Source organism: Xenopus laevis, chromosome 7S (genome assembly GCF_017654675.1).
Source record: "Xenopus laevis strain J_2021 chromosome 7S, Xenopus_laevis_v10.1, whole genome shotgun sequence".
Lineage (NCBI taxonomy): Eukaryota > Metazoa > Chordata > Amphibia > Anura > Pipidae > Xenopus > Xenopus laevis.
Genome location: NC_054384.1, coordinates 55,465,550 through 55,753,907, shown reverse-complemented (window position 1 = coordinate 55,753,907; position 288,358 = coordinate 55,465,550). Strand labels below are relative to the sequence as shown.

The following is a 288,358-nucleotide window of genomic DNA, read 5'->3' as shown; positions in this document are numbered from 1 at the left end:
AATTGTGTAAAAATCGGTGTAAGATAAATGGTGACGGCGTCTGTAATTTTACACCATGTGAATTCCAGATTTGACGCCGTTATATTACATTGCTTTCGACGGAAGTCACAGAAGAAAAAACGTGAAAATGTTATGCCATTTTTTTCACAGCGAATCGTGGAGATGTGTAGTATATTATCCCGCCTTCTTTTACACAGCATAATAAATATGCCCATAGTCTTAAAATCTCAAGAGAAAAAGTAAGGTAGATTCACTTAGAACTCTTGAGATGTTGTTGATCATAAATATAACAGAAATAACGTTATACTTTGTTTTGTTGTTTCCAATACAGAACTTATTATCAGAAAAGTAGAAAAAAAAAACAAAAAAAAACTTAAAATCGTTATTTATGTGTAACACTTTTCTGGCACCACATCTTTCACTCGCAGCACGGGAGCTACCAGTGAAGCAGCAGGTACGTCTAGGGCCAGCTACCCCAACATGGCCCAGCAGTAAGCTGCCCTGCCGCATAAGGAGCTCGGCGGCTCACTGATGCAGTCCTTGTTTAGACCCATTGAATGTTCTGCCCAATGGCACATCAGCCTGACTGGCTGGATCTTGCTGTGTATAATGTGTTAGGAGTAAAAGTGTTCATCTGATGCTATATTATGGAATCTAAAGCATTGCCATCGCTTTTATGCACACTCAGATCAATCAACATTGTTTTCTATTTGTTCTGGCTTTGTCTGAGAAGACAATAGCTAAAAGTTTACACCTGTCATGATCCTTCAACTGGGCCAAGGTCTTACCTAAAAAAAATTCTGCTTACTGCTATAATAGAGATACCAGTACCTGCACAGTACTAGGGCAGAAGGATTACAGCCAAGAATCAGATGTACTTTCTTTCCAAAATACATTTTCCAAAAGTATAATGTAATGCTCATCTATAGGAGGCTTATAGAATTAGTAATGTGATAAGTTATTAGTATTATTAGTAGTGATAAGAAAAATTTTTCACCAGGTCTCTGCCGCAAAAAAGATGACCATAGATTCCAATGGTTGAAAAAAATCGCTGTGCGTCAAACAAAATTGTCGACTATTTATTTCAATGCATTTGGAAAATTTATTGCAGTTTGCAAAATTTCGGCGAATCGAAACAGGTCAGATTTGCCCATGACTATTTATTAGTATTTTATTGTATAAAATATAGAATTTAATTAGGTGTACCGGTCTCTTGGAAGAAACAAGGCATACAGTATACAGTAAACACCTGTATAATATGATAATCTTTAAAGCTATGACCCCAGAATAGATGTTGTGCATACTGCAGGTTTCCATCAGAAGTAAATGTTGAGCAGCAATGAATCTTGACTGTAACTCAATGTTTCAGCTAATGAAAGCAATATTTTTCTGCCTAAGTTAAAACACACAAAATTTGTCTAAGTACTCACAAGACTGTTTATGACAGGCACAGAATGGATAATAAAATACAGTGCTTTCTGTGGGTACATAGAGGGCAACTTTACACAGACTCATGAGGCTTGTGCAGAATGATCCATTTGAGGAGTGCTGGAGTCTTTGAAACAAATCCAGATGCTAAATACATTTAACTGTTACAGTAGGCTTTACAGAGAAATACAATGGACTGAAAGTCTTTGTGTTTTATTTGTTGAGACAGGGTTAAATTTAAAAAAATAGATCTGCTGGCTGGCTGCAAAACATATTGAATAGAAGGTGGCAGAATGAGCAGTATGTTCTTTATTACTACTTACAATATGTCCAGAGGGGGTAAGGTGGACCAACTCTTTTGTTTTCTGTTGAAGGTTAGAATGAAAAACAGGATGGAGCAGAGTTTATTCAATTAATTACAATGAAACCAAGTAAAGTTGTTCATTGCTTTGGCTGTTATATTGATTATAGTGAAAACCCAAGCCGCAGCCGGTGAGCTGTGAAAAGCAATCCATTTGAGATGGGTAATTGATCGTTAAGAAATCGCTGTTCTAGGGCCAATAAAACATCTTTGCATGCGGTTCGATGCATTATGAAGCTTGGTGACACTGATGGAAATCAAGTGGGTTTCCAGTTAAATGGATGCAGAAATATTTAACCCTTCCTTATGACAAGGGAAGGGATGTAAGTGTCACATTTTGGCTGGACAGATAGAAAATATTTTGGCCCCTGTCTGTCAAACTTCAAAAAATAAAAAATAAATAGGTATTTTAAAGGAGAAGGAAAGGTTAAAACTAAGTCAGCCTAATCAGAAAGGTCCACCTAAATATACCAGTAAACCCTCAAAGTAATGCTGCTCTGAGTCCTTTGCCAAAAGAAACATCACATTTCTTTCCTTCTATTATGTACACATGGGCTTCTGTATCAGACTTCCTGTTTTCAGCTTAAACTTCCTTGCCCCGGGCATGAGCATGCTCAGTTTGCTCCTCTCTCCCTTCTCTGCTGTAATCTGAGCACAGAGCAGGGAGAGACTCAGGCAGGAAGTGATGTCACACCAAGCAAATACTGCAGCTGCTATCCTAAACAAACAGAGAGCTTCTAGAGCTTTTTACTCAGGTATGGTAAAACATTCTACAGAATAAATATAGTGTTCTAGCTTGCACTATTGCAGCTAATCTATTGGCAATAAACTGCCTCCGTAGCTTTCCTTCTCCTTTAAAGTTTTGACAGAAAACACCTAACTTACAGAAGTCTGGGTAAAGCTTGTATACATTTGCCTGCATATTTCTATATAAAAAGTACAGTTTCCTTAATAGGCGTCTGAACCAGGGGGCCAGGGTCTATGCCCCCCCCCCACAGAATTTTCCTCCTCCACTGCTGATTTTTTTTTACAGGTTTTTTTTTTTTGCAATTTTTTATGCCTTTTTTGTGCTGAGCTGGCTCCCGAGCTCCCTCCTCGTCTGATCCAGCAAAGGAAAGGAAGCCCCGCCTGCCGCAGTCTGTGTCTGTAGAGAGGAAGCCCAGAAGAGGAGCAGAGCATCGATAGGCAGGTGGAGGCAGCAGACTAGAGCCTTACAGGCAGCCAATCAAACATGCCGGACTGTGATAGCAGCGTGGTTATATTCTAGGTCAGACACAAACAGTATGTTCCAACTGGGGGCTTGTGGGGCAGAGTTTGAATGGTATTTCCTTCTCCTAAATGGCCTGCTACAGGGGCATGGCATTGGGCTGCCTTCCACTCGCAGCATCCTGCACTTTAGTAGCAATAATAAGGTAGTGCCCTTCATAGAAATGACTGTTTTTCACTGTAGGACCTGCAAAGTGAAAGGTGTGTTAAAGGGGAAGGAAACCTAGTCGGCGCAAACCACCCACCCCCCACCCGTTTGTTGCCCACCCTCCCTCCTCCCCCCTGGCCTACCCGTCCCGCTGGGCAAATGCCCCTAACTTGATACTTACCCTTCTGCGCAGGTCCAGTCCAGGGAGTTCACAGACGACATCTTCTTCCACGCGATCTTCTTCCTGCTTTGAACGGTGCATGCGCAGTAGGATCATTTCGCTGGTACGATCTACTGTGCATGCGCGTGACTTTTGGCGCATGCGCAGTAGATCCGTACCGGCGAAATGATCCTACTGTGCATGCGCCAAAACGCCGTTCACAGCAGGAAGAAGATCGCGTGGAAGAAGATGTCGTCTGTGAACTCCCTGGACTGGACCTGCGCAGAAGGGTAAGAAACAAGTTAGGGGCATTTGCCCAGCGGGACGGGTAGGCCAGGGGGGAGGAGGGAGGGTGGGCAACAAACGGGTGGGGGGTTTGCGCCGACTAGGTTACCTTCCCCTTTAAACACACAGCATTATTTTATGCATTGACTTCCCCGAATCTGGAGAGAGCAACTAGGTAGCAGGACAACAGCTAAAGAGCTGCATCTCATATTATTGACTCCCTCATTTAAACTTCCAGCCTACATATGGGGTCCTGTTGATGAGGTGTTTGGCTCTGCAGAAATTTAAGGCTGTCTACTTTCCAGATTCTCCCCCGCCCCCAGAAGGAGAAGACTGGTAAGAACTCTAGCCTTAACTCTTAACTCTTAACTGCCATTACCTATGATGTTTATTTTGTTTTATAAATCTTACTATAAATTCATGGAATTGCTCCGTGCCATCCTACTATGAATTATGGGAGCATGTATACATGGAATTGCCACCATGCCATCTTGCTATGAGTTCTGGGGGTTTTATACATGGAATTGCCACCATGCCATCTTGATATAAGTTCTGTGGGTATTCATACATGGATTTGCCACCGTGTCATCTTGATATAAGTTCTGGGGGTATTCATACATGGAATTGCCATTCTACAGGTATTTATAAATTAAGTTGCAATTATGCTGTGAATTCTGGGAGATTTATTAATTAAGTTGCCATTTTGCAGTTCTATGGGTATTTATACATGGAATTTCTACTGTGCCATCCTGCTTTCTGGACGGGGGTATACAGAAAATACAGGTTTAAAGATTTTAGTGCAAAATTAATCCAGAAAATGGTCCAATTGCATCTTGGAGTCAGGAAGAAATTTTTTGAAGCAAATTGGAGAAGCTTTAGGTTGTTCTCCTTCCTTTGTATCAGCTAGAAGTTAGACAGGTTTTACTTTGGCCAAAATGTTTTAACCTAAATTACTATGTTTATGCAACTCTTACAAGTAACACCTGTTTCTAGGAGTTGCATGACACATTGGGTAATCCTATCACAGTAGCTACACAGAATCAACACCTCTATAAATTTCAGATGTGCCATTGTGACTGGATTAGTGGAAGAGTTTATATGCCGAGAACTTCCCACACAGTCAGTTGAACTGAAGAAACTGCTCGCATGAGTAGTGAAATGTCTTCAATGATTACTCAGCAAGTCCAGTTGTTTTAGATTTACCTATACTAGATATACCATGACCTGGATGAATGAAAATCGTCATAGTCATATTGCCATTCATTTTGGAGAGAATACTCTTAAACTGGTTCGGGAATATGAAAGAACAGCAAGAAAACTGTCTGAATATCGAACCCATATATGCTTTAATCTCAGATGCCATCATCAGGGACTCACCCCTTGTAGCCTATGCCTAGGTTCCAACGTAAAAAGGTCACAGAGCCAACAAGATTTTACAAAAAGCCCAAAAATATCTACTAAATGAATGGGTCAGACAGATCAACTTTACCATTGAGGCCCTTAAGCAGAAAGTTTAACATCTGAAACAGAGTCTGGCAAAAGAACTGCCTGATGTAACTCTGGAAAGGGTGGCCGTTTCTGTTGAACATGCACAGATTGCCCAACAAAGAGTAAGGAGAGACAAATATGCAAATTCACCACCTTACTGTCACGAAGCAGCAGTTGAAAAAGGACAGAAGAAATAACATGGAGGCAGAAAGATGAGACACCAAAGACATGTGGGTTAGGAACCTACCAGATAGGGTACTAACTCAGCCGGAAAAGTACATGCTAGCCAAAGGGTTAAACTATGCAGTGACACCATAACACATCCCAGTAGTTGAACTCATCACAGCCACAGAATCTGCCATCAGCAATAATAATCACATAAAAAAGGAAGAAGAGGAACAACTCCGGCTAAAAGTGTCAGCTGCCTTGTCAAGTGCCAGAACACCTCCCTCTAACCTTACTATACAAGAAAAGAGAGCTCTAAGTTCTCTGAGTAAGGACCCGAAAATCCCTGTGTTTTTCAAACCTAGCAACACACTGAGACAAAACTGGTACACCCAAAGGATCCAACACGAAAAGAAGAACAAAGCAATGTGGTATACAGAGTCCAGTGTAGCAAAGAGTGCACAGATCTATACATTGGGGAGACAAAACAACTGCTCATCAAGCGAATGACTAAACATAGGAGGGCAAACTCTACAGGGCAAAACTTGGCTGTCTTTCTACACCTAAAAGACAAGGGACACTGCTTTGAAGATAGCAGGGTCCAAATATTGGATAAAGAAGACTGCTGGTTTGAACGAGGCGTGAAAGAGGCGATTCATGTCAAGGTGGAGAAACCATCCCTGAACAGAGGTGGGGGCCTTCGACAGCACCTGTCGTGCTACATACAATGCTGTTCTAACATCTGCATTCCGGCGGATTCAAAACACTTCACACATCATTTCATGCAACTCTCACAAGTAACACCTTTTTCTAGGAGTTGTTTTACACATTGGGTAATCCTATCACAGTAACTACATAGAATCAACACCTCTATAAATTTCAGATGTCACCTCTTTGAAAAGTTACAATGTGCCATTGTGATTGGATTAGTGGTTTATATGCCGAGAACTTCCCACAACAGTAAATTGAACTAAAGAAGCTGCTCGGATGAGTAGTGAAACGTCTACAATGATTACTCAGCAAGTCCAGTTGTTTTAGATTATTTATACTAGATATACCATGTCCTGGGTGAATGAAAATCTTCATAGTCAAGAGGATGTATTTTATCTTATCTGCTTATCAATCTAGGATTGTTCATTTTTCCTAAACTACCATTCTTTAAAATATTTAGCAAGGGGACTGAGAAATTTAGAAATGCAGAAATTGGGACATTAGATGCAGTAAGCAGAAGATTGTGCTACATGATTACAGATGACAATGCAGGGGCCTTTTGTATTTTTTAAATGTGTTGCAGGTTCTGCTGCAGGATTGGAAATGCTTGAATGCATTTAGAGCTGCAACATTTTTGACAGTACTATTATCCTCTAGCTCTGCACAGTTATATATTCAAATAAATAATACGGTTCAACTTTATTCATGCCAAGTACACACAATCAGGAAAAATCCTTTCAAATTAAACTATTCTACAGATATAAACAGAAATCTCATCAATACAATGTTACAAAATATATCAAGATATGTCAAAAATAAAAATCAGTCAAAGTGGAATTGGTAGACTTCAGATAAATAATTAACACTGATTAAAAGGGGCTGTTCACCTTCCAAACACTTTTTTCAGTTCATTTGTTTTCAGATTGCTCACCATAAACAAAGACCTTTCTCAATTGATTTTCATATTTTATTCTCCTAAAATTAAAGTTTAAAGGTTTACCGTCATGGGAAAACATGTTTTTTCCAAAATGCATCAGATAATAGTGCTTCTCAAGCAGACTTCTGCACTGAAATCCATTTCTCAAAAGAGCAAACAGATTTTTTTATATTAAATTTTGAAGTCTGACATGGGGCTAGACATATTGTCATTTTCCCAGCTGCCCCCATTCATGTGACTTGTGCCTGCACTTTATGATGGAACTACTTTCTGGCAGGCTGTTATTTCTCCTAATCAGTGTAACTGAATCAGTCTCAGTGAGACTTTGCTTTTAGTATTGAGTGTTGTTCTTAGATCTTCGAGGGACCTGTTATCTTGTGTTAGGGAGCTGCTATCTGGTTACCTTCCCATTGTTCTTTTGTTAGGCTGGGGGGGAGTGAGGGGTGATATCATTCCAACTTGCAGTACAGTAGTTAAGAGTGACTGAAGATTAACAGAGCACACGTCACATGACTAGGGGCAGCTGGGAAACTGACAAGATGTCTAACCCCATGTCAGATTTCAAAATTGAATATAACAAAATCTGTTTGCTCTTTTGAAATATGAATTTCAGTGCAGTATTCTGCTGGAGCAGCACTATTAACTGATGCATTTTGAAAAAACATGTTTTCCCATGACAGTATCCCTTTAATGTTTAATGTTCCTGTCTGTTGTGTCTCAGTTTGGCAGCTCTGTGATCCAAGAGCACATTCTGAACTGTTACAATTTGCTACATTTTGTTGATACAACAAGTTGGTATACTGTATTTCTCTTTGTACGAAATTTTAGGGCATCCTGCAGCAAAATACATCTCCTTCATGTGATGTCCTATGCCTTCGGAATGAGCATTGGTTGCTTTTACCATCAGTCATCGTCCAAATCTGCAATCACACCTCCATCCTCTACCCTCCGTTCTCAGCCGTCAGTCATACGAACTCCGCCCTCAGCCTTCTGTCCTCAGCCTTCCGCCCTCAGTCTTTCGCCCTCAGCCCTCCATCCTCCTCCATCAGTCATCTGCCTTCCACCCTCATTACTCTGCCTTCTGCCCTCAGTCCTCTTCCTTCAGTCCTCTTCCTTCCGCCCTCGCTCACCACTTTAGAAAGTTACGGATAAGACGGTCGGCAGCGAGGGTGGAGGGAAGAGGGCTGAAGGAAGAGGACTAAAAGGAAGAAGACTGAGGGTGGAAGGCAGAGGACTGAGGGCAGAGGATTGAGGACTGAGGGCGGAAGGCTAAGGACAGAAGGCTGAGGGTGGAGTTCGTATGACTGATGGCTAAGAAGGGAGAGTAGAGGACAGAGGTGTGATTGCAGATTTTAACGATGACTGACGGTAAAAGCAACCGATGTGCCATTCCGAAGGCATAGGACATCACATGAAGGAGATGTATTTCGCTGAAGGATGTCCTAAAATGCGTTCCGTATCTTTGGAATATTAGCAACTATTGCATCAATTCTAACAGCTGGTTTTAATGAAGGGATTCAGCTCACACTATTGTGCAACTGCACATATAACTCCCCTTTGTTTTTAAGTACAGGGAACAGACTGAATTGTGATTGTCTATGTCCACCTGGTGTGGGGCTGAGTTTTTCAGGCCTGTAGCATGCTGGGAAAAGTAGTTTTGTCATCTGTCCATCCCCACTTCAGCATCTGTAGCTATCACTACAATAAGAATCAGGCCAGATTTACGTAACGGGCGCCCCTAGGCCCATTGCCGTTCGTCAAACCCTTTATCTGTGCAAATTTTCATCATTGGGACCAGAGCAATAGGGATTGGTGCACGGTAATTAAAAAAATATATATCTCTTGCGCAATTGCACAATCTGCACTAGCGACATGGATGCCCCGACCCCCTCTGGCACTGAAAATGTGAGTGGTGTGGGGAGGGAGGGGGGCGTCAGAATGAAGGCAACAAAATGGCCAGGATAAAGTTAACATAACTAGAATACAAACACTAACTACATTTTATTAAAGAAAAAAAAATCTCTTTATCCTTCATTTAGTGTATATCATTTTGGTTCAGACAAATAAATCTGTTTTTTATAAATAATTTACTCATAGAATCCCAACACTATATGCAGCTTTATAAATCTATATTAAAGGAAAATATCTATGCATAATACATGAGCTTGCAAACAAAATAAAAACAGAGAATAATAGAACAGTGCACAGTCTGCCAAGACAGGGTTTGTAGTACAGTTGCATAAATCTAGATTCACTTGATAAAGATATGTGATGATTTATTACAAAGTATGAGCATCTTGAAGTAATGAGCATGCAGGTAGTTATAGCTGGTGAATGACAATACAGTAAATAATAGTCCAAGATCTGCAGAAAAAAATAGCTAAATTCCACTACTAGATTCTTAGAAAAGAAACATCCGTCCTGGTTCCTATTCTGTTATCATAATACATCATAATACTGTACATTTTAGATCAATATCACTGATTTTCTATATCCCTTGCCTTTTATATTTTCAATCACTATGGAACATGATTTCCCTAAAAGTTACAGTCAAAGGTCAACCTTCTTTTTTCAGGTAATTGACCTAAAGGTTAGAGATAAAATGCAGCTTGAGTGAGAATAAAATAAGGAACAGAGGGCAGAAAAAAAGAATTGGCTGGTACAATAAAATTGAGCAAGCGGTCATCTAGTGAGATTATGTGGGGGTTGATAAACCTCTAGCTGGACTTAAAATAGAGAAGGGTTCCACAAACAGCAGCCTGAAGCTCTTTAGTGGATGTTGTCTTATAAAAGTTCAGAATGAAGCAATAGGTTTAGGCTTGGATTCATAAATACTTCTGGTCAAGACAGTTTGTGTAGATGTATGCAAGCCTGGTCCCCTGGATTTATATCTATCACTAGGTAAAACTTTTAAAAAAAAAAAAAAAAAAAATGTAAATGATCCTCTTGGTTATCTTAAAGGTATGGCGTAAAGGCAAACAAGCACATGCCATAACAGTTTACATGTACAAACATTATCTTATCAAAGCAGATACACATTGCTGCAATTGCATAGAGTTAAAAGAAGGCTTGCTCAAATAAGATGACAATCTAAACATGAAGTAGTGTGAGACATACATTGGTGTGACCTGTGAAGGGGTAGGGGTCCTGTCAGTGAATATTGGTAATATATAGTAAAAGTCAGCCTTTGTGTAAGAAGATTAAGGGGGTTATAAAAGGTGGGCAAGTTGTTACCAGGCTGGCGTAAGATATTCCTTATAAATTGAGTAATTGAAGGTCTGGAGGTTTTGGTAATATTTAATGAGATGGTGCATCATGGTCAATGTCCTGGATGTAGAAATGTGAAAAAGTAATGAGGAAGAGAGAAGAAGGTAGTATTCAAAGAATAGGCTATGTCTGAGGTGTACTTTGTTCTGATAAATGGATCCATAATGGATGAGGCAGAAAATGCATTGATTTTACAGCGGATTGAAGGCATGTCTGGCCGTGATCTAACCAGATTGGGACATGGTCTGAATTGTCCTCAGTTTTGATATTAAAATGTTGTAAGGTATGCTGTAGAAATAGATAAGCGTTAAGTGATATATTGTGTGAGCCACATTTTCTTGTTCATGCAACTATGATTTTCTAAACTTTTTCAAAATGTTGCTACTAAAAAAGAAACATAAAGGTGTAAGAATACTTGAATGGTAAACCACCTGGTTGAATGGCAAACCACCTGGTTGAATGGCATACATGAAACATAAGTTGCCTAAATACAACAGAAGTTTATCAGTGGACAGATATGACTGAACAATCTCAGCAAATATACAAGGATACAGGAACTTTTGCATATGCGGTTTAATCAATGCTTGTCATCATTAAGGCAATAAAGGGCACATACTCTAAGGCCTTGCTGATACATAACCAAGTCCCATTTGATGGATTTTCAAGAAACCTTTTTCTTTAATTCTGGCAGATTTTCAATATGAGACAAATTATTTATCAAAATAAATGATCATTCAAGTACTGTAGTATGTGCTTTCTATTTGAATTTATAGTGTTGGACAGAGAAGATATGGCCAGTAGTTAATAGGGATGCGGATGATCGATTGTAATGTTCAGCTTTGTTTATACATTGATTAAATTTAGTCTTATAACAAAATGAAAAGCCAAAGCACATACTGTATTCATGTTGTATGTATCTGAACTGATGTCGTTGCTCTGACAATCTTCATTTCTCAATTTCCCATGTACTTTACATTTTGTGCTTAAGTTTTCAGGTTTGCTTTCGTTTATACAAAATCGAAAACGTGCATCTCTGGCAAGGGGAGGCTGCTCTGAACATTGTCCTCCAGCTTACACTCAAAACCATAACTATCAATCTGGCATTGGCACTACAAAATGGTATAATGATGTTAATCAAATTCTTACAGAATAAACATCAACATTTCTTAACCATTACTAAACAAAGAATCCATTCATCAGAATTCAAAATTAGAAAAACATAATTCATTACATATTCCCTGGAGCACTCAGTGCAGTCACTCAGAAGGCCAGACTTTACCACAAGGCAGTTGTCAGTTGTAGGAAGCTAAATGTCCAATAAAGTCTTTCATATGTTTATATACTGTACTAAATCAGGAACAAAGTCTTGTATTTTTTTATGCTAGCAAGAGGATATTATTCCATGTTCACAGACATTTATCATGGGGATCAGTGTTATTTTAAATGATACAAATTGCTCGTGTTCTTGTTTTTTTGTTTTAGTTAAGCATTTTCTTTATTAGTTTGTTGTTATTTACAATATTTACCAGAATTGAATGGAGACAGTAAGTACCGTAACTTGTTGAAAATATGGGGCAGATTTGATCAAATTCAAATTGGGAATTCCTGCTATATTCTAGCAGTTCACTTTTTTTACACCTATTTAAGGGGTGGTTCACCTTCAAACAACTAGTTGGTTTCAGATAGGTCACCAGAAATAACAACTATTTTCAATTGCTTTCTATCACCAGAAATAACTTTTTCCAATTGCTTTCTATTTTCTATGCGTGGTCGTTTTTCTAATATTGAAGTGTAAAGTGTTATTTTTCACCTTCTAAAGCAGCTCTGGGAGGGGTGGTCTTCGACCCTGTAAACTGTTCTAAATGGATACATTTAGTTGATATATTTCTTATCTTTGTCCCTGCTAAGCAGAATCTCTGGGTTTCATTACAGACAGCTGTTAGACTTGATACAATAGTTACTAATACTCCAGAGATGCTGCTGAGAAATGTATCAACTAAATGTTGCAAAATTGTAACAGTTCAGAAGCTGCACCTGAATTACTGAGCTGCCAGACTCAAAAACCAGAGACAGAACATTACACTTTAAACTTAGATTTTGGAAAAACTGTAAAAAATAAATAATGGAAAGTAACTGAAAAAAGTCTTTATTTCTGGGGAACAAAAAAAAAAAACAATTGAATTGAAAAAAGTGTTTGGAAGGTAAACAACCCCTTTAGCGAGTTGGCACATTTGTCAAAAAGAATGAAGATGAAAGCATCCAATAACTACACAATTTGTGCAGGAGATGAGAAGTGATATCTGTTAAAAATAAAGAAGAAATTAGCCAGCCACTAATATACATATATACGATTTCAGGATTAGGTAGCAGAGACCTGTTCACGGCACAATCGCAGCTCAGAAAATTGAGTAACTAAAAATAAAATAAATCATAAAATCATTGCCTCTTAATGGATTTTTTAACTAACATAATTCATTCTTTCTGATTAACAAGGACTAAGTATAGCACCTCTCTCCCAAATAAAATAAACCAAAAATCCCAGCCTTGTTGTGCTTCAAAGTCTCTTGCTCAGCTCCCACAGATAGCACTGCTGCGTCTTTTTTTTTTTCCAGATTGGAGCCCTTCTTACTATGATTTGCCTTTTACCTCTCCATCAGAGTTATCTCAAGTAGACATAAAACATCTGAACTGAACCATGGAAACTCTGGAAGATATTTAAACTCCATCCTGGACTTTCCCAGGTATCCTGACCTCACCAAAATGAATAGCCATTCCATTGTGAAATAAGTAAAATTTAATTGATTAAAATAAAATTACACTTACATGTTAATGAAATGTCATAAATGGGAAAAATTGCATAAGTGAGAACAATACATTCCCATTACTGTATTACATTGCAAATCTAAAATATATTTAATGCTTGCTAAATGGTGGTGTTTTATTGCATACGCTGCTTTAAAAATATAAAATCTGCAGTTTATTCTACTGGTGGATGCTTTCCAGTTTACAAAACCTATGGTGTAGCCCACCAATAATTTTTTACAATATACATATGTAGGGATCCATAGGGTTAAGTTCCCCTAAAATCCCCTAGTGTAGCCAGCTAAAGGTTGGATCCAAATTGGATAAGGGAGGGTGAGTGAGTCCTTTGTCCCTGTGCAGTATGCCTTGGCAGATTCTGGATTTGACCAGAAGGTGTCACTGTTGAGTCATTTCTTCAAATAGCTGAGCTGCCATCTGCTCAGTGTCAGACTACTTTAACTGAGAATGAAGTGATTTTATTCTTGCTGGGATTCTGGCAGCAACATGCCCCAGGCTATGGAAAGAAGTCATATGGATGGTGATGCCCTTGGTGGATTTAGGGATTACAAGACCCAGATAATCAATTGGAGCATCTGTAGGTGTATCCCTGGATCCCACTAGGTGGAGGCACTGCCATGGAGAGAAATTCCCAATACCCTTTCATTTAGCAAAGGGGATTCAGGACCTGTGGATGGTAAAAAATTAATGGTGTATATCCTATGGCACAGGGGGGTGGACAAGATGGGGTTACACATACATATAAAGCACTCCACCTATCTTTATACATTGTTAGTGCAAACTTGTTCACAGCTCCTCCCCACATCGCAGTAGAGTATGAACCACCCTGAATGCACCTCTTGTGGGATCTAAGTCTGCTACAAAAAAGCTAACTGAGGCGAAAAGTGGTAAAAATCATTCTATGAGCAGGGCTGGACTTTACACTAGTGTGCCCCTAGGCCGATCAACCCCACTGCCACTCACCAATTGCACACTGCCCTCATCGCACCCCCACTACTTACACACAAACCCCTCACTGCTGGCACGTCCTTGCAATCCCTGCCCCCACCACTTGCACACTATCCCCCCACAGCTTGTACATTAACCCCCTTGAACACCTAATCAGTTTATAGCTGGCACTGGGGCCTGGGTGGGCAAGGAGATTCAAACAACTGTCAAATACTGCTGCCTGGTCTCAGTTCAGATGCAGCTAACGTGATGTGGCATGCCCCCCCCCCCCAAAAAAAAAATCTTTGCCGCCCTAGGCCTGGGCCTGTCTATGGGCATTTTATCACAATGCAAATCTATGGGATAGTGCTGCAATTGAACTAACAGAAAGTACAGAAATAGTATTTAAAAACTGAATTTTTATCATTCATGATAAAACATGAAAACAAATTTATATTGAATAAATCTGTCCCTTAATATGCTGTGATTCATTAAAATTAAATCGTTTTCTGTATATGTTTTGCACCTGTTCTTTCTGCCATTAAATACTGTAGAAACTTTTTTTTACTTCTCATCAGCTGGCTGTTGTCATACTTTCATACTTTTGGTTGATAGTTGCCCACTGACCATTATTTAAAAGAAAACTGTCACAGTCGGCATCCTAAATCCAGAACCAGTGCTAAGAACCCTGTTCTCGGCTCTTGCTTCTGCTTTTTAACAGCCGCCTTTCACCTCGGGAGGAGCTCTCGGCTAATCGGATGCCGCCAGGTCTTATTAAGAGAGGTGCCAAGCAAAAGGTTCTGGATGAGCAAAGGGGCACGACGGTAAAGCACAAGTCTTTGGGCAGAAGGTCACAGTACAAGGTGTAGGCAGAAAGCGTAGTCAGGCCGGGTCGGGGCAGGCAAAGTACAAGCAGAGTCAGACAGGCAAGGGTCAAACCAGGAGATCAATCAGAAGGGATTCGGATACAGTAGAGTCGGTTACCAGGCAGGGTCAGGATTTTAGAAGTCAGTATTGTCAAAAACAGACAGGGGTCACAACAGGAATCAGAATCAGACAAGAATAAACTCAGAAAGGCACCAGGAACTCGCTAGGAATGAACCTATAACGGGCAGTGAGAAAATCCAAAATCTGCCTTTAAATACATTTAAATTTCACGTCATTGCGCGCTGATGTAATCACGCCAGTGCCAATGCGCCTACAACAACTGGGAGTGCACACCCTAAGGCAGAAGATTATCGGCAGGCATAGAGGCCGCACCACGTGGTGGGCGTCCCCGCCGGCCCACTGTACCATCAGGGTCTGTGCCCCTTACAAAAATATACTGTAGGTAATGAGTAGTCATTTCTACAGTAGTTGGTTACATGTATACATACTATACTTACCTACACTGATTTAGGTTCTGGCTGCCTTTTTCAGTGTAGAAAGATAAATGGGAGCACTCCCCCTTCTCTCACCTGCACGTGTAGATTCAGCAAACCTGTGTGCTTGCACGCAGAAAGCCCCCAGTCCAGACCAATATCATGTAGAAACAAACCAAAAATTGGGGAGCATGTCGGTAGCTGAATCTTAAAATCTTCATTTATTAGAAATCATTAAAAGCATAAATGGCAGTGACATGTACCCCTACGCTTGACGCGTTTCGTGGCGTCTCGCCACTTCCTCAGAAGCATAAGGTATGCTAACCCCCACACTGGTTAATACAGCACCTCACCAAACAGACACACCCATAAAAAACGCCCATAAAAACATTAACCCCAGATAGGATTTGTACATAGATAGATTAACACCAAAAATGCATTGTGAATCACATACACCCATCACAACATACAATGAGAAAATCCTGCACAGTTATGGAGTGTTACAAATTGCTACTGTAAAAAAGGAGTTTAGTATACAATGTTTGTTAGTAGTTACATAATATTTTCAAAATTCCATTATCTCAATGTAGCAAATTGAAGCTATCTGGCATATTCTTAAAGGGGTTATTTTCAACTGATAGCGTGCTATAAATATTACATATAAGGGGTTAGCATACCTTATGCTTCTGAGGAAGTGGCGAGACGCCACAAAACGCGTCAAGCGTAGGGGTACATGTCACTGTCATTTATGCTTTTAATGATTTCTAATAAATGAAGATTTTAAGATTCAGCTACCGACATGCCTTTTTCAGTGTGCCAACCTTTTTTGAAACCTATATGAATGATTAAATTATGGAGACCATTACATACTACCTCTTATCTTACTAAACCCTATAAAAATGATGGAAGTAGACTGTATCACAGCATTTAGTCATATGGTCATTCAAATGTGCCACATGTTCTGGGTATGTTATCAAAATGGTATCTATCTATATACAGAGCAACTTTAGGACACTGGTAGGCCCACAGCAGAGATTCCATAGGTGGGTGCCCACAGCTCTTGTCAAAGCAACCTTTACCCAACTTATTACACACACACCATTTGCTACAAAAATTGTCTCTGCTAGTAATGCCACTTTTTAATTTTTTTCCATACATAGAGTTTTTTAGTTTAATAATATTAACATGAAAATGGCTCAAATAAGTTAGAGTATTTCCCAGCTGCACAAAAGGAGATGGGCTTACAGCAGCAAAACCTGAGAGGACTTCATGGTTGGCAGTTTAGAACACCCTTTATTTTATTTTTTTTGTTTGACTGTTCATAAAAACAATGCATGTAGTGAAAGATATTTTATTAAAATGTTTTTACCACAACAACCAGACATCGAATGCAAAGAAAGAAAACACAAAAAGAAAATATATTTTCTGCCTAATATAACGAAATACTAAATGAGTACAATATGTCCTAGACATTGAAAAAAAACCAGCTACCTTTGACTATAAATACTTGCGCCTCAGATTAATTCAGTCATATGTATATCCCATCATTTTGTCCTTTTATATTAAATTATGCTTTATAATGGACTGATGTGTTTTTTCTGCTTCTTGGCTTGTTTAAACACAAAACAAATGAGGATAGAGCAACATAGCAGTCCAAAAAAAAAAACCAACAACATTGTGTCCAATTATTATACTTAACTAAATTTAGCAGAACTAGGGGTAAATGTTCTGGTAAATCTAAGGAGTTTGACATGTCAAGGGAAGTTGTAGATTTTTAATGACCTTTGGTTCAAATGGCCTCATATCAGTTACAGTGGAAAATGGCAAAAAAAATCTGCTCCACCTGTACCTGTAATTATTGGATCTATTATTCAGAATGCCGGATAACAGGTTTCTGGATACAGGATACTATACCAGTATCCTAAACTCTTTATAAGAAGAACAGTATTGGCTATTGGTGGTTCAGATAATTCAAAACTTCCTCCCATATTAGGGGGATAAAATAGTTGAATAAAACTATTTAAAACTAAAATGATCCATGTATGTACATCATGGTTACTTGGCAGATTTCATGCTAGATGCCTCACCAAGCTGATGTCACGGTCGGCACCCAACACCAGAACAAACACCAGGCACCCTGGTCTCAGCTCGTGCTTCACCAGTAGTGTGACCGCCTTTGGGCCTCGGGAGGAGCCCTCGGCTTACTTGGATGCCACCTGGACTTAAACGAGAGGTGTAAGATGAGGGTTCTGGATAGGCAGAGGGGCACGACTGTAAAGCAAAGTCTTTGGACAGAAGATCGTAGTACAAGGCGTTAGGCAAAGAGTAGTCAGATCAGGCCGGGTCGAGGCAGGCAGAGAATAAACAAGGTCAGGCAGGCAAGGGTCAAACCAGGAAGTCAATCAGAGGGTTAATCAGAAGAGGTAGTCGGTAATCAGGCAAGGGTCAGGATCCAGAAGTCAGAATAGTCAAAATAGCAAGACAGGGGTCAAAACAGGAATCAAACAGGTTCAGGATATAGCAACGAATAGCACAAGGCTCAGAAGCACCAGGAAACACAATCCTATCACGGGCAATGATATGCAAGCCGAAATCTCCTTTTAAGCATTTGAATTTCGCGCCAGCGCGTCCGCGTCTATAAAGAAGACGAGACGAGGGCGCACACACCTTAAGGTGCAGGACAGGGAGAGGAGCGGCGCGGCGGGTGAGTTTTTCCCCTTACAGCTGAAGTTTCAGGGAATGGACACCCAAACCCAAAATTAATTAATATCAGTGAACTCTGAAATATCTTTTCAAAAATATCTGGGCAATCTATTTTGAGAAATGAGAAAGAGAAAATGTTTCATGTTCATTACCTTTTTCTGAGGGTCTGTAGAGGTACAGCCTCTTTTATACATCTGACAGGTAAAAATAGCACTGATGGGGGAAACATGGCTGTACACATTGGAGAAGTCACAAGAGAAAAAAAAAGATTTCAGACATAAAATCCAAGGAAGAAGGTGAAATGCAGTGGCAGGTCAGGCAAAAGATCGGTAAAGGCAGCAAAGGCTCACATTCCAAAAATCAAGGTCTAAAGTCAACACAGGAAAAGACAAGACAAAGCGTCACAGTAGTAGCAATGATACTAATAATAAAAAAAGAGGCCTTGTCATGTATTTTACAGACAGTAACAAGAAGGGTTGGACTACCCAATCCCTACCTGATTGGGTAGTCCAGCAAAAGTAAGTATAAGGTGCTTGTGGGGGGGGGTAGAGGCGGCAGGGGGTGTGAGGGCCCCTGGGCTAGCAGCCCTTGTGGGCCTCACACACCCCAGTCCAACCCCGGTAAACAGCATGTACCATGCATTAGAAGTCACAATCCTGTGTCAGTATACTCACACACATACACACACACACACAAGTGTGCACTTATATATACACAACTTTAATTTGCCTTCATTATAGTCTCTTCACAATTTTTTTTTTTTTTTTTAAATGGGCGTTGGTCTGGGCAGTCTCCCCTTCAAAAGCCGCATATACAGGTGGCAGGGGAGAATCTAGTCCACAGACTGAAACCAAGCTTTTATATTTTGATCACAGGTAAACAAGTTAGGGACCACTGTATGGGGTTTACCTTGACATGGTATGGCAGCTTATCAACTTTATGATCATAACTTTGTAACAAAAAACCCTGTTTTTCTTTTTTTAGACAGAGGATTATTGTATTTAAATTTGTTTTATATGGCCTTAGCAGTGCACCCACAACCCTCCTTTTTTGTACCAAACCCAATCCCTACCTGACCTCTGCCATCACTCCCAGCTGCCCTCCCCCAAGCACAACAAAAAGTAAGTATAAGGTGCATGTGGGGGGGGAGGCTGGCAGGGGGTGTGAGGGCCCCTGGGCTAGCAGCCCCTGTGGGCCTTGCACACCCCAGTCCAACCCGGTAAACAGCATGTACCATACATTAGAAGTCCCAATCTTGTGTCAGTATGTTGCCATAGGCTTTGTAAAGGATCCTGTTGTGGCCTCTGCCCACCCATGTGTCACCCCCACTCCTAATCAATACAGTACTGTTTAATGCAGTCATAGCTGTAATCATGTGGTGAATGCAGATCTCTGCACCCTATTTGGAGTGCAAGCACATAAGTTAAAATTCTCTACAGGCAGGGCACAAAAAAATGGATTATTGCTCCCTGCCCTGCACATACTCAATATATATTATATTTGGAAAGGTTATTAATACACCTAGGACAAAACAAGCTGAAACTGTCTTGAAATAGGTGCCTGGGACATTATCTTATAATTTGTGATATTGCACACAATAGAATTCTGTAACATAAATATATTGTGTCCTGGTAAACAATTGCTTTCATTGTATCCCATACATAAAAATAAATGGTTTAGGCTGCTTACTACAGTCATGTTGCATCATCCCCAATTATTATTTAAGTAATCAGGGATTCTTTACAAATGTATTTTATGTATGGCTTAAGAGCAGAACATAAATAGAAATAGTGTTACACAGTATGCACAGGGATCATTGGTTTGATTGTTCTAAAGGTATAAATATCCAACAACTGAATGTGAGATGTGGGGTACATAGCTATCAATATTTTACCAATATTTATAGTACTAATATTTTATTGGTCGAACTGTAATAACAGATCCAAGAAACAATTTGATTGCAATTTAAGGATTATATAGGACTTATTTCTTTGGCAAAGTTGAAAAAATACCATAACTGGCATTTTAAAAATAGAGGCTGGTAAAATATTGCTTGGTTTACATAATAAAATAGATCAAGAAATATTTCAAGATTAACATATGTAAAACAGAGACCATATGAAGCATTCAGTAGGAAAGAATCTGCATATGTTCATTATATTTGTAATGTCAACGTGTAAATATATTTAGAATAAAAGCAATTTTAATATGCTGGTAATTTGCAGTATAAAGGTTAGGAAGTCTAAGAATGTATAAGCAGTTTGTAATGCGGTTCCCGCATTTACAAAGTGTTATATGCAATAACCCCTTAGATGCCCAACAGGGCATTAACCATTGTAGAAAAAGGAGCCACACACAAACAAGGATAACATTTTTGGTGGGGAATCAGAAGGGTGCTTCTCTCTTTCTGGGTGCTCACTAGACTTTCAAATAATCTAGCATTCCAATCTAGAGCTAGGTGCAGAACGCCTCCAGAGCCCAGACAAAAGTGCTCTGTAAATGATGGCGGTAAATGTTCCCTAATGTTTATCCTAATTTATACTAGAAAAAGTATGAGTTGCCTTCACACTTACTTTTCAACAAATGCCATATATGAATCTGCCATTAAAAGTTAGCTAGCCTTTGTGATGCATTTACTGGAAAAAACATAAGTGCAATATTTAATATAGGTTTTGTATCCGTTATCAGGAAGGCTGTCTCCCATAGAGTACATTTTATCCAAATAATCCAGATTTTTGAAAATTATTTCCTTTTTCTCTCTTGTAATAAAACAGTACCTTGTACTTAATCCTAACTAGGATATAATTAATCTTTATTGGAGTATAAACAATCCTACTGGGTTTAATGAATATACTACGTCAAAAAGATATAGATCAGTTCACATTATACATTCAAAAAACAGAATCACTCCCGTATATATACGATATAGAAACTTATGTAAACCATATGTGAAAAAAAACATAAAGTGACGGTTGTTGCCAGATGGAAATATTGTATAGATTGACGTTATTTTGTATACATCACAACCCATGTAAAGTAATTGATATTGTGTTGAAATGGAAATGTACCACTTATCTTCTCATGTAATTAAAAATAAAAAATACAGTTTAAAAAAAAAAAAACAGAATCACTATTTATAATCAACTCAATATTTGCGGATATGAATTTTAAAAATTCTATTTGCGTAGCGATGAATTTTCTTTATGGCTTAAGTTGCTCACCCAATAAACTCTTTGACCTGGGGTTATATACGCCAGGTCCCACGCTCGAGGGTTCGCGCACACTTCAATGAAGCACTTACCAGGTCCACTCGCGAACCCGTAACTGAAGGTGAAATGCAATTGAAGAAAGTTTGGCAAGCACTCCCTATGTCACTAGTCAGGGCTGCCATTAGGGGCCCAGTACAGCAAAATTGTCCCCTGGTCCCAGCCCACCCTAGAAGCTGCCCACACCACAGTAAAAAGTCCATACATACATCAGTGGTAGTCAGGGCCCCCCCCCCAAAAAAAAAAGTTTTAAAAACATTGGTGGTTAGGGCCCCCCCTATAAGTTATAAAAAACATTAGTGCCATGGCCCCCAATAGAAAATTGAAAAAACAAAAAACAAAAACCACATTGGTGGGCAGGACCCCCTTACAAGTAAAAAAAAAAAAACATTGGTGGTCAGTGGCCCCATATAAAATTTAAAAAAACATTGGTGCCAGGGGTTTAATGAAAAAAAAAACAAAAAAAAAAACTTTGTTCTACAGCATTCAGCTCCTTTCGGCTTGGGGTCTCCCCCCCCCCTGCTGCTTCGGGTCTATCTGTCGCATCTTTCTTCGATGATTGGGTCTCCGCTTTTCGAAGAGTGCAGCATGGCCAGGCCCTCCTTTCTCTTTAGACTTTGCCGGGCCCGAGACAACTGTCCCCGCTGTTCCCCCCTGATGGCAGCCCTGTCACTTGTAGAATAAAATCAACTTTATTTCAGCAGTTTAAAACTAGTGATGGGTGAATTTATTCGCCAGGTGCGAAAATTCACAGGAGTAAAAAAAAATTGGACGCCGTTTCGTGAATTTTTCGGCGAATTTCGCTAATTTTTCGCCGAAGCAAAATGGTTCAAATTCGCCCATCACTATTTAAAACCATCCATGTACTGACACATTTTGTATCCAAAGATATGTCTATGACTACATATCTTTAGATGTGAAACACGTCAGGACATGGATGTTTTTAAACTGTTGAAATAAAGTTAATCGTTTTATTCTAGGAGTGCCATATGGAGTGCTTGTCAAACTTTTTTCGATTGGTTTTAATAAATGTTTATTTTTTAGTAGACTTAATGTACTGTATGAAGATCCAGTTTACAGAAAGAGCCCTTATCTGAAAAACCCCAGGTCCCAAGCACTCTGGATGGCAGGTTCCATAGGTTAATAGGAATGGATTACATTTAGACAAGCATTTTTTTGAATGCAGCCTCTACATCTACTAGTTTTGTGTAGTAATCAATAATAATAAATTTCATGGCTGTGAGTTTCTTCACACACCCATGAGATACTTAAAATAATGCCTATTTTTACTAAGTTTTATAAATAGAAACAAAGCTCCACAGAAAGAATTCAAAGCACCTTGTTGAACAAAAATGTTTGAGCCTCTATAAATGTCCCCTAAAAATGTAGTAGACAAGTATTTGAAGTCCCCTCCTATTACACAGACAAATAATGTACTGTATCATCCAATAATGCAACTCTAGCCCATAAGCCAGAGAAAAGTTAAGACAAGGCCAGAGAAGAGAACTTTTTCTTTGAAGAGAGATAAAATGATCCCATCATGAAGTGGAGCATGAACAGCTAATCTGCAAGTTAAGAGACACTCTAATCTTCTGAACCGAGTCTACTTCAGAGATTTCCGAGAGCATAATGAAAGTAACCTCAGCTTCACCAAATACAGCATCAGTGAAAAGGTTTCTCTTGCATTTTCCCTACGTTCATTTTAACAACACAGGAATTGTTTTTCTCTACATTACTGATCTTTTAACATGATTAACCACCTGAGAATTAGTTTACATGGGACAGGTAGACAGATGCAGTGATTGCATGCCCCCCCCCAAACCATTTGCTTATGGAAAAAATCCAATGCAGAAAACCATTGCTTTTTCCAAATATTGCTTATATTTAAACTTTTGAGAATCTGGAAAGTAGCAACCCCACAAGGCAGTGGTAGAAAGACATTTTATATTGTGCACCAGTGCACTTACTGAAAAAGTCATAATGCTCTAATCACAATGCAATCACTAATAGTAATAAATGTTTTTATTTTCTTATTTATGCAATTTTTATTTTGTTTCACTTGTATGTTTTTTGAAAATAAGAGAAAATATTTTCCCAGTGTAAGTTTCTCATCATTTTAACTGGTAAAACACTGTTCATTCTAAAATAACTGATAGTATAATTATCAGGATATCAATGTATAGCAGCAAAATGTCACATAATATCAAACACACAGACTGGTAGAATAATGTAACAGTAAGATTTTACCCATTTTTTTCCCAAGTATCATTTCACCTGTCTATGTAATAGAGTCAGTAAACACTGATTTGCAACTCAATTAGGGGCAAATTTACTTAAGGACAAATATCGAGGGTTAATTAACCCTCGATAATCGACTGTCGAAGATTAAATCCTTCGAATCGTTCGATTCGAAGGATTTTAATCCATCGATCGAACGATTTTTGTTCGACCAAAAAAAGATAGCTAAGCCTATGGGGACCTTCCCCATAGGCTAACATTGACTTCGGTAGCTTTTAGGTGGCGAACTAGGGGGTCGAAGTTTTTTCTTAAAGAGACAGTACTTCGACTATCAAATGGTCGAATAGTCGAACGATTTTTAGTTCTAATCGTTCAATTGGAAGTCGTAGTCGAAGGTCAAAGTAGCCAAAAAAAACATTCAAAATTCAAAGTTTTTTTTCCTCTATTCCTTCACTCGAGCTAAGTAAATGGACCCCTTAAAGTGGTTGTTAACCTTCCAAACACTTTTTTCAGATTGGTCAAAATAAACAAAGACCTTTTTCAATTTCTTTCCATCTTTTCATTTTTCACCGTTTTCCCAAAATTGAAATTTAAAGTTTAATGTTTCTGTCTCTGGTGTTTCAGTCTGGCAGATCAGTGATCCAGGAGTATTCTGATCTGTTACAATTTGCTACATTTAGTCGATACAAATAGTTGATACCAGGGCCGCCATCAGGAGGACACAACTAGTGATGGGTGAGTCTGTCCCATTTTGCTTCTCCGAAAAACTTGTGAAAAGGCAAACATTTAGCGAAACCTATTTAAGTCAATGGGCGACAATTTTTTAATGCAAATATTTTGTTCAAATGCATTAGTCAAAACACAGACAAAACACAAGACAAAACACAGAAATTCGTTGCGAATCCATGCCTGGCTAATTTATTCGCCCATCACTAGGCACAACTGTACTGGGATGCACTTCCTGGATTAGCCGGGCCCCCCTTGAGCTGCTGAAAGCTGCTGAATGCAGCTGAAAGCCGCAAAAATAGCAGAAAACAGCCAAATGTTGCCGAAAGTTGACAATTGGACCCAAATACTACCAAATGGATCTGAAGAAGAGGAGAAGCTGCCAAAAGCCGGTGAATAGACCCGACGAAGAGGAGAATGAAGATTAAAGGTAAGTTCCACTGAACACCAATGGTCATTTTTTTAACCCTGGCCACTAATTCTCTTTTTTTAACTTTTTATAGGGGACCTTGGCCACCAATATTTATTTAAAAAAAAAAATTTAATTTGTATAGGACCCCCGACTACCAATGTTTTTTTTAAATATTTTTATGGGAGACCCAGCCCACCAATTTTTTTTTAACTTATAGGGGGGCCCTGACCACCAATTGCTTTGTATAACTTGTGTGTTTGTTTAACATTTTTAGCACTGATGTCCATGTGAACTTGGTGGTGTGGGGTGGGTGGGATGTGGGATGAGGTTTGGAGGCTGGGTTGGGTCGGGACCCGGGTTGTATGGGGCCCCATGATATCTGATGGCAGCCAAGGTTGATACATTTCTCAGCAGTATCTGTGGAATATTAGCAACTATTGTATCAATTGTAACAGCTGTCTTTAATGACAGGGATACTGTAAAAATGTATCAATTTAGAACAGTTAAAGAGTGTCCCCCCCCCCTCGGAGCTGGTTTAACAGTAAAAAATAGAAAGTAATTGAAAAAAGTCTTTATTTCTGGTGACCTATCTGAAACCAACTGAACTGACTGTTTGAAGGTGAACAACCCCTTTAAAGAAATTGTTCAGGATAAAAAAAAAAAAAAACTGGAAATATAGATAGACTGTTCAAAATAAAAAAAATTCTAATATAGGTAGTTAGCCAAAAATGTAATGTATAAAGGCTGGAGTGACTGGATGTCTAACATAATAGCCAGAACACTACTTCCTGCTCTGTAGCTCTCTTGGCTTCCACTGATTTGTTACCAGGCAGTAACCAATCAGTCACTTACACATGGGTCATCACTGTTGCTTTTGAATCTGACCTGCATGCTGAGAATCAATTGCAAACTCACTGAACAGTTATGTACCATGTGGCCCCCCTTAAAATGGCTGACTAACTCAGAATTAGAAAGCTGAAAAGCATGAAGTACGGTTCTGTTCTGTTAGACATCCTCTCATTATATATTAAATTTTTGGCTAAATAACTATATTAGAAACATTTTTTTTATCTTGCACAGACTATTTACCCTGTTTTTATTTTTACACGGAACTGTTCCTTTGAGTTTACAGTCACAATTTTATACCCCAGTTGTATGTTGTCCTTTGCTTTCCAACTTGTTAATTAATGACCTGCAGAGTGATTTTGCTAAATCGGAAAACTGGGAAGCAAACTGCAAAATGAGGTTCAATGTTGTTAACAGGGGAGCTGCAGCAATGAGGTGAGTTGAAAAACTCACTGCAGGCATTGCCTCAGGCCCTGGTTGTTAAGTGCAAGGTTATGCACTTTGGTGGAAATAATACTAAATGACAGCTAACTGGTAAGGCCTCCCCAGATCTGCCCTCCACCCTCTATGGGTGCTAAGTCACCAGCATCCAGGCTGTCACCACACCTATTTTGTCTCAAACCAGGCAGGCTAAAATACAGTTGTTTATTACAACAGGTTGCTAGACTAAAAGGCCTAAATACATTTCAGGTGTGGCCTGAAATAAAGTGTTAAAACACTTTATTACACTTTATTATTATTATTGTAGAAAAGCCGGTGAATAGACCCGAAGAAGACGAGAATGAAGAAGACCTTTTAAGGTAAGTTCCACTGAACACCAATGTTTTTTTTTTGTTTTGTTTTTTAACCCTGGCCACTACTGGTCTTTTTTTAACTTTTTATGGGGGACCTTGGCCACCAATATTTATTTAAAAATCTTTTATGGGGGACCCTGATGCCAAAGTTTTTTTTTTTAATTTGTATCGGAGCCCTGACTACCAGTGTAGTCAGGGCACCAGTGCACAATTTTTAAAAATTTTGATTATTTGGATATAATGGAGTCTATGGGAGACAACCTTTCCGTAATTCAAAGCTTTCTGCATAACTGGTTCCGGCAGCATAGATATATATATATATATATATATATATATATATATATATATATATATATATATATATATATATATATATATATATATATATATATATTATTAATTATTAACATGTATTTATATAGCGCCAACATATTGCGTATATCTATGTGTGTCTGTGTCGGCACTGGATACATTGGGTACAGGTTTAATGTCTGTTAAGGTGCTTGCGGTCTCTTTATTGGGATAAATCAAAGAAATAATCTGATGAGAGGGATGTGGATAATTATTTGCAGCAAGGGAGACATATTCTCAGTGAAGCATCATTACAATTGAGGCAGTTAATGATGGAGAAAACAGTCCAATTAAGAAAGGTTGAATCAGAATCAAAGAGAATTAAGAGCACAGAAGAAATACAAAAGAACACAGCACCAGAGAAGGACCAGGTGATTGGTATAATTAGGAATTAAAAAGAGAATATTTGTGAAGGTCTAAAGATATTTACTATAACACCTACTGCTCGATCTCAAATGAAGATTTTCACAAATCAAAACAAGCAGATGAAGTTACAAGATGTACAGGAAATGTTCAAATTAGTTTTGGCAGATGAGAGGAAAGAACCAAGGTGCATAGTTTTACAAAATGAATACTATAATTTACTGTTACTATCGTTTAAATCACTAATTTGCTGAGTAAAGGTCTTTTAATAAAGTTTTACCTAATTAAAGGATATCTGTAAAGAATGCTAAGAGATGTGTTTACTGTAAAAAAAAAAAACAATTCAATATGGTATTGCCCTTAAAGGGGTGGTTCACCTTTAAAGGAACTTTTAGAATGTTATAGAAGGTTAATTCTAAGCAACTTTCCATTTGATCCTCATTTTTTCTTTTATTTATAGATTTTGAATTGTGTCTTCTTCTTTTGATACTTCCAGCTTTAAAAAACAAAAAAGAAATGTTCTGTACGGCTACACATATATTGTCATTGCTACGTTTTATCACTCATCTTTAGTGGAGTGAATAAATTCGCCTGGCACATATTTGCGACGAATTTCCATGTTTCCGCGTCAAAATGTCCAATTTTCAAGATTTTTTTCGTGAAAACACTTGGATTGCTCGATTTTTTAGTGAAACTGTTCGAATTGCTCGATTTTTTAGTAAAAAATGTTCGAATTGCTCAATTTTTTAGTGAAAACTTTCTGATTGCTCGATTTTTTGTGAAAACATTCGAATTGCTAGATTTTTTATGAAAGTTTTCGAATTGCTCGATTTTTAGTGAAAACATTTGAATTGCTCGATTTTACTGACAATGTTGAAATTTCATGATTTTTCTGTGAACTTTCCGATTTCACGATTTTTAGGCAAATCGAAATGGGAGAAATTCTCCCATCACTACTCATCTTTCTAGTAAGGCCCCCTCCTATTCATATTCCAGTGTCTTATTCAGATCAATACATGGTTGCTAGGGTAATTTGGACCCTAGCAACTAGATTGCTGAAATTGCTGCTGAATAAAAAAAAGCTACATAACTCGAAGGGGGTTATTTATCAAAATCCGAATATTTTCTGCTACAAACTCAGATAAAATCCGCTTGTGTTTTTTTACAATTATTTATTATTACATTTTCCTGAAAATTTGCTTTGCAGGAAGAAATCAGATTTCCACTATTTTTTCGAATTTTTATCCAATTTTCATAATTTTTTCATCCGATTTTCACGAATTTCACTATTTTCACCTCGACAGGTCTGAGATGCCGGATTTTCATATTCTGACTTCTGACTTTAATAAATTTCCGAAAAATTCATGATTTTAAAGTCCGATTTTATAAAAAGAAAAATCACAAAAATTCTCGTTTAAATCCGTGCTATTTCAAGTGGCTTTTGTGGTCTGTGTTTTGGGTTTGAGGAAGTCGCCCAGCGATGAAACCCATAAGGCAAAGGCAGCTGACATCATCTCCAAGCGTCAAAGAAGTAGCTAGCGGTGTGGGGAGGCAACGCGGGTCGGGACCCAAACCACAGACCACTTGAAACTTGAAACAGTACAGACTTAACAAGGAGATATTGTATGCCTGATTTTAACCACATAAATGTGAGTGCAACCATTTGGTTTTTGTCATAGAATAAAAATGTTTTTACACTATATTCTGCGCTTTAAACTTCTTCTAGCAAGAGGGAACACCCAACAGCTTTATGCCCACAATTCTTGATAAGCACATGATAAAGTAAATGTTTGTAAGTACCCATGCGGTACCTACACGTGGTGATCATTAAAGAGTAACTTCACCAAAGGTATCCTTGGGAATTTATGAGGTTGTGGAACTACAATGTTATAAGTGAATACTACACTATAAAATCCCCATTTTTACTTTTCTCTACTTTTTTCCCCCTGAGCTTCATTTAGCACTGAACATATATTTGGACATCTGTAGGAAAATTCTGGGCAAAAACTTTCCCCATAGAATTGTAATGGAAAATACACTGGTGCAGGGCCAGAACTAGAGGTAGATAGAAGGCACGCCTGCCTAGGGTGCAACAAAAGGGGGTGCTGTGCAGAAGGGTCTTTTACCTACCCCTAGTCCTTGTTCGCTCACCCCTCCACTCTCCTTCCCTCTGCCACTCACCCCTATTTCACTGCGGTCCCATGTGACATGCGCTTGAGCACACACAGGTGTGGGGGAGTGAGGTGGTCAGCCGGGTTGCCTAGGCCTCCTGCTGAACTAAGCCTGGCCCTGCACTGGTGACTTAGCACCATAAAACAATGACATGTGTGGGATCATAGCACGGAGTATGTGACATAAATAAAGAAATGCTAAATAATCTGCTGTATCTTTATAATAGTAGTTTGCACCTTTGGACCCTGCAAAATTACTTTTGGCATAAATAATGCTTTGGAGCTACTGATACATTTTTAGAGTTTTGCAGTGGCTCCTAGCTAAAATAAGCAAATGTTCATCAGCGAGAAATGAATACGCTAAAATCTGTCATGATGGTGTTTTAGGAAATTGCTGATATTGTGTTAGATTTTGTCAATGTTTCTCAAACTTGAATTTTGCACTTTAGTAAATGTGCTCCATTGTATTGAATGACTCACATTTTCTACATCACACAAGAATTATTCACATGAGATAACTGTGTGTGTGTGATCTAGAAATAATACCTTTTTTCTGATATGAATGTAGAGTGTTTGTATTCTTCTATACCTTGTGATACTTCAAGACAGTCCCAGAAAGCATACATTACAAATATTGTATGGTTATTTTGTATTTTGTACCTTTAGCCTTGTACCTTGGGATTTTTAAATGAGGTCCTGTAGCTGATGGTGGGCAGCAATATATTGAGGTGTCCATTTACTAAGCTAAATGTACAAACTGCCTGTGATCTGTCAGGAGGCAATTGCAAGATTTAGGTGGTTATTCATAAAAGTCCGAATTTTTCTGGTTAGAGTTTTGAAGGGGAAAACACCATTTTTTTTTTTTTGAGGAACTTGAATTTTTATTGATTTATTTACCTCAATGTTGTTAAAAGTCAGAATAAAAAAGTACTCAAACCTGCCGAGGTCATGTAGAAATCAATGACAGATGTCTCGTTTACAATTGGAAGATATCATGATAATCCAATTAATTTGTGATTCTTGAGCGTCAAATCCGAAAAAAATAGTTCAATTCGGATTTTTTTTAGATTTTTTGATAAATACGGTAAAAATGGGGATGGGAGTTTGGTTGAAGTAGTTTTAAGAAAATAGTAACAAATTTTAGAATTTTAGTAAATTAACCCCTTAATGTACAAATACAAGCTTGTGCTAAGTATAATCCACCTATGTCACTCCCAGATATAAATGAAGCATCTGATGGCAATTAAAAAAACTCAAAGGCAGTGGTATAGCTAGATGTCACTGGGCCCCACAAAAAGCTAATTTAGAGCCTTTCGGTCATTGTTTTTTAAACTGCTTATCAGCTAGTGTCCCAATGGGTCCTTATACCTACCATAACCCCCCTAGCAGTCATAGGGTCTGCTTAAAGTTAACACATAGAGGCAGATTACTTAATTTTTGCAATAAAGTTTTTTTTAAAATGCAATTGCAAAAAAAAAGCAAAACCTACCTCTGCACTGAATAGTGCAAAAGAAAAATCCCCTCTAAAGATAACAGTATGTATATGAAGCATTCCTTAAGAAATTTTTTTCAAGGCATTGACAGCATTTTAGAAAGGGTCTGCTAGTTCTGTGGGATGCTTCCTTTGTCAATGCAGATATCTGATATAAAAGCTATGGGTGTTAATTCGCAGGAAAAATGTAATTGCAACAAACCTTATTCATTTTGGACTGTATATAAATTAAAATAGCTTGAATGTTGTATTTGCCCTTCTATAGAAGTTCAACAGGTTGTAGCTTCCAGATTTTCAGTTGATACATTTTGAAAATCGTTTGGAAAACTCAAATTTGAGGACAAAATGTTCTCAAATAGTGATGGGCGAATTTATTTGCCAGGCGCGAATTCGCAGCAAATTTGCAAAACAAATTCGCTGGTGAAAATTCACCCGCGTAAAAAAAATGGATGCCGGCGTCGCAAATTTTTTACCGTTTCGTGAATTTCGCCCATCTCTATTCTCAAACCATCAAAAAAGCACTCACATATAGAAAAATACTTGTATTGTGTACATATGAGTGTTGCGTACTCATGTTCACTGAGTGAAGTCTGGTTAATAGCAAATAAACTACATTCTAAAAAAGGGGCATGGTGCACAACATAGTAAGTTAGGTTGAAAAACGACACAAGTCCATCAAGTTCAACCTTTTAACTTTTTTTAACCTGCCTGTCAGTTGATCCAGAAGAAGGCAAAAACATCCCTTCTGAAGCCTCTCCAATTTGCCTCAGAGGGAGAAAAAATTCCTTCCTGACTCCAAAATGGCAATTGGACTAGTCCCAGGATCAACTTGTACTATGAGCTATTGTCCATAAACCTGTATTCCCTCCCTTGCTAAAAAGATATCCAACCCCTTCTTAAAGCTATCTAATGTATCAGCCTGTACAACAATTCAGGGAGAGAATTCCACATCTTCACAGCTCTCACTGTAAAAAAACCCCTTCCAAATATTTAGGTGGAACCTCTTCTAAAGGAATGGACGACCTTGTGTCAGCTGGAAAGACCTACTGGTAAATAAAGATGAAGACTATATAAGATGCATTCGGTCATAACTACAGAGGAAGCAATTTCCTATTTCAAAATATTTTGGTAGAATAGGTCAACGTATCAATGTTTTGGAGCACTAGATTAAATTTGTTTGGAGATTCAGTAACATCTAGTTATACCACTGGATGCATTGTGCAAGCAAAAGGGTTAATTCTGTAACAAATCCGTTTAGGCACACTGTGCTTGTTGTTTTTCTTGTCTGTGCTGTAATTTTTCCATATTCAGTAAAATAGGGAAATGTTTGGATGAGAATAGTGAGCTAATAAATGAACAAGCTGTCCCCAAATTAATATATGTGTGACCTGGCAGAGCATTTTCTTACCTTACATGATTAGCCATACATAAAAACGAATAATGATGGCTGCTGGACTTCCCCTGAAGAGTACAGATCCTCCTCTCCTGCTGTCTAACCACCTGCTGGACCGTAACCTGAGATCTGCAAATACTGGACAAGCCCACTACATTTAATTCCCATAATTTTTGCTGTTATTTTTAAATAAAGCATTTACTGCTTTTAGCATTTAAGAACGTATGAAGATTGTATATATATAATAAATGTGTTAGGAAGAATAACAAAAAGAATGTGCGCTCCAGAAACAGTGATAATTTACAGTTTCATTTAATGCGAATATGGAAAGTGTAACTATGTGGAAAAATGGTGCTCTTGAAAAAGTGTTAATACAATTCAGAATGGACACCCTCATGAAAATATAAAAGCTTGTTTGGAGAATAATGAAATTCATACTGCACCACAAGAATGACTGTGGCAATAATTCAGAAAACAGATTTAAATCTGTTTTACATTCTGTTTTAGTGCTTTTGAATAAAAAAGCAACATAAAGCAATAAAATGTGCATTTATGTCTCTCTCTCACACACACAATATATGCTGATTAATTGAATACAATATTTTCAGTACTAATAGTGGAGGATGTGACTTTGGTGAATACAGGGCAGGGATCCATATATAATGAATTCACAGATGAGCATATTTATAGTGAGATGAGCACAAACACCTATTTTAATAAAAAACTATTTTATGAAAAAAAATAGGACTTGTTTAATAGAAGTCACATTTGTACTCAATACTTTTCAATGTCATGTTGTCGGATTTGCCGGATTTTTCCAGTGGGCTCTAGCCTTAATGGACCCTTTGCCTTTCCTGGAGCACAGAGCATTTACATTTTTTTTTAACTTTTCTAGGCTCTGCAGATGTTTCATTGATTCCCAACAGTGAGATAGATAGGCGAGAGTTTGTTTAAGAATCTGTGGTAGGGTCAGAAAAATGATTGAGGTTTTCAACCCCAATCTACCCTGGTTAACTCTTAACTGACATGCAAGAAACACATCCCCCAAGTGCCATTATTTGTTATTCCCTAGGTGTATTTTTTAACACCTGAGGGCAGAGGGGTATTTTTTCTAATGGAGATGCTCCCTTGGGATTACCAGTTTATAACCCCCGATCAAATTCACTACACAATCCCTCCTTTCACATTTATACCACCCCCTTATTCTTTAAAATATTTCTACCTCAGCTCCAACATGTGGCAACAAAATTTACCTGACTATCTCATACACCTTATGCATATTGCCAAACGTTGGTGCAAACTCTGCTATTGCTTTCCACCAACACAGGAGAAGCAAAGAGTAAATTGGACGTATATGTTTGAATGCCTAAAATTCTATGGATTATGACCTAGTAGGCTTACTTATTAATATAAACGTGAGGAACATAATAAGCAAAACTAAATGAGATCTAAGATCATGGGATACAAAATTCATCTCATGGTATTGTCCCAAGACTATTGTATGTCAAGCAGGCTTTGCCTATGCCCATTTTGGAGTCAGTAGATTCTGCACTTGGTTGGGGAAAAGACTGAGGGTTAATAGAAAAATTCTATCTAGACCATGGCTAGAGCGAAGCATTGGTTCACCAGATGTGAAAAAATAATACCACATCTCCATACAAGAGCATATTGCCTGCCTCCTCTTGTTTCCTACTGAGCAGCCAATTTCCTCCTTCAAAAAGGCTAAATTCTTAATTACTTAACACTGGAGATCACAACAATTGCCATCTGTTAAAGAATGGCTTATTAAAGTTGACAAACTCTGATTCTGAGGTAATCTGTGAATCTGACCGCCATTCCCCCCCCCCTCCCCGGCAGACTCTCGAACCCCTTCCTCTGCCCTTCTCCCATACCCATAAACCCATCTTGTTACATAGTAATCCATTGACTTGAGATCACTATTGTAATACTTACTGTGCTGCCATTTGTTTTTCCATTAAATAAAAATGAAATACAAAGTGTTTTTCTCAGAAAATGTTTAAAGACTGTGTCTGGTGGGTCCTTGAGATCAAGTTCTCTGGTGATAAACTCTTGGTGCCCCAGCCCAACTCTGACTGCTTAGGTTAATGCTAACTCTTACTTCAAGCTCCAACAGCCCCCATTAAAATGGCACACTTACAAAGGAGCTGTGTACTCTTCTCCTGGTATTCAGCTGCAGCGATTTAAAGGAAATCTATACCAAAAAATGAATACTTAACCAATAGATAATTTATACCCTAATTATTAACCTATTAAAAAATCTTACCAAATAGGCATATTTCTATAGTACTTAAATGGCACTCTCTCTTTTTAGGATTAGCATCCAGTGACACATACTACTAGAAAAGTATATGATTACTTTGTTTTAACAATTTTGCATTGTAGACATTTTCCTCTAGTCAGCCAGCATTGCCTCGAGCACAAAACCTTCCTGCCATTTATAGGGTTAAATTTCTAATAAAAACAGCTGCACAATATTGGAACTGAAGCAAAGTGAGAATATTCACTAAAAGTCATCTCAAAATTAGATCTCCCAGTTCAGAAACAGTCTGACATTCTACCATAGGAGATGGGGAAAAAAGATAGCAAAGAGAAAACAAAATGTTAGAGGTGAAGTGATATTACAGCTCTAGTCCTTAACTGGTCTATAATTGGTATTTGCGCTTAGAACAACAGATAAGCAAACCATCTGCTAGGCCCGTGAACCACTGAAGGTTTTAGAAATGTGTATGGTCATACTTTTATACATTAATATCCTCTTAAGAGGTCAAGGTGACAAAATCTAGTTTTTAATAAATGTGTTCAGCAACAAACAAGCATTTTTTGTATGCTAAAAAGAATTAACCAAAACATGTATTTTGATTTCTGTAATACAATTATTGGGTAAAACTACTGTTTATGCATTTTTGTGGACACAAAGCAGCAGATTAGTTAATTGAGAAAAAACTTGCACATATACGCAAGAATTTTTTTCAAACTGGAATAGTCGCATTGTATTAAAGAAAAACACAAACATTTGCATGACAATTTTTATAGAAATCAATGGCATTTTCTAAAGATTTCAAGCAACTGTTTTTTTCCCCCAGTAAAGTTTTTTATTGTAATTGAAAAAGGACGTGATTTTCATTTTATGTAATCTTCTATTCCAAAACAAAATGTAAATGTGACTGTAAGGGATAATGTAGGGGGTGCTGTGGAGGCAGAGGAGAAAAGAGTAAGTCTATTAGGCAGGGACTGGCTGGGCACACAAGGAACTGAAAGGCAGGATAGAAACAGGGAGACGAGGACGTAGTGTGACAAGAGCTCTGATAATGCTGGAAGCTGCATACTCAAATGGGTGGGGCTGGAAGGTGACAATGACAGGAAGTTGTTTGCAGAGAAGTCAGGAGGAAGTAGGAGTGTCTCCTGGGAAAGAAGTTGCTGGAAAGACTTGCTGCAGTGTGGGCTGGTGGCTGCACAGCAGAGTGGGATAAACTGCGGCATCCCCTCCCTTTGGACTGTGATTCTGCAGAGCTGCACCCCATGCCATGTTCCTGTTGAACTATAACCTGTTATACAGAAGTGAAGCTGGAATACTCACACAGACTTTCCCTCCTGCTGGACTGCCTAGAAGCTGCAGGTGAATCATAAGGGACTCTATGTAAGAGAGACCAGTCCCGTACTTGGGGAAGTTACACATAGAATCCGAACTCGACTGGATGAAGAGGGCAATGAGTCAGAACAGGAGCAGGTTGAAAGGATAGGGAAGTATGGCATAGGACTGCCGGAAAGCTGCAGGTTAATCTTATAAGGGACTCTATGTAGAGAGACCAGTCCCGTGCTTGGGATGTCACACGTAAAATCAGAACTGGACCGGATGAAGAGGGCAATGAGTCAGAACAGGAGCAGAATGGAAGGATAGGACAGGACGGTGCAGGTGTAGATCAGATCAGACTGGGGACTGAATAACAGGAGGACTGGATAATAAGAAAGGGAAAGGCTTAGTAGTTGACGAGATTCAGACAAGGAAAGAAAGGGCAAGGTGCAAAGTCAGGTCAAGACAAGGTCAGCAGAGTAAGATTCAGATTAGCAAGGAAGACAAAGCAGGGCAAGGTCAAGGAAAGGTTAAAGCAAGGCAAGATAAAGGTCAAAACAGGACTGTAACTGGAGTAGGAACGGCAAGGTTTAAAGCAAGACAGGATAAGAGCAAGGTGAGGTAACAAGGCAAGGTTCAATGTAAGGCAGGACAAGGCAGATAAGAGTTCTGGCAACACAAGACAGAAAAGGAAGCTGGCTAGAACAGGAACCATAGCTAGGGACAATGCCACAGTGATATTTTATGTATGCTCAGTCAAGGAATGTGAGGTGGGCTGGCCTTAAATAAGGCAGAGTCAGCCCTGATTGGCTGACTCCAAACCACCAACATCAGGCTGCTGCTGGGCTAGGGCTGCAAAGGCCAGGTAATAGATAGTGAGCAACCCTGAAGGCTGCTCATCTAGCCCAATAGTTAAGGCACAGAGCCAGAACCCCAAAGGTCCCTGGCTGGAATCCTAGCAGAGCCTGACTGTGACTATTCTGTCCAATGATTAGTTTGATTTTCCCTTTTCACAAACTTTTTTTTTTTTTAACATATGTAATTGATGGTGTTGTATAGATATGTATAGATCATATGTTAAACCATGGAATATAGATAACCTAATATATGCAATTCTTGTTGATGGCCACTTGTAGACAATGGGTATAAAAGAAAGTGGTGGTTTTAATGATACTTTGTCAACTTGAAAAAGGACCATCTGAGTCCAAAACATCGCTATGCTATATGTGAAATAAAGGTGGGTTTAACTCGGAAATGGAATGCTACAATTCTTGTATACCTTTTATTATACAGCTTTTTAAGTATGGGCATTTGAATATGCATATTTTTTAACATAAGTAAATGTTTTTTATAAGTTTGTGTGTTTTGACACCTTTTCATGCTGCATTTTTACATAACTGTAATGTTACTTATTGTACTACAATGTAGACCCAAAGGCTTGTGGGTACTAACTGGAAGAATAAAATCCTACTCTTAGATATGCTAAAATGCATGAGAAAAAGACAACATATCTATGTATAAGGGCCCAAATAGAAATTAGAGCTGGGAAGCATCTTGTAGCAGAAATAACTTTCTGTAAGAATAACTTATTGTCTTAATTGAAAAGTGTTAAACTACAAGTTTTCAAGAAGTTCCATTACTATATTTTGTGTAGAAGTGTAACATGTGCATCCTTTCAGTAAATCTATATTTGGTTAATTTAGGTTGGTGTTAAGTGTGCTGCCCTCATAGTGAGTCTGGCAGAATTACATTATTGATAGCTGCACTGCCATCTAGCCGCCAATCTCACTGAGGCAGCTATAAAAAAAGAGGTATTAAATACTGTAACGCTATTTTGGTTACTGTCCCTTTAAATAATAGCTTCCTTGGCAATTCAGGGGCCCTGAGTCCCTTTTGCAAGTCGAAAAGTACTGGGAACTAGGAATCACAGCGCAGTGCCTCCACCTAGGGAGCACTGAGGAACTTACCTCAGAGGAATCCCCTAGGAAATAATAAACACACACTTTGCGGATAACAATATTTAACTTTATATAAACTGTAAAGTAGTAACTAATACACAAGTCACGCCTGTATGGGAATATAAGGGACACCACCTAAATCCTTATTAGGTTTTAACTATCTGTTCAACACAGTTCTTATAGTATCACAGTCCCACTTGTCTGGAAGGGTTAAAAGCACACAGTTCAAATTGCAATGTCCCTTTCCCCAGAGCTCTTATTCCCCTGGTAGCGCTACCTTTCCCAGAGTACCTTTTCCCTTGGAAAATAGCAGCTTCCCACGTAGCAGGCAAAATTACACAAGGCCTGTCTTCCTGTGGCAAATCCTCTCTTCAAGGGATTTACTCAGCGCTTTCTCTCAGAGGCAGATCACATTGGAATCACAAATAACTCTTCTCCAGAATCACTCTCACCAATGGCACTTTCCTCCTCTGAAGCTTTAGCAGCGTGGCAGGGTCAGACAGCCTCTTTCTGCACTCCTACACACCTCACAGATCCAGCAGGGCCTACACACACAGCTTCACAGTCGGGCACACCCTCTCCTCCCAGGATGCACTGCGGTCTCCAGCCAATCAGGTCGCTCTCCAGCCTGTTACTGGGCTGAATGATGTCACAGACAGAAAAGCAGGGGAAGGATTTCTCTTCTCCCCTACATTCTCCCCTTGGACAAATCGGCAACGTCCTCGCTTGCCGTATGCCCTGGCATGCCTGGACAGCAAAACAGTCAAAAATGTCTTTATCACTATTGTTACCTGGGACCCTAACATTGGCCTTACCTGGAGACCTGCGCTTACCCAGACCCAGTACTTTAGATCTATCGGGGGTATCAAAGGTTTCAGGGGCCACCTTCATGCCAATAGGGTTCTCCACAGTAGTCTTCTCTCGACTCAACACCCTATCCTCTTCAGGGGAGTCACTCTCACAGACAGAAGGCTCATAATAAGACTTCTGTATGTTGGGATTTTTGTAAGTCTTACAACTTCGGGCCTGATGACCCATCACCTGGCACTTGTAACATCTCCCATGGAATCTTCTACGCCTACGGCGTACTTTACACAGTGCAGATTGGGTTTCACCTTCATCAGGAACTGGACAGTTTGGCTGGATGTGGCCAAGCTTGCCACACCGGTAACACTTAGGAACTTTCTTAGCCTCAGCTGGGGGTGGTCTGGCTCTCTCAGACAGTTGAGCTTTTAACTCCTCCAACTCGTTGCGAAGCTTCTTGTTTTCCTCCAACAGTTTAGCATCAGCAGTGGATTTCTCTGTATGCCCTGAAGTGGGACTTCGTCTGACCCTCACATAGGCATCCGCCTCTTCTCGCCGCACTCTCTCCATCAGAGCAATGTACCCAGGGGGTAGCTTATCCTGGTAGTGTGCTCTAATTGTCATGGCAACAGGGTCACTATTCAGGGTCCCTCTCTTCAATTGGCGAATTCTCAGAGGATCCATTTCACTGTCTGAACAAGCAGTCTCAGGCCTTGTTCTAGCCGCACAAGATAAACAGACAAATCTTCCTTCTCTTTCTGAAAGGTAGAGTGGAAGCGATGAAGCATCTCTGTAGCACTCTCTACAGGGCCGAACGTCACCTCCAGAACTTCAATCAGATCACCTGAAGTAGCATCAGGGTGGCCAACCATATAGGATTTAACAACATCCACGGCAGGACTACGGAGACTCTCAAGGATTTTCCTTCTCATAGTCATCTCGGGGCCAGTCCAATCTCTCACGGACACAACAGTGGAGTCTCTCCAGCTCTCAAAGGACTCTTCACCAGTAGGTACAGGATCTGTCCCGGAAAACACTTTAAGTCTCTTAAAATTACCATTCCAGGCCAGCTGTGTCAGTTGGTCAGTCAGTTGTCCCAGCGCGCTCACAATCTCTGGGGTATCCAGCCGGCCACCAGAACTATGGCGACTCCCCTTGGAGACCACGCTCTCACAGGATGGACATCTCTTTATGTGACTCTTTTCAGCTGGCGAATCAAACAACGTCTTGTTCAGTTGCACACTCTCCGGTGCCTTCACTGCATACGGGGTAGTAAGGGCATCACCCTGGGAAGTTAACTCATCTGCGTCATCAGACATATCAGGCAGAACAATCTTCCAGGGCCCTTCACTTTCAGCATCAATATCAGGGGGAACACGGTCACGATCTATCTCTCTGGGGCTGTCTATAAGAACATTCAACAGGACCCCGGCAGAATCCCGCCGTGACGCAGCCACCCTTGGGCGGTAAAAAATCTGTTCCCCATCCAGAACTTGATAAATAAATTCTTCCTTCACTCTGGGCACCATGGGCCCAACAGCGGCAACCTTTCGGGGGTTAAGTCCCAATGCAGTACACCATTGGCGAACACTTTGTGGAGTTTCAAAGGCAGACATATTTTCATCAAACATCCCCAGCTTCCCAGTCGACATCTCAGCAGTCCCTCCAATGTAACGCTATTTTGGTTACTGTCCCTTTAAATAATAGCTTCCTTGGCAATTCAGGGGCCCTGAGTCCCTTTTGCAAGTCGAAAAGTACTGGGAACTAGGAATCACAGCACAGTGCCTCCACCTAGGGAGCACTGAGGAACTTACCTCAGAGGAATCCCCTAGGAAATAATAAACACACACTTTGCGGATAACAATATTTAACTTTATATAAACTGTAAAGTAGTAACTAATACACAAGTCACGCCTGTATGGGAATATAAGGGACACCCCCTAAATCCTTATTAGGTTTTAACTATCTGTTCAACACAGTTCTTATAGTATCACAGTCCCACTTGTCTGGAAGGGTTAAAAGCATACAGTTCAAATTGCAATGTCCCTTTCCCCAGAGCTCTTATTCCCCTGGTAGCGCTACCTTTCCCAGAGTACCTTTTCCCTTGGAAAATAGCAGCTTCCCACGTAGCAGGCAAAATTACACAAGGCCTGTCTTCCTGTGGCAAATCCTCTCTTCAAGGGATTTACTCAGCGCTTTCTCTCAGAGGCAGATCACATTGGAATCACAAATAACTCTTCTCCAGAATCACTCTCACCAATGGCACTTTCCTCCTCTGAAGCTTTAGCAGCGTGGCAGGGTCAGACAGCCTCTTTCTGCACTCCTACACACCTCACAGATCCAGCAGGGCCTACACACACAGCTTCACAGTCGGGCACACCCTCTCCTCCCAGGATGCACTGCGGTCTCCAGCCAATCAGGTCGCTCTCCAGCCTGTTACTGGGCTGAATGATGTCACAGACAGAAAAGCAGGGGAAGGATTTCTCTTCTCCCCTACAATACGTAAGCAGGAAGTGACCTATACCAGGAAGTTCTAGAGTTGCTTTCACTTAAGATGTTTTCTCCTCATGATTCTGTGTTAGACTTCCTCAATCCTGGGACATCAATTGCCTGTATGTTCATTATTACACTAAGATGCTTATATGTATAAACGTGTTTACATTTGTTATGCATATGTTTATATTGATTTGCTGTTATCTGTATTGTATTTCAGTTTCACAAAATATAAGAATGTTAGAATCCACCAGTACATAACTGCAAGAAAGTGACTTCTTATGCCTATTGAAGATTCTAGCTATTGTTTAGCTGACTGTCTAGCTACACACACACACACACAGTACAGTGCCGTGAGGGCAGTACAGTAAAAAGCAGTGAGGGCAGTACAGTAAAAAGACAGTTGCACAACAGGCTTGAATACAAGAAGTCACTGCACAGCAGAAATGAGTCTGAGATCAGGAAAGAAGTACAAGAGTGAGGATAGGCTACCTGTGAGACAGCAAGACAGGGAGAAACCCACTAGTGTCCAGCATGATGATGCACAGTCAAATGTTTCCAAATCATCAAGATTTAGTAAGCGGTCCTAAGCAAGTTCCTTAGCAGCACAAGTGCACGCCAAAGGCGAAGCAGCCCGTGTACAGCTAACTTTTGCTAAAAAAGAGGCTGCCATAATACAAGAAAAAGAGGACCTCCTAGAAGCAAAAATGCTTCAGTGTCAGCAGAGGCGGGCCACACTGGGCAGACGCCCTAGGCGACCTGGCCAGCCGCAGCGCCGGGTGAGCACGCGCAAGTTGATGACGCCAGCGCGCATGCCCAAGTTGACGCCGGCGCACATGTGCGTGTCAATGCCGGCGCACATGCGCAGAAGGGCCAATCAGTGTGCACACATGTACAGAAGCCCCAATCAGCATGCGCACATGCGCAGAAGCCCCGATCGTACAGGAAGATGGGGAGTGAGGGGACCGGACATGTTGCCCCCAGCTTTGCACCCTAGGCACGTGCCTACTCTGCCTACCCCTAGTTCCGGCCCTGAGTGTCAGAGAGCAGCTGCAGCTGCAGCAGCAGAGGCTGCAGCCTAATTAAAATCAGATCAGTTAGAAAGAAAAGAGGCTTATGCAGGTCCACGAGTTCCAGAGAAGCCTCTCACCCCTGCAGAATGTACCATTCAGTACATCCAGAAACTTACTGGGGCTCATTTATAAACTTTGCGCAAGGCACATTGGTTTGCAAAGTGAATATATTTGCCCAGTACGTGCTTATATTTATAAAGCTGAATAACTGTGGTGCAAACAGAATTGCGAATTTTTTTTCACAATGCGAATGTCTATAACAGCTTTTTTTAAATATGCCAAAAATCTCGGAAATGTTTATGTGCGCACTCTGCGACTGAATTACGGCACAACTTTGGTGGCGGAGAAAATATGTGCAAAACACTTTCACAAATTGCAAATTTAAGTTACTGTCAATGCTATTTTCACACACAACAACCTCGCACAGTGGGCGCGCTCACGCAAACACCCATCTCATTTGCGAGCTATTTGAAAAAATGTATTCTCAATGCGAATTCGCAAAAACTGGAAAGACAGGCAAGGGAACAGTCTACAGGGACTGAACTAGCTGAATTCAAACCCAAGCCAACAAAAGCCCAGACTACACCAAATCAGACTTATGATAGAAGCAGTGCCAAAGCAACTAACTTTCAAATTCAAAAGGTTCCTAGACATGCAAGTGAAGGATTCTCAGTACCTCAACATAAAGATTATGTGCCTGAACACTAATGTGTATAAGATCTCACAAAGTACCTCCTTCGCAGAGAAATGGTTAGCTCAGGGTTCGTCAAGTTTGATGATCACCCCGAAAAATTACTGGGCGTGGAAGTTTTCCTTCCTAAATACTAGAAGAGATCTGGATTTATTAGCAGCTGAGACTCTAGACTTAATGATAAAATGGCTTGGTGCCGAGTCAGCAGAGCATGCACAAAGGATGCGTAGAATACACATATTTAACCCTGCAGCAGAACTCAACATGACCTGGCAAAGACTAGAAGAAAAGTATGGATCAGTAGAAGCAATTGAAAGTGCTCTTTTAAAAAAGCTTGATGTTTTCACCAATAAAGATAATATATGGCTTCAATAATTGGGCGACATTCTTCTAGAAATAAAGTGCACCTGTCAAGACCGCCGGGAGCGCGAGGAGTCGCGTCCGCTCCCGGCGGCGAAGAATCCAAGAGGCGCCAAATTCAAAGATAAAAGAACGCCTGAGGCGCCAAGATGGCGCCCGAAAATAGGATCCTGTTCCCTTAGAGATTCCTGGGTTCCCTTGCTGTTTCCCCTGCTTATAACCTGCCTGATTCCTTGGTGTGACCCCTTGCCTGGACCTGGACTTCGCTGATACTCTGCCTGCCATAGACCCCCTGCCTGGCCCTGGACTTTGTTTGTATTCCGCCTGCCTTTTGACCTGTGCTTGGATTTTGATTATTCTCTTGCCTTACCCCTGGATACCACGACCCTGATCCCTCCTGAGGGGCTTCCTCCTAGATCCGGACTACTCCCCAGAGGGGGCTCCCGGCTCCTTGACATTATTTTCGGGCCATGGATCCTTCTGAGGAAGCCACACCTGATGTCGGACGAGCGCTCCGTGGACTGGCATCCCGCATGGAGGACTACGAAAACCAGCAGGTTCGCATTGGGCAAGCACTCGATGTCCTGCTTGCTCGAGTGCCTTCTGCGCCCTCCGCTGCTCCACCTACTGGAAATCCCCCCATGGCGGCAGCCTCTACGAACGCAAGCTACCCGACAGGTGAGCCTCGCATTCCACCTCCCCTTCGCTTCAGTGGGGACCCACAAGCCTGCAGGGGATTTGCCACACAGTGCCAAATTCAATTTGAGTTCCAACCCACACAGTTTCCAAGTGAGCGTTCCAAGGTGGGGTATGTGATGTCTCGATTGGAAGGCAAGCCACTGGAGTGGGCAACGTCTCTTTGGGAGAAGAATTCCCCGGTGACTTATGCTGTTAAAGACTTTCTCCAAGCTTTTCGCATAGTCTTTGATGCTCCAGGTCGGGTCACGAACGCCCCTGCCCGTCTCTTGCAGCTCCGGCAGGGAAGCCGCAGTGTCAATGAGTACGCTATAGACTTCCGAACACTGATGGCGGAGACTTCCTGGTGTGATGACGCTTACAAGGCCGTATACTACCAAGGCCTATCCATCCGCATCAAAGATGATCTCGTCTCCAGAGAGACTCCTGACACCCTGGAAGGACTGATCGCTCTATCTATTAAGGTGGACACCCGCCTCAGAGAACACCAGGTGGAGAGAGAGCGCAGCAGACGATTTTCTCCCATGTTGGCCCCTCGCTTTCAAAGGCCGATTCTGCAAGCACCCACTGTCCCTGTGACTCATGTGTCCACGTCTCCCCTGGAGGAACCTATGCAAGTAGGAAAAGCTCGCCTCTCCGAGCAGGAAAGACTCCGAAGACGAATGGCAGGTCTCTGTTTGTACTGTGGTGGGCATTCCCATTTTGCCAACGCCTGTCCTGCCAAAGCCAAGAGTTTTGTACCCCGAGGTATGTCTCAGGTTTCTCATGTAGGGGGCATCACTCGAGGGCCTCAGGAGAAGTATCAAGAAAATTCACGCAGACTTCTCCTTCCTTTGCAGATTCACCTGGCAAGTAAGTCTATCTTCGAAAGGGCCTTCCTCGACTCCGGAGCGGATGTCAATTTCATGGACGCCTTCTTTGCCGAACGCATGAAGATTCCCCTGCTCCCATTGTCTTCACCCCTGCGAATTACCGCCATAGATGACAAACCCCTGGAGTTTGAATTCGTCACAATGTTCACGGCGGAACTATCTGTACAAGTTGGGGCGCTGCATCAAGAAAAACTTTCATTCTTCATCATCCCCTGTCCTTCTACTCCAGTAATATTGGGTCTTCCGTGGTTACGTCTGCATAACCCCACCATAGACTGGTCCACTGGGCAGATCTCTCGGAGTTTATTTTGCCTGCAACATTGCCTTCCGCCAAAACCCCTCGAGAAGGTGAATGTCTCCACTGCGGAACTAAAGACTTTGCCCTCCACTTACAAGGGATTTTCCGATGTGTTTTGTAAAAAGTCTGCAGAGTTCCTTCCCCCACATCGCTCCTACGACTGTCCGGTTGAACTCCTGCCAGGAGCCATGCCCCCCAGAGGGCGCACTTACCCTCTCTCTCCTGCAGAGACTACCGCTATGAAGGAGTACATCCAAGAAAATCTCCAGCGGGGGTTTATCCGCCCTTCTACCTCTCCTGCAGGGGCTGGGTTCTTCTTCGTGGAGAAGAAGGACGGAGGCCTTCGGCCTTGTATAGACTATCGGGGCCTGAATAAGATCACCGTGAAAAACAGGTACCCCCTGCCCCTGATTGCCGAGCTCTTTGACCAGCTGAAAGGGGCAAAGATTTTCTCCAAGTTGGATCTCCGGGGGGCCTACAACCTCATTCGCATCCGGGAGGGTGACGAATGGAAGACGGCATTCAACACTCGGGATGGGCACTATGAATATCTTGTTATGCCCTTCGGCCTATGCAATGCCCCTGCCGTCTTCCAGGAGTTTGTTAATGATGTGTTCCGAGATCTCCTAGGAAGGTTCGTAGTCGTATACTTGGACGACATCCTGATCTTCTCTAAGGACCTTGAAAGTCATCGCTCCCAGGTGAAGGAGGTACTCTCTCGTCTGAGGAAGAACTCTCTCTTCGCCAAGTTGGAGAAGTGTGTCTTCGAGGTATCCAAGATCCCCTTCCTAGGGTACATTATCTCTCCAGAGGGATTTGAGATGGACCCCGTGAAAGTGTCGGCCATCCAGGAGTGGCCTCTCCCACTGAGTACCAAGGCAATCCAGAGATTCATCGGATTTGCTAATTATTATCGACAGTTCATCCGGGGGTTCTCTTCCCGCATTGCACCTATCCTGACCCTCATCCGGAAAGGGGGTAAACCCAGCCTGTGGCCTCCATCTGCCATAGAAGCCTTTCAGTCCTTGAAAGAGGCCTTCACGTCCGCTCCTGTTCTCCGACATCCCAATCCTGCACTACCCTTCTGCATCGAGGTTGATGCTTCTGAAGTCGGAGCCGGAGCTATCCTGTCTCAGAGACACTCCTCTGATGGAAAATTGCACCCCTGTGCGTATTTCTCCAAGAAGTTCTCATCCGCAGAGCAGAACTATGATGTCGGAAATCGAGAACTCTTGGCAGTCAAGCTTGCCCTTGAAGAATGGCGTCACCTCCTGGAGGGCTCTGAAATTCCTGTCCAGATTTACACAGATCACAAGAATCTGGAGTTTATACAGTCCCTCAAGAGGCTAAATCCCAGACAAGCCAGGTGGGCCCTTTTCTTTTTCCGATTTAACTTTGTTTTGACTTATCGCCCAGGTTCCAAGAATCTGAAGGCCGACGCCTTGTCTCGTAGCTTCACTCCGGTGGACCGTGACCCTGAGAGGCAGGAACCAATCATTCCACCAGTCAAGATCATTGCCTCTCTGTATCCCCAATTTGCCGACCAGATCCTGGCTGGGCAGTCCTCGGCTCCTCAAGATACTCCGATTGGCATGGCCTTCGTCCCTCCAGAACTTCGCCTGGCCATCCTGCAACAAACCCACTGCTCCAGGCAAGCTGGACATCCTGGTCCGGCCAAGACCCTTGAACTCTTGAGGCGCCTAGTCTGGTGGCCTGATATCCGCAAGGATGTAAAGGACTTTGTGGCTGCTTGTAATGTCTGTGCCACTTCTAAGCCTAGCCATTCCCGCCCCAGCGGGTTGTTACAGCCTTTGCCGGTTCCCTCTCGTCCGTGGACACACCTCTCTATGGACTTTATCATCGAACTTCCTCCCTCCGGTGGGAATACTGTGATCTGGGTTGTCATAGACCGCTTCAGCAAAATGGCCCATTTCATCCCTTTGAAGAAGTTACCCTCTGCGGTGGAATTATCCCAACTCTTTATTAAGTACATCTTCCGCCTGCATGGTTTCCCGGTGGAGATCGTCTCCGACAGAGGCACCCAGTTCACCGCCAAGTTCTGGCGTTCCCTATGTAAAGACTTGGGAATAACACTTCAATTTTCGTCCGCCTACCACCCGCAGACGAATGGGGCAGCTGAACGTGTGAACCAAGCCTTAGAACAGTTCCTGAGGAACCACGTGTCTCTTTGCCAGGACGATTGGTCTGACCTCCTCCCGTGGGCGGAGTTTGCTCATAATAATGCATGTCATTCCTCCACAGGAAGGTCTCTATTTATGGCGGTGTATGGACAGCACCCTCAAGCCTTTCCTCAGGACTTCGTGTTGTCGGACGTCCCGGCTGCAGATGATCTGGCAGCCCATATGTTTGCTATTTGGGCTGCAACCAAGTCTAACCTGGAGAAGAGTGCTCTAGTCCACAAGACTTTCGCGGATCGCCGTAGAAGGCCCTCTCCTCCCTACAAGGTGGGTGATAGTGTCTGGCTCTCTTCCAGGAATATTCGCTTGAAGGTGCCATCTCCCAAGTTGGGTCCGAAGTTCCTGGGTCCGTTCCCCATCTTGGAGATAATTAACCCTGTAGCCATCAGACTTCATCTCCCACCAGAGATGAGAATCCCCAACGTGTTCCACGTCTCCCTGGTGAAGCCCACCGTCTCCAACCGTTTCTCTGGTGTCCAATCTCCTCCTCCTGCTGTCTCTGTGGAAGGTCAACAAGAATTCCAGAATCCAGAATTCCAGAATCTCCAGAGGGTCCCTTCAATACCTCATCCATTGGAAGGGCTTTGGCCCCGAAGAATGCTCTTGGGAGGGACACCGTGATGTGCATGCTCCTCGTTTGGTAAGAGACTTCCACTCCAAGTTTCCCCAGAAACCAAGTCCCGGTGGTCCTGAGGCCCCCCGTGAGGGGGGGGTACTGTCAAGACCGCCGGGAGCGCGAGGAGTCGCGTCCGCTCCCGGCGGCGAAGAATCCAAGATGGCGGCGCCCAGGCAACCCACGTGGGTTCCGACGCCGGCGCAGTGACGCCAGCACGCCGCGCCGGTCACTGACGCTAGCGCAAGGGCGCCAAATTCAAAGATAAAAGAACGCCTGAGGCGCCAAGATGGCGCCCGAAAATAGGATCCTGTTCCCTTAGAGATTCCTGGGTTCCCTTGCTGTTTCCCCTGCTTATAACCTGCCTGATTCCTTGGTGTGACCCCTTGCCTGGACCTGGACTTCGCTGATACTCTGCCTGCCATAGACCCCCTGCCTGGCCCTGGACTTTGTTTGTATTCCGCCTGCCTTTTGACCTGTGCTTGGATTTTGATTATTCTCTTGCCTTACCCCTGGATACCACGACCCTGATCCCTCCTGAGGGGCTTCCTCCTAGATCCGGACTACTCCCCAGAGGGGGCTCCCGGCTCCTTGACAGCACCAAAGAGGAAAGCTATTTGCCAGGGCTCACATATTTAGATACAGCCAGCGGTGGTAACCCACTAGTAGAGAAATTACCACACAACCTACAAGATGAAAGTTGGAGCAAAATACAAAGAGGATCATGGAGTTGCCTTTCCTCCCTTCTCTGTGTTTTCCAGGTTTGTCCGACAACAAGCAAAAATCAGATGTTATCCCAGTTTCTTCTTTGCTACTAGCAGTCAGCAGTCAAGACTGGAAAAGCCACCTAGACCATACAGTATGAACTCTTACTTCAGAAGTGACAGATTGTCAAAATAACCACAAGGTAAGCACTAGGGAAAGCCCCCCCAGTAATGTCTAAGTGCACCATAATCTGTGGCCCAGGCCAGAGTCTACGTTCATGTTCAAAAATTTGCCTAGCAATGGTATGCCCCACTGGAAAAAGGGAGAAAGGAGTGGAGATGTATGTGGTCCTCGAGCAGAGTAACAGGTCAATTGCCAAGTCAGACTTTTTTGATATCTTTAACATTAAAACAGGTACAACTCCATATACTCTAAAGACATGTGCAGGCATAAAGGAAACTGCAGGAAGACAAGCACACCATAGAGCACATTATAAGTAGGGATGCACAGAAACCACTATTTTGGGATTCGGCTGAATCCAGAATCCTTCATGAAAATTTAGTCTGAATCCCGAACCAAAACCAATTTCAGATAGTTTACCCAAAATAATTTTTCTCATCTACTTTCTATTCTAAAGTGATAAATATAATTTATATACTGTATTTGTTATGTTTAGCCCTGCTGAGTAGAATTCCTGAGTTTCATTAAAGGCAGCTGTTAGAATTGATACAAGAGTTGCTAATATTTATGGAACGCATTTTAGGACATCCTGTGGCTAAATACCCGTCCTTCCTGCAATGTCCTATACCTTCTGAATGGCTTTTACCGTCACTCATCATCCAAATCTGCGCTCACGCCTCTGTCCTGTACCCTCCCTTCTCAGCCGTCAGCCATGCTAACTCCACCTTCAGCCTTCCGCCCTCAGTCTTCCGCCCTCAGCCCTCAGGCTTCCGTCGACTGTCAGCTGAAAAGAGAGATCTGAAGCCTGAGGGCTGAAAATGTTTGGAAAGTGAACAATCCCTTAAAAGAGAACATTCCTTGTAGAAAAAAATTGAGTTTAATAAATGTCAATGTTTAAGGGGCAGATTCACTAACTTCGAGTGAAGGATTCGAATGAAAAAAAATTCGAATTTCGAAGTATTTTTTGGGTACTTCGACCATCGAATTGGTTAAATTCGTTCGAATTCGAACGAAATCGAACGAATCGAAGTAAAAATCGTTCGACTATTCGACCATTCGATAGTCGAAGTACTTTCCCTTTAAAAAAAACTTCGACCCCCTACTTCGGCAGATAAAACCTACCGAAGTCAATGTTAGCCTATGGGGAAGGTCCCCATAGGTTTGCTAACCTTTTTTTGATCGAAGGATTTTCCTTCGATTGTTGGATTAAAATCGTTCGAATCGTTCGATTCGAAGGATTTAATCGTTCGATCGCAGGATTAGCGCTAAATCCTTCGACTTCGATATTCGAAGTCGAAGGATTTCAATTCGAGGGTCGAATTTCAAAGTATTTTTAACTTCGAAATTCGACCCTTAATGAATCTGCCCCCAAATGTTTTTAGTACACTTAACCTATATTGATCCAAAATACAGAGAGAGCGCTTACCTGGAAAACCTAAGGTCCCAAGCATTCTGGATAATAGATTCTTTACTTTGTACAAGGATAAAATAAAGTGCAGTATTGGTGTGTGGATTGTCTATGCAACTCTTTTTAGGCAATCCCCCTCCCAAAATAATAAATGAGTTTTTTTTATTTTGATTGAGTAATAATCATGATTATTCAAGAGTAGGGTTAGAGCTCACGCCATCATTCTTAATCATAACTTTATTTTCACTGATTGTAAATCTCTGTGATTCTCATTGCTATCATTTCAGGGAAGAAAGGAGGGTATAATACATTTATTAAAGGAGAAGTAAAGCTTAACTAAAGAAGTAGGCTAGAAATGTTGTACATTATGTTTTGGTCTTCTATACCAGCCCAAGGCAACCACAGCCCTTTAGCAGGGAAGATCTGTCCCTCCAAAGATGCCCCAGTAGCTCCCCATCTTCTTTTCTGCTGATGCATTGCACATGCGCTGTGCTGCTGTCATTTGAGCTTGGGGATCGACTCAAAATGTACTGTACAGGACAACCTCATTTTCTGCTTGATAATTTGCGACGACCCCTAAGCTTAGCTTCTCAACAGCTGCTCAGAGCCCACTGAGCATGTGAGTGTTGCAGACACAAGATGGTGAGCCCTCGTGACAAGTTTGAAGTCCTGGAACATTACTGCTATTGAGAAGCTGAAACTTTAGGCTGGTGCAATAACTTTAGTATAAAAAAACATGGCATTTTTAGCCATATTTATTTCTAGGGTTTACTTCTCCTCTAAGGATTGCAGTAACCTAGTAGATAGCAGAGACCTGTGACTTCAGAAAATATTAATTGTAATTGGGACATTGCTCTATTAGCATTATAGTGCAGAAGTTGCTTTCACCGATTCATAAACAAAATGCAGTGTGTGATATCCAGGACAGGACATAATGGCTTGATAGTACTGCAGCTAGTGATAAGCAAATTTGTCCCGCTTTGCCGAAATTTCCCTCGGAATTCGTGAAATGGCAAAAAAAATAGCAAAACACGAATTTTGAAGCCTTCATCAATTTTGACGCTTCTGTTAAAGGCAATGGGCATCCGAATAATGTTGATGCGCAACGGTTTTGACACAAGTGAATTTTCCAATGTGCCTCCATCATTTATGACGCTGACGAATTTTCGCTGAAGTTTCGCTAATTTATTCGCCGGTTGCAAAACACGGAAATTCACTGTGAATTTGCACCTGCCAAATTTATTTGCCCATCACTAACTGCAGCATATTGTTTCTTCTTAAGCTTATCTTATGCTTAGCAGTTTTAAAAAATATTGGTATCTTAACTATTTATCTACTAAATGTATATAGAAATGATCGTCTTTGTGATATATCTGTAGAATGGCTGTGTGCAGTACTCAGTGAGTCTGCTACTGTTGTTACTATGTTACTCTACTTGAAAGGAGCAACAAGATGTAAGAACAAGGTCAGTTCTTATTAGGAACTAATGGAGCCATGTGGTAAGTCTCTTCAAGCTGCTGTACTAGCCCCCACACTGGGAGCCACAGGGATCCAATAACAGAATCTGTGTCTGCTTCTTCTGATTTGTAAGTCATATAAGAACACCCAAGAATTATACATGAGAAACACTGAATAATGCATGAACCCAGGCAAAGCAAATGTATGGAATTTGTTTCAGTGACTTTTGGCTCCTTCCATCATTCTCTGAATATCTTCCAACCTTTCCTTTATTCTTTTTACCCTCCATCTGATCTTCTTTCAGATTTATCTTGTTTGCAATGTTTCACTTGCTGTCAGTAATTAAAAACAAACAAACAAAAAAAAAAAGGAAGAAGATGCTAGAAAAAGGCTTTTCTCTGTCTGCCTTGGGTATAAGATTAAAGGAATAAGTTTAATAAAGTAGAATACAGATGGAAAACGCAGAATTAGATTTTGAAAAAGTTATAGTCAATTAGTGGTTGCATTGGTGAGCATAATCCCATGCCTGTTTCTATTTCTCAAAAGGAGTAAAAGCTAATACGGCAGCTGTATATTAAAAAAATAAAAACAGAGTTCTAGAGCTGCTTACTCAGGTATGGTAAAGCATTCCACAGAATAAATATGGCATTTTAGCTTAAACTATTGCGACTAATCTATTGCCATAAACTTCCTCTGTAGCTTTCCTTCTCCTTTAATAAAATTTTAGCGCTTTTCTTCCATACAGTAGCTTCTAGTGGTGCTGCAGCCTGGAGCTCTAAGTAAAAAGTTCTTAAAGCACACTTGGGATACTAATCATTTGTGAGTACCCATCTAGTATTCCATATGATGCACATATTGATTTAAAGGAAAAGTTAACCACCTCCAATAAACTGAGTAAATGTTGGAAAAATTAAAATGAGAAAAAATATCTCCAGTACCCTTTCAATTTAGAGACAGTGCAACTCCAATTATTAAGTAAAATATTATTATATTGGCATTTTGTTTGTGTCTTTATATGGTGTCTAGAATTACACTTCCTTTTGCTTGTATTGGGTTGGTTGATTTTCAAGCTATGATTCAGTACCTTTATAGCCCTTTGAAATCAAAAGAGCAGATTTTACATTTAGAGGCATTAACTTTAACAGCAGTTTTCTAATAAATAAAGAACCTTTTGGGTTCTGGAATTTTAACAAAAGCTCTAACCTAAAGTGAATTCCATTTTCTTTATAATGAATTTGCTGAGGTTATTTACCCACAGCCTTACCATATTTAGATGCAAGCTGATCCTGATATTACTTGGATATATCTAGCACTGCAGGCTACTTGGCTTCATGTTAAACGTCAGAGTTCCAAAGAGAATCCAATTCCATTTGTAGTCTTTCATTTTCATTGTTTCTCTAATGTGAGCTCAAGCCTCAGTAACTTTTGAGAAAGCTTTTTATGAGCCATTGTAAACTGCTTTGCTGCCATTCCTGTATCACATTTAGGGGCTGATTCACTAAGCTCGAGTGAAGGATTCGAATGAAAAATACTTCGAATTTCGAAGTATTTTTTGGGTACTTCGACCATCGAATTGGTTAAATTCGTTCGAAGTCGAACGAAATCGAACGAATCGAAGTAAAAATCGTTCGACTATTCGACCATTCGATAGTCGAAGTACTTGCCCTTTAAAAAAAACTTCGACCCCCTACTTCGGCAGCTAAAAGCTACCGAAGTCAATGTTAGCCTATGGGGAAGGTCCCCATAGGCTTGCCTGTGATTTTTTGATCGAAGGATTTTCCTTCGATCGTTGGATTAAAATCCTTCGAATCGTTCGATTCGAAGGATTTAATCGTTCGATCGAACTGAAAATCCTTCGATCGATCGATCGCAGGATCAGCGCTAAATCCTTCGACTTCGATATTCGAAGTCGAAGGATTTCAATCCGAGGGTCGAATTTCGAAGTATTTTTAACTTCGAAATTCGACCCTTAGTGAATCGGCCTCCCCCAAGGCACATTCAGCTCACTCAATCTCTTTTTCTGCAGCTTTTAATGTGAGCAATGTTTAGCTGCCACTTTAGGGCATTTAGTTCACCACTAGGGACCTTTTTAATGTTGTTATGTATTCCAGCAATTCTTTAATTTCATAACAGGATTTTGAATACATTGCAGTTACTTTGCATGGTCCCCAGCCAGTGCTTGGACTGGCTGCTTCAAGTATCCTTTCTCAGCACAACATAACTTGAAAGTATTTGTTTTGCCACACAGCCTCTTACTTCTGGCTTTTAGGTCTCACCAACTTCTGCATAAAACAGCACATTATTATTGCAGCACAACAAGCAATGAAACCTGTGCACAGTTAATCCCTTGGAGTGGCCAATGAATACTCTCTGCACCAGGCAAATTGGCAGAAGCTTTTACTTACACATTCAGTGAGGCACGATTCACTAACACAACACAGCACTTCATATGCAAACAAAAAATAATATTGAACAGGACATTTTCCAGTAGTAATATCCTTTATCTGTACATTGCAAACATTACATTATTTATTTTCATTCATTATTAAACTTAAAGTGTCTCCATTATTTGACAGATACATTTATATACTATAGCGGGCTTGTAGTTATGTATGAATATTCTAAAACAAAACATTTTGCATTAAAGGGAAAATATACTCCCCCCTTTTTGACATGAGCGCATTCAGTTGGTTTAATGTAAAAAAGGGGGCATAAGCTCTGAAATTCCAGAATATAATAAATATAAATGTATATATATATATATTTTTTATATACAGAAACACCTCGTTCCACACAGTGGCTTAACAAATCCGCACTGGGGCTCCCCTGCAAAAAAAACTTTGTGAAGCCCAGCATAATGCAACTCTGGCCAAGCACTCTCTCCCTCCACCCGCCCAGTTATGCCCCCCACTCCCCAGCTGCTTGTGTCGGAAAAGGTAAAAAATAGTGCCTGGGGGGACCCACGGTCTGGGCCCCAATTCCCTGCAGGTTCCAGAGATTGAAAGAATAACAGGACAGTCTCTCTCAGTTGCAGTGACTTTTTCCTCACCCCTCTTATGCTTACAGTGTACTACAACCCCTACTTTCCATCATGAAGTGGTTAATTCTGGAGCTTGAAGTTCCTCTGCTTTCCAGAAAATCTGTGCACCACCCTATGCATCATCTATTAATTGCAAATAGAGATACAAATACTAATTCAAAGTAATGTTCTGGAGAGTAATCAGTGCTATATTGGGTGGCTCTAGAACTTCTATCTCATATATAAAATTAGAAGAGTAAAATTAGTACTAATGCAAGTAACTTATCATCACATGCAGTTAGGTCCATAAATATTTAGACAGACTAACTTTTTTTTCCTAATTTTGGTTCTGTACATTACCACAATGAATTTTAAATGAAAACTCAGATGTAGTTGAACTGCAGACTTTCAGCTTTATTTCAGTGCATTAAACAAAAAGATTGTTCAACTGCATCTGAGTTGTTTCATTTAAAATTTATTGTGGTATAATGTACAGAACCAAAATTTGAAAAAAGTTGTCTCTGTCCAAATATTTATGGACCTAACTGTAGCGACATGTCCAGCAGCTTATTTAGTAGACACCGTACGACCTTCTCTTTCCGCACTTCTAACCATCACAATCCCATTTGAACCATAGCTACAGAAACTTTTCCTTTAGTTTTGCATCTTCAACTCAACAATTCTTCTTCTTACAACTACAGTAATCTAGGCTTGCATCTCCAAGTATACGCAACCATTGCAGTATTTCTATACTACAGGGCCTGGGTGCAGGCAGTGCAGCCAGGCCCCCCTCCCGAGACTGTTTTGGAAGTGGTTCCACTTGCACGTGCAGTTGTGCAGTGATCCATTAGTCAATATTCATTAGATGGACTCACCTCTCACTATCTTTCAATGCTTCTTCTGCTACTGCTAATAAAGTGTTTGTATGATTTACACAACCATCAATCATCTTTTATGCCTGGGGGAAAAAAAAAAAAGTTTCAAGCTCAGTTGATTACTTTTTGTGCATATTAACACCTTGTTTTCTTTATTTTTCTTATACTTATTGATGTTACATGCCTACTTGTTTTTTCTTTTCCTATAAGGAAACAATAAAACCTATTTTTTGCCAGTTACAAATTGTTTACCTACAAGAAGAACCCCTTCACTGGACTGAAGTCTTTTAAAGATGTGCAGTTTGTGCTGAACCTCTATATAGAAAAAAAAACTGATTACATTAAAAGCTGCCTTTGACGGAGTCAGTCTTCATTGTACCCAAAAATCTTGAAAAATGCTTAAAAAAGTAAACATTTACCAATCAATTGAATTGAAAAAAAAATACATTTGAAACACCTGTTCTTGCATGAACACAATCTAAAAAAAAATTGTAAATTCCCAATATAATTAGTTCTAAATCTATTCATTTGGCTATAATGACTTGGGTTCATACTAAAGCCACAACAAAACTCTTGGTACTTCAGTACCAAGTATACTCAGCCAGATCTCAAAGAAATCTGCAAAACTAATGTGCAGAGGTTATGCATCACACAAATATGTACAGAATAGAAGCTGTATTATTAATATTTATAAATTATTTATATTGCTCATTTATCTGTTTCACTGTGCGTTGTCTAATGGAAATAAAAATCTAGCTTATTATCCAGCAGTGGCTCATGCTAATCTTATCACAAATTAATTTGATGTAATACCTAGCAAAAACTGCATCCCAAATAAATTCAGCTGAACAGATTTTGTTTATGTATGTATGCATGCAGGTGTGTATGTATGTAGCATATAAATGATTGCAGGAATGGGACCAGTTATCCAGATTGCTCGGGACCTGGGTTTTTCGGGTTAACTGATCTTTTTATAATTTGGCTCTTCATACCTTAAAGGAGAAGGAAAGTCTTCTTCCACTTGGGGGTGCCAAATTTTAGGCACCCTAAATTGATTGTATATACTTACCTGAAACCCTGGTGCTCCTATCAGCAGAAAACTGCACCAGGCCGGGGTTCTTCCAGCGAGCACCACTAAGCGATCTTCTTTCTTCTAGCAGCTGCACATGCGCATTAGAGCGAAAAGACAAACTTTAACTAAAAAGTCAGCTATTTCGTTCTACTGCGCATGTGTCTGCCCGGGGAAATTTGAAGAAGCCAGAAGAGGATCACTCTGTGGTGCTTGCTGGAAGAACCCTGGGCTGGTGCAGATTTCTGCTTTCTGGATAGTGGGTTTTCAGATAACGGATCCCATACCTGTAATCATTTATAATAAGAAATTAAATATACGTAATAAAAATGTATTCTAAATTAACAACTGTATTTACTTGGTCAATATTACATACTATTATTGCTGCCTTATTTATAATGTCATAGTACCTTTTATTTACTTATTTTACAGCCTTTATCGAATGCTCTTTTTTATGTAAAACATTGATTTAATTTTATTTAATAATCAATTTAAATCACATCAATTCATTTTATATTCTCTACACTATATGCAATTATGTAGAAAACTGTTGTATAGGATTGATTATTGATTGCATTCATTTAATTTTCTTAGCAATCTAGAATTCACGCTTTGATTTTTATTATCTTGTACACACCTGTAGTCAATTTGTTTTAACCACTCAATCAAGTCACACAAAATAGAGATCATGTTCAAATCAGCAGTGCTGGTGCAAGAGTGCAAGCAAATTTGTCTATTAGTGTGTCATAAAATATAAATTGAGGATAAACACACCAGAAGGAATTACGTCTTATTTCAATAGAAATGTTTCATTCTCCTTGGAAGGATCATTTCTATAGAGGAAACTTACCCTGCAATTCGGGGGGGGAGGGGAGATCAGTGGTCATAGGAATCCACTATATCTGACATTTGCTTCAGTGAAGACTTATAGCCGCTCTATCTATGCCTGAGATGTATACCTCTGCAAATCAATTTTTTTTAAAAAAAAAAAAAAGCATGTTGGTTTTGTGGAGACAGCGGAGAGAGTTTTTGGGAGAATCAAATGATTATCAAAGTTTAGGTAAAATATAATGTCAGAAGTAGGGATGTAGCGAACTGTTCTGCGGCGAACTTGTTCGCGCGAACATCGGCTGTTCGCGTCCGCCGCAAGTTCGCGAACGTCGCGCGACGTTCGCCAATAAGCGTTCGCGTCAAAATCGTTCGACCATTCGATCGCTAAAATCGAACGATTTTCGTTCGAATCGAACGATCGAAGCCATTGGATTGAATGAAATCATTCGATCGAATGGCTTAGATCGTTCGATTCGAACGAAAATCCTTCGATCGAACGATTAAAATCCTTCGATCGTTCGAATCGAACGATTTTCGGATGTTCGAAGTTCGCGAACTGTTCGCGAACTGTTCGCATTTTTTGCGACGTTCGCCAATAGGCGTTCGCGTCAAAATCGTTCGACCATTCGACCGCTAAAATCGAACGATTTTCGTTCGAATCGAACGATCGAAGCCATTGGATTGAATGAAATCATTCGATCGAATGGCTTCGATCGTTCGATTCGAACGAAAATCGTTCGATCGAACGATTAAAATCCTTCGATCGTTCGAATCGAACGATTTTCGGATGTTCGAAGTTCGCGAACTGTTCGCGAACTGTTCGCATTTTTTGCCGGCGTTCGCGAACACATACTCGGCGGTTCGCTACATCCCTAGTCAGAAGTGGACCAGGCCACCGTACCATGTTGTGTAAACCACAGAAGGCACTCCTAACAAGGGTCTGTACCAAATAATTCTACTAATAGGCTGATACTCTTCTACTTTGGCTTTCATAAGGGAGATACCAACACCAACACCATTTTTAAAGACAATTCGAACCCCCATTTTAAATTTTTCAGGGGACCAGGAAAAAAATATATAAAATTTGGGAAAATGTAAAATCAGGGAGATTTGTTGAAGCACCTTTTTCTTACTGAAAGGATAAGGACAGGATTCGGTTTTACTTTGAAATAAAATATTTACTTTAAGCATTGCAGCATTAATGTTACACTATGGTGGGCATATGCAAGGCCTCTCTGCCAGTCACATGCACAACCTAAAGCAATAAGTGATTGGTACAGAGCTGTACAGAGCCAAAGCCCTGGCTGGAATTTTACCAGCTAGGCCAGTGAAATACCAGCCAGGTCACAACCCTACTTCCCTCCCTTGTGATGGCCACAAGAGAGACCTGAATTGAATGGCAGGGGAAAAGTACATGGCTCCCCAGTGTTATACAGACCCTTGCACTACCTAGTTTGTACACCTGAATACCATGCATGCTAAATAAGAAAATAAGAAATGAGAATGCTTAAGACAAAACTATAGGATTTCATTTGGTTTGAAATAAACAAAATTTGTTATGCTAATGTATATAGGGGGGGGGATCAAGTTATATAGGGGGGGGATCAAGTTGTTTAAATAAATCCTAAATGTTAAGGTCCAGGCTGTAATAGAGATGACGTCATCTAAATTATTATATTCTTGTTTGGGGGCTTTTCTTATGTCCATTATGATTGCCATAAAAATTGATTCTGACATCTTATTTTGGTGCTGGATTGCCATAGACCTCAGGGCACGTAGCTCAAAGGAATCAATAAATGAGAGAATAACTTGTCATCTCTGAGCTGCTCTATAGAAAGAGGTACATTTCTTCCTATAGTCTTTCTCACCATCTGTACTGTGTTACTGCATCATATCCCAGGAACTCCCACACAGCTAAATACAAAGCCAGAACATCTCATTACACTTCTGTCAGACACCCGCTGCTAAGTGAGTGGCCCCAGGTAACATACTAAATGTCAGATAATAGGAATTCCAGAAAACTCAAAAAACTGTGCAGCAGAAAGCAACGCAGTGGCCATTACGTGCCAATTTTTGGAAAACCTGCTGCATACAATAAGCTATTTATGGTAAACATGCTTACAACTTCCCACTGGTGAAATCTTTGCATTTGATTAACATATTTTATCAAAAAAGGATTGAAAGTAATTTACATTGCATCTGAGATTATCTTTGGAAGAGGTATTTTAAACACGGTTTTGTGCTATATCTATATTGTAATTAGCATTTGAGTCTGTGCTTTCTGCAGTATTAATGATGCTTATCACTAGTCATTAATTAAACTCATGGTACTAATGTAATCTGTGGTACACAAAACATGGTGTAATTAGTCTTATATTTCTCCTTTAATCTTTATCAGTAGTGCAGTAAGAGTGTAGTGACAGCCAAGGGTCTGCATATGGAAAGGTTGCTGTGAAAGAGAGGAGTGGAACAAGCTTTACTTGCTCTGCCCGTCAGACAGGCATCACCCTGAAAATGTAATTACTGCCGGGGTAGCTAGAGAGAGATCATAATACTCAAAGATTATAAAGAAGCTTCATAAAGTGCTGGCAGGACCAAGGGATCAGACAGTGATATTTATAAAATGCTAAACAAAGACATTGGGTGTAAGGTAGATAAAAACATTACAGGGACCTGATGTGACCAAAAAAAAAAATGAAGGGTAGCATTTTAATAGTGCTAGCAGGTGTCTGAAAGTGTTAAAAAGAACTGTTGACATTAGGGCTCTGCTAGGCACAATGAAGATATAATAGTAAGGAAAGAAAGATTTGGCTTGAATAACTGCAATGAGTCAAAATGTGAAGGGCAGGATCAGTGATGAGTGTGTATGAGATCGAGTGTACAGGAAATGAAGACATTTGTGCATATGCTATTGGAAAATATATTCTGTCTGTCTGACAGAATTGTTATGTTTGTGTTAAGCTACTTACACTGAAAAATTATTTTAGAAATATATATGATTTTTTGGTTATGCCCACCAATTGTAAACTGATGTTATGTTAACAAGGCATCAGCATTTTGGTTGATCGGTCATGTGTCAAATCTGTTCAAAATATACAAGGATATTACTTCAATGTATGATTTCTAGATTAATTTAAAAAAAAAACACACTACTGGGGGAACACAATAAAAATAAAAAGTTATATTATGCAGAAACTATTTTTCCGTCAGTTTTTCCTTTTTCCTAGTTTAGTGAACCTATAGCAGGTCACCCATCAACGGGAAAAAAAAAACTTTTGTAAAATGTATCAGTGCCCAGTGTAATTAATAAAAATTCTTATTTGTATAAAAAACATTCAACCAGATCGTAACAAAGCACAATGTGCTTTTACAAGTCACACTGTCTATTGAACAAAAATGACTGTGGAATGTGATTTGTTTTTTGCTTTATGTATATTTGAGCTTTTGTTTAAATGGAATTATTGAAACACTTTACTAAGGTCATCAAAAAATTAGTATATGTCGTTACTCAGTAAGAAGCAGAACACTAACAGCAGTCCTTTATTTTCCCTAAAGTGTTCATGAAAAGAAATGGGTTATTACCTAGGACATTCTTAATCTGAGCCCTGTGCTCTATTCCATCTTAGTTTCAACAGGACATCAGACAAAAGTTGTAAGCATTTTGTTGCCATTTTATGCTTGTCACTTTGTTCCAGTTGTACTTGCCTTTTCTTACTGTACCAAAAAACTTACTTCTCAAACATTTCAAATAATCTTACCACTATACAGTTCATATAGAGCCGTTATTCAGTATTACAATTGTTTTGATATCTTTTTTCTTTTCAGAATGTATTGTTTATGTTTTTATTTATGGGGTGTAGTGCTGTGATACATAATTACATTTTGTTCTTCTATATGCTATAATTCATCCTTCCATAGTATGTAGTATGATATTTCAAGCAATTACAATTCTGTATAGCTGGGTTTCCAATTTTCTCTCTCTCTCAGTAGATGTAAAGTGATATATTAAAGAGTAGCATTGCCCTTTTATTATTCTTTGTGGCCATGTTGGTGTATCCACAGCATTACCATTCAGTATTGGGTATCTTTCTTACTTCTAGCCCATGACCCAGCACAGCACATTTTGAGAGTACAGACTCTTGTGAAATAAAGCAAATAAGCACACCATATCCCACCTTTCCTTCATGGTAGGTTTACTGGCAAATGTATTGATTCTTTTATATATTTTTACAACCAGCCACTTTTGCAGCTGTCTGTTTCTCAGGGACATTATTACACATTTTTCATTGCCAGAAGCTATTGTGCATCCCTGTTATAGCTATGCAGTCACAGGTTTTTGTGTTGTCTGCTTATATGGTTGCCATCAGCTATTGCGCATTGTGTTATTACAATATTATTATATGTAGTCATTGTTTTCATTTGTTTTCTTGTCAGTTGCACTTCATCCTAAAGCTCAGAACTCATTGAGGACCTAGTAGCATCAAAGGTGAAAGATTAATTAATGGTTAAGTTATTCCTCTACATTTATAATAATTTATATTCAGTACATGTTTTTAATACACACCAAATGATTAGATTGAGAACATGCATTTTTTTGTAACATTGTATGAATACAGAATAACTATACATTTCTATTTACAATTTATTTACATTAAGGCTAATTTAATTAATTTGAATACAGATAAAAATCCTTCCAATCCATCCATTACTTCTGATATTATAGTAAAGGTATGGGGTCTGTTATTCAGTAACCCATTATCCAGAAAGTTATGAATTACGGGAAATCCATCTCCATTTCAAACATGATTTTCTTTTGCTCTGTAATAATTAATGGAGTATCCTGTACTTGATCCTAACTATGCTGTAAATAAATTTTTGTTGGAGGGAAGCAATCCAATAGGGTTTAGGTAGACCTAAGGTATGGTGATCAAAATTAAAGAAATACCCCGTATTCAGAAAACCCCAGATCCCCAGCATTCTGGGTAACAGGTTACATACCTGTCCCATAAAGCGAATGAAGGTTTACATCTGGATAACTTTGCTTGTAATGTTTAAGAATGTCCCTGTTTCAGAAAGATTTCTTGATGTCCCTATGAATTTTCTGCTGGTCTGATAGTAAGCATACACTGTGTATATTGTACTACTCTCTGTGTCACTTATATAACCATGTCTGTGTGTGTTTTTTATTTGAAAAGACGGAACAGCTGTGCACTCAGTTACACGCTACAGGACAGATGGATGCATGACAGAGTTCAGCATCATAGATGGAATTGCCACCTGGTATGAAAAAACCAAAATTAGGTGTGTGTCCTAGACAGTCAGGGAGTATTTTCTTCAGTTGATTGCAACCTTCTTGTATTGACATTGGAAACATTTTAAGAACTTTTTTGTAGATTCCATTTTTATCCAAATAACCCAGATTTTAAAAAAAAATTATTTCCTTTTTCTCTGTAATAATAAAACAGTACCTTGTACTTGATCCAAACCAAGATATAATTAACCCTTATTGGAAGCAAAATCAGCCTTTTGAATTTATTTAATGTTTACACGATTTTCTAGTAGAAAAGGTACGAAGATCCAAATTACAGAAAGATCCATTATCTGGAAAACCCCAGGTCCTGAGCATTCTGGATAACAAGTCCTATACCTGTACATTACTACCACTATAAAATAAATTTGCCTATAGAAAACAGAGCATACAGATCTTGTGCTTCCATTTAACCCAGGGAATATTGACTCATTTCTTACATTACCAATTGATTAGTTAAAACCACTAGCCATTATTTTAAATGAGCAGTAATGAATAGAAATAAAAATAATTTGCATCTTAGTATATTAGTATCAGAAAATATTAATGTTATCAACTTCTCCAATGTGAAAGATCACGATATGGGTTCTGTTTTTGGTATGTCAGACCATGAATTCATACTTTAACAGATGCCTGTAAGACCCAAGGGTGATTCTATTAGCTGTTCAATTTATTATTTTGAAACGGGTGTTTCTCTACTGTTATACAACATATTTTTGGGGGCTAAGGGTTTCCATAGAAATTTTCATTCATGTATGGCACAAAGTAGGATTAAGTAAAGTCAATGGTTAGATTAAATGGTTAAAGTTCTCACTTAGGAGTTTTAAAATACCCTGAATAGGAATACAGGAATAGTGAAGCAATTATCTTATTTCCCATGTCAGGGTGTGATTGAACAGTAAAACTGGTTTGGATAGAGCAACTATCATTTCATTGTATGAGATTTATTCCTGTTTACATTAATGAGACCATTTGTTGAGTGGTTTAACTGTCATTGGTGAATTACCTAATTGCTATAACTATAATTAAGAGCCCTTAGGTTCATTCAGACTAGCGTTTGTACCTGCGCTCCCCTGCGTTCCGTTTTTCTGCGTTCAGCCGAAGGGGAGCGCAGGAATAGACGCATTACATTTTTTCCAATGGGGCTGTACTCACACAGGCATGTGTAGGCGCAGAACGCAGGAAAAATGCAGCATGTTGCGTCTCAACCTGCGTTCGGCGCCTACATGCGCCTGTGTGAGTACAGCCCCATTGGAAAAAATGTAATGCGTCTATTCGTGCGCTCCCCTGCGGCTGAACACAGAAAAATGGAGCGCAGGTAAAAACGCTCCTCTGTAAGAGCCCTAATAGACACCAAGATGATGTGTGCTTATCCTACTTAGTGGTAATACTTATGACCAAGGTGCCATGCTTTTCCCGTGTAGAGAATAGCTTTTAATATGAAACGTTCATGTAAACAGTATAATGTGAACCAAACTCTCAGTTACATAAGTTCTGGACATTCTATTTTAAGCCTTTTTGTTAATTATATTTTTATTAAAATAGAGAAATTCTTTTTACTTACCGTAATTTCTATTTCCAAGTCACCTTCCATTGCAGCATTCACCAATATGAGTATTCCCGCCCTACAGGCCACTGGACAGGAAAGGGTTAACCCCATTAGGCTATAACATCCGCCTACTACCACCCCCCATTGTCTAAGTATCCAAGCTCAAAAAGGGAGGGGGATTGGTGAATGCTGCCATGGAAGGTGACTTGGAAATAGAAATTACGGTAAGTAGAAAGAATTTCTCTATTTCCCAAGCCACCCATGGCAGCACTTCACCAATATGAGAATTACCATAGCTTAACACAAGAAGGGAGGGACAGATGCTTAAATGTTTTTATTATGAATGTATAACAGCCTGCAAGACTTTTCTCCCAAATCTAGCTTCTTGGGACAACAAAATGTTCAGTTTGTAGTGCTTTACAAACGTATGTAAGGAAGTCCATCTCGCTGCCTTACAAATCGCCTCTGGCGGAGCCCTGACTTCTGCCGCCCAGGAAGTAGCCAAGCTCTGGTAGAGTGTGCCTTTAAGTCTCCAGGAACCTCTCTGCCTGCCTTGTGGTACGAAAACACAATACAGCCCACAATCCAACGGCTAATCGTTGACTTTGAAGGAGCCATTCCTCTTCTTGGACCCCTTGGAATGACAAACAGTCTGTCGGTTTTCCTCCAAGAACTTGTCCTAGTTAGGTAATGAGACACTGCCCGAACTAGATCCAGGGTATGCCATTCACGTTCCCGTTTGTTTCCTGGATTCGGACAGAATGAAGGTAAAGTTATTTCTAAGTCTAGATGAAACTGTGACATCACTTTCGGAAGAAACTGAAAAGCTGGCCTTAAAACCACTTTATCCGCAAAGATTACTGTATCAGGTTCTTTCGCTGACAAGGCTTGAATCTCTCCTATTCTGCACGCCGAAGTGATCGCTACCAGGAACAGTATTTTCATTGTAGCATGCCAATCTGAAGCGGTCTCAAGAGGTTCGAAAGGAGCCGCCATCAATACCTTCAACACTAAAGGTAAATCCCACGGAGGAACTCTTATCTTCCGAGAAGGTCTCACCCTCTTTACTGCATTAAAGAAGCGCATCACCAACTTCTCTTCGGCCCACGCCCTGCCAGTAAGAGCTGACAGAGCCGAGACTTGACCCCTCAAAGTACTCATACTCAGATTTCTTTGAAAACCTGAAAAGAGGAAGTCCACCAACGACACTGGAGAAGGGTTTCTAGGATCAAACCCCGAACTTTCCGCAAATTTCACAAAACAAGCCCATACTCGATAGTATTGGTTAGAAGTGGACTTTTTCCTACACTTCAACAACAGATCCGTTAGTTCACTTTTGCATCCCGCCTCCGTGAGCCTCTGCCTCTCAACTTCCATGCCGTCAGACACAGGCTGCCTACATCCTGGAAGGATATTGGACCTTGCATCAACAGGTCTTCTCGAACTGGTAACGTCATTGGTGGCTGCACTGCCATTTGCATAAGTAGGGGGAACCACGGGTGTCTTGGCCAAAATGGGATTACCGCAATTACCAAGGCCTCCTCCAGATCTATTTTTTTCAACACCCTCCAGATCATTGGAAAGGGAGGAAAGACATACCCGAATATCCCTCTCCAGTTCTGGAATAAAGCATCCACTCCCCTGGTCTTTAGAGACGGGTATCTTGAAAAGAAAATTCTGCATTTATGATTCTTGTCTGAGGCCATCAGATCGACTTCTGGTCTGCCCCACTCTTGTATTATATCCTGAAATACAGAGGGATTTAAACCCCATTCTCCTGGGTCTATGATGTTCCGGCTCAGAAAATCGGCCTGCACATTCGCTTTCCCTGGCACATACAGAGCCGTGAGTCCCTCTAAATTCACCTCTGCCCAAGACATCATTATTGCCAATTCTTTGAGTAATCGCCCACTCCTGGTTCCTCCTTGCTTTCGGACATATGCCACCGCCGTGGCGTTGTCTGACCGAACCTTTACCCACTTGTGGGCAATTTCTCCTGCGAAGGCTAGCAAAGCCATTCTTATGGCTCTTAACTCCAGAATATTGGAGGGAACCCGAGCCAAGTCCCACTGCCCTTGAGCAGACATGCCATCTAACATTGCGCCCCAGCCTGTGAGAGGCGTCCGTGGTTATAACCATGAAGTCGGGTTGTGTTAACGGCATCTCTTTTGATAAATTCTGCGGCCTTAACCACCACTCCAGACTTGCTTTTATATGATCTGGAACAAGAAGGGACTTCCCCATATTGAGAGGATTGCTCGCCCCTGACCTTAGAAGAAAAACTTGTAGAGGTCTCATGCGCCACCTTGCCCAACGCACCATTTGTATTGTTGAGGAGAGACATGAATTCTCGGACAGACACTTTTGACTTTTGTTTGAAGGATTGCACTCTGTCTATAATCTGCAAAATCTTTTGGTCCGGAAGAGACACAGTCTCTTGAACTGTATTCAACTCTGCGCCGAGAAACAACAAAACCTGTGTTGGCACTATGTGGCTCTTCTGCCAGTTTTTTATCCAGCCGAAATATTGTAGAACTTCGACTGTCTTGTCTCTGTTTTTCCTTGCTTCTTTTTCTGAACTGGCGACCAATAGGATATCGTCTAAATAATGGAAAGCCGATACTCCTTCCACTCTTAACAGGGCTATCACTGTTACCAGTACCTTTGTGAAAGTCCTCGGAGATGTAGAGAGGCCGAACGGTAGGCACGTGAACTGTACATGCTGTCCCTGGACTGCAAACCGTAAGAACTTCCTGTGGGCCCTGTATATCGGCACATGGAAGTATGCGTCCTTGAGGTCTAACTTGACCATCCAAGCTTGTGGAGGAACCGCAGCAATTATGGAAGAAAGAGATTCCATCTTGAATTTCCTGCAATTTATGAACTGATTCAATGGACGTAAATCCAACACTGGTCTGAAATCTCCCGATGATTTCTTGACTAGGAAGAGTCTTGAGTAAAACCCTTTCTGCTGCTGCAGATAAGGTACTGGCTCTACTGCTCCTATCTGTAGAAGCTGATCCACATATCCCCGAAAGATTTGACTTGCTCCCTGAACCTTCGGGATTGAGGAAACACGAAACACATTGTGCTTTGGCATCTTTGAAAATTCCAACCGGTACCCTTCTTTTATAACTTCCAAAACCCAATGATCTCGAATTCTTTCGACCCAAACCTCGCTGAAGAGTGCCAGTCGCGCTCCTACTTCGTAGGCTTGAGTCGGCCTCATCTCATTGTATTCTATTTGAGGAAGTTCCGAAGGAGGTATTCTTTCTTGCCGCTTGCCGTGGCTCTCCTTTAGTACTTCTCCATGATGTCGGTCTATGCTGTGACTTGCCGGGTCTATACTGTCTAGAACCTCGAAAGGATCTATTCCCCGGAGATTCTGATCTTTGTCCTTGTCTCCTAAACCTTTTCTCCTGTGGCAGGAACACACTCTTGCCACCTGATGCCTTCTTTATTATAGAATCCAAGTTCTCCCCAAACAGCCTTCCACCTTCAAATGGGAGTTGACACAAATTTGTTTTAGATGCAGAATCTGCAAACCAGGGTTTCAGCCACAGGGCCCTCCTAGATGCCACAGAGAGAGCCATGGACCTTGCTGCCAAATGAACTAGATCCAGTGAAGCTTCAGCCACAAAATCTGTTGCAACCTTCAAATCAGACAACATTTCACGTAAAGTTGATCTTTTAACATTCGTAGTTACTGCCTCCTCCAAGTTACTGACCCATATTTTCATGGCCCTTGAAGTTGAGGTCAGTGCCACTGCTGACCTACAAGAAGCCCCAGCTGAGACAAAAGATTTTTTCAAGTCAAACTCCATTCGTTTCTCCATTGGATCTTTAAATGCGACTGCATCGTCCACTGGTAAAGTAGTCTTCCGAGCCAATCTAACTACTGCAGCATCCACTTTAGGTGGATTATCCCACAACTTTGCATGAACTTCGTCCACTGGATATTTTTTAGAAAACTTTCCTTGGATTACCACTCTCTTTTCTGTCTTCTTCCATTCTGAATTAATTAATTCTTTAATAGAATCGTGAACTGGAAATGTTGCCGCCCTCTTCTTTACTGACGGAAACAATTTATCAGCCGAAGAACTTTTCGGCAGTTCTTCTGTCAAACACAAAGTTTTCCTTACTGCTTTAATTAGGCCATCAACTATCGCCGTATCAAAACCTGATTCCTCTTCAGAGAGAACTTCCCCTTCCTCAGAAAGATCTGATTGGATATATGCAGGATCATAGAGTTCCTCTTCCGACACCTCTGAAAGAGAATCATATATAACTTCTCTTGTTCTTTTCTGCTTTCTAGATACTCCAGATGTCGATGCTTCTTGAACCCCCTGCACTACTGCTTGTTTAATTATAGAAACCAATGCATCCAACTGGGGAAGTGAAGTAGCCTGAGGATCCCCTGAAGGAGGTTGAGCATCAATGGAGGACTGCTTTCTTGAATGAAGACTTTCAGCTTTAGACATTTCCGCAGACACAGAGAGGCTAGAAAACAAATAGATATTCCTATTAGCCTCCTACTCTCTTATTCAGGCAAAATAACAACTTGCCTTATGCTTACCTAGAGACTTTAGGCTGAACCCCTTTCCCAGAGCCAGGTTGTTCCATACTGCAGGTTCCTGCTGGACAAGCAAAATCCTAATAAATCCTCTGCTGCCAATAAAAAACGCACCCCTTAAAGCATTCGCTTACTTTTATCCACTGCACCACGATCCGTTCGTTGCTGACGTCAAACTCAGGGCGCCATCAGATTTACAGCGTTCCCTGCTTAAAAGTGCCGCATCCGGAAGTGACGTCATCCGTGAAACGCAAGCGCCTCCGCAGTGGAACGCATAGCGCAAACTAACCCTGGCTCTGGGAGGGAGACTTCCGGCGCGCACTTCCGGTTACCACGTGTAACGCCTCTGCTACTCCATGCGGCCAGGAAATCCAAGCGGTACTATCTAGAAGCCGCCATAACTCACCCTTCTCACAGCCAGCTATGTTGTCGGCCTCTTTAGGTGAAATACGTGACCCAGCCTTTTGGTCCTTCTCCGCAGCGATCCCCTCAGGGGAGCAATTTGGGAGGCATCAGGGAAGAAGAGAGGACCCCCCTGGATTCGGTAAGCACATCCATGGCCTGGACAGGAAAAAAGACAATGGGGGATGGTAGTAGGCGGATGTTATAGCCTAATTGGGTTAACTCTTTCCTGTCCAGTGGCCTGTAGGGCGGGAATACTCATATTGGTGAAGTGCTGCCATGGGTGGCTTGGGAAAAATGGTAGTTACAGGCAATAAGTAAATGTGTTTTTGCTGTCCATCAGAATAGCGGGGGGACATAAGGAGAATTACAGAACCACAAATGATAAAATAGAGTAAGACTAAACTGAAAGTGAAGAAAGAAAAAGCAGCAGCTTTATAGAAGGTAGGGGAGTCTTCAAACATAAATGTCATTTTATCTTATTGCCGTTTCAATTAACTAAATAAAATGGGAAAATAAAAAGGAAAGATGATGTGATCATTGCATAGTACTTCAACATCAATTATAGAGAAATGCTTCCAGGCATGTCATGTTTCTGCTATCTCCAACATAATCAGGAAGGAAGAAGCTGGATAAGTGAAATACATATGTAATGCTGCAAATATTTAAAAATGTATTTATCTGTAGGTTTCAAATTTTTTCTTTTAAATGTAAAAGAACCATCTGTTATTCTTATACTTGTGCTTATGAGAAAAACTATACACCATTTTTTTTATCAATGCCATATTTGACTGATCAGTAAATACAGAGGTTGTTGGTTTACGGTTTCGCTGAGCAAAATTGCATTAGATAGTTAAAATGTCATATACTAACGGTCTTAGACCTTATGTCTATCTATCTAGTGCTATGTGCCAGTTTGAATGTTGTGTTGAGTAATTAACAATGTTTAAGGGACAGCACAATGATGGGAGCTCTGTACTAGGTTCATAATTCCATTTTTACACAGAGTCTTGCCCATGTGTTCCCCTTTGTCACAATCTACTACTGCTAATCTTTCAGGTAACTGGTGTAATACTTTGAGCCTAGTTGTATGCTGGAGTTCTGAAGTTATTTGCTGTTAGCTAATGATTATATAAAGTAGTTGTATTATTTATAATATTCAGTTTTATTATATTCAAATAAGCAAAACCAAACCATGGACAGTACTTGTTTAATAGTATTTGCTTTCTTAATGACAGTAAAAAAAAGAGAAGCAAACAAGATGATACTCTCATAGCAATAAAATACAGGACACTTGTGCAAGAGCTTGTCAGGCAATAGTTATGTGGAAACTCAGACTGACAAATTTTCAGGCCATTGCCCGCCACGTGCTTCCTCCGCCATTGGCGTTTCTTAGGGAGTGCGCTCCCGCGTCTCGTTTCTCTTATGACGCCAACGCGCAAAGGGACGCAATGGCGCAAAATATCTAGGGTATTTAAGGGGAGTTCAGTCTTGTGCAAACTGCCCGTGATAGGTTTATCCTGTGGTAATTTTTGAGCCTTGTGCTATCTGTTTGTTCCCGATTCTGGTTTTGACCCCTGCCTGGCTATTCGACTATCCTGACCTCTATATCTGACCCTTGCCTGAATATCGACTACCTCTTCTTCTGAACCCTCCTGTCTGATTGATTACCCGATTTTGACCTCTGCCTGCCTGATTACGATTGACATCTGCCTGCCTCGACCTGGCCTGTTCGAACGACGATCCTGGCTCCTGTTCTGTACCGTGACTTTTAAGACTCTAGCTGACAGTCATGCCCCTCTGTTTATCCAGAACCTCTAGCCTTGCACCTCTCTTTTAAGACCTGGTGGCATCCAAGTAGCTGAGGGCTCCTCCCGAGGCCAAAGGCGGTCGCACTACAGGTGAAGCACGAGCTGAGACCAGGGTGCTTGGCATTTATTCTGGTGTTGGGTGCCGACTGTGACAGCTAATAGAGGTAGTACATAACAAGTACATAGACTATTTTATCCCAATATTTAAAATTTGTAAAAAGGATTACCTTTTTCTCTGTAAGTATAAAACAGTACATTGTACATGATCCAAACTAAAATATAATTAACCCTATTGGAAGCAGTACCAGCCTATTTGGGTTTATTTAATGTTTACATGATTTTCTAATAGACTAAGGAGAATTAACATCCACCCGCAACCCCCAACAAAAGTCCAATCCACAGCCATCATATGAGCCCCCTCTCTACTCCCTCCCGGCAGAGTCTATTTCAATGAACAGTGCCTTTCATAGTAAAGCTGACCTATAAAAGCATAAATACTCAGCGGAGCTAGCAGGCACCATCTTCTGAATCTTTGTGTTCTTTTCCAATTAGTTCCAAAGTAAGGTTCCAGAAAAGGTGAAGTAAGTGCAAGGGTAGTCTGTTGTAGTCACTCTTATGTTTGTAAGACAGGATCAGGAGTTATTTAGAGAGTATCCAAATGCTCCGACGGGGAGACCAGGAGGGTTAGTACCCTGCATTCACAAGGCCGCCAGTTTAGTGAATCAAGAGGTTGGGCTCAGGGATAGAGAGATTCTTGGAGCGTGTGACCCGTTAGATTCACCTTCAGTGGAGATTGTGCACCAAAGGCAGACAGTGCTACCAAGAACCTAAAGGTTGGCAAAACATTCCCCCCTCCAACATACATCATGGTCTAGTTTGGAGACTGCAATATTGCAGAACAAAAGTCTTAACAGCAGAAAGGATCATAAGAGATCGTCTCCCACAAAAAACACTATTCCCCATGCAAATGGCATAGCAAAAGACATCTCATGCACTGTTCTCTCTCTCTTGCCGTCTGGAAGAAGGTTCTGTAGAATTCAAACTAGACCTGCTAGAAACGGCAAAAGCTTCTTTCTACAAGCAAATAGAACTCAGTACCTGTCATTTTATATCTGTCCTTGTCCTTTTACTATGTGTTTATTATTTTTATTCTTTTTACTTTTATTCTTATGGTAATGCACCATGGGGGCTTGGGTGAAACATGATTTTGATATGCTGTATAATGGTATATGGTCTGTATTGACAATAAAGGAATTACCCTAGCAACCATGCATTATTTTGAATAAAAGATTGGAATACGAATAGGAGAGGTCTGCATAGAAGAAGTAATAAAAAGTAACAATACATTGGTAGCCTAACAGAGCATTTGTTTTTTAGAGGGGAGTCAGCAATGCCCAGAAGAAAAAGGCAAATACGTAACTATAAAAAATAATGAAAACCCAATTGAAAAGTTGCTTGGCCATTCTATAACATAATAAAAGTTACCTTAAAAGTGAACCACCTCTAAGGAAACTACAAAAACGTTCAAGAAATTAGAAATACAACAAAAATTTGCAAAACATAAAACAGTCTATGGGCAACATTTTTTTGTAACTCACAAAAAGGATTCCGGATTCCCCAGCCTCTCCAGTCAAATAGCGTGGTGTCCGGAATAAACACGCAGGGGTCCACCCTGCTTCACTTGCTGTTGAATGTCTGGTGAATTTTTCGTCTCAACATTTTTTTGTCACATCTGAAAAAATTTGCAGAGAAACCATACATGGTGAAAAAAAAAAAAAATGTAAATTTAAATTCTCCTTATACAGGGATTCAATTATATTTTTGTTGCTTCCAAACACTTTTTTCAGTTCAGTTGTTTGCAGATTGTTCCCCAGAAAAAAAGACTTTTTTTCAATTACTTTTATATTTTACAGTTTTTTTTTTTAAATCTAAGTTTAAAGTTTAATGTTCTTGTTCTTGTCTCTGGAGTTTGTCTGTCAGCTCAGTAATACAGGTGCCGATTCTGAACTGTTACAATTTTGCAACATTTAGTTGATACTTTTTCAGCAGCATCTGTGGGCATATTAACAGCTGCCTGTAATGAAACTCATGGATTCTGCTCAGCAGGGCCTAAGATAAAAATTGTATCAACTAATTGTATAAATTTAGAACAGTTTACAGCAGGGGTGTCCAACCTGCGGCCCAACCTGTAGCCCAGCTTCAAACCGCCAGTTTCCGAGGAAACGTCATAATAATGTAATAAGTCTATTTAATATCCAGGTGTCCCATATTCCAGTGTATAGCTCCATCTGGTTATCCAACTGGTATTGTAGTTATTTTCTGTGTATTTTCTTTACTTTTACAAATCAATGTTTGTGTATTTCATGTGTGGCCTCAGAAAATTTTTCTTTTTCCAATGTGGCCCAGGGAAACCAAAAGGTTGGACACCCCTGGTTTACAGGGTCGGTGACACCCACCCCCCCACCCCCCCCGAGCTGCTTTAGAAGATGAAACTTTACACTTCATTATTAGAAACATGGTCACACATAAAACATAGAAATTAATTGGAAAAGGTCTTTATTTCTGGTGAACTATCTGAAGCCAACTGAACTGAAAAATAGAGAGTTGGAAGTGAACAGCCACTTTTATTTCTTTAATATAATCCTTTTTTACATGGCCCCTCTTCCATTGAATATTGTATATATTTTTTTTTTTTTTTTTTTTTTTAGGAAACTAGTAAAGGGGTTGTTTTTTTTTTTGATTGCTTTCCATTCCAAAGATAAAAAATGTTTCAACTAAATGTATCAATTTAGAACAGTTGAAGAGTTGTCGAACCCCCTTCCAGAGCTGCTTTAGAAGGTGAAAAATCAAACTTTACAGAGAAAAAACAATCACAAATAGAAAGTAAATGCAAATAGTCTATTTCTGGTGAATAACCTGAAAACAACTAAACTGGAAAAAGTGTTTGAAGGTGAACCCCTTTAAGCAGGGTCATACTGGGTCAGCGGGACACAAGGAAAAAAACCCACTGAGCCCCAGCCCCCTCCTGAGCCCAGCCAACCCACTTTAAGAAATAACATGCTGGGGTACTGTTGGGGGGGCAGAGGGCTCAGGGGGATTTGTGCCAGAGGCCCATGTGGGTGGGGGGGGGGTCAGGTGCGTTGGGGGTCCGGCGAGGGGTGTGCAGGCCCCTGATGTGGAAGCCCTGGTAGGCCCAGACCTCCCCCTCAGTCCAATGCTGTACTTAAGTTTAGCAGCAGCCAAATAAATGTTGGTCTTACCTCTGTCAAAGAAGTTTCTAGTGGAAAGAACAAAACGTTCTCACATTGTTTTGCGGTTTTAACTAATCTAGTAAAGAAATGCTGCCATTTATGTATCTTAAGACATACATGTTTATTGTAGTTTGTATCATTTCAGTATTTTTTTTTTCTTTATTGCTTGGCTGCTTTCTATTCCCATCTTTGCCTCACTGTCCCTTAACCAAATTTGACCCGTCTATTACGGTCTTTTCTTGCAGAACTTTTATGAAATTCAAAATTTTGCTAAATGCCAGCTAATCCCCAAATGTCATTCAACTGCTAAGTAGGGACTTTTTGGCTGTTCATTTATGTTATATGTGACATGACTGAAAATTAGGGATGTAGCGAACGTCGGAAAAAAAGTTCGCGAACATATTCGCGAACTTGCGTCAAAAATGCGAACGGTTCGCGAACGTCGCGAACCCCATAGACTTCAATGGGAAGGCGAATTTTAAAAGCTAAAAAATACATTTCTGGCCAGAAAAATGATTTAAAAGTTGTTTAAAGGGTGCAACGACCTGGACAGTGGCATGCCAGAGGGGGATCAAGGGCAAAAATGTATCTGAAAAATACATTGTTGACACAGCGCTGCGTTTTGTGCTGTAAAGGGCAAAAATCACACTACATTTCTAAACCTGTGTAATAAACTGCTTTAAAACGTCCGGCGTCTACATGCCAATCAAGTCGTGTAAAGGTTACAGCCTGTTCACACGCAAAGACGAAACGCGGCGCTTACTGCAACGCAAAAAAACGCAAAGAGCTTTAATGAATGATACCGTCAAGTGAGCAAATAATAGTTGTTAATTACTAGTTGAGCTTGTCACCTCCAGGATGTTCGTCCTGTTGGTGGCAATATTTCTGTAGTGGTGTGTTTAGCATTCACCATGCTTGTGCGCACGTGCACGGTCAGGCAGAGGTAATTCAATGTACAGTGAAGTGAACCAAAAAAACACTGATTCTGCAGTGTGGGCCCAGTTTTGGTCTACTTTATTGATCACCTGCGGTGACCATAAAAGATGCGATTTTGCCACTGTTGCAGAACCCTGAAAAATTAGGCATGTGTACTTTCCTGAAAAATTATGTTTTTTTTGTCGCAGCCACTGAAGCACAGAGGCCAGAAAAAATATGCCATATAAATGCTGAAAATATTCATTTTTTTTTGTCGCAGTCACTGCAGCACAGAGGCCAGAAAAAATATGCCATATAAATGCTAACAATATAAAAAATTTGTCGCAGCCACTGAAGCACAGAGGCCAGAAAAAAATATGCCATATAAATGCTGAAAATATAAAAAAAATTGTCGCAGCCACTGAAGCACAGAGGCCAGAAAAAATATGCCATATAAATGCTGAAAATATTAATTTTTTTGGTTGCAGCCACTGAAGCACAGAGGCCAGAAAAACTCAGGATTTACCTGGATTCAAATGAAACCAGTAGGGTTTGCACCCTAGTTTGTAACGGTGGCGGAGGGACGAGGACGCTAAAGGACAGCTGTGTGTGGAGTCATGAGGCGTGCAGAGAAGGACAGCTGCATGGGGAGTCAGAACAAGTCTTCCGGCGTGCAGTAACCCTCCGAGATCCACGCCTCGTTCATTTTAATAAAGGTCAGGTAATCCACACTTTTGTGACTTAGGCGAGTTCTCTTCTCAGTTACAATCCCTCCTGCTGCACTGAAGGTTCTTTCTGAGAGGACACTTGAGGCGGGGCAAGACCAAGCCTGCGCACCCAGTAGTCCAGGGGTTCATCGCTCCTCAGAGTGTCGATATCTGCAGTTAATGCCAGGTAGTCCGCTACCTGCCGGTCGAGGCGTTCAAGGGTGGATCCAGAAGGGTTCTGGCGCTGCCTTGGACTGAAAAACATTTGCATGTCTGACGTTACAGAGTGGCCAAAGTGCTTTGTCCTTGCAGGTGCGCTCGTGGCAGGATTACTGGCACCTCTGCCCCTGGAATGTTGAGGAGTTCCTGAAGTGACATCACCCTTAAAAGCATTGTACAACATGTTTTGCAGGCTGGTTTGTAAATGCAGCATCCTTTCGGACTTGTGGTACGTTGGTAACATTTCTGCCACTTTATGCTTGTACCGAGGGTCTAGTAGCGTTGCGACCCAGTACAGGTCCTTTTCCTTAAGCCTCTTGATACGGGGGTCCTTCAACAGGCATGACAGCATGAAAGACCCCATTCTCACAAGGTTGGATGCAGAGGTATCCATCTCCGCTTCCTCGTTATCAAGGACTACATTATCCACGGTCTCCTCCCCCCAGCCACGTACAAGACCAGGGGTCCCCAAAAGGTCACCACAAGCCCCCTGGGAAGCCTGCTCCTGTTGGCCCTCCTCCTCCACAAAGCCACCTTCCTCCTCTGACTCCACTTCTGACACCTCTCCCTGCGTTGCAGCAGGTGCCTGGGCTCGTTCTGGTGATTCCGACCAGAAATCGTGCGCTTCCTGCTCCTCGTCACGCTGGTCTACAGCCTCATCTGTCACTCGTCGCACGGCACGCTCCAGGAAGAAAGCAAAGGGTATTAGGTTGCTGATGGTGCCTTCGGTGCGACTGACCATGTTTGTAACCTCTTCAAAAGGGCGCATGAGCCTGCAGGCATCGCGCATAAGCACCCAGTAACGTGGGAAAAAAATCCCCAGCTCTGCAGATCCAGTCCTACCACCCAGTTCAAACAGGTATTCATTGACGGCTCTTTGTTGTTGCAGCAGACGTTCCAACATGAGGAGCGTTGAATTCCAGCGAGTCTGGCTGTCGCAAATTAAACGCCTGACTGGCATGTTGTACCGCTGCTGAATGTCAGCAAGGAGTGCCATGGCTGTGTAGGAACGTCTGAAATGGGCCGACACCTTCCTGGACTGCCTGAGAACGTCCTGGAATCCTGGGTACTTTGAGACAAAACGTTGGACTATTAAATTCAGAACATGTGCCATGCAGGGCACATGTGTTAAATTGCCCAGTCTCAGTGCTGCCAACAGATTGCTTCCGTTGTCACACACCACTTTTCCGATCTTCAGTTGGTGTGGGGTCAGCCACCGATCGGCCTGTGACTGCAGAGATGACAGGAGTACAGATCCGGTATGGTTTCTGCTTTCCAGGCACGTCATCCCCAAGACAGCATGACAACGGCGTACCTGGCACGTCGAATAGCCTAGGGGGAGCACAGGTGTGGAGGAGGAGGACCCAGCAGCAGAGGAGGAAGAAGACGAGGTAGAGAGCGAAGGAGGAGTAGAGGTGGTGGCAGAACCGCGTGCAATCCGTGGCGGTGACACCAACTCCACTGTTGTTGTTGAGCCACACATTCCCTGCTTCCCAGCCATTACCAAGTTCACCCAGTGGGCAGTGTAGGTGACATACCTGCCCTGACCATGCTTGGAGGACCATGCGTCAGTAGTCATATGGACCTTTGGCCCAACACTAAGTGACAGAGATGTGGTGACTTGGCTCTGCACATGGTGGTACAGGTGTGGTATTCCCTTTTTTGAAAAAAAATTGCGGCTGGGTACCTTCCACTGCGGTGTCCCAATTGCTACAAATTTGCGGAAGGCCTCAGAGTCCACCAGCTGGTATGGTAAAAGCTGGCGGGCTAAGAGTGCAGACAAGCCAGCTGTCAGACGCCAGGCAAGGGGGTGACTCGCAGACATTGGCTTCTTACGCTCAAACATGGCCCTCACAGAAACTTGGCTGGGGGCAGATGACTGGGAACTGGTGGTCAAGGTGGAAGGCGGAGTGGAGGGTGGTTCCGACGGGTCAAGGACAGCAGAGGTAGAGCAGTAAGATGCTGGACCAGAAGGAGGGTGGCTTTTAGTTTGTCTGTTGCCTTTGAGGTGTTGCTCCCAAAGTTCTTTGTGCTTGCCGTTCATGTGCCTTCGCATAGAAGTTGTACCTATGTGGCTGTTGGGCTTCCCAAGACTCAGTTTCTGACTGCACTCATTGCAAATTACAACGCTTTTGTCAGAGGCACATACATTAAAAAAATCCCACACTGCTGACCTTTTTGAAGCTGGCAATCTGGCGGTAACAGTAGAAGTTGGCGGCGTTGGCGGCAATGGCGGGTGCGTTGGCCGGCTGACCACAGGTGCCGATACATGTTGTTGCCCTACTGTTCCCTGCGAGCTGTCCTCCCTGCTTCTTCTAAGTCTTATTCTCCTCTGACTCTCCGTCTCTCCATCTGAACTATCCTCCTCTTGCTCTCTTCTACTGGGCACCCACAAAACATCAAATCTCCTCATCATCATTCTCCTCAGATGCATCAATTTCTCACAGAAGGAAGCAGCAGCGGGGACCTCCTCATCACTCATTATGTCCATCTCTGTTGTGTTCTCTACCAGAATTAAATCTGGTGTAACGTCCTCATCTCCTTCATCTTCTTCTGCCAATAATGGTTGCGCATCACTCAGTTCAAGAAACTCATGTGAAAATAACTCCTCTGACTCCAGTGAAGAAGGGGCGCCGGTAGTGGAGGAAGTGTTACGTGGGGTGCCCATAGCAGTGGAGGATGAGGATGTTGTGGTAAAGTTAGAAACGGTAGAGGATGGGGTGTGCTGTGTAAGCCAGTCAACTACCTCTTCAGCATTTTGGGAGTTCAGGGTCATTGCCTTTTTAAAACTGGGCAATTTCCTAGGGCCACAGGATAGCATAGCAGCACGGCCCCTAGTGAATCTGCGTGGCGGCCTGCCTTTGCCTGGCATTATTTTTAAAACAACAAAAACAACTCAGGTGGTGTTTCTGGAGACGGTATTATTATTATTGATATTTAGACAGATTGTGAAAAAGCTCACACAGCTAGATGGCAGTTGTTTGAAAATGAAGAACACACTGGGCAAACAAATTGAAACAATGCCTGCAAGGTCAACGTATACACTACTACAGCAGTGGATACGGAATATATTATTGCTGCTTGAAAAACGTCACTCAGGTGGTGGTTCTGGAGACGGTATTATTATTGATATTTAGACAGAATGTGAAAAAGCTCACACAGCTAGATGGCAGTTGTTTGAAAATGAAGAACACACTGGGCAAACAAATTGAAACAATGCCTGCAAGGTCAACGTATACACTACAGCAGTGGATACGGAATATATTATTGCTGCTTGAAAAACGTCACTCATGTGGTGTTTCTGGAGACGGTATTATTATTGATATTTAGACAGAATGTGAACAAGCTCACACAGCTCGGTGGCAGTTGTTTGAAAATGAAGAACACACTGGGCAAACAAATTGAAACAATGCCTGCAAGGTCAACGTATACACTACAGCAGTGGATACGGAATATATTATTGCTGCTTGAAAAACGTCACTTGGGTGGTGGTTCTGGAGACGGTATGATTATTGATATTTAGACAGAATGTGAAAAAGCTCACACAGCTAGATGGCAGTTGTTTGAAGAACACACTGGGCAAACAATGCCTACAAGGTCAACATATACACTACTACAGCATTGGATACGGAATATATTATTGCTGCTTGAAAAACGTCATTCGGGTGGTGGTTCTGGAGACGGTATTATTATTGATATTTAGACAGAATGTGAAAAAGCTCACACAGCTAGATGGCAGTTGTTTGAAGAACACACTGGGCAAACAATGCCTACAAGGTCAACGTATACACTACTACAGCAGTGGATACGGAATATATTATTGCTGCTTGAAAAACGTCACTCGGGTGGTGTTTCTGGAGACGGTATTATTATTGATATTTAGACAGAATGTTAAAAAGCTCACACAGCTAGATGGCAGTTGTTTGAAGAACACACTGGGCAAATAATGCCTGCAAGTGCACTACTATTGGTGCACTACTATGAAGAACAGCAAACAGCACTGGACACGTTAAAGAACAGTAAGATAAGTAAAATAAAAAAAAATATATATGTATATTAAAAAAAAAAATTACTCGGGTTGATGCTGCTGAACTACTAGCAGCAGCACAGTAGCACACCAGTCCCACTCCCCAACACAGCTAGACTAATAGCACTGGGCTCTTATAGTAGCAAAGTAAAAAAAACAAAAAAGAAAATAAAAGCAGTCCTTACAAGGACTATTGGGTTATTACAGCAGTCAGCAGATGAGATCAGAAGAGATCAGTTCCCACAGCAGCTACATACAGAGCACTGCAGTAGAAGGTAGATTACTAGCCAGCAAAGCTACCTAACCTAAAATGTCCCTCAAATCCCTGCAGAGTTCTGTCCCTCCAATACAGAGCAGTATCAAGTAGATTACTAGCCAGCAAATTTACTATCAACTGTCCCTCAAATCACTAACAGCTCTCTCCCTACACTAGCTCTTCCAAGCACACACAAGCAGAATGAAAAAACGCTGCAGGGCTTCAGTTTATATATGGAAGGGGAGTGGTCCAGGGGGGAGAGCTTCCTGATTGGCTGCCATGTATCTGCTGGTCTGGGGTGAGAGGTCCAAAAAAAGCGCCAGCTAAGGCGAACTCAAAATGGCGACCGTTGCGCGACGTTTGCGAACATTCGGCGAGCGCGAACAGTCGATGTTCGCGCAAACAAGTTCGCCGGCGAACAGTCCGCGACATCCCTACTGAAAATAACCAGATTGTTTTTTTTTTGTTTGTTTTTTTTAATTCTAAAGTTAGTAAACCTCTTTTGTTAAATACAGGTTTGGGACTGGTTATACAGAATGCTTGGAGCCTGAGGTTTTGCCAGATAAGGACTCTTTCCTTAATGTCTTGTGGGTCTTATTTATTGACATTCATATTTTTTTCATGATTTTAACCTTTTTTTTAGCAAAAAATATCTTGCATGTGAAAAACAAAAATTTGATATTCGTTAAGTGTAAAAGCCACAAAAAATGAGGAGGCGCATGCGTAGCTAAAGGAGATTGACTCAGCATTTTTAAAGGCCGTTTACTTTTTACCACCACTCAATTCTCACAGGATTTCTCAACTGCACATGTATAGATTAGCACCAACCTTGGCAAAAACGCTATGGAAACAGAAAATGGGGAATTGGCGCCACAGGAAAACCAACTATTTGTAGAATCTTTAGCCTCAGTTATAAAACAGGCAGTTGTACAAGAATTCCAGGAGGTATCAAGCTCAAAGAAAAGGCCAAGGCATTATCATGCAAGGCAAGGGGAATCTGTGTCGGAGGTGTCAGAAGGAGATCTGTCACCAGATTCAGAGATTTTGTCTCAAGCAGGATCTGAGGAGAGATTGATTCAGAGGAAGAATCTTCATTGGATCTTAGAGTAATTGAGCCACTGATTAAAGCAGTAAGACATACTTTAACGTTCCCTACAGAAGCTACAAAGATGTCTGCAGCAGATAAATAGTTTCCCTCCTCGAAGAAAAAATCAGCTTGTTTTCCAGTACATTCATCAAAGAGATTATTGAGTCAGAATGGAAAAAAACAGAGAAAAGAGCTCAGACAGCGGGAAAATTTAATAAGAAATATCCCTTTGATGAGCAGGATTCAAAGTCCTGGAATGCTCCACCAAAGGTAGATGCGGCTGTAGTGAGGCTAGCAAAAAAAAGACTACCCTTCCAGTAGATGATGCAGCGGTCTTCAGGGAACCTATGGAGAAAAAAAAAATGGAATTTAACTTGAGGAAACCGTTTGGAGCGGCAGGAGCAGCCTGTAAGCCGGCGGTGGCATTAACTTCGGTGTCCAGTGCATTGAAAGTTTGGCTGACTGAGCTGGGAGATGCTATCGCATCTAATGTGAAAAGACCAAAACTGTTGGAAATGTAAGATTAACCCTAAGATGGCGACAGATTTTGTGTCAGAGGCATCTTTAGATTTAGTTCATTTTTCGGCTGGGTTCATGGCATTGTCGGTGGCAGCCAGAAGAGCATTGTGGTTGAAATCATGGGCAGCAGATACAGCTTCAAAAGTGAACTTGTGCCAATTACCCTTTGAAGGAGAGATGCTATTTGGGGAGAAGCTTGATGCTATCATAAAGAAGGTCTCTGGTGGAAAGAGTGTATTTCTACCTCAAGCCTAAAGGATAAACTTTTTACAGCTTCAAGACAGTACAAGCCTGGGAAAGAATATTCCAGGCAGGAGATCAGGTCGTCCAAGTTCCAGAGGAACATCAAAAAGAGCTGGTGTTTTTTCCTCTAACCCATCCACCTCCACTCAACAATGAAGGTGGCAGGGCCCAGAACATGGTGGGGGGCAGGTTAGCCGAGTTTCACCAGGTCTGGGCCAAAACCATTCAAGATTCATGGGTAGAGAAGGTGATCGAATCAGGGTTTTTCCTGGAGTTCAAGTTAGTACCCATAAAAGATTTCTTCATAGAGTCGATCTTCAAGAGAGAAGATTCGAACAGAAGTATTGTTCAAGAATATGTAAACCAGTTGTTCAAGTCGGGGGGCTATAGAAACAGTAGACCCTCAAGAAAAATACACAGGTTTCTAGTCAAGACTCTTTTTGATAAAGAAAGCATCAGGTACATTAAGGCCGGTGTTAGATATGAGAAGATTAAACGAATTTCTTCAAGTAAGGAAATCCAAGATGGAATCATTGGCGTCCATTATGCAAGTGGTCTCAAGAGGAGATTGGTTAACAAGCGTAGATCTGAAGGATGCTTACTTTCATGTGCCGATAGCACAGAGTCACAGGAAATACCCGAGGTTTGAGGTGGAAAACATACAGTACATGTACAGTTCAGATGTCTGCCATTAGGGTTAGCCCAGTCTCCAAGAGTGTTCACAAAAGTATTGGTAACACTCATTGCAGAATTGAGAAAGGAGGGGCTAGCGGTATACCATTATATGGACGACATCCTGATAGTAGCAAATTCGAGAGAAGAGGCAAAAGCTCACTGTCAGAACAAAAGGAGTTTTTGCTAGACCATGGGTGGATAATAAATCAAGAAAAAAGCTATTTTATTCCCACTCAAAACCTACAATATCTAGGTGCTCTCTTTCAGACAAATCGGAATGGGGTCAGTCTGCCAATAGACAATTGAAAATTATCAATCTGATAAAGGATTTCAAGAAACAGAAGACAGTTTCAGTACAATGTTGCCTGAAGGTTCTGGGGTCCATGTCAGCAACTATCCAAGTAGTGAAATGGGTGAGGTGGCATCTAAGACCCTTGCAAGGTATACTTCTAAAGAAAGTGAAACATCCTCATTTACATCTCCAAGATAAAGTAATGGTGCCACAGGATTTCAAGAAAACCATGTCTTGGTGGTGCGACCAAAGAAATCTGGCAAGGGGGATGCCCTTGGAAGAACCAGATTGGGAGGTGGTGACCACCGATGCGTATGGGGTGGGGAGCCCACCTACATGAAAGCTTTGTACAAGGCACTTGTAAAACAGGTAAAAGTGATGACAGACAACACAATGGCAGTGGCATATATAGTGAAGCATGGAGGCACAAGAAGTGTGTGACTCTATTGGAAGAAGTAAAACCACCGTTTCTTTGGGCAGAAAACTGGTTGGAAGGTCTGACCACAATTCATTTGCCAGGAAGAGAAAATCTAAAAGCAGACTTTCTCAGCAAGTCGATGATCGATCCGGGGGAGTGGAGTCTGCACGGTGATCTTTTCGAACAGATTGTAGAGAGATGGGGTCAGCCAGACATAGATGTGATGGCATCCCAACAAAACAGGAAATGTCTTCAATTCTTTTCAAGGTTCCCCTGCAAGGAAGCATGGGCAGTAGATGGGTTAAGTCACACTTAGTCAGAAGGCTTAATTTATGTTTTCCCTCCATTTCTGTTAATTTGGAGGGTATTAAATAAGATAAAAAAGGACAAGGCCGAAGCGATCGCAGTGGTTCCCTTCTGGCCCAGAAGGCCGTGGTTTCTTCTTCTCCAGAGATTGGCCATAGAAAGTCCAATACAGATTCAGAATTTTCCAGGATGGCTGGTGCAGGGATCAATTCAGATACCGGAATACAATCGGTTGTCCTTGATGGCCTGGCGGTTGAGAGGAGAAGGTTGAAATGCTTTGAGCTCAAAGATTAAGTAATAAGAGTTATTACTAAAGTCAAGAAAAAGTAGTACTTCCAAACAATATTACAAAGTATGGGAAAAATTTGTGGAGTTTGTCAAGGGAAAGAAGAGGGACCCTTTGTCCCCATCACCTGCGATGGTGGTAAAGTTTTTATTCACAAGGTATGAGAAAAAATTACATTTTAATACTTTGAAAGGCCAAGTGTCAAGCGATTTCAGCCCTAATGGGGAGAACGTGGGCAGAAGAACCATTGGTGCAAAGATTCTTTAGTGCCCCAATGAGAGAAGAGTTGTTTACCACCATAGGATCTTCCATTTGTGTTAAAAGTCTTGACTGAGAAACCATTTGAGCCATAAGAGGAGGTGTCAGTATGGAACATGACATTGAAAGTGGTGCTGTTGGTAGCAATAACTTCGGCCTGCAGAGAGGGTGAAATATCAGCGTTAGCGGCATCCGAACCTCATACAGTGATTTTCGAGGATCGAGTAGTGTTGAAGCCCACATTTTGGTTTTTACCAAAGGTGATCTCTAAGTTCCATATGGACCTGGAAGTTGTCCTGCCATCTTTCTTTCCATGTCCTGCATCGAAGCAAGAAGCAGTATGGCACACTTTAGATTTAGTGAGGGCCAGAAAAAGATCTATCTGGAGAGAACAAAGACTTGGAGAAAGTCAGAGCGGTTGTTCATAGTGCCTAATGGATCCAGGAAAGGTCAAGCTCCTGCTAAAAGAACGATTAGCTCCTGGATTGTGGCAGCAATTGCTAAAACATACAATGTGGCAGGTAGGAAAGTTCCCAAGGGGTTGAAGGCACATTCTACCAATGCATTGGCCAAGCCAGGGAGTCGCCAGAGAGCATCTGTAAGTCGGCATGATGGTCGTCGTTGAATACTTTTGTAAAACATTATAAGTTCGATGTTTTATCCTCCCAAGAAGCAAAATTTGGGAGAAAAGAGTTGCAGTCTGTAGCATATTTTGATTATTAAAGTTCTGTCAAAAGCTTTGTGTTTCCCGTCCTCTATGTTAAGCTCTGGGAGTTCCCATTGGGTGAATGCTGTCCATGGTGACTGGGGAAAACAGGAAATTGTTCAATACATACCGTAATTTCGGTTTCCTGGTCGTTCACCTGGGAGTTTCCCCATCCATTTTTTTGGGGGGGACAGCTTTTATACGGAGACTGGAGGGGAAAGGGGAAGCAGAACTTTTGAACTATTGGGGGGAGGTCCTGTCCGCTGGCTTGCAGGGAGGAATTAACCCATTGGGTAAATGCTGCCATGGAAGTGACCAGGAAACAGAAATTACGTTATGTATTAAACAATTTCCTGTTGTCTTTCTGCATGGTACATTGTTGGGTAAAAAAAAAAAAAAAAAAAAAAATTACTATGGTAAACATTTATGCATCCCCTCCACCTACAGAAGAATTTTTTGCGGAAATAATGGGTAAATTATTAAGCCTACCAGCAGCACCCCTTCTTCTTATGGGTGACTTTAATGCAGTTGCTAATGTGGATTTGGATAAACTTCACCCCCAAGGTCATCCACAGCACTCTTTAATAAGTGGGTTGCTACCTTCAATCTAGTGGATCTTTGGAGAGTGCGAAATCCAGGGGTAAAACGATTTACGTGCTACTCTCCTGGGCACAATAACATGTCCAGAATTGATTTGGCAATGGGTTGTGATGAAGTGAATACATGGATACAAATACTAACTAGAGGTATTTCTGATCATTTACCTCTGCTGCTTACCATAGCTTACTCGCAGTCCCCAGTAGACAGAATTTGGAGACTAAGTCCTTATTGGGCCAAACACACTCAACTAAACGACACGATTGATAGCAGTTTTAAAAACTATGGAGCTGAACAGTGAAGAGACCTCTCCAAACACTAAGTGGGACGCATTCAAAGCTTATATTAGGGGGGAGTTCATCAGTAACATTAAGGCACTCGCAAGGGCCTCATAGTTTGGCATATCTGTAAAAACACAAAAAGCAGAGGAGTCTGAAGCAGCCTATATTGAGCACCCCACAAACCAAACGCTTCAACAATGGCAAGATAGCCAATGCACTTTAAAGCTGACTCAAATTGAGCTTAAAAAAAAAAAAAAAAAAAAAAAACTATTTTTGAGCATGGGGACAAGAATGGGAAACTGCTAGCAAAGGAAAATGCAGCTAGTATAGTAATCCCAGCTGTAAGATTATCAAATGGGGAAATGGTTTCCACCCGAATGAGATAAATCAGAGATTTGCAGATTTTTATTCAAATTTATACAGCACTAAGCTGAGCATAGACATTCCAGAACTAGAGGAACAGTCCATCACTGAACTTGCCAGGGAAATTACACAATTAGAGGTAGAAAAGGCCATAGCTGCTTTCCCAGCAGGGAAGACCCCAGGCACAGATGGTCTGCCGATTGAGTGGTACAAGCAGCAGGTTAAGTTGATAGCACCTATGTTGACAAAATTATACAATGGGGTATTGGAGGGATCACTACTACCACCTTCTATGAGAGAAAAAAAAAATGCACCTCATATAGACCCATTGCACTCATTAACGCAGAGCCCAAGATTTTGGCAAAAGTTCTGGCAACCCGTCTGGCTCCACTTTTTTCTACCACAATCTCCCCAGATCAAACTGGCTTTATGCCCGGATGTACCAGAGACATCCGGGCTGTTCACAAAAATTTCTAGAACGCACGATAATCAGGGCAGTAGAGTGATTGCCTCCTTGGAGAATGAGATGGCCTTCGACTCTGTGGAATGGGAGTACCTGTGGGCCATGTTGGTGAGAGTGGGCATTCCTTCACTGTACATTAGGTGGCTATGTGCACTTTACCAGTCCCCAGTAGTTAAATTAAGTACAGACAGAAAACTTTTGCACCCATTTTCAATTAATAGAGGTACCAGGCAGGGCTGCCCACTGTCCTTTGTTATTTGCAATAGCCATGGAGCCTATGGTGTGCCGTATCAGGACCTCAAGGGCAATAGCAGGGTTTAAACTAGGTGACCTAACCAAGGTTATCTCAATGTATGCAGATGACACCCTCCTCTACCTGTCTAACCCAAATCAGGAGCTGGCAAATGCATTGCAAGTCAGGGGACCACAGTGCAAAAGTGGGAACAGTTAATAGAAAAATATATCCCGCTTTATAAACTTACCTACATGAGAAGGGGTTGCCTAGAGAAATTTAATAAGGTATGGGGCCGTGGACAGATGATGACCCGGACATAGATCCACCTGTGCATTTCTGGGGCTCTCCCCCATCTCATATAATAACAGACACTGCGCAAGTTAGATGGTCCATTTTGGCAGCATTGGGGTTTTGTAGGATTAGATACTGTGGAAATATAAGCATTGGATGTTGAGGGTAAAGGTGGTAGTGCTCTCTAGAAAAGAATTGCAACACAAAGACACCAATTTTGATTGTTTAGATGTTTTAATAAAATTTGACAATCATGTTTGACATGAAGCAATGTAAATTGTAACAGCAATGTTTCTGTGGTCTGCACTGAAATTCACATGAAAGTCCAACTATTTTGGGCTTTTCAGGGCAAAAATTAAAAAAAATTCGGGCTTTTCAGGAAAAAGCACCCCAAAAATTGAGCAGAACAGATCTCCCTGATCCGAAAAAAAATTTTGGATTTTGATAAATAACCCCCTTGATGTAGATTTTGGATATTACCTCATGAAGCCCAATATTCTGGCTTTCGGTAGTTGTTTGATATCTTTTGCTTCTAATCCTGATTGACCTTTCTTTATTTCTTGCTTTTGTTCCTTTTTTTAATTTCGAGCTGTGTCCATGTTGGACATGATTTTGTTGTAACATTATAACTCAATAAAAAGAAAAAAAAACATGAAAAACTCGAATCTAAAAGTATGACATCTAAAAGCTGCTCAGTCATGTAGAAGCCAATGGCAGCTGTCCATAGCAAATTTGGAAATATTTTATTACTTTGAGGTTTTAGAAAACCAGAGTAAATGAGGATTTCAAATTCTTATTCAGATTTGTTCCTCATTTTTATTTGCTCATGCTTTTTGTATTCAGATATTTTAATCTCTAAGTAGACATTTTTGCTTTTTTAAAATGTGAGTTTAGTCATGTGTGAAAAAACCTCTAAAACTACATAAATTTAAATTTTGATAAAATTGGCCTGTATGTCTTACTAAAAATCATATAAATAATGAATAAACCCGATAAGATTGTTTTGCCACAAATAAGGATTATTTTTATCTTATTTTAGATAAATATTCAGGTGGTCTCTTGTCAACATATGCCTACCAGGTTGTGTCCTTGTGATCCTAACTGTAAGGATAGGGCAAATATAGGATAATCAACATACAAATTACTTAAATGTAACAAGAGTTTTCTCCATTTTTTCTGGTTCAGTTACTTACTGTAGTTAGAACTGAACTATCCAGACAAAAGTGCATTAAATATGGATGCATGTGAATGTTTGTGCTTTCTTTGTGTTAATAGGCCAGTACATGATATGTGCTTTGTGTATATGGTTTCTTTCTCTTTGAACTGTATGTTGTGCAATAGTCTTAACTGGTGATGCAAGCTAAATATATATGTGTGTCTATATAATTGTATGCTGCCCTGGATTGGAGTTCTTTACAGGGGTTAGGTACATAATGCTTATATGTTGTTCTGCATTGTTGGTCTCTTATAAAATTAGTGTTAAAAACCAGGTCCTATGTTTTTGGAATCTTTGGTGCATACACAGGTTACACACCATTATGTAGGACAACTACTTTATCACTTTCAAGTTTTGACACACCATCAGGCCCAGATTTGTGGAAAGGCCACTAAGGCCCAGGCCTAGGGCGGCAGAATTTTAGGGGGGACGACATGCCACCCAACCGCACCTGCATTGCTTCAGAAGCACTAGGGACTTGCAGGAGATACAATAGTTTTTCAAATTTCCTGTGCACCAATCCCCAGTACTCTGAACCTGATGCTGAAAATTTGTGCATTTGCACAAAGGTAGTGTAAGGGATAGGGCCAGGGCTTAGAACGGCATCAGGCTTAGGGGCGTCTGAAACTGTAAATCCGGCCCTGTAGAGGAGATAAAAATATGTCCAGTGCAGTGAATAGAGTTATACCAACTGATATAATAAGCAGTAGCAAAATGCATTTGCAGGTTACTTGTAAACATATGCTTTAAAGTGCAAACTAAAGCCTAAACAGTGACAAGCCATTACCACGGTATTATCAAAAATCTTTTTTTTTCCAAGATTCAAGAAGATAAGATGCTCAAGGATCATGATCACCACAATGACAAACATATCTACAAGCAAATAAAGAGGGAATAGCTTGAAAGCAAAAGTTATTTTACCAGCAATACAATAATATATTTTGCAAGATTTATCGTCAGAAAAAAAAAAAAATTAACAGATTTCATTTCTGTACTGTAAGTACGGCTGGCAGCTGTTAACTACAAGCGAAAGAAATCTTACTGGTATGATTATAAGAGTGTAAGTAGCTGCCAATCTGTCGTTAAGTGAAAAGCAACCTCGGTTGGTAGAGCAATTTATTAGAACCACTAGTGCTAGAGAACAATTGCCCAAAGCCTCCTAGGCTAGCTTATTGAACCTCATCTAGCATATGTTTTAAAATAGTGTCCAATGCTTAAAATAGTTAAGACTGCTATTAAACATTCTAGGAAATGTAAAAATGTGGCACCTGTAAAATACAATTATTTAATAATTATGAGTCTCTCGTTCACTTTGAAAGTACTTATCTGTGACAAGTCAGTGACCCAGAATTTGCTTTATCAGCTGCTTAAGTTCCATTTATTTCCATAAATACACAGGACATGGATGAATGCCCTCTGAGTCTGAGGGTCTGAGTTGGTTTTACTGCATCACATTTCCTCTTCAGCATTGATGCTAAAAATAAATAAAGACCATTTTATGTCCAAGACAAATAAGCATAGGAACATGGAAGCAGAGTTGTTTTAAAATAGGTTTTGTCCAGTACCCCCTAATCAGATGTAGGTCAGTGAGGTCAGTGGGATACCAAATTCAAATACGGATTCTTGATCAAACCCTCAAACCAGACCCTATTGCTATTTTGTTTTATTTCAATAGTGCAATATGATTAAAAAGGTAAATTAAAAATCATGTTGGCTAATGTGTTGCCCTCCCTACAAGTGTCCATTGGCACATTGTTTGCCAAAGGTCTCCTTAGAGAAAAAGTCACCTTATTTTGTTAGCAATGGATTGCCTGCTAAAGAATATGATTAAAATTGTCATATTTTACATACTGAACTTCTTGCACCAGCCTAAAGTTTCAACTTCTTCAATAGCAGCAATGATCCAGGACTTCAAACTTCAAAAATTCGCGAATTTCGCGAAACTGCGAAAAATTCGCGAAACGGCGCCGGCGTCTCGTTTTTGACGCCGGCGCCCGTTTTTTCGGAAAAAATTTTTTTGACGCCGGCGAATTTTTGCCGCGAATTTTCGCGGGCGTTTCCCGAATTTATTCGCTGGCGGCGAAACGCGCAAATTCGCCGCGAATTCGCGCCTGGCAAATAAATTCGCCCATCACTAGTTACGAGGCTGATTATTAAATTCTGATGCTAATTGCACTGGTTACTGAACTGCTATAGAAATTATCTGTATTAAATATGAATCAGCCTTATATTGTTACATTTCTATGTTGTATATACAGTATATGGTGAGCTGATCCCTAAGCTTATCAGAAACTAAGATGGGAGGCTACTGGGGTATCTTCAGGGGCACAGATTTTCCCTGTTAAAGGGCTGTGTTTGCCTTGGGCTGGTACAGATGCCCAAGACATAATGTACAACATTTAAAGCATAACTAATTATTTAGTTAAGCTTTAGTTCTCCTTTAACATTGTGGCAACCAGTAATGACTACTTTGGGACAAAGAATATACTTAAGAATCTATAATGAACGGGCAGAACAGTAAGCAGTGATGATACTAGTATAGGGCAAACTAAAGTTTATAAACCTACTGTACATCAACAAACCCCAGACACAATCTTTTGGAGAAAAATGACAGAAGCAGTGTATAGTGCCAGAAGGAAAACTACAGAGGTAGATAATGAGTATAAGGTATAAAAAGGCTAGCACTGGTAATGTCTTGATAAAGAGCAGCACTGGAATACCCAAAGACTGAGCACCTGCTAGGATGTAGCATACAGTTACATGACCTTTGGACAGCCTTGGCTCAGGGATTCATTTTCACTAAGATGATTCTTAATAGTGCAGCCTCAAACTGGTGTCATAGACACATCAAATAGTGCAAACTGCATAAAAAATACATAAACTTATTGATGACAAGACATTAAAGGCATTTGCATCCCAATATGCTCAAATTTTAAAAATATTATTGAATATATCTTTTTTTTTTTTTTATGTTTTTTCTTAAATCGTGGAAAAAACAAATCTTGAATACTGATAAATCTTCTCTTTATTGGTGCAGAAGAAACCTGAAGCTACTGCCACCTTCAAGTTTGCCGTAATTCACTGCAGACTGCATGAGTAGGTGCAGCAAACTTGCACCCAGTAAATCATGCACAGGTGTCCTATTAATAACATGCACTGGAGATGATGTCATCCCCATTCTGACAAACTTTGCACACAGTTGTGTCTGATTTAACAAAATGTGCACCTACAATTAGATTTACTCCAACATATATCGGATGTAATTGGAGCATCGATGCTGGAATTGTGGGGAAAATGCTACATTGTGCATCTACAAGGCCTGAAACTCTCATGCCCACATCGCTTCCAGATTAAATAATCTCCTTTGTTTTACAGAGTCTCAGCTCTGTCCAGCACTAATAATTCTCAGTACTGCTGATAGCATAATCATAGAAATATTCTATTTCTTTTTCTGTAGTATTTGCTCTAGTAACCCAGAGCAACAAGTTAAATGTTTCTATCAAACAGCTGGCGAGTAAATGCCCCCTTATTGATTGCTGAATACAATTTTGCATGTTTTATTACATTATCCCCTTAAGATAATAAAGTTAAGTGTTTATTAGATAATGGTTATGTTCTGTGGCTTTCATATGACAAAAAATACCAGTATTTTTAAATCCTAGAGTCTGACATTTTTTTTTAAAAAAGTATACATACACTGAAAAGCTAAATCCAAGCCATGATATTTATGATAGGAACTTGACCTCTCTGTGTTATACTATCTACAAGGCAGTACTTGAACCAAAAATTATTTAAAAAATACTTATAAGGTAATTATTTTGCAGCTGTTTATTAAGAGTAGTGACAGGCTAGATTTTAAAGTTGTGGTTTTTTAATTTATCAACAGTACCTACAGAATTGTATTAAATGAGCCCTGTTTGCAGTACATCTATTATGTATTTAGTTTATCATATGGATTTATCCTCTATTAGTAAAGATCAGAGCACCATGTGACCTTTGCATTCATAATCATGCCCCACTCAAGTAAACATGTCTGCAAATCTTATTCTTTGACATTTCATAGGTTTTTCCAGGAGGACAAGCATAATCCAACCATAGGCTGAAATTCCTGTGTTTAAAACAACTTGTACTTTATATCTTATATCTGCTGTAATACTAAGATGTACAAGGGGTTTTCATGTGCTCAGAACATTTGTTTGCCCATGAAATAATGCATAACTGATGATCATATAATATTAAAAAAAAAAATATATATATATATATTCCATACAGCCACATTACTGGCAGGGGTGCAACAACAAGGCAAGCATACCCTGCAATTTTCTGGGGCTGTGTGGCAGATGAAGTGGATCCTGACATTTACCAACAAGTCCCTGGTAAGGCCTCACCTGGAGTGTGCAGTGCAGTTTTGGGCTCCTTAAAGGGCACCTCCTGGTGTGGGTAGCCTAGCGCTGGCAGGGGAATTTAAAAAAAAAAACAAAAGAAAAAAAACCACTACTGTTATCCCTAACCGGTATGTGGGCTCTATTAGCCCACACCTTTGGTTCCAGACAACATTTTTACCCAACAGGTGCCCTTCAACCTTTACCAGACTAATCTGGTAAAGGTTGGGATTGTTTTCTCTGGAAAAAAATAAATAAAAAAAAGCCGCTTGAGAGGGGACATGATTACACTTTACAAGTACATTAGGGGACATTATAGACAAATAGCAGGGGACCTTTTTACCCATAAAGTGGATCACCTCACCAGAGGCCACCCCTTCAGACTAGAGGTAAAGAACTTGAATTTGAAGCAGCATAGGTGGTTCTTCACAGTGAGGACTGTGAGTTTGTGGAATGAACTGCAGGATGATGTTGTGATGGCTGATTCTGTTAATTTCTTTAAGAGTGGCTTGGATGATTTCTCTGACAAGCATAATAACCAAGGCTATTGTGATATTAAACTCCATAGTTAGTGTATGGGTATTGTGAGCTTCCAGTAGCGAAACCCAAGGCCACGGCACAGTTTATTTAACACAGAAAAGGATACTGACAGCAGTTATACGTTTCAAAACAGCTTGGCTTGCTTTTATCTGCACAAAAACACATCTTCAGCACACTTGCTTCACATCATAGGGAATAACAGAAACAGTCCTGCTTTTACACCCTCGCTGGTGTTAACATTACTCACGTTTTTAGCCCTCACTGGCTTTCAGCGGACACAACTCCCAGAATCCTCTCTGGCACTCACTTGAGACACTCTTGTCTCCCGGTTGGGGTTTCTCTTTTCCACTCTCCATCCTTTTGGAGCTCTGTCCAACACAGGGGGAATCACACTCTTTCCCAGCTGCTCACAACTCCTTCCCTCCAATCAAGGAGGTTCTCACTTGGCCCTTCTCTAGGGGGAAGCTATGAGGTGATGCTCCACACCTCCTTTTAACTACAGCTCACCTGGAGCTAATTACTTAGCAATCTCTACCTTAGGAAGCTGCAAAACACCTAATGGAGCAAGGAATAGAAGCTCACTCTGCTCTCTTTGATTCACTTCAGGGACCCATTATAAAGCTTTTTTTAAGCTGGTAAACAACTACAGTAATGCTTACTGCAGAAACACTCTTTTCCCTGGAATTTTATTTCCCCAGCCTAGTTCCATAGGAGACAAATGTCACACAGACAGGCACAAATCATCCTACTTAGATCATTAGAATCAGCGTTCCCACCTAAACACTACTCCCCAAGCATTGCTGATAGCAGTAATATTCCTATAAATGTGTTCCCTTCTCTTGTTGCTCAGGTAAAATATTTCCTGGAAATATTACATTTTCTAGAAACAGCATCACCTCTAAAGGCAATCCTAATCATAAATATGATATTAAGCCAAAAATACAATACCTTTAAGGAGATCTTTATACATAAATGGGCAGTAAAAACTGCCTAATGAAGACAACTGCATTGCAAAATGACTTTTTTGTAAGGCAAAATGTTTGCTGCTTTTATTGCATGTTCCCAAACATTTTAGAGGAAAAAGCACATTCCTTAATCATTCATTGCCCTTTTGTAGTATTACAGACTCCATAACAAAACTGGGCACAATAGCCATAAGGTCACATTTAGGGTTGTCAGTCAAATATTATCAAGATACAAAATACAGTATTGGTAAGGGATCCATTATCTGTAAACTCATTATCCAGAAAGCTCCATATTACGGGATGACTGTCTTCCATAGACTCCATTTTATCCAAATAATTCTAATTTTTCAATATTATTTTTTTTTTTTTGTAATAATGAAACAGTAGCTTGTACTTGCTCCAAACTAAGATATAATTCATGCTTATTGGAAGCAAAACCAGCCTAATGGGTTTATTTAATGTTTCAATTATTTTCAAGTAGATTTAAGATCCAAATTAGGGAAAGATCCATTATCCAGAATACCACAGGTCCCGAGCATTCTGGATAACAGGTCCCATACCTGTACAGAGATACTACTATATACTAACTATATGTATATTGGCATTTTTGTTAACTATGCACAGTTCAGTAAAACATTCAGAGTACAGTTGCAGTTCAATATTTAGTCTGTATGCATATTTTGAGCAATAATTTATGTCACAACTAGGATAAAGTTAGTCTTTTTATGCTGCATATGGCAATGTTTTTTTTTTTCTTTTTTAAACAAGCATCACTTGGATCAGTTTTAATACATATGAAAATATATATATGCTGATATTTTAGAGAAAAAGGAATTCTGGTTTAATTAACATAATCTGTCTTGAGGCAATGTATTGTTTCCTGGAACTGTGTAAAGCTTGAAATAGTTATATAATATGGAGTTCTCTGAGTATAATATCCGTTAGCTGTCGATGCATAATACAAAATATATACATTTTCACCTTTTCAGGTGTCATCTATGCAAGCAAGCAGAATATTTTACTCTTATTCACTCTTTACAGTAAAACAAAAGATACTAATATCATTAGGGAATATATTCCATGGATAACTACAGAGGATGCCTCTGTTGAAGCAATCTGCTGTATACTGTATGTTTAAGTACCCTTCATACTGAAAGAAAAATTGTGTTCTCTATACAATATACTGTAACTTATACTTATAGGACAAAAGATCCACTATGGACATGTAAATCTTATATTCTCCTACCATGTATATAAATTGGGCATATCTTCCCTATGGGGTGCTATTTGTCCCAACTATCCCTAATACACAGATTATATGCCATGCGAGACATTAATTCTGTATATTAGGAATAGTTTTGTATACAGAATTTATTTGGGACAAACGGCACCCCATACTTCCCCACCCAAGCTACATCATTTGTACTTCATATACCCCCTCCATTTGCAAGCGCCATCACATTTTCCTAAAACAAATAGCAGCTTTCACCAGGCGGCCATTTTACCTCTGACACATCATCAGTAACACTGACATCTACAAACAGGACATGTATGTTGTAAAGTTTATGCAATGCCGAATACACAAAATACTTTGATAAAAAGTTCTGCTGGGGTTGAGCACTGTAATGGTTAAGCTGAGCTCAGGAGAGGTGGTTAGGAGAAAAAAATAGGATCAGACAGCTAGAGTTTCTATGGGAACCAGCAATGCTATCTCAACATTGGCTGTTAGATTGGAGGGTGTGTTTATTAATCTAAGATAAGAAGAACTAAGCATGTTCATAAGCCAACAGCCAAAGCAAATTCCTGAGGGAGAGGGCTGAGGGGGATAGAGGAGGAGAAGGATTTCTAAGGGATTAATATGATGCTGCAGCCTTACTGTTAACCTTTTAACAACCAGAGTGTAAGTTATCTAAAGATTTCAAAGAGGGCGTTCACAATTTTTGTGGAGCAGGTTTATATGTCCTTTAACCAACAAGCCATATGTTGCACTTGGATAGTGTGCTGCTTTCCAGTAGACCTATAACACTTCAGTCATAGCCATCTTATTTCTACAGCTCTTCCAAGGAGGAGTGCACATAATCTGCACTGCACCAGTAGTGGAAACTAAGACGATATGAGTGAGCCGCATGGGTGACCTCTATTTTGAAGCTGCAGCTCTCCCTTCATGCTGTTCTTGTCTCCCCACCCTGCAATGCTGCTCGTCTCCCTGCCTTCCCTTTGTGCCGATCTTCTCCCTTCCCTTCGTGCCGCTTGACTCCCCTTTGTGCTGCTCTTCTCCCTTCCCTTTGTGCCGCTCGTCTCCCCTCTCTTTCCTTTGTGCCGCTCTTCTCCCTTCCCTTCCCTTTGTGCAGCTTTTCATCCTCCCCTTCTCTTTGTGCCACTCATCTCCCCTCTCTTCCCTTTGTGCCGCTTTTCTCCCTTCCCTTTGTGCCACTCGTCTTCCCTCTCTTCCCTTTGTGTAGCTCTTCTCCCTTCCCTTCCCTCTGTGCCGCTCTTCTCTCTTCCCTTCTCTTTGTGCCGCTCTTCTCCTTTCTCTTCCCTTTGCACCGCTAGTCTCCCCTTTGTGCTGCTCTTCTCCCTTATCTTCCCTTTGTGCTGCTTGTCTCCCATCTGTTCCCTTCTTGCCAGTCTTCTTCCTTCCCTTCTCTTTGTGCCAATCTTTACCCTTCCCTTTTTGCCAATCTTCTTTGTGCTGCTCTTCTCCTTTCCCTTGCCTCTTCTCTTTAGGTCGGTGACGCTGGGCCCCAGATCACGGTCTACCAGGAACATTAACGCAATCTACTGGTAGACAACAATCAACGTCCTGGGCACCCCTGGTGTACTTGATCCAAATTACAGCTATAGTTAATCCTTTTCTAAAGGCAGAACAAGCCCATTGGGTTTATTTAAAGTGGACCTGTTACCCAGTCACAAAAAGCTGTATAATAAAAGTCCTTTTCAAATTAAACATGAAGTCTAGTTTCATTTTTTTTAAAGCATTCATAGCTGTTGTAAGCTCATTTAAATATCTCATCTGCCAATCAATTATTGTCTTCCCCTCCTCTATGCCTTAGGCATAGAGGCGGAGCAGACAATTATTTCACAATTAATATCACTGCTCTCCACACATTCTTCCCTTCTCTTCACCATTTAATTGTGTAGCCAGGGCATGGGGATGGACATCAGGTCCCCCATTCTGCTGCACAAACAAGATTTTGAGATGATGCAAGGCTAGCCTTAATAACAGTGTCCACAAAATGGCTACTGCCTGTTCGCTATAATTATGAATTCCCAGACTGAAGGAACAAGATTCAAAGAATTTCTATAGTGTAATTAAAGTTCATTTTGCTTGACTAATGTGATAAAATAGGATTTTTAATAAATTTTTTTGGGTGACGTGTCCCCTTTAATGTTTATATGATTTTCTAAAAGACGTAAGGTATGCAGATCCAAATAATGGAAAGATCCATTATCCGGAAATCCCCAGGTCCAGGGCATTCTAGATAACAGGTTCCATACCTGAAATAAAATACTCACTGGAAGATGCCCCAGGTTACCACCATCCAATTTGGTAGCTCTATAGCTTTAAAATTAACTTTGTTTTCTACTGCATTCAAAGAAACATATAAAAAGTGATTTTAAAAACATGTAATTTCTCTTTAATGTAAACTGAATAGAAGTTAAAAAGGCAATTATCTGTGCATGTATGTGCTTGTTCAAGCCTTTGCCCAATTATGTCTTCCAAGTAGACAACTTGTTTTATAGGTATGGATGGTGCTTTGTCTAACCTAGGACATTTTATAGATATATTTGGATTACAAGTGTGGTATCAGTTACAGTAACTATGTCACACAGAACACTTTTTGGATCACTATTTGGTTATACCTAGATTTATACATTAATTGCCTTGGTGTGTTACTCTTTGTCAGTGTCTCGTTCTTTGACCTCCTCACCTTGGTTTTGTTGCCCTTTGTGAATGTTTTCTTCTTTGACTATCACTGATTCTGTCTTCATACCCTGACACCCACCCTAGCTTCATACTTCTACTTTGCCAGCCGGATACTCATTTCATACTGACTACTCAAACTTACCTACACAACAACTAGCAGTTAGGTAAGTTATATACAGTATAGACTAAAAAGGTTGAACTTGATGGGCGTGTGTCATTTTTCAACCTAACTTACTATGTTATCAAAAGCCAACCATGGATCAGCAGGGGTTGGTCAACATCAGTTGAAAGTCCATGACACCCCAATGGCATCAAAGAATACTGTTTCTAGAATAGCTTCTTCACATTTCTAGTCATCATCTAGTCATAGTCACTATCTAGCCCAGGGGTCAGCAACCTTTACTATCAAAAGAGCCATTTTGCCCCTCTTCCACTAAAGGAAAATAGTCTGGAGCCGCAAAACATAATATTTAAGACAGCGACATTTTGTGCATACTGCTACTGAAAAATGCCTTACCCTTTAAACAAAACAGGGATTGTTTGTCCATATATTGCAATATATTTAAGCTGGCCAACTACGTCAAAGTCATCCCATATCTGGCCAGTCCTATGCTCAATTTTCATCTGATTCATTAAGAATTCTATGGTTTAATTATACATTTTATACAAGGGACGAATAAGTTTTACCTGCAACTTACTAGCTGCTTTCAAAGTAAAACTCCCAAACTTGGCTGCCCTTTTATTAGACACCAGTGGGATCACCTGACTATAGTTGGAGGGGGTGGGAGCTACAACATGGAGCTGGTCACTGCTCCTGTATAACTATAACAAACAGGGGAAAGTTGTGCTCACCACTAGTTTTTAAAATCATTAGGCGGGGGTGCAATGAGGGTGTGACCACAAAAAACATAGACAAATACAAGATTCCTCTGCACTCAACCCATTATCAATATATTTAAGACAGCGACATTTTGTGCATACTGCTACTGAAAAATGCCTTACCCTTTAAACAAAACAGGGATTGTTTGTCCATATATTGCAATATATTTAAGCTGGCCAACTACGTCAAAGTCATCCCATATCTGGCCAGTCCTATGCTCAATTTTCATCTGATTCATTAAGAATTCTATGGTTTAATTATACATTTTATAAAAGGGACGAATAAGTTTACCTGCAACTTACTAGCTGCTTTCAAAGTAAAACTCCCAAACTTGGCTGCCCTTTTATTAGACACCAGTGGGATCACCTGACTATAGTTGGAGGGGGTGGGAGCTACAACATGGAGCTGGTCACTGCTCCTGTATAACTATAACAAACAGGGGAAAGTTGTGCTCACCGCTAGTTTTTAAAATCATTAGGCGGGGGTGCAATGAGGGTGTGACCACAAAAAACATATAGACAAATACAAGATTCCTCTGCACTCAACCCATTATCAATATATTTAAGACAGCGACATTTTGTGCATACTGCTACTGAAAAATGCCTTACCCTTTAAACAAAACAGGGATTGTTTGTCCATATATTGCAATATATTTAAGCTGGCCAACTACGTCAAAGTCATCCCATATCTGGCCAGTCCTATGCTCAATTTTCATCTGATTCATTAAGAATTCTATGGTTTAATTATACATTTTATAAAAGGGACGAATAAGTTTTACCTGCAACTTACTAGCTGCTTTCAAAGTAAAACTCCCAAACTTGGCTGCCCTTTTATTAGACACCAGTGGGATCACCTGACTATAGTTGGAGGGGGTGGGAGCTACAACATGGAGCTGGTCACTGCTCCTGTATAACTATAACAAACAGGGGAAAGTTGTGCTCACCACTAGTTTTTAAAATCATTAGGCGGGGGTGCAATGAGGGTGTGACCACAAAAAACATATAGACAAATACAAGATTCCTCTGCACTCAACCCATTATCAATATATTTAAGACAGCGACATTTTGTGCATACTGCTACTGAAAAATGCCTTACCCTTTAAACAAAACAGGGATTGTTTGTCCATATATTGCAATATATTTAAGCTGGCCAACTACGTCAAAGTCATCCCATATCTGGCCAGTCCTATGCTCAATTTTCATCTGATTCATTAAGAATTCTATGGTTTAATTATACATTTTATAAAAGGGACGAATAAGTTTTACCTGCAACTTACTAGCTGCTTTCAAAGTAAAACTCCCAAACTTGGCTGCCCTTTTATTAGACACCAGTGGGATCACCTGACTATAGTTGGAGGGGGTGGGAGCTACAACATGGAGCTGGTCACTGCTCCTGTATAACTATAACAAACAGGGGAAAGTTGTGCTCACCGCTAGTTTTTAAAATCATTAGGCGGGGGTGCAATGAGGGTGTGACCACAAAAAACATATAGACAAATACAAGATTCCTCTGCACTCAACCCATTATCAATATATTTAAGACAGCGACATTTTGTGCATACTGCTACTGAAAAATGCCTTACCCTTTAAACAAAACAGGGATTGTTTGTCCATATTTTGCAATATATTTAAGCTGGCCAACTACGTCAAAGTCATCCCATATCTGGCCAGTCCTATGCTCAATTTTCATCTGATTCATTAAGAATTCTATGGTTTAATTATACATTTTATAAAAGGGACGAATAAGTTTTACCTGCAACTTACTAGCTGCTTTCAAAGTAAAACTCCCAAACTTGGCTGCCCTTTTATTAGACACCAGTGGGATCACCTGACTATAGTTGGAGGGGGTGGGAGCTACAACATGGAGCTGGTCACTGCTCCTGTATAACTATAACAAACAGGGGAAAGTTGTGCTCACCACTAGTTTTTAAAATCATTAGGCGGGGGTGCAATGAGGGTGTGACCACAAAAAACATATAGACAAATACAAGATTCCTCTGCACTCAACCCATTATCAATATATTTAAGACAGCGACATTTTGTGCATACTGCTACTGAAAAATGCCTTACCCTTTAAACAAAACAGGGATTGTTTGTCCATATATTGCAATATATTTAAGCTGGCCAACTACGTCAAAGTCATCCCATATCTGGCCAGTCCTATGCTCAATTTTCATCTGATTCATTAAGAATTCTATGGTTTAATTATACATTTTATAAAAGGGACGAATAAGTTTTACCTGCAACTTACTAGCTGCTTTCAAAGTAAAACTCCCAAACTTGGCTGCCCTTTTATTAGACACCAGTGGGATCACCTGACTATAGTTGGAGGGGGTGGGAGCTACAACATGGAGCTGGTCACTGCTCCTGTATAACTATAACAAACAGGGGAAAGTTGTGCTCACCACTAGTTTTTAAAATCATTAGGCGGGGGTGCAATGAGGGTGTGACCACAAAAAACATATAGACAAATACAAGATTCCTCTGCACTCAACCCATTATCAATATATTTAAGACAGCGACATTTTGTGCATACTGCTACTGAAAAATGCCTTACCCTTTAAACAAAACAGGGATTGTTTGTCCATATATTGCAATATATTTAAGCTGGCCAACTACGTCAAAGTCATCCCATATCTGGCCAGTCCTATGCTCAATTTTCATCTGATTCATTAAGAATTCTATGGTTTAATTATACATTTTATAAAAGGGACGAATAAGTTTTACCTGCAACTTACTAGCTGCTTTCAAAGTAAAACTCCCAAACTTGGCTGCCCTTTTATTAGACACCAGTGGGATCACCTGACTATAGTTGGAGGGGGTGGGAGCTACAACATGGAGCTGGTCACTGCTCCTGTATAACTATAACAAACAGCAGAGGAATCTTGTATTTGTCTATATGTTTTTTGTGGTCACACCCTCATTGCACCCCCGCCTAATGATTTTAAAAACTAGTGGTGAGCACAACTTTCCCCTGTTTGTTATAGTTATACAGGAGCAGTGACCAGCTCCATGTTGTAGCTCCCACCCCCTCCAACTATAGTCAGGTGATCCCACTGGTGTCTAATAAAAGGGCAGCCAAGTTTGGGAGTTTTACTTTGAAAGCAGCTAGTAAGTTGCAGGTAAAACTTATTCGTCCCTTGTATAAAATGTATAATTAAACCATAGAATTCTTAATGAATCAGATGAAAATTGAGCATAGGACTGGCCAGATATGGGATGACTTTGACGTAGTTGGCCATCTTAAATATATTGCAATATATGGACAAACAATCCCTGTGTTGTTTAAAGGGTAAGGCATTTTTCAGTAGCAGTATGCACAAAATGTCGCTGTCTTAAATATATTGATAATGGGTTGAGTGCAGAGGAATCTTGTATTTGTCTATATGTTTTTTGTGGTCACACCCTCATTGCACCCCCGCCTAATGATTTTAAAAACTAGTGGTGAGCACAACTTTCCCCTGTTTGCCGCAAAACATAACACAGTTTATAAACTTTTAAACGTTTTAACCTTTTTTTTTTTTAATTTTGACTGCTACAACAACAGAATACAACAAAAAGAGGGGCAGTGTGTATGTGTAGGCCTACTTTGAAATAAATTAAACACTGAATAGCCCTTTTAAATGCTAGTGTTCTCATCTGTTTAATGTGACTTCTGTTTCTGAAGCTCCATGTTGATCTTCCCTCTATTGTCTTGAGTGTGTGACCACGGTAAGGACCATGATGAATCATTTTTCTGCGGCTGGCGGCTTCCTGAGTGTGCTACCGCGGTAAGCTGACCGTTGAAGGAAATCTACACCAACAGCACAAATGCAAATAATTACTTTTTGTTTTTGTATTTTGCACCCTGCCTTGCATTTTTAAATGAGTACACTGTGGCTTTGGATTTTTTCCCACCTTGCAACTCACCTATAACTTCTCGTTAGTACACTAGATCCCTGTCTAAACAATAGTGCAGGGTTTTCAAAGAACACTTATTTGGTTCCTTATAGTAGAATATCTTAAATTTAAATTTCCATTGTAAGTAGTGGTCAGGTCTTTAGAAAAACTCCATGCGGTGTCTAGTCTATATTTAATGGATCAGCTGGCATGGAATCATACACTTTAAAGGAGAACTAAACCTTAAAATGAATATGGTTAAAAATGGTATATTGTATATACGGAACGTATTGCACCAGCATAAAGTTTCAGCTTCTCAATAGCAGCAATGATCCAGGACTTCAAACTTGTCACAGGGGGTCACCATCTTGGAAAGTGTCTGCAACACTTACATGCTCAGTGGGCTCTGAGCCGCTGTTGAGAAGCTAATCTTATGGGTCCTCACAAATTATCAAGAAGATTATGAGATTGGTCTGTAATACAAGGTGATGCTACAAGGCTGTTTATTAAATTCTGATGCTCATTGCACTGGTTTCTGTGCTGCCATGTAGTAATTATTTTTATTAATTATAATCAGTCGTATATTGTGATATTTAGGGATGCACCGAATCCACTTTTTTGGATTTGGCCAAACTCCCGAATCCTTCGGGAAAGATTCTGAACCGAATCCAAACTCTAATTTGCATATGCAAATTTGGGGTGGGAAGGGGAAAATATTTTTTACTTCCTTGTTCCTTGCATATGCAAATTAGGATTCTGATTCGGTTCAGCTGGGCAGAAGGATTCGGCTGAATCCGAATCCTGCTGAAAAAGGCCGAATCCTGAACCGAATCCTGGATTCGGTGCATCCCTAGTGATATTACTATTCTGTATAAAAGGTATATTGTGAGATTGTCCCTAAGTGACAGCAGCACAGAGCATGTGCAGTGAATCAGCAGAAAAGAAGATGGGGAGCTACTGGGGCATCTTTGGAGACACAGATCTTTACTGCTAAATAGCTGAGGTTGCGTTGGGCTGGTACAGAAGCCCCAAACATAATGTACAACATTTCTAGCCTAATTCTTTGGTTAGGCTTTAGTTCTTTTTAAGAAGCATTTCTCATGGTCCCTTTCTGAAAGGAAGTATGTTTAAAAAGTATTTTTAAAAGCCTTATATGAGGCCTTATCTTTTCATAAGGCTTGGTAAACTAGTCCTGTTTTTGAGAATCACCTTTCAAAATAAACTTCCATTGTCCCCTACCCTTTCCTCTGCAATGTAAGTTTAATTTCCTAGTAATAATTCATTTTTATGTCAGGGAGGATGCAGACATTATCGTATAGGTTTATCACTTTTAGGTTTAGTCAGCAATCTGTGTGGGTTCACAGTTTTTCCATTTGCCCATCTTCTATACAAAATCTATTGTTTGGTCATTTCATGCATTTAAGTCTTCACTGAGGGTTACTTCATTGTACAGTAAGACAAAAAGTATGAGTGCCAGTGTTTGACTCACAGGGGGTTTACTAATATCCAAAAAATCTCACTATTCTCTTAAAACCACTTCGACCAAACTCCTGTGCACATTTTACAATATTTATCAATAAATTTACTCAAAAATATCTGGTGTGGGAAAACGCTTCATATTATCGTGAAAATAATCTGAATCGTACAATTTTTTTCGGATTTGACAACGAAAACTTATTTTAGATCATCTCCCAAAAACTTTTTTTAGATCATCTCCCAAAGACCACAAATTTTTCCGATTATTGTCTGAAACCCAGTGTAGATCAGGATTTTCTTCCAATTGTAAACGGGACTTCTACATGACCTCGGCACATTTGAGACAGAGTACTTTTTATTCATACTTTTAACATCATTGGGGTTTAATAAATCATGAAAAATTCAAGGTTTTACAAAAGGTTTCACGAGAAAATTGCGCTTTTCCCCTTTAAAACACTGACCAGAAAAAAATCTTAGTTTAGTAAATAACCCCCAAAGTGCGAGGGCATACTGAGGGGCAGATTTATCAAGGTTCGAATAATCAGTTTTTTTAAACTCCCATAAACTCCCATGAACTCAAAATTCAAACCAAAATTTGACCAACTGCAATTTACTAAAATATTCGAATTTTGCAAACTGGGGTGAATGGGATTGACCCACAAACTCGAATCGAATTAAAAAAAAATTAGATTTTGAGGAAGGCTGCAAATAACTCCAAATTGATCCCAGGATGTCCCCCATAGGCTAAAACAGCAATAAAATGGCAGGTTTAAGGTGGTGAATAGTCAAATTCGAATTCTTAAAGGGCTAGTACATGATGCATTTCAAAAATCAAATTAAATTTTGAATCGAATTTTAACTATTCCCTAGTTGAATTCCACAAAAAAAACTCAGAAATTCAAATTTCAAAATTCAAATCTTCACTTCGACCCTTGATAAATCTGCCCCTAAAAGTGGCATACTGCATCATAAAAGGTAAATCCAGCAAATCCGTAATAAATGATTGTGTTTTACAGAGCATTTTCTAACATATAAGCAAACCTTGTTAATTTGTCTTCTATGCATTAATTACACATTTTTTGAAAGAAACAGAATTGCACTTGGCTGGAAACAATGAAATGATGTATGCTGAAATAAGTCTTTGAGAATATCCTTTCTTGGTAAAATACTAAATCACTCATTGTTCAAATCAAAGTTTAATGAATAGCCAAGTCAGTAGACCAGTTAGGTATAAATCTTGATTGATTTCACTCACAGTCCTCTCCTGACTTGTTTATTCCTGCTCCGAGTCTCTTGATTTAATTTGTGCAAATGTAGCAAATATCTAAGTATCTAACGCCATCTAGTGGCTACTTGTTCTTGCACATTAAGAAATGTGCCTAAATAATTATTTACTATAGGCTCAATTAGTTTCATATGATATTGCTTATAAATTTAGTACAAATTGCATGAATTATTTCTAGATGGAACCATGTTGTTTACTACTGAATTAATTGTTAGAAACCACATGTGGTTTAAGCAAAATCCTCTCTGTGGTTTAACTTGAAGATTCCTACTGGCAATCTGACATTTTTTAATGGATGGAAATTTATGTGTAAATCTGCATGCATAGTATTGCCTGCATTTATTTTATTGCTAATTTACTGCATTGAAATTATATAGATGGAAATTATATCCCTCCCAGAATCCTCTATGAAGCAGTACAAAGGGCTGTGGAAATGAGGCTCTGAGCAGCAGTGAGGAGTCATTAGCCTCACCTGGAGTAAAAAAGTGCTCTCTGCCCTGTCTGAGAGAGAAAGGAGAGCTACTGGGGCTGTGTTAAAAGCTTTGTTTTCTGCATGTGACCTGAGTTGTTGAGCATAAGGACTGTATTGCTGGACACAAGTTTTGACAAAGAGACAAGTTCTCCTGTAGCAAGGACTGGCTACCCGCTACTTCCCTAAAGTGATTGGGGAGTGAGCTGCTTCCAGGAGAAAAGCACAGGGAATCTCCAATGGACTGTGAGTTAACAGTTTAATTTGTTTGCTGAACTTATCTTTCCCAAGTGGGGCTGTGGGTTCTTTGGCAAAAGGACATTTTTCTTAAACAGCACAGCTGGAACTATTTTGTTTTCTGCCTCCTCAAAGATTATGAACTTTTATGTTTGTGTGTAAGCTGATGTGTGGAATAAAATCACATACAAAGATCATCTGAAAACCCGGTGTACTGTCTCTTGTCTATGTGAACGGCGCTGCAGCTGCTACTACCTAAAGAGTGATTCCCCACAATGAGGCCCAGACTGGCAATCTGTGGGTTCTGGCAAATGCCAGAGGGGCTGCTATAAGGTGCCATAGAAAGATTATATTTAGTGGGCTGGTAGGAGCTGTTTGGGCCTGTGTGTGGGCTGATTGGGCCTCTATGTACCTGAAATGCCAGGGCATATTTTAATTCTCAGTCCGGACCTGCCCACAATATATATATATATATATCTCTATATCTCTATATCTCTATATCTCTATATCTCTATATCTATATCTATATCTATATCTATATGAGTAGACAAGAAAAAGGCAGCACTCGTATCAAAAAACACTTTTTTCACTTTTTGATACGAGTGCTGCCTTTTTCTTGTCTACTCTGTATTTGTATGGGAAGCCTACGGAAGTCTCCCTAAAGGCGCTGCACCAACCCACACTTGTTAAGCTGAAGATACAGTGAGTGCTGCTAAATACTTGTCTTTTTTTTATATATATATATATATATATATATATATATATCGAAGTTACGCTAGCGATGCCTAATTTGCATACGGCGCCAAGTTAAAGTACAATGGACGTATAAGTAGCAGCAAATACATTTCACTACACAAGCCTGGGAAAGCTTCATAAAATAAAATAGAGTTGTTATTTTACCCTATACATGTGCCCACTGTATAGTTTAGGTGCCATATGTTAGGAAATGTAGGGGGAAAGGAGGGTACCCACAAAAAAATTTACAATCTTCTTCAGCCTATCACCCTTAAAAAAAGAAAAGACGCCAGCGTTTTTTGGGACTTAGAAAAAATTTCAACTTTTTTTGAAGCAAGCCCTATCTAATCTATTGCTCTTCGCCTGGTCTGAGGTAGCGAAGGCAAGTCTGGCGCAAGAGGTAAGGTTCAGTAAAATGCGCAAGTTAGTGAATTAGCGTAGTTACATCCCTTCGCCATACCGCAACTTCGCCTTGCGTAAGGGTGCGAAGTAGGTCCACTTCGCTAGTGAATTTACGGCATCACCCTATAGTAAATAACGAAATGATGTCACACTGGCAAATTTGCGCTAGCCTTTGCCTGCTTCGCAATTTAGTGAATTTGCTCCTAACACTAAACCTGAAAGTCTGTGTATTTACTGGATGACAATTGGTTTAAGTGTTTACTGATTGATACTGTAACATCAAGTCAGCACCCACTATTTCTAAAATGTACCATCTATTAATGGTAAATTTGTCTGAACTACTGGCACCCAAGTTTATTTAAATAATTTGTCTTATGATAGAAACACGAGCTGGTTGACCGTTCCTTCAATAATTAAGCAAGGGCCTGACTGAGAGAGAAGAGTTTAATTTACTGGGTACTCAACAGGATTTGTCAGGGGTCCCTTGGATTGGGCATTAAGTTATACTAGCAGAGGTAATAGTGATTTTGGGGTACCCCCAATTCTTAACCATAACACAGGGGTCACCCTGTGGAAGAGCAATTCCATGTGCTGGTTCTGTGTTGTTTATGACCATCTTCAGAAGATCCAGCACTCTGTACTACCTGTTATTAAAGGGAAGCTATAAACTTGGCATTTCCAGCATCCAAAATACATTTGCAGTTATTTTAATACTACAATAGTATGCTGTATATGAGAAGGTAATAGACTAAGCAGACTAAGGTGTGCAAGTAAAAGTAAACACATGCTAGAATGTAACACCTTCTGAAAATATTTTACCCAATGTTTAACTTTTTCCGGTATTTATCTGTGCCCCGAAGTTGAACTGTATGTCATTCATTTTAAATAATTTTATTCTAATATTTCTATTTTCAATGAGATCCCCATGATACTTATCTAACAGCATCTAGTATGGGGCTTTTATGGGTCTCCAAGGTAACAATAATGGACAGGAGTGGCACCGTGATCAAGAAAACAATCTAATCTTAATAAAAAGAAAATAGACTTGCTGCCAATACATCATTATATGCGCTCTGAGACGGAATTAATGCCTAGCTCAGATGTTTCAAGGCTGTACTCTGAAAATTAGATTTTAGCATGCTGTCAAAAGTAATCGGCAGAAGGAGAACTAGCATAACACATTCCAGTAACTGTTCTTTTAATGCTAGTGACTAACATGCCCATGCCCATTTTACTGTTATGTTAAAGGCACTGCAGCATTTGCCACCTTTCCCCGCTAGGGGCAGGGGTGAACCAATGATGTCAAGGAGGTGGGGCAAATACATTGTGGGCGGGGCAGTGACATTTAGAGATGTCGCGAACTGTTCGCCGGCGAACTTGTTCGCGCGAACATCGGGTGTTCGCGCTCGCCGGAAGTTCGCGAACGTCGCGCGACGTTCGCCATTTTGGGTTCGCCATTGTTGGCGCTTTTTTTTTCCCTCTCACCCCAGACCAGCAGGTACATGGCAGCCAATCAGGAAGCTCTCCCCTGGACCACTCCCCTTCCCTATAAAAACCGAAGCCCTGCAGCGTTTTTTCACTCTGCCTGTGTGTGCTGAAGAGATAGTGTAGGGAGAGAGCTGCTGCCTGTTAGTGATTTCAGGGACAGTTGAAAGTTTGCTGGCTAGTAATCGTTTTGATACTGCTCTGTTATTGGAGGGACAGAAGTCTGCAGGGGTTTGAGGGACATTTAAGCTTAGGTAGCTTTGCTGGCTAGTAATCTACCTTCTACTGCAGTGCTCTGTATGTAGCTGCAGTGGGCAGCTGTCCTGCTTCTGATCTCATCTGCTGACTGCTGCAATAACAGTAGTCCTTGTAAGGACTGCTTTTATTTATTTTTTTGTTGTTTTACTACTACTACTACTACTACTATAAGAGCCCAGTGCTATTAGTCTAGCAGTGTTGGGGAGTGGGACTGGTGTGCTAATCTGCTGCTCCTAGTAGTTCAGCAGCACCAACTTTAATTTTATTTTTTAATATTCATTTTTTTTTATTTTACTTTTTTTTATTTTACTACCGCTGTAGTAGTGTATAAGTTGACCTTTTAGGCATTATTTGCCCTGTAGGCATTATTTGCACACTGTTTTCTTCAACCCGCCATCTAGCTGTGTGACCTTGTTCACATTCTGTCTAAATATCCATAATATTACCGTCTCCAGAAAAAACACCGGAGTGACTTTTTTCAAGCAGCCATAATATATTTTACGTAATCCGTATCCACCGCTGTAGTAGTGTATACGTTGACCTTGTAGGCATTATTTGCACACTGTTTTCTTCAACCGGCCATCTAGCTGTGTGACCTTGTTCACATTCTGTCTAAATATCCATAATATTACCGTCTCCAGAAAAAACACCGGAGTGACTTTTTTCAAGCAGCCATAATATATTTTACGTAATCCGTATCCACCGCTGTAGTAGTGTATACGTTGACCTTGTAGGCATTATTTGCACACTGTTTTCTTCAACCCGCCATCTAGCTGTGTGACCTTGTTCACATTCTGTCTAAATATCCATAATATTATCGTCTCTAGAAAAACCACTTGAGTTACTTTTTTCAAGCAGCATTCATATATTTTACGTAATCCGTATCCACCGCTGTAGTAGTGTATACGTTGACCTTGTAGGCATTGTTTGCCCAGTTTTTTTGGCCGCAGCCACTGAAGCACAGAGGCCAGAAAAAATATGCCATATAAATGCTGAAAATAGTAATTTTTTGCCATACGTTGACTCAACGTATATGGCAAAAAATGACTATTTTCAGCATTTATATGGCATATTTTTTCTGGCAACTGTGCTTCAGTGGCTGCGACCAAAAAAATGCATATTTTCTGCATTTATATGGCATAATTTTTCTGGCCTCTGTGCTTCAGTGGCTGCAACCAAAAAATTTATATTTTCAGCATTTATATGGCATAATTTTTCTGGCAACTGTGCTTCAGTGGCTGCGACCAAAAAATGCATATTTTCTGCATTTATATGGCATAATTTTTCTGGCCTCTGTGCTTCAGTGGCTGCAACCAAAAAAATTTATATTTTCAGCATTTATATGGCATAATTTTTCTGGCAACTGTGCTTCAGTGGCTGCGTCCAAAAAAACTGGGCAAACAATGTCTACAAGGTCAACGTATGGCGAAAAATTACTATTTTCAGCATTTATATGGCATATTTTTTCTGGCAACTGTGCTTCAGTGGCTGCGTCCAAAAAAACTGGGCAAACAATGCCTACAAGGTCAACGTATGGCAGTTGTTTAAAGAGAACAGTAGATTACTAGCCAGCAAAGCTACCTAAGCTAAAATGTCCCTCAAATCCCTGCAGACTTCTGTCCCTCCAATACAGAGCAGTATCAAGCAGATTACTAGCCAGCAAGCTTACTATCATCTGTCCCTGAAATCACTAACAGCTCTCCCCCTACACTATCTCTTCCAAGCACACACAGGCAGATTTTTCAGATACATTTTTGCCCTTGATCCCCCTCTGGCATGCCACTGTCCAGGTCGTTGCACCCTTTAAACAACTTTAAAATCATTTTTCTGGCCAGAAATGTCTTTTCTAGATGTTAAAGTTCGCCTTCCCATTGAAGTCTATGGGGTTCGCGAACCGTTCGCGAACCGCTCGCATTTTTGCGCAAGTTCGCGAATATGTTCGCGAACTTTTTTTTCCGACGTTCGCTACATCCCTAGTGACATTGCATGGACGGGTCTGTGGGCAGAGCTATGACTTGGTTGGTTGGCCAATCGCCGCGTCAATCTTAGGGATGCCTCTTTGGATTATTTAGTATTTTTTACTTTTTATTTCTTATTGTTCACATATGTTTTTTCACTTTTCATATGGTTTCAGTGTCGGACTGGCCCACCGGGATACCAGGAAAACTCCCAGTGGGCTAAGGTGTCAGTGGGCCCCCATGCTGCTAAACTTTTGGCCTATTTCATGGCCATTCTGTAAACAACGGCACCCAATACCAGAACAAGTGCCAAGCACCCTGGTCTCGGCTCGGCTTCACCAGTAGTGTGACCACCGTTGGGCTTCGGGAGGAGCCCTCATCTTACTTGGGTGCCACCTGGACTTAACGAGGGGTACAAGGTGAGATGTTCTGGCTGGCAAAGGGGCACGGCTGTTAGCAAAGTCTTTTGGGCCGAAGGTCACGGTACAAAAGGATTAGGCAGAAGGATGGTCAGACAGGCTGGGTCAAGGCAGGCGGATATCAGAATCGTCAGGCAGGCTAGGGTCAAACCGGGTTGTCAATCAAGGAGTTAAGCTGGAAGAGTTGTCGTAGGCAGGCAAGGGTTAGGATACAGAATGCAGAGTAGTCAGGGAACAGGCAGGAGTCAAAACCGGATAATCAGGACAAACAGATGCAGGATCAGATGCACAAGGCTCAGGAAACCACTAGAAACCAAGTTCTATCAGGGGCATTTGTCTGCAGTCAGAAGGGGCCTTTTATAGGGGAAAGAATTGCGCCAAAAACGCGCTGGCGCAAACACGCCAGCGTGTTTGCACCTATAAACAACACGCAGGCGCGCCGCGCACACCCTAATGAAGGCAAGATGGCACAGGAAGAGGACCACGCGGCAGGAGTCCCCGCAGATGGCGGTGTGGCAGGCGTCCCCGCCGCCCCACTTGACCATCAGGACAGGTAGGTTTTGTTACATTACCCCCCCCCCTCTAGGGCACTGGACCCCCAGGCTTCTCAGGAAATTTTTGATGGAATTTCTTTGAGTTGATCAGCCTTGATGTCATCAACTGAGACCCAGGAGTTCTCCTCTGGGCCATAGCCCTTCAACTTAATAAGATACTGGAGCTTACCCCGTACCAAATGAGAGTCGAGGCACTCCTGGATCTCAAATTCAGGCTAACCTTCGACTAACACTGGGGGATGAACAGGAATATGACGGACTTGTGTGGCTGGTTTAAGAAGAGAAACATGAAAAGAATTAGATATTTTAAACTCTGCAGGTAATTGGAGACGAACAGAAGAAGAATTGATTATTTTAGTTATTGGGTATGGACCAATGAACCTGGGCTCCAGTTTGAGAGAGGGGACCTTCAACTTAATATTTGTGGTAGATAGCCAAAAAGAATCTCCCACTTTGTGTTGAGAAGCCTCTCTACGAGATCTATCTGCAGCTTTCTTTTGAGCAGAGGAAGCTGCAGAAAGAGAATGATGAACTTGAGACCAAATCTTAAAAAAGTGATTGACAGAGGAATTAGCAGAGGGTACAGAGGAATCTAAACCAGAAAAAGAAAATGCTTTTCGATGTAGCCCATTTACAATAAAGAAAGGACACTCCCCAGAGGAGGAGTGAGTGGCATTATTGTAGGCAAACTCTGCCCAGGGCAACAATTCAGCCCAAGAGGACTGGTTATCAGACACACAACACCTGAGATATTGCTCAAGGGATTGATTCACTCTTTCAGTTTGTCCGTTGGTTTGGGGATGGTAAGCAGTTGAGAAGGATAAATCAATCCCAACTAAAGAGCAGAAAGCTCTCCAAAACTTCGAGGCAAACTGAACTTCTCTGTCAGACACAATGTTAACAGGAAACCCATGTAACCTGAAAATATGAGAGATAAACAGATCGGCTAAAGTTTTGGCAGAAGGGAAGTGTGGAAGGGGAACAAAATGACTCATTTTACTAATCCTTATGCTAAAACCTTAGCATCCTGTTTAAAAGAAGGCCCCCATACTTGGCATGATAACAAGGATATAGTTTTGGCAATGCCAGGATGCCCAGCTATTTCGGAGTTATGAACCTCTTCCAGAACTTGTTCTCTCAGCTCCTCAGGCACAAACATTCTCCCAGAAGGAGGGTCCGCAGGAGCAGAAGATTGGACAGGGGATAACAAGGTGGAGAGGTCAGAATCCAATGCGGCTACAATCAACTCCCTAGGAATGATGGGGATGCACTCACTAGAGTCAGAGGAGGTAGATTCAAAACTCCTAGAGAGTGCATCAGCTTTGGTGTTTTCAGATCCAGGCCTGTATGTTAAGGAGAAGTTAAACCTGGTGAAGAACAATGCCCATCTAGCTTGCCTAGGATTTAGCCGTGTGGCTGATTCTATGTAAAGCAGGTTTTTATGGTCTGTATATACTGTTACCATATGTTTAGCACCTTCAAGTAGATGCCGCCATTCCTCAAAGGCCCACTTGATAGCCAACAATTCCCTGTTCCCAATATCATAGTTTGCCTCTGCAGGCGAAAACTTCCTTGAGAAAAAGGCGCAGGGATGTAACTTGTTGGTTATCGGGTGCCTTTGGGAGAGGACTGCCCCAGCACCCACTTCAGAGGCATAAACAATAAATGGTAAGGCAATATCTGGATGCTGCAGAATAGGGGCAGAACTGAACTCCTTTTTAACGCGTTCGAAAGCTTCAACTGCTTCTGGGGGCTAGATACTAGGGTCAGCACCCTTTTTGGTCAAGTTGGTGATTGGGGCAACTACCAGGGAAAAATTCTTGATGAATTGGCTGTAATAATTTGCAAAACCGAGGAATCTTTGGGTCGCACGTAAAGAAAGGGGTTGGGTCCATTCCAGGACAGTTCACACTTTCCCAGGATCCATCTCAAGACCCCTGTTAGAAATGTTAAACCCCAAAAACTGAACAGAGGTAACCTCAAAAGTACACTTCTCAAGTTTTGCATACCGATTATTTTCTCTAAGTCTACGTAAGACCTCACAGACATGATTCCTGTGTTCACTCAGATTGGAAGAGAAATTAAGAATGTCATCAAGATAGACCATTATGAATATCCCCAGCAGGTCCTGAAAGATGTCATTGACAAATTCCTGGAACACTGCGGGGGCGTTACAAAGACCAAATGGCATCACCAAATACTCGTAGTGGCCATCCCTGGTGTTAAACGCTGTTTTCCACTCATCCCCTTCCCTGACACAAATGAGGTTATAAGCCCCCCTAAGATCTAGCTTAGTAAAAATCTTAGCATTCTTGATCTGATCGAACAGCTCAGAGATCAAGGGAAGGGGATAGTGGTTCTTAATGGTGATCTTATTTAGACCCCTATAATCTATACAGGGACGAAGACCCCCATCTTTTTTCCCCACAAAAAAAAACCCTTCTAGAGAGGTAGTGGCTACTACCTGAGGAATACAGACCCCAACACACTCTGAACACCATTGAACTACCCTTTTTGAAACCCAATCAATTAGAGGGTTATGCCTCTGGAGCCATGGTAACCCCAAGATGAGAGGAGGAATAGCACCCTCAATGAGGTACAGTGCTATCTCCTCACCATGCAGATTATTTACAGGCATAGAAAACAAGACAGTTTTCTGAGACACTATACCTGACCCTAAAGGTCTTTTGTCCACTGCCCAAATTTTCAGGGGGGAACTTAGAGGAACCAATGGAATATTGTGTTTGGCTGCAAATGCAGCGTCCAAAAAGTTCCCCTCTGCCCCTGAATTCACAAAAGCAGAGACCTTGACAGAGCCCGTAGGCCAGGTTAGTTTGACTGGTAACAGAACCTTAGAGGCAGATTGGGGAGAGGAAATTCCTGCACCCAAATGGAGCTCCCCATCTCCATTTAGGCTTCGGAGTTTCTGATTTAGAAAATGTCCCTTTTCACCACACTACATGCAAAGACCCAGGGAACGCTTGCGTGCCTTTTCCTCAGGAGTTAGATGGGATATGCCTAAATGCATAGGCTCCTCCTGAGGTAGAGGCACAGAGGGGTTAGAAGATTTTACATTGGTCACCATATTTGTATGGCACTTATATTAGTAACCCCAGAGAAGTTTGTACTCCTCTCACCCCTTCTCTCCCTTTGCCTTTTATCTACCTGGATGGCGAGGGACATGAGATCATCCAGGTTCGAAGGTAAGGGGTAATTAAACAGACTATCTTTTACTGAATCAGATAACCCCAAACGGAATTGACTCCGTAGAGCCAAATCGTTCCACCCAGTTTCCACTGCCCACCGGCGGAATTCGGTGCAGTACACCTCCGCATCCCTTTTCCCTTGACGCAACTTACGAATCGCGGTACCGGCAGAAGATGCACGATCCGGGTCATCGTAAAGAATTGCCATGCTGTTAAAGAAAGTGTCTAGGGAATAACGAGCAGGGTCAGAGGAAGGCAGCCTGAGGGCCCAAATTTGGGGGTCGCCCAAAAGCAGGGTCGTAACGAACCTTACTTTCTCCTCACCAGATTGGAAAGAGCGAGGAAAGAAACTAAGGTACAGCTTGCATTCCTCTTTAAAGACAAAAAATTTAGTGTGATCCCCACTGAACTTTTCGGGGAACACAATTTTGGGTTCATGGGATCTAGTTGAACCCACAGGAGGAGTAAGACGAGCAGGAACAGGTTGCTGCTGTGAAGCTTGCGTAGTCTCCAGCTGTCGGGTTAGGTTGTGGAAACCCTGCAGGAGATAATTTTGCTTCTGTTGGTCCTCCAAGTGCTGTAACAGAGTGGTAAGAAGCGCTTCGGTGGTAGTTAGAGGAGCAGCAGCAGCTTCATTGTGACTTTCGTCCTCCATGGCCCATGATAATGTCACGACCGGCACCCAATACCAGAACAAGTGCCAAGCACTCTGGTCTCGGCTTGGCTTCACCAGTAGTGTGACCACTGTTGGGCTTCGGGAGGAGCCCTCAGCTTACTTGGGTGCCACCTGGACTTAACGAGGGGTACAAGGCAAGATGTTCTGGCTGGCAAAGGGGCACGGCTGTTAGCAAAGTCTTTTGGGCCGAAGGTCACGGTACAAAAGGATTAGGCAGAAGGATGGTCAGACAGGCTGGGTCGAGGCAGGCGGATATCAGAATCGTCAGGCAGGCTAGGGTCAAACCGGGTTGTCAATCAAGGAGTTAAGCTGGAAGAGTTGTCGTAGGCAGGCAAGGGTCAGGATACAGAATGCAGAGTAGTCCGGGAACAGGCAGGAGTCAAAACTGGATAATCAGGACAAACAGATGCAGGATCAGATGCACAAGGCTCAGGAAACCACTAAAAACCAAGTTCTATCACGGGCATCTGTCTGCAGTCAGAAGGGGCCTTTTATAGGGGAAAGTATTTGCGCCAAAAACTTGCACATTCGCGCCAAAACGCGCTGGTGCAAACATGCCAGCGTGTTTGTGCCTATAAGCAACACGTAGGCACGCACCCTAAGGAAGGCAACATGGCGCAGGAAGAGGACCACACGGCGGGCGTCCCCGCCGCCCCACTAGACCACCAGGACAGGTAGGTTTTGTTACACATTCCCTATTTCTATGAGAACAAAGAGGCTAATTAGATGGAATAACAGATTATGACCCCTGGTCTAAGGTTTTATGGTGGGCCCCTGGTCTAAGGTTTTTGGGTGGGCCCCTAGTGTCCCAGTCCGACACTGTATGGTTTGTTCTATATAAATTTGTTTTCTTATACAGTTCGCGAGATCCCTGGTGCCATCTTCTGCCCGTTCGCATACTCTCCCGGTCTTCGCTGCACACAGGCTGATTGGATTCAAATCATGGAGCAGATCTGCTTCTTTCAGCCTGCAAAAATACACCAGAGCCACAGCAAGCAGCCCGTGTGCCCATAGCCTAAGCCTGCTGGAGCATTCTCAGTTGGGCCAAGTCAGGAATCGGCTACAACTGCAGAAGATGGTGCAGAGGAACTCCACTGTGCTGCTCTGCATTTTAAGCTCAGGTTTTCAAATAGGGACACCTTTCTGTCTAATACACAGTATTGGGAGATATGAGGGGGGTGATGGAAGGCAGTTAAGGGGGCTGGTGTAACTGGGGGGGTATAGCTCTCCTTTAACTGATACATAGTACACTACCATCTGCTCATTTTGTAAGGCTAATGCCAAGTGAAAAGAGAAGAGGAGTGGGGCACCTAGTAAGTGTTAAGTTCTAAAAAGTAGGTGCTGGTCTTACAAATATAGAAATAAGAACAAAATTATTTGCTAACATTTAGTTATGTGATAAAGTTTGCTACTGGCTTATTCACCTATACTATAGATCCTATAGCAACCAATTTAAAGGAAGCATTTACTGGCTACTTGTTTAAAAGCCAGCATATTATTGGTTACTATTATTATTGTGTTTTTCCAAAGTATACAACACAAATAATGTTTGTTCTTAACTTTTAATTGTCTGGTATCATTCTGATATGTATGTTTTAAATATTACATTTATTTCCTACCTCCCCAGTGTTCCAGCCTAGTCACTGAATCTCTAAACAATATAAACAATTAGAAAAACAGAACAAGACTTACTGTGGAATTTGGGTCGTTAAAATAACAATACATTAATGCACTATTAATGTACAGCAAATATTAAGTGGTCCTTTAGACACTATGGGGCAGATTTATTAAGAATCGAAGTGAAAATTAGAATTTTCAAATTTTTTTTTTTTTGTCAAAACTCTCAAATTCGAACTGTGAATTATCCAAACTCGATTCGAGTTTTAATTTGAATTCAAATATAAAAAAAAATATTCAGATATTTGTCATACTCTGGCCCTTTAAGAACTTTAATTCGACTATTTGAATTCAAATCGAGTTTTTTAAATTTAAATTGTGTTTTTATAATTCAAATCAAATTTGGTTCGATCTTAAGTTTATTAATGTGATGCAATTAATAAATTTCAACTAGTCGACATGTGACTTGATAAATGTGCCTCTATAAATGTAAAATTTATAGGGTTTTTTTTTACAGTATTTTCGAGAGGGCTGCATAGTTCTTTTGGATTTAAGTTGGGTTAATATATTTATTTTATATATTTATTTTATATATAATAGATTTTTGATACAGAGTATTGTCTCCGGAGAAGCCATATTAGAAATGTATGCCTTTTGCACTATGGACCTTTGGTATGTCCAATAATATTTGTGACTATTGGCATGAAAAGCTAAATATAGCTAAATATATAACATTAACACTTTCAGTACAGGTGTTTTGAAAAATGCCTTTGTAAATGATTATGCATGTCTGATAATTTTTTTGTTAAACATCCATAGAATCCAAATCTGTACATCAGCAGCTGCTCTGAGAGTGAGAAGTGGCCGACACCTTACATATCTAGATAAAACATGCATTCATCATTCACTGCAGTCAAATCCTTTGGAAATCCCAAGCAAGCATGCCCATATAGAACCTTGTAGAAAATCAATGAGATAAATTGCATCGGAGCTCAAAAGAGCTAAACTGAACTTGACAGGTATCTAGAGATATGAGCATATGGTATAAGCAGAATTGTAAGTAAATCTGCAGAGCTTGAGAGAACTCAGTAGAGATCTATGTATCGCAAAACCCTAAAGAGAAAATGAATACACAGCAGGTCAAGGGAAATATAGAATTTTAAGGTGCAGTGGGCAAAATAAAAATAAACACAATTCATTACATTTCCAGAGCTGCAGAGCTACATTTTAATAATGGGAAAAATTATTGGCAGATTTCACCTTTCAGATTAGGGATGCATACTGCAGATGCTATGCAATGTCTCACGAAAACATGCACTTTTGAAAACAATGAAAAATAAATAAAAATAAAGTGCAAGAAAAGTCATTATTTTGGTGTTCTATTTGAAAATGATACATTTTGAGAGTAAACTGCCCCTTTAACTTCCTAGGCCCCAAGATGCTCCTTTTAAGGGTAAGTCCTGGTATTCACTGTAGTCTGTTTGTTATGATCTCTGTTCTTTTAGACCAACCCAGTCTATTGTGTTGATTTGAAAGTTACATAATACTTATTTGTCAACCACCATAAAAAATTATTTCATGAAAAAAGTGTTAATTACTTAAAATTGCTGGCCAAATAAACATTAAAGTTTACACCCCAATTAGCCATGCAGGTCAGTGTGCAGAGTGCCATTTTGGTTGCAATTCAGTGTTTTTACCCACAAGCCAGTTTTCTTACTCTTCTGTTCTTCTGGATATTAGAGCTTTAATGTAGCACCACTGTGTGTGATACCACTGTGGAAGTGGGAGAGAGTCGTATGGGTTATGGCAGGATCAGGAAATACATTTCTTTTTATACAGTATGTGTGACTAATGTAAATGCCTGCTTTGCTGATTAGTTCAACAAGTTAAGCCTAAGGTAGATTTCAACATACCTCAAGGCAAACAGCACCACATCAGCAAGATATGACAAATGCAATGTAAATGGCAGAATCTGTGTAAGCACTGGCTCACTTTTATTTACTTCTTCATTATTGTTTGTCTTGTCATCATTTAAGTAAACTAAGATAATTAAACATATGGGTTTTACTCCTAGGCTTTCTGTAAAAACAAGAGGAAAAAAGGGACAGTTTTTTTCCCATAAATATCTTGGTAAAATGCACAGTTCTTTATACTGTGCTATTCATTTTAATCTCTCTCTTATTTTTGGGTGATATTTACTTCTTTTAATCTTTTTTGTTCAGTCCGTACTGTCGTGATTTACAAAACAATTTCATTCATCCAACTTTTCACATTGTTTTTTTTTCTTGTGTTTTATATCTTTGGAACTAGTTAACATAATTTCAGCAAACATTAGAGAGAAATGGGCACAGCGGGCCTGCAAGCCTGCCAAGAGTGTGTCTCACTTTTTTCTTTTCCACTTTAGAATTTAGTGAAAATTATGTTTTTACGTTTACCGCATCATGGGATTATAACTATTCCTGACATGTTTACGTTATATGATAAGTGTTATGGACAAATACAGCTTAGACTGAATAGACTTCATATATTTGTATTGCTTGCCAAAAATGCATTTCAGAGAAGCATAGAAAGCTATGAATAATAAAGCAAGGCAATTATATGCAAATATGCTTGAAACATAAACTAAATAGTTTATGACACCAAAACAAATGAGGGGAAAAATAAGCACAAAGCAATTACAGAAGATGTTTCAAGGCAGTTAATGCAATGTGTTATAAAAGTACTTGAAAACATTATACTGTATCTGTTTTTATTTGCTTTTGTTTTTTTTTACTTCCTTTTAACATAGATTATTTCCTTGTGTAACATTTATAACACAAAATTTGCTTCCTACAGACACTTCTGCTAAAGCTTCCATGTCCCAAGTCTCATCTTGACCATAACCTTTCCCCTTTGAGTATAGTGATTCTGGAAACTTAGAAAAGAAAGAGATGTTAGAGATATGTGATTTTTATGGAAACATTTGCACATTCTGAAGTAACGCATTATGTCCCAAGAGCTGCAACGATATTAGAGATGAGTGTTTCTTGGTAGTGCTTAAAATGTAAGCTCTTATGAGTTGGGTCCTATCTTGTTTCAGTATTTGTATATAATGTGTAGCTTATATATACACCCTTCAATAGTATAGAAATGAAGCATATGTTGGTGTTTAATAAATGACTGTTAATAATGATAGATTATTTAGATTCATATGGAAATACAATAAATGAATAGAGATATTTAAAACATTTCCCAAGGTTCAAAGATGAAGTCATAATTAAAAACTTTTATGTATGTTGCATAAGTTACAGCACTTTAGTATTTTGTGACTCTAGTGAAGAGCGATATCTACCCATATGTCTTGTTCCTAAAAGTTGAGTATTAAAGGATTAATGTAGCACCATGGTGTGATATCAGATCCTGTGAGAGTGGGAGAAAGTCCTTTGAGTTATGGCAGAATAAGGAGATCAAGTGACACCAATGCTTTATGAAAAAGGTTAAGTCCACAATCAGTCAGTGCCCCAATCCAGTGCTATGAGAGGAAGTTTATATGAAATCTATGTCGGGGGAATGTAATAAAAGTCGCAAAGAGCAAAACAATTTGCACATATATGAATAAAATTTCGTTTTTTGCAATGTAATTCTCTTCCATAAACTGTTATTGCATTGCTCACTTTTAAGAAGTGCTTGAAGGTGTCGTAATCTTTTGGAGCAAACGTAATGACTTTTTCAGTATTAAATTCACTGCGCACTGCCTAAACTATAAATTTTGCAAACCTTCTTCCACTGTCGGAAGTGGTTGATAAAGAGTTTCCAGGTTCGCAAAAGCTATATTAAATTTGCATAAATGGATATTTGTACGCACAGAGGCAAAACTTGTCGCATTCCGAATATTTTTTTTTTACCGACTTTTATTACATTCCCCCATATGTAGGGTTGAGGTCCTATAAAGAACAATTATTAACCAGACTGATGTTAGTTGGCTTTGAACCACCAGTGAAGAGACTCCGCTATTACCTTTAGGAGCATAGTTGGAGAATAACATAGCGCCATACCATGATCTTAATAACCTTTCCCATGCATCCCTCTTTAGACTCATATATGTGTAGTATAGTTATAGTTACTGGTCCTTAATACTGAGGCTAAAAAGATTTCTATTGATTTTTTTTTTTATGAAATAACCATAACATTCTGAAGACATTTTTGCACTTTGCTCCAAGCTTTCTACTCAATCATGTAATTGGTGGTGGGTGACCACAAGGACATGCATCATAAGTTTTATGGTTTAAGTCTGGTCCTGAGCGCAACATAATAGGGCTCTTATATGGGGGCAAGTACAGTAAGCAAAGTACAGTTTTGGGTGCAAGTTGCCATGTTTTCATTCATGATGTCTTATATAGCATAATTGAGGCCTTTTGCCTGATCATGCAAAACTGTACGTGCCTTGCAACGTTAATTAGACGCAATTGCACTGGATATCTTTGCTGTTTCAATGTTGTAATTTTTAGCACTCTGCAGAAAAATTATAGAAGCATGTTTGGCACATTATTAACATGGTTCCCAAGTTTATAGGTGCCCCTCTTGCAATCCAAGTGGAGGCAAGAAGCTTTAGAGACTAATACCTTTAAGAAATTAAATTTTCATGCAACAACTGAAGCCATCTTTCCCCATCTGCAACTGCAGTAGGGCTTTATAAATGACCCCAATATCTTTGTTGAAGTTGAAGTTCCATTCTAAACTCAGACATCCTCACACACTCTAACAACATTCACTTTATATGTGCTATAGGAATAAAAAGACAGAAAGAAGATGAATATAAAACAGATATATATATATATATTTATTTTAAGTTTTTCTCTTTTATTACGTATGCATTCACTTGTACAAATATTTATTGAAAATTATTTTTATAAGGTCTCGCCAACTTATACTTGTAATGTTTGTGTTTTTCTTCAGGGTAATAGCTTTATTAAAATCTGAGATCCAAAGCCATTTGTGTGTGAGGAAAACCCACATGTTTCAGTCTAACCTTGACACTGTATATAAGCTTCTTAAATAAATCTGTTCTTCAGGTATAACATGAAGCCCTAAGTGAGATATGTCCTATATCGAAACATTAACATTGGTTACCCTGATTTTTCTTTTAACATTTACCAAGGCAGCAATAATTATCACCCATGAATTTCATCCCTTCCCCAAAATAACTGCTGAATTAAACAAATACAATATCATTGCCCATAGTTCACTGTCTCTTATTGGCTCTGGAAGATTTTAGCAACCAAAATGAACAGAGCTTAAATGTTTCGGAGTGGTGGAAGATAGCAAACCTGTACAGAAAAAGTGTAATGGCTATAGGAAGCATCAGTTAACTGATCATCTCAAGTGGCTTGGTGCTTTTTAACTTTCCATATTATTTATGTAGCATTGGTGCAAAAAAAGGGTGATACGTTACCCCCACAGTGCAAACTATTGTATTGTGAGCAAGATAAATTGACAAATTGGCATAAGCATGTGGAAGACTTCCTACATTCCAAAGTGTTTGAATTAGAGCTCTTTGTGTACAAACATGACACAGCTATGAAGACCGTATATTAAAATCTTGTTATCAAAGGTAAACAAAACCCATAGATTTGGAAACCCTCAAAAGAATGTGAAAACACTGTCCATTTTAAGAGGCTATACACCTCTGATTACCGAGCATCATTAACAAAAACTGACCTTGTTCTAGCTTTTGGTGTGCATGTTTCTGGTTGCTGACCACCATGGAATGGAACATCAGATGTATTGTCATTAAGCCTAACACCTGAGCCTTCAGCACCACAGCCCAGCTCTCCATTTGGTGACTAGGTAGGGAGAATTGTGGGCACCCTTTAGAAATATAGATAAGACAGTTGAGGAGGGGACAGGGGTTCTGTGGTTAAAAGCCTTTAAGGGAGGTTGTTTCCAAAATGGCCTGTTGAATACAAGGTTGATATTTTACCCAAAGGTTTCATTTGAATAAGTAAATATAAATAAGCAATAACAGAAATGTATGCTGGTTGACCTGTAGCATCCAATCGGCATGTAGCACTTACTGGTCTGGTGTTTAAAGGGGAAGGAGTTTCATGACCATATAAAAACACGAGGCCGAAGGCCGAGTGTTTTTATACAGGTCATGGAACTCCGAGGTAACTTATAATATCCTCATATTTTACAACTGGGGGTACTTTATTAATTATAATACACAAATTTTAGTGAGTCATGTGACAGAAATTACATCACTACTCACCGTTTATAACTGATGACATCACTACTCACCGTTTATAAGGATATAATTTACAGGATATTCATGGCTTTTGTGTATTACAGTCAGCTATAGTCAAGTTTTTTCAGAGAGCTAGCCAATCAATAGTGTGATATTTACATGTATGGTATATCTAATTAAGCCACGTCTGAGCTACAAGCTCTGATAATTTTGCATTACTCTAATAACAATCAAGACATTATCTTAAAAAATGTATGCAACCAATGTTGATCAGTAAAAATATCCAATAGCACCTTCATGTTATCACTGAATACCATCTTTGTTAAAGAGACAAACAACACTGCACTAAAACACCTACCCTGCTAGAAAGACCCATAAATCACAGCACCATGGCTACCTATTTGGCTAGAGAATTGCCACAGGAAAGGAGCTACTCTGACTACAAAAAAAAGATTAATCTATAGCACCAATTACCCAGTCTCTGCAAGAAAGTGTTGCAGATTTGCAGAGGAAAACCCTCGCAGTGGGTTTAGGAACTCTTGACAAAACCAATAATCTATATATCTGGCCCTGTAAACACCAGCAGTTTGGTAAAAAAATAAACCATACTATATATCTATTAATAAATAGATATAGACTTTGTCTCTTTTGCTATATATTTCTGTATATAGACTTTATAATATATATGTATTATTTAAACATACATCTTCACACACAAAAAAAAGAACTACACCAGGCACGCCCCTTCCCTTGGGAACACAGCAAGATATGCTGCAAAGGGTAAGCAAGTATAAAAATATGTACAATATAGATGTACAGTGTAAAATCGGGTCCATTAACCAATGTTCCTTTAATACACTATCATATATTAATTGCCGGTTCTGAAGTGAGCAAAATGACAAAATTAGAATTCATTTTAAAAAGCATTTTTGGAGATATATTTGTACTGCAATATTAATGATTTTGCTGTTATTGTGATGAATGTTTTCGCTAGATAAATATGCGAATTCTAGTGCAACATTTTCAGGACTCATGATTTAGGGGCCGATTCACTTAGGGTCGAATATCGAGGGTTAATTAACCCTCGATATTCAACTAGGAATTAAAATCCTTCGACTTCGAATATCGAAGTCGAAGGATTTAGCGCAGATAGTTCGATCGAAGGATAATTCCTTCGATCGAACGATAAAATCCTTCGAATCGAACGATTCGAAGGATTTTAATCCAACGATCGAAGGAATATCCTTCGATCAAAAAAAGATAGCCAAGCCTATGGGGACCTTCCCCATAGGCTAACATTGACTTCGGTAGCTTTTAGATGGCGAACTAGGGGGTCGAAGTTTTTTTAAAGAGACAGTACTTCGACTATCGAATGGTTGAATAGTCGAACGATTTTTAGTTCGAATCCTTCGATTCGAAGTCGTAGTCGTAGTTGAAGGTCTAAGTAGCCCATTCGATGGTCGAAGTAGCCCAAAAAAAACTTCGAAATTCAAAGTTTTTTACCTTCGCATCCTTCACTCGAAGTTAGTGAATCGGCCCCTTAGAGTGCATTTAATGTACAAAAATGGTTTAAAACAACAAATAAACCATGTAACTTCCTATCATCTGTGTTAACATGTATAACTCTTGAAGGTTTGCTGTTAACTATACCTATTAGCTGAACAATTTGCAGAATTGTTAGTTAATTAGTGCTTGGGCACTTAGGGATTGTGCCAATTCACAACACATTTGCTCTCATAAAAACGATTGCTTCTATTAGGGCAGTAACAATAAGAAATTATTTTCATTTAAAAATATAATAATCACTTCAGTCTGTGCTTTAAAAAAAAGCAAACAAGGGGGGGCGTGGCTTGGGGGGGGCGTGGCTTGGACGTTGATGCGTGCGGACGTGTTCTAAGGAGCTCCGTGTTTGGAATTGGACTTAAACCTGCTACAAACAGCCCAAACTCTCTCTCTCTTCCCTATTGGAATTGGATACAGCTCAATGGCAGCTAAGAACAGTAAGAAGAACCCGCAGATGGACTTAACTTCGTTCCTTGCTAAATCGAAGACTCCGATCCCCAAACCGACGGATGACGCAGTTCGGCCTGACTCCGCAGAACGCCCTAATAGAGACGCTACTTCGCCTTCAGTTGCGGCTCCGGACTCGGAATCTCTACCGGTCACGGTGAGCATTCTTAAAGCTTTATTAGGGGATCTGCAAATCTCAATACATTCGGACTTTAAAGAAAGTATTGACGCCTTGCGCTCTGATATACAGCACATTGGTGGTAGGGTTGATGGACTCGAACATAAAGTGGACGAACTCCGTCATACTCAAAACCAATACACAGAGTGTTTGGAATTGTTTAATACTCAAATTATCTCTATGAAGGACAAAATGGCGGATCTAGAAGATCGATCACGTCGTAATAATGTCCGAATTCGAGGAATTCCTGAAGTGATTTCTCTAGGGGAATTGGATGAATACTTTCACAAAATGTTGGAGGTTCTCTTGCCACAATTGGATTTTATTGAGCTGGAAGTAGATAGGATTCATAGGATCCCTAAACCTAAAAATCTTCCAATGGATGTACCACGTGACGCCATTGCTCGGTTCCACTTTTTCAAGACTAAAGGCTTATTCCTGCAGGCCTTTAAGGACGCTACGCAGATCCCAGAGCAATACAAAAATGTGCATGTATATGCAGATCTCTCAGCTCATACTTTAGCTCGTAGGAGAGAATTCGCCTCGGTTACAGAGACTCTGCGGAAACAGGGTACTCTCTATAAGTGGGGTTTTCCGGTGCGTTTAATTGTTTTTAGAGATGGAACGCAATCTACATTTTCTACTCCTAAGGCAGCGATGTCTGCTATGACACAATGGGGGCTGCCAGATACGTTAATGGATACTACCACTTCGAAGATCCCAAAGAAGCGCCCTCTAGATTGGTCTACGGTTTCTCCACGCAAAGAAAGCAACCCCAGCGTTCTGATACAGCTTGAAGACGGGAAGAGAGTTTGCTTATCACTGCATTTACTTTTCTCTTTGCACCTGCAAATTCCAGTTCCACTTTTGGCAAATGTCCGTTTTTGCGCTCCAGCTGGTTATTGTTTTTTTTCTCTATATAGGGGTCGCTAGTCGGGCGATCTTGTTTTTTCCCCCCCAATGGCTGGATAGTGCGGCTATCAGTTGCAGTACGGTTTTTACTGCTCATATCACCCTGGCAAGCTCTCAGTGCTGCCTATGGGTATTTTTGATTTTTCTTTTTATCTATTTTTGTGTGGTTTTTATTGTCTTTTTCCTGATGTTTTTTTTTCCTTACTTATCTTATGTTTTTTCCTGCATTATTGTTTTTTTCTCTTTTTTTTGATGCTGACCACCATTCTACAGATACCTCAGCAGTGTGATTACATATGTTCTGATCTCAATATTTTCTTTTATATCTCCTGTATACCTGTTGCAATGTCCAAGCAGCTTATATTAGTGCATACTAATTTTGATAATTATGTATTTACATGTCCTTTCGGTGAATGTCAAAGGTCTTAACAACCCAGTTAAAAGGAAAACTGTTTTGGAATGGGCCAGAAATTCTAAAATTGATATATTATGTTTGCAGGAGACGCATTTTAAAGTGGGCTCTCATCCATCTTTGCAAAATTCTTACTACAAGGAGGTATTTTACGCAAATGCCCCGGTTAAGAAAAATGGTGTGGCTATTTTAATTAAAAGTTCCTTACAAATTGAAAATGTGCATTATATTGCGGATACTCATGGGAGATACATAATTCTTAGATGTGAGATTGCTTGTAAAAATTACACTATGATTAATCTTTATGCTCCCAATACACATCAAACTAAATTTCTTAACAAGTTGCTGTCTCGTGCGCAGGTGGGTGAAGGCAACAAACAAAATTACATTTTAGTGGGTGACTTCAATATGGTCATAGACCCTTACTTAGATAAATTGCCGGTTCTACAGGGACCTTCTATGCGAACTTCTATTAATTTAGCCAGGACCTTTCAACATTCTTTGAAACGATATGATCTGTATGATACATGGAGAGCATGGCACCCAACTGAACGTGACTATACTTATTTTTCAACAGCTCATTTATCACATTCACGTATTGACTATATTTTGACAGACAAATCTCTGTTGCAATTGATTAAGAAAACATATATTGGGGTAGTTCCCTGGTCGGACCATGCCTCGGTTGGTATGATGATTAGGATGAACTCTTGCTCGGTTCCGATTCCTGCTTGGAAGCTAAATAACTCGGTTCTCGCGCATGGTGAGCATCTTGATCATCTTATTAATCTTACGTCTGAATTTAGAGAATTTAATGTTACCCCAGATGTCAAGCCTGATACGGTTTGGTGTACGTACAAAGCATTTTTGAGAGGGCATATTATTGCTCTGACCTCTAGATTAAACAAAAAGAGAACTAAAACCTTGTTAGATTTGAACCTGCAATTAATTCAGGAAATGGATAATTTGAAGAAAGCTCCAACCGAGGCAGGCTCCCAAAAGGTATCAGCTCTAAAAAAGCAAATTCACTTGATTCAATTAGAAAGGGTTACTTTCCAGAATCTCATGCTCAAACAAAGATATTATGCTCAGGGTAATAAAGCTGGGAAGTTATTATCGCACAAATTGAAAGAAGCTAAAGCTAAAGCTAGGATATTCCTACGGGAAAATTCTTACTAATCCTCACCAAATAGCAACTGAATTTGGGATTTTTTACTCAAAATTATATAACCTTGATAAAAACAAAGACGTGCAACAACCTACCCCACTGGAGAGAGACACATTTTTAGCCTCTTTAAACCTGCCTACACTATCAGGGGACCAACTTGCTTCTTTAAACCGGCCAATAACAAATGAGGAGATTTTGGCAACTATTAAAACGCTTAAACTGAATAAAGCACCTGGACCGGATGGGTTTTCCAACAACTTCTATAAATCAATGGCCCAGAGTATTAGCCCCCTGCTATTGTCCCTTTTTAATAATTTGGCATCCCAAACTACTCAGAGGGAGGAACTTTTTCAGGCCACCATAACTACTATTCCGAAATCTGGTAAGGACCCTAATTTGGTAGCAAACTATCGACCAATTTCGTTACTTAACTCAGATATAAAAATTTATGCAAAGATTCTGGCACTTAGGCTTAATCCTATTATTAAAACTCTGATTCATAATGATCAAGTAGGCTTTGTGGCAAGTAGGGAAGCCCCAGACAATACTAGAAAACTAATTAATGTAGCACTTCATGCCAATTTATACAAATCTCCATGTCTCTTGCTTTCACTGGATGCGGAGAAAGCTTTTGATCGGATAGCCTGGCCCTTTTTAAAAGCAGTCTTAGTGAAATTTGGTTTCTCTGGTCTCTCATTAGATAGTATATTAGCACTTTACAACAATCCGTCTGCTAGAATATGTGCTAATGGGTATTACTCTTCGTATTTTCGATTGACAAACGGAACTAGACAAGGATGCCCTTTGTCTCCGCTGATTTTTGCTCTGTTAATGGAGCCCTTGGCGGAAATGATTCGATCTACGCCCTTAATAACAGGTTATAAAATAGGACAGCAAGAATACAAGATCTCGCTATTCGCAGATGATGTTATAGTTTCCCTATCGAATCCTGACAAATCGATCCCAATCCTTTTTGAGGTGCTTTCTCAGTTCTCTCGGGTTTCATACTATAAAATTAATACTTCTAAAACAGAGGCTCTTCCCATCTGGATTGACACTGTGAATCTTTTACAGCTAAAATCGCAGTATATGTTTGATTGGCAACGAACGTCGATAAAATATCTCGGTATTAAGTTAGCTATGTCTGTTAAAGAATTGTATAAACAGAATTTCGCCCCCCTAATTAGTAATTTTCGCAAACTTTTAGAGGATTGGATGTATAAAGACATCTCTTGGCTAGGTAGAATTGCTGCTATTAAGGCTCATGTATTTCCAAAGCTTCTTTACCTATTTCGGACCATTCCCATTAGGCTCCCCAGTAAATTTTTTCAGGCCATACAGGCCTTATTCGTAAAATTTGTTTGGAAAAACTCTAGGCCTAGGACATCTGTTAAGGTTTTAATGAAACATAAAACAAGAGGGGGCCTAGGTTTCCCACAAATCAAAGCATATTATCAAGCAACGCATTTAAACTATCTCCAGAGGTTTTTGGATTTTGATAACCAACCCCAATGGGTCCAACAGGAGATAGCTATTTCCAAATATCCATTTGGACAAACTTCATATTTGATATGGACGCATCCTAGACTCCGTCCGAAGACTGTGAAACTCTTCCCAACAACAAGTACCACTTTTAAAGTATGGGACGTAATCCAATATTCAGATAACTTAACAGTAGGATTACATCCATTCTATCCTATTGATGCATTTCGACATGTTATTCCACAGATTGATTTATTGCCTTGGATCAGGTCGGGGTTAACAAAGTTTGAAGATCTTTTTCATCAAACGGTTTTTCAATCTTTTGGCCAATTGCAATTGCGGTTTGGTTTTCCCATAACGACATTTTTTGTCTATTTGCAAATTAATAGTTACTTGAGATCCCATTCGATTGATAAGATTAAGCAATTGTCTTCGACGCAATTTAAATTAACTCAAATGCTTGTCAAACAAGCTCGGATTTCACAATACTATTTAACTTTGATGGAGGCAAATTCTCAGACTCCAGACCTATATCAATCAAAATGGGAAATAGATCTGAAATCCCCAATTGACTATAGTGATTGGAATACCGCTTTTCTTTTGTTAACCTCGACCACGCAGTCAGTTCGATTGCTGGAAACTAGTATTAAACTAATGTACAGGTGGCATTTGGTTCCGACCAGGTTGTTCGCTATCTATCCTAATACTGCAACTAATGTATGCTGGAGAAAATGTGGATGTGTGGGTTCATTCCTACATATATGGTGGAATTGCCCAAAAATTTTACAGTTTTGGCAATATGTATTTGATATTTTTACACTGATTGTGAATGTACCAATAACCCTTTCACCGCAGTTGGCACTTTTGAACCTCGGATTGGACAATGTCCCATGGAAGGCTAAACGTTTGATGACTCACATACTGGCAACGGCCCGCCTAATTATTGCAAGAAATTGGAAATCACCATGCTCGCCGGATATTAAAGAGTTTATTGGGGAAATGAATGAATCCTGTAAATTGGAATATTATGTTGCAAAAAATAAGCAATCTTTACATTTATATTATGATAAGTGGTCTCCTTGGAACAATAGTTCCTTTTCAGAGGATTTTTTGACTTCTGTTTAGCATATCGGGCTGACGAACCAGCTCTATCTTGATGCCTGTTCTGTTACTTGTTGTTTCATGCTCTACTGGTGAGAGAATTCGATGGACGTTTGTTCCATTTAGTCAATGGGGTCAGTTTTTTTTTTTTTTTTTCTTCTTTTTCTCTTTCTCTCTTTTTTTTTATGTTTTTGTTTTTGGTTCTTGTGAATGACTTTGGATAACAGTGTAACTTTTATGACATCTGCATAAATTTACATCAGCTGCAGACTCATGTGCTACTTATTGTGATTTGCATTGTGTACCTACTGAGCTGCTTTCGCTCATTGTACAGGATTGTAATGTTTATCCTTTTGTCAATAAAAATTGTTGGAAATTAAAAAAAGCAAACACCTCCTCCTTGTAGAAAATGTGTACATGTACAGAAAAAGGTAAATAATGTTAAAAATGTTAAGTCAAGTAAATAAGTACATTTTTGGTTACTGCTGGCCTTTAAACAACTTAACCCGCCAGGAATACAGTATCTCACTAACACTCAGCTAAAGCTGCCACATTTATTTTTAGCTAAACTAGTTTGTTATTGCACAGTTCATGGGTTCAAATTCAGTAGTGTATTGTCAAAAGCATAAAATGGTCCACAACCTATTTAGCTAAATTACCACAGGCCAAATAAAGTATTACTAAATATTGGCAAGTGGATCCCAACAAGCTGGAACTGAAACAGATTTTTGATGTGTTCTGAAAACCTTAACTTGATCACAGCGACAATGAAACATAGTCTTTGTGATCTAAAATACCAGCAAACAAGGCTGTTTAGGAACAAGAATTCTCCTTGGGGCTGCTTATTGCATTTACATGCAAATTACAAGCAAATAGTGAGACTTAATTTAGTAACTTAGTGGTCTCATGTTATTATTTCAAGCTTAATGTGGATATTAGACTATTAACAAATACTGCTACATAAATAATTTTCCAGCTGAAAAGACACCTAGGGACACATTTACTATTGGTCGAATAACGAGGGTTAATTAACGAATAACGACTGTCAAAGTAAAATCCTTCGACTTCGAATATCAAAGTTGAAGGATTTACCTTAATTCGATGAAATCCTTTGAACGATTTGAAGGATTTTAATTCATTGATCGAACGATTTTCCTTCCCCATAGGCTAACATTGTACCTCGGTAGGTTTTAGGTGGCGAAGTAGATGGTTGAAGTTTTTTTTAAAGAGACTGCGACTATCGAATGGTCGAATAGTCGAACGATTTTTAGTTTGAATCTTAGCCATCAAAGTAGCCAATTCGATGGTCGAAGTAGCCAAAAAAATACTTCGAAATTCAAAGTAAATGTGCCCCCTAGAAAAATGTAGTATATCTATTCTATATTTCTGCAATTTAATGAAAGGCAAACAATGGGCATCCAGCATCCTACTTATATTTCTGGTGGAAAAGGTTGGACTGCTGAGATGTGTCCAACAACTGAACAACCGGCTTTGGCTATCACTGATGTTTAAGATGGATTACCTGCCTACCCAGGGAAAACTATAGACAGTAATATTTTACCAAATGTAAGCCTTTATTCACTAACACTTTTTTGTGGCTTCACAAGGTAATCTAATATTAGCACACTATATAAATTTAAAGTGACTACTACTATGAATATATTAGAACGAAGAAACTAACATTTGCTGTGCTGTGTAAAAGTTTTACTAAAAACTACTTTTGGATTTTGCCAAGCTTTCAAAACATTTTTAAACATAGGGCTTTTTTAACCAACATTGAAAAAGAATCTGAATTTCAGTGAGATAAAGTACATTTGTTTTTGTCTTTAATAATAAAATGAATGGGGTAATGTCATATAAGTGGGATAAACTTCACAAAAAGCAAAAAAAATTAACAAAACTGAGAACTAAAAATAGAATTTTAATGCTAACATTTTATATTAGATGGATATTAAATTGCTGTTTTACTTGTTTATACAATTGTAAAGTTGGTGTATTTGTTGTTGGTTTTTGGTGTGATTTATATACACTGCACCCTCATGCAAATTATGTCTATATTTGCCACAGTGTTAGATGTGGGTGGAAATGCCTTTGGATTGCACAGTATATTGCTAGCATATGTGATTTATTGCACATCTTCTAGTGATTTCTTAAATCAATACTGCCACGTTCCTATAAAAATAATAGGATTGTGTCCGCATCAAGGAGGTGCTGCACGCTGAATATTTTCCTCTAAAAGCCCCCAAAGCCGCCGTCAGGCCCACAAACCTTTGTAAAGCTGACCCTATGACACTGCTAATGGATCTTCTGTGGTTGTTTCAGTAACGCTGGGCTGGGAGCAGAGCGATCCTTCCATAGGCTGAAGTCCTGTTTTCATTTGTTATAAGCCTATGGAAGGATTGTGCCACCCCCAGCCCAGGAAAATAAATCATGTAACATGCTCGGTGTATTTCTGAAAGTCTGTTAATGTCCTTATATTCAAAATAATAAAAAGCTAAATGCCATTTTTATTAAAAGGTTCTTTAACCCTGAAGTTATTATTTTACACCACTGGAGAACCATTAACATCAATGGGACAAATTTAGGCAGCATTAAAAAGTTCTGTAAATTACTGTGTACAAAGTTCTGCCATAGCTTTACACTCGGCTACACCTTTGCATTAAAAGCATTACACAGCTTTAGAAATAATCCTTAGATTTCAGAGGAGATGTATGGGGGCCGATTCACTAAGCTCGAGTGAAGGATTCGAATGAAAAATACTTCGAATTTCAAAGTATTTTTTGGGTACTTCGACCATCGAATGGGCTACTTCGACCTTCGACTTCGATTCGAACGTTTCGAACGAAAAATCGTTCGACTATTCGACCATTCGATAGTCGAAGTACTTTCCCTTTAAAAAAAACTTCGACCCCCTACTTATAGATAAAACCTACCGAAGTCAATGTTAGCCTATGGGGAAGGTCCCCATAGGCTTGCTAAACTTTTTTTGATCGAAGGATTTTCCTTCGATCGTTGGATTAAAATCCTTCGAATCGTTCGATTCGAAGGACTTAATCGTTCGATCGAACGAAAAATCCTTCGATCGATCGAACGAACGTTTAGCGCTAAATCCTTCGACTTCGATATTCGAAGTCGAAGGATTTCAATTCGAGGGTCGAATTTCGAAGTATTTTTTACTTCGAAATTCGACCCTTAGTGAATCTGACCCCATGGTGTATTGAAATGCTATTTTGCACACCTTTTGTAAATAGGCCACTGTTGCAAGAGTTTGAGAATGAGCTTACATTTTTAAACCAATAATTTACCTTTAGCCTTACTCTTAGTAGGCATGCTTAGCATATGATTGGTGGAGGATCTATATACTTTATTTGGAAGGTTATACATTAAGGGGGTTATTTATCAAAATCTAAATCGAATTTATCTCATTATTTTCTGAAGTATACTCCATCCGATCTGCACTGTTTATTACCTCTTATCAATACATTTTCCCAAAAAATTCCAGTACGGCAAAAACTAGAAAAAACTTGAAAAGCATATGAAATTTTGAATCGTACACATTTTTTTCTGCCCGAAAACTCATATTTTTTTTGATTTTTGCCTAAAAAATTTGACATTGTTTAAACTAAAAATTTAGATTTCATAGTAAAAAAAACTAGACTTTTTTGCGTTTTTGTCATTCGGACTTTAATAAATAACCCCCTTAGTGTAACCTTCATAATCACTTAAACTTTGTGGTGTTATAATTAGTTGAACATACTACACTATATGATTATTATTATGCGCTCATATAAGATTGTAAATATTTAAATATCACCGCTGTTAAGTAGAAGGTCTGCTGAGGCAGGTACTGATGTGAATGATAAATAATATCTGTAGAACCCTGCAGAACATATTGGCAATATACAAACAGTAGTAATAATAAACATTGTTGTATCATGCTAGTTAAGTGAATAGAAAGTTTCCACTACTAGACAGTAAACACTGCATTATTTATGCATGCGGCATAAATAATTTCATTGTGAACATGTGTGTGTGCATGTGTTTATAGGTGTAATTTGAGTTTTAATGCAGGTATAAAAATACAGACCATGCAATGGAAAAGTCATAAGACCCTTTAAAGAAACCCTTTAAGAATAACGTTATTAAGCTTTTTTAGCGCATAGGGGTTTGGTAAAAACAACCAATGCCATAATGGATTCTGCTGGCAGAGAAATTGTTCTCAATGTTTTACAGTGTTCTAATTTATAATCTGTGGTAGACGTTGTAAGTTAATGGGTCCTGCTCCTAAAACAGAATATACTTTCAGGGCACCTGCTAAGCATGCAGTAGTAACAGGTTCCCCGTTTGAACCACCCCTGGTTATAACCACCTGAGTTAAAGTTCATGTATAAGAAAATAGCCTGTTCTCCCACATGGTGCAATGTTTACAAGACCCATCAGACAAGGTAACTAATACCCCATGCTTGAAGAGTCTACATATATTCAAGTGTTATTGCCAGCTTGACTAGTGCAAATGTTCCCCTTTAGAACTCAGGCTGATATTATTGCTGGTTCTTAAAATGCCTGATTCTAACTAATACTAAATGTTTGTGATAAACAGCAGCAAGATGAGATTTGTGCAGCCAACCTAAAATGTCTCCATGTGATATAAGTCCCCCAGTTACTGGATAGATTATAATAGAGCACCATAAAGGGCATAAGGTCATTTACCTGCCACTGCAGAGCTAAGAGCCCCTGGAATTAGTACCTTGTAACAAAGTTCACCAGAAACTGAACTAGAGGGGGGCGGGCCCTGGCACAGGACGCGCAGCCGGGCCCCCCGCCCCCCTCCGTAAACCCGGAACTGGCCGGGATATGCGCGGTGCGCGGACTGCCGGGGGGCCCTGAGGGGGTGCGGGCCCTGGCCCCCTCGCAACCCCTGCTCCCCCAGTAGTTCCGCCCCTGAAGTTCACAGAAGAACATGCTTGGACCAACACTGTCATGCCTGTTGCACCATGGCAAACACAGCTATTCTCTTAAATTCACCATGCTTCTACAACATATATTTAAAATAACATCTAAAATGGTGCAAACAAAATCTCTATAATGCCTTTTAACAAAATCTCTATAAATGCATGCACTGGGAGCAACAATAATCATGAATTATCTGATATACAGTGGTGTGAAAAACTATTTGCCCCCTTCCTGATTTCTTATTCTTTTGCATGTTTGTCACACAAAATGTTTCTGATCATCAAACACATTTAACTATTAGTCAAAGATAACACAAGTAAACACAAAATGCAGTTTTTAAATGAGGGTTTTTATTATTTAGGGAGAAATAATAAAGCCCCTGGTTGGGCCACCCTTAGCAGCAATAACTGCAATCAAGCGTTTGCAATAACTTGCAACGAGTCTTTTACAGCGCTCTGGAGGAATTTTGGCCCACTCATCTTTGCAGAATTGTTGTAATTCAGCTTTATTTGAGGGTTTTCTAGCATGAACCGCCTTTTTAAGGTCATGCCACAACATCTCAATAGGATTCAGGTCAGGACTTTGACTAGTCCACTCCAAAGTCTTCATTTTGTTTTTCTTCAGCCATTCAGAGGTGGATTTGCTGGTGTGTTTTGGGTCATTGTCCTGCTGCAGCACCCAAGATCGCTTCAGCTTGAGTTGACGAACAGATGGCCGGACATTCTCCTTCAGGATTTTTTGATAGACAGTAGAATTCATGGTTCCATCTATCACAGCAAGTCTTCCAGGTCCTGAAGCAGCAAAACAACCCCAGACCATCACACTACCACCACCATATTTTACTGTTGGTATGATGTTCTTTTTCTGAAATGCTGTGTTACTTTTACGCCAGATGTAACGGGACGCGCCCCTTCCAAAAAGTTCAACTTTTGTCTCGTCGGTCCACAAGGTATTTTCCCATAAGTCTTGGCAATCATTGAGATGTTTTTTAGCAAAATTGAGACGAGCCTTAATGTTCTTTTTGCTTAAAAGTGGTTTGCGCTTTGGAAATCTGCCATGCAGGCCGTTTTTGCCCAGTCTCTTTCTTATGGTGGAGTCGTGAACACTGACCTTAATTGAGGCAAGTGAGGCCTGCAGTTCTTTAGATGTTGTCCTGGGGTCTTTTGTGGCCTCTCGGATGAGTTGTCTCTGCGCTCTTGGGGTAATTTTGGTCGGCCGGCCACTCCTGGGAAGGTTCACCACTGTTCCATGTTTTTGCCATTTGTGGATAATGGCTCTCACTGTGGTTCGCTGGAGTCCCAAAGCTTTAGAAATGGCTTTATAACCTTTGAAATTGAACTCAGGTGTGATAAACCACAGTTAAGTTATTTTTTAACAAGGGGGGCAATCACTTTTTCACACAGGCCCATGTAGATTTGGAGTTTTTTTTCTCCCTTAATAACGTAAACCTTCATTTAAAAACTGCATTTTGTGTTCAATTATGTTATCTTTGACTAATAGTTAACGGTTTTTGATGAGCAGAAACATTTAAGTGTGACAAACATGCAAAAGAATAAGAAATCAAGAAGGGGGCAAATAGTTTTTCACACCACTGTAGAAGAAGAAAGATGTAAATGTGATTTAGAAATAAAATTAGCCACTTTTCTGATTGAAAACCCAAGTGGATTGCAATACACACACACATATATATTTGCAGTCGTTACTATGATGTTTGGTCACACTAGCATTATATAGTATTTATCTGCAAAATATACTGATTAATGATATATTGGCCCCAAAGTATTTAACTTTCCATTGTGTTAGAGTGCTGCAATAGCTGAGAAGTATCCTTGTGGGCCATTGCCTTTACACTAGTCAATACAAGTAAGGTCTAGTCGAAATTGCAATAATGAATGGTGAGAGCTTCTTCTTAAATATGAAGCATCATTATTCCCCACTGCACATTTGTTACTTCTGTTATCCTTTAATTAAACTATGCACCTACACTGCCAAATTTAGCATCTAAGTGCAGCCACAGCTGCCAACTTTCTGCTCCACCATATAGTCTATCTAGTTAAAAATATCCTCTGTGTGCTATGAAAACTGCTGTACTGGTTTATGAGATATATAACATAGCTTAGAGGGTCTGAGATGGGAGGATTTTTAGGGTAGTTGTGTCAAAAACAATGATGAATACAGAATACTACTCAACATGCTGTTTTTTCTTGATGGCCCATACAGGCAAAAATAGTGCAAAAATAAATCAGTGAAAACTGCAACTTTTTTTGACTTTTGGGTAATTTAAGAAACAAATTTGAACCAAAGAGTGGAGTTTGTGTTTTGTTCAAGAGCAAGAAGTTGTACACCAGCAAGAATCAAATTGTTTCATTAATTTTCAATAAAAACACCCATGTTTTAAAATAAAGAAAGATAAAATTGATTGAGAGTATTGACACTGACTTCTATAGAACCTCCCGAGCTTTTATTTGCTCTGATTTTTTTTTTGTGAGTTTTCTCGTTATTTATTCTTTGAATACATCCTGACTATTCAAGTTTTCAGAAAATACTTGTGCAGGTATTTGCAGTGTTTTAAACACAAAATCGTTTTTTGCTGCTAAAAATTCAAATCCGAAAATACTCAGCTAAAACCTGTCAAAATCATGTAGAAGTCAATGGCAGATGGTCCCTTTTAACAACCGAACCATGTTTTTTGTTTGCGCAGGTTGCAATTTTGTTGCAACTTTTTCTTGCACCAATTTTAGAATATGCCATGTATCCAAAGCAAAGGTCAACACAGAGGCACACACTTATATGCCCTTCACAACTATGAGTTTTAAGTGGAGCAACAGTGGAGGGACACAAAATGGATAGGGAGTCCTATAATTTCCACCTATTCTAGGTAAGGTATAGAGCTGCAATAATCTGTGCACTAATGTAGCATCAGTGCTTGTACAGATGGGCTTGGGTAGGTGCAGTGTGCAGTTTAACAGGAGCAATTCTCCGATCCACTTTTGCTTCTTATGAGCCGTATATATGAGCTCTTATGAAATCACATACCTCTATAAGAGTTCTATATACATGCTAATTCCTTGTCAAAGTAATGGGTGTGGCTATATATATCCATTTATTTTATTGCAGGGCTCTCCAACTGGTGAATAAAAAAGTTGGATGCAGTTGCTGACAACATGCCCAGGGTCTCCAAATTTAATTTAAGATAATCTGGTGAATAATACTGACCCCCACTATATACTGTATATATATATATATATATATATATATATATATATATATATATATATATATATATATATATACACATACACACACACACACACACACACACACATATATATATATACATACATATATATATATATATATATATAGATATATATATATACCTATATATATACACATATTTTAAACTTAAATCATCAATATACCTCTGTGACTATTTCATAAAAATACAGTAGTCATGACAAGACTGAAATAAAAATGTTCTGTATGTTTAATTTTGGAATTATAAGGTTTGGCTAGAATAGAAAAAGCAAGCAGTATATTTCCACTCTTGAATATATTGTAAATTCCTAAAAATAATCATCCATAATAGTATTAGCTAATGCACCATTCCCTTTACAAAATTCTAAAGATACTTGCAAAATTACCCATACGCTATCCATTGCCAAATTATCAGGTATACCAAAAAGAAAAGCCGGGGAACATAAAAAGTTCCAGAAAGCACCATGTAAATGTATTAATTCCAGCCCCTGTCTACCTTCCCACATTGTGTGATCAGCTTTCCTGTTAACTGAGATTGCTTCTATAAAATACTCAAACAATTAACATGAAGGTTGTTGAAGGTAATAAAAAGAAGTCACAGATTGGTGTTTCTGATGTTAAATGACACAGAGAGGCACATGATTTCTCTTGATTTCATTGGCACAGACACAAGAGTGGAGGGATAACAATCAAGATATCATGTTCTCTTTTAATATTCTGATGTTATTTTTAAAGAGGTTTAAATAGTTTTTATCTGGACTTTTATTCCCCTCCAAGGCATGTGGTCATCTCTAGCAGTTGAGTAAGGCAACAAGGCATACAGGAGCTGCACAGCAATGATAGCCAGGTTAAACTGATGGCTTCTAAGCATTACTCACATGTGAGCACCTTACTACAATAGCAGGGGCGATGTTGAGTTTAAGTAAGGTGTCAATAATGGGAATGTAGCTTTGTCCTTGTTGGTTAAGGATTATTACAAAAATTAAATCTAAATCATGAAATTATTGCTTGCACTGCCCAACACAATCTTAAATCCCATGCTCTCCATGTTTTTTTACATTTACATTTTTGACTGCAAGGACTAATCTTTGTAAAGTAATAACAATAGGGTAAAAGCCTGTGGTAAGAACCATGATTTAAATTCAAGTAAAGGTCATTGGCAGTGGTGGTTTTACCGATCATTCAAAAGATTTAAAGTCTTGTACATGGTCCTATTTGAACTCAGTGTAAAACCAGAACTGTGTAAAATTGAAAATAACATAAAAATATGGTGATACCAAGCTTATTCAACTTTGCATCTGAAAAAATAAATATTTTAATTTGTAATTCTTCCTCTTCCTGCCAATGTAACCAGGCATGCCTACAGATAATATAGGCAAATAATTAACGTTTTGTTCTGTTCATTTTCTTTAAACTAATCTATTTTTTTTTTATCGGACACAACTGTGTTACCAGTTATATGCTGAATAAATAAAAATGTGCCTCTGTGATAACATACTGTAAATACCATATATGAATACATACACACAGTGAAATATCACAATATATGTATGTATACATGTATGTTACATACACAGTGGATGCAATGGAGATACTGTATGATAGTTCCACATGATCCTTACTCTTGCCTCTCATGTAAAGGGTACAAAAACTATATAAGAAGCTGAGCTATGAGATCCCAATCTGTGCTATAGTCACACCCTACATAGTGCTGAACTGTGACCAATTAATATATCCTTATATCTACCAGTTTTCAGAGTTAACACTGTACATTGCTACAAGACGTGAGGCATGAGTTTATCCTCAGCACACACAGAGGTTGGTGAGGTAGGCAATGAACACATGACTCGCTGCTCACGATTTTGTATCAGGTCTTTTCAGAGAAAGGGAGTATCAGCACCAAGAGTTAGAAAGGGTGTAAGAACCAGGCCTCTCTCTAGGAATGGTCACAGAAGTGTGGCATGGCCGCTGGAGTCATCAGGCTCGGTGCTGGTCAGAATGGCAGCCCGGTCATCAGACAGTGAACGGTGGCATAGCTCATTCCTCAAAGCAGAGAGACGGGATAGTGGGTCCTGTCGTGTGGGACGTTTCTTCCTTCGCATGCAGCGAGTGTCCATATAAACGGCTGGGGATGGCTGGTGAACCTGTGAGGTGAATTCATCTGGAATGATAAAGCATGACCTACATGACTGCACAAGAACACACTCTATTGCAAATTACATCACATACCAAATTTTAACTACAGAACATTGCCTAAATACTTGCTTTACAAACTATGACATAAGTTATTAGCTGTAAACTAGATGCAACATATAAACATGTTTCATGGATATTAGTTGCTCGAAGACAAAGTCACTGGAAGGATAAAGCAGACAGACTTTCAGTGGAAAGATGGTGAAGGGCCCCTTTTTCTAAAGGAAGTATTGCAGTAGCAATATTTCCTTTTCGTATTGGTTACACCTAGTTCATGTCATTTGAAGATATAAGGGCATGTGAATGTCCACAAGTGCAGTGAGCAAAGGGTTATTGGCGTATTTTTTCCCCCATAATTCCAACATCCTTGTGGTCGCACTGGGAAAATGCACATGGCTCAATTACAATAGATCTACCACAATTACTTCTGAGTCACCAAAATTAATTGAACTGCTTGTGCACTTCGCTGCATATCAGGTACAATTGAGCCAAATATTTTATTATAGTCTGTCTGGTGTCATTTCCTGTGTTTGTGTGTATCCCTTCTGGTGTTGGTTATGTAAAATGACTTGTGCACCCTATTCTTTCAGTGCAACTCAACTGCGGTGATTGATGCATAGCACTGAGGGAACACTGGAGCTACGAGACGACATGATTACATTATACATGTAAATTAGAGAGCATTGAAGACAAATATCATGGAACATTTTTCCCTTAAAAAGGAACACTGCACCAGAGACCACCACTTTAGACTAGAGGAAAAGAACTTTCATTTAAAGCAGCGTAGGTGGTTCTTCACAGTGAGGACAATGAGGTTGTGGAATTCACTGCTGGATCATGGTTTGATGGCTCATTCTGTTAATGTTTTTAAGAGGGGATTGGATGTTTTTTGGACAAGCATAACATCCAAAGCTACTGTGATACTAAAATATACAATTAGTATACATATTGGTATATATAGTTTATGTGAGTATGTGTATGTATGGATGCTGGGTTTCATTTTGAGGGGTTGAACTTGATGGACTTTGGTCTTTTTTCACGCCAAATTAACTATGTAACTATGTACTGCCTGGTCCGGAGGTGGTGGTGGTTTCAGAGTTCCCCAACATTAAATGGCGCAACATTAATTATTTAGTTAATCATGCCAATCAACACAAGAAGATATACACTATTTCTTCAGTCATGTGACACTTTCCAAAGGCAGGTCAAGTGCCCAAATCATACTTTTAATTATTTTTTTAAAGGAAACTATGTTTGCCACCTGACTGGTATTTTACTGACCTGGCCAGCAAAAATTATGCTTTATGTAACATTATTAGTAGGCAGAATGCTAAAAATAAAAAAAAAAAGAAGGCAGATTTTTTTTTTCCAGAAAAGATGACAACTCTAAATGGAACATATAGAGGCTGATTTATGAAACATAAATATGTTTTGCACATGGAGAGAAAGGATTTGGACAATTATTATCTGAATAAATTAGTATAACAAGTAGAAAATAAATTGTTTACACCTAAAGTGCTCAGAATTTTGTTTGAGTGGTAACAATTTATTGAGTAATAATAACTCAGGCCTAGAGTTTCAAGAGAGTAACAAGTATATGTAAATGCATTGTACAATTCCGAAAATAAAAGTAATTCTTTCTTAAAGTTGCCTTTATACTACAGGTACTTTAATGAAAATTTCCTCAAATACCTAGGTAGAACAAGTTAGCCATTCCACTACTTGCTGTCTTTATTTTGTCTGTATTTTGCACTGCAGGATGACAGCCAATCAGCAGCTAGGTAGCCCTCACAGGGAACTGCAGTTCATCTGTTCCCATGTAAAGACTGAGCTGAGGATGGTTGTCCACATCCTACTGTGCTTCTGGGGATAGACCATTAAGACAAGACAACCTCATATTTGTGTAACCCAGACTCAAAACAGGGAGTCTCTACAGGGTGCTCCAATAAAGGTGTAATCTGTAAAGAAAGCAAATCCCATTTTGCCCAAATTGAGAGCAGCCTCTATAGTATTCATCACTACTTGAAAATGAGGGATATTGACTGAAGCAACAGTACTTGCCAGAAAGCCAAATGGGAACTATTTTATCAACTGGTTACATTAAATTTTCATCACCACTTGTTGATGAACCAACCAGAAATCATGCTACACTGGATTAAGTGATGTCTAATGACCCAGATGTACAGCAAATGTACAAGTAGCACAGTGACAATAATGTTAACTCATTTATTGCAAAAAGCAAATATTGGGGCAACAAATGTCACGGGCGGCACCCGATACCAGAACAAGTGCCAAGCACCCTGGTCTCGGCTCGGCTTCACCAGTAGTGTGACCACCATTGGGCTTCGGGAGGAGCCCTCAGCTTACTTGGGTGCCACCTGGACTTAACGAGGGGTGCAAGGCGAGGTGTTCTGGCTGGCAAAGAGGCACGGCTGTTAGCAGAGTCTTTTGGGCCGAAGGTCACGGTACAAATGGAGCAGGAAAGAGAATCGTCAGACAGGCAGGGTCGAGGCAGGCAGATATCAAGAATCTTCAGGCAGGCAAGGGTCAAACCGGGTAATCAAACAGATGGGGTCAGGCAGAAAGAGTAGTCGAGATGCAGGCAAAGGTCAGGATTCGGATGTCAGAATTGTCAGGAACAGGCAGGGATCAAACCGGAATAACAGATACAAGTTTCACAGGAACAGACAGCACAAGGCTTCAGGAACCACCAGAATCAAGATTCTATCACGGGCACTGACTGGGAGACAGAATGGGCCTTATATATGTTCAAATTTCTCGCCAAGCGAGCGTCATGCGTGCTGGCGCAATCACGCCAGCGTGCCAATCACGCCAGCGCGCCTGTACCTTTAAGAAATAATTTTTTTGATGGAATTTCTTTCTGAGTTGATCAGCCTTGATGTCTTTGACTAAGACCCAGGAGTTCTCCTCAGAGCCATAGCCCTTCCACTTAATAAGATACTGGAGCTTACCCCGTACGAAACGAGAATCAAGGAACTCCTGGATCTCAAATTCAGGCTGACCTTCGACTAACACTGGGGGAGGAACAGGAATATGACGGACTTGAGTGGCTGGTTTTAGGAGAGAGACATGAAAAGAATTAGATATTTTAAACTCTGCAGGTAATTGGAGACGAACAGAAGAGGAATTGATTATTTCAGCTATTGGGTATGGACCAATGGAACTGGGCCCCAGTTTGAGAGAGGGGAACTTCAACTTAATTTTTTTACCTAGATAGAACAAGTTAGCCATTCCACTACTTGCTGTCTTTATTTTGTCTGTATTTTGCACTGCAGGATGACAGCCAATCAGCAGCTAGGTAGCCCTCACAGGGAACTGCAGTTCATCTGTTCCCATGTAAAGACTGAGCTGAGGATGGTTGTCCACATCCTACTGTGCTTCTGGGGATAGACCATTAAGACACGACAACCTCATATTTGTGTAACCCAGACTCAAAACAGGGAGTCTCTACAGGGTGCTCCAATAAAGGTGTAATCTGTAAAGAAAGCAAATCCCATTTTGCCCAAATTGAGAGCAGCCTCTATAGTATTCATCACTACTTGAAAATGAGGGATATTGACTGAAGCAACAGTACTTGCCAGAAAGCCAAATGGGAACTATTTTATCAACTGGTTACATTAAATTTTCATCACCACTTGTTGATGAACCAACCAGAAATCATGCTACACTGGATCAAGTGATGTCTAATGACCCAGATGTACAGCAAATGTACAAGTAGCACAGTGACAATAATGTTAACTCATTTATTGCAAAAAGCAAATATTGGGGCAACAAATGTCACGGGCGGCACCCGATACCAGAACAAGTGCCAAGCACCCTGGTCTCGGCTCGGCTTCACCAGTAGTGTGACCACCATTGGGCTTCGGGAGGAGCCCTCAGCTTACTTGGGTGCCACCTGGACTTAACGAGGGGTGCAAGGCGAGGTGTTCTGGCTGGCAAAGAGGCACGGCTGTTAGCAGAGTCTTTTGGGCCGAAGGTCACGGTACAAATGGAGCAGGAAAGAGAATCGTCAGACAGGCAGGGTCGAGGCAGGCAGATATCAAGAATCGTCAGGCAGGCAAGGGTCAAACCGGGTAATCAAACAGATGGGGTCAGGCAGAAAGAGTAGTCGAGATGCAGGCAAAGGTCAGGATTCGGATGTCAGAATTGTCAGGAACAGGCAGGGATCAAACCGGAATAACAGATACAAGTTTCACAGGAACAGACAGCACAAGGCTTCAGGAACCACCCGAATCAAGATTCTATCACGGGCACTGACTGGGAGACAGAATGGGCCTTATATATGTTCAAATTTCTCGCCAAGCGAGCGTCATGCGTGCTGGCGCAATCACGCCAGCGCGCCAATCACGCCAGCGCGCCTGTACCTTTAAGAAATAATTTTTTTGATGGAATTTCTTTCTGAGTTGATCAGCCTTGATGTCTTTGACTGAGACCCAGGAGTTCTCCTCAGAGCCATAGCCCTTCCACTTAATAAGATACTGGAGCTTACCCCGTACGAAACGAGAATCAAGGAACTCCTGGATCTCAAATTCAGGCTGACCTTCGACTAACACTGGGGGAGGAACAGGAATATGACGGACTTGAGTGGCTGGTTTTAGGAGAGAGACATGAAAATAATTAGATATTTTAAACTCTGCAGGTAATTGGAGACGAACAGAAGAGGAATTGATTATTTCAGCTATTGGGTATGGACCAATGGAACTGGGCCCCAGTTTGAGAGAGGGGAACTTCAACTTAATATTTTTGGTAGATAGCCAAACAGAATCTCCCACCTTGTACGGAGGAGCCTCTCTACGAGATCTATCTGCAGCTTTCTTTTGAGCAGAGGAAGCTGCAGAAAGAGAATGATGAACTTGGGACCAAATTTTCGAAAAATGATTGACAGAGGAATTAGCAGAGGGTACAGAGGAATCTAAATCAGAAAAAGAAAATGCTTTTGGATGTAGCCCATTTACAATAAAGAAAGGAGACTCCCCCGAAGAGGAGTGAGTGGCATTATTGTAGGCAAACTCTGCCCAGGGCAACAATTCAGCCCAAGAGGACTGGTTATCAGATACATAACACCTGAGATATTGCTCCAGGGATTGATTCACTCTTTCAGTTTGTCCGTTGGTTTGGGGATGGTAAGCTGTAGAGAAGGATAAATCAACTCCAATTAAAGAGCAGAAAGCTCTCCAAAACTTCGAGACTAACTGAACACCTCTGTCAGACACAATGTTAACAGGAAAGCCATGTAACCTGAAAATATGAGAGATAAACAGATCGGCTAAGGTTTTGGCAGAAGGGAGGTGTGGAAGGGAAACAAAATGGCTCATCTTACTAAACCTATCCACCACCACCCAAATTACAGTTTTACCCTGAGAGGGAGGCAGATCTACAATGAAATCCATTGAAAGATGGGACCATGGCCTCTCAGGGATTGGTAACGGATTTAACAGACCTTGCGACAATTGACGAGAGGATTTAGACCTTATACAAATTGGACAAAAATTTACGAAAACCTTAGCATCCTGTTTAAAAGAAGGCCACCACACATGACGGGCTAACGAAGAAATAGTTTTGGCAATGCCAGGATGCCCAGCCATTTTGGAGTTATGAACCTCTTCGAGAACTTGTTCCCTCAGCTCCTCAGGCACAAACATTCTCCCAGCGGGAGTGTCTGCTGGAGCAGAAGATTGGACAGGGGACAACAAGGTGGAGAGGACAGAATCCAATGCGGCTACAATCAACTCCCTAGGAATGATGGGGATGCACTCACTACAGTCAGAGGAGGTAGATTCAAAACTCCTAGAGAGTGCATCAGCTTTGGTGTTTTTAGATCCAGGCCTGTATGTTAAAGAAAAGTTAAACCTGGTGAAGAACAATGCCCATCTAGCTTGCCTAGGGTTTAGCCGTGTGGCCCATTCTATGTAAAGCACGTTTTTATGGTCTGTATATACTGTTACCATATGTTTAGCCCCTTCAAGTAAATGCCGCCATTCCTCAAAGGCCCACTTGATAGCCAACAATTCCCTGTTCCCAATATCATAGTTTGCCTCTGCAGGCGAAAACTTCCTAGAGAAAAAGGCGCAGGGATGTAACTTGTTGGTTATCGGGTGCCTTTGGGAAAGGACTGCCCCAGCACCCACTTCAGAGGCATCTACCTCCACAATAAATGGTAAGGCAGTATCTGGATGCTGCAAAATAGGGGCAGAACTGAACTCTTTTTTGAGGCGTTCGAAAGCTTGAACTGCTTCTGGGGGCCAAATACTAGGGTCAGCACCCTTTTTGGTCAAGTTGGTGATTGGGGCAACTACCAGGGAAAAATTCTTGATGAATTGGCGGTAATAATTTGCAAAACCGAGGAATCTTTGGGTTGCTCGTAAAGAAAGGGGTTGGGTCCATTCCAGGACAGCTCTCACCTTCCCTGGATCCATCTCAAGACCCCTGTTAGAAATGTTAAATCCCAAAAATTGAACAGAGGTAACTTCAAAAGTACACTTCTCAAGTTTTGCATACAGATTATTTTCTCTAAGTCTACGTAAAACCTCACAGACATGATTCCTGTGTTCACCCAGATTAGAAGAGAAAATAAGAATGTCATCAAGATAGACCACTACGAATATCCCCAGCAGGTCCCGAAAGATGTCATTGACAAATTCTTGGAACACTGCGGGGGCGTTACAAAGACCGAATGGCATCACCAAATATTCGTAGTGGCCATCCCTAGTGTTGAACGCTGTTTTCCACTCATCCCCCTCCCTGATACGAATGAGGTTATAAGCCCCCCTAAGATCTAGTTTAGTATAAATCTTAGCATACTTGATCTGATCAAACAACTCAGAGATCAAGGGAAGAGGATAGCGGTTCTTAATGGTGATCTTATTGAGACCCCTATAGTCAATACAGGGACGAAGACCCCCATCTTTTTTCCCCACAAAGAAAAACCCAGCCCCAGCAGGGGAACAGGAAGGCCGAATGAAGCCTCTTTCCAGGTTTTCCCGAATATACTCTTTCATAGCCTGGGCTTCTGGCAATGAAAGAGGGTAGGTTCTCCCACGAGGAGGTGTAGACCCTGGGGTTAGATCAATTGGGCAATCGTATGGCCGATGTGGGGGTAAGGTTTCAGCAGCCTTTTTAGAGAACACATCCTCAAATTCAGCATAAGCTGCAGGTAACCCTTCTAGAGAGGTAGTAGCTACTACCTGAGGAATACAGACCCCCTCACACTCTACCCTCTTTGAAACCCAATCAGTTAGAGGGTTATGCCTCTGGAGCCATGGTAACCCCAAGATGAGAGGAGAAGTAGCACCCTCAATGAGGTACAACGCTATCTCCTCACCATGCAGATGATTAACAGACATAGAAAGAAAAATAGTTTTCTTAGACACTATACCCGACCCTAGGGGTCTTTTGTCCACTGCCCAAATTTTCAGGGGGGAACTTAGAGGAACCAATGGAATGTTATGTTTCGCTGCAAATGCAGCATCCAAAAAGTTCCCCTCTGCCCCTGAATCCACGAAAGCGGACACCCTGACAGAACCCGTAGGCCAGGTTAGTTTGACTGGTAACATAACCTTAGAGGCAGATTGGGGAGAGGAAATTCCTGCACCCAAATGGAGCTCCCCATCTCCATTTAGGCTTCAGAGTTTCCCGGCCTCTTAAAGCATTGGTTTAGAAAATGTCCCTTTTCACCACAATACATGCAAAGACCCAGGGAATGCCTGCGTGCCTTTTCCTCAGGAGTCAGGTGGGATACGCCTAATTGCATAGGCTCCTCCTGAGGTAGAGGCACATAGGGGTTAGAAGATTTTACATTGGTTACCACATTAGATCTTATATTAGTAACCCCAGAGAAGTTTGTACTCCTCTCTCCCCTTCTCTCCCTTTGCCTTCTATCTACCTGGATGGCGAGGGACATGAGATCATCCAGGTTAGAGGGCAAGGGGTAATTAACCAGTCTATCTTTTACAGAATCAGATAACCCCAAACGGAATTGACTCCGTAGAGCCAAATCATTCCACCCAGTCTCCACTGCCCACCTACGGAATTCGGTGCAGTACACCTCCGCATCCCTTTTCCCTTGGCGTAACTTACGAATCGCGGTATCGGCAGAAGATGCACGATCCGGGTCATCGTAAAGAACTGCCATGCTGTTAAAGAAAGTGTCTAGGGAATAACGAGCAGGGTCAGAGGAAGGCAGCCTGAGGGCCCAAATTTGGGGGTCACCCAAAAGCAGGGTCATGACGAACCTTACTTTCTCCTCACCAGTTTGGAAAGAATGAGGAAAGAAACTAAGGTATAACTTGCATGCCTCTTTAAAGACAAAAAATTTAGTGCGATCCCCGCTGAATCTCTCAGGGAACACAATTTTTGGTTCATGGGGTTTAGATGAGTTACCCCAATTTGCATAAGAACCCACAGAAGGTGCAGGAACAGGAACAGATTGCTGCTGCGAAGCTTGTGTACCCTCCAGCTGTCGGGTTAGATTGTGAAAACCCTGCAGGAGGTAATTTTGCTTCTGTTCGTGATCCTCCAAGCGCTGTAACAGAGTAGTAAGAAGCGCTTCGGTGGTAGTTGGAGGAGCAGCAGCGGCAGCAGCTTCAGCGTGACTTTCGTCCTCCATGGCCCGTGATAATGTCACGGCCGGCACCCGATACCAGAACAAGCACCCTGGTCTCGGCTCGGCTTCACCAGTAGTGTGACCACCGTTGGGCTTCGTGAGGAGCCCTCAGCTTACTTGGGTGCCACCTGGACTTAACGAGGGGTGCAAGCGAGGTGTTCTGGCTGGCAAAGGGGCACGGCTGTTAGCAGAGTCTTTTGGGCCGAAGGTCACGGTACAAATGGAGCAGGCAAGAGAATCGTCAGACAGGCAGGGTCGAGGCAGGCAGATATCAAGAATTGTCAGGCAGGCAAGCGTCAAACCGGGTAATCAAACAGATGGGGTCAGGCAGAAAGAGTAGTCGAGATGCAGGCAAAGGTCAGGATTCAGATGTCAGAATTGTCAGGAACAGGCAGGGATCAAACAGGAATAACAGATACAAGTTTCACAGGAACAGACAGCACAAGGCTTCAGGAACCACCAGAATCAAGATTCTATCACGGGCACTGACTGGGAGACAGAATGGGCCTTATATATGTTCAAATTTCGCGCCAAGCAAGCGTCATGCGTGCTGGCGCAATCACGCCAGCGCGCCTGTACCTTGCGCCCTAAGGAACCAAGATGGCACTGTCGCTGGAGGCAAGAACAGGAGCGCGGCGGCATGGCGGCCGTTCACGCCGCCGTACCACTAGACCACCAGGTATTTTTATTACAACAAAATTTGGATTTTTCCAAAGCATTTGATATAGAACTCCTTCCAGGGCCCCCCCTCCGGGCCGCTACTGCGCCGCAAATGGTTATTCTTTTTGTAGAGCCAGGAGATAGTGAGAGGGGGCCTGGCCCTGAGGAGGGGCATGAGGGACAGGGCCCACCGGGTTTTTTCCTGGTGTCCCGCTGGGCCAGTCTGACCCTGTCTGTCCTTAGTCTTGATAATGTTGTTACTTGTTTGCACACAGATAGGAACTGTACAGAGGGTTGCTGTTAATGGTACATTCTCTGCTTTGAGTAAGGTTCTTAATAGAGTTGCACAGGGTTCTTTATTGGGTCCACTTTTATTTAACTTAATTAATGACTTAGGGGAGGACAGTTTTTGTAGATGACACAAAACTATGCAGCCCAATTAAATAAATCCAGGATGTGGCATCCTTACAGCAGGATCTGGAGAAACATGAAATCTGTGAGGATTTGTCCTATCCCCAATCTTTTCACTCTGCCTCTGTGCTCTTGATAATCTGCTGCCCTGTCACATTTTGCCACCAATGATGTCTCCTATTGGAGGTGAGATTGAGAGGAGGGGAAAAAAGCATAGGAAATAGAAACAGAAGGTACTTGGCAAAAAAGAGAATGACTGCAGGGAGGTGAACACACTGAAGGGTGTCATGGTGTAAAACATGAAGAAAAGGCAGCAAACACAATAAATGAAAATTTGTACTTATGAATTAAATTATAATGAATAATGTTACCCCTACTGTAACTTATTAAGATACTAGTAGTTACCTTGGAGTTACATGGCTTGTTTAAAAGCATTCATCCTGAGCTGTTGTGCTTCTAAATAGTCATGTAAATCATTGGTGACTTCTATATATATTTAATACAGTAGGGGTTACATTATGCATTATATATTCACTTGAAATTCAGATGTTTGTGATTGTTTAAAGTACCCTATATAGCTGATAGGTATGACATATATTATTCTGAAACTCATTCCCAAAGACCTCCAAAATACAGTACTGCTGATTTCAGCCATTATTATTGACCAAAAATTGATTATATAACCAAAATATGGGCCACTGTGGTGAGTTCACAACTGTGTGTGGAAGTCAGGACAATAGCTATTCTTCAGGAATTTAACAAGCTGGGTTTAAGCCACACACGACTAACATCACCATCCATAATTGAAATTTGGAAATTTGACAAAAAATGTATAATCTACGGTGTTGGCGTTATATTTTAAGCAATTTTCAATTTACAGTATACTGTACTTCGGACAAAATTTCTCTTTCAGTTTGCTAGGCCCCACAGTAAATGAAATCATTTACTACTTACCCAGGACCAGCAATCCTCTTTTGTAAAACATGCTGAGGGTCTGGGGCAATTTACATTGCTGGTGCTGGTTGTTTTTAATTTTCCCAGGGATCTTTTGCACCAGAGAATGTGCAGTATATTAAAACAAATAATACTGCACATTAACTGGTACTAGACTAGCACAAGAGATACGTGTAAAAAGTACTTTTATAGTGTACATACTGCAATAATAAAACATTACCTTGTACATGATGCTAACTTAGCTGCATGTGAGCAGTGAGAGCTTACTTTGACTTTTTTGAACAAATATGTGATAGCTACTGGCCACATATTATCTTAGCTCCTAAGTTTTAATTTAGAGCTTTTTCAAGTGCTCTCATTTAGGCTTCTTAATGGGACAAATGTATTAACACTTGAGTATGTGTTAATTGAGTCAAGTACTTTTAAGCAAACTTACTTTTAAACATACTTTCAAAAATTGAAAGGAACAAAGATTTTTATTTTAGTTTTTTTTCTCATAACTTGACAGTTGGTTGAAATTAGGGTTGCCACATTCTGGGCAGATGCTGAGCAGACTGGGCAGGGGCCAGGCCTTTGCAACATCAGGGATTGGTCTTGTGATGCTGGGGGCACACGGATGATGGTCCGGGAGTGTGTCTGTGACATCAGGGGCTAGGATGTGGTGAACAATTCATTGTAGGAAGGACATTCAACATTTTGTTCTTGAGCCATCTTAATATTATTTTGGGTGGTACTAATGACTGCTTTCAATAACCACTGTTTATCAATCATTAAAAACTTGATAGAATACGCTTATAACAATGTGCATTTCCTAATGACAGATTTCAAAACCTTACCAGAGGGCTTCCTGGACTTTGATCTGCCCTTCGTGGATTTTTTGGGCTTGTGAACAAGCTGATCTATAACTTCTGACCTCTCAGGTACAGCAGCAATCCCAACCCTGAGCAGGAGAGGAAAGGAGAATTTAGAATGCAATTATTGCTATACATTCAGTAAGGAAAACCAATGTGGTGCAAACCACATAGTAATGCAATGAAACTGTGAACTGTGTATAAATTGTAAAGCAAAAACTGATACCATAATAAGCAAAAATCTAGATGCAAATGGTTTAAACGTTAGTGAAACTCAACTATGCTGTATTGTTTTGATTAGTGACATATTTTGGTAGGGTCTGAAAAATAAAGTTTAAAAAGTTCAGCATAAAGTCTGAAAAACTCTTCAGAGCATTATCGGTAGGCTTATACTATTTATATTGTATAAGTGACAAAATAAAATTTAAAGCAAAACAAAAGTTTTAATGGAAGGGTGTGCAAAGAGAACACAGCAAAAAATGGGCAAAGTTTTATGGATTTTTCCCACAATGCACTTTGCTGCCTTGTATTTGCTCCTGCTGCTGACAAGTGCAAATGCTTGTACCTCTGGAAGTGGGCAAAAAGAATTTCTACCTTACAGTGAATAGGGCAAATTCAGGAGCCCACAGTGCAAGGGTGGCTCATTTGAACAGCCACAACAAACCATTCATTAGGCTCTAGAAAGATCACCTTTACATGCATGGTGCAGCAGGAGCACATTACTGTAACTTACTGCATATCACTTGCAGAGAATATGACCTGGAAACTGCGCTTGATGGAACAAACTGTAGATGGTAACAGGCCTCTAATGGATTGTGATACAAATGGTTGATATTTTGCACCCAGCACACTAACTGCTTCAATGAACACTTACTTCTTCATTAAAATATAAAAAAAATCTATTTTAAAACTGAATTAACTGAAATTACTGTACGCATGCATTCCCTGGCAACAACTCCTTTAATGTATTAAAATCCTTTAAAGGACAACTAAAGCTTAACTCAAGAAGTAGGCTAGAAATGTTGTACATTATGTTTTGGGCTTCTGTACCAGCCCAGGGGAACCACAGTCCTTTAGCAGGGAAGATATGTGCCTTCAAAGAGGCCCCAGTTGCTTCCCATCTTTTTTTCTGCTGATTCACTGCACTTCCTCTGTGCTGCTGTCACTTACTGAGCTACTTACTGAGCTTATGGACCAATGCACAATATACAGTATACATACAATTTATGTGCGTATGAATTAAACCTCAATTTTTTCTGTTTGAGTTTTTAAAATTTACATTTTTAGAGGAAAATAAAACTTGAAATGAAATCAAGATTTATTATGCTCTGAAGCTGCTAAAAATTTGAATCCAAAACGGGTAAAATCTGTCATGAAGAAGTCAATGGCAAATGGTCCCTTTATATTTTCGGGCTGAATGCTCTAGTTTTTGCTCGATAATCCTATAAATTTGAATTAAAAAAGTTGTACGATTTCAGTGTCAAATCATAAAAATGAATAACAGCAAATTGTCTCAAGTGAGGCTTAATCATTAATAGTATAAACCGACATGGATTGGGGTGTCCCCAAACTAATACATAAAAATCTCACAACTCAAATTGTTGCAACTCACAACTTTTTCGCTCACCCTTTTTTTCCCCGAGAATAATTGTTAGTAAATAGGTTTTGGGAGTTTGGTTGAATTCTTTTTTTTAGGGGCAAATTTACTAAGGTTCGAATGGTAAATTCAAATTTTCAAAACTCCCAATTTCAAAATCTAATTTAAAAGCACAAACTCGAATCTGAATTTGAATGTGATATTTATCACCCCTCGACCTCGGAAACAGTGTTAATTCGAATATTCGCCACCTAAAACCTGTTTATGGAAGAAGTTTGACTACGAAAATGGGAGAAAAAAAAAACGAGACGCGCAAAAGTCAAGGTTTTTTTTCTGTTTCGAATTCGATTCGAGTTTTTGGGTTAGGACTATTCGATCAAATTTAAGAGGTTTGAATTTTCTATAAATAACATATCATTCAAATTGTGAATAAACTTGAATTTATTAGAGTTCAAAAAAATTTACATTACTCTAAAATTCGACCTTTGATAAATAACCCCCAACATATAGTGAGAAAAAGTTTTAGTAAATAGGCCCCTATATGTCACAATAAGGCTGATTAGTAAATAATTCAGATTATTAGTGCATGGCAGCCCTGAAACTATTGCAATTAGCATCATAAATTATTATTAAGCCCTGTAGCATCACTCTCTGTGACAGGCAAACCTAATTTTCTGCTTGATAATTTGAGAGGACCCCTAAATGTAGTTTCTCGATAACTGCTCACTGAGCATGTGAGTGTCACATTATAAAAGTATGGTATTACTACTTTAGAGAAGCTGAACCTTTAGGCTTGTTCAATAAGTTCAGTATATAAAATATGGCATTTGTAGCCTTATTCATTTTTAGGGTTTAGTTTTCCTTTAAGCAAGTTTATAACTACTGGAGATGCAAAAATACTAGAATATAATTGCATCTCTAAAGGATATTGGTGATGTGCATACATCTCATATTAAATCAAATGTATAAAAAAAAATTCATTGCTCATCTTACTGAACTGACACAATAACATTGTGAGCATGCCCAAAACCATAACAAAGGTACAGATATGACAGATTAATTCCTTAAGAATCTTGCTTTATGACTGAGATATATTTAAAGAAGACTTTCTGTGCCAAGACCAAATATACTATATGGACAAATGTATCCAGACATCCCTTCTACTTAGAGGAATTGGATGTCAATGCAATAGGCACAAGTGTATATCTAAGCATACAGCCATACCCAGTGATATTGGCAAGAGAAGGCATCTTATTGAAGAGCTCAGTGACTTTCAACGTGGTACCCTCACAAAATGCCACCTTTTCTAGTCAGGTTGTCAACTTTCTTCCATGCTAGTGCTGCCCCCATTAAAGTAATTAGTAAGCAGTTCAGTTAAGCAGTACTAGACCACAATTCCATAGACAGGCACCTCCGAATGTTCAAAACTTTAAAGCATTAAAAATCAGCATGTGAATTATTCACATGGATTATTAGCAAGCAAACACTAACAACAGTCATAAGCTAGGGGGAATAACGGTTCTCATGATTGGTAAAGAAGGAGACTAAAAGGCAGGCAATAAAGTTTGGTAAAACAGCAATAATGGTCTTGGGCCCAAGACAATTTTGTTCTTCCTTTGTTGTGTAAACCGTTTAGTGAGGCCATTTTCTTTTTTCAGCACTCTAATTCCTTACAAAGTAAAATCCCTACTAAAATTACTGTACGCATGCATTCCCACTTGTGCATACCATACCTAAAGTTTTCATAGCTGAATGGAAGCAATACACCAACAATGTTCTGATATCTAGTGTAAAAGCCTTCCCAGAAGCCAAAATGTTGTTGTAGCAGCAAAGTGATAACATGACCTTTATAAAGTCTTGGTTTCAGAATGAGACCTTGGACTGGATTTTGGCCTTATATGTAGTTTATTAGTAACAGAAAAGCACATTAATGTTATTGCATACCACTGCAGCAGGGCAATGCCATATGTATTATAAAAAAATTTACATTTAGTAGGATTATTTTGATCTCCCATATAAACAAAAACTTGGCATAAAATAAGCCTGCATTTATTGGCCAAATAAATAAGATTATTGTATAAAAGCCACTAAAAAGTAAAAATTAGCGCAACCTCTTCTATTAAAGTATAGGGAGGTTATACACATTTTCACAGAATAGTCTTAGAAACATGAATGTACAAATTTTATTTATCTAAAATGTGGTGACCAGGCTATGTGGAATAGCTTTTCTCTCAATGATAGTGCTATAATCAGTAGAATGCTAGAGTGGAAAATATAAAGTATTTTTAAGCATTCTTTGTGTTACAATATGTTAACATTATTGTCCTGAGGTATTCTGTAAAGGAAACATATGTCTATTAGCATCTATTATTGTGTTTGCATACTGTTCTTTGTCTGAGAATAAAGATACACCAGAAAGGGGAACTAAGGCTTCAGGGTTAAAGTATAAAATCTTTCAAATGTTCTTTTTTAATTTTAGGTCATGTCTCTGAATTTTCTATATATATAAAAGGCCATGTTTTTTTTATAGAAGCACAACATTTCTATTAATGAGATAGCAATCAAAAAAACGGTAAAACTGGATATAGAGTCGGCATCTTATATTCCCATGTATGGGTTCTTCTTTCTGTCTCCCCAATAGATATCTATCAGCCACGTTTGCAAATCCTGTTGGGTAGGGCCCAATCATATACCTCAACTAACACTTCATTCTACTTGAGCAGTCATATATTGTCCCCTTAACTTTAATCAGTTTAATATGGGTTTTCTAATGAAAACATTTCTCCTATTAGTGGCTATTGTTTATAGTACTCTGGCAAATTTTACAGCAGCAACTTTGGTAATATTTTCACCCTATAAACAAATGGCCTGTGATATGCTTATTTATATATGAAAATGATTGTGTCCATCTCTTCTGACTAGAAGAGAACTAGAGATGGGTTCAATTATTTATTTGATGTTTTTTGGTATTCATGGACTAACTGCATGCAAAAGCTGCTTCTCTGTGATATTATAAAAGGCCAAAAGTTTATCCAGGACTAGTAAATCAGTTGAACAGTATATTCCACCTAATGACTGGTGCTATGGGTAACTAGATCTGTATCAAATTCTGACCTTTATTAAATGAGAAGTAAAGTCATTTTATACTTGATGGTGCCAAAATGTAGGTACCCCCAAAAGATTGTATTTACTTACCTGACACCCAGCTGGTGCGCCTATCAGCAGAAAAATGCACTGGTCCGGGGTTCTTCCAACGAGAACCACAGAGTGATCCTCTTCCTTCTTTTTTCAGCTTGTGAAAAGCCAAACTTTAACAAAAAAGACAGCTAATTCATTCTACTGCGCATGTGTCTGCCCCGGGAAATTCTATGAGAAAAGAAGCAGGAACAGGATCTCTCCATGGTGTTTGCTGGAAGAACCCCGGGCAGGTACAGTATTCTGTAAATAGGGGCACCAACTCGGAGTGTCAGGTAAGTACATACAATCACTTGGGGGTGCCTATCTTTTGGCACCCCCAAGTATAAAATTACTTTCCTTCTCCTTTAATGTATGCTCTGTGCATTCTTCATCTACAGAAATGCACTTGAAATTTGTGTTGTGCTTTTGATTAATAACTTTCAATGTTATCTGTTGTGGAGAATAATTAACTTTGATAATATAATTGTACAATTGTTCTAGAGAGAATAACGACACTAAATGAATGATACAGGACGTTGAGAGGTTATAAATTAGAGTGTACTATTATATTAGGCAGCTTTCTATTTTAAACGAAATGCAAAATAAACTGTTTTTTTTTAACACATCTTAACACTTCCCTATATATCACATAGTTATATTATGATATTGGTCCAGTTATGTCACAAAATTTACATCCCACCAATTTCCAAATAGATTTTTTTTTCATGAGTTATCAAGAATAATGTAACAGTATATAGTATACACTTTACTGTGTTTATTACATGGTCTCTTCCTCAATCATGTTGGATTACATCACCAAAAGTCTTACTGTGAGATTCTTTTTCAAGTATTGTGTGATATCCAGCATACTTCTAGAGCCTATAATACTAAAAAGATGCTGGATAAATGTTGATAGTGCCCCCCCGATCATATCTCAGGAATAGCGATTTTTTTATGTTGGGTCAGCACAATGTCAGATATTGGAAGCCTGCAGAATGCATGTTATTCTAACGTATTAACAATGTGTTTTTTTTAAATCAAGATAAAACACACACTAATTTATTTTTAAACAGTGGTACTATCATGTTAATCATGCCCATTGTAATGTTCTTTTATCCTCCAGTTGAAATGTAAGGTGCTGCTGGCTTATTTACTTAAAGGAACAGTTCAGTGTAAAAATAAAAACTGGTTATATAGATAGGTTGTGCAAAGTAAAAAAGCTTTGTCAGTGAAAATTTGTCAGCACTATGTTTTTAAAGCAAACTTTCACTAGTGTTATTTTCTACCGAAACTTTTTTTTTAACAAACTTACGTTTAGGTCAATTTGAATAGGGCAGTTTGGTGAAAATGCTTGAAGTGGCCAGCTATTATTAAAAATGTCCAAGGAAGCAAAATAAAGACAAAAGAGATCCTCTATTGTCCTAGACATGAGTTAAAAAAAGTTTTTAAATCATATATGTAACATTTACAACTTTTAAACATAATCCCACTTTAAAATATGAAAAAAAACTCCAGGGTTTTGTCTTTTTTATGACTTTTTGGCATACAAGATACGAAGGCACTGACATAAGATTGTTGAGGATGTAGCTTCATCTTATCAGGAAACTCTGTTGAAAAGGGTAACGTTGTGGAAAATTCGCACTTTGATGAATTTGCGGAGTAACGATTTTTCACCTGGTGAAAGTGTGCATAGCGCTGAGCTCTTATGCTAGCCTTTTAGTAAATTGCTGATGCAAAGTGTAATTTTGACAAATCTTCGCTAGTGATGGCCACTTCGCCCTTTAGTAAACTTGCCCCAATGTGTTTTCATGACAGCTGCTCAAAGTATGCTTAATCAACCTTTTTTCAATTTCCTAAACGTGGAAGAAATTTTAGACAATCCCTGGCACAATATGTACTCTTGTACAATCCATATATAATTAGACCTATCTTAAGAATATGGGCATTATGATCATTACTGTAATCAGGCTGCAACAACATGGTTCAAAGCTCACCTATTTGGCTGTCATGGCTTCCCATATTCAGCTATGAGGAATTGTGATCACTATTGTTTTTGGACAAAATGGCACTTGTGTAAAAGTTTATATTGCTCTGGAGGCACAGCTATACTAGTGTGATAACAAGGACATCATTGGAGCCATCATTATCTAAAACGTTATACTGTTGCACTAATGTTTTTTTGTTTTCACAGAGGCAAGTGAGTGTGGCATACAATCAATGAAAAAAAAGGATACATTCTAATGAATAATAGTGTATAGTTCTCCAAAGAGATTATGCTGCATTTGGATTATTAAACACAGTCATTGATCATAGTATTTTAAGTCCAGTGACCAGTTTGAAATGGTATAGGTATATTTATGATATATGTGTTTTATATGACATGCACATACTCAAACTTGTTTACCCTACTTACCCTACACTAAAATAGCCATTGGGACATGAAAACAACACCTGAGAATCGTTATAACATCAGACAAATAGAAACTGGGCTACTTATTATGCAAAACAATAAAACATTTTTCACATTTAGACAAAACAACAAAGAATAATTCTAAACAAAGCAATATTAAAATCAATCAGTATTTGTGCTGTACTGCTGTACTGTATTTACAGTACATACTATGGTAAAAAAAGGTTTGTCTTTGTTTTTTAAATCCCTGTCTAGAATTTCAAATGTTCTATAGCCATTCAGATGAGTGACCCTCAAAACTAATGTAGAATAATCATATTTGAGGCAAGATCATCATTTGTTTTTAACTTAAAGGGGAACTATCACAAAAATAAAAATATATTTTTTTATCATGGGAATAAGAGACTTTATAAATGCAATCAATTCAAAATATTTGCTTTTTCGGAAACAAGCAAGTTACTATGCCCTCTCAGACATGTCTCATATGCTGCCTTAATCTTAATTATTGAAACAGCAAATCACAGGTCCACCTAGATAATATACAGTACTTAAATTGTCTTCAAAGAGACTCAGGCATAAAACCTGCATGTTGATAGACTGAAAAGAGTAGCTTGATTATTTCTGAAACAGCAAAGATTTTTCTTCAGCACATATTTAGAATCTTTATTTCCATGAAATAAAGGTTATATTAATGTTTGTTTTCATACTAATGCCCCTTTCACTTAATTGTATCATCCCTTCAAAACGCTACCTGGTTTAAGTGTCAAATTTGAGAGCTCTAGAAAAAATATAAATGTTAAATGTCATGTAAGAAAAAAAAACCTAGTTGCATAGTTTATCTGCCATACAGATCCTTATTTGTATTTGTGTGTATATTAGACAAGCTGAAGCCACTATAGTGTTCCTTGTCAAAGCAATCAGTTAAAAGATCCCAGAGAAACAGAACTCCAGTGGCCAGATTTACTTAGAAATGGCAGAATGCTTGATTTGTTTTACTAAGCAACATATCTTTAAACCTCAGAGAGTCCTAAAAAATAATGTAAAATAATAATGTAAAATAAATAATACAAAATGTATTATATATTATAAGGTGAACCACAAAAAAGACAAAGACACAAAGTAGTAGTGAAACAAGTGTGAAGAAGGGAATATTGCTTTTAGGGGAATAGCAAAAACAAGACTGCCGGGTATCTGCCTGCAGGAGGGTATCACCATAGAAGGAAGGGAGGAAGACGAAGGATGTAGGTTGCTACTGTCACAGCATTAGAACAAAGTTTTTTTTTCATGCATAGGAGCTGCACTGGTCTCCTTTAAAGGGGAACCTGGCGCCCTCACACAAAAAAAAAACAACCAGAAGCCCCTGACAAAGAGCTCTAGCAGCATGCTAAAAACTCTACATACACGATAATTACTTGCAAGGTAATGTAAGTGATACAGTTAATGCATAGCCCTATTAAAGCTAACAAAGTTTATTTTGTGTTACAGAATGATTTGTTTATGCTGCACAAACGACCACAGACAGAAATCATGGCTGCATAAAATATTCTAAAAAATTATTTTGTGAGTCTGATAAAATTATTAGTATTGTGTGCCATAAGTGATATATAAATACTATATCAGCAGGCAGCCGCTTTACTACTTCCATATAAACATAATGAATGAAAGCCTTTCATTTAAAGTGGACCTGTCACCCAGACACAAAAATCTGTATAATAAAAGTCCTTTTGAAGTTAAGCATGAAATCCAATTTCTATTCTTTATTAAAGCATTCATAGCTGTTGTAAGCTCCTCAGCTGTCAATCAAATATTGTCTGCCACTCCTCTATGCCGGGCAGACAATTATTCACTTTCCATTCAGAACTTCCTAGATGTCACTGCACTCCCCACATTCCCCAAGTTCTCTTCACCATTTAATTGTGTAGCCAGGACATGGGGATGGACATCAGGTCCCCCATTCTGGTGCACAAACAAGATTCTGAGATGATGCAAGACTTGCCTTAATAACAGTGTGCACAAAATGGTTGCTGCCTGCTTGCTATAATTTTGAAATCCCAGACTGAAGGAAGCAAGATTCAGATAATTTATATAGTGTAATTAAAGTTCATTTTGCTTGACTAATGTGATAAAATAGGATTTTGAATAATTTTTTTGGGTGACGGGTCCCTTTTAAATCTGTTCATGTTTTGAGACCATGATGGGCATAGCAGACTTTTAATCCCTTGAGCGCTGCATTGCAGAATTTCTGGATTTTTGTGTTCTAATCTACAGTATAATATAAACATATACGGAGAGCCAATTTAATAAGTTTTACCATATATTTATGCGTGTTATAGAAAATTCAACCTATGTTTGGAGCTTAATGTTCCTGTTATCTGATTTTGTTTATTTTGGCTGGCAAGTTGGAAAAGACAGGATATTAAAAAAATTCAAATCATTCATTTTCCTTTATTTTAAATCTGGTGATTTTTACCCCTACAACTTTTTGTATTATTACTGAATGATATACAGTAAAAAAAAATTTAACTTCTTTATACTGTACATAGAAAAACTCCACAGCAAGAAAAAGTATTTATTCAAATACATTTTTATTAAAATGATGTACATAAATATATATTAAAATATTGAGATTTTTTTCCACTGAATCTCTACTGTTCATGCAAGTCTGAACAAAACTGGATTGTATCTAAAGTTAACAAACACAAAACAAGTATTTTGATCAACTGGCACTGAAGTTCACAAAATCTCTAAAACAAATGTCTACTTTTCATTATTCAGTGTATATTTAAAAATAGAGCAAACTCTTGCCATTTGGACTAAAATACAGACATTAATATGTGCAAACGGTGCCCCGGTATTGCTTTGTTAAGGAAAGAGTAATATAATCAGCAGTCAAGGAATTATTTCAATGTTATGCCAGTCTTCATTGTCATGGTCTCAATCTCATCAACAGAAGCTCACAGGGCTGGAATTGATGTGTACACAAGACACACCCTGACACATGTGATAACTATATTATCCATGTGTGATGAGACGTGATGAACCCAGGCATTGATTATAATAATGACATTTGGAAGCTGAGCCTTATGATGTTCTCCAAGCATGATGCTCTGTTCCCCTTTAAAGCAGGTACTGGGTTTAATAAACAGAGGGATAATTACCACCCATATACTGCCACCCTCCATTAGCCCACCCGGCCCTTCCCTCTTCCCCCTTTCCGGACATGGATCACCCTTACCTATTGGACGGAGGAGTTGATGACGTCAACACTGCTCAGATAGCTGAGATTAATCAGAAACAGACACAGTTACCATGGGCAGAGTGGTGGAAAGTGATGCGTATTGGATTCGGAGTTAAAATGGCAACCAGCAGTTATAACAGGTTTGTGCACATTAAAACTCTGCATGGTGGAAAACTCAATGGCATACTCTATACTCACTAAATCTGAAACATCTTACAAACGCTCCTGAAGACAAAGAAGGCGTTTCTTCATTTTTCGTCATTTTTTTTAATCATCTTTAACCTCTTTAAAATGTGTAAATTTAAAGCCCCTGTTTTGCAACATAGAGTTAAAGGACCAGTAACATCATTTTTTTTTATTAAACAAATAAAAATTACAGCCTGCTTATAATACCCCTGACCTAATAGATATTCCATATTCACCCTCCTTTTACCTGAAAAGTCCCCAGTAAAAACTCCCCTCCATGGTCTGACCTGACTTTCACTCATTGCAGTACGTGCGCGTCCCAGGCACTGCTCCTCCTCCCAGGACTTCCGGCAGGAACCCGGAAGTCAGAAGAGCTTCAGAGCATAGCAGCCGGCAACCAGCGCAGACGTCTCCCTTTTCTGCCCGTGTATTTTTTTTTTCTTTTACTTTGTTTTACGAGTTGGACGCTAGAGTGACAGCAGCGATGGTGAGAGGAGCTCGGCAGTGAGAGAGGAACATGGAAGGGGGAGGAAAGTTGAAGGCTGGGTAAGGGGGACGGCAGTGAGAGGCACACAGAAGGGGGAGAAGGCGGCATAGACATGGGACGCTAAGAAAAGGAGCCGGCAGTAAGAGGAACATGGAGAGGGGGAGGAAAGTTGAAAGTGTGAGAAAGAGTTAACAGAGTGAGATGAACACAGAGGGGAGGGAGAAGGCTGTACGAGGGAACGGCAGTGAGAGAAAGGGGGGGGGGGAGAATGCTGCATTGAAAGTGGACGCTCAGGAAAAGAAAAGGCTGGGTGAGGGAATGTCAGTGAGAGTAACACGGAGGGGTAAGGCTACATGAAAGTAGGCAACGGCTGTGTGACAGGGACACGGGGAAAGCTGCATGGACAGACGCTGAGGGAACAGTAGTGAGAGAGGAAGTGACGTCATGAAGACCAGGAAGAGGCACACAGCTGCGCGCACGTAGAGGAGAAGAAGAAAGATGAAGCTAGAAGATGGCGGAGACCCTTTGGACGCCGTGGGACAGCGTTGGTTTGATTTTTTCCGGATGTCTTACTGAAACAGCAGGAAAGAGCAGCATATTGGGGGTAAGTAATGTACAGTATATTCATTTTTTTTTTTGTGAATAAAAAATGATGTTACTGGTCCTTTAAAGCTCTTCTGGGGGAATACTGAATGGTGAATTTTACTTGCTGAATATCTCAAAAATGTACAATTCTGCAAGAAATAAAATGGAAACTTATTAGCTGTTATCATTTACTATTGATCCTGCCAATATTCAATTGAGTGATGGAAAAGTTTAAGGGAATAACAGACATTATGGTTTGTCGCCCACAGATGATCACAGAACAATGCATTTTTAATTAAGTCAGATTGCCGTATGTAAAGTGGTTTACATGCAACAATCCTGTAATCTACTGGATTACAAATTATTTTTTAGATGCTTCCTCAAGGTTATCCCCCACCGATGACAAACTCTATCAGGGGAATGTAATAAAAGTCGCAAAGAGCAAAACAATTCGCACCAATAAGACTAAAAATCCACATCTCGCAATGTAATATTGTTCCTTAAACTGTTATTGCATTGCAAATTTTAATTGCGCATTGCGAATTTTAATTGTGCACTCATAAGAAGTGCTTGAAGGTGTCGTAATCTTTTGGAGCAAACATAACGACTTTTTCAGTAAGAAGTTTTATTACATTGACTGCGCATTGGCGCAAACTATAAAATTCGCAGACGGTCTTTCACTGTCGGAAGTGGTCGCTAAACAGTTTCCGGGCTCGCAAAAGCTATATTAAATTCGCACAAAGCAAAATTTGTTCGCGCAGAGGCATAACTTTTCGCATTGCGAATAGTTTTTCCGTTATCGATTTTTATTACATTCCCCCGACAGAACCTTATTGCCCTAAGGAGTGACTGTTTCACAACCTCTGTATTGCCTTATGGGGAAAAAAACATTGCCACCTTACTGAGAAATAAACATGTGATAATGTGAAAGACAATGCTATGTGAAAAGTTTAAGATGTAAATCCTTCCAGTAGATGAGCAAGCTTATTTCTTCTATAATTCTGTACACCCAGGTGAAAACAGCAATTTATCTGAGGCACTGAAGACAAATTACAATAGAAAAAGTCCATGCATCCTTAGAAAGTATTTGCTTTTTTTCCAGAGGCACCTTTTACTAATACATGCCCCAGGCATCTACTGTATGTAACCACACAGTTCTATGTACATTTACTGGGATGGTGCTATGCTACTATACCTATTGCACCTTGCTTATGCATAAGCTTCAATTGCTTTAACAAATGATCAGACACAAAATACTGGCAGTTTTAATGCATAGCATTATTTTCAAGCATCAGATTCAAAAAAAATTTGAACTCTATTGTAAACCCTCAGCCATTATCAAAGCTAACACATTAGTGTATAGGCTTTGGTTTAAACTCTAGCTGGTACCTTTAATAAGGTCAAACGGACAACATTGGCCATTTGATTAAATTATTATAGCAGGGCTGCATCATTTACAGTTGTGTTACTAACCTGATCTATCACTGTTTTTGGTAGAAATTATATTTCTACAAGAAAAGAAGGCAGCAAATATTGTGCATGCTGGTTATAGTGCGTTTCTCTCTGGAAATCTGAGTGAAATGGGTCATTCCAGACATTATTCAGAAGAACAGTGTACTTTGATTAAAAAGTTGATTGGAGAGGGAAAACATATAAAGAAGTGCAGAAAATTATAGGCTGCTCAGCTAAAATTATCTCAAATGCTTTAAAATGGCAACGAAAACCTAAAAGACATGGAAGAAAATGGAAAACTATCATTCGAATGTATAGAAGAATAGCCAAAATAGCAAAGACTCCACTAATGATCAGCTCCAGGAAGATTAAAGGGATACTGTCCTGGGAAAAAAATTTTTTCAAAATGAATCAGTTAATAGTGCTGCTTCAGCAGAATTCTGCACGGAAATCCTTTTCTCAAAAGAGCAAGCAGATTTTTTTATATTCAATTTTGAAATCTGACATGGATCTAGACATTTTGTCAATTTCCTCGCTGTCCCTGGTCATGTGCCTGCACTTTAGGAGAGAAATGCTTTCTGGCAGGCTGCTGTTTTTCCTTCTCAATGTAACTGAATGTGTCTCAGTGGGACATGGGTTTTTACTATTGAGTGCTGTTCTTAAATCTACCAGGCAGCTGTTACCTTGTGTTAGGGAGCTGCTATCTGGTTACCTTCCAATTGTTCTTTCGTTTGGCTGCTGGGGGGGAAAGGGAGGGGGGGTGATCACTCCAACTTGCAGTACAGCAGTAAAGAGTGATTGAAGTTTATCAGAGCACAAGTCACATGACTTGGGGCTGCTAGGAAATTGACAATATGTCTAGCCCCATGTCAGATTTCATAATTGAATATAAAAAAATCTGTTTGCTCTTTTGAGAAATGGATTTCAGTGCAGAATTCTGCTGGAGCAGCACTATTAACTGATTCATTTTGAAAAAAATTTTTTTCCCATGACAGTATCCCTTTAAAGAAGGTCTAAAGTTACCTGTGAGTACTGTTACAATTAGAAGACACATATGTGAAGCCAAGCTATCGGCAAGAAACCCCCGCAAAGTCCCAATGTTGAAAAAAAAGACGTGCTAAAGTACACATTGACTGGCCTAAAGAGAAATGTCACAACATTTTGTCGACTTATAAAAGCAAGATTGTTCTTTTTGGGTCTAGGGGCCACAGGCAGTTTGTCAGGTGATCCCCAAACACTGAATTCAAGCCACAGTATGGTGTAAAGAGAGTGAAGCATGGTGGCAAAAGCATCATGATATGGAGATGTTTCTCATACTATGGTGTTATGCATATTTATCACATACCTTGAATCATGGATAATTTTCAATACATCAAAATACTTAAAGAGGGCATGTTGCTGTATGCCAAAGAGGAAATGCCCTTGAAATGGGTGTGTCATTAAGACAACGATCCCAAACACACCAGTAAATGAGCAACATCTTGGTTCCAGACCAACAACATTGACGTTATGGAGTGACAAGTCCAATCCACGGACCTTAATTCAATAGAAAACTTGTGGGGTTACATCAAAAATGCTTTTTCTGAGGCAAATTTTCTTTTCCAAGACAATGCAAAAAAATTGTGGAATGTAACAGGTTCCAGAAGTTGGTCGACTCCATGCAACACAGATGTGCAGCAGTTCTCAGAAACAGTGATTATACAACTAAATATTAGTTCAGTGGTTCAAAGTAAAGCAAAATCTTATACATTTTTCAGTTTATATAGTGAATGTTTGAGAACAGCTTAATATTCCCTTTTTTCAATTTCTGTAAATTAATAACACACATTTGATAAATTTTTCATGTTTTAATAAATAGAATGTTCAGTGTTCCCAATGAATTTGTGTGTATGGAAATACTGTAAAAGCTATTATAAGGATTTTGAGCTTATTCACTTTTTTAAACACATTGCTATTATTTTGAACACAACTTTAAGAATAGCTTTCTGATTCAGGATGCTGAAAAATTATCCTCAAAGTCATCAGGTGAGTTACTGTTAGAGTTTGGTGGTATATGCCATTAGAGTGGTCACAGAATATTTGTTCTTCATACATGACAATTTGAAATATGTTATTTTTTTAAAAACTACTAGCATAAAAAATAGAGCTTTTATAGTACAGGTATAGGATCAATTCATCAAAAGTCAGTTCATTAAATAAATTGACCAACTAATATAATGAATCTTGGAAAAGGTGATTATTAACATTACAAATTGTTAAAAATAATGTGACCACGGGTTACAACTTCACAGGCACTTAAATAAGAAGGTGCTGTTTTATTACAGAGGAAAATAAAATTGTTTAAAAAATTAGAACTATTTGCTTAAAATGCTGTGGGAAGACACTGTGGGATACGGACTTCCTGTAATTCTGGGAATTCTGGATATTGTGTTTGCAGTTAAGGGATCCCATGTATCAAAAATTAACCAGGAACAAGGAAAACTGAAAATAAGTCATATTTATATTATATATTTAGAGATGTGCAGTATAGTACCTCTTGTGAGTTTACTGTACTATTCATGGGTCCAGCTTAAACTGGCACAAGAGATACCCGGTAGCAGGGAAAATATGAAAAAAGCAGTATTGCAAAGAAAAATACCCTGGGTCAGTTATAGGTTTACTGACCAAGGTAAAATGTTTGCAATTTTAGGCACTACCTGTAGCATCCCTGGTGTATTTTTTTTCTACTCCATTAATAATATAGCAATTATTATATTTTAAGGGAGAAATGTAATAAAGTCAGTAATGGAAAAATATTCCTAATGTGAAAAATAACTCCTTTATGTGAATTTAACGCTGCTTTTGCAAATTTGTAAAAACTATATTAAATAAAGCAACCCATCCACCAGTAGAAGACTGAATGAGAATGCTGTAGTTTCCACCAGTACAGCGTAAATGCAGTAAAACTTCTAAAAACATTATTTTTGCATAAAAAACCACCTTTAATCAGGCCTTAAAACATGCTATGCTCACATTTAGATTCAAGATATAACTATTATTTGAAGTATATTACAATGAAAATTTTTGTTTTTAACTACGCGTTTTTTTCTGTTTGCAATTATTTATTTCTGGCTTATCTCTCTCTTCTCTGCAAAGGCTATACACCCCTGCTGGACCCTTATTGATTTCCATGGCTACAAATGAGCTGGTTTCTATAAACTACATTAGAGATTCTTACAAAGACACAGTTTTTATAAGGACAATACTTTAAAAGGCCCAAATTATAAGCAGTTTAAATAGACCAGACCATCTCAATTTAAAATAGTAGGGGTATATTTATCAAAGAGTGAAGTTAATAGTGAAGTTCCGCCACTAGAGTGAAATTCCGCCACTTTCCAATCATTTCTATGGGATTTTTTAAAGGCGTATTTATCAAAGGGTGAACTTTCACTTTCACCCATTGATAAATATGCCTTTCAAATCCCATAGAAATGAATTGTGAGCTGCGGAATTTCACTCTAGTGGCGGAACTTCACTCTTTGATAAATTTACCTACCAGTATGCCTTGTAAAATCACACAAAGCTATGTAGTTAATGTTGGTGGATTTTTAATCAAGTACTCAATCAAGTAAACAAAAAGTTGTGTAAAAATGCTGTTGAGCAGTACTGCCTTTTACAATTCTTTTTATGTCAGGATTGTTTGCATTGACTTGCAAAGGTATATATTCCATTTAGTATCTTCCTCTGTGATAATCTTAGATAATAGATAATTTTAAATAAACTTTAAGATAAAGTTAATGTATTAAGCTTTATATTCTCTTACTGACAGTCCTATCTATAATAAAAATCATATCTGCATTCATTATTTCAATAGATTCCCACTAAACTGAGACAGTACATGATTGAGATAGCCTTAAGCACAATTTACATCTTTACTGAAGTCTATCCTGTGTGTCAGAGAACATACAGTGCTAAAAAGGTGATCTGAAATGTGATGGCTGGTAGTTGGAGGTTAGTTTTGGCTGTAGGAAAAAAAAGAAACGTAGTATTAAATAGATATTTACTGACGCAATGCTTATATTAAAAAAGAGTAAAGGACAGTGGGGGAGCAGTAGATGGTGATCTATTTGGATTTCGCCAAAACATTTGATACCGTGCCCCACAAACGACTACTTTCTAAACTAAGGTATGTTGGGCTTAATGAAGTTGTTTGCACATGGAAAGGAAAATAGCTACAAGATTGGGTACAGAGGGTGATTGTTAATTGTACATTTTCTACTTAGGGTTCTTAGTGGGGTCCCTCAGAGCTCGGTATTGGGTCCACTTTTATTTAACTTGTTCATTAGTGACTTAGGGGAGGGTGTTGTAAGTAATGTATCAGTGTTAGCAAATGACACAAAACTATCCAGCCCAATTAATTCCATCCAGGATGTGGCATCATTGAAACAGGATCTTGACAAACTGGCAATCTGGGCAGCTAAGTGGCAAATGAGATTCAATGTTGATAAATGTAAAGGCATGCACCTGGGATGTAAAAATATCCAAGGCACTTATGGGGGAATGTAATAAAAGTCACAAAGACCAAAACAATTAGCACAAATAAGAATAAAAAGTCTAATTTCGCACTGTAATACTCTTCCTTAAACTGTTATTACATTACGATTTTTTTTTTTTTGTATATTCTTTATTTAACCAGTACAAAAAAGCATTTCACATACAATCGACTGGCATGAAGTGGGTGGATAAATCTTTTAAGCACTTAAGAAGTGCTTGAAGGTGTCGTAATCTTTTGGAGCAAACATAGCAACTTTTTCAGTAAGATGTTTTATTACATTCACTGCACACTGGTGCAAACTATAAAATTGCAAACCTTCTTTCACTGGAGGAAATGGTCGCTAAACAGTTTCCAGTTAACAAAAGCTATATTAAATTTGCGCAAAGACAAATTTGTTCTCACAGAGGCATAACTTTTTGCATTGCGAATATTTTTCCCATTACAGACTTTTATTATGTTCCCCCATTATACTCTTAATGGGACTGCACTAGGCAAATCCATAATGGAAAAGGCCTTGGAGTCATTGTAGATAATAAACTTGGATGTAGAAAGCAATGCCAGTCAAGGGCAAATAAGGTATTCAGCTGTATTAAAAGGGGCATTGATTCAAGGAAGAAGGGGGTGATTCTTCTACTGTATAGAGCACTGGTAAGGTCCCATCTAGAATATGCCTACAGTTTTGGTCTCCAGCGCTCAAACAGGACATTATTGCATTGGGTATGGTTACAGAGAAGGGCAACTAAGCTGGTAAAAGGTATGAAAAAGCTTAGCTCAGAGGAAAGACTGGCCAAACTGGGTTTGTTCATGCTGGAGAAGAGGCGCTTAATAACTATGTATAAATATATAAAGGGGATCATATAATAATCTCTCTAATGCTTTATTTACCAGTCGGTCCTTCCAGCTGACGCGAGGTCACCCATTACAATTAGAAGAAAGGAGGTTCTGCCTAAATATTCAGAAGGTTTTTTTTTTTTACAGTGAGAGCTGTAAAGGTGTGGAATTCTCTCCCTGAATCAGTCGTACAGGCTGATACATAAGACAGCTTTAAGAAGGGGTTGGATGGCTTTTAAGCAAGTGAGGGAATATGGGGTTATGGATGATAGCTCATAGTACCATAGATCCAGGGGCTAGTTCGATCTTGGAGTCAGGAAGGAATTTTATCCCCCTCTGAGACAAATTGGAGAGGCTTCAAATGTGTTTTTTTTCCTTCCTCTGGATCAACTAGCAGGCAAGTTAAAATAGAGTTAAAAAGTTGATGGACGTGTGTCTTTTTTAAACCTAACTTACTATGTTACTTTGTTTCTATGTCAGCCTCAGTTATCTTGGGACTTCCAACATCTGGTGCTTTCATTCTACAAAACAACTAAATGCAGTTAAAGGAGCAACTTTTTGAAGTTTTGCATTTTATTAACTGATCAAAAACTGCTGTTAAAAAATGCCCTGAAGCTCCACCCCCATATGTTTGGGTAACTTGAGTTAAAGTCATTAAAGTAATAGCTTCAATTCGTTTTCACTACCACTTCAGTGCTAAAGTCAGTGTTATGAATAAATTTGCAGCGAAACAGTAAGACTTGAGAGTTTCTTGAACCATATATACTGTAACTGAACATCATGTGTTCTAAAAATGGTATATATGAGTGGCATGGTAGGACAAATCTACTAACAGTCCAAATTGCTTTTTGGCTTTTGTCTCCATATCTGACAATAATAATCCTAATCTCTCTTTGCGTCACATGATCTAAGGCAAGAAATAAAAACAATGCAATGCACCCATCCACTCCTTCTTACTCAGTAATGTGGCAATGTTTCCTAAACAATACACTGGAAAAATTTAGTGTTGTGTGTAAGGCACTGAGACAGACTATTTCTAGGCTTTTAACTACAGTATATGAGATCTCTCCATGTAACCTTTTTTCTCAGAGATAATGATTATATATTTTGCAAATTTTCCAGAAATGTGGCTTTTAATTGCATTATTAGTAAAATTATGTAGAGAACCTTTGACTTTACTGAGGCATAAACAGAGGAGTAGACAGAAGCCTTCTTTTTTTGAAAATAGCGTTCACATCTCAGTCAATACTACTAGTGTTACACTCACCCTGCAGTGCACAGCACCGCTGTCTCTGCATGAAGTCGCTCTTCTTCAATTCTCCTCCGTCCTTCAGCATGGGGTGAGGTATCAGGTGGGGTTGATCGATAGCTAGGACTTTCTCCATGGCTGCTTTTGGCTGGGGATCCAGAGGAAGGTGGAGATTTATGTAGAAATCCTGGTGGTTGGAGGGCAATTCCAGAGCAGTCAGATTGTGGAGGCAGAAGACCAGGTCGAGGCCTGGCCCTTACACTAAGTTCAGGTGAACCATGTCTGGAGCTCAGGGGACTTTGGGTAAGTGGTGAAAGACGGGATGGTTGCAATACCACCTGGTGTAGACTAGGGTCCAGTCTTCGATGCTGCCTGGGGCTCATCTGTGGATGTGGACGACTTTCAAACCAACGAACATCCATCCCTAAGGGTCCTTGTTCAGGAATGTCTGGATATGGAAGCACCGGGATCCCCATTCCTTGGCTGGTGTGCTGTAGCTGGCCTTGAACTGCCAGTTGCAAAGCTGCATCCTGCCAGGATGGATGGGGAGGTGGTGGGCATCGACTGGGTAGTCTTCCTACCCATCCTGGGTGTGATTCTAGGGGCAGGATGGCAGCATATGAGGGTACTTGTAATGAGCTTGGTGGTGGATGTCCATGTGGAAAAGGAATAGGTGGAGGTGGTGGAAGGGGCCGTCGTATTTCACTAGTCTCATACCGATGTTGTACAAACATAGATGGAGAGGTCGGGGCTTCTAATGCCACAAAGGGAAAATCAGGGACTCCCCATTGCTCTGGAGAACGCCCCCCAGTTGGTGTGTGTGTTAAAGGAAGGGTACTAGTGGAACTATTTTCACCATTTTCCTCTGGAATTGGAGGGAATGATCCCTCTGGAAGTAATGGGGGGGAGGACATCACTGAGCTAAGTGGGCTGACCTCTGGCATATAGAATGGTGGAAGTGGATCTGAATCTAGAGGACTACTGCTAAGGTATCCATATAAATGACCATGATGATATCCACCTGGCCTAGACTGACCAGAAGGTTGTTGTCTTCCTTCAGAAGGGTGATGTTGGAAGCGGGAACTGTAGGCAGGAGGCTGAAGCGGAGAGTCTTGGCTTGAGGATAGTGGAGTTAGCTGACACTTTAAGCCAGATGGCTCATCATTTTCCTCATCTGACTGTCGGAATTCTGGATACATATCTGTTTCCTCAGCAAATGGGAAACCCTGAATCCTATGGCTCCTGAGAGTGGGTTCTTGTTCCTGTCCACCTGTCACAAATCGTCCATCTGGCCCCCGGCTTATCAACTCAATTGGTGTTGTGACCTCAGACTCTGCCTGGCTGACACCATATTTTTTGCTTGTCATGGCACGTTTTGTTTTTTTGTAAAGAGAAAGCTCTTTTTCATGCCCAGGGCTCAGTGGCCGCTTTGATGGGGGTTCCTGGTCTTCAGAGGATTCGGATGGAGCACGAAGTGTCCGCACACTCTCTGGACTCACTTTACCAGAAGATAACCTGTAGAGAACAAGAAGGAGGGTGGTAAAACCTAAATGCTTATACATTAACAGCAGTTAAATGTATTTTGTTAGCATACACTGCCCCTCGCAACTTTACCCCTGTTCTTGCTCTTTTTCATTATCAAAACTCAATTTTAAAATTTGCATGATGTGTTAAATGAATTATCGTGCCCTGCTACAGTTTAAGGTCAAATTCCATAAATTTAAGCTGGTGATGTGAAAATTAGCAGACCCCCCTTGCCACTATTATATGCTGTACAGAGTACATTCTAATTATTTAGTTATAAGGTTAAAGCATACAGTATTAGTGATGGGTGAATCTGACCTGTTTCGCTTTGCCAAAAATAGCAAAATAGAATAAATGTATAAAGAACCGTATGTCTATGAAGATTCTCATTTATCCAGGTCATGATATGCAGTATCCAGTAGAAATAGGCAACTGGACATTTATAGTTTTTTTAAAAAAAAAAAGTATTCACCACTCACCTAAGTGGCTTCTTCAGTTCAACAAAAGTGTTAGGGAATTCTCCGGCATTTAAACCCTTGAGGGTAGTATAAAGTCACAGACATCCAATCACAATGGTTCCATTGAATTTAAATAAGGTATTGGCTGAAACGCACAGATGTGTGAAAGTGTCACAGTGGTACCAGTCCCAATAGTACCATGACTCAACATATAAACACGGTGGAAAAAAACAAAGTTCACTAGGGAAGATGTGAAAGAAGGCAAACTGGCATTTTTGGACTGTGCAATAGTTATCAAGTACACAAGAAACCAACTTACACCAATCAGTATTTGTTGTTTGATTCCCATCACCCTCTGGAACATAAATTGGGGGTTATAAGAACTTTACACCATCAGGCTAAAACTGTGGCAATCAGTGCAGATGTGAAAAAGAAAGAATATCAACATCTAAAAGGAATTCTGAAAACTTGTGGTTACCCAGACTGGGCCTTTATAAAAACAAAATCTAAGCCAAGCAAAAAGACAAAAACAAGTAGAAGGGAAGAGCTTAGATGGCAAACCAACATAGTCATCCTATATATGGCCGGAACATTGTAAAATGTAGGATTATTTTCAAGAAACATCACATTCCTGTGTATTTCAAACCCAGCAACACCCTAAGAAAGAAGTTGGTACACACTAAAGACCCAACACCAAAGCACATGAAGAGCAATGTGGTCTATGCTGTCCAGTGTAGTGAGGAGTGCTCTGCTCTATACATTGTGGAGACAAAGAGAATGACCCAACATAGAAGGCCTAAATCTTCAGGACTAGACTAGACTAGACTAGACTCCGCAGTCTTTTTACATCTCAAGAAGAGGGCCATTCCTTTGAGGACAACAATATACATTTTGGATAGAGAGGACAGATAGTTTGAAAGAGGTCATTTATGCCAAAGTGGAAAAACCATCCCTGAACAGAGGAGGGGGCCTGCGACACCAATTGTCATCAACATACAATGCCGCTTTTACATGCTTACCCTTGTGGCTTCACAACAATTCAAATTTCCAGTCATGTACATTGAAAGATTAAACCTGCCTCAATGAAAATCACAGTACCATTGTGACTGGATCACACTTTCACACATCTGTAAGTTTCAGCCATCCCCTTACTGAAGTTCAATGGAACCATTGTGATTGGATGTCTGTGACTTTACTTCCCTCCATGGTTTAAATGCAGGGGAATTCCAGACCACTTCAGTTGAACTGTAGAATCCACTCAGATGAGTGGTAAAAAAATTTCAAGACTCTAACGGGGGAATGTAATAAAAGTCACAAAGAGCAAAACAATTTGCACCAATAAGAATAAAAATCCACATCTCGCAATGTAATATTGTAGCTTAAACAGTAATTGCATTGCGAATTTTAATTGTGCACTCTTAAGAAGTGTATCTATGATTCCCTTAGTACCCCGGTACATTAATGGTTCTTACATATGAGGGAAATATCTTAAATGTTTGGGTTTTAATACAGTGACAATAAAGTGTTTTTTTTTATTTACATACCTGGGTGAGCCCTCAATACAGGATTTCCTTCATTCTAATAGTTCTTTATATATTTATTCCCCTTTGACCAAAATGCTGCTTTTCATCTTTTCATTGCAAATGGACTTTTGCATATTGAAGGAGTGCTGGTGACTTTTGTTTTGTATATGGTTCATCCTTGGCAAGGGTTTGACAACATGCACCCAGAGAAGAGACAAGGTGGAGTTCTGCAGACACATTGAGGTATTGCATATATGTACACACACACACACACAGACAAAGACCTGTGTCTTCTATCCAATTGCATAGCTGCCACTGAATAAAGTCCATGAGCCTTCAGTGCATCTTGGAAGCACCCCCAAGAAACCTGACACTGTATTTAACACAGCCAACGCTACTGCACAACTTTGCATTTGATTCTGTTCGGGATGCTAACACTTTTGAAAAAATAGTTTAGTTCCCCTTTAAAAGGCACAACACTATATAAGGCTATCATGTGACACAGTGCTTGTTACAAGGTACTTACGGCGACTCCATACTTTTGCGACAATGTGTAATGGAAAGAGGTGGATCTGTAGGACAGGAATGAGATACTGTAAAAAAAAACACTGGGCTCAGGCAATACACACAAAACAAAATATAAAAATATAGAATAATTCAAAAGATGTAAAAGAGTTGCTTAAATTGTTTACTACTAGATAATAAAAGTGTATATATATTTGTTAATTATAATAATTAGGGATGCACTAAATATATATTTTAATTCAGACAAATACTTAATGTTCAGGACAGTTAATAAACAAGTTTATTAATTTGTTACGTGACAATTTTATGTCATAGTATGTCATAGTAATAATGACCATGTTATCATCCCATTAAATAGCTGTTACCAAAATGCAATATACTGTATGCTGAGGCATCAAATACTCTAAATTTCAGGACAACAAACGTTAGTACCTTACAATAAGTACTTCAGTGCATAGATTAGCAGGGCTCTCCAACTGGCAGCCTGCAGGCCGCCCCCCTTCTGTGGCCCCCCACATGCTGTGTCTGTTTACCATATATAAACTTTAAAAGGTATCACTCCAGAGATTAACTGGCCCCTGCATTGTTTAAACCTCAAATTCAGACTAATCCCCTGCATTGTTCACACCTGTGATCCTTCTGCATTGTTCACAATTGTGACACCTCTATTGTTTATATCCTAAAGGCCGGTACTGTTAACACCTGAGATCCAGACTGAAACTGCCCACATTGTTCACCTGTTCACACATTATTCAAAATGCTAATGGCGCACCAGCACTGTGTCACTGTATGTAGTACATATTAGAATGATAGCTTTCCCTGTCTCCTGCTCTGTTCTGCCTTCCCTCCCTATGTGTGCCATTCTTTGCTTACTCCATGCTGCTTGTGTGTGCTATTCTCTGCTTACTCAGTGCTGCTTGTGTGTACCATTCTCTGCTTGCCCAGTGCTGCTTGTGTGTGCCATTCTCTCCTTGCCCAGTGCTGCTTGTGTGTGCCATACTCTGCTTGCCCAAAGCTGCTTGTTTTTGCCATGCTCTGCTTACTCAGTGCTGCTTGGGTGTGCCATTCTCTGCTTGGCCAGTGTTGCTTGGGTGTGCCATTCTCTGCTTGCCCAGTGCTGCTTGTGTGTGCCATTCTCTGCCTACTCAGTGCTGCTTGTGTGTGCCATTCTCTGCTTGGCCATTGCTGCGTGTGTGTGCCATTCTCTGCTTCCTCAGTTCTGCTTGTGTGTGCCATTCATTGCTTGGCCAGTGTTGCTTGAGTGTGAAATTCTCTGCTTGCCCAGTGCTGCTTGTGTGTGCCATTCTCTGCTTGCCCAGTGCTGCTTGTGTGTGCCATTCTCTGCTTGCCTAGTGCTGCTTGTGTGTGCCATTCTCTGCTTGCCCTACGCTACCTGTGGAATGTAAGCCTATTAGGGCTTTGTTCTGGGGGTTTGTTAGCATTTTATTGATATTAAATCATTATTTTTCTGAATTTATTCCCTTAAGAAAAAAAAAGTAAGAGCATTAAGGACCACGCTATGTGTTTGTTTCTTTATACAACAGAGTAGTGAGAATATTAAGAGACACTAAAAATGACTCAGATCAGTGGCTGACAATAGATATGGTACATAAATGATTACTTAAAATTAATTGAAACACTAGGGTCAAATTGGATAAACCCTTGGGTATTTAGAGAGCTTAATTCAGTTCAGTTAGTTCAAGATAAATGTAAGGATATACACCTGGGATGTATAAATGTGCAAGCTACATATAAGCTTAATGGGTTAGACAGATTCATAATGTTGAAGAGACACAAGAGAAGAGTCATTCTTCCTCTTTATAATGCAATGGAAAGGCCCCATCTAGAATATGCAGTGCAGTTTTGGTCTACAGTGATGAAGTTATAAAATTACAAAATGGATTTCAACTTGAAAAAGGCTTAGAACCAGATATCCCCCAACTTTTAATAACTATATCATAGACATTTTACATTATTTAGGAGAATTGTGAAGACCCACCCTAAACAACACAGAGACCCATTTTTGGAGCATGACCCACAGGTTAAATGGGAACCATAGAAAATTTAATTTGAGCTATAAGAACTTTCTAAATATCATTAGAAATGATATACCATTTCTGAAGGGTTGGACTGGGCTATTGCCCCTTCCTCGATCTCCCTCCTGGCCTCCGATCGTGAGCAGAAAAAAAAGTTACATGTGGGGGGGGGCGGAGACAGGTTGCGGCTGGGGGCCCGTGGTGTCTTCGCCACCAGGATGGAGGGCCCGGGGGAGTGGAGGCACCTGAAGCAGCAGCCCTGGTGGGTCCTGGGCCCCCACTATGACCCTGCAATTCTGAAATCTGAATTCCCCTCTCAGCAATATGTCTGTCTACTTGCACTTTTGTGTCCCACTTTGCCAAGACTGTTTCATAATAACCAAGTCTGAAACAAAGTTGAATGAATCTTTCGAGCCTGGTATGGCCAACATATTGCATTCCACTTCAATGGAAGCAATTTTAAAATCTATATAAAGATGTACATTTTATTCCTGCATTGTCATAAAATAAGTGACTGTTCATTAACACTACAACAATAAGGGGCAGATTTATTAAGGTTCGAATTGTAAATTCGAATTTAAATTTTCGAGTTGGGTTTTTGGTCAAAACTCACAAATTCGAATTGGGAATAATCCAAACTTGAATTAGAATTCAAGATTTATCATACCTAGAACCTGGAAACAACTCAAATTAGACTATTCGCCACCTAAAACCTGCCGAGTTCATGTAAAAGTCAATTGCAAAGCTCGAGTGACCCATTTGAAGATGTTAATAGCCTTCCTGACATTCTAGTTTTTTTCAGAGAAGAAACTCTATTCGAGTTTAGTCTAATTCGCTTTGAGTTTTTGGGACGGTAATATTCGTTTTAGATGTTCGATTTTTTTCTTAAATAACCTCCCATTTGAGTTTTGAGTATATTCAAATTTATTAGAGTAAAATAAAATTCACATGAATTTGAAATTCGACCTTTGATATATCTGCCCATAAGTGAAGGTTATAGAGAATTATTTGACCTGAATTATTACCTTTTTTTCTTTTCATCTTGCGCTTGCGCTGCCTATTCACTACACAGGCAGCCAGTGTGCTAAACAAGACTGCAGCAGCTAGAAAGCAAATGGTGGCAACAATCCCAGCAAGCACTGGTCGAGCAAAACCATCTTCACTCAGATCAGGAGATGGGAAGACATCTGCAGAGAGACCAACAGAATAGTAACCAGTAGAATTTGCTAAAGAGCACATTTTTTTCCTTACCCAAAGGTGGTCATAATAGCTTCCAACTCTAGACGAAGTTAGATGTTTGTTGGTCGGTCTATGAAGCCCTCTAGGCCTGCCAGACCAATAATCTGGACAAGAATTGTGAAGATGTAGATTGAGCAGGTTTAAAAATCATGTACAGTCCTCACTCTGATGGCCTTTATTTACCATTGGATCAGCCTGGTTATTACCAAGCTCAAGATGGGCATATAGGGCAAAGATCTGTTCATTTGGCAAGGCTGCCAATAAGTGGATCTTTAAGTGTATGACCAGCTTAATGCAAAGTTTGCTTCGATAGGTCAGTTGTTTTTTCTCATATTCATTCATTCCGTAGCCATCCCATTGCAAATGTAATGTACTAAAACTTTTGCATTTTCTTCATACAATTATAATGAGGAATAACTGTATGTGGGACATTAGAATGGACGATATGATAACATCAAGTATCAGCTGTACCTTTACTATGGTATTGTATACGTTCATTAAATTCGACATTTTGTAAGTCAACATTTTGTATGCCCCATAATGTGACAATGTATAGTATGCACACATACAGTGGTGTAGTGACCATCCGAAGTTATATTTCATGTCAATAAAACAGAAAATGTAACTTTCCTTTTAGGGTAATGCTTCACGTGGATTTAGGTCAATGTTTGGTGTCGCCATATTTTTTTTACGGAGAATAAAAAACACCAATGGTGCCACAGCATGGTGCTTACAATTACGAAACATTGTATGGAAACCCCAGATCTTAATGCATTCTGGATAATAGATCCAATACTTACATTAAATATAATCATACTACTTACTAACTGGGCAAAGTTCCTATATTGTCACGCCTCTCCCTCCATGTTTTACATCAGTGAAATTGAGATCAGTAATACTGGCACTGATACTGCAAAAATGTCCAAGTAGAACATTGCTTACCTGCTGTCCACAATTAATTTTGATCACAGAGGCAACATATGGACAGTTTTCTGATATGTATTACACTTTTTTCTCTGTACTAGCCTATAGTACAGAGTATGAGCATATAGAGTCACCTTATTTTGTTACTAAAGTAAAACAAACCACTTGAAATACATTTTGGTGTTTTAATTGAATGACTACTTCTCCTCACCCACAGGTTAAAATCAGAAACACCAATCCTTTTTCTAAAGGGCCCATTGGCACACCTGTCCAGTGAGCAAAGGAACAGCCAGTCAAAAATGACTATGACATTCTGTCACTCATTCTCATTTAACTGCTGCTCAAAAGACAGGAGTGCTGCTGGTCTGGCAGAAAGAGGATTGGGACAGTTTTCAAATTTTTACCTAGAGTGAAAAGGAGCCATTCAATTATAAAATTGGTAGAAAAAATTAAGTATATTACAAAGTGGCTTATTTTGCTCTCTTGTATGAAAATAAGAAAATTGTTTTAACTTTAAAGGGATACTGTCATGGGAAAAAACATTTTTTCAAAATGAATCAGTTAATAGTGCTGCTCCAGCAGAATTCTGCACTGAAATCCATTTCTCAAAAGAGCAAACAGATTTTTTTATATTCAATTTTGAAATCTGACATGGGGCTAGACATATTGTCAATTTCCCAGCTGCCCCAAGTCATGTGACTTGTGCTCTGATAAACTTCAATCACTCTTTACTGCTGTACTGCAAGTTAGAGTGATATCTTCCCCCTTCCCTTCCCCCCTCGCATACTTGGCTGCCCTTTTATTAGACACCAGTGGGATCACCTGACTATAGCTGGAAAGGGTGGGAGCTACAACATGGAGCTGGTCACTTCTCCTGCATAACTATAACAAACAAGGGAAAGTTGTGCTCACCACTAATTTTTAAAATCATTAGGTGGGGGTGTTGTTGTAGCTCCCACCCTTCCCAGCTATAGTCAGGTGATCCCACTGGTGTCTAATAAAAGGGCAGCCAAGTATGGGAGTTTTACTTTGAAAGCAGCTAGTAAGTTGTAGGTAAAACCTAGTCCCTTTGTAAAATGTATAATGAAGTAATAAAATTCTTAATGAATCAGATGAAAATTAAGCATGGGAGTTGGCCAGCTTAAATATATTGCAATATATGGACAAACAATCCCTGTTTTGTTTAAAGGGTAAGGCATTTTTCAGTAGCAGTATCCACAAAATGTCTCTGTCTTAAATATATTGATAATGGGTTGAGTGCAGAGGACTCTTGTATTTGTCTATATGTATTTTGTGGTCACAGCCTCATTGCACCCCCGCCTAATGGTTTTAAAAATAGTGGTGAGCACAACTTTCCCTTCTATATATATATATATATATATATATATATATATATATATATATATATATATATATATATATATATATATATATATATATGTGTGTGTGTGTGTGTGTGTGTGTGTGTGTGTGTGTGTGTGTGTGAGTGAAAAATATGCATTTTTACTTATTGTTACTTATTATTCACACTGAAACTGCATGTTGTTGAAGAATATATCTGTTTTCAGTTATTGAGTATTAAGAAATGTGCTCTTTTAACCACCAGAGGGCACAGTGACAAAGCCATACCTATACATTATTACTAAAGCTGCTGGAACATAGCTAACATAGCACTTTCTTTTTTTATTTTTTTCCTTTAGTTTTCAGATCTCTGCTAGTTCTAGTCTCTAGTCAAATAGCGATGCTTGGAATAAAATGTGGAGCATTTTCATATATATTGCAGCTGTGCTTGGCAGAGAGTATAAATTGTGTATATACCAATATACTTTTTTATATTTCAAACTCTGAACTCTGGTATATGCAATCAAATGGTGTTTCTTATTGTGACTAATTTCAGACATCTACAGTATATTCATAGATTTATTATTATTTTTATTATAGATTTATATTATTAGTATGGCTAAAGAACAAGCCCTTCCGATATATCTGCCACATACAAAAGAGTGATCTTAACACAGCGGACAAGGTAACAATGTTATTATTTACTGCAGTGAAGCAGGGGTGGCACCTGTTCACTTTGACCTGAACAATAATCAATAACAAAAATCTCCCTCACAAGGCACAAACATACCCTTAAAGGAGATCTAACCCCCCCCCCAGTAACAACAGCCCCCCCCTTAACTACCTTTCATTGCCCCTGCTTCAACCCCTCCTTCCCTGCACTGTGTATTAGACAGAAAGGTGCCCCTAACAAAAACCTGAGTCTAAGCAGTGGAAGCAGTAGAGTTAACCCAGCCCCAAATGAGGCCACATGAGGCCAATGTAGCACCTTGTAGAGTGGTCCAGAAGGTGGTAAAGTTAAAGTAAGGTGCATAAGGTGCATAAGGTGCATAACACTGAGAAATGAAGCAGAATGTTAGTTATCACGATATGCTGCACAAACTGCTGTTATGGTTGAAGCTGTCTTCAATCCAGATTTACCTGTCACAATGTTGGAATGAGCTACAACCTTATGTTCTTCCTTTTAAATTAGCTGTTCCTTTCCAAGTACTTTATTAAGCCAATATTTACTAAGGATGCACCGAATCCACTTTTTTGGATTCGGCCGAACCCCCAAATCCTTCACGAAAGATTCGGCCGAATACCGAACCCGAATTTGCATATGCAAATTAGGGGTAGGAAGGGGAAAACATTTTTAACTTCCTTGTTTTCTGACAAAAAAGTCACCCAATTTCCCTCCCTGCCCCTAATTTGCATATCCAAATTAGGATTCGGATTCGGTTCGGCCGGCAGAAGGATTCAGCCAAATCCAAATCCTGCTGAAAAAGGCAGAATCCTGCCCGAATCGCGAACCGAATCCTGGATTCGGTGCATCCCTAATATTTACCACACGTGGTTGGGTTCAATTACAAAGGAAGCATTTTCCCAAAAATACACACTTAAAGGGCATGTAAAGGCAAAATAATAAAATCTAATTTTTTTTCTTTAATGAAAAAGAAACCTATCTCCAACATCCTTTAATTAAAAAATGTGTACCATTTTTATAAGAAGAATTCTCTCTTCATTTACTGCTGTGGATAGGAATTGTCAGATGGTCCCTAACTGCTGGCCAGGGAAACAATCATACTTATGAACAACAGGGGGAGCCCCGCCTTACTTCCCAGCCATGCAGTATTGGATTTTATTTTGGCTTTAAAACCCCTTTACTGTTTCTGCTAAAAAGATAACCTGGGATTCTATTTGGAGGATTATTTTGCTGCAGCCACTGGTTCTGCAGAGTTGGAGAAAATTTGTATTAAACAATACAAAAACTATAAATTCCACATTAGATTACATGACAACACAGAACCCGTGCTGTCTGCCTATTCTGATTATTAATCGGTCTTGCAGTATCGGCTTTTGGCAGATATTATGACTTATGCTGTTATGATAATTTATGATGATCCCTAAACAGCCCAGACCACACTGAGCATGTGCACAGTCTTGGTCTTGCAAAGATGTTTAACAAAGTTACCAGATGGTGACCCCCTGTGGCCAACTTTGAAAGCATAAATCATTTGTTTAATTAGGCTTGTGGTGCAGTAAGTTCATGTTTATGTTTAGTATACAAAATACAGCATTTCTAGCCTTATTCTATTTTAAACTTTACTCCCCCTTTAAGGCCATTTTTAGGAAACACAAACAAAAACAAAAATCAGGAAAACTTTTTTTAAGGGTGCTGCTTTATGAAATAATCTTGTGTGCTTCAGAAATACAAGGAATTGAAAGCTATTAAAAAAAATGTCTAGAACAGTTCTTGTCAGTGCTAAAGATGAAAAGTTTTGCGTGTGAGAGTAGATACCTGAGCTAGACACTCCAGCAATGTTACTGGGCTCACTGATCAGATCCTGCATGACTGCCAGTACACGGAATTCATACCAAGTGTCCTGGGAAGAAAGAATGAACAATGCATTTTCAGCATAAAATATACAATGGAGAGATGCAAACTTGCATCCAGACCAACATACGGATTAGAAGACAGATAAAAACAACACATCTGATTCCAGTTAACTTGCAAATATGGTATATTAGGTATATATGTATATTTATGTATATATATATATATATATATATTTTTTTTTATTTATTTATTTATTTTTATTGTCTAATATAGGCTTTATATTTGTGGGGTGTCTGGAAGGGTAGAGATATCAGTTGTCTAGTTGGGGCATATTAAAATACGATTATAGCCCATTTTTGGTACTCTACAGAAGCTAGTTGAGATTAGAAGAGAAGGGGGGGGGAATGGAATGGAAATATTTTGAAATGCAATCCAAATTCTGCTATAAATATGTACATTTTAAATTAAACAGCATTGTATATATGTATTTAAGGCAGTTTTAAAGCAATAAATAATAAAATATAATAGTATATTAAATCTTTGTTAAACCAGAAGTCATATAATTGGGCTCTAATTAGCCCCGGCTTTTCGATGTATTCAATTTCATTGTTTCAAATATTGTTCCAATATGAATTACTTTTGGATTTTTTAATGATATATTTTACAAAATTGATCACAGTATTGTTTTACACTTAAGCCTTGCTAAAAACAGCTATTTTTATGAAACTCTGGATATCTGTGCATGACATTAATAATATTACTTAAACAAGGCTTCTGAAATCTTAAATGTTACAGAAAAATTAAGATTACTGTTCTACCTGGGATAATTCCTTTGCTAGGATTTCTGTGTCACTGCCTAGGATGGAGTCATCCAGAATTTCCCAACTCTCTGCCAAGCGGAACTCCATGATGTAATGATCCAATTGAAAGCTGTGATTGGATGGAGGGAGCCAGGAAAGGAGCACTCCCTGCTGAGTTCTATTGGCTGTGAGGCAGCGGGGTGAGGTCAAAACCAGAAGAGGCTCAGGGGTTGCTAGAGGAAAGGCTTTTTAGAAAGATCAAAACAAATTATATTATGGGAAGGCTAAAATATCAGCGGCCATTAAAAGTATTAGCATTCTGCAACATGTTTATACATGATATTTTAAACTTTCCTACAATGTACAATGAATGATCTTTCTTTTGGATATCATTTACTAGCCAGCATTTTCTTAGGAAAAATGACATTTTTAGGAGTAGTAGCATCAGTCGTTTATAACTAGGCAGCATTTTACTGCAGATTATAAAGTTAACAAAATAATGTGCATTTAACTGCTTTACTGAGACATTTAAAACAGCAAGAATAACATTACTTATCTTGCAAGGGTTATGTGAAGACTATGGTTCAAAGAGTTTAATCAGTATCGTCCATATACCACAGGCTACAATAAAAAATGCCAGAGCCCAAGATTATAATACGGATGGATGTGTGAGTGATAATCTCAGGTAAAACAGTGCATAATCATAGGTAAATAAATTACACCCCTGTCAAATCATCTAAATAATGCTATATAAAACAAAAACTGAGAAGTATTTTATTCCTGAAACTATATCAATACTGATCTTTTTTGTCAGTGTATGATATGGTGGACAACCTGCTGATTGTGATGAAAGCAAAGGACTTTTGTTTTGCTCATATGTATACACATAATTGATAAGCTGCTTACATTTTGGTATATGTGCTATGAAGACAGAAACATATTGCTAATAAAAAAAATTCCAAAATTCATAGGTTACCCATATATTGACCCAAGATAGAATTACAGTGTGCCACATAAAGTGCCTGCCAAGGGATTAAAAAAAATATCTACACACTGCACATATAGGAAATGACCATTACCATTTCTCCTAAACCGGAGAAGCAAATAAAAAAATGCAACGGCTGTGTTTCAAACACGCTTTGTGGTCTTTGTACTTTTTCATGAATTAATGCATAATCTTACTAAAAAGATTCCATGACAGATAAAGTTATCACAACCATGATTTTGTACATAGTTGTAATTGGAAAACCATTACCAATTGTTACTTAAACAGTGAGAATATGAGAATATTTCTCATATCCATCATTCGGACTGTGTTAATTTCATTCTCCATGGGTATTTTTATTGTCTGGCAATGTTCTAATTTAATTGTTAGTTGACATGACTCGGACAGCTACATTTTATGATAAAATGTTTCACAGAATCTATATCAGCAAGTCTTTCTTCCCTCCCCCCCATAAAAAGTCAGCAAGACAGTCTTGCTAAATCTTGCTAAAAAGTTGTTTATTTGCTATATACATTCAGTGCTCAGTGGTTGCACTGTGATGCCCTGACTGACTGCATTGCAATATGAGTGTCAGGAGCGCCGAATGGCACTCCGCTCCTCTTCAGCACCGCGTCCAAGATGGTGGCACCCATAGCCGACACGTGGACAACGCCGCCAGCGTAGTGACGCCGGCACACAGACGCATGATGTCATCACATTGCATCTGGCACCAAAATTCTGAATAAAAGGACGCCGAGGTCACGAGTTTAATACCCGAATATAGGATTTGTTTGCTACATTATTATTGTCTACGACTACCCTGATCTTCAATTGTACTGTGAACTTGGACTTTTGCCTGAAGCTTCCTCCTTGGTCCGCACTCCTCCTGTGAGGGCTACTCACCCTGGTGGCCTAGTGGGCCGGCGGGGACTCCTGCCGCGCTCTCGGCGGGGACAGCCGACACGCCGGTCTTCTTCTTCTGCGCCAGTTTCCTAGTGCGCGCGGCACATCTGCTATATACATAGGCGCACTGGTGCTGGGGTAATGACTTCAGCACGCAATGGTGCCAAATTCAAACTTTTTAAAGGGGACTTGGCATGCTATTCATTGCCCATTATAGGTTCATCTTGTTCCTGGTGCTATTCCTGTGTAAATCCTGTGTGCTGGTACCTGTTTTGACCCTGCCTGCCTGACTTTTCCTGACTTCTGTGATCCCGACATCTGCCTGGTAACTGACTATTCTGATATCTGTATTATACTGCATCCCGACCCATGCCTGTCTCAACCATTCTTGATTGATCTCCCAGCTTTGACCCCCACCTGTCTGACTCCGTTTGAATTCTGCCCGCACCGACCTGGCCTGATTTGACTACGCTTCTCTTTACTCCTTGAACTGTGACCTTCTGCCCAAAAGACTTTTGCTTACAATTGTGCGTGCAGAACCCTTAGCTTGGCTCCTCTCTTTATAAGACCTGGCGGCATCCGATTAGCTGAGGGCTCCTCCCGAGGTGAAAGGTGGCTGATAAAGGAGAAGCAAGAGCCGAGACCAGGGAGCCTAGCATTGGTTCTGGATTAGGGTGCCAATCGTGACACCTCCCACTGGGAGCTGATAGACCGTCTGACATTATATTCGGGCCATGGACCCCACTGAGGAAGCTACGCCTGATGTCGCACAAGCGCTCTGGGGACTGGCGCCCCGCATGGAAGAGTATAAGGCTCAGCAGATCAGTATTGGGCAAGTACTGGATATTCTACCGTATGCCTACTGTGTCTACAGTCGTCAGTAATCCTCCTGCGGTCCAGAAGCCTGCAGAGGTTTTGCTACTCAGTATCTGATCCGGTTTGAGTTCCAGCCCTCCCAGTACTCCAGTGAATGAGCCAAGGTGGGGTATGTGAAGTCCCGGTTAGAGGAGAAACCGCTTGAATGGACAACACCACTTTGGGAGAAGAATTCTCCGCTGACCTTTGATGCTAAGGCTTTCCTTCAGTCCTTCCCTACTGTCTTTGACACCCCTGGTCGGGTCGCTAAGGTCTCTTCCCGACTTCTACAGATTCGCCAAGGTAACCATAGCGCCAGTAAGAACGCCATTGACTTCCGAACCTTGATGGCTGAAACTGCCTGAAACAATGAAGCGTACTCAGCTGTGTTCTATCAAGGCTCGTCATCCAGATGACTTGGTCTCCAGGGACCGTCCTAAATTATTGGAAGATATGATTGTCCTCGCCATCAAGGTGGATACACGGCTCAGGGAACATCAATCCGACAGAGAGCGCGGCAAGAGACTTCAGCTAACTTTGGCCCCACACTTCCAAAGACCCCTGTTGCCTTCTCCATCCCAGCAGCCTTCTGTTATTCCTCCAGAGGAACCTATGCCGGTCGGGAGGGCACGTCTCTCCGAACAAGAGAAACTTCAGAGGCAAATGAAGTAGGAGCCACATCTAGAAGTGAATTATTAGCCCACAAACCTGTACCAAAAAATAATAAGAGAATGACATTTGTCAGTAAATTTTCACGAGCAAGTGCCCAGATAGAAAATGTGATTAAAAAGTTTTGGCCCATGTTGCAGCATGATAAATCACTGAAACGTCATTGTAGTGAAATTCCAATGTTTTGCTATACTAGAGGACAGACATTACGCGATAAATTGTGTCCAGCAGAACCTCGTAAGCCCAATAAATTACAGTCCCTCTTTCAAGGACCACCAAAAAAGGGTACCTTCCCTTGCCTTAGTTGCATATGCTGTTCATCTATCATTAAAGGGGAAGTTGTACACCACCCTATAAATGGTAAGGGATTAAAACTTCATTCCTATGCTACGTGCAAAAGTGCAAACGTGGACTAGTGTATATAGGACAAACATCAGTTAAAGAGAGAATTAAAGAACATAGATCCAACATACGTAATTTTAAAGTAGGGACTCAAACAGATACGCCCATTTCAAGACATTTCTCTTCTTTTAAACACAATTTATCACAGCTCAAATGGCAAGTGATAGAAGTGATTTGTAAACCACAAAGAGGGGGCAATATGCTTAAATTACTACTTCAAGAAGAAGCAAAGTGGATTAAAAAATTGAATAGCTTACATCCAGAAGGTTTAAATGAACACTGGAGTATATTAGCAGCTTTCTGTGAATTTTACACTATTTATACCTTGTAACATATTCAGCTATCCTTTTGATAAATTTTTTGATCTTTTCCCTTCCAGATAAAATGGATACTTATTGACTAATATTATGAATGTGAAATTCTCTACTTAAGGGTAAGAATGTTTCTATTACAGATATTGAGATATCGTTTGATGTCCTACGATTAAATGTAGCTGGCTCGGGGTAGGCTCTTAGAGCAGTACCCAGGTAATTGTTTTTAAGCGTTTTAAAGTAATTTTTATTATGTCATATTTACAGATTCACTGTCCACATTATGGATTTGGAAATGCACAGTTATGTTTCGTGCTGTGATTAATATGAAACTTGTCTACATATTATGGGACTTTGTAAATTGTCTGTATAACTTCTTTTGAATGGGGTCAGGCTGAATAATTACCTAACAGCAATAACCTGCATCCGATTACTACTAATGATGGGTGTGGTTTAAACTATATAGGGTTGTGTGGTGCCTTTTTGTATTACACTTGACAAAGAGCCTAGCTCGAAACATGTTGTGTCGAATAAAGCACTGATTTTGCAGCAACCCACTGCGTTGGACTGAAATTCATCACTTTCTTGTTCTACTTGATATTGGCTTCATTGGACGGAGGCTTAGTGATTGAACAGTCTGGTCGAATCCACTCTATTTTGTCTTGAAACTTCAGAGGCGTTTGGCAGGTCTGTGTCTGTACTGTGGCGGCCAAACTCATTTTGCCAATTCCTGCCCTGTGAAGCCAAAGGGTTCTCTTCTCTCTCACAGGTTTCTTCTGCCTTTACAGATTAGTCTGGCCACTAAGATCATTGGTTCTACCTTCCTAGATTCCGGGGCTGCAGGGAATTTCATGGACGCTACATTTGCTAAATATATGGACGTTCCTTTGTATCCATTGACTACTCCCCTGAGAGTTACAATAATTGATGACAGACCATTAACGTCTTAGATAATCTCCATGACAACCGGGGAATTACCTGTGCAGGTTGGGACTTTACATAAAGAGTTCCTGTGGTGTTGAGGTTACCCTGGCTTCGTCTGCACAATCCCTCCATTGATTGGGCCTCCAATCAGATCTCTCGTTGGAGTCCATTTTGCCAAAAACACTTTACCTGCTACTCCTCTCCACGTGTGACCATCTCGTCGACGGAACTTCAGTCCCTGCCGACAGTCTACAGGGAGTTTGCCGGTCTTTTGTAAAAAGTCTGCGGAATTCCTCCCTTCTCATCGACAATTCCATGCCCCCTAGAGGTCGTACTTATCCCGTCTCCTGTGGAAACTTCAGCGATGAAGGACTATATCAAAGAACACCTCCAGTGAGGAATTATTCGTCCCTCTACCTCCCCGGCAGGAGCTGGTTTCTTCTTCATGGAAAAGAAGGATGGTGGTCTGCATACCTGCATTGATTACCGAGGACTTAAAGGACCAGTAACATCAAAAAACATTTTTAAAAAATTCGTTACTACACATCAAAAAATAAACACCAAGACAAATAAAACTTTAAAACTGCAAAGCCTTTATTAAGAAATAACTTACCGAAACTCACTTCCGCTCCTTTTCAGAAAAGGCGAAAGGGCGACCATCCATTGTGCGGCGCTAGATTTCTCCTCCCTGGCTACTGACAGCATCACATCAAACTCTATGGAACAGTTGGAGTTCTTCTGGCAAAGTTGTTCCCTGACGATATCTCTCTGTTATCCTCCCGCACGGTGAGCAGAGGGGAGCTGCATGGCGTTCATCTTGTACCAGACGGACTCACAAATAACCTACCATTCTCCGAGTCACTCTCGAAGCCTTTGGGGTATCTCTTGTATATGCAGTGCCACCCCCCAACTTGCACACAGAGCCGGCTACACAGAGAGGAGCGGCAAGAGCTTCAGGAAACATCACCGGCTTTGAGTGCTTTATAAAGGGTTTTTTTTGAGTGCTTGATAAAGGGGTTGTCCCCGAAACGTTGCATGCTGCATTAATAAATTTAAAGCAAGGGTTTTTCACCCTGCCATTGTCATTTCCCCAGAGGGATTTAAGATGGACCCAGCAAGATTTCAGCAATACAGAAGCGCCCAATGTATTGATTCCTGGACTTTGACCTTGCCTAAACCTTGACTTGGCTACTTATCTGCCTGCATTTTGAACTATTACCTGATCATTGACTAAGACTTCTCCTGATCCTCAATTGTACTGCGAACTTGGACTTTTGCCTGAAGCTTCCTCCTTGGTCCACAGTCCTCCCACTGGGAGCCGATAGGCCCCCTGACAATGAGGATATTGCATCATTGAGATACACTGCAGGATACTATAAACGCTCCAAGCAGCAAATTCAAGCATTGTTATATTTAGTGCCTAGAGTGGCACCCGACTTCAGTGCTCCCCCAGTTTGCGTAACATTGCACCCAGGATTGCTTGTGATGTCACTTCCAGGCACGTATAACATAATTTCCACCTGTGACACACGAAAAACACGCTACATACCCCTCCACAGCTTAGCCATCAGATTTACTCTATAGTCTCTGGTAGCTGGGGAGCTTCTATTTTTCACCAAAAAATATATAGTTTGCTACATAGGCACCCAATGCGTGCACAGGCCCTCGTGTGCATACTGTATGTATAAATATGGCCGTGATTCCAGGATTCCCTGAGTATTCACAAAAAGATAACCCTTGAAGTTTAATGTAAAAAAATGAACGGATGTAAACGTACTACCTAAGTAATTATCAGTTTTAGGCTTATAACATTGAGACATGCAGACCAAAAGACATACTGTATATCAGTCCATGCATGGACTTTTTGTTCTGCAGTGGTTAATTTTATTGGTTAATCTAAATCGAAATAAGGCAGAACATCAGTGGCGTAACTTGAGTTCGTCTGGCCTGGCGCACTCCAATCCCCATCCTTCCGCCCACTTCCCGTCCTGCCTCTGCCCCACCCACTCCACGCTTCAAATCCAGCCATTTCCGGCAGACTTGCGTCCCCCTTCCTCGCCACAGGAGAGAGAAGCACCTGGGGAGGTGTTTTTTTTTTTTTAGCTATAGAGGAAGCAGAGCCCACAGCCTGGGCCCCCTGCCACTGTGGTGTCTGCTTCCGCTATAGTTACACCACTGTAGAACACTCTTTTAAATGTAAGACAGCATACACAAATTAGAGTGATAACACTCTTTTAAATGTAAGACAGCATGCACAAATTAGAATGTTGTGCCAATGGATGCCTAATAGCATGCCTTATGTGTTTTCTCAAATGAAGCCAATCTTGTCCATATATATTTAGGGGAGCCAGAGAACTGTATGTTTACATTAATGAATTTATTGGGTTTAGATCCCCTTCATGAATAAAGGTGACCATACACAGGCAGATAATACTGCTGATATCAGTAGTTTAGACCAATTTGACTGCTAATCTGCCCGTGTATGGAGGCTTCCGACAGGTCTTTCCGATTGATATCTGGATCGACGATATCAATGGGGAAGGTTTGATTTTTCTCCCGACGACCCTTCGGAGCGCATTGCGCTTGTCGTAATCCGATCGTTCGGCCATAGGGCCGAATGTTCAGATTACCCCCGATATAGCACTGCCATTAGTGGTATATCGGGGAAAAGATCCGGTTGTTTGGCGATGTCGCCAACGGAGCGGATCTTATAGTGTATGGCCACCTTAAGATGCAGGCCAGATCAGCGAGGTGGTCTTCCCAGGAAACGTTGGTACTTTTCGTTCCACAGCCATCATGCCACCTGGTTGGAAATGTACTAGCAGAGCAGTCATACACACTTGCCACTCACCCACTACCTGTAACTCGTGCTCTATACACCCCTCATGCCCCATATTAACTTCTCCCAGCAAATTTATATTAAAACAGTGCTGAAGTAAAAAAAAATACTTTTTTATACCTTTTTATAGGTATTAAGTAACACAAGTGCTTGTTAATGCTGTTACAAAGGGGGAAATACATGACTCAGTGCTTTCACAGCAAAAATGCTTAATTTGCTCCCAAGCTACTTGGAAAAGGCTCATTCTTGTGGTATACTGTGTAATAGCAAGAAATTCTACTTCCTATAATGTGCTTTACAATAAACAACTTCAACTGCAGCAGAGCTATCCTTCTAAAGAAATAAGTCCATTTGCTGTGATGAAGATGATTGACTCAAGGTATACATTTTATTGTTCTAAAGTTGTTTATGGAACACTAAGGGGCAGATTTATCAAGGGTCAAAGTGAATTTGAGGGAATTTCCAAAATAAAAAAATTCGAAGTTCGAAGTAATTTTTTGGATCCTTTGACCATCGAATAGGATACTACGACTTCGAATTTACTTTGACTTCGATTCGAAGTAAAAATCGTTCGACTATTCGACCATTCGATAAACTAAGTACTTTCTCTTTAAAAAAGCTTCGACTTCAATACTTCGCCAACTTAAACCTGCCGAAGTGCTATGTTAGCCTATGGGGACCTGCAAGAGCATATTTCTACGTTTTTGGGTTTCGAAGGAAAATCGTACGATCGTATGATAAAATCGTTTGAATGGCACGATTCGGCGTACTACGATCGGAATACGATCGTACGATGAATAAAATCCTCCGACTTCGAATGTCGGAGGATTCTTATGATGGTCGAATTTCAAAGTATTTTCCACTTCAAATTCGACCCTTGATAAATCTGCCCCTAACACAACTCTCCAGGGCACTAGAGTTTTTTTTAAAAAGTTATCATTCTCAGTGTATTCCTTATACAAAGTAACTCAGCTGTTCCAAAACATCAGTTTTTCAAAATGAAGATAATTTTTTAAGAATCTCAAGTGCCCTGGAGAATTATGCTCTGTTTACAGATGTGTGACCTGTGGTTTCCTTACTTAAAGAAAGCACAGAGGATGTTGAAATGAAAGAGTATGAGTTCAGGTAAAAACTTGAACGTGACTATACAACACTAACTCATAACAATAAATAAGCCAGAACGTTCTTTTAACCTTTTAAATGCCACAGATCGTAGAATCTACGTTCTGTGGCAAAGGTACTTGAAATGCCACAGAACGTAGATTCTACGTTCTGCAGCATTTCCTGGTTCAGGAGCGGAGGAGCGGCTGTTAGAGCCGTTCGCTCCGTTCCTGCTCGATCCCCTGCCCCTAGGCAACGAGCAGAGCAGGGGATCGAGTGGCCCCTGGGGCGCGATCGCCCAGGGGCCCAAAAACAGCAGCAGGCACGTGTTACTTACGTGTCCTGCTGCTGCAGCCTGCACCGGATCGACGATCTCCGCCCCCACAGCACACAGACAGGAACCACGAGGCAGATGTCTTCCAGAGGCTCTTCCTGATCGCCTGCAACAGTCTCCAGCGACTTTTTCAGGTTAGTGCAACAATTACACACACAAACACACCAACACACACTTATTACAGTAATACACACTTAGATTCACACTTACACACACTTACACATACATTTTTGGGGATTGGGGGGGTCACTTACACTCACTGCACTTACACACATGTGCACACGCACACACGCGCACATAACATGTAATTTACCATTTGTACACACGCGCACGCACATACATGGCATTGTGGCTTTTTCTTTTTTTTTTCTTATCGCATCGTTTCTTTTTTTGGCTGAAAAAAATGTTTTATTGCCATTACGCATAGCGTATTCGCTAACCGTACTGTGCAATACCTTTTGTATGTTATTTCGGTGATTATATTGCAATTTTGGGTATTTTGGTGCATTTTTAGCCATTTTATTGAATTTTTAGCCATTTTATTGCATTTTCAGCTCTGCATATGTTGTGTTCACTTGTTTCTAGCCGTAGAACCTGTTTGGCCCATCTAAAATATTCAAACTGTGATTCTGACGGCCGATAACACTAGTCTGGAAAAAAAACATTGATTTTTGTGGTTTTATTGGATTTTTTTGCATTTCACCCTTTACTGCCTTATTTTGTTTTGCCTTGTAAATTTTATCTACTATATATCCATTTGGGGGTCTCTGTGCGCCACATAGTTTGGTATATCTATGCATATTGGGCATCAAAGTGTTCAGTAGACCTCTGGCGTTCATATTTAGGATGTTTTATGCTGATACGTTACGAAATGTGGGGCATATAATGGGGTAAAATTCAAGCTTTCTGACAATTTTCAGAAATTTGATAAAAACCGTTATATTCAGCATTGCTTTGCAGTTTGGCAGTTTGCAGTAGAAACACTTATTTACCCATATTGGATTCGTCAGAATGTGTACTTTCTGAAAATATATGGTTTTCTGGGGTCTCTGTACTGTTAGGGGGGGTCTAATGTCGCATAATACACACACCAGGTGCTTATATTGCAGCAGCCAGCGCGTCAGCTGTGAAAATGTATATACACTATTGTCATTTGGGGGTCTCTGTGCGCCACATAGTTTGGTATATCTATGCATATTGGGCATCAAAGTGTTCAGTAGACCTCTGGCGTTCATATTTAGGATGTTTTATGCTGATACGTTACGAAATGTGGGGCATATAATGGGGTAAAATTCAATCTTTCTGACAATTTTCAGAAATTTGATAAAAACCGTTATGTTCAGCATTGCTTTGCAGTTTGGCAGTTTGCAGTAGAAACACATATTTACCCATATTGGATTCGTCAGAATGTGTACTTTCTGAAAATATATGGCTTTCTGGGGTCTCTGTACTGTTAGGTGGTCTAATGTCGCATATTACACACACCAGGTGCTTATATTGCAGCAGCCAGCGCGTCAGCCGTGAAAATGTATATACACTATTGTCATTTGGTGGTCTCTGTGCGCCGCATAGTTTGGTATATCTATGCATATTGGGCATCAAAGTGTTCAGTAGACCCCTGGCGTTCATATTTAGGATGTTTTATGCTGAAACGTTACGAAATGTGGGGCATATAATGGGGTAAAATTCAATCTTTCTGACGATTTTCAAAAATTTGATAAAAACCGTTATGTTCAGCATTGCTTTGCAGTTTGGCAGTTTGCAGTAGAAACACACATTTACCCATATTGGATTCGTCAGAATGTGTACTTTCTGAAAATATATGGTTTTCTGGGGTCTCTGTACTGTTAGGGGGGTCTAATGTCGCATAATACACACACCAGGTGCTTATATTGCAGCAGCCAGCGCGTCAGCCGTGAAAATGTATATACACTATTGTCATTTGGGGGTCTCTGTGCGCCACATAGTTTGGTATATCTATGCATATTGGGCATCAAAGTGTTCAGTAGACCTCTGGCGTTCATATTTAGGATGTTTTATGCTGATAAGTTACGAAATGTGGGGCATATAATGGGGTAAAATTCAAGCTTTGTGACGATTTTCAGAAATTTGATAAAAACGGTTACGTTCAGCATTGATTTGCAGTCTGGCAGTTTGCAGTAGAAACACTTATTTAACCATATTGGATTCGTCAGAATGTGTACTTTCTGAAAATATATGGTTTTCTGGGGTCTCTGTACTTTTAGGGGGGTCTAATGTCGCATAATACACACACCAGGTGCTTATATTGCAGCAGCCAGCGCGTCAGCCGTGAAAATGTATATACACTATTGTCATTTGGGGGTCTCTGTGCGCCACATAGTTTAGTATATCTATGCATATTGGGCATCAAAGTGTTCAGTAGACCCCTGGCGTTCATATTTAGGATGTTTTATGCTGATACGTTACGAAATGTGTGGCATATAATGGAGTAAAATTCAAGCTTTCTGACAATTTTCAGAAATTTGATAAAAACCGTTATGTTCAGCATTGCTTTGCAGTTTGGCAGTTTGCAGTAGAAACACTTATTTACCCATATTGGATTCGTCAGAATGTGTACTTTCTGAAAATATATGGTTTTCTGGGGTCCCTGTACTGTTAGGGGGGTCTAATGTTGCATTATACACACACCAGGTGCTTATATTGCAGCTGCCAGTGCGTCAGCCGTGAAAATGTATATACACTATTGTCATTTGGGGGTCTCTGTGCGCCACATAGTTTGGTATATCTATGCATACTGGGCATCAAAGTGTTCAGTAGACCCCTGGCGTTCATATTTAGGATGTTTTATGCTGATAAGTTACGAAATGTGGGGCATATAATGGGGTAAAATTCAAGCTTTGTGACGATTTTCAGAAATTTGATAAAAACCGTTACGTTCAGCATTGCTTTGCAGTTTGGCAGTTTGCAGTAGGAACACATATTTACCCATATTGGATTCGTCAGAATGTGTACTTTCTGAAAATATATGGTTTTCTGGGGTCTCTGTACTGTTAGGGGGGTCTAATGTCGCATATTACACACACCAGGTGCTCATATTGCAGCAGCCAGCGCGCGTCAGCCGTGAAAATGTATATACACTATTGTCATTTGGGGGTCTCTGTGCGCCACATAGTTTGGTATATCTATGCATATTGGGCATCAAAGTGTTTAGTAGACCCCTGGCGTTCATATTTAGGATGTTTTATGCTGATAAGTTACGAAATGTGGGGCATATAATGGGGTAAAATTCAAGCTTTGTGACGATTTTCAGAAATTTGATAAAAACCGTTACGTTCAGCATTGCTTTGCAGTTTGGCAGTTTGCAGTAGGAACACATATTTACCCATATTGGATTCGTCAGAATGTGTACTTTCTGAAAATATATGGTTTTCTGGGGTCTCTGTACTGTTAGGGGGTCTAATGTCGCATATTACACACACCAGGTGCTCATATTGCAGCAGCCAGCGCGCGTCAGCCGTGAAAATGTATATACACTATTGTCATTTGGGGGTCTCTGTGCGCCACATAGTTTGGTTTATCTATGCATATTGGGCATCAAAGTGTTTAGTAGACCCCTGGCGTTCATATTTAGGATGTTTTATGCTGATAAGTTACGAAATGTGGGGCATATAATGGGGTAAAATTCAAGCTTTGTGACAATTTTCAGAAATTTGATAAAAACCGTTATGTTCAGCATTGCTTTGCAGTTTGGCAGTTTGCAGTAGAAACACTTATTTACCCATATTGGATTCGTCAGAATGTGTACTTTCTGAAAATATATGGTTTTCTGGGGTCTCTGTACTGTTAGGGGGGTCTAATGTCGCATAATACACACACCGAGTGGTTATATTGCAGCAGCCAGCGCGTCAGCCGTGAAAATGTCTATACATATTGTCATTTGGGGGTCTCTGTGCGCCACATAGTTTGGTATATCTATGCATATTGGGCATCAAACTGTTTAGTAGACCCCTATGTTTATATTTAGGATGCTTTATGCTGGTAATGATACATGGACAATACGATGCTGGAAAGTTGAAGCTTTGAGGCAATTTCCAGATATTTCACCAAAACCGCCAAATTTGGCAAAGCCTTGCGACTCAGTAGTTTGGAGCAGAAAGGCATGGGTACCCATTTTAGATTCCGTAGAATGTGTACTTTCCAAAAATATATGGGTTTGGGGGGTAAACATATATTTCTGTGTTTTTACCCCGCAAAAATGCAGTCAATGTGTTGATTTTTCATTAGCTGAAGTTACCCACGGGACTGTTTGTATGCGCTAACTTCATTTTGGGGCCTCTAAATGCCAGATACTTTGGTAAACTTATGAACAATGGCCACCAAAATGTTCAGAGGAACCCTGGCAATCATATTTAGGGTGCTTTTTCTTAGTACGTAATGACACATGGGTGATATGGTGCTGGGAAGTTGAAGCTTTGAGGCAATTTTCAGATATTTCACCAAAACCGGCAACTTTGGGAAAGCCTTGCGACTCGGTAGTTTGGAGCAATAAGGCATGGGTACCCATTTTAGATTCTGTAGAATGTGTACTTTCCAAAAATGTATGGGTTTGGGGGGTAAACATATATTTCTGTGTTTTTACCCCACAAAAATGCAGTCAATGTGTTGATCTTTCATTAGCTGAAGTTACCCACAGGACTATTTGTATGCGCTAACTTCATTTTGGGGCCTCTAAATGCCAGATACTTTGGTAAACCTATGAACAATGGCCACCAAACTGTTCGGAGGAACCCTGGCAATCATATTTAGGGTGCTTTTTCTTGGTGCATAACGATACATGGGTGATATGGTGCTGAGAAGTTGAAGCTTTGAGGCAATTTTCAGATATTTCACCAAAACCGACAATTGTGGGAAAGCCTTGCGACTCAGTAGTTTGGAGCAGAAAGGCATGGGTACCCATTTTAGATTCTGTAGAATGTGTACTTTCCAAAAATATATGGGTTTTGGGGGGTAAACATATATTTCTGTGTTTTTACCCCACAAAAATGCAGTCAATGTGTTGATTTTTCATTAGCTGAAGTTACCCACGGGACTGTTTGTATGCACTAACTTCATTTTGGGGCCTCTAAATGCCAGATACTTTGGTAAACTTATGAACAATGGCCACCAAAATGTTCAGAGGAACCCTGGCAATCATATTTAGGGTGCTTTTTCTTAGTACGTAATGACACATGGGTGATATGGTACTGGGAAGTTGAAGCTTTGAGGCAATTTTCAGATATTTCACCAAAACCGACAACTTTGGGAAAGCCTGGCGACTCAGTAGTTTGGAGCAATAAGGCATGGGTACCCATTTTATATTCTGTAGAATGTGTACTTTCCAAAAATGTATGGGTTTGGGGGGTAAACATATATTTCTGTGTTTTTACCCACAAAAATGCAGTCAATGTGTTGATCTTTCATTAGCTGAAGTTACCCACAGGACTATTTGTATGCACTAACTTCATTTTGGGGCCTCTAAATGCCAGATACTTTGGTAAACCTATGAACAATGGCCACCAAACTGTTCGGAGGAACCCTGGCAATCATATTTAGGGTGCTTTTTCTTGGTGCATAACGATACATGGGTGATATGGTGCTGAGAAGTTGAAGCTTTGAGGCAATTTTCAGATATTTCACCAAAACCGACAATTGTGGCAAAGCCTTGCGACTCAGTAGTTTGGAGCAGAAAGGCATGGGTACCCATTTTAGATTCAGTAGAATGTGTACTTTCCAAAAATATATGGGTTTGGGGGGTAAACATATATTTCTGTGTTTTTACCCCACAAAAATGCAGTCAATGTGTTGATTTTTCATTAGATGAAGTTACCCACGGGACTGTTTGTATGCGCTAACTTCATTTTGGGGCCTCTAAATGCCAGACACTTTGGTAAACTTATGAACAATGGCCACCAAAATGTTCAGAGGAACCCTGGCAATCATATTTAGGGTGCTTTTTCTTAGTACGTAATGACACATGGGTGATATGGTGCTGGGAAGTTGAAGCTTTGAGGCAATTTTCAGATATTTCACCAAAACCGACAACTTTGGGAAAGCCTTGCGACTCAGTAGTTTGGAGCAGAAAGGCATGGGTACCCATTTTAGATTCAGTAGAATGTGTACTTTCCAAAAATATATGGGTTTGGGGGGTAAACATATATTTCTGTGTTTTTACCCCACAAAAATGCAGTCAATGTGTTGATTTTTCATTAGATGAAGTTACCCACAGGACTATTTGTATGCGCTAACTTCATTTTGAGGCCTCTAAATGCCAGATACTTTGGTAAACCTATGAACAATGGCCACCAAATTGTTTGGAGGAACCCTGGCAATCATATTTAGGGTGCTTTTTTTTGGTGCGTAACGATACATGGGTGATATGGTGCTGGGAAGTTGAAGCTTTGAGGCAATTTTCAGATATTTCACCAAAACCGACAATTTTGGGAAAGCCTTGCGACTCAGTAGTTTGGAGCAGAAAGGCATGGGTACCCATTTTAGATTCGGTAGAATGTGTACTTTCCAAAAATATATGGGTTTTGGGGGGTAAACATATATTTCTGTGTTTTTACCCCACAAAAATGCAGTCAATGTGTTGATCTTTCATTAGCTGAAGTTACCCACGGGACTGTTTGTATGCGCTAACTTCATTTTGGGGCCTCTAAATGCCAGATACTTTGGTAAACTTATGAACAATGACCACCAAAATGTTCAGAGGAACCCTGGCAATCATATTTAGGGTGCTTTTCTTAGTACGTAATGATACATGGGCGATATGGTGCTGGGAAGTTGAAGGTTTGAGGCAATTTTCAGATATTTCACCAAAACCGACAATTTTGGGAAAGCCTTGCGACTCAGTAGTTTGGAGCAGAAAGGCATGGGTACCCATTTTAGATTCAGTAGAATGTGTACTTTCCAAAAATATATGGGTTTGGGGGGTAAACATATATTTCTGTGTTTTTACCCCACAAAAAATGCAGTCAATGTGTTGATTTCTCAGTAGCTGAAGTAAAGTCCTGATCAATTTGGATGTGCTAACTTCATATTGGTGTCTCTAAATGCCAGATACTTTGGTAAACCTATGCATAATGGGTATCAAACTGTTCAGTGGACCCCTGGCAATCATATTTCAGGTGCTTTTCTTGGTACCTAATATAGTTTGGGATATGCGGAGCAGCAAAATAAAACCTTTGAAATGATTTTTCAGAATTTTGAATTTTTTTTTGAAAAACCGCTATTTTCAGACAAGCTTTTATGTTTGGTAGTTGGGAGTAGAGAGACATAGTTACCCATTTTGTAATCGGCAGAATGTGTACTTTTCAAAAATGTATGGTTTTCTGGGGTAAACCTACGGTTTCAGGATTTTTTGCCTTGGAATCTAAAGCATGCTGTTTTCTGCCTTAGTGCTTTCAAAATTCGGTAATATACTGCCGGGAGTTTTTGCTGTACAGAAATCCTAAATCTCCCTAAAACTATACATATCTGGTATTGGCACGTTCGAGAGACATAAGGCTTTCCAAATCAGTTGGATTTTCATCCCTAAAATGAAATATTTTTCTGGTATAAATTGATATACGATGAAAAATGGTAATTTTTCATTTTTTTTTGGTATTTAGCACTATAAATTTTTTTGCACAGGTGGAAATACATGAAAACTCAGGCAGATTTAGAAAGCTCAGTTTCTACCGAAAAAAACAATGTATAGTTTTCCTAGGTAAACTATAGGTTTCCCCTCAGAAAATGCCCCTAAAGTGAGAGAGCACAAAATGTTTCAAAAACGGCTGGCATTTCGCGTAACCAAAATGTGAAATTCTGCTGGCACTTAAAGGGTTAAGGGTAAAACCTCATAGAATAGCCCTGCAATTTAAAGTGACATCCAAAACAGAAATATGTGTTGAGTAACTGCATGCTTAAAAATAATGATGCATTTTCAAAGTTTACCATGTTTAATCCATTTATATTAAATGGAACCCAAGCCTTGCTACTTATATAATAATTAAAGCCAGAAAAACCTTGATTAATATACAAAAGTGGTTTAAAAGGGTTGTTCACCTTTGTGATAACATCTAGTATGATATAGAGTGTGGTATACTGAGACAATTTGCAGTTGGTTTTGATTTAATTTTTTGTGTTTTTTTTGTTATTTAGCTTTTTATTCAGAAGCATTCCTGTTTGCAATTTCAGCAAAATGGTAGCTAGGGTCCAAATTACTCTAGCAACCATGCAAAGATATGAACAAGAGACTGGAATATGAATAGGAGAGGGTCTGATAAGTAAGATAAGCAATAATATTTAATTTGTATCCTTACCGAGCATTTGTTTTTAGTGACCCCTATTTGAAAACTGGAAAGAGCTGGAAGAAGGAAAATCATTAAAAACTTATAAAAAAAAGAATTAATGAAGACCAATTAAAAAGCTGCTTGAAACTGGCCATTTTATAACATACTAAAAGTTAACTTTAAGGTGAACCACCCTTTAAGAAATGCTGTATATGAAATCCATTGGTAATATTTTTCTCTCCCAAATAAAAGCACTTTATAACCCTTTCCCCACTGACCTAGAGTCCTTAGTGTGATAACCTCACTGAAGGAGCTAGTTCCTAGTTTGTTCTGTGCAAGGATGCTGAATTGGTACTCTGTCTCAGGGTCCAGAGAGTCTACAAGGAGAAAAGATGAACCACTGGGAACAGGCATGGAAACCCAGTCATGAGGACCAAACTGGGCACGCTTTATCCTTCAGAAAAATAAAAAACAGAAAAAATTGTTACAGCACAAGAGAAAGAAAATTGCATTGCATTGCATGTGATCATAATTACTATTATAATGAAGTTTTCACATTCAGAATAAATAATAAGCAAGGAAAACATTTGTCACGCTTCACCATAAAGTTTCACAATGATATATTTCTAACAGGTGCAAAATATATATCATAAGCAAGGTTTTGACTTATGGAACACAAGCAAATGGGAGAGGTTCATCTTTACCATGCTGCATGAATAACTACTAATTTGAATATAGGACTACATACTCCAGTACTCCATCAGTACTTCAGCCTATAAAAGTGTGTACTGTGCAATTCCCTATTACTATTTATTTTAACTTTAAGCACATTTATATGTACTGTCTTATATTTGGAAAGATATTGCTCATTCCCTGTAAGATTCCCCATACTAAATTTTATCGTAAATATATATTTACTCATCTTCTTCTCTGAGCTGTAACTGGAAACATTTGCATTTGTATTATTTCTCTGAAACCAACTGAGGTAAAACAAGAACATTAACCTTTACAGGTTATCACCTATATATAGGTATTAACAGCTAAAAGCTTTTAAAGGGGTAATTTACCATTACATTAACATTTAATATGTTATAGAATAATATAAGCAACTTTTCAATTGGTCTTCTTTTTTTTAATTTTTTTTGTAATTATTTGCCCTTTTCTTCTGACTTTTTACAGTTTAAATGGGGTACTGACCCCCATCTAAAAACAAATACTCTACAAGGCTACACTATTCCAGTCTCTCATTCAAATTTATGCATGGTTTCTAGCAACCACAAAGTTGAAACTGCAAACTGGAGAGCTACCTCTGACTACATGCCTAATTGCTATTTTAGTCATAAATATAATTGTGTTGTATGCTGCATGATTGTATTAATAATGCTCTCTGAAGAAGCTTTAATTCACTTACAAAGAATCATTTTCGTGATGCATCAAATTCCTAATTTTTGGATTTAACTGAATGAAATGTCAACCATAATTTGCATATTCAATTAATTGATAAAACATAATTTGTAATGGCAATGCCCTTAGTTCTGTAAATTAAATGAGAAGCATGACATTTCAGGCCTTATTTTCAAAATCCGACTATTTAAATAAAAAATAAAAAAAATGACCAAACTAGAATCAACGATTAGAGCTTATTTATTATTAAAAAAAGCACAATTTAAATTGAATTTTTTAAGATTTTCGGATTAATTACAGCGTAGACCACAGAAACTTCAAAATAGGATAAGAAGCTCTCCCGTTGACTTGTATAAAACCTCCGTAGGTCTGAGATGCCAGATTTGGACTTTTTCCATCCTTGGGGTATAATAAATCTCTGGGGAAAAAAATTTCCCACTAAAAAATTTTGAGTTTTTGGAAAGACCACAAATTATAAAATAAAATCTAATCATCATCTATCTACTCATATCTCTGGCCCAAATGTCTGTTAATGCACCTGTATCATGTTCTATAAGTTGCACCATGCTATTCTGTCACTCTCCCACAACCACTCACCCACCAACATGGGGCACACACAATTTTGCAAATCAGAGGCCTGCACGTACCCTCTGCCTGATTCCCCCCGTAAAGATGCATGGGTGACATGGTAGACTTGCATGTCATCACTGACCTAATATCCCATAGGCAAAAGCTATTACTATGGCTTTCAGTTGTAGAAAAGCTAAACAAACTGCACTGTCCCCCTGCCTCTCTGTGTTCTGTAATGTAGGTACAAAACAAGAGGATACCAAGGGGTGCCTTCATACAGATACCAACCCACACCATATTTAAAACATAAAACAAATAATCAATAATTAGCCAAATGGCACTGAGTGTTTAGGACCCTTTTCAGCTGATTTCAGCTTACAATAACTGAATAGGTTCCACTGTTTTTTTTGCACTTTGCAACCTGCCCTTCACTAGTAAAAGATTCCTATAATCTTCACACAATTCACTGCTCCCTAGACTAATTCTTCTCTTACCCTCTCTCTTCAAGACAAGAGGGACCACTAATGTTGCCCTTTTTTAATATACATGATTTATTGGATATTGGGAGTTGGTTCTAAACAGGATGAACCAGACTTTTGTTTTTTTACACATAACTAATGAGTTATTGGCTGACATAAAGATAGGTATAGCCAGAAGTAATATACTGATTAACAATATAAATTGAATAATATGAGTGAATAGAGCAACAACACTACTTCTATAATTTAGTTAATACATTTATATAAGATATCTTTCCAGAACTACACTAATATTAATATAATGTCATTCCAAAATACTTGTTATTAGTGGTATTTAATGCATATATTATAAATTAGTATCATACAAACACACATTTCTATGAGCAGCATTCCAAATATCAAGAAGCAGATACATAGCATTCCACATAAATCTGTATATCTATCTCACGAAGATATACATGTATACACACACATATACACAAAACCAAGTGCAAACTGACATATAGAACATTTTCTATATGTTTTCGCGGTATCTAGGGATCATAATAAGACACTTTGGCAGAAATGGTAAACACTGCACAGAAAGACAGTGGTGGAAAAAGAAGAAGTTGCAAAGCATGCTGGGGTGACTCACAGAGCGTCATACCAAACTGAGAATGTCTGATCGAATCCTCCATCGTACCCTGCTTCCCAAGAGACATTTGCTGTGTTCATGGACACCACAACTCTAACGTTGGATGGAGCATGAGGGCTGGTGCCTAGAACCAGATTACCAGTTGTAGTTATATATATATAAACTATGCATTAAAACAATGGAAAGTTAGAACCATCACATTTTTCTCCATTCCAAATGGTCTCAGTAAGTAAAAGCAAGCCTCAGAATGAAACATGATTGATTGTCGCAGCAAGTAATTATCATATAGCATTTATTATTTTAACATATTATAATAAAAGATCTGAAAATCTTTGAAATACAAATTTAAGAAATACTGTTGTGATTAATAAAATGCATATAATTCAGTGCCAGATATATTGTTAAGTCAGCTTTATTAAGTCAGTGTAACACGACAAGAAACGCGTAAGTCAGCACAGCACATCCACTGCAAGATTCCCCCTGTGTGTATGTTTCAATAAAGCCTACTTGTCTACACAACGTCTGTGTCCTCGCATCGTTTCCTGTATCAGCGCCTAGCATGCGGGAGTTTCTACTGTATTTGCATTACGGATTTACCGGCTCCGATGTGATCCGCATCATTTCATTTTACCAGATATATTGTTATTCTTTATATTCTTCCTTTGTATTTTGTGGAATAACATATCCTGAACCTGGGAACAGTATGATGATCAGTATGCATTTCTTTCATGAGAGAGCGGCCTGTCACAAGCGGGGGCAAGCAAAAAGCCACATCTTGTAACTTTAAGAGCCAAATTTCCAGGTTTTAACAAGGAATTTCAGCTCCGCTATTGCAGAGAGCGTTATTGTGCTCATTGCACTAGCTGCCCCCCTTTGATCCGCTCCGACGTTGATTTTTAAGCACAGAGCTGGAGGGAAGGCGGTACTTCTAATTCTGTTCATTTATTGAATGAATATGAATGAATCCTTTGAATTGAATGAATGCTGTATGAATCCATATTGGTGGCTAAAAAATCCTATGGCATTTATTTAATGTTTAATGTTTTTTTAATAGACATAAGCTGCTGATGATCCAGCTACTGAAAAAATCCCTTATCCTAAGCATTCTGGACAATAGATTTCTGTACTCATACTGTGGTACAGGAGTCACACTCTCTGTATGCTTTACATGCCATATTTTGTATTGATTTATGTTTGGTACAATGTATTTTAAAAAATTACAGAGCAAGCAGGGTCTCTTTGAACTTACCAATAACAGTGAGGTGAGCACTGGCAGTGATACTTGTCACAACATTACTAGCCACACATTCCCATTCCCCGTGGTCTTCTTTACTGAGAGATCTAAATTGCAAGGAGCCACTAGGCAGCACACTATGCTTACTGGAAGAGGGCCTTCCAACCTGAAAGAGATTCACAACTCAATGCGAACTGTCTTAATTAAATAAAAACAATAAATATGGGATAAATAAGCAAATCTGTTAAGCACAATAAATGCTTCCGTCTTCAAAGTGCCAATAAAACTAGAAAAAAGTGCCCAAAAAGCATTTATATATTTTGTTCACTTAGCTGGCAATTTTAAAAATAATGCATTCTAAAAAGGATTTATATTGTCAAAATATACATTTGGGGGCACATTTACTTGGCTCGAGTGAAGGATTAGAATGAAAAATACTTAGAATTTCTAAGTATTGGCTGCTTCGAATCGAACAATTCGAACTAAAAATCGTTCGACTATTCGACCATTCGATAGTCGAAGTACTGTCTCTTTAAAAAAAACTTTGACTACCTTCTTCGCCACCTAAAGCCTACCGAGCACCAATGTTAGCCTATGGGGACCTTCCCCATAATCTTTCTACGTAATTTCTGATCGAAGGAAAATCGTTCGATCAATGGATTAAAATCCTTCGAATCGTTCGAACGATTTTTCCTTTGATTGTTCGATCGAAGTAAATGTAGTAAATCCTTCGACTTCGATATTCGAAGTCGAAGGATTTTACTTCGATGGTCGAATATCGAGGGTTAATTAACCTTCGATATTCGAACCCTTAGTAAATGTGCCCCTTAGTTTTTCTGTTAGGGCTTTTGAGGGTAGATACAAATATGTATCTATGTCTAGACATAGTAGACTGGTTAGTGAATTTTAGGGAGTTTAGCTATTCTTGAAATGTTACTGGTGCTTTAAACTCTTGCCAAAGCATGTTAACTGTAGCTCATACACAATACAGAGTGTCATGGAGTTCTAGCGGTGAAAAGTAACATTAGCAACTTCAATTTCGATAGCACTATCTGTATACATACACTCTTCGCATACTAAGGTTTCATAGTAGTAAACATATTTGGTCTCCACAGTTTATATGCTCCCTGTGTGGTATTTCTTTAAAACTAATTTCGAACATTTAGGGGGTTATTTATTAAAATCCAAAAATGTCTCACTATTTTTTTAAAACCACTCTGACCAAATCCACACTGACTTTTCCCCCCAATTTATCAATACATTTTCACAACAATTTCTTGTGCAGGAAAAATGCGACATTTTCGGATTTGACGCCCCAAAACCTGCAACTTTTTCGGATTATTGACTAAAAACCACAAAATCTTCAGATTATTGAAGGAAACCCATCGCAGATCAGGATATCTTCCAATTGTAAGCATTACATCTGCCTTTATCTTCTACATGAACTTGGCAGGTCTGAGATGTTGTACTTATTTCTTTTTTTAACATCATCGGGGTTTAATAAATCACCCTTAATAAATAAGTTTAATAGATCCCCTTTAAAAGTCCGACCAGACAATATCAAACTTCAAAAAATAACCCCCTTAGTATTCTTGTAATTAATGAACAATGTAAAATTTCCAAGGCATAAGAGTTATAGTACACGGGGCTAGTCCCTGTGCTTTGTCACCAATTTCTGGCTTGGCAGTGACAAAAAGCTCAGAATTGACCCCCATCACTTGTCATTATGTCCGCCCATCTAGATGGAAAATGTTTGGGCCACAAAATATCCAAATTTGAGATAAAACGAATGGTTTGGAAACAGTTAAAGAGGAAGATGTAATTAATAGTGATGAGCAAAATTCTTAAGCAGGTTTCGCTGCAAAAAAGATGCCCATAGACTCCAATGGGTGAAAAAATTGTTGTGTGTCAAAAAATTGTACGTCAAAATAAAATTGTCACCCATAGACTTCAATGCAATTTTTTTTACATTATAAAATGGTTTGTGAATATGGCCAAATAGTATATCAGTCTGGTTGGTAGAAAGATTTTGTCATTATTATTTTTATAATGGAATGTTTATGAACGCATTCATGTGCACTCTAAGGAGATTTTCACTTGATGTTAATGTCATCTTCTTTTTGAGAGGGATAACTCTTCAAGTGAAACACCACCCAATAATTTTGTAAAAATTTAATTCTAAGCAACTTTCATAAAGTAGCAATGACAAATTTACAAAGAAAAATTTGTTGTTTCAATGAAAATACCTTTCTCCATGAAATGGTAGGAAAGGGATCTCCTGCAGCTGCACAAGGAATTAGCAGCTCCCTCCCGGCTTCCTGTCTATAATCCCAGCCGGGCAGCACCGTGAAATAGGGCGGGTCCTAATCAAAAGAAATCAAATTTCAACAGTTTTGAGAAATGCTAAAGAAAAAAATGTATATTTGATTATACTACAATAACCATTCATGCCACTTCATTAGATGCAGACACAACAAGCTTGCTCTTCTGTATACTTTGTTTCAGTGGAAATGCAGTATATCTTTTCAGTATTACATTTGATTACTGTAACAGTGTACCAGATTTGTCCAAAAGTCAAAAAATTCGAGAACAGGTGTCATAGGTCAGGAACTCCTTCCTGTGTTGCAGAAGTACTGAAAGTCTCTGTCCTCCATTTTGGAGAGACCTGCAGCTTCCCCAATGAATATAGTGCTGTTTGTGGTTGGCACTTTTGCATTCACGAGGGGTGGGCAGATTATGGGAACTCATTTTGTGATAACCATAATCATCTTCAGGCTGAACAGGATATTGTTTGAAGTCCACCTTTTAATTTAATTTTAGTATTATCTAGACAGCAGTATGAAATATGGCATACCTTTAGCATGATCCATTTAGCATGTTGATTTCTCTTCCAATGGATGTTTATTTGATAAATATGGTACCTAGTACCTCTTACACATTTTGTGTATTCTGAATAATGTTAGATTTGAAAGGTTATGTACAGTATGAGTTTTGGTATGTGCAATATGCCACTCCTGTAACAATTCTCCATAGCCCCATGCATCTACAGCAAAATCCACTGCCACTTTTCTGTCAGAAGCACAAGTCACAAAGCAAAAATAATGTCCTAGCTTTCACTCATTTAGGAATTATATTTTACCTGTAGATAGTAGATAGTAAGCTGCAATGCCCACTTCAAAGGCAATATTTAGAAAAATAATAACAGCAGTGTTTTTAGTATCCTTAAACAATCACAAAATGCTGAATGCAATGACTAACATCTATTCCTTGGAAAAAAATATTGAACCCTATACTACCATCTGGTGGAATGAATATTCATTTTAAATAAATGAATAAGGGGTACAAAACCCATTAGTACACATTCAAAAAGCAACTATGTCCAGGGTCTGGCTCCTTCTTGCACCTAGCAGATTACTGACATTGTCACAGGGCAGGTACATTGCTCTGTTTTAGCATGCCCCACATAGAGCTCCCTTACTTATAGGGCAGGGGCAGGTCTGATAAAATGTATACAGCTTTGCACTGTTTTTTTGCACTTTGAACTACTTTGAACTTTGTAAATAAACCCTATGTTCTTATTACATCATAATTAAATTATAAATATATGTGGTTAATAAGACTAGCCTTCTAACCTTCAACAGCAGTCGTGCAGGAGGGGACTGGCCCATGGTCCCCAACGCATTATAAGGCACACATGTGTAAGTGCCCAGCAACTCTTCCGTAGCCTCCTCAATGTGAATTGTTCCATCATCCAAAAGCTTCCAGCCAGAAAACTAAAAGAGGAAATAACAAGAGGTGAACAAAATAGTATCAAGTAATCCTATTCATTTTGTAAACAGATTGGGTCTCAACTGGTCACCCACCAACACCATTTATGCAATGAACCTTGATGGTAGAATACACTAAAAGTAAAATGAAACACGAAACATAACACATTCAATTATACTGTAGATGTTAATGAAATCTGTTTCACTTGCACTGATTTACACTGACACCAATGGAATGCATTTTTTCACCCATGCTAAAAGGGATTAAGAGTAGGTTTCAGAACATACCATATGCCATTACCCTAACAGAAAGCAGGCTGAAAGAAGTGCAAAAGAAGGCTCACCAACAGTATAGTGGTTCTACTGCAGGCAGATAAGCACACTTTCTCCTTCCTACCTTCTCAATCCTCAGAGGCCGGCCATCCTTATTCCATTTCACAAAGGTGACAGGTGGTACGGCATCTACAGGGCAGCGAATATGACCATGAATACCGACTGGGACATAAATTACAGGTGGCATGTTGACTACACGGGCAGGATCTAAGATTATAGGAAAACACAGATAAAAGTAATTCTTATACATGCAAAAAGATTTCTTACAGAGCCTGCAGTGCATGTTTGTATCAGTGCTTTAAACTTAGTCAGCATTTAAAGAAATTTCAACTAATTCTTTAATTTATTTGTTGAGTTGAAGAGTTTCTGGTGAATAAAACTGGGCCATTTTAAATACAAGACATTATTTTACAATATAAAGATGAAAGAACCATTGAAATAGTTACAACGGGGTATTTTTATCAAAGAGTAAAGTTAGAGATTAGCACAGTCCTCTAGAGTGAAATTCCAACACTCTCCATTTATTTGATGAACTTTCACTTTCACCCATTGATAAATAGTCTTTTAAAAATCCCATAGAAATGAATGGAGAGTGGTGGAATCTCACTCTAGAGGACTGTGGTGACCTCTTACTTCACTCTTTAATAAATATACCCCAAGTCTGTTGGTAAGGACAAATTATTTTGCATATCTTTTCAGTCATTTGCAGTTCTTTACAGCTGCAAACATGCAATTGGCATTAAAGCTGCATTTCAGTGCATTGTCCCATGCATAGCAGCATAGTATATGGAAACAGTAATCACAGTCTGCTCTTGGATGTAGAGCCCTGATGCACAGTGAAACAAGTGGCCTCATTATACCTAGATAAAATTTCCCGTTTTCCCAGATATAAGGGTCTCCCCAAGATGTAAAATTGTGAGGTCTTAGTAAGGAAAAAATATCCACCAGTCATAAACCCAAAAGCTCAAGGTTAACTTCTATAGTAACCCATTCCTATAAGGATATATTGCTTACCAAGTCACCTTGGTAAACAGCTATCATGTTCTGTAAAAGTATTACATGAGCCATACAGGAACTCTATATCCATTACAGCCAAGTACCCTCTTAACAGACTTTACAGTAATCATATAACTCCCAATGGAACTTCAACAAAACATCAAATATCATAAATGTAACAAACTTAATAATCATGTAAAGGTTTGGCTTTCATAAACAAGCACACTAAAGAGGCCCTAGAAAAAATAAAATAAAATGTTGGGAAGTAATCAATACATGTTATACACATACATACAAAGTAGGTGGGTGTACCAAGATGGCACCCACATATTCATTTAATAGTATTATCAAGCAATATATATATTTTTTTTTTATTTGTGGTGCAATTTTGTTTTTGCTTCTAGTGGCCTTGCTCATCTTTTGATTTAAAGCTAAACATTGGACCAACAACAACACATTTTTTTTTAAGAAAAATAAATCTAAGGATATATGTCCTATCTACCCGACACCTTCCCTCAAACAAACAATGGGGGTCATTTATCAACACTGGGCAAATTTACCTATGGGTAGTAACACATGGTTACCAATCAAATTGCTGCATTCATTGTTCTACTTGCAGCTGGCTTTAAAAAGATAATCACTGATTGGTTGCTATAGGTAACTGACTAAGGGCAAATTTGTCCAGTGTTTATAAATGAGCCCCAATGACTTCATTAAGCTCAACAAAGTTGACAGAACACTTCTTAATAATAAATTACACAGAGTTACTTACACTGGACGGTTAGATATGCTGATGCAGATGGGGAGTGCCCCAAGCTATTGCTAGGCACGCAGGTGTAGTTCCCAGCATCCTCTGGCTTCACTCTGAATATAATAAGTGTTCCATCAATCAGAATGCGAACCCTCAACTTCAGGTCACTGTGTGACAAGCAGACAAACTCAGCAAGAAAACACAAACCACTATTGATAATTTAAATCAAGAACAAACAGTAAAACTATGGGACTTTACAGGACAGTATAAGTGATGGATCAAGTTTTAGTTTTGTTTTTTCTTTTTTTCCTTATGGCTGGAGTTGTTTATCCAAAGGGCCCTGTCTCTCTCAGGCTTAACACACATGCCACATAAACAATATTAAAAATAGAAACCTATTTACTGTATACAGTCCAAGTTTGCATTAGAAAATGTAAACATTTTACAAAAAAAAATAACAGATATGCCACTGTCTTCTGTAGAAAATAAGTACACCCATCACTCAAATACCTAATAATGCCTATTTAAGTAATAATCCTCATTAGCCTCAAGTAAACTTTTTTTTTACTGGTCTCTGACAGCTGTGCAGTGTTTGAGGGGTTTCTAGCATGCACAGCCTCTTTCAAAATGTCACATTCTATGATAGTGTACTGCCCAGACCCTTATGCAGCCCCAAACCAAATCTGTTATTAGGTTCTTATTGCAAAATGCTGTTTTTTGGCATATCTACATCATCTGTCCACAGCACATTGTTCTAGAAGTTCTGGTCTTTGACTAGGTGTTCATGGACAAACTTTGATCTTACCCTGATCTTGTTTCTAGATCACACTAGATACCCATAGATGACAGCTTCCCATACCCATAGGCATTTATAATAATATTTCTAAAGACCTTAGATCTTTTCAATCTAAGCACAGTTATATCACACAATTCAGCATCAGAAAGCAATCTAAACTAAATGAGGTTTAAATAATACAAGTTCCTCTAAGATCACATGTAATAGTATTCTATTAATTTACACCTTATATATTTCTAATTTTAGGTATTTGGGAAGGTAATAACTATAGGGGTGTACTTACTTATATTTTATGTGTATTTTAAGGAGGACTACACCATAAAAATAAATATGGGCAGAATTGGTGTGCTTGTAATAAATTTACTGAACAAAACTAAAATTTCAGATTCTCTAGAACAGTAATAATTCAGGCCTCCAAAGTTGTGCACAGGGGGTCACCATCTTGGATTTTACTTTGAGTGTCAGTTTGTGAGTGTCGGTCACACTCACATGATTAGTGATTTTTGGACAGGTCTTAAAGGGATCCTGTCATTGGAAAACATGTTTTTTTCAAAACGCATCAGTTAATAGTGCTACTCCGGCAGAATTCTGCACTGAAATCCATTTCTCAAAAGAGCAAACAGATTTTTTTATATTCAATTTTGAAATCTGACATGGGGCTAGACATTTTGTCAATTTCCCTGCTGCCCCCAGTCATGTGACTTGTGCCTGCACTTAATGAGAGAAATGCTTTCTGGCAGCCTGCTGTTTTTCCTTCTCAATGTAACTGAATGTGTCCCAGTGGGACATGGGTTTTTACTATTGAGTTCTTAGATCTACCAGGCAGCTGTTATCTTGTGTTAGGGAGCTGCTATCTGGTTACCTTCCCATTGTTCTTTTGTTTGGCTGCTGGGGGGAAAAAGGGAGGGAGGTGATATCACTCCAACTTGCAGTACAGCAGTAAAGAGTGATTGAAGTTTATCAGAGCACAAGTCACCTGACTTGGGGCAGCTGGGAAATTGATAAAATGTCTAGCCCCATGTCAGATTTCAAAATTGAATATAAAAAAATCTGTTTGCTCTTTTGAGAAATGGATTTCAGTGCAGAATTCTGTTGGAGCAGCACTATTAACTGATTCATTTTGAAAAAATGTTTTCCCATGACAGTATACCTTTAAGCTGATGCTACAGGTCTATTTATTTGTGATGCAAATGTCTAAGCTGCCATATATGAAAATCTAAATTACAAATCAGCCTTGTATCTTGACACACACATCCATATCCAACTCTGTAACTGTTATACATTAGTTGATACATTTCTTATCTTTGTCCCTGCTGGTAGCATCCCTGTGTTTCATTAAATGCAGCTGTTACAATTAATACAGTTGGTGATAATATTCCACAGATGCTGCTGAGAAAAGCATCCACTAATGTAGCAAATAGTAACAGTTCAGAATCTGCACCTGGATTACTGAGCTGCCAGACTGAAACATCAGAGAAAAGAACATAAAAGGAGAAGGAAAGCTCCAAGACAGTTTATCGCCAACAGATTAGCGACAATAGTGAAAGCTAGAACGCTATATTTATTCTGCAGAATGCTTTACCATACCTGAGTAAACAGCTTTATACACTGTCTCTGTTTGTTTAGGATAGTAGCTGCCATATACGCTTGGTGTGACATCACTTCCTGCCTAATTTACAGCTCTGAGCTCAGATTACAGCAGGGATGGGAGGAGGGAGAGGAGCAAACTGAGCATGCTCAAGCCCTGCCCTGGAGGTTTATGCTGAAAACAGGAAGTCTGATACAGAAGCCCATGTGTACACAATAGAAGGAAAGAAATGCAGTGTTTCTTTTGACAGAGGACTGGGAGCAGCATTACTTTGAGGTTTTACTGGTGTATTTATATAGACCTTTCTGATAAAGCTTACTTAATTTTAGCCTTTCCTTCTCCTTTAAAGGGGTTGTTCACCTTTGAGTTAACTTTTAGTATGACGTAGAGAGTGATATTCTGAGACAATTTGAAATTGGTTTTCAGAAGAACAAGAGAAATAATTAAAAATATAAAAATAATAAATAATGAAGACCAATTGAAAAGTTTCTTGTCATTGTACATTCTTAACATACTGAAAGTTAACTTAGAGCAGAAACACCTGTTTAAATTTTAAACTTAAATTTTGGAAAAACGGTAAAAATAAAATGGAAAGCAACTGAAAAAAATCTTTAATTCTGGTGAACAAAATGAAACAAATTGAGTTAAAAAAGTGTTATGAAGGTGAACAACCACTTCAAGTAAGTGACAGCAGTATTGAGCATGTGTAGTGAATCAGCATAAAATAAGATGGGGAGCTATTGGAAGCATCTTCAGAGGCACACATCTTCAGAGGCACACATCTTCATTGCTAAAGGGCTGTGGTTGACCTTGGTTGATGAAAAAAATCCCAAAGCACAATGCTCAGCATTTCTAGAATATTTCTTTGTCAAGCTTTATTTCTCCTTTAAATTATACATGGACTACAAAATGTAAATGGTGCATGATATTTGTAACATTATATCACCTTTCCTGTCAATGTATTTGAAAATATATCTGTATGTTGAAGTAATTTTAGAATTATTACTATGAATAAGAACATTGTGGTGTTATGCACCTAATCATATTACCTGGGCTGGTGTTTTTTAGTAAAGCGGCCCTCTGGCCAGGCAAACCAGGTTAGTTAGTCTGTTCTCTGCAGGATTCGTAACAGATTGGCAATCTAGTAAATAAGGGTTTCCTCTTTTTTCTTTATTACAAAAATGCTTAGGGCATATTTATTTTGCTGTATGAAAACAGCGGGATAATACACCACACATTGCCAGGATTCACCGTGTAAAAAGGCATAAAATGTACAAGTTTTTCTAAGTTTGACTTCTGCCAGAAACAATGTAAAATAACAGCGTCAAACCTGGTGTTTGCATGGCTTAAACTAACACACTTTGATAAATTTGCTTTTTATTTTACAAAGCTTTTTACATAATTTTTTCTGCAAATTTCGTTGTATACAACATAATAAATATGTCCTTAAAGTTTTGAAGTTGTTTATAAATGTAACTGTAGTTGAAAGCAACACATATTTATCGCTTTTCCTTCTTTGCGCTCATCAGAGCTGTAGAGTCGGAGTTGTGGAGTCATAATGGATTTTGGGTATCTCGAGTCGGATTCCTCAAAAATGTACCGACTCCTAATAACTTTAAATTAAAAAAAATCATTTTAGATTGTTACAGCCACAGTATATCCCAGGTTCAATTAATATATAAGTTGTTTATAGTTTATGTCATTTAACTTTGATTTTGTTTTTGAATTACCAACGGATGTGGTTTATATTTTTGAGCTTTGGCAGGGATAAAATACCTTGTATGTTATATACTTTCAATCAACATGGAAACTACATTATTAACAGTAAGAGAAAAGGCACAGGTTACATACAGTAGCACATAAAAGATAAGCTATATCCAATAAAATGGTGTTTTATCTGTTATCTGCTATGTAACCTGTGCCTTTTCTCCTTTTTTAAATGGCTGCCCCCATAGCTACACTACAGCTTGTTTATATAAACTATAGCAGTCTTTCTGAAGCAAACACACAGCTTTTATCAGTGCAGAGCAACAGTACATTATTAGGCACATTTATCAAGGGTCGAATTTCAAATTCATGTGAGTTTTTTAATCTCTCAAAAATTCAAAATTCGACTACTCGAAATTTATTAATAAAATTAAATTTTTTACACTCAGATGAATTTAAACCACCATCAAATTCCATTCTACTTGGATCAAACTCAATTCGAGTTTTTTCTCCAAAAAAATGTCAGAAAGGCTGCAAACATCACCAAATTGATCCCTGGACCTCTCCCATTGGCTTAAACAGTAAATTGGCAGGCTTTAGGTGGCGAATAGTCGAATTTGAGAGAATGATAAATCTCAAAAATCAAATTAGAATGTTTTAAAAAACTCAAATCCAGTTTGGATAGTTCCTTAGTCGAATTTGACAGTTTTGACCACAAAAAAAATTTGAAAATTGGAATTCAAATTTTCAATTCAACCCTTAATAAATCTGCCCCTATATATTAATTATTGTGATGCCATTTTTGGTCTTTAAAAACAGAAGAGTCAGAGATGAAATGGAAAGGCAAAGTACCATAAAATGAGTTGTAGTCAAACAATTTATGTACAGATTCCACAGCCCTGCCACTCGCTGTTGGTTTTGTTGGTTATGGTTATGTTGGTTCTTTTCCAGATCTTTAGGGCTGGCTTATGCTACATTTTTTTCAAAGCACCAGCAGTACAGAAATATATACTGCCTTCAACACATTTTAGAAATAACTTTAAAACATGTAAATGAATTTATAATGAAAAGATGATAATAATTACAATATCCGTAATGAAAAATATTTGGGTGGACTCCTAATAACTTTAAAATAAAAAAAAATCATTTTAGATTGTTACAGCTACAGTATATCCCAGGTTCAATTAATATATAAGTTGTTTATAGTTTATGTCATTTAACTTTGATTTTGTTTTTGAATTACCAACGGATGTGGTTTATATTTTTGAGCTTTGGCAGGGATAAAATGCCTTGTATGTTATATACTTTCAATCAACATGGAAACTACATTATTAACAGTAAGAGAAAAGGCACAGGTTACAGAAATATATACTGCCTTCAACACATTTTAGAAATAACTTTAAAACATGTAAACGAATTTATAATGAAAAGATGATAATAATTACAATATCAGTAATGAAAAATATTTGGGTGGACTTCCCTGTAACGGAGTGTTGATACAGTTCATTAAATCCAGTAACGTAACTATAAGTAACAGGGCCTGGGTGCAGGCCATGCAGCTGGGCCCCCCAACCGCCTACCGAGACAATTTTACTCAGACGGGGTGCAGGCCCTGGTTCAGTCGCACCCCCTGCAGTTCCACCACTGATTAAACTGATTTTGACTAGAGGAAAATTATTTAAAACAATAAAAATGTTAAAATAAAGTGTGGCAAATAAACCACTCTCGAAACTTACTTCTTGAAGAAAACATTCTCTTCCTGCAAGTACCAGGTGTAGGTAAGATTCCCTGGATACGCTTCAGCCTGGCATGTGAACAGAGCATCTTGGGAAATGTTAACCGTAATGTTCTCGGGAGGGGAAACAATGAAGGGCGACCCTGGGGACAAAAACAAAAATTACCTCAGATGCTGAATACTGCTTCTGTTGTCACCTGGATGCCAGTCAGAGAGGGCAGAGCAATTGGGAGCACAGAGCTGCTTTGTATACAGAAGGAGAAAAAAACATCCAAGTTCATATGAAATAGGTGAGGGCAGAGAAAGGAACAGATTAAACACCTTGTACAAGTAGCCGTGTTCTGTGAACTGCTTCTCCCTGAATGCTGGTAGCTCGGCATATGTATGATCCCCTGTCTTCGCGTCCAATAGATGAAATGGTCAAAGTTCCGTCGCTCACCTATACAGGAAAAAAACAGAGCCAGTTAATTTGCTTTACAACTCAGTAGGCAGGCCCTACTGAAAAAGACATTTACTGTATATCTGGATTGTTACTTGGTTTTGAAATGGCCATCACAATCCCTTAATTTAAAGGGGATGTAAAGGCAAAATAATAAAATCCCATTTTTGCTTTCTTTAATGAAAACGAAACCTATCTCCAATATACTTTAATTAAAAAATGTGTACCGTTTTTATAAGAAACCTGACTGTATGCAGTGAAATTCCCCCTTCGTTTTACTTGCTCTGACAGCTGCAGTTAGGAAACTTCAGACGGTGTATAAAGATCCAAATTATGTAAAGATCCGTTATCCGGAAGACCCCCAGGTCCCGAGAATTCTAAAACAGGTCCCTTACCTGTATATCACCTGAACCAATCACAGAACCAAAGTATTAAATCCCTTAAAGGAGAAGGAAATTCCCTGGGCGCAAAAACCCTCCCCTGTGTTGCCCCCCCCCTCCCTCCTCTCCCCTGGCCTACCTGTCCCCCCGGGCAAATGCCCCTAACTTGTTACTCACCCCTCTGCGCAGGTCCTGTCCATGGAGTTCACAGGCGTTATCTTCTCCCAAGCGGTCTTCTTCCTGCTTTGACCGACGTTTTTGGCTCATGCGCAGTAGGAACATTTACCGGTACGGATCTGCTGCGCAGGCGCCAAAAGTCACAAAGTTTTCCAATTTCACTTTGTGACATTCGGCGCATGCGCAGTAGATCCGTACCGGTAAATGCTCCTACTGCGCATGCGCCAGAAGATGCCGATTAATACAGGAAGAAGACCACTTGGTAGAAGATGGCGCCTGTGAACTCCATGGACAGGACCTGCGCAGAGAGGTGAGTAACAAGTTAGGGGCATTTGCCCGGGGGGACAGGTAGGCCAGGGTGGAGGAGGGAGGGGGGGCAACACAGGGGAGGGGGGAAGGGATTTTTGCGCCCAGGGGGTTTCCTTCTCCTTTAAGCAGAATGTAAGTATGGCCAATTTAAATATCACCCAGCCTCAGAAAATCTTTAAAAAGAAAAAGGCAATACCCCATCAAATTCAATTTTATTCGTATGTCACATAAAGATATTAGAATTGCTTACAATAAATATGTTTCACGGTTTTATAACTTAGTAAAATAACTATAAAAGTATAATAAGTATGAAAAGTATAATAATAAACACAAAATTATATCATTGCTGTAGGCAGTATCATATGCTCCTCTGTTTAACACTGTGGAGCACATTTACTATTGGTTGAATATTGAGGGTTAATTAACCCTCAATGTTCCACCCTCGAAGTAAAATCCTTCGACTTCGAATATCGAATTCGAAGGATTTACCGCAAATGCTTCAATCGAACGATCGAAGGAATAATCGTTCGATCGATGATTAAATCCTTCGAATCCAACGATTTGAAGGATTTTAATTAATTGATCGAACGATTTTCCTTCGATCAAAAAAAGCTTAGAAAGCCTATGGGGAAGGTCCCCATAGGCTAACATTGGTGCTCTGTAGGTTTTAGGTGGCGAAGTAGGTAGTCAAATTTTTTTTTAAAGAGACAGTACTTAGACTATCGAATGGTCGAATAGTCGAACGATTTTTAGTTCGAATCATTCGATTCGAAGTCGTAGTCGAAGGTCGAAGTAGCCAATTCGATGGTCGAAGTAGCCAAAAAAAAAGCTTAGAAATTCAAAGTTTTTTTCCTTCTAATCCTTCACTCGAGCTAAGTAAATGTGCCCCTGTATGTGAGTGTGATTATTGCTTATGCCATTGTTAGAGGCAGCCAATCTTCCATTACTGTGAAAAAACTATAGGACATTTGGAAAGCAGGAGCTCTTGGTCGACCCTTTAATACATAACTAACAGAAGCTCAATGGAAATCCATCAATAATTCTAAAGAAATCTAAACTTAAGAATCTTACCTGATATTTTCGGGTTCCTCCCAAGAACTCTCCTTCTCGCAGCCAAGAAACGGTTGGTTTGGGATTGCCAAAAGCAGTACAAGTTAGTGTGATACTGCTTCCTTCCTTCACCTCTAGATACTGAGGAGGGGTTTCTGTGAATGTGGGAGGTGCTGAAGAGGTAGAGGTATAAAGAGAGGAAGATATAGACACATGAGGACAGAGAATGGCTGCTCAGGGTCTAGAGAAATAAAAATTAAAATAAAAAAAGAAGCCAAGACTGGTGGCAACTACAAGATACAGAGGGTTGTTAGAAATGGAAAGATCAGCAGGAAACATGAGACAAAATCACCAGAAACTGAGAGTGATAGAAACCAATATAATCAGAAAAAACGGGGCAGGTAAAAGAAAGAAACAAAGTGATAGTGTGAGAGGCACGTACAATAATAAGTCTAAGGGACAGATACAAACATAGGCACTAAATAATCATAAAATGCCAACCCAACTGAAAGAAATCCTTGGGAAATAGGTTCAAGAAGTCATCTTCCAGGTTGTACTAAGCATTGTTAATAATTTCAGTATTTTGTTGCAAAGCTAATTTCATGGCCACTTCCTATTACACTCTAAGCTATCATACGTGGCAGTACAATACTCAGGCGCATATTGCCTAATAGTAGGGATGCATATGCAAATTGCATATGCAAATTAGGCGTGGGAGGGAAATCTCATGACTTTGTCACAAAACAAGGAAGTAAAAAGTGTTTTTCCCTTTCCCACCCCTAATTTACATATGCAAATTAGGATTCGGATTCGGTTTGGTATTCGGCCGAATCTATCCAGAAGGATTCGGGGGTTCGGCCAAATCCAGAATAGTCGATTCAGTGCATCCCTACCTAATAGTCTCTTAACCTACTGTTATAGGGGGCAACAGATGTGATCTTGCACACCTTGGAAACACTTGTTCTTGCAGACTTTGGAAACACTTGTTCTACCACTTAGGCTACAAAATCTGCATGTGTGCTATTTTCTCTTAAAGTATATTCTGGAAACCTCAGGAAAGGGTTTGGAAGGATGTTGTTTCCCATATATTCAATTCATGATACATAGTGTAGCACTATGACCATAAACGTTAAATAAATATAACAATATGAACAATAATTTGTTGGTTAATTGCAGGTTACTCAAGACCCTAATATGTAAGAAAAGCATTGATGATTTATACTCATCCAAAACTGAAACAGTTATGGACACATTGCACTTTATCAATGTTTGTATAGCTGGTCTAGAGACTCCCTCGGGATTGCAACAAAATGGGAACAAATAATAAGAAAGCAGTTAAGTCAGTTAAATATATAAGCAAGATTAAGAAAACAAACAGCATCTTTAAGGAAAGGGTTGGCAGATCACAAACATGATATGTTTGCACAAGTATTAAGTTTGCCTAAATAAAGCATAAGAATATACCAAAATCCTAGATGGAAAGCAACACATATACATATATACATATATATTGGTGGATTATTATATATTATTTTTGGACTATATTTATATATATACTGTATATCTTTGTTGCTCTTTCTATGATCACCAATCTCTGCTTCATATTATTCCTTAACAATTCATCTATCTATCTCCTATATTCTTTCTTCTGTTCTTATTTACTCAAGCCTTTTAATCCATCTCTTCCTTCCATCTCTTTTTTGTTCCTCTACAATATCTTGTTGCACCATAGGAATAAGATGGGTATTTAGGGCCATGGTCCTAACATAAGGAATTAAGCAAACTTTAAAGCTGTAGGGCAGTCCCATACCCCCCTTTTATATACATATATTTCAACATTTCATCAGCATTAGTATCTTGATAATCCACTGTTCTACAGCTCAGAAAGCAGTGAGCATTGTTAAGTAAGCAGACTATAGTGTACATCTCTATTCTACAAATGGTTCTTCTACTAGAGAACGTTTCATACTTAGTGGAAATCAGATTTGTCTTAGTGATGGCTCCAGAGATCTCTTATGTTATGTACACGGTGGTTGTGGCCCTGGTTCACTATCAGGTTTTTCTAAAGTCAATGGAACAAACATGTAACAAAAATCTGTAGACTTGTAGAAATTATTTCACAACCAAATGCATGCTAACATCCAGCAACTACACACACATAGTCAGAACGTCAGAAAATGCAAATTCCTGATGATGGACAAGGGACATATGTGGCGAAGCATACTAAAGTGGAAAAAGCAAGTGAAGGCAAAGATGTGATCAATGTGCATACCTGTAGTACATAGAGGACATGCTACTGTGGCACAATTTGAGATATCACATTCCCCCTCTGTGCTCAATGTCTATAATTGTGTAGCTTTTGCATTGGCATCAGGTGCCCCATTCTGGCGTATAAACAGGATTTTTGGAAGATGGAAAACTTTGTATATATTAAATATAAATAAATATAAATATACATCTGGTTGTATGGCACAACAATACTAAAATCAGCCACAAGCAGAAAGCTGTGGGGTTCCAGGATGTAACTACAGAAGGTGAGGACATATACAAACACAGAAATAAACATCATTATCTTATATACCAATAGTTTTGTACATGCTAGCAGAAACATGGAGAGGCAGCCCTGCACATTATTCAAAAAGAGCTAGCTGAAATCTGCAGTCAGTGGCCTATTTACAAAACCTGTACCAAAATCAGGAGCCAGATTGGTACATTTAGTCATTTTGATTAATGAATGTTGGGACCACTACTTTTGCACTTAGAAACCTATACCGTAACAATTGGTATAAAGTGAACCATTCAATTTTTGTAATAGTTGATGACGTCAGTATGTATACACACATTTATTAAAATAATGTTTGAACTGTTTTAAACTTTGTCTTTGACTCACCGTTCACTGTGAGGTGTACCCAGCTGCCATTATGGAAGGTGTCATATTGGTGTTCCAACATTAGCACTTTGCACTCGTACCAGCCCTGATCTTGTGATCGAACTTGTTCAATACGCAATGATGCCTTATCGTAAATTGTTGCGCGGCCTGAAATATCAAGAGCAGGCATTATATATTATACATATATTGACACATATATGCGACAAATGCATATTAAAGGCATACTGTCTGAATCTTCCCGTGTGTCTCTGCCCTTACTGTTACACTGCAAGTTGGAGTGATATCACCCCTCCCTTCCCTTCCCTATCAGCAGCCTATCAACAATAACCAGATAGAAGCTACCTGACACTTCTGTTGAAGGATTTGTTTTTTTTGCTTCATGTCTACGACTAGGTGGAGCTAGTCAGCATGACCTAGGTCGTAGTCAAATACAGTGTGAAGGGGAGAAACAATAGCGGTCTCAAAGCAGTTCCATCCTGAAGTGCTGGATCCTCCTAAAATTTCTGAATCAGGCACAATGCTCTGAAATGGATGCCTCCACACCAATATCACAGCTAAAAAAATACATTTGTTGGTTCAATAATAAAAATTTAAATGGTAGAGTGAATTATTTGCAATGTAAACAGTGTAATTAAGAAATAAAATGTAAACCATAAAAATCATGACAGAATTCCTTTAACCACTTGTTTATACAACACACAAATCAGAATATAGTAGGCACATGGTATATAATCTGAATTATCAAGAAGCAGGGAACTGTAGCTAGGATTTACAATTGGCTCTTACTGGTACCACTGCTTCACTAAGTATCTTTCTTTATAATTGTCATGTATGAATAAAGACTAGAAAGCCTATAATACACATGGTGTTTGCAAACACAATAACAGCAGTGGCAGTTAACTTTGCCATTCCAACTAATAGAGGAAATCTAAGTCAGCATAAAATACAAAACTAACAAACATGAGTTATGTTATTTTATTTTTTATTATGGGGGCAGGGGGGATTTTTAAGAACTCACAATTTACTTGAAAAAAAAACCATACTTCTATACTAAATTACCCACTTCTAGCCTCACCACTAGCAATGGACATCTCCTGTATAGGTACTGACATTGTAGGTCTGCTGCGCAGGTACATTGACAACATCATTATCACAACCTTTTATCCTCCAATGACAATTCAGGTATGGGACCTATTATGCAGAATGCTCGGAATCTGGGGCTTTCCAGAATTTGGATCACCATACTTTAAACCTACTATGAAAGCATTTGATCATTAAATAAAACAATAGCATACAGATTGATTATATCTTAGTTAGTATGAAGGACAAGTTAGTGTTTTATTATTACCGAATAGAAGGAAATAATTTCTAAAAATATACATTTTTATTAAAATAGAGTCTATGGAAGATGGCCTTCTCATAATTTGGAGCTTTCTGGATAACAGGTTTCTGAATAATGAATCCCATACCTGTACAAATATCTCCTGCTGCCTTGGCTACAGACAGAAGGTAACACACACACACACACAAAAAAATATACACCAAATGTTCATTAAACCCCTTTTTAAAAGTGCAGAGTACAGTGCAAAACTAGATCTATCTTTTTACAAAGTATGGAGTACACTAAGACCTTAAAATGTCCTTAAATTACAATAAAATATTTTTACAACAAAGTGATCTTATGCAGGAGAACTGCAAAGTGGAGAGACAACTAATCTGTTTATCACTTTTTTTTATGCAAGCATCGCACCTTTCATATATAGTCTAAGGAAGTGTTATTAACACTCAGAATGCGTCACAATCTGATAACTTTATCAGAAGTATATGATGACTTTTTCTGCAACAAACATTGTTTATAATGGAAGAAGTTAGTGGTCATAACTGCAAATCATCAGTTGTGATAGTAACATGTAAAAAAAGGATAACCCAAAGCACCGGAAGTGCAGTGAAACTACCCAAGTCTTCAACTGCACCCCAGCTTCATTTGGACCTTGTGCTTTAATCTGAGAAAGGATAGTATCAACAGAAAATCTGTGCATGTCCAGAGAAAATGTGGCAGAGAATAGCTTTGTCGGCAGCTTATTGTCCAGTGTATGAGCTCTCCAATGGACTTCTGTGATTGATACCTGGCCTGAAAATCGGGCTGTCGTTTGGCCAGGCCTAAATCAGTTTGTTGATGCAGCCCTTGGTCCAACCACCTGCATTGCCTATGTTGGGAGCCGATCATTGGGCCCAAGATGAGATATTGCCCACCTCAAGGTCACCAAACTAGTGGATCTTTTCATGTATAGCCACCTTAAAATAGACTGACAAGATTTAAGCTAACCCCGAATATTCCTAGTGAAGTGAATGAGGTTGGGATGCATGTAGGCTTTCCCTTTTTTGCCTGTTGAGCCAAAGTCGAATAAACAGGCCGAAGTCAAACACGAGAATCAATAATCACAAGAATAAAGTGCACCCAGGAACACACACGGTAGAACCTATATTAGGGCAATGTCTGTAATGTTCTGCTGCCTTAAAAAAGCAACTTGTGACGCCAAACGAATGTGAAGACGTCATGACGCTGGCGTCACTTTGCTGTGTCCATTCTGGCGCTGGCGTCCCAATGCTGCATCCATTCTGACACTGGCGTCACGACACTGAGTCCGTCCTGACGAGCTGGGATCCCTGGCCTCAGAACATGCCGCATGGGATCCCTGGGCGCCGCCATCTTGGGAAGGCCGGAGGGATCGGCGGTTGCAGCACCGGTAAGTATTCCTTACAGAAGTGATTTACCACCTGCGGAAAGCAAATGTTAGGCACCTCCAAGTGAATGTATTTACTTACCTGAAACCCCGAAAGGTGCTCCTATCAGCAGGAAACTGCACCGGCCCGGGGTTATTCAAGCAAGCACCACGGAGCGATCCTCTTAAGGGTGAAAAGCTGAACTTTAAGTAAAAAGTCGGCTTTTCATTCTACTGCGCATCCTCTTAAGGGTGAAAAGCTGAACTTTAACTAAAAAGTCGGCTTTTCATTCTACTGCTCATGTGTCTGCCCCGGGAAATTTGAAGAAAGAAGCCGTGGTGCTCATTGGAATAACTCCAGGCCGGTGCAGTTTTCTGCTGATGGGAGCACCAGCCCGGGGGTTTCAGGTAAGTAATACATTCACTTGTGGGGGCCTAACATTTCCTTCTCCTTTGAATTAAATTTTTACATAGGGCTATCAATTAGCCTATTACAGAGATTATTTGGTACCCCAAAGGAATTTTGCCTTGTTTGTGTAGTTCCCCAACATTTTTTACATTCAAATGTGGCTCACGTGTAAAAAAGGTTCAGGATGTCTGACCTAGATGGATTTTTCTTTTCTCTTAGAAATTCCCCAGAAGCCTAATAAAATATGTTCAATTGGTGAAAAGGTGGGCATTTTATTTTGCATTTTTATGTTTGTTTATGCTGACTACAATAAAAAAAAACATCACATCATCTATTTCTGAAGCTGCATAAAAATTATTTTAGTATACGTACTCACCAACATATTCTGGGTCTACATGAGGAGGATAGAAACCAAATTTGATGAAGATGGGAATGGGAACTCCAAATTTAAACCACTCAACAACATAGGGAGGGGGCTGTATCATTAGTGGATGTACTACATCGCACCCCAAGATAACACTCTCTCCAGCACGGGCCGTGACAAACTGTGGCTCCTCCCTTGAACCCCCAGCACCTAGAAAAATAAAATGCATATAATCCAATTTTTAGTGCATGAAATAAATTTTAAAATTGAAAATACAAACAACATACTGGACTCCTTATTCCTTGATATAAAAGAATTGCAAAAACTGCTTTGCTGCTAGCATTATTATGACAAGCCAGTTAAGCAAAATAACTTATACAGTAATAATGTGCCACTTTGTTGCACACATCATACATAGCAGGGATTCTTAACATATGGGTCAGAACACAAATATGTGTCTACTTGCAGTTTATGGTGGATGAACCTCTAACACAATGACATTTCTTACTACAATAGAAAACAGTAAATTGTTTAAATAAGCGTATGTTCATTTTGAAACAAGGTACATATGGATCTGGATCTGTATTTGATTATTTCCCAGTGTTGAACTGATAAACCACAATGCTGCTTTGCTCATCTCTAAATATAACAGGTTATGTCATATTGTTGGAAAATGGGGTCAGGTCCCACAATGATAAGAAATCCTACAATGCTGGTCTGTAAAGTACCAACAGAATGCATTTCTAGGATGTAAAAATAAAAAAAGCTAATTGGGAGACTACAAATTACAGATACATAGAACAATATAAAACTGCATACAGCTAATGTATCATGGTATTTCGTTGGCAGGTATGTAAGGTTTAAAATATACCTAAAGATCCTGACCTCAGCATCAAGTCAAAACACCTCATATTTATGTCTACCTGGTACAGCATTTTGATCATTTCAAAAGATTAAAGGAAAAGAATTATGGGTATTTTAAACACCTGATTACTAATTATAAAAGCATGTAGAAGACGGGAAGCAAGAGTGCAAAGATTTATTGATACTGAAGTTTTAAGTGAGAAAAGCATAAAGTATATGTTCCCTTTGCGCACCAATTTTCTGAATTGTGTATTACTCCTTATTTGCGCAGATAAATGTAGGTGCATAATGGCATACTTTTATATTATAATTTTAAAACTATGTTGAAGTTTAGATATGTAACATTGTATCATCTGTTTTCTTTCCTGTAAAAAGACAGGGTCTGCAAATAAGAACCTTGTGTAGTACAACTAATACAAATCTAGGTTTTTAGCATGAATTACACTGTTTGAAACAAAGCATTACATCTCTAGCTGAACTACTGTACTTGTTTTCAACCGTTTTCATATTCCTATGATCTATAACGGAAGCGTTACATACTTTAATAAACGGCAACAATTGCAAACGCCTCTAGCACTGACTTAAAGCTTCTGTTTCAGTTTTTTTCCACATTTGAGTAATACAGAATCTGAGAATCTGTCTGATAACACAAATCATTTAGACAGCCACGCTCTGTAATACATACTATGCATTGTAATGCACAAAATAAGGAATACATTCTGCAGTTACTTTTCTCCTTCAACTTTCTGGTTGTGAAAAGGTTAAACAAACCTTGGAAGCCTGAGAGCTGGGAATCTAGAGCATGCACTGCTGCTCAGCTTTGCGATTGGCTGATTATGACATCATTGGTTCTGGGGAGAGTTATCAGGGGATATTTCTGACATACCAGCGCTGGCCAGCATAAAAGAAAAAGGGTTGACCCCCAACTGACAAGAGACTGTATAATGCAGACCCTGTAGCATCCTTCACCAAGAGGGCATATTTGTATGTGTTAATTTATTAAATTGTTAAGCACAGAAACAGAGGGAGGGAGAGGAGCAAAGAGAGAGACCAAGGGAGAGAAAATGCATTTCTATTTGCATGTTTTATCATATAAATATGTTTTTAACAATTGTTAACATAATATGATTTATGTATCGATATATCCCTGTACAGGGATATTCTAAAAATATTAAGCTTTTCTCTCTCTTTATTCATGTATATTATTCTATATGTAAGTGATCCAAGTTTGCATGGTCCGGATGTAGGTTTCACACATATACACACGCACTACCTACATGTATGTGTCAAATTCACAAGCACAAGCTTTCTGTTCAGAAGGTGACATAATCATTCTTACCTCATGCAGTCACATTCACACAGGGTCTATTCTAAGGAACTAGCAACTGAAACCAAGCTGCTACCACATGAAAACTAAATTGCATGACATAATATTCTATATCTGAACAATGTACAAGCAATAAATAAATAAATTTAATTAATTAATTAATTAAAAAAAAGATGATGACATCCCCTTAAATCCTACAATATATTTTATTACACAGATGACACTCAACATCAGGGTTTGACACATGCATTTTAGAATAAAATACTGTTACATGAAAAAAAAAGATGGATTGCATGTGGCAACAGTCACTGTGAAATATGTGAGACCAACAAGAGTAAAAGCATCAGATAGGAGGCTGCACTATTGAAACAACTATTGGAATAAAGGCACAGCTATGCAGGGAGAAAGGAAATGGTCACTGCACCTGATATAGAAGCACAGATTTAAAAAAAAAAAACACTAAAAGATTTGCCAGAGACAGATAATACTCATCTAGAACAATATATTCCAGAAATATTCCAGAAATAGCTAAAATAATCTGGATTGTCCTGCTTTATCTGTAGAGAAGAAGCCCGGCAATACTCAGAATATTCTGTAACTGTATACTGCATGCTATATAACAAACCATTCCAAAACTAGACAGGCTAACCATTTCAAAACTGCACACAGGAAAAGCTGTTTTAACATCTCATTTCAACTGATGTGCTTTATTCATCTAAAAAGCCCCAGAGTTAGACTTAGGAATTTTAGAAATCATTCTGTAAAGCAGAGGAGCTGTCCAAGGTTCTGAGCAGAAACAAGTAAGAGAAAGCAAGCAAGGAAACAACTCCTACAGTACGTGGCACTCTCCCTGCATAAATCAGCCAAAGAAATCAGAGCTAGAAAGAGAACCCAACTTCATAAGCTCACATGCTGCCAACCTTTTCAAACTAGAGCTTACCCTTTCAGAAACATAATTCCACATCCATGCAACACACTACAAAACTCATATGAAGGAATGTATAATTATTACCGAACGCAAAAATTGTTCTCAATTCCTACAGCAGTAGGATAGTGATTGTGAATTTTATAGTGTGCAATGTATGTAATGAAAATGTTGTTACGTTTGCTCCAAAAGTTTACGCCACCTTCTAGCAGGTGTTAAAGGTTCACAATGCACACACTCACAAAAACTATATTTAGACCCATATCTATACTAACTGTAGATTTTAGTATCACTATAGCCCTGGATATTCTTGTCCAAGGCTCCCTTAAAGGCATTAACAGAATCAGCCATCACAACCTCACTGTGAAGAACCACAGACGTTACTTACACCTTGTCTTATATTATAGACCTGTAATACCATAGAGATGCTTTTTTGTTTACATTTAACCTACAACTTTCTTGATTCATTTTTCTGCATGAGTACTGCAGTGCTAGCCAGTGGCTACACAAAGGCTTATTTGTAACCGAATTTGATTTTCTAAAGAAGACACATGGTTTGTACTAATGAATACAGAAAACAGTGTCCTTGTGTTTATGTTACTGGTCCTTTAACCCTTTCGCTGCCAGCCAATTTGGCCAAGTTGGAACTTCTATTGCCAGACCGTTTTTGAACATTTTTTGCTCTTTCACTTTAGGGGACTTTCCTGGGGGGGTCTTTTAGTTTACCCATGAAAACAAGATATTGTTTTTTTCAGGACAACCTAAGCTTTCAAAATATGCTAGAATTTAGTTGTCATTCCAGTCCTGTAAAAAGATATGGGCTTCTAAGTGTATAAAAAAACCAAAAAAAAAACAGTTTCACATGATACAAACGCATATATCAGAAGCATAATTTATTTTATGCATGAGAACATGGCAGATTTGGAAAGTTCTGTGTCTCCCGAACAAACCAATACCAAATATATATAATTTTATGGAGATTTCTCACTTCGATAGTTGAAAACTCTGAAGCAGTAAACTACCAAATTTCCAAAGCACCGCTCCACAAAACAGCATACATCTGATTTCAAGGCCAAACATTCCACTTACAGTAGGTTTACCCTAAAAAACTACCCCTCATTGGAAAGAACAGATTCCAACGAGTTCAAAATGGGTAAATATATATTTGTACTCCAAACTACCAAGTTGCAATTCTTTCCTAAAGTTAGCAGTTTTTATAAAAATGTGTTACATTTTTGAAAAATTACCTCAAAGTGTCCAGTCTACAGCATTGTATCTCCCACATATCATTATATACCAAGATACAACACCCCAAATATGAAAGCCCAGGGTCCGCTGAACAGTTTGATGCCCAATATGCATAGGTGCACCTAAATATGTGGAGTATAGGGGCCCCAGAACGAAGACACCCCCGAAGACAGTTATCAGTTCTGGAATTCCAGATACTGCAAAATCCGCACATTTACATCATTTTTCAAGGGGCAAAAGTACAAAAATGTATGTTCACCCCAGAAAACCATATGTTTTTGGAAAGTACACATTCTGACGAATCTAATATGGGTATGCACGTCTTTCTACTCCAAAGTACCAAGCCGCAAAGCTTTCCTACATTTGGCAATTTTTACGACATTACAGAAAATCACCTCAATATTGCAACTCTGAAGCATCGTATCTCCCACATATCATTACATACCAAGATAAAACACCCTAAATATGAAAGCCCAGGGTCCGCTGAACAGTTTGATGCCCAATATGCATAGGTGCACCTAAGTATGTGGAGTATAGGGGCCCCAGAACGAAGACACCCCATACGAGTTATCAGTTCTGGAATTCCAGATACTGCAAAATAAGCACATTTACAGCATTTTTCAAGGGGCAAAAGTACAAAAATGTATGTTCACCCCAGAAAACCATATGTTTTTGGAAAGTACACATTCTGACGAATCTAATATGGGTATGCACGTCTTTCTACTCCAAAGTACCAAGCCGCAAAGCTTTCCTACATTTGGCAATTTTTATGACATTACAGAAAATCACCTCAATATTGCAACTCTGAAGCATCGTATCTCCCACATATCATTACATACCAAGATAAAACTCCCTAAACATGAAAGCCCAGGGTCCGCTGAACAGTTTGATGCCCAATATGCATAGGTGCACCTAAGTATGTGGAGTATAGGGGCCCCAGAACGAAGACACCCCATACGAGTTATCAGTTCTGGAATTCCAGATACTGCAAAATAAGCACATTTACAGCATTTTTCAAGGGGCAAAAGTACAAAAATGTATGTTCACCCCAGAAAACCATATGTTTTTGGAAAGTACACATTCTGACGAATCTAATATGGGTATGCACGTCTTTCTACTCCAAAGTACCAAGCCGCAAAGCTTTCCTACATTTGGCAATTTTTACGACATTACAGAAAATCACCTCAATATTGCAACTCTGAAGCATCGTATCTCCCACATATCATTACATACCAAGATAAAACACCCTAAATATGAAAGCCCAGGGTCCGCTGAACAGTTTGATGCCCAATATGCATAGGTGCACCTAAGTATGTGGCGTATAGGGGCCCCAGAACGAAGACACCCCATACGAGTTATCAGTTCTGGAATTCCAGATACTGCAAAATAAGCACATTTACAGCATTTTTCAAGGGGCAAAAGTACAAAAATGTATGTTCACCCCAGAAAACCATATGTTTTTGGAAAGTACACATTCTGACGAATCTAATATGGGTATGCACGTCTTTCTACTCCAAAGTACCAATCCACAAAGCTTTCCTACATTTCGAAATTTTTATGACATTGCCGAAAATCACATCAATATTGCAACTCTGAAGCATCGTATCTCCCACATATCATTATATAACAAGATAAAACTCCCTAAACATGAAAGCCCAGGGTCCGCTGAACAGTTTGATGCCCAATATGCATAGGTGCACCTAAGTATGTGGAGTATAGGGGCCCAGAACGAAGACACCCCATACGAGTTATCAGTTCTGGAATTCCAGATACTGCAAAATAAGCACATTTACAGCATTTTTCAAGGGGCAAAAGTACAAAAATGTATGTTCACCCCAGAAAACCATATGTTTTTGGAAAGTACACATTCCGACGAATCTAATATGGGTATGCACATCTTTCTACTCCAAAGTACCAAGCCGTAAAGCTTTCCTACATTTGGCAATTTTTATGACATTACAGAAAATGACCTCAATATTGCAACCCTGAAGCATCGTATCTCACACATATCATTATATACCAAGATAAAACTCCCTAAACATGAAAGCCCAGGGTCCGCTGAACAGTTTGATGCCCAATATGCATAGGTGCACCTAAGTATGTGGCGTATAGGGGCCCCAGAACGAAGACACCCCATACGAGTTATCAGTTCTGGAATTCCAAATACTGCAAAATCACCACATTTACAGCATTTTTCAAGGGGCAAAAGTACAAAAATGTATGTTCACCCCAGAAAACCATATGTTTTTGGAAAGTACACATTCTGACGAATCTAATATGGGTATGCACGTCTTTCTACTCCAAAGTACCAAGCCGTAAAGCTTCCTACATTTGGCAATTTTTATGACATTACAGAAAATCACCTCAATATTGCAACTCTGAAGCATCGTATCTCCCACATATCATTATATACCAAGAAAAAGCACCCTAAATATGAAAGCCAAGGGTCTGCTGAACAATTTGATGCCCAATATGCATAGGTACACATAAGTATATGGCATATAGGGGCCATAGAACGAAGACAGTTCTGTAATTCCAAATACTGCAAAATCAGCACATTTACAGCATTTTTCAAGGGGCAAAAGTACAAAAATTTATGTTCACCCCAGAAAACCATATGTTTTTGGAAAGTACACATTCTGACAAATCTAAAATGGGTAGGCACGATTTTCTACTCCAAAGTACCAAGCCGCAAAGCTTTCCTACATTTCGCAATTTTTATGACATATACAAAAATCTCCTCAATACTCCAACTCTAAAGCATTGTATCTCCTACATATCAATATATAGCAATATAAAACTCCCTAAACATGAAAGTCTGGGGAACGCTGAACAGTTTGATACCCAATATGCATAGGTACCCCTAAGTATGTGGCGTATAGGGGCCCCAGAAAGAAGACACCCCATACGAGTTCTGTAATTCCAGATACTGCATAACCAGCACATATACAGCATTTTGCAACAGGCAAAGGTACAAAAAACTAGGTTCACCCCAGAAAACCATATATTTTTGGAAAGTACACCTTCTGCCGAATAAAAATTTGCTAAAACTGTCTTTCTACTCCAAACGTACATACTGCAAAGCAACGCTAAAGGCAGTGGTTTTTATGATATTTCTGAAAATCTCTTAGAAATATTGCAGTTGGTCGCATTTATCTCACCCAATTTCTTATACACAATTAGAAAACACCATAAATATTGACGCTAAGGGTCTACTGAACAGTTTGATGCCCAATATGCATAAATATACCAAAGCAGGTGGGCATGTGCGGACCCCAAATGAAAATCGTGCTTAAGAATTTCCTCGCTGTCAATTCGCCTTCTGTGAAGATAGCACTCTGACTCCATATAATGTGCCGTAAGACCCCCTAACAGTACGAAGACCCCCCAAAACCATATATTTTTGGAAAGTACACATTCTGCTGAATAAAAATTTGCTATAACTGTCTTTCTACTCCAAACTTACATACTGCAATACTATGCTAAAGGCAGCGGTTTTTATGACATTTCTGAAAATCGCCTAAAAATATTGCAGTTGGTCGCATTTATCTCACCCAATTTCTTACATACAATTAGAAAACACCATAAATATTGACACTAAGGGTCTACTGAACAGTTTGATGACCAATATGCATAGATAAACCAAAGCAAGAGGGCACGTGCGGACCCCAAATAAAAACAGTGCCTAAGAATTTTCTCGACTGTCAATTCAACTCCTGTGAACATAGCACTCTGACTGCATATAATGTGCCGTAAGACCCCCTAACAGTACAAAGACCCCCCAAAACCATATATTTTTGGAAAGTACACCTTGTGCCGAATAAAAATTTGCTAAAACTATCTTTCTGCTCCAAATGTACATACTGCAAAGCAACGCTAAAGGCAGTGGTTTATATGATATTTCTGAAAATCACCAAAAAATATTGCAGTTGGTCGCATTTACCTCACCCAATTTCTTAGATACAATTAGAAAACACCCTAAATATTGACACCAAGGGTCTACTGAACAGTTTGATGCCCAATATGCATAGATATACCAAAGCAGGTGGGCACGTGCGGACCCCAAATGAAAATAGTGCTTAAGAATTTTCTCGGCTGTCAATTCGCCTTCTGTGAAGATAGCACTCTGACTCCATGTAATGTGCTGTAAGACCCCCTAACAGTACGAAGACCCCCCAAAACCATATATTTTTGGAAAGTACACATTCTGCTAAATAAAAATTTGCTATAATTGTCTTTCTACTCCAAACTTACATACTGCAATACTATGCTAAAGGCAGCGGTTTTTATGACATTTCTGAAAATCGCCTAAAAATATTGCAGTTGGTCGCATTTATCTCACCCAATTTCTTACATACAATTAGAAAACACCATAAATATTGACACCAAGGGTCTACTGAACAGTTTGATGCCCAATATGCATAGATATACCAAAGCAGGTGGGCACGTGCGGACCCCAAATGAAAATAGTGCTTAAGAATTTTCTCGGCTGTCAATTCGCCTTCTGTGAAGATAGCACTCTGACTCCATGTAATGTGCCGTAAGACCCCCTAACAGTACGAAGACCCCCCAAAACCATATATTTTTGGAAAGTACACATTCTGCTAAATAAAAATTTGCTATAATTGTCTTTCTACTCCAAACTTACATACTGCAATACTATGCTAAAGGCAGCGGTTTTTATGACATTTCTGAAAAATCGCCTAAAAATATTGCAGTTGGTCGCATTTATCTCACCCAATTTCTTACATACAATTAGAAAACACCATAAATATTGACACTAAGGGTCTACTGAACAGTTTGATGCCCAATATGCATAGATAAACCAAAGCAGGTGGGCACGTGCGGACCCCAAATAAAAACAGTGCATAAGAATTTTCTCAGCCGTCAATTCGCCTCCTGTGAACATAGCACTCTGACTGAATATAATGTGCCGTAAGACCCCCTAACAGTACAAAGACCCCCAAAACCATATATTTTTGGAAAGTACACATTCTGATGAACACAGAGTTGCTAAAAATATGTTTCTATCCCAAATTATCAAAGTGTAAATGAGGCTAAAACATTACATAAGGAAAAACAATGCAAGCATAAAACTGCAATAAAAATCACAAAAAAGCAAATACAATTAGGAAAATCAACGAAATAACAAAATAACTGATCCGACAGCGTGGTTAGAGGTCAGAATGCTTGATCCAGTAGTCATGCTGTGAAATCTAAAGTTTTTAGGGAAATAACATAAGGGAAACTTAGAAAATGAACTAAAAAAACAAAAAAAAACCTATAAGTGTGTGTTTGTGTATGCATGGATGTACAGCTCTAAAAAGTGTATAAATATTTGCATATATGTATTTGAGTATGTAATATATGTGCAAAAGTTTGAAAAATCAAAAAAATCAGAAAATCAAAAAAAAAAAAAAACTACTTTTACTAGTATGTGTACTGTGTATATGTAAATGCCTGTAAATGCCTGTAAATACCTGTAAATACCTGTAAATAAGTAAAATAAGGGGCACTTACCAAATCTAGATGAAGAGGAGTCCTTTTCAGTGCTTTTCAGTTGAAACACGCTGAGTCACAGCACCAGGAAGTGCGTGGGCGGAGCAGGAACATGTGCTGTGCTGATGCTTGGGACATGGAAGCTGCTGAATCGGTTGCTGCTGTTGCTGCGTCTCTCTGCGACTCTGGAGTGGAGGATCGCCGATCTTTTTCAGGTAAGCTCGTTGCCTAGGGGGTTCTGCTGCTAGCTGCTCCTCTCTGCACGCTGATTTTGCAGTGTGTGCAGAGAGAGAGCTGTTTTAGTAAAGAACGTAGCTCCTACGTTCTTGGCACTTAAAGCCTTTTTTCAAAGAACGTAGGAGCTACGTTCTTGGCAGTTAAAGGGTTAAATATTCTTTAAAGGGATAAAAAAAAAATCAAAAAGCATCAGTTAATAGTGCTGCTCCAGCAGAATTCAGCACTGAATTACGTTTCTCAAAAGAGCAAACAGATTTTTTTTTTTTATTTCATTTTGAAATCTGATATGGGGCTAGACATATTCGTAGTTTCCAAGCTGCCCCAAGTCATGTGACTTGTGCTTTGATAAACTTCAGTCACTCTTTACTGCTGTACTGCAAATTGGAGTGATATTACCCCCTCCCTTACCCCCCCCCCAGTAGCCCATCAGCAGAGCAATGGGAAGGTAACCAGATAACAGCTCCCTAACACAAGATAACAGCTGCCTGGTAGATATAAAAACAGCATTCAATAGAAAAAGCCAGGACCCACTGCGACACATTCAATTACATTGAGTAGTAGAAACAACAGCTTGCTAGAAAGCAGTTCCATCCTAAAGTCCTGGCTTTTTCTAAAAGCACATGACCAGGCAAAATGTCCTGGAAGACTTAAATTATGAGAGGAGACTGTCATGGTTGGGGTTGTTTTCTCTGCGAGGGGACATGATTACACTTTAGAAGTACATTGAGGACATTATAGACGAATAGCAGGGGACCTTTTTACCCAAAAAGTGGATCACCGTACCAGAGGCCACCCCTTCAGACTAGAAGAAAAGAAATTTCATTTGAAGCAACGTAGGTGGTGCTTCACAGTGAGGACAGTGAGGTTGTGGAATGCACTGCCAGGTGATGTTGTGATGGTTGATTCAGTTAATGCCTTTAAGAATGGCTTGGATGATTTTTTGGACAGACATAATATCAAAGGTTATTGTGATACTAAACTCTATAGTCAGTTTAGGTATGGGTATATATAATTTATGTGAACGTATGGAGGGGTGTGTGTAAGGATGCTGGGTTTTCATTTGGAGGGGTTGAACTTAATGGTCTTTTTTTAACCCAATTTAACTATGTAACTATGAGATGGCAGCTTACACACCAATATTACAACTAAAAAATATTAGAATAATGTAAAATCCATTAGCAGAAAAAAATGAACATAACAAAAAACCACAAGGGTCATTCCAAAATCTTTAGCTTGCTGTTTGGCGTTTTGGCTGACTGTTTAACATTGGCATACAGAACTTGCTGATATTTAGTGGAATCCATACTTCTCTATACACATGCAATGCTTCCTGTGCCACTGGCTGTCAGACAACCCCAAATCATAATGGATCTTTCTATTCCCTTTAAAAGATTTTATTAGGAGTCACATTTTTCCACAGAAATTATTCCATCCACTTTCAATAAGGCTGAAAAACTCAAATGTTTTAATAAACTTGGTAAATAAAGTTGTTAAGAGACAATTCCTATTGAATTTTACTTGCCAAGTTTTTTCTGGCAACTTTTAACAGTTTTTTTCTTTAATATATCTCAGCTATTTGAGGTTTCAGAAAATACTGACGCTTATTTTTCCATTTGCATTTTTCCATCCCAAGTTTTCTCAAATTGAGCCACACATCTTTGCAAACATTTACAGATTGTATGTAGTAGAGGTACTAATTTATCCACTGAATTCATCAGAATATGTACATTTCAAAATGAGATGTTAGGGTAATCTTACGATTAGTGGACTTTTCTGTCTTGAAATCTATAGTATGCGTTTTAGAAATCTGAAAAAAACAATTGCTATTACTTTTACTATCTTTCCAAGCAATGCAATATATAGCTTACAAGTATAGGGTCTAGCATATGGAATGCTTGGGACCTGGAGTCACCACAGCTTCTACTAATTTTACTAAAAATATTTAAACACACACACAAAAAAAATAGGATATAGTTTTATGCAGTGTAGTTAGGGTGAATTATAAGGTTCTGTCTTATAATTAGGAATAGGAAGCCATTAATAAATCTTGAATTAGTAGCTTGTCATAAAGTGTCATTTATAATGACTGTTAGGCTTTTGGTCTTGACTTTCTTCTTGTTAATGAAACAAATGCTATAGATAATTAAATGGGGAAAAAAGAAAGAGAAAGGTCACAAGGACTTTTACTAAAATAACTGTAACAAAAAGCAACTAGGAACAGCGTGTACCCTACTAAGATTAATCTTAGAGCAATCATGAATAGTCATGAATCCAAAACAAGCAATCAATGTTTTTGCCCCTTTAAGTAAACCAGTAGCATAAGTTAAGAGGTGAGATAAGGACAAGTAAATGCTGCAGGGAATATTTAAATGGTATTTGGAGTGCATCAGATCTGCTGATTGCATAAACAGGAAAGACAGTATGTACAACTGAAAGGAAATGTCAGTGAAACCCAATCAGAGAGACCAAGGCTGCAACTTCCAGGTATTTTTCTCTGAGTCCACCAACCTCTTTCCTGCCATCTAATCTAGGCAATGCATTATTGATCATTTCTTTTCAGAGCAAGACAAAGAGAACATTAATACAGGTGCTGGTGAAAAAAAAACCTGTACTTGTAAGAATGTTACATGAACTATTTCCCTGAGGTCTTCAAGAAAAATCAACACCAATGATGCATGATATTTCCCTCTAAGAAAGATAGGCTTCAAACTGCAGATTTCTTAAATAAAAAAATAAATACAAACTTAGTGAGTTTAAAGGGATACTGTCATGGGAAAACATGTGTTTTTCAAAACGCATCAGAATTCTGCACTAAAATCCATCTTTCAAAAGACCAAACAGATTTTTTTATATTCAATTTTGAAATCTGACACGGAGCTAGACATATTGTCAGTTTCCCAGCTGCCCCCAGTCATGTGACTTGTGCTCTCGTAAACTTTAGTCACTCTTCACTGCTGTACTGCAAGTTGGAATGATATCACCCCTTCCCTTTCTCCCCCAGCAGCCTAACAACAGAACAATGGGAAGTTAACGAGAGAGCAGCTCCCTAACACAAGTTAACAGCTGCCTGGTAGATCTAAAAACAATACTCAATAGTAAAAGCCAAGTCCCACTGAGACTGATTCAGTTACATTAAGTAGGAGAAATAACAGCCTGACAGAAAGTAGTTCCAATCCTAAAGTGCAGGTACAAGTCACATGACTGGGGCTGTTGGGAAACTGACAATATGTCTAGCCCCATGTCAGATTTCAAAATTGAATATAAAAAAAAATCTGTTTGCTCTTTTGAGAATTGGATTTCAGTGCAGAAGTCTGCTGGAGTAGCATTATTAACTGATGTGTTTTGAAAAAAAAACATGTTTTCCCATGACAGTATCCTTTTAAAGTATGTGTGCATTTCTTGACACACCTGTAAATTTCAGGTTGCTGAGATCAGAAACAGTAGAGCAAAGAGAGAAGTTGTATGGTCCTGCCTGGTCTAGAACTGGAGACTTCATCTTTGCCAGCCATTGCTTCTACTGGCTGAGCCACAATAGATTGTTTGGTCTCAGTGTTGTGATTTATTTTAGAGACTTCCTTCACCTTTACCTCTCACCTACAAACTCAACAGCTTGGGCTGTAAGTACTTCCCCAATTAAGCGGCTTCCTCTTCACAAGTGTTGGATCACTGAGTTTCCTTATATGACCTAGCCCAAGTTCCTCCCTTGGCATTGTCCTCCATATTCTGATTTCCTGGTTTGACCTCTAAAGTGTTATTTACAAACTTGCTTGTGTATGCAGTTCAAATGCCCTAGCATTTCTGTTTGGAATGTTTATGTTGATACATTAGGATATATGGGGCATATGATGGTAAAAATTTCAAGGACCTGTCACCCTAAGAAATAATTCCAAATTGTTGTATAGCATGTTAGAGCACAATAAACTTTACTTTCATTGCATAAATGATTTACATATATTCCTGTATACGGGACACTTATTTTACAGCAGCCAGAGCATCAACCAAGAAAATTAATTTGCACTATTTCCATTTGGGGATCTTTACGTGGCACATATTATAGTATTCCTATGCATACTGGACATCAAATAATTGAATTAATTGAATTATTATTCGAGATGTTTTATGTTTGTACATAGGGATATGTGAAGCATATGCAAGCTTTAAGGCAGTTTAAAAAACGTTATAAGAACTCCTTTTTTAGAAAGACAGTTTACAATGTACCCCTGTGACATATTAGACCTATGTTATTTCTACCATACTTTATTTTCATAGGGGATATATTTAAAATACAATGGCATGTGATATTTACACTGAAATTAATGAAAAGCCTTAACTAGGACTCTACTAGTAGCAAATATTAATACACAGACATAATAGTGTATTCTAGTAGTTATAAGTATACAATCCCAAATAATGTTATTTCTCTAGCTGTGAAGCATTTTCTGCAGGTGGTACTGGGAACTGTATTTGTAAAAAAGTTTGCAGGATGCAAGCTGTGCCACATGTGCCAGACATTGTGACACGTCACCCATTAAAAGCACAGAAATATAAATTATACAATAGTAGAAGTCAGGCCCGTGTCCTGGGATAGATTTTATATGGAAGGTAAATTGTTCTAAACACTTTTTTCAGTTGAGCTGTTTTCAGATTGCTCACTAGAAATATTGACTTTTTCAAACTGCTTTCCCTCTTTTAATTTTTTTACAGTTTTTTCCAAAATTTAAGGTAAAGATGTAATGTTCCCGTCTCTGGTGTTTCAAACTGTCAGCTCCAGGTGTAGATTCTGAACTGTTCTGAACTTCAATATTAGAAAAATAGGTAAAAAAAAAACATGATTAATGGAAAAATAAAATGCTCGTCAACTTTCTGAAAACAACTGAACTGGAAACATTTTTTGAAGGTGAACAACCCCTTTAAAACAAACCATATTATCAAGTGGTTGGATAGGAAGGAGATTTTAGAAGCATCAGAAACATTCCTGCACTGTGCTTAGATAATATTATGTATTACTAGATAGTCAATGTAAAAAGCATATGACTGCATTAGACTGTATCAATTCAGAGCTTTGTATATGCCTGCTGCATTACTTCTAACTCAGGCAAAAAAGATGCAAAATTCACATTGTCAGATGGAGAAGCTAAGAACGGCTTGTACTAGTGGAGACTAGATAGACAGAAATTGGCTCTCTCTTGAGCAAATTAGTTCTTCTTACTGCACTTGTGGACGCAATTTGTCTAAAATGGTCATTCAAGTTTGAACTGTATAAAGCCCTTGGAGCTCATTAACAAGCACAATTACAACGTACTAAAATAAATACAAAGCTGAGTGAGCATAGATGCTATTCAATACATGCTCCCAATGTGTAGCAAGCATGAATACTGCCCTTCAGTCTGCTTCAATGAATTATGCACAAGTGCATGTCGTAACACAAGTTACCAGGTCCAAGCTCACAGTAATTCCTGAGTTCCCTCAATCAGTTTTATCAGTAACTGCAATTGACTTGTGCCACGTGAGACCAACACTTATGCTGTTATTGGCAGAACAGAAAAGCAGGGGGAAAATTTGTGTTGTGCTTTGTGTGTGATTTTAAGAAATAAAAAAATTATTGCATCTAAATTGGCGCATCACATGCAATTTGCTATAGACACAACTATCATGCACCTGCAACTATGCCAGAAATAAATGCTGCATTGTGGCAAAGAAACATGAACTTTTGACATAATTCTTAAATGGCCTTCGTGTGTCTAACACTTCCTTTGTAAGGGTGGGTATTTTTTGGGAAATAATTGTTTATAATGGACACCTACTGCATTAACACCTGGGTGTTTTAACCTGCTTTTCGGAACACTGCATTACGATGTGTTAAAACCTGTGCTTGCAGCAGATGCTGTGAGCTGCACCTGTAGCCTGATTTATTTACAGAATTAAGTAGTATCCAACACATCTATACTAGATCTAAAGTATGATCGTGCTAGTATCATGTCATGCTTTGGATTCACTATATTCAGTAACACTCTATTTGCATAATACATAAAAGTAGGAATGTATAAATAAGCCCTTCTCACCAGGTTGCTGCCAGCAATTTTCACCCAAAAACTTATTTGCATTGAAATGCAAAGAACCATCATGTGAAGTCCTCCAGCATCATTTGAAGCAGAGCAGGGAGTGTGGCAGTAGGCAGTGCAAGGGTGGAACAGAGAAGGGCAAGGTGGAATGGAAGGCAGAACCAGAGCCACGGCCTCTGGACCACTTCAGTTTAGAGTGGACATCTCTGCACATTTCATAAAATTTAAATAAAACATTATTATCATCAAATTAATTTACATCTCCACCCTAAAATTTACACCGGTGCAACAAACCACTGCCAAAAGCATTTGCTTCCCTGCTCTTCACAGAGGGAGGAGTTGGAACCAGAATCTATCCTTGGGGATGCTTTTCCAGAGAAAGTTTTGACAGACTGACATTTAATGCCATAAAATACTCATTGGTCTGCCCAATAAAGACCAGTCAACTAATGATTCACTATATAAATGTATGGGGGAAATAATGGCCACTATTGAAGTGACAGAGGGAGAATGCTTTGCTGTAGATTTTTCAGCTTTGTCACACTGCCTCTCTTCCCTTATCTGAACACTTACCCATCCACTTAACTTTAACTTAAACCATAGGAAATTCAGCTACATTCAGCTCTCCGTAGTCTTTCACAGGAAATACAGATAATGAAACCTTAAAATGCTTTTAAAAACAATTAAATATCCTTAACCCAGACAAGACCCTTGTTTCATTTTGTACTTAATTTCTTCCTTTATACTCAATTTTGTATGACAAGCTGTTCAGTCCCTGAATTGTCCTACCAGCAGTGCAACGCTTAAAATAAAATGTCTGCTACATAAGCACAATTGCAAAAACTGTGCTAAAAGCACTAGCATATTCCATACCAGAATACATTATTTTGTTGAACTCTAAAGTGCTGTAGCTGTTACTTCAAAAAGACAACTTCTGCCTAGCTACAGACATTCACATTTACAGGCAAGTTCAAAATGTTATGCCCATTTCCCTTTGATTACCTCTAATTTCATAGATTATAGCTGTCTGTTGCACATCACATCTGTTTGCTGGAAAATTGAGCAATCAAAGTGCAGAATCACTGTCTGTGGACCGTGAAAATGTCATTACATCACCTCCTAACTGTTAACACCTCCTAAAGGGTGTATCACAATTTCCATGCAGCCATTTCTGCTTCCTTCTGCTCATGGCAACAGATCATCTGACATCTTTCAAAAAGATAACCAAAAAATAGCACATTGGCTAAGATGCAAAGTGCAATACTGCCTATAGATTATGATATCTGGAAATCCCACACTCATCACTGTTACTTGCTCTGGATCAACACTCATTCTACTTAGCTCTGCAATCACTAATGGAAATTTTAAGATGTTATCTATCAAAAGCTTAAAAAACGCAGTCTGACAATTAGCTTGCAAGTCTTGTTCTTCTTCTAATTATGCCACCCTCTTGATACAAAAACAACACAAAAAAGACCCAGCTTAAAATGCTTCCTCAAATTGGCTGTAAGAGAGATTCTGCAAGTACAAGTGCACTTGATCCAATAAAGTCATTTTCAAGAGCATTCATTTGTGAGGGTGAAATATTTTAGATGGTTGTGGCACATGGTACATATGTAAAATTTCTGTACCACTTAAGGCTAGTCAGTAGAGTAGACATTGTCTATGGATAAGTGGAACCTGCTGAGTAAACTGTACACTGATAGCTCACAAAATTATGATGTCTTTAGAAATAACTAACTTATAACCTGAGTGGGCAGGGGACAGTTCATTTAAAAGTGTCACCTCTCACACTTACCTCCGTGACAAATCTCACACCAGGAATAAGAAAGTGATACTTCTCTCACAAATTCTTTTAGAGTGATACTTTTATATGCTGCAACACTTCCTATGCCGAAGAGGCAGTGTCACCTCTTCTACAAAAATCAAGATTGTCTTACTTCCCTAAAGAAAATATAGCTACCAAGATTATAAAAGCATAATAACTCTCTACCCATACCCCCTTCCCTGAATTTAATAAATTACACAATAAAGTAAACAAGGCCATAATGTATTCAAATACTATTACTGTGCCATATTTAATATGGTAATACCATCCTTACTTTCATAAAGGAACACCTTTATCAGTCTTCTTAGCAACAATTTCTTTTTTTTTTCTGACTTTCCTCCTTCTTATGGACCATGATTTTACTTACCTACATGAAATGAACAGCAATACTATAATCTAATGTTGCATACTGACCTACACACCCTAATAACTGGCTAAGGAGTAGATGTGACCTACATCCTACTTTTATTTAAAATGCAGAAGTTTGAGAAACCCAGCTACCATGTTGGGACAATGACCTTAGCGTCCTGCTCGCTATTATAAAGAGTAGCAAGCGGTGTATCTTTCTGGAAATATATTGATGCACTAAGCCTTTAATATAGCATCCCATCATCAGCAACTGCAGGAAATAGCCATCAGTAACTAAAGGATAAAATGGCATATGTGTGTTCAGATGGAATGATATTAAGAAAATATTTGAAGTATTGTAGAACAATAGGATCTATTTGTTCCAACCCATAGCTGGTTGGTTTCTGAACACAGAATAAAACAATGCTTCGTGACCTCACTTGCACTTTGTCAGAAAGTCATCCATGCAGCCTGCAGGTATATTCTATGATATTGACCAGTTGCTGATTCTATTGCAAATACTTGAGGAACAGAAAATTATCAGGGTGGTCAGTATAATGGGGATGCTGCTGAACAGACTTTTGGATTTTGGATCTGCAGCTCAGATTGTCTATTTCACTATAAAGGCTGCTCTCCCATTCTGTGGCCCCGCCACTTATTGCTATAGAACGTAGAGCACTTGACAGAGCCGCATCTGGGGTCCTTGGAAGTTGTAGGTGAAAGAAAGCTAGGGGCCCTGGGCTACATAAACTCGAGGAGCCAGAGTGGCACCTATTGTTCCATTAAGTGAAGGCAGGTGAATTAGGAGTTATTGCGCTTCAACTCACCTTGAACAAACAGTGCCAGGGTGCTGATTACACTTGCTATGAAAGTGAGCACATAGCAAATCATAGTACTGCAGAGCACCAGTCAGGAGCCTCATCATATCTCAAACGTGCCCTTCTTGTTGCAGACTTGTCATTGCCAAGCTCCTGGATGGTGCAGACCCTTCCTTCCGATACCCTTTTCATGCCTTGCTCCTTCTTTCCCGCTGCCTCGTCTTCCCTGTCTCCATCACGGCCCCTCTGCGGCTCTCAGCTTTACTCCCAACAAGACCAAGATGAACCAAGTCCGCGGTGAAGCCTAGCCCGGCTTCTTTACAGGCTCACACCGCCCACGGACTCAGTTGATTGGTCAGTTTACAGAAGAGGAGGTGGTGATTGGCTGAGCGTGGTGCCAGTCGAAATGCTATCCCTGTCGAACCCGTTTCAAGGTGCGTTGGAGCGCACAGTGCACAAGAGCCGCAGTATCATGCGCATTGTTGGAAAGAGGACGCTTTATGGACTTTTTTTCTGATCACACTGCATGACAACTTTAACATCAGCTTCTAGTCCTCGTTTCGCACATCTGGGTTGCAAAGGATGAAAGAGCTTTAACCGGAGAATGACATCAGCTGCGATTATTGTGCCCAGGAGGGGAGGAGGGAGGGAGACCTGCAAGTGGTCCTGGCTCGGCTGCTCAAAGAACATGACAAGAAGCAGGGATAACCGAGCTCTATTGTGCAGCCTTATTTACAGCCTCACATGCTGGAGACGTGCCTTTCCGCATCTTCTCATCTTTTGCTTCTGACCGGACCGTCATCTTTCGTGCACTATTTATATTCGGCTCTAGAATCAGCCTGTACTGTAACAAGGCCGCGTCACAAATAGTGGAGTAACACATTTACAGGGCGCCTGAGAGGGAATTCTATAGCTGCAGCCTGTAATTTGTACATGATACACACGCTTTGTGCTTTTGTTGTGTTTTTCTGTCACAGTAGCAACATGAGAATGGAATCTGCTGGGGGTGTGAGTTAGAACTCATCCTTACAATACAAGCACTGGGCTATGGGCTGTATTATTCCTCCTCTCCTCACTCAACCTCTTCATTCTCTTTTATCTATACATACTATACTATACTCTTCTATTAGTAAGCCCCTTAAATAAATAAAGAAATGACCATATAATAACCAAATGGTTAGAAGCAAGAAGCCCTCTGACACCTGGGCCCCGATAGTCGAAGTACTGTCTCTTTAAAAAAAACTTCGACCTACTTCGTCACCTAAAACCTACCGAGCATCAATGTTAGCCTATGGGGAAGGTCCCCATAGGCTTTCCTAGCTTTTTTTTATAGAAGGAAAACCGTTCAATCGATGGATCGTTCGATTCGAAGGATTTAATCGTTCGATTCGAAGGATTTAATCAAACGATTTTTCCTTCGATCGTACGAATGAAGGAAATGCGGTAAATCCTTCGACTTTGATATTCGAAGTCAAAGGATTTTATTTCGACAGTCGAATATCGAGGGTTAATTAACCCTCGATATTTGACCCTAAGTAAATGTGCCCCGATGTGTAGCAGTTTGTCCCATATTGTTGTGCAACATTCTACAGTGCTCCATCTTAGCATCTGGAGCAGAGGCCTTGGCTGCAGTTATTTATAGAAATTTTTAATTTTCCTTATTTTTTTGGAGAAATCTAGACCAAAACATGGACTGTATATTTGCTCCAATTTTTTTTTTATTTATCTGACAGTTCATAAGTACTGTGTTGCCATTATTTTGCCATTATTTGCCATTATTTTAGGAATGTGTTGTCATTAGTTAAGTGTTTGTTTATGGGGATTTTGAAAGCTGATTCAGTAATGGAAAGTTTGTTCAGAGATTCTCTTTATTTTACCCTACTGCAGTCCCATGGGAATGGTGTAATAAGTGAAACATATTCCCTGTTCATACATTTCCATATTTTTGCTCCAGCTAAATAAAGTTATATACTGAGCTTGACATAAAATTAACAGGATCACTTCCATAGCTTCCGCATATGCCTCCACCCTGAAAATGATTTAAAAAACATTCAAAAAGTGACAGTCTTGAAAAGTCCATAAAATATAATATACTGTATGTATTTTCTTTCACAGCCTTTCTTAATCCTGATTGGATTGGAATTTACTGTGGTTAAAGTAATTGTGGGGCTGGCTTACCTTTAATACAAGATTAAAAAGAAATCTATGTGTGCTGAGGCAGAAATTACATGCAAATTATCCGTTGTACATAATGAAATCACATCATGGAAAAAAGGTATTTTTAAATAATATGGATATTTTACCCTGTGCCATGAAAGAATTCCTAGAAAAAACATTTTGGATTATGTTTGATTGCCTTGTTAATAGAGCGGTTACATAATTAAAGTGGACTTACTATTTGTAACTAATGTGAAAAACATCTCCATGACCATGCAGAGCAGTGGTCTGATATTGCTAATAATTATTCACTATGATATTTAGGCATGTTTCACTGGTATGTTCCCAATTAAGCTAGAAATGTAAAGCTATTCAGGGTTTTTCTGGCACAACCTTGGATGAGTGTTCAGATGTGCCCTCCCCACGCACATATACTCAGTAAGGGTCCATTGAGTCATGCCAGAGACACCCGCTTTCTTTTGCAGCGTGATGGGTATTGTGGTACTCATCTCCTTCACCAATAGATTCATAGAGTACAGAACACCAAGAGCCTAACAGGTTAATAACAACCGTGTGTCACAGTCTGCTATGTGGGGAGGAATATACAGAGGCAGCAAACAGCGATGAATAGGTTGTTCTTTGAAGTGAGGCAGGGGTGAAAGGGATCAACACTGTGTCATTCGGCTTTGAGAGGACATTTGTTAAAACTTTTAAAAAGAGACAGAAACAGTGTTCATGTTCTAAATGCATATTGTGTTTTTATTCATCCATCTGCTTCTACGAATGTCATATATCCTCCAGATTGACTGAAGTTCTTTAAGTTTCCTTAATAGTTTTTTCTAATGATCCATGATGGTCCAGTTTGTGGGAAAAAAACACAAAAATAAAGGACAGAAAGTCATGTTGGGCAAGTATATCTACAAGTATATCTATGGATTACACTTAAAACAATACACCTCTCTAAGAGAACAAAAAAAGATCCATGGTGCCAGCGTTATTCACATTATCTTTTTTGTACTTATCAGGTACATTAATAGTAATAATATAGCATAGTAGTTTTCTAGTAGTACTATAATTTTAAAAAAATAGGATCAACTGATTTACAGTATAGAAGGATCAATGGCCCACAGGTCAATAATGAGATCAACCCAATTAGGCCTAGCATGTGAATGATCAAATTGAACAAATTGAGATCTGCTTGGTTGGCCACCTTGCCAAATCAATGTATCTCAAAGAATGGCCAGTTTTAGTATATCTTTGAAGTCAAAGTGCCTGTATGGAGGGACCAGTTTTGTATATTTGTTGTCGGCAAGCTATTGATTTCTGAAGAAAAAAATTATTTTCTCTATGTCCATTGTCTCTGCTATATATATTTTTTCACCCAATGGGCCACTGTCTATTCTATTTACCCTAATTTTTAGATGTACAATTGCTTCTTCAGTCTCTACATTTTTAACAATTTCTCCTTGATTTAACCTTAAATCTTCTTGTGTGTCTTGTGTCACTTCTTTTTTCTATTTAGTCACTGTGTGCCTATTTCTGTTTTATTTTCCCTGACTTTCCATATAATATTTTTTTCACATTTTCCTGCCATGTGCCAATCTATCCTCCCTTAAACTGATGTACCAGTTTCTGTATTTCTCCTTTGTCTTTTACAAAAGACATACTGTGTCTGCTTCTCCCAGATTTTAGTTGTACATTCTTCCCTCAGTCATCCATTAAAAATATAACATTATATATATCAATATCTCTGCAGTGATTATAACTGCGGAAATGTGAAGGAGCTGTATGAGTATGAAGGAAGCTCATGCTAAAAGAACATGCTCATGCTAAAAAACAGACAATGGCAAAAATGCAAACGTTCAGGGGAAATAAACTCAGAAACTGAGATATTTTAAAAACAGTCATTCTTGATAGTTGCTGGTATTGGGTTAATTAATTAGGAATTCTTGGATAGCATGCACTGGGAGTTTGGTTGTGATGCAACTGGTAATGTGAGCTAAGAACATTGGGGTTTCACCATGCAGATAATTAATTTAAGATTTATACAGTTCACTTAACATGCATGGCATACATCTGCTATACTTTTCTTGACCTATTTACCACAGGTTAAAGTGGAAACAGATTTTAGCTTTAGATGTATGAAAATAGATGAAAGTGTGAGTTGTCTCTTGTCACATTATGGAGCATAAGATCTATTCCTATACGTGAAGGCTATGCATTATATTTTAACATCATTCAATGTTTTCACATTTTTCACATGTTTTCTTGTATTTACATTTTATGAAATTATTTACAATAATATTGTTCATGCATTTCAAAATGCTGAATGCAAAATTAGAAATGAGCCTTCACGTAATGGGCTTCTTGTAAGGAAAATTACAGCTCTCTACTATCAATTACAAACATTGACCATCATCCATGCCATGGATTCATTCTGCTCCCAGGTCCACTGCTTTGAGTCCCATGGTTTTGGAATCTATACATCTTACTCTAGCCCAGAATTTCTTCATGTCTTCTTGCACCATGTGGAAGTGGAGTGTCAATGTGCAATAAGTACATCTTTTGGAGTGGAGTGATTTGACCATCTTGGAAAATCTGTGTGGGGTTTTCATACAGTTGGGACCCCAAGGCGTGGGCCTCTTACTGAGTATCAGTATACTTTGATAGAGGCCCAAATCTTGTGGTCCCAAGCCAGACTGTATTAATAAGAGCTTACCATCTGAAACTCCAGTGTTTCAGATATTATTCTTATTGCCCAGTCATTATGCTGTTCGCTTTGGGCTGTCAATATATTCTATGTTGCCAAGGTGCTGCATAGTTAAGGTTTTTAAAATGAGATGTTTGTGAACAAGTATCTTGCGAAGTTATGGGATTTTGAGACTTGGCTCTACCTTCCATTATATCCTGAAGTTTGCATATTGCTATTACCCCAATTCAAGGCTGTAAAACTGCTTTGTGCCAATTTGTGTAATTTTACACTTACAGTATTCAGGCCCAACCCCCCACCATCCCTTACTAGATAAATCTTATCAATAAATTGCTACTACAGGTATGGGAAAACCTGTTATCCAGAAAGTTCTGAATTACATAATGGCTATTTCCCATTGACCCAATTTTATCCAAATAATCCAAATTTTTAAAAATGATTTTCTTTTTCATTTTAATATTAAAACAGTACCTTGTACTTGATCCAAACTAAGATATAGTAAATGCTTGATGGAAGCAAAGCTAGCCTTTTGGGTTTATTCAATGTTTAAATGGTTTTGTAGTAGATTAAAGGTTTGAAAATTACTGAGAGCTCTGTTATCTGGAGAACATCAAATCCCGGGCTTTCTGGATAAAAGGCCCCATACCTGTACTAAAAAAAACCCTATAGCCCTACTTATAAAATACAGAGACATTGCTACAAAATGTATTGAGATCTGGGGAATCTGGGAATCTGAGGTCTCTGAGGAAGTGTTGTATCACAAAACGCGTCAGACCTCAGATACTAAGTTTGTCTGATTGATATTATGTTTAAATAAAGAATTTAACTTTTTATCTATCTGGAGAAGAGCGATTATTGTCTGATGCCCAGGAGTGCGCTGCCTCCAAATATACTACTAATCTGGGATGATACCCATTTTATGGTTTATGTGTAATCATTGTTTTATGATAGTAACTCTGCTTATATTTTGTTAAAATCTCTATTCTGACTATTCTATTCAATGTTCTACTATTAATAAAGGAGACATAAATGAACATCCCCCACCCCCAGTTTTGTAGGCAATAATAACTACTATATGGTGCTGGTTTTAATTCAGGGGAAAAAAATTAATATTATTTTTAAAAGTGTTTAGATCTGTTTTTAGATCTGCTACAGTTCCTATCCACCTTCTAAATGAGGGGTGGATGTGTCCTAACAGTACCTGTCAGAAGCAGGAGGGGGATAGCCAATCACAGCCCTGCAGTCGCACAAGCAGGTTTCAGTTTCCTATCAGATCATCCTAGCTGCTGATTGGTTCCTATCCTACAGTGCTGAGTGCTGGCTCCTGTGCACAGCTTGGGAAAAGAGGCAGCAGGAAGTAAAACAGATGGGCAGGACTAGTAGGGTTTTTTTGCAAAAATTTACAATAAATCAACATGAAACACTACTAAGACTAAGCTACTAAGCGCAATCCTTCTATATTGAAAAGAGTATTGATGTTTTTCACACATTATGCCTCCTTTAAACCTTACATTCCTGTTTATTTTATTAGTATTAAAGTTGAGTACTGCTGGGTTTTGCAACCCTTTCCCACAATCTGTCCCAGCTCACCATCTTTTTGCTACTGGTTCGCTCACCTCTTAATGTCAATACAGGGTATAGAATACCCTAGTTCTTCACTATGTAGTGTGTTTATAAATGCCTGTTTTTAATTCTAGATTGTGTATTTGGCCTTACAAATAAAAGTTGAAGACATGCTTTATAAGCCTGTATAAGAAAAAACATATTGGGGCAGATTCACTAAAGGGCGAAGTGACTAACGCTGGCGAAAATTTGCCAGCGTGACGTCATTTAGGCACTTCACCAATTTACTAATGGTAGCTGCCGTAATTTCGCCAAGGAGATAGATTCTGGCGCAACTTCGCACTCTAACGCCAGACGAATTTACGGTCTGACGAAAGAGCGTTACTATTCAAATTCACTACGTTTTTGATTTTACTGACACTTACCTCTATCGACCTCTACCTCAGACCAGGCGAAGTGCAATAGAGTAGATAGGAGTTCCTCAAAAAAAAGTTTAAAATTTTTCTAAGTCCCAAAAAACGCTGGCGCTTTTTCTTATTTAAAGAGTGATAGACTGAAAAAAGATCATAACATTTTTTTTTCGGGTATCCTCCTTCCCCCCTACATTTGCTAACATATGGCACCTAAACTATACTGTGGGCACATGTGTAGGGCATTATAACAACTTTTATATAATTTTATTAAGGTTCCCTTGTGTAGTGTAATGTATTTGCTGTAGCATATACGTCCATTGTACTTTAACTGCACGCCGTATGCTAATTAGCCAACGCTAGCGTAACTTCGAACTGCTGAGCGTAATTTCGCCAGCGTTCGGTATCCTGTGCGCAATTTCGGATCTTCGTGAATTAGCGTTGTCCAGGCGAATTTACGCCTGGCGAAGTGTTGTGATGTGCTCGAAGCCATTGCTGGCGAATTTTCGCCTGTTAGTGAATTTGCCCCATTGTTTCTACATGTACTCTACTCATGCTTTGGGGTACCCAGAGACTGATGGGGAACAGCATGGCAAGAAAACACAATAGGGCTCATTTACAAGCACTCATGGGGCAAATTTACTAAAGGGCGAAGTGGCTAATGCTAGCGAAAATTCGCCAGCGTGACGCCATTTTGCCACTTCACCGATTTACTAACGGGAGTTGGCGTAAATTCGCTAGTGAAGTAGACATACTCTAGCGCTACTTTGCACCCTAACGCCAGGCGAAGTTGCGCTGTGGCAAAGGGACATAACTATGCTAATTCACTAACTTGCGGATTTTACTGAACGTTACCTCTTGCGCCAGACTTGACTCCGCCAGCTCAGACCAGGCGAAGTGCAATAGAGTAGATAGGAGTTTCTTCAAAAATAGTTGAAAGATTTTCTAAGTCCCAAAAAACACTGGCGTTTTTTAATGGGTGATCGGCTGAAAAAGATCGTAAATTTTTTTTGGGGTACCCTCCTTCCGCCTTACATTTGGCACCTAAACTATACAGTGGGCACATGTGTAGGGCAATAGACCTCTATTTCATTTTATTAAGTTACCCTGGCCTTGTGTAGTGTAATGTAGTTGCTGCAGCATAAACGTCCATTGTACTTTAACTGCACGCTATATGCTAATTAGGCATCGATAGCGTAACTTCGGAGCGCATTTTCGGCTCTTTGTGTGCAAAGTGTGCACTTCAGATTCAACTGCCATGCTTTTGTAGCCACAATACTGCATTTTTACCATACTTCCAGAGTGACTGAGTTTGCAAAGAGGAAAAGTGTCTGTTGTAATTACAGCAAACTCATACGCAGTTGTGCGGAAAATTCTCAGCGACCAAAATACCTCTGCATCTGTTCCTTTAGATGCAAGTGCACTGCATCTATTGATACAGGCTGATCTGGGAGGTGGGGGCAACTCAAGGGTTTCCCTGCTTTAATAATCTCATTGCACCCATTCACAAGAGGAGGCAGGATGGACTGCGCATAGCTATGTAGTTGTGCAAATAGTTCCTTTAGGTGCATGTAACTTTAAGGGCTCTTACAGACGAGCGTTTTTACCTGCGCTCCCCTGCGTTCCATTTTCTGCGTTCAGCCGCAGGGGAGCGCAGGAATAGACGCATTACATTTTTTCCAATGGGGCTGTACTCACACAGGCATGTGTAGCGCCGAACGCAGGTTGAGATGAAACATGCTGCATTTTTCCTGCATTCGGCACCTGTGTGAGTACAGCCCCATTGGAAAAAATGTAATGCGCTCCCCTGCGGCTGAACGCAGAAAACCAGAACGCAGGGGAGCGCAGGTAAAAACGCTCGTCTGTAAGAGCCCTAAGGCACACAATGCTCAATGTTCTTAATATATTGATAATGGGTTATGTGCAGACAACCTCTTGGTTCACCAAACAGATGCTAAGAAGTGGTGAAGATAAATGGATGACACCCTTTGTTGCTGGTCTTCAATTCAGAATGCGGGACAGGTGTGAGCCCAATTTTTGCACCTGTGTTTAGTAAACGTTTAATTTTACTTCCAGAGCAGTATAACTTTAGTGCAATATAAAACTGGCTTTCAGATATCATTATTAATATAAGCATATTTAGGGGACATGAATATCAGCAACCTGCTCCAGCTATCAGAATAGCAAATACAAATTGCACGTTTGCAGAACTCAAAAGGGAATATAGGTTTGAATATATTTTCAACAGTTGGAATGTTTAGAAAGGTAACATTCAGCAGGATACCAAAAATATCAACTTACTAGTGCAATGGTCTAGCCCTGGAGAGATGATGAACTTGTTCTATTGATTCATAAGGGCTCAGTAACTGCCATTAATTACAGTTCATGGTCATGCAAGCTTCATACTGTCAGTTGCACAAAAAAATCCTAAAATGCCATCCCCTTTAAACAGAATAGAGATTGTTTGTCCATATTATATACTGAAATATATTTAAACTTGCCAACTACATCAAAGTCATCTCTTCTCTGGCCAGTCACTTTCTGATTCATTTAAAATTCTACTACTTCATTATACATTTTACACAGGGACTAAGTTTTACCTGCAAATTGCTTGCTTTCAACTCTAGTGATGGGCAAATCTGATCTGTTTCGCTTTGTCAAAAATTTGCAAAACAGTGAAAATTCACCGAAATGCAATGAAGTCTATGGGTGACAACACTTTTCTGACACATGGCTAATTGCGAGCAACACATTTTTTCACCCATTAGAGTCTATGAGCATAATTTTCGCCGTGAAACTTGGTGAAAAATTGTGCTCACTACATTCAAAACTCCCATACCTGGTTGCCCTTTTATTGGCCACCATTGGGATCACCTGAATGTAAGTGGAAAAGGTAAGCCTTACAACATGGAGCTGGCCACTGCTCCTGAATAAACTATAGCAAAAGTTGTGCTCATCAATATTTTTAAAACTATAAGGATGGGTTGCAGTGAGGCTCTGACCACACACACACACACAGCCTTTTTTATTATTAATGTCCGCAGCCTTTCTCTACTCAGTCTTCTCTTGTGTCTTTAATTGGGAGGTATTACACTAAAGATGGCCATACATGGTGAGGTGGCCAAATGAGTGAACCTTGCCTCAATATGCCTACCTTGATTGGATGATAATCGGAAAAATTAACTGATCTATACCGTGTATCAATCAAAAAATAACAAAAACAGATATTTCACAATTAAAAGAATAGTCAAAAGGTATGTTCAGCACAAGCCCTATTCATTAAACAAATGTTGAAAAGGGGGTTACATTGTCCTTAAGTGGACACTATCTATAGTCTTTAGCATACAATAGTTTAAAAGACTATGACTGTATGGTCGTGGTGCTCTATCCAGAAACCTTGCTACTTGACTTGGTTCCCGTATTCCATATAGTAAAGAAGTAGGATGGCACACACTGTTGCAATTGTGCTAAAACATGAGTGTTTTATTTGGATCTCAAACACAACGTTTCGGAGGTACCTTTCCAAGTAAACCATACAAGCACTGGTTTTCGCTTGATGCTCACCAACCCACTCTACTTCAAAGATAAGACAGAATAGAGTACTTCAACTTGACAAAGGGAGCTGAAAATGTCCCCAAACATTATCTTTGGTATGGCACAATAAATGCTATTAGCATCATTTGTAATTGTGTCCACAGCCCCTTTGATTTATGCAGTTATGGAGGAACTTATGTACAGACATAAGTGAAGCAAATTCTGAGTCAAGTTCAGGCTAGAGGTCAGGGCAGAGTATTTAACGTCATATTAGCACCAAAAATCAAAAGCACACAACGGGAGTGATGTGCAGCCTCATTAAGTGTGCAGCTGCAATACTAAAACTTACATATCAGTGTTTAACCAGGAGTGCCCAGCTTTGACGAAACATGGGTTTCAGCTGTTTGTGATACAAAAAGTAGAAAGATTTAATTAATTAATTAATTAATTAATTAATTAATTAAGGCAATTTGCTTGTAAATGTTAGGGTAGGCGATTTATATGATGTTCATAAAACAGGAAAATATCAGTTTCAGAAACGCGAAACTATATAACAGGATAAGGCTTAAGGACATGCCACACATTTCTTTAATTAAAAAACGTGCTAGGGTTAAGCCGAGGAGGGCATCAGAATAGTACAGATGTATTCAACATTCCCAAGGGGACATGCCAGTATGGGAAAGAATATACTGTATATTCTGAAAATTGTTTCAATATTTTGTTTTCATTTGAATCACTGAACTAATATTTAGTTGTATAAGCACTGTTTCTGAGAACTGCTGCACATCTGTGTTGCATGGAGTCTACCAACTTCTGGCACCTGTTACACACACAATAATTCTGCATTGCTTGGTTTTGCCTCAGAAACAGCATTTTTGATGTCACCCCACAAGTTTCCTATTGGATTAAGGTCCAGGATTAGGCTGGCCACTCCGTATCGTCAATCTTGTTGGTCTGGAACCAAGATGTTGCTCATTTACTGGTGTGTTTGGGGTTGTTGTCTTGTTAAAACACCCATTTCAAGTGCATTTCCTCTTTGGCATAAGGCAACATGACCTCTTCAAATATATTGATGTATTGAAACTAATCCATGATCTCTGGTATGCGATAAATAAGCCCAACACCATAGTATGAGAAACATCCCCATTAGTCATGTGCGAATTTATTCGCCAGGCATGGATTTATGTCAAATTTCCGCACTTCACTGCCCTCAAATGTTTTCTTGAAACTGCTGAAAAAAATAATTTGTCGCGTGTCAAAATTGTTGCATGCATCAAAATTATTCAGACGCCCATTGACTTTAATGCATTTGGACAAAAGAGTTGCACATATCAAAATTGTTGCTCATCAAAAAAATGTTGAAGCCCATTGACTTAATTGCGTTTCAATGCAGATTCGCCCATCACTAATCCCCATATTATGATGCTTGTGCCACCATGCTTCACTGTTTTCATAGTGTACTGTGATTAAATACCGTGTTTGGAGATCATCTGTCTGCAGCCCCTAGACCCAAAAAGAACAATCCTGCTTTCATCAGTCTACACAATGTTGCACCATTTTCTCTTTAGGCCAGTCAATGTGTTCTCTGGCAAATTGTAACCTCTAGCACATCTTTAGCACATCTTTTTTTCATCAATGGGACTTTTCTGTAATTCAGAACCTTCCGGGTAATGGGTTTCTGGATAACGGACCCTAAACCTGTACAATAACATTACTTGTTTGAGTAACGGAAAAGCATATTTTGCCAACCTTCCCCTGTTCACATTTACAGGTCTTGCCCTGAAGTTACAGATCTTTAAACATCAAAGTTTAGAACCCAAAAAAAGAGAGGGTTATTTACTAAACTTCAAAAAAATCTCATTATTTTATTAAAACCACTTCAACAAAACTTCCATGCAGATTTTTATTTATCAATACATCTTATTTATCAATAAATTAACTTGGAAAATTCTGGTGAGGGAAAAAACAATAAATTACTGAAAAAATCCGAATCGTATGAATTTTTATTTCCAGATTTGACTCTTTTTTTTTTTACTTTTTCAGATTATACCCCGAAAATCACAAATTTTATCGGATTCTTGTATGAAACCCAGCGCAGATCATGATATCTTCCAGTTGTAAATGTGACATCTGCCAGTGACTTCTACATGACCTTGGCAGGTTTAAGATGGAGTAATGTTTTATTTGGACTGTTAGCAGCATCAGGGTTTAATAAATCACAAAAAAATCTAGGTTTTTTTTTCTTAGAAAAACTTGTGCTTTCCCCTTTAAAACTCAGACCAGAAAAAAACAGACTTTAAATAACCCACAGAGTCTTTCTAATTAAAACAGAAGTCTAATCTATTTTCATGTGCTTTTAGTTAGGCAGTCACCATCTGTTTCACAACACACACAGCAATTGTAGAGCAATCGTTATCCTGATATGATCCTTTGAAAACGTGTGTCATTATCTATTATCTGTTTGTAATTGTTCCTCACACACTTTCTACATACTTTACAGTCAGTTTCACACCTTATTTGAGTATGTTCTGGATAAACAGATGGTATGACTTCTACATACCCATAAATTTGGTTTATGTTATTTGTTTAACATTAATAGTTTGCTATTTAAAGTTGATTGATTATTAATACATAAATATTTGGCATATATTGGCAAATCGCTGATCACCATATCATAGTCCTGCCCACCAACCCACACTCACAAAGTCACTACCCTGCCCACACTATCACTACCCCACCCCAGTGGCCTCACCACCCCACCCCCTGTCCAGAGTTACCAGAGGGAAAAGGTGGCAACCCTAGAAAGGAGGCAGAATAAAGTGAAACAGATGGGTGGGACTAGTATGATTTTTGCAAAATGTTTCAGTAAATAATCTTTCCTTTTATATTTAAAGGAGTATAATGCACTGGTACATTCTATTTTTTCACACAATATATCTCCTTTAAAGCATACTCAAGAAAACCTGAAAGTCATTTGCCACTTGATTAAATAAAAAGCCCATTGCAGGATAACAAACATGTAGATAACACAATATGTGATTAAACTGAAAATATATACTGTATACTGCTGTACTGATTCTTATGATTTGGCAGCTTTGTACAGCTATGCTCAGCATATTAACTTAATTCCACAGCTATCTTAGAGCAATAGTTTATAGTGTAGTTTATTGTGATTATTAATTGAAAGAGCTGCTGTACTGATTCCCAAGTATAGCAGCCCCGTGCTTTAAGGCAAGTAATGTTTTTCTAGGGTTTTAGAGCTTGAACTGTACAAATAAACTGCATTTTGATAGCATTGGTGTTTGTATTACATTGTTTAAAAAAAGAGTAGGAAAATTCTGAGTCATGGTTAGTGATGGGCGAATAAATTTGCCAGGCATGGATTCACTGGGAATTTGCGCGTTTCGCGCCTGTGAATGTTGTCGTGAAACTTCAAATTTATTCGGATGGCCATTGACTTCAATTGGTTTCACACAATTTTCTTTCGCCGTTTTGCGAATTGTATGGCGATAATTATTCCTAGAAAATGTAACATTGGGACCTGCCTTTAAGCCAGGTATGTAAATTTCCCCACATTGGGTCATAGTTAACATAGAAAGCACTAACTCCATTAATTGTCACCATGCATTCCAATAGTGAAGCGTAATAGTGAAGTTCAGAATCAGCTTTGCAATGTACTTATGAATGTGAGTGTGGGAGTGCAGGAGCCAGCTCACTTGTCTGTATTAATACCTTTTGTGCTCACCATGATGAAACATACACAGACCCTGGCTTGTGCTCCCCCTCACATTCTGTGCACAGAGAGTGGGTGGTGTTTGAACAAGGACCCTGTGTGACAAATCCAGGTGATTCACTGCTGAATAAAGTTCTAGAAAGAAAAGTAATTAGAATGACTTTTGCATCTTCTAGTTAATAGTGATCTTGCCATAGATTACTATATATTCTTAGTTTTCTCACAAGGTTCGTTTGTATGCCTTTTGTGCAAGCTGAAGGAATGGATTTGCAACATGACAACAAGAAAATAAAGAACTATTGTGTTAGTATGAAAACTGTTTACAGTGGTTCAATTGTTTACATGCAATGTCAATTTAAGCTGGCTCTAAAAAATGTCTTTGATCATTGGTGCAGTATGAATTGTTAGCTCAATCTATTCATTGCAATTTACCCATCCACAAGTGTGGCAAAATGCCATAATAAGCACTTTGAAAACACTGTTTTCAATCTGTCTGCCTCTGAACTAACGGCCGATGAACTATCTGTTCTTCACAAAGGCCTGGGTTTTGTTCCCATACATTCTGCTGCACCTTTTACATTCTCCATTGACTTGTTTTAATTTGTTAGATCATTAAAACTTAAAGCTCACTTTTGTGACAAAGTAAGCACACCAGGTAAAGACGATTTTTCTAGACGACTAAGGAATAAGCTAGGTAATAGAAGTACATTTGTATCCTCTGGTAATTATCATTCTATAGATAGCTTTGAAACCATGGTGGCTTTTGAAATGAATAATATTCTGCACAAACAAGTCTAAAACATAAGACTGGTGTACACAATATTACCCTGGCTGAGAAAACTTTGTTAAAGCAGAATGAAACTGTGATTATTACTAAGGTGGATAGAGGCGGTGGGACTGTTGTTTTAAATAAAGCTGATTACGAAAAGGAGGCATTTCGCCAATTATCTAACGTTAATCACTATAAAAAAATGACATAGTGACCCGACGCATACATTTAAAAATTATCTTAATATATATCTGAATGCATCAGTTATGGAAGGTGTAATAACTGAGGAAGTCTATCAGCTTTTATACCAACAGTTCCCAAAAAAGCCTTATGTGTATTTTCTCCTTAAGATACACAAAAGTCTTGAAAATCCTCCCGGTAGACCCATAGTTTCTAATGTGGGATCCCTATGGCAACCACTTGCTATACAGTATATATTGACATGTACATCCAAGACTTTGTGCCAACACTGAAACCGTGTCTTTTGGACACTACTGATTTTCTTAACAGATTAAAAACTGTTAGCATACCAACGGGAGAATTCTACCAATGCTTATTAGACGTAAAATACCTATTTACCTCTATACCTCACAATGAAGGTATCGAATGCATGCAAACATTCTTGGGTACAAGTAACCTTGCATATTTCAAGGTTAACTTTGTTTGTAATTTACTTGACATGGTACTCACCAAAAATTACTTTTCCTTTTCTGGTGAATTTTTTTTCCAAATACAGGGCTGTGCAATGGGGGCCAACATGGCTCCTGCATATGCAAATATATACATAGATCACTTTGAGCAAAAGTATATTTTTTCCAATACCACCTTTTGTCCATATATTCAGTCCTATATGCGGTATGTGGACGATACTTTCTTTATTTGGACAGGCACTTGGGAAAATTTACAGACCTTTTCGCTATATTTAAATAGTGTACATCCCCCTAGAAACCAACACCAAGGAATAACATTTTCTTGATGTTAATGAACAGGTTACTGGATCTCCCTTAGTGACTTACATATACAGTAATCCTACTGATTGGAATAATCTCTTAAAAGCCACAAGTTTTCATCCACAGGGCTTGCTAAAGGATCTCCCAAGAAGTCAACTGCTTTGTGTTAAGCGTATTACCTCCTCTGAGGCCCTTTATGAACAGGAATCTGTTAAGATGGTCCAAAAGTTTGTTGAAAAGGGATACAATGTAACTGAATAGAACGCCATTCGGGATGAAATTAAAGCTTTTCCAAGGGAGGATACTCTTAAGAAAAAAACAAAAAATACTAACAGGAATCAGCGTATCCCTTTTATAACCACTTTTGATACCAATAATAAGGCCATCAAAAAAACTATCCTGAACCACTGGGGCATTTTACATTCGGACCCCAAATTTGGGCATTTATTTAAACAACCTCCAGTTTTTTCTTACAGAAGGGGTAGATCCATACATTGCGGGGACTGCAATGGCATAATCCCTGGGTCCAGTGTAGTACATCCCCAATATGGCACGAAACATGATATCAAAGGCTTCTTTACGTGTGATACGAAGGAAGTAATGTATTGCATTAAGTGCCCATGCGGGCTGGTTTACGTGGGCCAAATGAGTAGATCTATAAAGGTGAGACTCAACGAGCACAAATCCACCATTCGGAATTACCAACCACCACCTCCTGAAATAAAAACAGACCCGAGAATTAAGGCTAAGCCTGTTGAAAAAAATTAAAAAGGAGACACTGTTAGCAGAACACTTTTTTAATCATGGTCATAGAATATCTCAATTGAGAAGGCAAGTACTGGAAAAGGTGACACAGAAACAGGGCCATGTAGAAAGCAATCCAGCAGCACACTGATTTTTGATGCAATAAGTGATATTATTTATTTAGCCCATATACATACAAGAAAAGGGCAACGTTTCGGACCCCACTGGGTCCTTTGTCAAGCCTTTGTCAAGGCTTGACAAAGGACCCAGTGGGGTCCGAAACGTTGCCCTTTTCTTGTATGTATATGGGCTAAATAAATAATATCACTTATTGCATCAAAAATCAGTGTGCTGCTGGATTGCTTTCTACATTGTATGCTGGACCCTGTGGGCAGGAAAGGGTCAACCAGAGCAAGCACCTGACACCCTGCATAGGGTTATTGTGAAGGGTCGAGCACTCCGAATTTTGCAAATACAGAAACAGGGCCATGACATTAAGAAGCTCCTTTTGTAATGTGAATGCTATTGGATATGGCTGTTGCAAGCTAGACATCCAAAGGGGCTAAATGAAGATTTTAATATGTCATGTTATTTGTGAACCTATGTAATTAATTTACTATTCCACTCTTTTCAGATAACCAAGATATCCAGGCTGCATGAATTCCCTGCAGGGATAGACTTCCCCTCTCATTCCCCTCCTGTAGGTAGGGTTGCCACCCGGCCGGTATTTTACCGGCCTAGCCGGTAAAATACCTGCCAGGGCCGGGGCCAGTATTACAAATTTTCCGGCAATTTAGCTGCCGGTAATTTGTAATACCTATAACAAAAGCCCTTGGCCCTCCAGCAGAAACTTACCTCTCCTTCGTCTTCTGCCCCTCTCGCCATGGGGCCCGCCCCCTTTCGCATCATGACGCACGCGGCTCCTCCCCTTTTTACATCACAACCCGCCCATTTACCCATGGCCCGTCCCTTTTTACGTCACGGCGTTACCGCCCCCCATCACTGGCCGGTAAATTTTTTAAAAAAAGGTGGCAACTCTACCTGTAGGGTAAGATAAAAATGAATGTTACAGTTTGTATATAACTTTGTTGCTGATGGATACGTACGGCTCTGATACAATGTATAATAAGTATGTTTTTTCCAAATTGGATACATTGTGGCTGTATGACTGTATGGCTGTATTTGCTATAGTGTTTAAATTAATTAAATGCAGCTTCTGTCCACAACATGTGTTGTTTTTAAAGGCTATATTCTTTGCTTCTGAATGTAGCCATGTAGGTTGGTTCTTAATGCTTCTACATTTTAAGAACATGAAGTATTACATATCATTTTAATTGTCAACTGTTCTGTGTTTTTAGCAGAAAATATAATTCCCAAAAGTCATCTGTTGATTTGCTATTGCTGTAGTACTACATCTAACTAAAAGAAATTGTATTTTGATTGAAAATCAAAAATGTTGTTCATTGAAAGATCTGTGTGGGGTGAACTGGCTGCTGGACATACATATTGTTTGTCTTACCTAATCAGATCACTAATGGCTCAGACTCAGATTGTCCCCAGTTCCTCATGTTATTATAATTGTTGTTTTCCTTTGTTTATACAGCACTAACATGTAACACAGTGCTTTACAGATATTGCTATATATTGTCCAGTCACATCTACCTCTGCCCCTGAGCAGCTTTAACCTAATGACACTATAATATATTTCACTAGGAGCTGAAAAATTACCTGTTGGTTTTGGAGTTTTTAATCTTGTACCTGATGGAAACTCCCACAGACATAGGTAGAACATAAAAACTCCATGTAATGCGCTATTCAGAAGTGAGCTAGTGCTGCAAGAAAGCAATGTTAATCACAGCACAATTCAGCCTATACAGTACATACATACAGTACATACATAGCAAATGTTTTCAGAGGCCAATTAGATGTTGTTCAGTATAGTTTGAGGACTCTACATAGATTAATGGCATGCTCATGTGCGGATTCCAGTCGCTCTTAGTGTTATTTCAATTTTGTCCAAAGGATATTGGGGCATGTGGTTTAATCTGTCTGTTTGTTCATATTGTGCTTACTATGATAACTTATACATATAAGACTTTAATGTTATCCTTTTCGTGATTTATTTTGTATGACTTAATCATTGCTGTATTAAGCAAGTAGTTCAATAACCCAAACATCTTATTCAGCCACTTGTTTTTTTAAACGTTAATGAGATTAATGCTGTTATTATTAAGCAATAAATCCTGTATTCCGCAGAGAATTGCAATATGGAAGCTTGGATCACAACCAAACGTTTAAAGAGAACTTACAAAGCAAGATATTTAATTATAATGGCTTTGCAAACAAAACAAATCAAGAAAATCAAACAACTGGTTATGTGGTCCCTTGGTTGGATTTATTATTGTTGTTCAACTTTGAGGACAGTTATATATACACAAATAACTAATATCAATTAAAAGGAAAATCTTACAGATAGATCAGTATTAAACCATAAGAAAAACCTACTGTATACTCTAGCTTACTGTAAACTCTAGCCTTGTTACCCCTTGGGCTAAACAATATTATACATATGAATGGAACAGTACTGCTGTTAGGATACATTATTCTAATGTAGTTGAAATGATAAGTATGAACTGACTGGATGACATGTCTGAACTGAGTTTCAAAATAGGTTCTGGTACTTCATAGAAAGTACACAAAGTCCCAAACAGTCTTTGTGTCACACACAGGCCAAATATAAAGCATCAGTTGGCAGCTTGTGGCAGCCCTTCTGACATTAGCTAAAGTTTCCTGATTGCCAGTGTGGGCCTACAGGTTGATTGTCTGGGTCATCTTTCCATAAACCCCTATGTGTATACGCACTCACATAAACTATATACCAATATCTATAGTAATTGTAGATTTTAGTATCACAACAGCCTATGACATCAAGCTTGTCCAAGAAATCATCAAAGCCCCTCCTAAAGGCATCATAACCTCACTGTCCTAACTGTGAACTGCCACCTATGCTGCTTCAAATGAAAGTTCCTTTCCTCTAGTAGGGATGTAGCGAACGTCGGAAAAAAAGTTCGCGAACATATTCGCGAACTTGCGCAAAAACGCGAGCGGTTCGCGAACGGTTCGCGAACCCCATAGACTTCAATGGGAAGGCGAACTTTAACATCTAAAAAAAAAATTTCTGGCCAGAAAAATGATTTTAAAGTTGTTTAAAGGGTGCAACGACCTGGACAGTGGCATGCCAGAGGGGGATCAAGGGCAAAAATGTATCTGAAAAATCTGCCTGTGTGTGCTTGGAAGAGATAGTGTAGGGGGAGAGCTGTTAGTGATTTCAGGGACAGATGATAGTAAGTTTGCTGGCTAGTAATCTGCTTGATACTGCTCTGTATTGGAGGGACAGAAGTCTGCAGGGATTTGAGGGACATTTTAGCTTAGGTAGCTTTGCTGGCTAGTAATCTACTGCCATACGTTGACCTTGTAGGCATTGTTTGCCCAGTTTTTTTGGACGCAGCCACTGAAGCACAGTTGCCAGAAAAAATATGCCATATAAATGCTGAAAATAGTAATTTTTCGCCATACGTTGACCTTGTAGACATTGTTTGCCCAGTTTTTTTGGTTGCAGCCACTGAAGCACAGTTGCCAGAAAAAATATGCCATATAAATGCTGAAAATAGTCATTTTTTGCCATACGTTGACCTTGTAGGCATTGTTTGCCCAGTTTTTTTGGTCGCAGCCACTGAAGCACAGTTGCCAGAAAAAATATGCCATATAAATGCTGAAAATAGTAATTTTTTGCCATATACGTTGAGTCAACGTATGGCAAAAAATGACTATTTTCAGCATTTATATGGCATATTTTTTCTGGCCTCTGTGCTTCAGTGGCTGCGGCCAAAAAAACTGGGCAAACAATGCCTACAAGGTCAACGTCGTTGACCTTGTAGGCATTGTTTGCCCAGTTTTTTTGGCCGCAGCCACTGAAGCACAGAGGCCAGAAAAAATATGCCATATAAATGCTGAAAATAGTCATTTTTTTGGTCGCAGCCACTGAAGCACAGTTGCCAGAAAAATTATGCCATATAAATGCTGAAAATATGCATTTTTTTGGTTGCAGCCACTGAAGCACAGAGGCCAGAAAAATTATGCCATATAAATGCTGAAAATATAAATTTTTTTGGTTGCAGCCACTGAAGCACAGAGGCCAGAAAAATTATGCCATATAAATGCTGAAAATATAAATTTTTTTGGTTGCAGCCACTGAAGCACAGAGGCCAGAAAAATTATGCCATATAAATGCTGAAAATATGCATTTTTTTGGTTGCAGCCACTGAAGCACAGAGGCCAGAAAAATTATGCCATATAAATGCAGAAAATATGCATTTTTTTGGACGCAGCCACTGAAGCACAGTTGCCAGAAAAAATATGCCATATAAATGCTGAAAATAGTCAATTTTTGCCATACGTTGACCTTGTAGACATTGTTTGCCCAGTTTTTTTGGTTGCAGCCACTGAAGCACAGAGGCCAGAAAAAATTAAACCAGTAGGGTTTGCACCCTAGTTTGTAACGGTGGCGGAGGGAGGAGGAGGACGCTAAAGGACAGCTGTGTGTGGAGTCATGAGGCTTGAAGAGAAGGACAGCTGCATAGAAGTCAGAACAAGTCTTCCGGCGTGCAGTAACCCTCCGAGATCCACCCCTCATTCATTTTAATAAAGGTCAGGTAATCGACACTTTTGTGACCTAGGCGAGTTCTCTTCTCAGTTACAATCCCTCCTGCTGCACTGAAGGTCCTTTCTGAGAGCACACTTGAGGCTGGGCAAGACAAGAGGTTCATGGCAAATTGTGACAGCTCTGGCCACAGATCAAGCCTGCGCACCCAGTAGTCCAGGGGTTCATCGCTCCTCAGAGTGTCGATATCTGCAGTTAATGCCAGGTAGTCCGCTACCTGCCGGTCGAGGCGTTCTTTGAGGGTGGATCCAGAAGGGTTGTGGCGCTGCCTTGGACAGAAAAACATTTGCATGTCTGACGTTACAGACTGGCCAAAGGGCTTTGTCCTTGCAGGTGTGCTCGTGGCAGGATTACTGGCACCTCTGCCCCTGGAATGTTGATGAGTTCCTGAAGTGACATCACCCTTAAAAGCATTGTACAACATGTTTTGCAGGCTGGTTTGTAAATGCCGCATCTTTTCGGACTTGTGGTATGTTGGTAACATTTCTGACACTTTATGCTTGTACCGAGGGTCTAGTAGCGTTGCGACCCAGTACAGGTCCTTCTCCTTAAGCCTCTTGATACGGGGGTCCTTCAACAGGCATGACAGCATGAAAGACCCCATTCTCACAAGGTTGGATGCAGAGCTATCCATCTCCGCTTCCTCATTATCAAGGACTGCATCATCCACGGTCTCCTCCCCCCAGCCACGTACAAGACCAGGGGTCCCCAAAAGGTCACCACTAGCCCCCTGGGAAGCCTGCTCCTGTTGGTCCTCCTCCTCCTCCTCCACAAAGCCACCTTCCTCCTCTGACTCCACTTCTGGCACCTCTCCCTGCGTTGCAGCAGGTGCCTGGGTTCGTTCTGGTGATTCCGACCAGAAATCGTGCGCTTCCAGCTCCTCGTCACGCTGGTCTACAGCCTCATCTGTCACTCGTCGCACGGCACGCTCCAGGAATAAAGCGAAGGGTATTAGGTCGCTGATGGTGCCTTCGGTGCGACTGACCATATTTGTCACCTCTTCAAAAGGTCGCATGAGCCTGCAGGCATTGCGCATAAGCACCCAGTAACGGGGGAAAAAAATCCCCAGCTGTGCAGATCCAGTCCTACCACCCAGTTCAAAAAGGTACTCGTTGACGGCCCTTTGTTGTTGCAGCAGACGTTCCAACATAAGGAGCGTTGAATTCCAGCGAGTCTGGCTGTCAGAAATCAAACGCCTGACTGGCATGTTGTAGCGCTGCTGAATGTCAGCAAGGCGTGCCATGGCTGTGTAGGAACGTCTGAAATGGGCCGACACCTTTCTGGACTGGGTGAGAACGTCCTGGAATCCTGGGTACTTGGAGACAAAACGTTGGACTATTAAATTTAACACATGTGCCATGCAGGGCACATGTGTTAAATTGCCTAGTCTCAACGCTGCCAACAGATTGCTTCCATTGTCACACACCACTTTTCCGATCTGCAGTTGGTGTGGGGTCAGCCACCGATCGGCCTGTGACTGCAGAGATGACAGGAGTACAGATCCGGTATGGTTTTTGCTTTCCAGGCACGTCATCCCCAAGACAGCGTGACAACGGCGTACCTGGCACGTCGAATAGCCTAGGGGGAGCTGGGGGTGCACAGGTGTGGAGGAGGAGAAGGAGGACCCAGCAGCAGAGTAAGAAGAAGAAGAAGACGAGGTAGAGAGCGATGGAGGAGTAGAGGTGGTGGCAGAACCGCGTGCAATCCGTGGCGGTGACACCAACTCCACTGTTGTTGTTGAGCTACCCATTCCCTGCTTCCCAGCCATTACCAAGTTCACCCAGTGGGCAGTGTAGGTGACATACCTGCCCTGACCATGCTTGGAGGACCATGCGTCAGTAGTCATATGGACCTTTGGCCCAACACTAAGTGACAGAGATGCGGTAACTTGGCTCTGCACATGTTGGTACAGGTGTGGTATTCCCTTTTTAGAAAAAAAATTGCGGCTGGGTACCTTCCACTGCGGTGTCCCAATTGCTACAAATTTGCGGAAGGCCTCAGAGTCCACCAGCTGGTATGGTAAAAGCTGGCGGGCTAAGAGTGCAGACAAGCCAGCTGTCAGACGCCGGGCAAGGGGGTGACAGTCAGACATTGGCTTCTTACGCTCAAACATGGCCTTCACAGAAACTTGGCTGGTGGCAGATGACTGGGAATGGGAACAGGTGGTCAAGGTGGAAGGCGGAGTGGAGGGTGGTTCAGACGGGTCAAGGAGAGCAGAGGTAGAGCAGTAAGATGCTGGACCAGAAGGAGTGTGGCTTTTAGTTTGCCTGTTGCCTTTGAGGTGTTGCTCCCAAAGTGCTTTGTGCTTGCCGCTCATGTGCCTTCGCATAGAAGTTGTACCTATGTGGCTGTTGGGCTTACCAAGGCTCAGTTTCTGACTGCACTCATTGCAAATTACAATGCTTTTGTCAGAGGCACACACATTAAAAAAATCCCACACTGCTGACTTTTTGGAAGTGTGCGATCTGGCGGTAACAGTAGAAGTTGGCGGCATTGGCGGCAATGGCGGGTGCGTTGGCCGGCTGAACACAGGTGCCGATACATGTTGTTGCCCTACTGATCCCTGCGGGCTGTCCTCCCTGCTTCTTCTAAGTCTTATTCTCCTACTGCCTCTCTGACTCTCCGTCTCTCCATCTGAACTACCCTCCTCTTGCTCTCTTCTACTAGGCACCCACAAAACATCAATCTCCTCATCATCATTCTCCTCAGATGCATCAATTTCTTCTGACACATCACAGAAGGAAGCAGCAGCGGGGACCTCCTCCTCATCACTCATTATGTCCATCTCTGTCGTGTTCTCTGCCAGAATTAAATCTGGTGTAAGGTCCTCATCTCCTTCATCTTCTTCTGGCAATAATGGTTGCGCATTACTCAGTTCAAGAAACTCATGGGAAAATAACTCCTCTGACCCCAGTGAAGAAGGGGCACCGGTGGTGGAGGAAGTGTTACGTGGGGTGGCCATAGCAGTGGAGGATGAGGAGGATGTTGTGGTAAAGTTAGAAACGGTAGAGGATGGGGTGTGCTGTGTAAGCCAGTCAACTACCTCTTCAGCATTTTGGGAGTTCAGGGTCATTGGCTTTTTAAAACTGGGCAATTTGCTAGGGCCACAGGATTGCATAGCAGCACGGCCCCTAGCACGGCCTCTGCGTGGCGGCCTGCCTTTGCCTGGCATTATTTTTTAAAAAACAACAACAACAACAAAAACTCAGTTGGTTTTTCTGGAAACGATAATACACACAGCTAGATGGCGGGTTGAAGAAAACAGTGTGCAAATAATGCCTACAAGGTCAACGTATACACTACTACAGCGGTGGATACGGATTACGTAAAATATATTATGGCTGCTTGAAAAAAGTCACTCCGGTGTTTTTTCTGGAGACGGTAATATTATGGATATTTAGACAGAATGTGAAGAAGGTCACACAGCTAGATGGCGGGTTGAAGAAAACAGTGTGCAAATAATGCCTACAAGGTCAACGTATACACTACTACAGCGGTGGATACGGATTACGTAAAATATATTATGGCTGCTTGAAAAAAGTCACTCCGGTGTTTTTTCTGGAGACGGTAATATTATGGATATTTAGACAGAATGTGAAGAAGGTCACACAGCTAGATGGCGGGTTGAAGAAAACAGTGTGCAAATAATGCCTACAAGGTCAACGTATACACTACTACAGCGGTGGATACGGATTACGTAAAATATATTATGGCTGCTTGAAAAAAGTCACTCCGGTGTTTTTTCTGGAGACGGTAATATTATGGATATTTAGACAGAATGTGAACAAGGTCACACAGCTAGATGGCGGGTTGAAGAAAACACTGTGCAAATAATGCCTACAAGGTCAACGTATACACTACTACAGCGGTGGATACGGATTACGTAAAATATATTATGGCTGCTTGAAAAAAGTCACTCCGGTGTTTTTTCTGGAGACGGTAATATTATGGATATTTAGACAGAATGTGAACAAGGTCACACAGCTAGATGGCGGGTTGAAGAAAACAGTGTGCAAATAATGCCTACAAGGTCAACGTATACACTACTACAGCGGTGGATACGGATTACGTAAAATATATTATGGCTGCTTGAAAAAAGTCACTCCGGTGTTTTTTCTGGAGACGGTAATATTATGGATATTTAGACAGAATGTGAACAAGGTCACACAGCTAGATGGCGGGTTGAAGAAAACAGTGTGCAAATAATGCCTACAAGGTCAACGTATACACTACTACAGCGGTGGATACGGATTACGTAAAATATATTATGGCTGCTTGAAAAAAGTCACTCCGGTGTTTTTTCTGGAGACGGTAATATTATGGATATTTAGACAGAATGTGAACAAGGTCACACAGCTAGATGGCGGGTTGAAGAAAACAGTGTGCAAATAATGCCTACAAGGTCAACGTATACACTACTACAGCGGTGGATACGGATTACGTAAAATATATTATGGCTGCTTGAAAAAAGTCACTCCGGTGTTTTTTCTGGAGACGGTAATATTATGGATATTTAGACAGAATGTGAACAAGGTCACACAGCTAGATGGCGGGTTGAAGAAAACACTGTGCAAATAATGCCTACAAGGTCAACGTATACACTACTACAGCGGTGGATACGGATTACGTAAAATATATTATGGCTGCTTGAAAAAAGTCACTCCGGTGTTTTTTCTGGAGACGGTAATATTATGGATATTTAGACAGAATGTGAACAAGGTCACACAGCTAGATGGCGGGTTGAAGAAAACACTGTGCAAATAATGCCTACAAGGTCAACGTATACACTACTACAGCGGTGGATACGGATTACGTAAAATATATGAATGCTGCTTGAAAAAAGTCACTCCGGTGTTTTTTCTGGAGACGGTAATATTATGGATATTTAGACAGAATGTGAACAAGGTCACACAGCTAGATGGCGGGTTGAAGAAAACACTGTGCAAATAATGCCTACAAGGTCAACGTATACACTACTACAGCGGTGGATACGGATTACGTAAAATATATGAATGCTGCTTGAAAAAAGTCACTCCGGTGTTTTTTCTGGAGACGGTAATATTATGGATATTTAGACAGAATGTGAACAAGGTCACACAGCTAGATGGCGGGTTGAAGAAAACAGTGTGCAAATAATGCCTACAGGGCAAATAATGCCTAAAAGGTCAACTTATACACTACTACAGCGGTAGTAAAATAAAAAAAAGTAAAATAAAAAAAAATGAATATTAAAAAAAAAAAATTAAAGTTGGTGCTGCTGAACTACTAGGAGCAGCAGATTAGCACACCAGTCCCACTCCCCAACACTGCTAGACTAATAGCACTGGGCTCTTATAGTAGTAGTAGTAGTAGTAGTAAAACAACAAAAAAATAAATAAAAGCAGTCCTTACAAGGACTACTGTTATTGCAGCAGTCAGCAGATGAGATCAGAAGCAGGACAGCTGCCCACTGCAGCTACATACAGAGCACTGCAGTAGAAGGTAGATTACTAGCCAGCAAAGCTACCTAAGCTAAAATGTCCCTCAAACCCCTGCAGACTTCTGTCCCTCCAATAACAGAGCAGTATCAAAACGATTACTAGCCAGCAAACTTTCAACTGTCCCTGAAATCACTAACAGGCAGCAGCTCTCTCCCTACACTATCTCTTCAGCACACACAGGCAGAGTGAAAAAACGCTGCAGGGCTTCGGTTTTTATAGGGAAGGGGAGTGGTCCAGGGGAGAGCTTCCTGATTGGCTGCCATGTACCTGCTGGTCTGGGGTGAGAGGGCAAAAAAAAGCGCCAACAATGGCGAACCCAAAATGGCGAACGTCGCGCGACGTTCGCGAACTTCCGGCGAGCGCGAACACCCGATGTTCGCGCGAACAAGTTCGCCGGCGAACAGTTCGCGACATCTCTATCCTCTAGTCTAAAGGGGTGGCCTCTGGTGCTGTGATCCATTTTATGGAAAAAACAGATCTCCTCACAAACAAGCAAACATGTATGTATGCATTTGAAAAATCAGCTGTGTTTCGTTCTGTGCTCCCCAGCAGTTAAACTGATCGCAGGGGAGTTCAGGATGAATATGCCTGTGTGTAAGAGCCTTATGGCTGTGTTTGAGGTGTAGGTTTGAGCGCACTTAAATGCATTCGTGAATTGATTCTACTGTATTTTTCCTGGTTGTACTCATGAGCGTTCTGAGTTGTGTTTGAGTTTCACTTGAGTTTGTTTAAACTAATTTTCATCCGCTTGACATGCATTCAGCTGTCAATAGAATAGAGGGTTGCTTCTGGAACAGAAAAAATGCATTTAGTTGCATTAAAAAAACACAAACACAATATACTGTATATGCATTTAAAAACACAGGTGGAACTCAGTATGTTGTGGTTCACCTGCGTTCATGAGCGCATGTGAAAATTTAAAATAATAGAATGCATTTTTTCTGTGCTCACCTGCAGTAGAACGCATTAAAACTGACCACAGTGTTTTGTTTTTTGCTAAACATGCCAAATATGCAAATAACTTCAATTTCCACTACCCACACTTAAAGCTGGTCAAACATTTTAGTGACAAAACCACTTGACCATGTCAGCAATTTGTAACTGCTTAATTACTATACTTCAGTCTTTCTCCTCCTGCCGGTCCAGGTACAATCTCTTCAAGAATCAATATAAAATGTCCAACTAAATTGCCAGCACCAGTTCAATGGTAAAAGTAGTACACAAGGTATGTATTAGCTAAACAGTTTAGCAGGCTGAGTCCTACACAGGGGAATCAAAAGGACAAAGAAACAGAAGCCAGGCCAGGTCATACATGATTTGTAAGATAAACACAGATCTGAAGGATAAGTGAAATTTATAGTCAGACTAGTCAAATTTTAGATATTATCTAAGATATCAGGAGCTAACACAGAGAAATCCTGTTTGCTCAGGCAAAAGCAACTCCAGTCTGATTGGTGCAAAGGGATAAACCCTTATCCTTGCTGGATAGGGCAGCCTCAGAAATCCAGACCGTATGGGGTCAAGCTGATAAGCATCCCAATCTGATTGGGGCGCAGTCAAATATTGAGAAGGTTGAGAATTCCATTGGGCTAGAAACACATTAGTCCTTTCCTAGTCGCTCCCCAATGTGATTTGATTATTGGCCCATGGCTAAGCAACTGGGTCATCCCTATCTGGTCCACAACCATATCAGGCAAATGTAGTTTGGTGACCATACCAAATATGCATACCCATATATGACCAATGTAACTGTTGAAACAATCAAGCAATCACAAGCAGATCCTATTGTGTTCAGATCAGTCACACAGTGGATATTATTTTCCAAGTGTCTTAAAGATGCTACTGTACAAAAACATAATTTGTCAGGCACTGTTCCACAACGTAACTGCCAAATGGGAAGGCTTGATTATAAATATAAGTGCTAAACTGCACAAGTTCAGTGTGCACTGCCAGCAGCAACTGATCTGGTCTTTGCTTTCCAACTTCTAGTAGGTTGTTCAAAACGAATTCTAATAACAAAATATCGCTGCAGTCTTTACACATTTCCAGATAACTATCACACGGTTCCTAAAATATTAAAGAAAAATGAATTCATACACAGGGGATGTAAAATTGAGGTCTCACTGTAATTGCTTTTGCAAGCAGTTGCAATTGTGGAAAAAGTAAAGCACTTCTATAATCCTATGAATTTGTTTGCTTCTTTATCAACTCTAGTTTTATTGTATAAAGAAATATGTATGCTGCATGATTGTGATATAGGAGAACAAAAGAAATTTTGACCTCTGACTTTATTTTTAGTAAAAGTTAGCATTACAATCACAGCACTGGAAGAAAACAGACAGGCACATGTTTACCAGGAAATATATATGCAGATGTGGCTATAACTTTCAGATATATATAAATCAGATAATTTAATCCAATTCTACTCTCTTTCACTGAACCATATAAAGGTATATTTTTCTTTGGCAAAAACAAGACTTTTCTTTTCTACTTTTAAACTGTGTGCTCGTGCTTGCACACTCACAAATAATTTGGGGTGATGAAACATTATATGATTTTTATTCTGAGCCAACCAATTCACTGCACATCCAAAAATATATTGGAGTAGGTCTGGGAATATCATTCCAGATTAAATTTATGGTAAAAGACAAGAGTGCATATAAGGAAATTACAAAAGTTAGCAAACTGGCAAATAAAGTTCAACATTGATAAATGCAAGGTTGGGTAATAAAAACATGAATACTTATTATGCACTAAATCAAAATACGGGGGTCTCTTCAAATGAGAAGGATGTGGTATATTTGTATGTGCATAACAGGCATTGGAATTCTAGGCATTGTCATTTTGTCTTTTAAAGCTAATGATGTATTCTCTTGAATAAAATCAGGATAATGGCTCAAAGGAAGAAATCCAAAATTGTATTTATATAAAATGTGTGTGGATAATTTAAGATCATTAGCATAACTTTCGATCTGAAGGCTGTGTCTCAACACAGAGAGAGTAAAATTACATGTGTTAATAGTTGATGTTGGGAGGACTGATCCTTTACCATCTGGGTGATTATTTGACGGCAGGCATTCTTATATAGTAACCTTCATATATGTTTTACCAAAAATAAGAACCTTGTCAACCATCCTGGTTGACTTATCTGGTCTTTAACCAGATAAGTCAGCTGGAGTTCTTGGAATTTTTGAGGCAGAGTTCTTTTTCCAACTGAGCTTATGTTTGAAAAGAATGAGTTTTTTTTCTTGTGAAGATGCAGTCTGTATAGAAATTACTTTATATTTAGGGCAGGATATTACTTGCAGTTGCCGTAGACATGTCATGTGGTCCAGCCTGGATTCTGTGGCCCTTTTGTGAAACTGTCAAAATGGCTTTTAATTATGCAGTGTATGCAAATTACCCCAGGAGACCCCCTGACTTGGATGGATTCTGTTCTCGAGCTAGCTTTGCTACTACTGCCTTGATCTTGAGGAAGAACCATCTGATTAGTTCTTTGAGTAGTTATCATCATTTATTCATCATCATTTATTCTTTGTTTTTCTGTGCTGTGAAGAGATATCTCTATGCTCTTACAATGTTAACACATTTTTATGCACTTAAGTTCTTATGTCATAGGTTTCCAAGTCTATAACAACTCTATGATTGGGGTTCTGACTCTTTGTGAATCCAAAGAGCTCATGTCAAATAAACTTTATTTTTTCACCTCTAGTGCTCTCCGGTTCTTGAAGTTTCACAATAAATGGTGGAGAAAATGCGGGCAGGCTCGAAATCTCAGAGGCAACCCATCCAGATTGATAGCTGGGGGATGAATGAAACAGATGCCACTGAGCACGGTAATAAATAAATCTTTGCCTGTTTCCCTTCTTTCCTTTGGATTATCAAAGATTGATATGCTGCACAGAAGCCTGGACCCCCGGGAGATCACGTTAGACATTTTGTATTTTGTCCTAACCACGTGTCCCTTTTTGAAAAAGGGTATGTAAGACCCGAAACATGTCGTATAGTAGTCTTTAAATAAACACAATCACAGCATTTTGCTACTTTGAAGTGCTCTCCTCTCAAATTAATTGATTGATTGAAGCTGAGATAGTGGTAACTGAGAAGAGGATTTGATGCTTTCACAGAGAATAAAGCTAGTGCAGAGAACATTTCTGCTTAAAGGAGAAGGAAAGCTTACTCCATATTCTTTGCAGGAATAAAAGTTCACTTTATAGTGTGCTGAATCGGTAAGGTAATTTTTGTTATAGGCATTTGTATAGTTAATATCTACCTTCCTAGTCTCTTAGTTCCATTGAATAAAATAATGATCATGGGGCTGGAGTACTGGTAACCTGTTGCGCATGCAACTCCATAGCGCATCATCAATCAAGGAAGCAAAGCAAAGCATCACTTATAAGTGGAATGCAGCTGCGCTGTATTGTTAGAACAGAAAATGCTGCCTCAGGCAGTGGGAGGATGGAATGTAAAGAATTTGGTGATGTCACCCTAGTGCAGCCCGCAGGTTTTCAACAGAGCAGCATACGGACTGAAGGGAAGCACCAATAGGAGAAACAATTAGTGTTCTGAAAACTGTATATAGATGCATTTAGAATGTACAACACTTAATTTCAACCTTTCCAAGAGAGGAAACCTGAGGAAGATCACTATGATGTGATCAAAACTTTGGAATTTCTTTTGTTTGTTTATTAAAATCATTTACTCTAATTGAGCCTATTGAGTGCATTACTGTTTTGTAATTTTGTACACATTTCGTTGTTTGGTGGGTGCTCCTCCGTGTTCCTTTTATATATGTGTGTGTGATCCTTTTCTACACAAATATTTGAACCAGTGGATCGGCACCATGAACTTATCTTACCTGAAAAAGTAGGAATTTTGGATTTATATACATATATTAAAGAGAAAGGCGCAATGTTAAGGTTTCCTTCCCTTTCCTAATGTGGGGCAGTGGTGCTATGGAATCACACAGAAGTGTTAAACAGTTCCTTTCTTCTACCTAAATTATCCATCTAATGATATAGTCTACCAGTTTGAACCTGGAATATTAATATATTGCAGTGGAATAAAAGCTATCGGTAATGCCTAATTTCATTACAGAAATACCCTGTTATTGGGAAACACTATGCCAAAAGAATAGATCATCATCATCATCATCATTTATTTATATAGCGCTGTCAAGATACGCAGTGCTTTACTGCAGTTATAGCAAGCAGGGAATAAATGGTGGATAACAGACAAGGATTACAGAGTACAATAGGGTTTACAAACTAAAAGGTTAGGGTACAATTGAGACATTAGGATTGTATAAACACTGTCATTATTGATACAGCAATGATTAATTAAGGTACATCGAATAGGCCTCTTTAAACAGATGGGTCTTTAAGGAGCGCTTGAAAGTTTGGAAGGAAGGAGAAAGTCTGACAGCTTGTGGCAGAGAGTTCCAGAGAAAAGCAGAAGCCCGAGAGAAGTCTTGTAGACGAGAATGGGCAGAAGTGACAAGAGGAGAAGTGAGGCGAAGATCAGAAGCAGAGCGTAGGTTTCGTGAAGGAGCGTATTTGGAGATTAGAGATGAAATATAGGGAGGGGTTTCATTATTAAGGGCCTTGAAAGTGAGTGTAAGTAATTTGAATTTGATTCTAGAAGAGATTGGGAGCCAGTGAAGGGACATACATATGGGAGCAGCTGATGTTGAGCGGCGAGCTAGATGAATGAGTCTAGCGGCCGCGTTTAGAATAGATTGGAGTTGTGAAAGGTGACTTGTTGGAATACCTGTGAGGAGTAAGTTGCAGTAATCAAGGCGGGAGATGATGAGAGACAGAATCAGTGTTTTAGTTGATTCTGAACTGAGATAGGGTCGTATTCGAGCAATGTTGCGCAGTTGAATACGACAAGATTTTGCAAGTGTTTGAATGTGTGGTGAAAAAGACAGATGAGAGTCTAAGATGACTCCTAGGCAGCGTGCCTGTGTGGTGGAATGAAAGGTGGTGTTGTTTACGGTGAGTGATATCTGAGGGACAGGGGAAGATCTTGGAGGAAATATGATGAGTTCTGTTTTAGAAAGGTTCAGTTTCAGGTGGCACTGTGACATCCAGGAGGAGACAGCAGAGAGACAGTCTGTGTCAGGAATCAAGGCGAGTCTGAAGGTATGAGCCTCCCCCACGCTTCCCACTGAGTTGCGCCCTGAAGGTTGGTACAGGACGGTCCCAGATAAGGAATAGCAGGAGTGCTAAGTGAGCCCGCAGAAATAACAGTTTGTAATAAGGACTCAGCACTTATCTGCAGTTGAAGAAGCGAAGTCAGGAACAAGCCGGGTCATACACAGGAAACAATCAAGAAACAGGCGCCAGTTGCGGGAAATCCAGTAGAGTAGTCAGGGAAGCCAAGGTCGAGATCAGGAGAAGCAAATACAGGAATCCAGGGATAATCAGGAGAGTAGTCAGGAACAAGCTGTAGTCGTAATCAGAATAAATCATCAGTAGAAATACGCTTAGTGTCAGTAGAGATGATCACCTCGCATTGAGCCTAGGCCGGAGTGACCTTTTAACCCCAGGACGCATGTTGGCGTCAGAACGTGCACCTGCGTCAGAACGCGCGCCTGCGTCTGAACGCGCGTGCACACGTAAATGCGCGCTCGCGTCAAAACGCGCGCCCACGTCAAAACATGCGCGCGAATCAGAACACGCGCCTGAACTAGCAACAAGCGCCGGTGTGGGGATATTGGCCCGAGGAGACGTCGGCTCAGCTTGAGCCAGATCTGCTGGGACCTGACAGTCTGTGACTTGGGAAAGGACAGAATTAGAAAGATCAGGAGTAGACAAGTAGAGTTGGGTGTCATCAGCATAAAGGTGATACTGAAGTCCAAATGACTGAATGAGTTTTCCTAGTGAAGTTGTATAGAGCGAGAACAGCAGGGGGCCAAGAACAGAGCCTTGAGGAACTCCAACAGAGAGTGGGAAAGTAGTAGAAGTAGAGTTAGAGAAGGAAACTTTAAAGGAACGGTCAGACAGATAAGATGTAAACCATGAAAGAGCAGTGTCCCGAATGCCAGATGAGTGTAGAATGTCAAGGAGGAGTGTGTGGTCAACTGTGTCAAAGGCTGCAGAGAGATCTAGAAGGATTAGAATGGAATAATGACCTTTAGACTTTGCCAATAGAAGATCATTGGTTACTTTGGTGAGTGCAGTTTCAGTCGAGTGTGATGGGCGGAAGCCAAATTGCAATGGGTCGAGAAGGGAGTTGTGAGTGAGATGCTGGATCAGGTGTTTGTAAACAAGCCTTTCTAGTAATTTGGATGCGAATGGAAGAAGGGAGACCGGTCGATAGTTAGTGGGAGAGCTGGGATCAAGGGAAGGTTTTTTGAGGATAGGAGTGATTAGTGCTTGTTTGTATAATGATGGAAAGGTACCAGTAGAGAGTGAAAGATTGAATAGGTGGGTAAGTGCAGGAGAGAGTGTATCAGAGATTGGGTGGAGAAGGCGAGAGGGTATGGGGTCAAGGGAGCAGGTGGTGGGTTCCCATACATATAGCAAAATTCATGTGAACTAGGATTGTTGCAATATGTAATTTTCTTACTGTCTTCCCAAGAGATCTCCAATTAACAGTACCTGCTTCTGCCATAAGCAGAGCATTACATTTAATTTACATGAAATGGTTGCAGACATGTTGCAGACAAGAAAGAAAAATACATTTTTTGTACCTAGAATTTTTTTTGAATGCACCATGGCTATCAAAGTGGCTTGTATGCCGTAGTCCTCATTGTTTGACCATCATAAGTTTGCCACCCTGCTTGCCAATAGGATGTCATTTATAAATGTCCCAGGGTGCAAATTGTTGTAATATTGAGCCCCTTGCTGCGTATTTAACCAATATCTTTATCTGGGGCATTGCACTGCTCTGAACCTTGTTCTGAGGTAAAAATCCAGTGCAAAATGCCAAGCATCGGGCATACTATAGTGTCTGTTTGCTTTTTGAAACAGAAGTGTTAAATCATGCTAAATAAAGCTTCTTGTAAAAAATATACGCCTAGATATATAATTGTGTTTCTTGACATGTGTACACAATCTCTGACTAACCTTTAAAAAATAAGCATAGCAATTAGTCTTAAGCAAAACAAATAGACATATGCATTCTGCCATGTTAAGGGAAAGGTGCCATATATCTCACTGGGACAATGGGAGTGATTTTCCCATTATTTTAGAAACAATAGCACAGATGAATACAAGGGAATTAGATGGCAATTATACTGTCTCTCTGCAGCTTTCATTATTTTCTGTTCATATAAAATATAGTATCATTATTGTCAGTATAAAATATATATCATTATTGTCAGTTTAAATTTATGCAAGACTTAATTTATATCACTTCATAAATCTCCAGCCACTAAAGCTGTACAATTCTTACAAGACCTCATTTAACGTGTAGGCACAAACAAATGTGTACAAACTTGCACATGCAAATACACAATACATTAAGCACTTACAACTAAATCAGACTGGTGCAAGGGAGACCTTTTCTTTACACATGCATTATGGTAAGTACTATACTGATTTGGGCCACAAAAGTCACCAGTGCAATCCATGGTGAAGAAATTGGGAAAGAATCAGAAAAGTACAACCAGATAAAGATTTATTTTTGCAGGAGAATACATAAAGTATAATGATGTAATTTTAGAACTGTAGTGTATGTAGATATGTGAAGGCATATATATCAAATAATTCAAAATTGTATAAATGATTTCATTAGTAGATATTATCTTTGATTTGCTCAGTGGCCCTTCTCTGGACCCTCTGTAGGGCTTTCCACTTATAAACAAGCACACATATGCTTTTAAAAATGAAAATATAATCTTAACTAAAGCTTAACTCACAGACATTTTCTGCCAAGGCAACATCCAGTGTTACTGAAAGAAATTGTGTTTTTACTATCGGTACAGGAATAATGTGTTTATTGTAAGAGCAGTGCCTGTGAATTCTCCACAGAGTTACAAGGTTACAAGTTATTTAGAAATGTGCTCGTAGCATTTAATTATGACAATTATTCAGCAGCCATTTGAGCTCAGAAATATTATTCTCCACATGAAGAAATGTATTTAATAGTCGCCGGAATGAAGTTGTAGAAAGTTTTGAAATGGTCAATACAACAAAACTCCCGGGGGGCAGGGTAGCCCAGATCAAGGGGTCCTCTTGATCTGGAGGCTTAGATCCTCCTACTTGGAGGGGAAGGGGACCCACTCAACAGGCACTTTTGGCCCCACTGAAGATTTTTTTTGTGGGGGGGCCCAGCATTTTCAATTAAGACCACTGAAAATTCTAAACCTTATGGTTCTGAGGCTGTTTTTTAGTTTCATTTCAGCTTGAATTTAATTTTTTCATTCTAATGGCAAAATCATAATTTAGCTATTGAGCATTAACACTTTTTAATAATGTAATGTAAAGTAGAAGAGACAGTAAATATGTTAAAAATAGACCGTGTCTACAGATAGAACACGAATAATTGCAAATTTCTTTCACTTTAAAGACATTCGATTTCTATGCATGTATTTTTCTCTTTCTAGGCATCAGAATGCAATGCTGTCACCAAGCAACCAAAGAGATGCCCACAATAGCTTGCAACAGTTGTCCCCACGGAAACCCATGTATATCTCTAATTAATAACATAACATAAGGATATAAATAAAACAAAGGATGAAGTAATGTAACCTTTTCCTTTCCATTTTTTTAAATGAGCTAGTTAGCTTGTACTTATGTGTCAGTGCTATAGATTCTATGTTGCTTGGAAATAAAAGGTTATTTTAACAGTGCTTCAGTGAAATGAATAGATCAACACATTAAGGAGGTTATTAAATTAAAAATTCTCTCATTAATTTATTAAAACAAATTCAACCAAACTCCCATCCACAATTCTACCTTATTTATAAGAATAGAGATGGTTTAAATATATTGGAAACAACAGGTATATGAAATCTAACAGAATGGACTGCTTGGGCAATAACATGTATTTATTTTGATGTCTGGTGAGATTTACTGAAAAGTTTATAGACAAAAATTATAATAATAATTGACTAAAATCAAGACTAAATCAAGGCATATGGGATCTTATGGTGATGGGTGATAGTAAGATCCACTGAGGGGCTGATGGAAAGGGTGATAGCAAGCTTTACTATATATTAACCTGTCTCTAAAAAGCATCATGTTGGAGGTATATAGTCTTTGCCACTACATACAATATATTTACAGAGTGACACTTAGAACAGTAGAACTGCTACTTCTGCCAGTGTTGTTGCCTCTGAGAACACAGAGGCACAAGGAGGTGCAAGTGCAAAGGAAAGCAGTTCAGAAGAGAACCTAAAAAGGTAAAACAGACTTGTGTATAAATATGACACTGTTTTTGCCTTTTACTTTTAAACCAGAGTAAATTATACACATATACAGAGCCTATATAAATGTGGTTACTTCAATCAAGTGCCCCATTTTTGCAATGAAAATAACAATTAATAATTTAACAATTTAGAGATGATAGAAGAAGTTACAGATAATGGGACCATGAGCTGTGGAGTTTAAAAGAGTGAATGCAACAGTCATCAAGCTGACACTGGTGGCTCAGGCCAAATACTAACCAACTGAATAGTTAACCATGTATTCATCTTTTTCTTGCTCGCTCTGGGCAATGGCAAAACACAGCAACAGACAGGGCCAGAACTAGTGGTAAGCAGAAGAGGTAGGTACCTAGGCTCCTAGCGCCTCCCCCCCAGTCTTGCACCATATGCATCTGCCTCTTCAGCTTACCTCTAGTTTTGGCTCTGGTAGTTATTGAATGAGATTATCTTTTTGTTTGTCTTTCTGTATGCTTAGAAGTAGAATGTATAGATACAGAATATGCTTTAAAAAATGGTTAGAAGTGTCACTTTGTAATATGTGTTTTTGCCACCTGTCTTATACCCCTTATGATCCCTCAGCACCTCAAGGGCTTCTGAATGGGTGAGTCTCTTTGCATATACGTACTGTATGATGCAGCTGGTTCAGGGAAACTAATTTTTTTAACCTTCCTTTCTGGTTTTCTAACGTCAACGTAAAATGTCACTGTGGTCAGGCTGACTACGCAAATATTATGTCATCAGCAACTGGAACCACAGGAGAGGAACAAACAGGTGATACCCATTGAACTTTTGTAGTTCTGTCTAAAGAGACCAGTATGCTGTTTATCCGACAATCCTTCCCTGCAGATATAAAAATATTGGGGAAATTGTATGAGGTGAATCAGATGAATCAAAGATTAATTCTGTCATCCTTCACGGATAAAACATTTGCAGAAAATATAAAAGAAACTACACCACTGGAAAATTATAGAGCTAGCAATGTAATACATTTCTGTTTAAATCAATGGGATACCATTGTTGCCTAGCAGGGTTGCTGCCAAAAAGACCTAGGTGACAGAAAATCATTTGAGGTAATGTAACTATTTTAGTGCTAGTGACATAGAATCTATGCCACAGACATAAAGGTTACAGTGGCAGTAATGTAGATTCTATTCCCCATATGTAATAAAAGACACTAAGGGGCAGATTTACTAAGGGTCGAAGTGAAAGTAAAAAAATTTGAAATTCGAAGTAATTTATTGGATACTTCGACCATCGAATAGGATACTACGACTTCGAATTTACTTCAAATTCGATTCAAAGTAAAATAGTTTGAATATTCGAATATTCGATAATCGAAGGACTGTCTCTTTAAAAAAACTTCAAAATTAAACCTGCCGAAGTGCTATGTTAGCCTATGGGGACCTTCTAATGCAAGTCTTTACACAGCAAAGTAAAATTGTTTGATCGTACGATTTTACTTCAATCATTCGATTGCCAAATTTGGTGAAAACTCCTTCGACTTCGATATTTCATAGTATTTTAATTCGATGGTTGAATTTCGAAGTATTTTTTACTAAGTTTACCGAGGTGGAGTAACCCATAGCAACCAATAAGCTGTGTTTTTAAACAGTTGACCATTAAATGGTGCCTGCTGATTTGATATTGACCTGTAGGGAACTTTGCACCATTTTTATGTTTAGCCATATAATTTTACGTATGTAACGCTTATGTAGCGTTCAACAGTACCACACTATAGTAAAGTACACACAGGGAAGACAACACTTAAATAAATAATAATAAGTAAATATGTTTAAATATACAGTGATTAAGTGCCACGTGGCAAAAGAAACAGTAGCAGTAATGAGTCCCTGCCCACAGAGCTTACAGTCTGAGTGATATATATTTACTGCTTCAATGGGGTATATGTGTTGTCTAGCAGGCCAGATGGCAGGGAAGAGCTTCTAATGTAGCCCAAGGACATGTTAAAGGGATACTGTCATGGGAAAACATGTTTTTTTCTAAATGCATCAGTTAATAGTGCTGCTCTGGCAGAATTTTGCACTGAAAAGAGCAAACAGATTTTTTAAATTTAAATTTGAAATCTTACATGGGGTTAGACATATCGCCAGATTTCCAGGTGCCCCCAGTCATGTGACTTGTGCTCTGATAAACATCAGTCACTCTTTACTGCTGCACTGCAAGTTGGAGTGATATCACCTCCCTTCCCCCCAGCAGCCCATCAGCAGAGCAATGGGAAGGTAACAAGATAACGCCCTGGTAGATATAAGAACAGCACTCAATAGTAAAAATATATGTCCCACTGCGATTCCTTCAGTTGCGAAACAATAGCCTGTAAGAAAGCAGTTCCAAAATGCAGCACTGGCTCTTTCTAAAAGGACATGACCAGACAAAATGACCCAAGATGGCTGCCTGCACACCAATATTAAAACTAAATAAAAATACACTTGTTGGGTTCAGGAATGAAATTTTACATGATAATGTGAATTATTTGCAGTGTAAACAGTATAATTTAGTAATAAACACTACATCATAAAAATCATGACAGAATCCCTTTAAGAGCCACATGACATAAACATGATTTTCGGGGAAAATGTATTATATTTAGAATTAACAATTTTTGCATACTTTCCATTACTTTTTTCATTTTTCCCAACAAAGGTGAAAAGGATAAAAAAAAGCATTTTCACATTTATTTTTTGTGATGCTAATAAGTTTTTATCATTTTTTCTGCCTTTCGCCACTATAACTACCAGCTTTGAGGTGCCAAAAACGTTCTGGTTAGTTTCAAGCATGAGATGTTTCCTGAAGTGAAACTGAATCAATCCCACTGCATAAAATCTAATTTATGGACACAATAACAGTTTCTGAGCTCATTTTGCATATATGGATTTGTATTTCCAAGTCCACCGGCTCTTATTGGCCCTTTACATTTGGGTTGTTTTAATCATTCTTTTGTGTCTAATACCAGTGCATAAAGCTAGTGATTGGGAGAGTTTTTTTGTTTTAGGACCCATCTTTTGTTGTCCCACATTTGTCCCCTTAGCTAATGCCAGAGTTACAGAACACATAAAACATGGTTGTAGCAGACACAGTCCAATAGTTCCAGGGACATCAAGGGCAATAAAAAAAACCTTAAACCCAAATCTTGCAATAACTGCCCTGAAGATTAAATATTTTTACAGCAATGGGGGTTTCAGTATTGAGAGAAAGAAAGAGTGTGTAAGTGTGTATGCTAGACATTGTTTATACTGCATTGTCTCATTTTGTATTCTTGTCTGTGGGTGCAGGTAATGAATCTATGAAAATTTAGAATCTGGATTTGGATCACTGTTCCTAAATGCTCATGAAAAAAAATAATTTGAAAAATGTTAAATATGTTTTTTTTTTTGCATCATGACACATTCATGCTGGCTTAATTAATTATTAATTGATTATTATTAATCTAATAAAAGTCAATGTCTTATTTTTATAAAGGGAATCAGTTTTGTTCATTTTAAGAACATGATGCAGAATTGTTTAGATAATCTATTTGGCAAATCTGGGAGTTGGTGGTTGTATTCTCTAAATGCTATACAAACAGCTTTTAAGACTTAATTCACACGAGAAGATTGGTAGCTGCAACTTATAGCCAGCTGAAATATGTTTGGTGTTTTCTAGGGTTAAGTAGTATAGTGTTCCTTCAAAAGGAAACAACCTGCAAATGGAGAAACCTTTATTTATCACCATTTTACCATGTGTGCCAGATGTTATTATCATAATAAGCTTCCCAACTTACTGTTAGG

At 39.4% G+C, this 288,358-nt stretch overlaps 1 protein-coding gene and 1 long non-coding RNA gene across 7 annotated transcripts; one reads left to right on the top strand and one right to left on the bottom strand.

The window, feature by feature from the left end:
* Nucleotides 1-139,779: 139,779 nt before the first annotated feature.
* On the bottom strand, nucleotides 139,780-247,837 carry igsf9b.S (immunoglobulin superfamily member 9B S homeolog). 6 transcript variants are annotated; one of them, XM_041571283.1, is made up of 20 exons: nucleotides 247,438-247,837; nucleotides 228,285-228,482; nucleotides 224,777-224,923; nucleotides 221,908-222,059; nucleotides 219,853-219,970; nucleotides 219,533-219,674; nucleotides 213,727-213,872; nucleotides 212,023-212,165; nucleotides 211,491-211,631; nucleotides 210,105-210,221; nucleotides 207,874-208,024; nucleotides 206,625-206,748; nucleotides 203,816-203,991; nucleotides 185,939-186,165; nucleotides 185,082-185,166; nucleotides 180,103-180,264; nucleotides 177,043-177,109; nucleotides 173,030-174,526; nucleotides 153,251-153,354; nucleotides 139,780-141,734 (listed from the first exon to the last, which is right to left on the bottom strand). In XM_041571283.1, the coding sequence occupies exons 1-20, from the start codon at nucleotides 247,499-247,501 to the stop codon at nucleotides 141,520-141,522; spliced, it is 4,176 nt and encodes a 1,391-aa protein (XP_041427217.1). In that variant the 5' UTR covers nucleotides 247,502-247,837; the 3' UTR covers nucleotides 139,780-141,519. The 6 variants fall into 6 exon arrangements, with proteins under 6 accessions (XP_041427217.1, XP_018083170.1, XP_041427218.1 ...); XM_018227681.2 differs by having other exon boundaries at nucleotides 177,043-177,088; XM_041571284.1 differs by having other exon boundaries at nucleotides 206,637-206,748.
* A 30,077-nt stretch (nucleotides 247,838-277,914) lies between these two features.
* LOC121396153 lies at nucleotides 277,915-283,890 on the top strand. Its single transcript, XR_005962860.1, has 2 exons — nucleotides 277,915-278,034; nucleotides 283,752-283,890. It is a non-coding gene; the product is annotated as an uncharacterized LOC121396153 (long non-coding RNA).
* Nucleotides 283,891-288,358: the final 4,468 nt, after the last annotated feature.

Bases quoted from the DNA above. Each gene is read 5' to 3' on its own strand.
- igsf9b.S (XM_041571283.1), bottom strand. From the start codon at position 247,501: ATGATTTGCTATGTGCTCACTTTCATAGCAAGTGTAATCAGCACCCTG. The intron at 219,971-221,907 runs GTAAGATTCTTA...TTTCCTGTATAG, and splicing joins GAGGAACCCGAAAATATCAG to GTGAGCGACGGAACTTTGAC. The intron at 174,527-177,042 runs GTAAGTACCTTG...TGTTCTCTACAG, and splicing joins CGCAAAAGTATGGAGTCGCC to GTTATCTTCTGGTAAAGTGA.